Raw genomic sequence first — 288,358 nt, 5'->3', positions numbered from 1 at the left:
CCACCTCTGATTCCCTATATTTGATTCCCCGCCTCTGTTTCCCCGCCTCTGATTCCCCGCCTCTGATTCCCCATATCTGATTCCCCGCCTCTGATTGCCCACCTCTGATTCCCAGCCTCTGATTCGCCAGCTCTGATTCCCCGCCTCTGATTCCCCGCATCTGATTCCCTGCCTCTGATTCCCCGCCTCTGATTCCCCATCTCCGATTCACCGCCTTTGATTCGCCACCTCTGATTCCCCATATCTGATTCCCCACCTCTGATTCCCGGCCTCTTATTCCCAGCATCTGATTCCCGGCCTCTGATTCCCGGCCTCTGATTCCCCGCTTCTGATTCTGATTCCCTGCCTCTTATTCCCCATCTCTGATTCCGCACATCTGATTCCCTGCCTCTGATTCCCCACCTCTGATTCCCCATATCTGATTCCCCGCCTCTGTTTCCCCGCCTCTGATTCCCCGCCTCTGTTTCCCTATATCTAATTCCCCACCTCTGATGCCCCAACTCTGATTCCCCGCCTCTGATTCCCCAGCTCTGATTCCTCGCCTCTGATTCCCTGCATCCGATTCCCCATATCTGATTCCCCGCATCTGTTTCACCGCCTCTGATTCCCCGCCTCTGTTTCCACATATCTGATTCCCGCCTCTGATTCCCAACTATGAATCCCCTCCTCTGATTCCCCAGCTCTGATTCCCTGCCTCTGATTCCCCGCGTTCTATTCCCTGCCTCTGATTCCCCGCCTGTGATTCCCCATCACTGATTCACCACCTCTGATTCCCTACCTCTGATTCCCCATATCTAATTCCCCGCCTCTGTTTGCCCGCCTCTGATTCCCCGCCTCTGTTTCCCCAAATCTGATACCCCGCCTCTGAATCCCCAACTCTGATTCCCTGCCTCAGATTCCCCAGCTCTGATTCCCCGCCTTTGATTCCCCCCGTCTGATTCCCAGCCTCTGAATCCCCGTGTCTGATTTCCTGCCTCTGATTCCCCGCCTCTGATTCCCCATCTCTGATTCACCGCCTCTGATTCCCCACCTCTGATTCCCCCTCTCTGATTCCGCACATCCAATTCCCTGCCTCTGATTCCCCAACTCTGATTCCCCACCTCTGATTCCCCAGCTCTGATTCCCCGCCTCAGATTCCCCGCATCTGATTCCCTGCCTCTGATTCCCCGCCTCTGATTCCCTGCCTCTGATTCCCCATATCTGATTCCCCGCCTCTGATTCCCCAACTCTGATTCCCCGCTTCTGATTCCCCAGCTCTGAATCCCCGCCTCTGATTCCCCGCGTCTTATTCCCTGCCTCTGATTCCCCGCCTCTGATTCCCCATCTGTGATTCACAACCTCTGATGCCCCACCTCTGATTCCCCATATCTGATTCCCTGCCTCTGTTTCCCCGCCTCTTATTCCCCACCTCTGTTTCCCCATATCTGATTCCCCGCCTCTGATTCCCCAACTCTAATACCCCGCCTCTGATTCCCCAGCTCTGATTCCCCGCCTCTGATTCCCCGCATCTGATTCCCTGCCTCTGATTCCCCGCCTCTGATTCCAGGCCTCTGATTCCCAGCATCTGATTCCGGCCTCTGATTCCCGGCCTCTGATTCCCTGCTTCTGATTCTGATTCCCTGCCTCTGATTCCCCATCTCTGATTCCGCACATCTGATTCCCTGCCTCTGATTGCCCACCTCTGATTCCCCATATCTGATTCCCCGCCTCTGTTTCCCCGCCTCTGATTCCCCGCCTCTGTTTCCCAATATCAAAGTCCCCACCTGTGATTCCCCAAATCTGATTCCCCACCTCTGATTCCCCAGCTCTGATTCCCCGCCTCTGATTCCCCGCATCTGATACCCTGCATCTGATTCCAAGCCTCTGATTCCCTGCCTCTGATTCCCAACCTCTGATTCCCCACCTCTGATTCCCCATATCTGATTCCCCGCCTCTGTTTCCCCGCCTCGGATTCCCCGCCTCTGTTTCCCCATATCTGATTCCCGGCCTCTGATTCCCCGCCTCTGATTCCCCATATCTGATTCCCTGCCTCTGATTCCCCAACTCTGATTCCCCGCCTCTGATTCCCCAGCTCTGAATCCCCACCTCTGATTCCCCGCGTCTGATTCCCTGCCTCTGATTCCCCGCCTTGATTCCCCATCTCTGATTCACAACCTCTGATTCCCCACCTCTGATTCCCTATATTTGATTCCCCGCCTCTGTTTCCCCGCCTCTGATTCCCCGCCTCTGATTCCCCATATCTGATTCCCCGCCTCTGATTGCCCACCTCTGATTCCCAGCCTCTGATTCGCCAGCTCTGATTCCCCGCCTCTGATTCCCCGCATCTGATTCCCTGCCTCTGATTCCCTGCCTCTGATTCCCCATCTCTGATTCACCGCCTTTGATTCGCCACCTCTGATTCCCCATATCTGATTCCCCAACTCTGTTTCCCCGCCTCTGATTCCCCGCCTCTGATTCTCCATATCTCATTCCCCGCCTCTGAATCCCCATCTCTGATTCCCGGACTCTGATTCCCCTCCTCTGATTCCCGGCCTCTTATTCCCAGCATCTGATTCCCGGCCTCTGATTCCAGGCCTCTGATTCCCCGCTTCTGATTCCCTGCCTCTGATTCCCCATCTCTGATTCCGTACATCTGATTCCCTGCCTCTGATTCCCCACCTCTGATTCCCCATATCTGATTCCCCGCCTCTGTTTCCCCGCCTCTGATTCCCCGCCTCTGTTTCCCTATATCTAATTCCCCACCTCTGATGCCCCAACTCTGATTCCCCACCTCTGATTCCCCAGCTCTGATTCCCCGCCTCTGATTCCCTGCATCCGATTCCCCATATCTGATTCCCCGCCTCTGTTTCCCCGCCTCTGATTCCCCGCCTCTGTTTCCCCATATCTGATTCCCGCCTCTGATTCCCAACTATGATTCTCCGCCTCTGATTCCCCAGCTCTGATTCCCTGCCTCTGATTCCCCGCGTTCTATTCCCTGCCTCTGATTCCCCGCCTGTGATTCCCCATCACTGATTCACCACCTCTGATTCCCTACCTCTGATTCCCCATATCTAATTCCCCGCCTCTGTTTGCCCGCCTCTGATTCCCCGCCTTTGTTTCCCCATATCTGATTCCCCGCCTCTGAATCCCCAACTCTGATTCCCTGCCTCAGATTCCCCAGCTCTGATTCCCCGCCTTTGATTCCCCCCGTCTGATTCCCAGCCTCTGAATCCCCGTGTCTGATTTCCAGCCTCTGATTCCCCGCCTCTGATTCCCCATCTCTGATTCACCGCCTCTGATTCCCCACCTCTGATTCCCCATCTCTGATTCCGCACATCCAATTCCCTGCCTCTGATTCCCCAACTCTGATTCCCCACCTCTGATTCCCCAGCTCTGATTCCCCGCCTCAGATTCCCCGCGTCTGATTCCCTGCCTCTTATTCCCCGCCTCTGATTCCCTGCCTCTGATTCCCCATATCTGATTCCCCGCCTCTGATTCCCCAACTCTGATTCCCCGCTTCTGATTCCCCAGCTCTGAATCCCCGCCTCTGATTCCCCGGGTCTGATTCCCTGCCTCTGATTCCCCGCCTCTGATTCGGCATCTGTGATTCACAACCTCTGATGCCCCACCTCTGATTCCCCATATCTGATTCCCCGCCTCTGTTTCCCCGCCTCTGATTCCCCATATCTGATTCCCCGCCTCTGATTGCCCACCTCTGATTCCCCGCGTCTGATACCCTGCCTCTGATTCCCCGCCTCTGATTCCCCATCTCTGATTCACCACCTCTGATTCCCGGCCTCTGATTCCCCATCTCTGATTCCGCACATCCGATTCCCTGCCTATGTTTCCCCACCTCTGATTCCCCGCCTCTGATTCCCCATATCTGATTCCCTGCCTCTGTTTCCCCGCCTCTGATTCCCTACCTCTGTTTCCCCATATCTGATTCCCCGCCTCTGATTCCCCAACTCTAATACCCCGCCTCTGATTCCCCAGCTATGATTCCCCGCCTCTGATTCCCCGCATCTGATTCCCTGCCTCTGATTCCCCGCCTTTGATTCCAGGCCTCTGATTCCCATCATCTGATTCCGGCCTCTGATTCCCGGCCTCTGATTCCCTGCCTCTGATTCCCTATCTCTGATTCCGCACATCTGATTCCCTGCCTCTGATTCCCCACCTCTGATTCCCCATATCTGATTCCCCACCTCTGTTTCCCCGCCTCTGATTCCCCGCCTCTGTTTCCCAATATCTAAGTCCCCACCTCTGATTCCCCAAATCTGATTCCCCACCTCTGATTCCCCAGCTCTGATTCCCCGCCTCTGATGCCCCGCATCTGATTCCCTGCATCTGATTCCAAGCCTCTGATTCCCTGCCTCTGATTCCCAACCTCTGATTCCCCACCTCTGAATCCCCATATCTGATACCCCGCCTCTGTTTCCCCGCCTCGGATTCCCCGCCTCTGTTTCCCCATATCAGATTCCCCACATCTGATTCCCCGCCTCTGTTTCCCCGCCTCTGATTCCCCGCCTCTGATTCCCCATATCTGATTCCCTGCCTCTGATTCCCCAACTCTGATTCCCCGCCTCTGATTCCCCAGCTCTGAATCCCCGCCTCTGATTCCGCGCGTCTGATTCCCTGCCTCTGTTTCCCCGCCTTGATTCCCCATCTCTGATTCACAACCTCTGATTCCCCACCTCTGATTCCCTATATTTGATTCCCCGCCTCTGTTTCCCCGCCTCTGATTCCCCGCCTCTGATTCCCCATATCTGATTCCCCGCCTCTGATTGCCCACCTCCGATTCCCAGCCTCTGATTCGCCAGCTCTGATTCCCCGCCTCTGATTCCCCGCATCTGATTCCCTGCCTCTGATTCCCCGCCTCTGATTCCCCATCTCTGATTCACCGCCTTTGATTCGCCACCTCTGATTCCCCATATCTGATTCCCCACCTCTGATTCCCGGCCTCTTATTCCCAGCATCTGATTCCCGGCCTCTGATTCCCGGCCTCTGATTCCCCGCTTCTGATTCTGATTCCCTGCCTCTTATTCCCCATCTCTGATTCCGCACATCTGATTCCCTGCCTCTGATTCCCCACCTCTGATTCCCCATATCTGATTCCCCGCCTCTGTTTCCCCGCCTCTGATTCCCCGCCTCTGTTTCCCTATATCTAATTCCCCACCTCTGATGCCCCAACTCTGATTCCCTGCCTCTGATTCCCCAGCTCTGATTCCCCGCCTCTGATTCCCTGCATCCGATTCCCCATATCTGATTCCCCGCCTCTGTTTCACCGCCTCTGATTCCCCGCCTCTGTTTCCCCATATCTGATTCCCGCCTCTGATTCCCAACTATGAATCCCCTCCTCTGATTCCCCAGCTCTGATTCCCTGCCTCTGATTTCCCGCGTTCTATTCCCTGCCTCTGATTCCCCGCCTGTGATTCCCCATCACTGATTCACCACCTCTGATTCCCGACCTCTGATTCCCCATATCTAATTCCCCGCCTCTGTTTGCCCGCCTCTGATTCCCCGCCTCTGTTTCCCCAAATCTGATTCCCCGCCTCTGAATCCCCAACTCTGATTCCCTGCCTCAGATTCCCCAGCTCTGATTCCCCGCCTTTGATTCCCCCCGTCTGATTCCCAGCCTCTGAATCCCCGTGTCTGATTTCCTGCCTCTGATTCCCCGCCTCTGATTCCCCATCTCTGATTCACCGCCTCTGATTCCCCACCTCTGATTCCCCCTCTCTGATTCCGCACATCCAATTCCCTGCCTCTGATTCCCCAACTCTGATTCCCCACCTCTGATTCCCCAGCTCTGATTCCCCGCCTCAGATTCCCCGCATCTGATTCCCTGCCTCTGATTCCCCGCCTCTGATTCCCTGCCTCTGATTCCCCATATCTGATTCCCCGCCTCTGATTCCCCAACTCTGATTCCCCGCTTCTGATTCCCCAGCTCTGAATCCCCGCCTCTGATTCCCCGCGTCTTATTCCCTGCCTCTGATTCCCCGCCTCTGATTCCCCATCTGTGATTCACAACCTCTGATGCCCCACCTCTGATTCCCCATATCTGATTCCCTGCCTCTGTTTCCCCGCCTCTTATTCCCCACCTCTGTTTCCCCATATCTGATTCCCCGCCTCTGATTCCCCAACTCTAATACCCCGCCTCTGATTCCCCAGCTCTGATTCCCCGCCTCTGATTCCCCGCATCTGATTCCCTGCCTCTGATTCCCCGCCTCTGATTCCAGGCCTCTGATTCCCAGCATCTGATTCCGGCCTCTGATTCCCGGCCTCTGATTCCCTGCTTCTGATTCTGATTCCCTGCCTCTGATTCCCCATCTCTGATTCCGCACATCTGATTCCCTGCCTCTGATTGCCCACCTCTGATTCCCCATATCTGATTCCCCGCCTCTGTTTCCCCGCCTCTGATTCCCCGCCTCTGTTTCCCAATATCAAAGTCCCCACCTGTGATTCCCCAAATCTGATTCCCCACCTCTGATTCCCCAGCTCTGATTCCCCGCCTCTGATTCCCCGCATCTGATACCCTGCATCTGATTCCAAGCCTCTGATTCCCTGCCTCTGATTCCCAACCTCTGATTCCCCACCTCTGATTCCCCATATCTGATTCCCCGCCTCTGTTTCCCCGCCTCGGATTCCCCGCCTCTGTTTCCCCATATCTGATTCCCGGCCTCTGATTCCCCGCCTCTGATTCCCCATATCTGATTCCCTGCCTCTGATTCCCCAACTCTGATTCCCCGCCTCTGATTCCCCAGCTCTGAATCCCCGCCTCCGATTCCCCGCGTCTGATTCCCTGCCTCTGATTCCCCGCCTTGATTCCCCATCTCTGATTCACAACCTCTGATTCCCCACCTCTGATTCCCTATATTTGATTCCCCGCCTCTGTTTCCCCGCCTCTGATTCCCCGCCTCTGATTCCCCATATCTGATTCCCCGCCTCTGATTGCCCACCTCTGATTCCCAGCCTCTGATTCGCCAGCTCTGATTCCCCGCCTCTGATTCCCCGCATCTGATTCCCTGCCTCTGATTCCCTGCCTCTGATTCCCCATCTCTGATTCACCGCCTTTGATTCGCCACCTCTGATTCCCCATATCTGATTCCCCAACTCTGTTTCCCCGCCTCTGATTCCCCGCCTCTGATTCTCCATATCTCATTCCCCGCCTCTGAATCCCCATCTCTGATTCCCGGACTCTGATTCCCCTCCTCTGATTCCCGGCCTCTTATTCCCAGCATCTGATTCCCGGCCTCTGATTCCCGGCCTCTGATTCCCCGCTTCTGATTCCCTGCCTCTGATTCCCCATCTCTGATTCCGTACATCTGATTCCCTGCCTCTGATTCCCCACCTCTGATTCCCCATATCTGATTCCCCGCCTCTGTTTCCCCGCCTCTGATTCCCCGCCTCTGTTTCCCTATATCTAATTCCCCACCTCTGATGCCCCAACTCTGATTCCCCACCTCTGATTCCCCAGCTCTGATTCCCCGCCTCTGATTCCCTGCATCCGATTCCCCATATCTGATTCCCCGCCTCTGTTTCCCCGCCTCTGATTCCCCGCCTCTGTTTCCCCATATCTGATTCCCGCCTCTGATTCCCAACTATGATTCTCCGCCTCTGATTCCCCAGCTCTGATTCCCTGCCTCTGATTCCCCGCGTTCTATTCCCTGCCTCTGATTCCCCGCCTGTGATTCCCCATCACTGATTCACCACCTCTGATTCCCTACCTCTGATTCCCCATATCTAATTCCCCGCCTCTGTTTGCCCGCCTCTGATTCCCCGCCTTTGTTTCCCCATATCTGATTCCCCGCCTCTGAATCCCCAACTCTGATTCCCTGCCTCAGATTCCCCAGCTCTGATTCCCCGCCTTTGATTCCCCCCGTCTGATTCCCAGCCTCTGAATCCCCGTGTCTGATTTCCTGCCTCTGATTCCCCGCCTCTGATTCCCCATCTCTGATTCACCGCCTCTGATTCCCCACCTCTGATTCCCCATCTCTGATTCCGCACATCCAATTCCCTGCCTCTGATTCCCCAACTCTGATTCCCCACCTCTGATTCCCCAGCTCTGATTCCCCGCCTCAGATTCCCCGCGTCTGATTCCCTGCCTCTTATTCCCCGCCTCTGATTCCCTGCCTCTGATTCCCCATATCTGATTCCCCGCCTCTGATTCCCCAACTCTGATTCCCCGCTTCTGATTCCCCAGCTCTGAATCCCCGCCTCTGATTCCCCGCGTCTGATTCCCTGCCTCTGATTCCCCGCCTCTGATTCGGCATCTGTGATTCACAACCTCTGATGCCCCACCTCTGATTCCCCATATCTGATTCCCCGCCTCTGTTTCCCCGCCTCTGATTCCCCATATCTGATTCCCCGCCTCTGATTGCCCACCTCTGATTCCCCGCGTCTGATACCCTGCCTCTGATTCCCCGCCTCTGATTCCCCATCTCTGATTCACCACCTCTGATTGCCGGCCTCTGATTCCCCATCTCTGATTCCGCACATCCGATTCCCTGCATATGTTTCCCCACCTCTGATTCCCCGCCTCTGATTCCCCATATCTGATTCCCTGCCTCTGTTTCCCCGCCTCTGATTCCCTACCTCTGTTTCCCCATATCTGATTCCCCGCCTCTGATTCCCCAACTCTAATACCCCGCCTCTGATTCCCCAGCTATGATTCCCCGCCTCTGATTCCCCGCATCTGATTCCCTGCCTCTGATTCCCCGCCTCTGATTCCAGGCCTCTGATTCCCATCATCTGATTCCGGCCTCTGATTCCCGGCCTCTGATTCCCTGCCTCTGATTCCCTATCTCTGATTCCGCACATCTGATTCCCTGCCTCTGATTCCCCACCTCTGATTCCCCATATCTGATTCCCCACCTCTGTTTCCCCGCCTCTGATTCCCCGCCTCTGTTTCCCAATATCTAAGTCCCCACCTCTGATTCCCCAAATCTGATTCCCCACCTCTGATTCCCCAGCTCTGATTCCCCGCCTCTGATGCCCCGCATCTGATTCCCTGCATCTGATTCCAAGCCTCTGATTCCCTGCCTCTGATTCCCAACCTCTGATTCCCCACCTCTGAATCCCCATATCTGATTCCCCGCCTCTGTTTCCCCGCCTCGGATTCCCCGCCTCTGTTTCCCCATATCTGATTCCCCACATCTGATTCCCCGCCTCTGTTTCCCCGCCTCTGATTCCCCGCCTCTGATTCCCCATATCTGATTCCCTGCCTCTGATTCCCCAACTCTGATTCCCCACCTCTGATTCCCCAGCTCTGAATCCCCGCCTCTGATTCCCCGCGTCTGATTCCCTGCCTCTGTTTCCCCGCCTTGATTCCCCATCTCTGATTCCCTATATTTGATTCCCCGCCTCTGTTTCCCCGCCTCTGATTCCCCGCCTCTGATTCCCCATATCTGATTACCCGCCTCTGATTGCCCACCTCCGATTCCCAGCCTCTGATTCGCCAGCTCTGATTCCCCGCCTCTGATTCCCCGCATCTGATTCCCTGCCTCTGATTCCCCGCCTCTGATTCCCCATCTCTGATTCACCGCCTTTGATTCGCCACCTCTGATTCCCCATATCTGATTCCCCACCTCTGATTCCCGGCCTCTTATTCCCAGCATCTGATTCCCGGCCTCTGATTCCCGGCCTCTGATTCCCCGCTTCTGATTCTTATTCCCTGCCTCTGATTCCCCACCTCTGATTCCCCATATCTGATTCCCCGCCTCTGTTTCCCCGCCTCTGATTCCCCGCCTCTGTTTCCCTATATCTAATTCCCCACCTCTGATGCCCCAACTCTGATTCCCCGCCTCTGATTCCCCAGCTCTGATTCCCCGCCTCTGATTCCCTGCATCCGATTCCCCATATCTGATTCCCCGCCTCTAATTCACCGCCTCTGATTCCCAACTATGAATCCCCTCCTCTGATTCCCCAGCTCTGATTCCCTGCCTCTGATTTCCCGCGTTCTATTCCCTGCCTCTGATTCCCCGCCTGTGATTCCCCATCACTGATTCACCACCTCTGATTCCCGACCTCTGATTCCCCATATCTAATTCCCCGCCTCTGTTTGCCCGCCTCTGATTCCCCGCCTCTGTTTCCCCATATCTGATTCCCCGCCTCTGAATCCCCAACTCTGATTCCCTGCCTCAGATTCCCCAGCTCTGATTCCCCGCCTTTGATTCCCCCCGTCTGATTCCCAGCCTCTGAATCCCCGTGTCTGATTTCCTGCCTCTGATTCCCCGCCTCTGATTCCCCATCTCTGATTCACCGCCTCTGATTCCCCACCTCTGATTCCCCCTCTCTGATTCCGCACATCCAATTCCCTGCCTCTGATTCCCCAACTCTGATTCCCCACCTCTGATTCCCCAGCTCTGATTCCCCGCCTCAGATTCCCCGCGTCTGATTCCCTGCCTCTGATTCCCCGCCTCTGATTCCCTGCCTCTGATTCCCCATATCTGATTCCCCGCCTCTGATTCCCCGCTTCTGATTCCCCAGCTCTGAATCCCCGCCTCTGATTCCCCGCGTCTTGTTCCCTGCCTCTGATTCCCCGCCTCTGATTCCCCATCTGTGATTCACAACCTCTGATGCCCCACCTCTGATTCCCCATATCTGATTCCCTGCCTCTGTTTCCCCGCCTCTGATTCCCCACCTCTGTTTCCCCATATCTGATTCCCCGCCTCTGATTCCCCAACTCTAATACCCCGCCTCTGATTCCCCAGCTCTGATTCCCCGCCTCTGATTCCCCGCATCTGATTCCCTGCCTCTGATTCCCCGCCTCTGATTCCAGGCCTCTGATTCCCAGCATCTGATTCCGGCCTCTGATACCCGGCCTCTGATTCCCTGCTTCTGATTCTGATTCCCTGCCTCTGATTCCCCATCTCTGATCCCGCACATCTGATTCCCTGCCTCTGATTCCCCACCTCTGATTCCCCATATCTGATTCCCCGCCTCTGTTTCCCCGCCTCTGATTCCCCGCCTCTGTTTCCCAATATCAAAGTCCCCACCTCTGATTCCCCAAATCTGATTCCCCACCTCTGATTCCCCAGCTCTGATTCCCCGCCTCTGATTCCCCGCATCTGATACCCTGCATCTGATTCCAAGCCTCTGATTCCCTGCCTCTGATTCCCAACCTCTGATTCCCCACCTCTGATTCCCCATATCTGATTCCCCGCCTCTGTTTCCCCGCCTCGGATTCCCTGCCTCTGTTTCCCCATATCTGATTCCCGGCCTCTGATTCCCCGCCTCTGATTCCCCATATCTGATTCCCTGCCTCTGATTCCCCAACTCTGATTCCCCGCCTCTGATTCCCCAGCTCTGAATCCCCGCCTCTGATTCCCCGCGTCTGATTCCCTGCCTCTGAATCCCCGCCTTGATTCCCCATCTCTGATTCACAACCTCTGATTCCCCACCTCTGATTCCCTATATTTGATTCCCCGCCTCTGTTTCCCCGCCTCTGATTCCCCGCCTCTGATTCCCCATATCTGATTCCCCGCCTCTGATTGCCCACCTCTGATTCCCAGCCTCTGATTCGCCAGCTCTGATTCCCCGCCTCTGATTCCCCGCATCTGATTCCCTGCCTCTGATTCCCTGCCTCTGATTCCCCATCTCTGATTCACCGCCTTTGATTCGCCACCTCTGATTCCCCATATCTGATTCCCCAAATCTGTTTCCCCGCCTCTGATTCCCCGCCTCTGATTCTCCATATCTCATTCCCCGCCTCTGAATCCCCATCTCTGATTCCCGGACTCTGATTCCCCTCCTCTGATTCCCGGCCTCTTATTCCCAGCATCTGATTCCCGGCCTCTGATTCCCGGCCTCTGATTCCCCGCTTCTGATTCCCTGCCTCTGATTCCCCATCTCTGATTCCGCACATCTGATTCCCTGCCTCTGATTCCCCACCTCTGATTCCCCATATCTGATTCCCCGCCTCTGTTTCCCCGCCTCTGATTCCCCGCCTCTGTTTCCCTATATCTAATTCCCCTCCTCTGATGCCCCAACTCTGATTCCCCGCCTCTGATTCCCCAGCTCTGATTCCCCGCCTCTGATTCCCTGCATCCGATTCCCCATATCTGATTCCCCGCCTCTGTTTCCCCGCCTCTGATTCCCCGCCTCTGTTTCCACATATCTGATTCCCGCCTCTGATTCCCAACTATGATTCTCCGCCTCTGATTCCCAAGCTCTGATTCCCTGCCTCTGATTCCCCGCGTTCTATTCCCTGCCTCTGATTCCCCGCCTGTGATTCCCCATCACTGATTCACCACCTCTGATTCCCTACCTCTGATTCCCCATATCTAATTCCCCTCCTCTGTTTGCCCGCCTCTGATTCCCCGCCTCTGTTTCCCCATATCTGATTCCCCGCCTCTGAATCCCCAACTCTGATTCCCTGCCTCAGATTCCCCAGCTCTGATTCCCCGCCTTTGATTCCCCCCGTCTGATTCCCAGCCTCTGAATCCCCGTGTCTGATTTCCTGCCTCTGATTCCCCGCCTCTGATTCCCCATCTCTGATTCACCGCTTCTGATTCCCCACCTCTGATTCCCCCTCTCTGATTCCGCACATCCAATTCCCTGCCTCTGATTCCCCAACTCTGATTCCCCACCTCTGATTCCCCAGCTCTGATTCCCCGCCTCAGATTCCCCGCGTCTGATTCCCTGCCTCTTACTCCCCGCCTCTGATTCCCTGCCTCTGATTCCCCATATCTGATTCCCCGCCTCTGATTCCCCAACTCTGATTCCCCGCTTCTGATTCCCCAGCTCTGAATCCCCGCCTCTGATTCCCCGCGTCTGATTCCCTGCCTCTGATTCCCCGCCTTTGATTCCCCATCTGTGATTCACAACCTCTGATGCCCCACCTCTGATTCCCCATATCTGATTCCCCGCCTCTGTTTCCCCGCCTCTGATTCCCCATATCTGATTCCCCGCCTCTGATTGCCCACCTCTGATTCCCCGCGTCTGATACCCTGCCTCTGATTCCCCACCTCTGATTCCCCATCTCTGATTCACCACCTCTGATTCCCGGCCTCTGATTCCCCATCTCTGATTCCGCACATCCGATTCCCTGCCTATGTTTCCCCACCTCTGATTCCCCGCCTCTGATTCCCCATATCTGATTCCCTGCCTCTGTTTCCCCGCCTCTGATTCCCTACCTCTGTTTCCCCATATCTGATTCCCCGCCTCTGATTCCCCAACTCTAATACCCCGCCTCTGATTCTCCAGCTCTGATTCCCCGCCTCTGATTCCCCGCATCTGATTCCCTGCCTCTGATTCCCCGCCTCTGATTCCAGGCCTCTGATTCCCATCATCTGATTCCGGCCTCTGATTCCCGGCCTCTGATTCCCTGCTTCTGATTCTGATTCCCTGCCTCTGATTCCCTATCTCTGATTCCGCACATCTGATTCCCTGCCTCTGATTCCCCACCTCTGATTCCCCTTATCTGATTCCCCACCTCTGTTTCCCCGCCTCTGATTCCCCGCCTCTGTTTCCCAATATCTAAGTCCCCACCTCTGATTCCCCAAATCTGATTCGCCACCTCTGATTCCCCAGCTCTGATTCCCCGCCTCTGATGCCCCGCATCTGATTCCCTGCATCTGATTCCAAGCCTCTGATTCCCTGCCTCTGATTCCCAACCTCTGATTCCCCACCTCTGATTCCCCATATCTGATTCCCCGCCTCTGTTTCCCCGCCTCGGATTCCCCGCCTCTGTTTCCCCATATCTGATTCCCCACATCTGATTCCCCGCCTCTGTTTCCCCGCCTCTGATTCCCCGCCTCTGATTCCCCATATCTGATTCCCTGCCTCTGATTCCCCAACTCTGATTCCCCGCCTCTGATTCCCCAGCTCTGAATCCCCGCCTCTGATACCCCGCGTCTGATTCCCTGCCTCTGTTTCCCCGCCTTGATTCCCCATCTCTGATTCACAACCTCTGATTCCCCACCTCTGATTCCCTATATTTGATTCCCCGCCTCTGTTTCCCCGCCTCTGATTCCCCGCCTCTGATTCCCCATATCTGATTCTCCGCCTCTGATTGCCCACCTCTGATTCCCAGCCTCTGATTCGCCAGCTCTGATTCCCCGCCTCTAATTCCCCGCATCTGATTCCCTGCCTCTGATTCCCCGCCTCTGATTCCCCATCTCTGATTCACCGCCTTTGATTCGCCACCTCTTATTCCCCATATCTGATTCCCCACCTCTGATTCCCGGCCTCATTCCCAGCATCTGATTCCCGGCCTCTGATTCCCGGCCTCTGATTCCCCGCTTCTGATTCTGATTCCCTGCCTCTTATTCCCCATCTCTGATTCCGCACATCTGATTCCCTGCCTCTGATTCCCCACCTCTGATTCCCCATATCTGATTCCCCGCCTCTGTTTCCCCGCCTCTGATTCCCCGCCTCTGTTTCCCTATATCTAATTCCCCACCTCTGATGCCCCAACTCTGATTCCCCGCCTCTGATTCCCCAGCTCTGATTCCCCGCCTCTGATTCCCTGCATCCGATTCCCCATATCTGATTCCCCGCCTCTGTTTCACCGCCTCTGATTCCCCGCCTCTGTTTCCCCATATCTGATTCCCGCCTCTGATTCCCAACTATGAATCCCCTCCTCTGATTCCCCAGCTCTGATTCCCTGCCTCTGATTCCCCGCTTTCTATTCCCTGCCTCTGATTCCCCGCCTGTGATTCCCCATCACTGATTCACCACCTCTGATTCCCTACCTCTGATTCCCCATATCTAATTCCCCGCCTCTGTTTGCCCGCCTCTGATTCCCCGCCTCTGTTTCCCCATATCTGATTCCCGGCCTCTGAATCCCCAACTCTGATTCCCTGCCTCAGATTCCCCAGCTCTGATTCCCCGCCTTTGATTCCCCCCGTCTGATTCCCAGCCTCTGAATCCCCGTGTCTGATTTCCTGCCTCTGATTCCCCCCCTCTGATTCCCCATCTCTGATTCACCGCCTCTGATTCCCCACCTCTGATTCCCCCTCTCTGATTCCGCACATCCAATTCCCTGCCTCTGATTCCCCAACTCTGATTCCCCACCTCTGATTCCCCAGCTCTGATTCCCCGCCTCAGATTCCCCACGTCTGATTCCCTGCCTCTGATTCCCCGCCTCTGATTCCCCAACTCTGATTCCCCGCTTCTGATTCCCCAGCTCTGAGTCCCCGCCTCTGATTCCCCGTGTCTTATTCCCTGCCTCTGATTCCCCGCCTATGATTCCCCATCTGTGATTCACAACCTCTGATGCCCCACCTCTGATTCCCCATATCTGATTCCCTGCCTCTGTTTCCCCGCCTCTGATTCCCCACCTCTGTTTCCCCATATCTGATTCCCCGCCTCTGATTCCCCAACTCTAATACCCCGCCTCTGATTCCCCAGCTCTGATTCCCCGCCTCTGATTCCCCGCATCTGATTCCCTGCCTCTGATTCCCCGCCTCTGATTCCAGGCCTCTGATTCCAAACATCTGATTCCGGCCTCTGATTCCCGGCCTCTGATTCCCTGCTTCTGATTCTGATTCCCTGCCTCTGATTCCCCATCTCTGATTCCGCACATCTGATTCCCTGCCTCTGATTCCCCACCTCTGATTCCCCATATCTGATTCCCCGCCTCTGTTTCCCCGCCTCTGATTCCCCGCCTCTGTTTCCCAATATCTAAGTCCCCACCTCTGATTCCCCAAATCTGATTCCCCACCTCTGATTCCCCAGCTCTGATTCCCCGCCTCTGATTCCCCGCATCTGATACCCTGCATCTGATTCCAAGCCTCTGATTCCCTGCCTCTGATTCCCAACCTCTGATTCCCCACCTCTGATTCCCCATATGTGATTCCCCGCCTCTGTTTCCCCGCCTCGGATTCCCCGCCTCTGTTTCCCCATATCTGATTCCCGGCCTCTGATTCCCCGCCTCAGATTCCCCATATCTGATTCCCTGCCTCTGATTCCCCAACTCTGATTCCCCGCCTCTGATTCCCCAGCTCTGAATCCCCGCCTCTGATTCCCCGCATCTGATTCCCTGCCTCTGATTCCCCACCTTGATTCCCCATCTCTGATTCACAACCTCTGATTCCCCACCTCTGATTCCCTATATTTGATTCCCCGCCTCTGTTTCCCCGCCTCTGATTCCCCGCCTCTAATTCCCCATATCTGATTCCCCGCCTCTGATTGCCCACCTCTGATTCCCAGCCTCTGATTCGCCAGCTCTGATTCCCCGCCTCTGATTCCCCGCATCTGATTCCCTGCCTCTGATTCCCTGCCTCTGATTCCCCATCTCTGATTCACCGCATTTGATTCGCCACCTCTGATTCCCCATATCTGATTCCCCAACTCTGTTTCCCCGCCTCTGATTCCCCGCCTCTGATTCTCCATATCTCATTCCCCGCCTCTGAATCCCCATCTCTGATTCCCGGACTCTGATTCCCCTCCTCTGATTCCCGGCCACTTATTCCCAGCATCTGATTCCCGGCCTCTGATTCCCGGCCTCTGATTCCCCGCTTCTGATTCCCTGCCTCTGATTCCCCATCTCTGATTCCGCACATCTGATTCCCTGCCTCTGATTCCCCACCTCTGCTTCCCCATATCTGATTCCCCGCCTCTGTTTCCCCGCCTCTGATTCCCCGCCTCTGTTTCCCTATATCTAATTCCCCACCTCTGATGCCCCAACTCTGATTCCCCGCCTCTGATTCCCCAGCTCTGATTCCCCGCCTCTGTTTCCCCGCCTCTGATTCCCCGCCTCTGTTTCCCCATATCTGATTCCCGCCTCTGATTCCCAACTATGATTCTCCGCCTCTGATTCCCCAGCTCTGATTCCCTGCCTCTGATTCCCCGCGTTCTATTCCCTGCCTCTGATTCCCCGCCTGTGATTCCCCATCACTGATTCACCACCTCTGTTTGCCCGCCTCTGATTCCCCGCCTCTGTTTCCCCATATCTGATTCCCCGCCTCTGAATCCCCAACTCTGATTCCCTGCCTCAGATTCCCCAGCTCTGATTCCCCGCCTTTGATTCCCCCCGTCTGATTCCCAGCCTCTGAATCCCCGTGTCTGATTTCCTGCCTCTGATTCCCCGCCTCTGATTCCCCATCTCTGATTCACCGCCTCTGATTCCCCACCTCTGATTCCCCATCTCTGATTACGCACATCCAATTCCCTGCCTCTGATTCCCCAACTCTGATTCCCCACCTCTGATTCCCCAGCTCTGATTCCCCGCCTCAGATTCCCCGCGTCTGATTCCATGCCTCTTATTCCCCGCCTCTGATTCCCTGCCTCTGATTCCCCATATCTGATTCCCCGCCTCTGATTCCCCAACTCTGATTCCCCGCTTCTGATTCCCCAGCTCTGAATCCCCGCCTCTGATTCCCCGCGTCTGATTCCCTGCCTCTGATTCCCCGCCTCTGATTCCCCATCTGTGATTCACAACCTCTGATGCCCCTCCTCTGATTCCCCATATATGATTCCCCGCCTCTGTTTCCCCGCCTCTGATTCCCCGCCTCTGATTCCCCATATCTGATTCCCCTCCTCTGATTGCCCACCTCTGATTCCCCGCCTCTGATACCCTGCCTCTGATTCCCCGCCTCTGATTCCCCATCTCTGATTCACCACCTCTGATTCCCGGCCTCTGATTCCCCATCTCTGATTCCGCACATCCGATTCCCTGCCTATGTTTCCCCACCTCTGATTCCCCGCCTCTGATTCCCCATATCTGATTCCCTGCCTCTGTTTCCCCGCCTCTGATTCCCTACCTCTGTTTCCCCATATCTGATTCCCCGCCTCTGATTCCCCAACTCTAATACCCCGCCTCTGATTCCCCAGCTCTGATTCCCCGCCTCTGATTCCCCGCATCTGATTCCCTGCCTCTGATTCCCCGCCTCTGATTCCAGGCCTCTGATTCCCATCATCTGATTCCGGCCTCTGATTCCCGGCCTCTGATTCCCTGCTTCTGATTCTGATTCCCTGCCTCTGATTCCCTATCTCTGATTCCGCACATCTGATTCCCTGCCTCTGATTCCCCACCTCTGATTCCCCATATCTGATTCCCCACCTCTGTTTCCCCGCCTCTGATTCCCCGCCTCTGTTTCCCAACATCTAAGTCCCCACCTCTGATTCCCCAAATCTGATTCCCCACCTCTGATTCCCCAGCTCTGATTCCCCGCCTCTGATGCCCCGCATCTGATTCCCTGCATCTGATTCCAAGCCTCTGATTCCCTGCCTCTGATTCCCAACCTCTGATTCCCCACCTCTGATTCCCCATATCTGATTCCCCGCCTCTGTTTCCCCGCCTCGGATTCCCCGCCTCTGTTTCCCCATATCTGATTCCCGGCCTCTGATTCCCCGCCTCTGATTCCCCGCCTCTGATTCCCCGCCTCTGATTCCATGCCTCTGATTCCCAACCTCTGATTCCCCACCTCTGATTCCCCATATCTGATTCCCCGCCTCTGTTTCCCCGCCTCTGATTCCCCGCCTCTGATTCCCAACTCTGATTCCCCACCTCTGATTCCCCAGCTCTGATTCCCCGTGTTTGATTCCCTGCCTCTGATTCCCTGCCCTGATTCCCCATCTCTGTTTCACCGCCTTTGATTCGCCACCTCTGATTCCACATATCTGATTCCCCGCCTCTGTTTCCCCGACTCTGATTCCCTTCCTCTGATTCCCAACCTCTGATTCCACACCTCTGATTCCCCATATCTGATTCCCCGCCTCTATTTCCCCATATCTGAATCCCTGCCTCTGATTCCCCAACTCTGATTCCCCGCCTCTGATTCCCCAGCTCTGATTCCCCGACTCTGATTCCCGGCGTCCGATTCCCTGCCTCTGATTCCCCGCCTCTGATTCCCCATCTCTGAATCCCCGCCTCTGATTCCCCGTCTCTGATTCCCTGCCTCTGATTCCCCGCCTCTGATTCCCCGCCTCTGTTTCCCCGCCTCTGATTCCCCGCCTCTGATTCCCCATATCTGATTCCCTGCCTCTGATTCCCCAACTCTGATTCCCTGCCTCTGATTCCCCAGCTCTGAATCCCCGCCTCTGATTCCCCGTGTCTGATTCCCTGCCTCTGATTCCCCGCCTTGATTCCCCATCTCTGATTCACAACCTCTGATTCCCCACCTCTGATTCCCTATATTTGATTCCCCGCCTCTGTTTCCCCGCCTCTGATTCCCCGCCTCTGATTCCCCATATCTGATTCCCCGCCTCTGATTGCCCACCTCTGATTCCCCGCCTCTGATTCGCCAGCTCTGATTCCCCGCCTCTGATTCCCCGCATCTGATTCCCTGCCTCTGATTCCCCGCCTCTGATTCCCCATCTCTGATTCACCGCCTTTGATTCGCCACCTCTGATTCCCCATATCTGATTCCCCACCTCTGTTTCCCGGCCTCTGATTCCCCGCCTCTGATTCTCCATATCTCATTCCCCGCCTCTGAATCCCCATCTCTGATTCCCGGACTCTGATTCCCCACCTCTGATTCCCGGCCTCTTATTCCCAGCATCTGATTCCCGGCCTCTGATTCCCGGCCTCTGATTCCCCGCTTCTGATTCTGATTCCCTGCCTCTGATTCCCCATCTCTGATTCCGCACATCTGATTCCCTGCCTCTGATTCCCCACCTCTGATTCCCCATATCTGATTCCCCGCCTCTGTTTCCCCGCCTCTGATTCCCCGCCTCTGTTTCCCAATATCAAAGTCCCCACCTCTGATTCCCCAAATCTGATTCCCCACCTCTGATTCCCCAGCTCTGATTCCCCGCCTCTGATTCCCCGCATCTGATACCCTGCATCTGATTCCAAGCCTCTGATTCCCTGCCTCTGATTCCCAACCTCTGATTCCCCACCTCTGATTCCCCATATCTGATTCCCCGCCTCTGTTTCCCCGCCTCGGATTCCCCGCCTCTGTTTCCCCATATCTGATTCCCGGCCTCTGATTCCCCGCCTCTGATTCCCCATATCTGATTCCCTGCCTCTGATTCCCCAACTCTGATTCCCCGCCTCTGATTCCCCAGCTCTGAATCCCCGCCTCTGATTCCCCGCGTCTGATTCCCTGCCTCTGATTCCCCGCCTTGATTCCCCATCTCTGATTCACAACCTCTGATTCCCCACCTCTGATTCCCTATATTTGATTCCCCGCCTCTGTTTCCCCGCCTCTGATTCCCCGCCTCTGATTCCCCATATCTGATTCCCCGCCTCTGATTGCCCACCTCTGATTCCCAGCCTCTGATTCGCCAGCTCTGATTCCCCGCCTCTGATTCCCCGCATCTGATTCCCTGCCTCTGATTCCCTGCCTCTGATTCCCCATCTCTGATTCACCGCCTTTGATTCGCCACCTCTGATTCCCCATATCTGATTCCCCAACTCTGTTTCCCCGCCTCTGATTCCCCGCCTCTGATTCTCCATATCTCATTCCCCGCCTCTGAATCCCCATCTCTGATTCCCGGACTCTGATTCCCCTCCTCTGATTCCCGGCCTCTTATTCCCAGCATCTGATTCCCGGCCTCTGATTCCCGGCCTCTGATTCCCCGCTTCTGATTCCCTGCCTCTGATTCCCCATCTCTGATTCCGCACATCTGATTCCCTGCCTCTGATTCCCCACCTCTGATTCCCCATATCTGATTCCCCGCCTCTGTTTCCCCGCCTCTGATTCCCCGCCTCTGTTTCCCTGTATCTAATTCCCCACCTCTGATGCCCCAACTCTGATTCCCCGCCTCTGATTCCCCAGCTCTGATTCCCCGCCTCTGATTCCCTGCATCCGATTCCCCATATCTGATTCCCCGCCTCTGTTTCCCCGCCTCCGATTCCCCGCCTCTGTTTCCCCATATCTGATTCCCGCCTCTGATTCCCAACTATGATTCTCCGCCTCTGATTCCCCAGCTCTGATTCCCTGCCTCTGATTCCCCGCGTTCTATTCCCTGCCTCTGATTCCCCGCCTGTGATTCCCCATCACTGATTCACCACCTCTGATTCCCTACCTCTGATTCCCCATATCTAATTCCCCGCCTCTGTTTGCCCGCCTCTGATTCCCCGCCTCTGTTTCCCCATATCTGATTCCCCGCCTCTGAATCCCCAACTCTGATTCCCTGCCTCAGATTCCCCAGCTCTGATTCCCCGCCTTTGATTCCCCCCGTCTGATTCCCAGCCTCTGAATCCCCGTGTCTGATTTCCTGCCTCTGATTCCCCGCCTCTGATTCCCCATCTCTGATTCACCGCCTCTGATTCCCCACCTCTGATTCCCCATCTCTGATTCCGCACATCCAATTCCCTGCCTCTGATTCCCCAACTCTGATTCCCCACCTCTGATTCCCCAGCTCTGATTCCCCGCCTCAGATTCCCCGCGTCTGATTCCCTGCCTCTTATTCCCCGCCTCTGATTCCCTGCCTCTGATTCCCTGCCTCTTATTCCCCGCCTCTGATTCCCTGCCTCTGATTCCCCGCCTCTGATTCCCCAACTCTGATTCCCCGCTTCTCATTCCCCAGCTCTGAATCCCCGCCTCTGATTCCCCGCGTCTTATTCCCTGCCTCTGATTCCCCGCCTATGATTCCCCATCTGTGATTCACAACCTCTGATGCCCCACCTCTGATTCCCCATATCTGATTCCCTGCCTCTGTTTCCCCGCCTCTGATTCCCCACCTCTGTTTCCCCATATCTGATTCCCCGCCTCTGATTCCCCAAATCTAATACCCCGCCTCTGATTCCCCAGCTCTGATTCCCCGCCTCTGATTCCCCGCATCTGATTCCCTGCCTCTGATTCCCCGCCTCTGATTCCAGGCCTCTGATTCCCAGCATCTGATTCCGGCCTCTGATTCCCGGCCTCTGATTCCCTGCTTCTGATTCTGATTCCCTGCCTCTGATTCCCCATCTCTGATTCCGCGCATCTGATTCCCTGCCTCTGATTCCCCACCTCTGATTCCCCATATCTGATTCCCCGCCTCTGTTTCCCCGCCTCTGATTCCCCGCCTCTGTTTCCCAATATCTAAGTCCCCACCTCTGATTCCCCAAATCTGATTCCCCACCTCTGATTCCCCAGCTCTGATTCCCCGCCTCTGATTCCCCGCATCTGATACCCTGCATCTGATTCCAAGCCTCAGATTCCCTGCCTCTGATTCCCAACCTCTGATTCCCCACCTCTGATTCCCCATATCTGATTCCCCACCTCTGTTTCCCCGCCTCGGATTCCCCGCCTATGTTTCCCCATATCTGATTCCCGGCCTCTGATTCCCTGCCTCTGATTCCCCATATCTGATTCCCTGCCTCTGATTCCCCAACTCTGATTCCCCGCCTCTGATTCCTCAGCTCTGAATCCCCGCCTCTGATTCCCCGCGTCTGATTCCCTGCCTCTGATTCCCCGCCTTGATTCCCCATCTCTGATTCACAACCTCTGATTCCCCACCTCTGATTCCCTATATTTGATTCCCCGCCTCTGTTTCCCCGCCTCTGATTCCCCGCCTCTGATTGACCACCTCTGATTCCCAGCCTCTGATTCGCCAGCTCTGATTCCCCGCCTCTGATTCCCCGCATCTGATTCCCTGCCTCTGATTCCCTGCCTCTGATTCCCCATCTCTGATTCACCGCCTTTGATTCGCCACCTCTGATTCCCCATATCTGATTCCCCAACTCTGTTTCCCCGCCTCTGATTCCCCGCCTCTGATTCTCCATATCTCATTCCCCGCCTCTGAATCCCCATCTCTGATTCCCCGCCTCTGATTCCCCAGCTCTGATTCCCCGCCTCTGATTCCCTGCATCCGATTCCCCATATCTGATTCCCCGCCTCTGTTGCCCCGCCTCTGATTCCCCGCCTCTGTTTCCCCATATCTGATTCCCGCCTCTGATTCCCAACTATGATTCTCCGCCTCTGATTCCCCAGCTCTGATTCCCTGATTCTGATTCCCCGCGTTCTATTCCCTGCCTCTGATTCCCCGCCTGTGATTCCCCATCACTGATTCACCACCTCTGATTCCCTACCTCTGATTCCCCATATCTAATTCCCCGCCTCTGTTTGCCCGCCTCTGATTCCACGCCTCTGTTTCCCCATATCTGATTCCCCGCCTCTGAATCCCCATCTCTGATTCCCTGCCTCAGATTCCCCAGCTCTGATTCCCCGCCTTTGATTCCCCCCGTCTGATTCCCAGCCTCTGAATCCCCGTGTCTGATTTCCTGCCTCTGATTCCCCGCCTCTGATTCCCCATCTCTGATTCACCGCCTCTGATTCCCCACCTCTGATTCCCCATCTCTGATTCCGCACATCCAATTCCCTGCCTCTGATTCCCCAACTCTGATTCCCCACCTCTGATTCCCCAGCTCTGATTCCCCGCCTCAGATTCCCCGCGTCTGATTCCATGCCTCTTATTCCCCGCCTCTGATTCCCTGCCTCTGATTCCCCATATCTGATTCACCGCCTCTGATTCCCCAACTCTGATTCCCCGCTTCTGATTCCCCAGCTCTGAATCCCCGCCTCTGATTCCCCGCGTCTGATTCCCTGCCTCTGATTCCCCGCCTCTGATTCCCCATCTGTGATTCACAACCTCTGATGCCCCTCCTCTGATTCCCCATATCTGATTCCCCGCCTCTGTTTCCCCGCCTCTGATTCCCCGCCTCTGATTCCCCATATCTGATTCCCCGCCTCTTATTGCCCACCTCTGATTCCCCGCGTCTGATACCCTGCCTCTGATTCCCCGCCTCTGATTCCCCATCTCTGATTCACCACCTCTGATTCCCGGCCTCTGATTCCCCATCTCTGATTCCGCACATCCGATTCCCTGCCTATGTTTCCCCACCTCTGATTCCCCGCCTCTGATTCCCCATATCTGATTCCCTGCCTCTGTTTCCCCGCCTCTGATTCCCTACCTCTGTTTCCCCATATCTGATTCCCCGCCTCTGATTCCCCAACTCTAATACCCCGCCTCTGATTCCCCAGCTCTGATTCCCCGCCTCTGATTCCCCGCATCTGATTCCCTGCCTCTGATTCCCCGCCTCTGATTCCCATCATCTGATTCCGGCCTCTGATTCCCGGCCTCTGATTCCCTGCTTCTGATTCTGATTCCCTGCCTCTGATTCCCTATCTCTGATTCCGCACATCTGATTCCCTGCCTCTGATTCCCCACCTCTGATTCTCCATATCTGATTCCCCACCTCTGTTTCCCCGCCTCTGATTCCCCGCCTCTGTTTCCCAATATCTAAGTCCCCACCTCTGATTCCCCAAATCTGATTCCCCACCTCTGATTCCCCAGCTCTGATTCCCCGCCTCTAATGCCCCGCATCTGATTCCCTGCATCTGATTCCAAGCCTCTGATTCCCTGCCTCTGATTCCCAACCTCTGATTCCCCACCTCTGATTCCCCATATCTGATTCCCCGCCTCTGTTTCCCCGCCTCGGATTCCCCGCCTCTGTTTCCCCATATCTGATTCCCGGCCTCTGATTCCCCGCCTCTGATTCCCCGCCTCTGATTCCCCGCCTCTGATTCCATGCCTCTGATTCCCAACCTCTGATTCCCCACCTCTGATTCCCCATATCTGATTCCCCGCCTCTGTTTCCCCGCCTCTGATTCCCCGCCTCTGATTCCCAACTCTGATTCCCCACCTCTGATTCCCCAGCTCTGATTCCCCGTGTTTGATTCCCTGCCTCTGATTCCCTGCCCTGATTCCCCATCTCTGTTTCACCGCCTTTGATTCGCCACCTCTGATTCCACATATCTGATTCCCCGCCTCTGTTTCCCCGACTCTGATTCCCTTCCTCTGATTCCCAACCCCTGATTCCACACCTCTGATTCCCCATATCTGATTCCCCGCCTCTATTTCCCCATATTTGAATCCCTGCCTCTGATTCCCCAACTCTGATTCCCCGCCTCTGATTCCCCAGCTCTGATTCCCCGACTCTGATTCCCGGCGTCCGATTCCCTGCCTCTGATTCCCCGCCTCTGATTCCCCATCTCTGATTCCCCGCCTCTGATTCCCCGTGTCTGATTCCCTGCCTCTGATTCCCCGCCTCTGATTCCCCGCCTCTGATTCCCTGCAACTGACTCCCTGCCCCTGATTCCCCACCTCTGATTCCCCATATCTGATTCCCCGCCTCTGTTTCCCCGACTCTGATTCCCCGCCTCTGATTCCCCATATCTGATTCCCTGCCTCTGATTCCCCAACTCTGATTCCCTGCCTCTGATTCCCCAGCTCTGAATCCCCGCCTCTGATTCCCCGTGTCTGATTCCCTGCCTCTGATTCCCCGCCTTGATTCCCCATCTCTGATTCACAACCTCTGATTCCCCACCTCTGATTCCCTATATTTGATTCCCCGCCTCTGTTTCCCCGCCTCTGATTCCCCGCCTCTGATTCCCCATATCTGATTCCCCGCCTCTGATTGCCCACCTCTGATTCCCCGCCTCTGATTCGCCAGCTCTGATTCCCCGCCTCTGATTCCCCGCATCTGATTCCCTGCCTCTGATTCCCCGCCTCTGATTCCCCATCTCTGATTCACCGCCTTTGATTCGCCACCTCTGATTCCCCATATCTGATTCCCCACCTCTGTTTCCCGGCCTCTGATTCCCCGCCTCTGATTCTCCATATCTCATTCCCCGCCTCTGAATCCCCATCTCTGATTCCCGGACTCTGATTCCCCACCTCTGATTCCCGGCCTCTTATTCCCAGCATCTGATTCCCGGCCTCTGATTCCCGGCCTCTGATTCCCCGCTTCTGATTCTGATTCCCTGCCTCTGATTCCCCATCTCTGATTCCGCACATCTGATTCCCTGCCTCTGATTCCCCACCTCTGATTCCCCATATCTGATTCCCCGCCTCTGTTTCCCCGCCTCTGATTCCCTGCCTCTGTTTCCCTATATCTAATTCCCCACCTCTGATGCCCCAACTCTGATTCCCCGCCTCTGATTCCCCAGCTCTGATTCCCCGCCTCTGATTCCCCGCATCCGATTCCCCATATCTGATTCCCCGCCTCTGTTTCCCCGCCTCTGATTCCCCGCCTCTGTTTCCCCATATCTGATTCCCCGCCTCTGATTCCCAGCTATGATTCCCCGCCTCTGATTCCCCAGCTCTGATTCCCTGCGTCTGATTCCCTGCGTTCTATTCCCTGCCTCTGATTCCCCGCCTGTGATTCCCCATCACTGATTCACCACCTCTGATTCCCCACCTCTGATTCCCCATATCTAATTCCCCGCCTCTGTTTGCCCGCCTCTGATTCCCCGCCTCTGTTTCCCCATATCTGATTCCCCGTCTCTGAATCCCCAACTCTGATTCCCTGCCTCTGATTCCCCAGCTCTGATTCCCCGCCTTTGATTCCCCCCGTCTGATTCCCAGCCTCTGAATCCCCGTGTCTGATTTCCTGCCTCTGATTCCCCGCCTCTGATTCCCCATCTCTGATTCCTCTGATTCCCCACATCTGATTCCCCATCTCTGATTCCGCACATCCGATTCCCTGCCTCTGATTCCCCAACTCTGATTCCCCACCTCTGATTCCCCAGCTCTGATTCCCCGCCTCAGATTCCCCGCGTCTGATTCCCTGCCTCTGATTCCCCGCCTCTGATTCCCCATCTCTGATTCCCCACCTCTGATTCCCCGTGTCTGATTCCCTGCCTCTGATTCCCCGCCTCTGAATCCCAGCCTCTGATTCCCCATATCTGATTCCCCGCCTCTGATTCCCTGCCTCTGATTCCCCAGCTCTGATTCCCCGCCTTTGATTCCCCCCGTCTGATTCCCAGCCTCTGAATCCCCGTGTCTGATTTCCTGCCTCTGATTCCCCGCCTCTGATTCCCCATCTCTGATTCACCGCCTCTGATTCCACATCTCTGATTCCCCACCTCTGATTCCCCATATCTGATTCCCTGCCTCTGTTTCCCCGCCTCTGATTCCCCACCTCTGTTTCCCCATATCTGATTCCCCGCCTCTGATTCCCCAACTCGAATACCCCACCTCTGATTCCCCAGCTCTGATTCCCCGCCTCTGATTCCCCGCATCTGATTCCCTGCCTCTGATTCCCCGCCTCTGATTCCAGGCCTCTGATTCCCAGCATCTGATTCCGGCCTCTGATTCCCGGCCTCTGATTCCCTGCTTCTGATTCTGATTCCCTGCCTCTGATTCCCCATCTCTGATTCCGCACATCTGATTCCTTGCCTCTGATTCCCCACCTCTGATTCCCCATATCTGATTCCCCGCCTGGGTTTCCCCGCCTCTGATTCCCCGCCTCTGTTTCCCAATATCTAAGTCCCCGCCTCTGATTCCCCAAATCTGATTCCCCACCTCTGATTCCCCAGCTCTGATTCCCCGCCTCTGATTCCCCGCATCTGATTCCCTGCATCTGATTCCAAGCCTCTGATTCCCTGCCTCTGATTCCCAACCTCTGATTCCCCACCTCTGATTCCCCATATCTGATTCCCCGCCTCTGTTTCCCCGCCTCGGATTCCCAGCCTCTGTTTTCCCATATCTGATTCCCGGCCTCTGATTCCCCGCCTCTGATTCCCCGCCTCTGATTCCCTGCCTCTGATTCCCCATCTCCGATTCCGCACATCTGATTCCCTTCCTCTGATTCCCCGCCTCTGATACCCCGCCTCTGATTCCCTGCCTCTGATTCCCAACCTCGGATTCCCCACCTCTGAATCCCCATATCTGATTCCCCTCCTCTGTTTCCCCGCCTCTGACTCCCCGCCTCTGATTCCCAACTCTGATTCCCCGCCTCTGATTCCCCAGCTCTGATTCCCCGTGTTTGATTCCGTGCCTCTGATTCCCTGCCCTGATTCCCCATCTCTGTTTCACCGCCTTTGATTCGCCACCTCTGATTCCCCATATCTGATTCCCCGCCTCTGTTTCCCCGACTCTGATTCCCTGCCTCTGATTCCCAACCTCTGATTCCACACCTCTGATTCCCCATATCTGATTCCCCGCCTCTATTTCCCCATATCTGATTCGCAGCCTCTGATTCCCCAACTCTGATTCCCCGCCTCTGATTCCCCAGCTCTGATTCCCCGACTCTGATTCCCGGAGTCCGATTCCCTGCCTCTGATTCCCCGCCTCTGATTCCCCATCTCTGATTCCCCGCCTCCGATTCCCCGTGTCTGATTCCCTGCCTCTGATTCCCCGCCTCTGATTCCCCGCCTCTGATTCCCTGCCACTGATTCCCTGCCTCTGATTCCCCAATTCTGATTCCCCATATCTGATTCCCCGCCTCTGTTTCCCCGCCTCTGATTCCCCGCCTCTGTTTCCCCATATCTGATTCCCTGCCTCTGATTCCCCAACTCTGATTCACCGCCTCTGATTCCCCAGCTCTGAATCCCCGCCTCTGATTCCCCGCGTCTGATTCCCTGCCTCTGATTCCCCGCCTTGATTCCCCATCTCTGATTCACAACCTGTGATTCCCCACCTCTGATTCCCTATATTTGATTCCCCGCCTCTGTTTCCCCGCCTCTGATTCGCAACCTCTAATTCCCCACCTCTGATTCCCCATATCTGATTCCCCGCCTCTGTTATTCTGCCTCTGATTCCCGGCCTCTGTTTCCCCATATCTGATTCCCCTCCTCTGATTCCCCAACTCTGATTCCCCACCTCTGATTCCCCAGCTCTGATTCCCCGCCTTTTATTCCCGGCCTCTGATTCCCTGCCACTGATTCCCCGCCCCTGATTCCCCACCTCTGATTCCCCATATCTGATTCCCCGCCACTGTTTCCCCAGCTCTGATTCCCCGCCTCTGATTCCCGGCGTCCGATTCCCTGCCTCTGATTCCCCGCCTCTGATTCCCCATCTCTGATTCACCACCTCTGATTCCCCGCCTCTGTTTCCCCGCCTCTGATTCCCCGCCTCTGTTTCCCCGCCTCTGATTCCCCGCCTCTGATTCCCAACTCTGATTCCCCACCTCTGATTCCCCAGCTCTGATTCCCCGTGTTTGATTCCCTGCCTCTGATTCCCTGCCCTGATTCCCAATCTCTGTTTCACCGCCTTTGATTCGCCACCTCTGATTCCACATATCTGATTCCCCGCCTCTGTTTCCCCGACTCTGATTCCCTTCCTCTGATTCCCAACCTCTGATTCCACACCTCTGATTCCCCATATCTGATTCCCCGCCTCTATTTCCCCATATCTGAATCCCTGCCTCTGATTCCCCAACTCTGATTCCCCGCCTCTGATTCCCCAGCTCTGATTCCCCGACTCTGATTCCCGGCGTCCGATTCCCTGCCTCTGATTCCCCGCCTCTGATTCCCCATCTCTGATTCCCCACCTCTGATTCCCCGTGTCTGATTCCCTGCCTCTGATTCCCCGCCTCTGATTCCCCGCCTCTGATTCCCTGCAACTGACTCCCTGCCCCTGATTCCCCACCTCTGATTCCCCATATCTGATTCCCCGCCTCTGTTTCCCCGACTCTGATTCCCCGCCTCTGATTCCACATATCTGATTCCCTGCCTCTGATTCCCCAACTCTGATTCCCTGCCTCTGATTCCCCAGCTCTGAATCCCCGCCTCTGATTCCCCGTGTCTGATTCCCTGCCTCTGATTCCCCGCCTTGATTCCCCATCTCTGATTCACAACCTCTGATTCCCCACCTCTGATTCCCTATATTTGATTCCCCGCCTCTGTTTCCCCGCCTCTGATTCCCCGCCTCTGATTCCCCATATCTGATTCCCCGCCTCTGATTGCCCACCTCTGATTCCCCGCCTCTGATTCGCCAGCTCTGATTCCCCGCCTCTGATTCCCCGCATCTGATTCCCTGCCTCTGATTCCCCGCCTCTGATTCCCCATCTCTGATTCACCGCCTTTGATTCGCCACTTCTGATTCCCCATATCTGATTCCCCACCTCTGTTTCTAGGCCTCTGATTCCCCGCCTCTGATTCTCCATATCTCATTCCCCGCCTCTGAATCCCCATCTCTGATTCCCGGACTCTAATTCCCCACCTCTGATTCCCGGCCTCTTATTCCCAGCATCTGATTCCCGGCCTCTGATTCCCGGCCTCTGATTCCCCGCTTCTGATTCTGATTCCCTGCCTCTGATTCCCCATCTCTGATTCCGCACATCTGATTCCCTGCCTCTGATTCCCCACCTCTGATTCCCCATATCTGATTCCCCGCATCTGTTTCCCCGCCTCTGATTCCCCGCCTCTGTTTCCCTATATCTAATTCCCCACCTCTGATGCCCCAACTCTGATTCCCCGCCTCTGATTCCCCAGCTCTGATTCCCCGCCTCTGATTCCCCGCATCCGATTCCCCATATCTGATTCCCCGCCTCTGTTTCCCCGCCTCTGATTCCCCGCCTCTGTTTCCCCATATCTGATTCCCCGCCTCTGATTCCCAGCTATGATTCCCCGCCTCTGATTCCCCAGCTCTGATTCCCTGCGTCTGATTCCCTGCGTTCTATTCCCTGCCTCTGATTCCCCGCCTGTGATTCCCCATCACTGATTCACCACCTCTGATTCCCCACCTCTGATTCCCCATATCTAATTCCCCGCCTCTGTTTGCCCGCCTCTGATTCCCCGCCTCTGTTTCCCCATATCTGATTCCCCGTCTCTGAATCCCCAACTCTGATTCCCTGCCTCTGATTCCCCAGCTCTGATTCCCCGCCTTTCATTCCCCCCGTCTGATTCCCAGCCTCTGAATCCCCGTGTCTGATTTCCTGCCTCTGATTCCCCGCCTCTGATTCCCCATCTCTGATTCCTCTGATTCCCCACATCTGATTCCCCATCTCTGATTCCGCACATCCGATTCCCTGCCTCTGATTCCCCAACTCTGATTCCCCACGTCTGATTCCCCAGCTCTGATTCCCCGCCTCAGATTCCCCGCGTCTGATTCCCTGCCTCTGATTCCCCGCCTCTGATTCCCCATCTCTGATTCCCCACCTCTGATTCCCCGTGTCTGATTCCCTGCCTCTGATTCCCCGCCTCTGAATCTCAGCCTCTGATTCCCCATATCTGATTCCCCGCCTCTGATTCCCTGCCTCCGATTCCCCAGCTCTGATTCCCCGCCTTTGATTCCCCCCGTCTGATTCCCAGCCTCTGAATCCCCGTGTCTGATTTCCTGCCTCTGATTCCCCGCCTCTGATTCCCCATCTCTGATTAACCGCCTCTGATTCCCCATCTCTGATTCCCCACCTCTGATTCCCCATATCTGATTCCCTGCCTCTGTTTCCCCGCTTCTGATTCCCCACCTCTGTTTCCCCATATCTGATTCCCCGCCTCTGATTCCCCAACTCGAATACCCCACCTCTGATTCCCCAGCTCTGATTCCCCGCCTCTGATTCCCCGCATCTGATTCCCTGCCTCTGATTCCCCGCCTCTGATTCCAGGCCTCTGATTCCCAGCATCTGATTCCGGCCTCTGATTCCCGGCCTCTGATTCCCTGCTTCTGATTCTGATTCCCTGCCTCTGATTCCCCATCTCTGATTCCGCACATCTGATTCCTTGCCTCTGATTCCCCACCTCTGATTCCCCATATCTGATTCCCCACCTGGGTTTCCCCGCCTCTGATTCCCCGCCTCTGTTTCCCAATATCTAAGTCCCCGCCTCTGATTCCCCAAATCTGATTCCCCACATTTGATTCCCCAGCTCTGATTCCCCGCCTCTGATTCCCCGCATCTGATTCCCTGCATCTGATTCCAAGCCTCTGATTCCCTGCCTCTGATTCCCAACCTCTGATTCCCCACCTCTGATTCCCCATATCTGATTCCCCGCCTCTGTTTCCCCGCCTCGGATTCCCAGCCTCTGTTTTCCCATATCTGATTCCCGGCCTCTGATTCCCCGCCTCTGATTCCCCGCCTCTGATTCCCTGCCTCTGATTCCCCATCTCCGATTCCGCACATCTGATTCCCTTCCTCTGATTCCCCGCCTCTGATACCCCGCCTCTGATTCCCTGCCTCTGATTCCCAACCTCGGATTCCCCACCTCTGATTCCCCATATCTGATTCCCCTCCTCTGTTTCCCCGCCTCTGATTCCCCGCCTCTGATTCCCAACTCTGATTCCCCGCCTCTGATTCCCCAGCTCTGATTCCCCGTGTTTGATTCCCTGCCTCTGATTCCCTGCCCTGATTCCCCATCTCTGTTTCACCGCCTTTGATTCGCCACCTCTGATTCCCCATATCTGATTCCCCGCCTCTGTTTCCCCGACTCTGATTCCCTGCCTCTGATTCCCAACCTCTGATTCCACACCTCTGATTCCCCATATCTGATTCCCCGCCTCTATTTCCCCATATCTGATTCGCAGCCTCTGATTCCCCAACTCTGATTCCCCGCCTCTGATTCCCCAGCTCTGATTCCCCGACTCTGATTCCCGGAGTCCGATTCCCTGCCTCTGATTCCCCGCCTCTGATTCCCCATCTCTGATTCCCCGCCTCCGATTCCCCGTGTCTGATTCCCTGCCTCTGATTCCCCGCCTCTGATTCCCCGCCTCTGATTCCCTGCCACTGATTCCCTGCCCCTGATTCCCCAATTCTGATTCCCCATATCTGATTCCCCGCCTCTGTTTCCCCGCCTCTGATTCCCCGCCTCTGATTCCCCATATCTGATTCCCGGCCTCTGATTCCCCAACTCTGATTCACCGCCTCTGATTCCCCAGCTCTGAATCCCCGCCTCTGATTCCCCGCGTCTGATTCCCTGCCTCTGATTCCCCGCCTTGATTCCCCATCTCTGATTCACAACCTGTGATTCCCCACCTCTGATTCCCTATATTTGATTCCCCGCCTCTGTTTCCCCGCCTCTGATTCGCAACCTCTAATTCCCCACCTCTGATTCCCCATATCTGATTCCCCGCCTCTGTTATTCTGCCTCTGATTCCCGGCCTCTGTTTCCCCATATCTGATTCCCCTCCTCTGATTCCCCAACTCTGATTCCCCACCTCTGATTCCCCAGCTCTGATTCCCCGCCTTTTATTCCCGGCCTCTGATTCCCTGCCACTGATTCCCCGCCCCTGATTCCCCACCTCTGATTCCCCATATCTGATTCCCCGCCTCTGTTTCCCCAGCTCTGATTCCCCGCCTCTGATTCCCGGCGTCCGATTCCCTGCCTCTGATTCCCCGCCTCTGATTCCCCATCTCTGATTCACCACCTCTGATTCCCCGCCTCTGATTCCCCAGCTCTGATTCCCAGCCTCTGATTCCCGGCGTCCGATTCCCTGCCTCTGATTCCCCGCCTCTGATTCCCCATCTCTGATTCACCACCTCTGATTCCCCACCTCTGATTCCCCATATCTAATTCCCCGCCTCTGTTTTCCCGCCTCTGATTCCCCGCCTGTTTCCCCATATCTGATTCCCCGCCTCTGAATCCCCAACTCTGATTCCCTGCCTCTGATTCCCCAACTCGAATACCCCACCTCTGATTCCCCAGCTCTGATTCCCCGCCTCTGATTCCCCGCATCTGATTCCCCGCCTCTGATTCCCCGCCTCTGATTCCCCGCCTGTTTCCCCATATCTGATTCCCCGCCTCTGAATCCCCAGCTCTGATTCCCCGCCTCTGATTCCCGGCGTCCGATTCCCTGCCTCTGATTCCCCGCCTCTGATTCCCCATCTCTGATTCACCACCTCTGATTCCCCACCTCTGATTCCCCATATCTAATTCCCCGCCTCTGTTTTCCCGCCTCTGATTCCCCGCCTGTTTCCCCATATCTGATTCCCCGCCTCTGAATCCCCAACTCTGATTCCCTGCCTCTGATTCCCCAACTCGAATACCCCACCTCTGATTCCCCAGCTCTGATTCCCCGCCTCTGAATCCCCAGCTCTGATTCCCCGCCTCTGATTCCCGGCGTCCGATTCCCTGCCTCTGATTCCCCGCCTCTGATTCCCCATCTCTGATTCACCACCTCTGATTCCCCACCTCTGATTCCCCATATCTAATTCCCCGCCTCTGTTTTCCCGCCTCTGATTCCCCGCCTGTTTCCCCATATCTGATTCCCCGCCTCTGATTCCCCAGCTCTGATTCCCCGCCTCTGATTCCCGGCGTCCGATTCCCTGCCTCTGATTCCCCGCCTCTGATTCCCCATCTCTGATTCACCACCTCTGATTCCCCACCTCTAATTCCCCATATCTAATTCCCCGCCTCTGTTTTCCCGCCTCTGATTCCCCGCCTGTTTCCCCATATCTGATTCCCCGCCTCTGAATCCCCAACTCTGATTCCCTGCCTCTGATTCCCCAACTCGAATACCCTACCTCTGATTCCCCAGCTCTGATTCCCCGCCTCTGATTCCCCGCATCTGATTCCCCGCCTCTGTTTCCCCATATCTGATTCCCTGCCTCTGATTCCCCAACTCTGATTCACCGCCTCTGATTCCCCAGCTCTGAATCCCCGCCTCTGATTCCCCGCGTCTGATTCCCTGCCTCTGATTCCCCGCCTTGATTCCCCATCTCTGATTAACAACCTGTGATTCCCCACCTCTGATTCCCTATATTTGATTCCCCGCCTCTGTTTCCCCGCCTCTGATTCGCAACCTCTAATTCCCCACCTCTGATTCCCCATATCTGATTCCCCGCCTCTGTTATTCTGCCTCTGATTCCCGGCCTCTGTTTCCCCATATCTGATTCCCCTCCTCTGATTCCCCAACTCTGATTCCCCACCTCTGATTCCCCAGCTCTGATTCCCCGCCTTTTATTCCCGGCCTCTGATTCCCTGCCACTGATTCCCCGCCCCTGATTCCCCACCTCTGATTCCCCATATCTGATTCCCCGCCACTGTTTCCCCAGCTCTGATTCCCCGCCTCTGATTCCCGGCGTCCGATTCCCTGCCTCTGATTCCCCGCCTCTGATTCCCCATCTCTGATTCACCACCTCTGATTCCCCGCCTCTGTTTCCCCGCCTCTGATTCCCCGCCTCTGTTTCCCCGCCTCTGATTCCCCGCCTCTGATTCCCAACTCTGATTCCCCACCTCTGATTCCCCAGCTCTGATTCCCCGTGTTTGATTCCCTGCCTCTGATTCCCTGCCCTGATTCCCCATCTCTGTTTCACCGCCTTTGATTCGCCACCTCTGATTCCACATATCTGATTCCCCGCCTCTGTTTCCCCGACTCTGATTCCCTTCCTCTGATTCCCAACCTCTGATTCCACACCTCTGATTCCCCATATCTGATTCCCCGCCTCTATTTCCCCATATCTGAATCCCTGCCTCTGATTCCCCAACTCTGATTCCCCGCCTCTGATTCCCCAGCTCTGATTCCCCGACTCTGATTCCCGGCGTCCGATTCCCTGCCTCTGATTCCCCGCCTCTGATTCCCCATCTCTGATTCCCCACCTCTGATTCCCCGTGTCTGATTCCCTGCCTCTGATTCCCCGCCTCTGATTCCCCGCCTCTGATTCCCTGCAACTGACTCCCTGCCCCTGATTCCCCACCTCTGATTCCCCATATCTGATTCCCCGCCTCTGTTTCCCCGACTCTGATTCCCCGCCTCTGATTCCACATATCTGATTCCCTGCCTCTGATTCCCCAACTCTGATTCCCTGCCTCTGATTCCCCAGCTCTGAATCCCCGCCTCTGATTCCCCGTGTCTGATTCCCTGCCTCTGATTCCCCGCCTTGATTCCCCATCTCTGATTCACAACCTCTGATTCCCCACCTCTGATTCCCTATATTTGATTCCCCGCCTCTGTTTCCCCGCCTCTGATTCCCCGCCTCTGATTCCCCATATCTGATTCCCCGCCTCTGATTGCCCACCTCTGATTCCCCGCCTCTGATTCGCCAGCTCTGATTCCCCGCCTCTGATTCCCCGCATCTGATTCCCTGCCTCTGATTCCCCGCCTCTGATTCCCCATCTCTGATTCACCGCCTTTGATTCGCCACTTCTGATTCCCCATATCTGATTCCCCACCTCTGTTTCTAGGCCTCTGATTCCCCGCCTCTGATTCTCCATATCTCATTCCCCGCCTCTGAATCCCCATCTCTGATTCCCGGACTCTAATTCCCCACCTCTGATTCCCGGCCTCTTATTCCCAGCATCTGATTCCCGGCCTCTGATTCCCGGCCTCTGATTCCCCGCTTCTGATTCTGATTCCCTGCCTCTGATTCCCCATCTCTGATTCCGCACATCTGATTCCCTGCCTCTGATTCCCCACCTCTGATTCCCCATATCTGATTCCCCGCCTCTGTTTCCCCGCCTCTGATTCCCCGCCTCTGTTTCCCTATATCTAATTCCCCACCTCTGATGCCCCAACTCTGATTCCCCGCCTCTGATTCCCCAGCTCTGATTCCCCGCCTCTGATTCCCCGCATCCGATTCCCCATATCTGATTCCCCGCCTCTGTTTCCCCGCCTCTGATTCCCCGCCTCTGTTTCCCCATATCTGATTCCCCGCCTCTGATTCCCAGCTATGATTCCCCGCCTCTGATTCCCCAGCTCTGATTCCCTGCGTCTGATTCCCTGCGTTCTATTCCCTGCCTCTGATTCCCCGCCTGTGATTCCCCATCACTGATTCACCACCTCTGATTCCCCACCTCTGATTCCCCATATCTAATTCCCCGCCTCTGTTTGCCCGCCTCTGATTCCCCGCCTCTGTTTCCCCATATCTGATTCCCCGTCTCTGAATCCCCAACTCTGATTCCCTGCCTCTGATTCCCCAGCTCTGATTCCCCGCCTTTCATTCCCCCCGTCTGATTCCCAGCCTCTGAATCCCCGTGTCTGATTTCCTGCCTCTGATTCCCCGCCTCTGATTCCCCATCTCTGATTCCTCTGATTCCCCACATCTGATTCCCCATCTCTGATTCCGCACATCCGATTCCCTGCCTCTGATTCCCCAACTCTGATTCCCCACGTCTGATTCCCCAGCTCTGATTCCCCGCCTCAGATTCCCCGCGTCTGATTCCCTGCCTCTGATTCCCCGCCTCTGATTCCCCATCTCTGATTCCCCACCTCTGATTCCCCGTGTCTGATTCCCTGCCTCTGATTCCCCGCCTCTGAATCTCAGCCTCTGATTCCCCATATCTGATTCCCCGCCTCTGATTCCCTGCCTCCGATTCCCCAGCTCTGATTCCCCGCCTTTGATTCCCCCCGTCTGATTCCCAGCCTCTGAATCCCCGTGTCTGATTTCCTGCCTCTGATTCCCCGCCTCTGATTCCCCATCTCTGATTCACCGCCTCTGATTCCCCATCTCTGATTCCCCACCTCTGATTCCCCATATCTGATTCCCTGCCTCTGTTTCCCCGCTTCTGATTCCCCACCTCTGTTTCCCCATATCTGATTCCCCGCCTCTGATTCCCCAACTCGAATACCCCACCTCTGATTCCCCAGCTCTGATTCCCCGCCTCTGATTCCCCGCATCTGATTCCCTGCCTCTGATTCCCCGCCTCTGATTCCAGGCCTCTGATTCCCAGCATCTGATTCCGGCCTCTGATTCCCGGCCTCTGATTCCCTGCTTCTGATTCTGATTCCCTGCCTCTGATTCCCCATCTCTGATTCCGCACATCTGATTCCTTGCCTCTGATTCCCCACCTCTGATTCCCCATATCTGATTCCCCACCTGGGTTTCCCCGCCTCTGATTCCCCGCCTCTGTTTCCCAATATCTAAGTCCCCGCCTCTGATTCCCCAAATCTGATTCCCCACATTTGATTCCCCAGCTCTGATTCCCCGCCTCTGATTCCCCGCATCTGATTCCCTGCATCTGATTCCAAGCCTCTGATTCCCTGCCTCTGATTCCCAACCTCTGATTCCCCACCTCTGATTCCCCATATCTGATTCCCCGCCTCTGTTTCCCCGCCTCGGATTCCCAGCCTCTGTTTTCCCATATCTGATTCCCGGCCTCTGATTCCCCGCCTCTGATTCCCCGCCTCTGATTCCCTGCCTCTGATTCCCCATCTCCGATTCCGCACATCTGATTCCCTTCCTCTGATTCCCCGCCTCTGATACCCCGCCTCTGATTCCCTGCCTCTGATTCCCAACCTCGGATTCCCCACCTCTGATTCCCCATATCTGATTCCCCTCCTCTGTTTCCCCGCCTCTGATTCCCCGCCTCTGATTCCCAACTCTGATTCCCCGCCTCTGATTCCCCAGCTCTGATTCCCCGTGTTTGATTCCCTGCCTCTGATTCCCTGCCCTGATTCCCCATCTCTGTTTCACCGCCTTTGATTCGCCACCTCTGATTCCCCATATCTGATTCCCCGCCTCTGTTTCCCCGACTCTGATTCCCTGCCTCTGATTCCCAACCTCTGATTCCACACCTCTGATTCCCCATATCTGATTCCCCGCCTCTATTTCCCCATATCTGATTCGCAGCCTCTGATTCCCCAACTCTGATTCCCCGCCTCTGATTCCCCAGCTCTGATTCCCCGACTCTGATTCCCGGAGTCCGATTCCCTGCCTCTGATTCCCCGCCTCTGATTCCCCATCTCTGATTCCCCGCCTCCGATTCCCCGTGTCTGATTCCCTGCCTCTGATTCCCCGCCTCTGATTCCCCGCCTCTGATTCCCTGCCACTGATTCCCTGCCCCTGATTCCCCAATTCTGATTCCCCATATCTGATTCCCCGCCTCTGTTTCCCCGCCTCTGATTCCCCGCCTCTGATTCCCCATATCTGATTCCCGGCCTCTGATTCCCCAACTCTGATTCACCGCCTCTGATTCCCCAGCTCTGAATCCCCGCCTCTGATTCCCCGCGTCTGATTCCCTGCCTCTGATTCCCCGCCTTGATTCCCCATCTCTGATTCACAACCTGTGATTCCCCACCTCTGATTCCCTATATTTGATTCCCCGCCTCTGTTTCCCCGCCTCTGATTCGCAACCTCTAATTCCCCACCTCTGATTCCCCATATCTGATTCCCCGCCTCTGTTATTCTGCCTCTGATTCCCGGCCTCTGTTTCCCCATATCTGATTCCCCTCCTCTGATTCCCCAACTCTGATTCCCCACCTCTGATTCCCCAGCTCTGATTCCCCGCCTTTTATTCCCGGCCTCTGATTCCCTGCCACTGATTCCCCGCCCCTGATTCCCCACCTCTGATTCCCCATATCTGATTCCCCGCCTCTGTTTCCCCAGCTCTGATTCCCCGCCTCTGATTCCCGGCGTCCGATTCCCTGCCTCTGATTCCCCGCCTCTGATTCCCCATCTCTGATTCACCACCTCTGATTCCCCGCCTCTGATTCCCCAGCTCTGATTCCCAGCCTCTGATTCCCGGCGTCCGATTCCCTGCCTCTGATTCCCCGCCTCTGATTCCCCATCTCTGATTCACCACCTCTGATTCCCCACCTCTGATTCCCCATATCTAATTCCCCGCCTCTGTTTTCCCGCCTCTGATTCCCCGCCTGTTTCCCCATATCTGATTCCCCGCCTCTGAATCCCCAACTCTGATTCCCTGCCTCTGATTCCCCAACTCGAATACCCCACCTCTGATTCCCCAGCTCTGATTCCCCGCCTCTGATTCCCCGCATCTGATTCCCCGCCTCTGATTCCCCGCCTCTGATTCCCCGCCTGTTTCCCCATATCTGATTCCCCGCCTCTGAATCCCCAGCTCTGATTCCCCGCCTCTGATTCCCGGCGTCCGATTCCCTGCCTCTGATTCCCCGCCTCTGATTCCCCATCTCTGATTCACCACCTCTGATTCCCCACCTCTGATTCCCCATATCTAATTCCCCGCCTCTGTTTTCCCGCCTCTGATTCCCCGCCTGTTTCCCCATATCTGATTCCCCGCCTCTGAATCCCCAACTCTGATTCCCTGCCTCTGATTCCCCAACTCGAATACCCCACCTCTGATTCCCCAGCTCTGATTCCCCGCCTCTGAATCCCCAGCTCTGATTCCCCGCCTCTGATTCCCGGCGTCCGATTCCCTGCCTCTGATTCCCCGCCTCTGATTCCCCATCTCTGATTCACCACCTCTGATTCCCCACCTCTGATTCCCCATATCTAATTCCCCGCCTCTGTTTTCCCGCCTCTGATTCCCCGCCTGTTTCCCCATATCTGATTCCCCGCCTCTGATTCCCCAGCTCTGATTCCCCGCCTCTGATTCCCGGCGTCCGATTCCCTGCCTCTGATTCCCCGCCTCTGATTCCCCATCTCTGATTCACCACCTCTGATTCCCCACCTCTGATTCCCCATATCTAATTCCCCGCCTCTGTTTTCCCGCCTCTGATTCCCCGCCTGTTTCCCCATATCTGATTCCCCGCCTCTGAATCCCCAACTCTGATTCCCTGCCTCTGATTCCCCAACTCGAATACCCCACCTCTGATTCCCCAGCTCTGATTCCCCGCCTCTGATTCCCCGCATCTGATTCCCTGCCTCTGATTCCCCGCCTCTGATTCCAGGCCTCTGATTCCCAGCATCTGATTCCGGCCTCTGATTCCCGGCCTCTGATTCCCTGCTTCTGATTCTGATTCCCTGCCTCTGATTCCCCATCTCTGATTCCGCACATCTGATTCCTTGCCTCTGATTCCCCACCTCTGATTCCCCATATCTGATTCCCCGCCTGGGTTTCCCCGCCTCTGATTCCCCACCTCTGATTCCCCATATCTGATTCCCCGCCTGGGTTTCCCTGCCACTGATTCCCTGCCCCTGATTCCCCAATTCTGATTCCCCATATCTGATTCCCCGCCTCTGTTTCCCCGCCTCTGTTTCCCCGCCTCTGATTCCCCGCCTCTGATTCCCCATATCTGATTCCCTGCCTCTGATTCCCCAACTCTGATTCACCGCCTCTGATTCCCCAGCTCTGAATCCCCGCCTCTGATTCCCCGCCTCTGATTCCCCGCATCTGATTCCCTGCATCTGATTCCAAGCCTCTGATTCACTGCCTCTGATTCCCAACCTCTGATTCCCCACCTCTGATTCCCCATATCTGATTCCCCGCCTCTGTTTCCCCGCCTCGGATTCCCAGCCTCTGTTTTCCCATATCTGATTCCCGGCCTCTGATTCCCCGCCTCTGATTCCCCGCCTCTGATTCCCTGCCTCTAATTCCCCATCTCCGATTCCGCACATCTGATTCCCCATATCTGATTCCCCTCCTCTGTTTCCCCGCCTCTGATTCCCCGCCTCTGATTCCCAACTCTGATTCCCCGCCTCTGATTCCCCAGCTCTGATTCCCCGTGTTTGATTCCCTGCCTCTGATTCCCTGCCCTGATTCCCCATCTCTGTTTCACCGCCTTTGATTCGCCACCTCTGATTCCCCATATCTGATTCCCCGCCTCTGTTTACCCGACTCTGATTCCCTGCCTCTGATTCCCAACCTCTGATTCCACACCTCTGATTCCCCATATCTGATTCCCCGCCTCTATTTCCCCATATCTGATTCGCAGCCTCTGATTCCCCAACTCTGATTCCCCGCCTCTGATTCCCCAGCTCTGATTCCCCGACTCTGATTCCCGGAGTCCGATTCCCTGCCTCTGATTCCCCGCCTCTGATTCCCCATCTCTGATTCCCCGCCTCCGATTCCCCGTGTCTGATTCCCTGCCTCTGATTCCCCGCCTCTGATTCCCCAGCTCTGATTCCCCGACTCTGATTCCCTTCCTCTGATTCCCAACCTCTGATTCCACACCTCTGATTCCCCATATCTGATTCCCCGCCTCTATTTCCCCATATCTGAATCCCTGCCTCTGATTCCCCAACTCTGATTCCCCGCCTCTGATTCCCCAGCTCTGATTCCCCGACTCTGATTCCCGGCGTCCGATTCCCTGCCTCTGATTCCCCGCCTCTGATTCCCCATCTCTGATTCCCCGCCTCTGATTCCCCGTGTCTGATTCCCTGCCTCTGATTCCCCGCCTCTGATTCCCCGCCTCTGATTCCCTGCAACTGACTCCCTGCCCCTGATTCCCCACCTCTGATTCCCCATATCTGATTCCCCGCCTCTGTTTCCCCGACTCTGATTCCCCGCCTCTGATTCCCCATATCTGATTCCCTGCCTCTGATTCCCCAACTCTGATTCCCTGCCTCTGATTCCCCAGCTCTGAATCCCCGCCTCTGATTCCCCATATCTGATTCCCTGCCTCTGATGCCCCAACTCTGATTCCCTGCCTCTGATTCCCCAGCTCTGAATCCCCGCCTCTGATTCCCCGTGTCTGATTCCCTGCCTCTGATTCCCCGCCTTGATTCCCCATCTCTGATTCACAACCTCTGATTCCCCACCTCTGATTCCCTATATTTGATTCCCCGCCTCTGTTTCCCCGCCTCTGATTCCCCGCCTCTGATTCCCCATATCTGATTCCCCGCCTCTGATTGCCCACCTCTGATTCCCCGCCTCTGATTCGCCAGCTCTGATTCCCCGCCTCTGATTCCCCGCATCTGATTCCCTGCCTCTGATTCCCCGCCTCTGATTCCCCATCTCTGATTCACCGCCTTTGATTCGCCACCTCTGATTCCCCATATCTGATTCCCCACCTCTGTTTCTAGGCCTCTGATTCCCCGCCTCTGATTCTCCATATCTCATTCCCCGCCTCTGAATCCCCATCTCTGATTCCCGGACTCTGATTCCCCACCTCTGATTCCCGGCCTCTTATTCCCAGCATCTGATTCCCGGCCTCTGATTCCCGGCCTCTGATTCCCCGCTTCTGATTCTGATTCCCTGCCTCTGATTCCCCATCTCTGATTCCGCACATCTGATTCCCTGCCTCTGATTCCCCACCTCTGATTCCCCATATCTGATTCCCCGCCTCTGTTTCCCCGCCTCTGATTCCCCGCCTCTGTTTCCCTATATCTAATTCCCCACCTCTGATGCCCCAACTCTGATTCCCCGCCTCTGTTTCCCCAGCTCTGATTCCCCGCCTCTGATTCCCCGCATCCGATTCCCCATATCTGATTCCCCGCCTCTGTTTCCCCGCCTCTGATTCCCCGCCTCTGTTTCCCCATATCTGATTCCCCGCCTCTGATTCCCAGCTATGATTCCCCGCCTCTGATTCCCCAGCTCTGATTCCCTGCATCTGATTCCCTGCGTTCTATTCCCTGCCTCTGATTCCCCGCCTGTGATTCCCCATCACTGATTCACCACCTCTGATTCCCCACCTCTGATTCCCCATATCTAATTCCCCGCCTCTGTTTGCCCGCCTCTGATTCCCCGCCTCTGTTTCCCCATATCTGATTCCCCGTCTCTGAATCCCCAACTCTGATTCCCTGCCTCTGATTCCCCAGCTCTGATTCCCCGCCTTTGATTCCCCCCGTCTGATTCCCAGCCTCTGAATCCCCGTGTCTGATTTCCTGCCTCTGATTCCCCGCCTCTGATTCCCCATCTCTGATTCCTCTGATTCCCCACATCTGATTCCCCATCTCTGATTCCGCACATCCGATTCCCTGCCTCTGATTCCCCAACTCTGATTCCCCACCTCTGATTCCCCAGCTCTGATTCCCCGCCTCAGATTCCCCGCGTCTGATTCCCTGCCTCTGATTCCCCGCCTCTGATTCCCCATCTCTGATTCCCAACCTCTGATTCCCCGTGTCTGATTCCCTGCCTCTGATTCCCCGCCTCTGAATCCCAGCCTCTGATTCCCCATATCTGATTCCCCGCCTCTGATTCCCTGCCTCTGATTCCCCAGCTATGATTCCCCGCCTTTGATTCCCCCCGTCTGATTCCCAGCCTCTGAATCCCCGTGTCTGATTTCCTGCCTCTGATTCCCCGCCTCTGATTCCCCATCTCTGATTCACCGCCTCTGATTCCCCATCTCTGATTCCCCACCTCTGATTCCCCATATCTGATTCCCTGCCTCTGTTTCCCCGCCTCTGATTCCCCACCTCTGTTTCCCCATATCTGATTCCCCGCCTCTGATTCCCCAACTCGAATACCCCACCTCTGATTCCCCAGCTCTGATTCCCCGCCTCTGATTCCCCGCATCTGATTCCCTGCCTCTGATTCCCCGCCTCTGATTCCAGGCCTCTGATTCCCAGCATCTGATTCCGGCCTCTGATTCCCGGCCTCTGATTCCCTGCTTCTGATTCTGATTCCCTGCCTCTGATTCCCCATCTCTGATTCCGCACATCTGATTCCTTGCCTCTGATTCCCCACCTCTGATTCCCCATATCTGATTCCCCGCCTGGGTTTCCCCGCCTCTGATTCCCCGCCTCTGTTTCCCAATATCTAAGTCCCCGCCTCTGATTCCCCAAATCTGATTCCCCACCTCTGATTCACCAGCTCTGATTCCCCGCCTCTGATTCCCCGCATCTGATTCCCTGCATCTGATTCCAAGCCTCTGATTCCCTGCCTCTGATTCCCAACCTCTGATTCCCCACCTCTGATTCCCCATATCTGATTCCCCGCCTCTGTTTCCCCGCCTCGGATTCCCAGCCTCTGTTTTCCCATATCTGATTCCCGGCCTCTGATTCCCCGCCTCTGATTCCCCGCCTCTGATTCCCTGCCTCTGATTCCCCATCTCCGATTCCGCACATCTGATTCCCTTCCTCTGATTCCCCGCCTCTGATACCCCGCCTCTGATTCCCTGCCTCTGATTCCCAACCTCGGATTCCCCACCTCTGATTCCCCATATCTGATTCCCCTCCTCTGTTTCCCCGCCTCTGATTCCCCGCCTCTGATTCCCAACTCTGATTCCCCGCCTCTGATTCCCCAGCTCTGATTCCCCGTGTTTGATTCCCTGCCTCTGATTCCCTGCCCTGATTCCCCATCTCTGTTTCACCGCCTTTGATTCGCCACCTCTGATTCCCCATATCTGATTCCCCGCCTCTGTTTCCCCGACTCTGATTCCCTGCCTCTGATTCCCAACCTCTGATTCCACACCTCTGATTCCCCATATCTGATTCCCCGCCTCTATTTCCCCATATCTGATTCGCAGCCTCTGATTCCCCAACTCTGATTCCCCGCCTCTGATTCCCCAGCTCTGATAACCCGACTCTGATTCCCGGAGTCCGATTCCCTGCCTCTGATTCCCCGCCTCTGATTCCCCATCTCTGATTCCCCGCCTCCGATTCCCCGTGTCTGATTCCCTGCCTCTGATTCCCCGCCTCTGATTCCCCGCCTCTGATTCCCTGCCACTGATTCCCTGCCCCTGATTCCCCAATTCTGATTCCCCATATCTGATTCCCCGCCTCTGTTTCCCCGCCTCTGATTCCCCGCCACTGATTCCCCATATCTGATTCCCTGCCTCTGATTCCCCAACTCTGATTCACCGCCTCTGATTCCCCAGCTCTGAATCCCCGCCTCTGATTCCCCGCGTCTGATTCCCTGCCTCTGATTCCCCGCCTTGATTCCCCATCTCTGATTCACAACCTGTGATTCCCCACCTCTGATTCCCTATATTTGATTCCCCGCCTCTGTTTCCCCGCCTCTGATTCGCAACCTCTAATTCCCCACCTCTGATTCCCCATATCTGATTCCCCGCCTCTGTTATTCTGCCTCTGATTCCCGGCCTCTGTTTCCCCATATCTGATTCCCCTCCTCTGATTCCCCAACTCTGATTCCCCACCTCTGATTCCCCAGCTCTGATTCCCCGCCTTTTATTCCCGGCCTCTGATTCCCTGCCACTGATTCCCCGCCCCTGATTCCCCACCTCTGATTCCCCATATCTGATTCCCCGCCTCTGTTTCCCCAGCTCTGATTCCCCGCCTCTGATTCCCGGCGTCCGATTCCCTGCCTCTGATTCCCCGCCTCTGATTCCCCATCTCTGATTCACCACCTCTGATTCCCCGCCTCTGATTCCCCAGCTCTGATTCCCCGCCTCTGATTCCCGGCGTCCGATTCCCTGCCTCTGATTCCCCGCCTCTGATTCCCCATCTCTGATTCACCACCTCTGATTCCCCACCTCTGATTCCCCATATCTAATTCCCCGCCTCTGTTTTCCCGCCTCTGATTCCCCGCCTGTTTCCCCATATCTGATTCCCCGCCTCTGAATCCCCAACTCTGATTCCCTGCCTCAGATTCCCCAGCTCTGATTCCCCGCCTTTGATTCACCCCATCTGATTCCCAGCCTCTGAATCCCCGTGTCTGATTTCCTGCCTCTGATTCCCCGCCTCTGATTCCCCATCTCTGATTCACCGCCTCTGATTTCCCACCTCTGATTCCCCATCTCTGATTCCGCACATCCAATTCCCTGCCTCTGATTCCCCAACTCTGATTCCCCACATCTGATTCCCCAGCTCTGATTCCCCGCCTCAGATTCCCCGCGTCTGATTCCCTGCCTCTGATTCCCCACCTCTGATTCCCTGCCTCTGATTCCCCATATCTGATTCCCCGCCTCTGATTCCCCAACTCTGATTCCCCGCTTCTGATTCCCCAGCTCTGAATCCCCGACTCTGATTCCCCGAGTCTGACTCCCTGCCTCTGATTCCCCGCCTCTAATTCCCCATCTGTGATTCACAACCTCTGATGCCCCACCTCTGATTCCCAATATCTGATTCCCCGCCTCTGTTTCCCCGCCTCTGATTCCCCGCCTCTGATTCCCCATATCTGATTCCCCGCCTCTGATTGCCCACCTCTGATTCCCCGCGTCTGATTCACTGCCTCTGATTCCCCGCCTCTGATTCCCCATATCTGATTCACCACCTCTCATTCCCGCCCTCTGATTCCCCATCTCTGATTCCGCACATCCGATTCCCTGCCTATGATTCCCCACCTCTGATTCCCGCCTCTGATTCCCCATATCTGATTCCCTGCCTCTGTTTCCCCGCCTCTGATTCCCCACCTCTGTTTCCCCATATCTGATTCCCCGCCTCTGATTCCCCATCTCTAATACCCTGCCTCTGATTCCCCAGCTCTGATTCCCCGCCTCTGATTCCCCGCATCAGATTCCCTGCCTCTGATTCCCCGCCTCTGATTCCAGGCCTCTGATTCCCAGCATCTGATTCCGGCCTCTGATTCCCGGCCTCTGATTCCCTGCTTCTGATTCTGATTCCCTGCCTCTGATTCCCCATCTCTGATTCCGCACATCTGATTCCCTGCCTCTGATTCCCCACCTCTGATTCCCCATATCTGATTCCCCAACTCTGATTCCCCTCCTCTAATTCGCCAGCTATGATTCCCCGCCTCTGATTCCCCGCCTCTGATTCCCTGCGTCTGATTCCCTGCCTCTGATTCCCAGCCTCTGATTCCCCTTTTCTGATTCACCACCTCTGAATCCCCACCTCTGATTCCCCATCTCTGATTCCGCACATCCGATTCCCTGCCTCTGATTCCCCGCCTCTGATTCCCCGCCTCTGATTCGCAACCTCAAATTCCCCACCTCTGATTCCCCATATCTGATTCCCCGCCTCTGTTTCCCTGCCTCTGATTCCCGGCCACTGTTTTCCCATATCTGATTCCCCTCCTCTGATTCCCCAACTCTGATTCCCCGCCTCTGATTCCCTAGCTCTGATTCCCCGCCTTTTATTCCCGGCCTCTGATTCCCTGCCACTGATTCCCCGCCCCTGATTCCCCACCTCTGATTCCCCATATCTGATTCCCCGCCTCTGTTTCCCCAGCTCTGATTCCCCACCTCTGATTCCCCAGCTCTGATTCCCTGCCACTGATTCCCCGCCCCTGATTCCCCACCTCTGATTCCCCATATCTGATTCCCCGCCTCTGTTTCCCCACCTCTGATTCCCTGCCTCTGATTCCCTGCCCTGATTCCCCATCTCTGTTTCACCGCCTTTGATTCGCCAACTCTGATTCCCCATATCTGATTCCCCGCCTCTGTTTCCCCGCCTCTGATTCCCTGCCTCTGATTCCCAACCTCTGATTCCACACCTCTGATTCCCCATATCTGATTCCCCGCCTCTATTTCCCCATATCTGATTCCCCGCCTCTGATTCCCCAACTCTGATTCCCCGCCTCTGATTCCCCAGCTCTGATTCCCCGCCTCTGATTCCCGGCGTCCGATTCCCTGCCTCTGATTCCCCGCCTCTGATTCACCATCTCTGATTCCCCGCCTCTGATTCCCCGTGTCTGATTCCCTGCCTCTGATTGCCCGGCTCAGATTCCCCGCCTCTGATTCCCTGCCACTGATTCCCTGCCCCTGATTCCCCACCTCTGATTCCCCATATCTGATTCCCCGCCTCTGTTTCCCCGCCTCTGATTCCCCGCCTCTGATTCCCCATATCTGATTCCCTGCCTCTGATTCCCCAACTCTGATTCCCCGCCTCTGATTCCCCGCCTGTTTCCCCATATCTGATTCCCCGCCTCTGAATCCCCAACTCTGATTCCCTGCCTCAGATTCCCCAGCTCTGATTCCCCGCCTTTGATTCACCCCGTCTGATTCCCAGCCTCTGAATCCCCGTGTCTGATTTCCTGCCTCTGATTCCCCGCCTCTGATTCCCCATCTCTGATTCACCGCCTCTGATTTCCCACCTCTGATTCCCCATCTCTGATTCCGCACATCCAATTCCCTGCCTCTGATTCCCCAACTCTGATTCCCCACATCTGATTCCCCAGCTCTGATTCCCCGCCTCAGATTCCCCGCGTCTGATTCCCTGCCTCTGATTCCCCACCTCTGATTCCCTGCCTCTGATTCCCCATATCTGATTCCCCGCCTCTGATTCCCCAACTCTGATTCCCCGCTTCTGATTCCCCAGCTCTGAATCCCCGACTCTGATTCCCCGAGTCTGACTCCCTGCCTCTGATTCCCCGCCTCTAATTCCCCATCTGTGATTCACAACCTCTGATGCCCCACCTCTGATTCCCCATATCTGATTCCCCGCCTCTGTTTCCCCGCCTCTGATTCCCCGCCTCTGATTCCCCATATCTGATTCCCCGCCTCTGATTGCCCACCTCTGATTCCCCGCGTCTGATTCACTGCCTCTGATTCCCGGCCTCTGTTTCCCCATATCTGATTCCCCTCCTCTGATTCCCCAACTCTGATTCCCCACCTCTGATTCCCCAGCTCTGATTCCCCGCCTTTTATTCCCGGCCTCTGATTCCCTGCCACTGATTCCCCGCCCCTGATTCCCCACCTCTGATTCCCCATATCTGATTCCCCGCCTCTGTTTCCCCAGCTCTGATTCCCCGCCTCTGATTCCCGGCGTCCGATTCCCTGCCTCTGATTCCCCGCCTCTGATTCCCCATCTCTGATTCACCACCTCTGATTCCCCGCCTCTGTTTCCCCGCCTCTGATTCCCCGCCTCTGTTTCCCCGCCTCTGATTCCCCGCCTCTGATTCCCAACTCTGATTCCCCACCTCTGATTCCCCAGCTCTGATTCCCCGTGTTTGATTCCCTGCCTCTGATTCCCTGCCCTGATTCCCCATCTCTGTTTCACCGCCTTTGATTCGCCACCTCTGATTCCACATATCTGATTCCCCGCCTCTATTTCCCCATATATGAATCCCTGCCTCTGATTCCCCAACTCTGATTCCCCGCCTCTGATTCCCCAGCTCTGATTCCCCGACTCTGATTCCCTTCCTCTGATTCCCAACCTCTGATTCCACACCTCTGATTCCCCATATCTGATTCCCCGCCTCTATTTCCCCATATCTGAATCCCTGCCTCTGATTCCCCAACTCTGATTCCCCGCCTCTGATTCCCCAGCTCTGATTCCCCGACTCTGATTCCCGGCGTCCGATTCCCTGCCTCTGATTCCCCGCCTCTGATTCCCCATCTCTGATTCCCCGCCTCTGATTCCCCGTGTCTGATTCCCTGCCTCTGATTCCCCGCCTCTGATTCCCCGCCTCTGATTCCCTGCAACTGACTCCCTGCCCCTGATTCCCCACCTCTGATTCCCCATATCTGATTCCCCGCCTCTGTTTCCCCGACTCTGATTCCCCGCCTCTGATTCCCCATATCTGATTCCCTGCCTCTGATTCCCCAACTCTGATTCCCTGCCTCTGATTCCCCAGCTCTGAATCCCCGCCTCTGATTCCCCATATCTGATTCCCTGCCTCTGATTCCCCAACTCTGATTCCCTGCCTCTGATTCCCCAGCTCTGAATCCCCGCCTCTGATTCCCCGTGTCTGATTCCCTGCCTCTGATTCCCCGCCTTGATTCCCCATCTCTGATTCACAACCTCTGATTCCCCACCTCTGATTCCCTATATTTGATTCCCCGCCTCTGTTTCCCCGCCTCTGATTCCCCGCCTCTGATTCCCCATATCTGATTCCCCGCCTCTGATTGCCCACCTCTGATTCCCCGCCTCTGATTCGCCAGCTCTGATTCCCCGCCTCTGATTCCCCGCATCTGATTCCCTGCCTCTGATTCCCCGCCTCTGATTCCCCATCTCTGATTCACCGCCTTTGATTCTCCACCTCTGATTCCCCATATCTGATTCCCCACCTCTGTTTCTAGGCCTCTGATTCCCCGCCTCTGATTCTCCATATCTCATTCCCCGCCTCTGAATCCCCATCTCTTATTCCCGGACTCTGATTCCCCACCTCTGATTCCCGGCCTCTTATTCCCAGCATCTGATTCCCGGCCTCTGATTCCCGGCCTCTGATTCCCCGCTTCTGATTCTGATTCCCTGCCTCTGATTCCCCATCTCTGATTCCGCACATCTGATTCCCTGCCTCTGATTCCCCACCTCTGATTCCCCATATCTGATTCCCCGCCTCTGTTTCCCCGCCTCTGATTCCCCGCCTCTGTTTCCCTATATCTAATTCCCCACCTCTGATGCCCCAACTCTGATTCCCCGCCTCTGTTTCCCCAGCTCTGATTCCCCGCCTCTGATTCCCCGCATCCGATTCCCCATATCTGATTCCCCGCCTCTGTTTCACCGCCTCTGATTCCCCGCCTCTGTTTCCCCATATCTGATTCCCCGCCTCTGATTCCCAGCTATGATTCCCCGCCTCTGATTCCCCAGCTCTGATTCCCTGCGTCTGATTCCCTGCGTTCTATTCCCTGCCTCTGATTCCCCGCCTGTGATTCCCCATCACTGATTCACCACCTCTGATTCCCCACCTCTGATTCCCCATATCTAATTCCCCGCCTCTGTTTGCCCGCCTCTGATTCCCCGCCTCTGTTTCCCCATATCTGATTCCCCGTCTCTGAATCCCCAACTCTGATTCCCTGCCTCTGATTCCCCAGCTCTGATTCCCCGCCTTTGATTCCCCCCGTCAGATTCCCAGCCTCTGAATCCCCGTGTCTGATTTCCTGCCTCTGATTCCCCGCCTCTGATTCCCCATCTCTGATTCCTCTGATTCCCCACATCTGATTCCCCATCTCTGATTCCGCACATCCGATTCCCTGCCTCTGATTCCCCAACTCTGATTCCCCACCTCTGATTCCCCAGCTCTGATTCCCCGCCTCAGATTCCCCGCGTCTGATTCCCTGCCTCTGATTCCCCGCCTCTGATTCCCCATCTCTGATTCCCCACCTCTGATTCCCCGTGTCTGATTCCCTGCCTCTGATTCCCCGCCTCTGAATCCCAGCCTCTGATTCCCCATATCTGATTCCCCGCCTCTGATTCCCTGCCTCTGATTCCCCAGCTATGATTCCCCGCCTTTGATTCCCCCCGTCTGACTCCCAGCCTCTGAATCCCCGTGTCTGATTTCCTGCCTCTGATTCCCCGCCTCTGATTCCCCATCTCTGATTCACCGCCTCTGATTCCCCATCTCTGATTCCCCACCTCTGATTCCCCATATCTGATTCCCTGCCTCTGTTTCCCCGCCTCTGATTCCCCACCTCTGTTTCCCCATATCTGATTCCCCGCCTCTGATTCCCCAACTCGAATACCCCACCTCTGATTCCCCAGCTCTGATTCCCCGCCTCTGATTCCCCGCATCTGATTCCCTGCCTCTGATTCCCCGCCTCTGATTCCAGGCCTCTGATTCCCAGCATCTGATTCCGGCCTCTGATTCCCGGCCTCTGATTCCCTGCTTCTGATTCTGATTCCCTGCCTCTGATTCCCCATCTCTGATTCCGCACATCTGATTCCTTGCCTCTGATTCCCCACCTCTGATTCCCCATATCTGATTCCCCGCCTGGGTTTCCCCGCCTCTGATTCCCCGCCTCTGTTTCCCAATATCTAAGTCCCCGCCTCTGATTCCCCAAATCTGATTCCCCACCTCTGATTCCCCAGCTCTGATTCCCCGCCTCTGATTCCCCGCATCTGATTCCCTGCATCTGATTCCAAGCCTCTGATTCCCTGCCTCTGATTCCCAACCTCTGATTCCCCACCTCTGATTCCCCATATCTGATTCCCCGCCTCTGTTTCCCCGCCTCGGATTCCCAGCCTCTGTTTTCCCATATCTGATTCCCGGCCTCTGATTCCCCGCCTCTGATTCCCCGCCTCTGATTCCCTGCCTCTGATTCCCCATCTCCGATTCCGCACATCTGATTCCCTTCCTCTGATTCCCCGCCTCTGATACCCCGCCTCTGATTCCCTGCCTCTGATTCCCAACCTCGGATTCCCCACCTCTGATTCCCCATATCTGATTCCCCTCCTCTGTTTCCCCGCCTCTGATTCCCCGCCTCTGATTCCCAACTCTGATTCCCCGCCTCCGATTCCCCAGCTCTGATTCCCCGTGTTTGATTCCCTGCCTCTGATTCCCTGCCCTGATTCCCCATCTCTGTTTCACCGCCTTTGATTCGCCACCTCTGATTCCCCATATCTGATTCCCCGCCTCTGTTTCCCCGACTCTGATTCCCTGCCTCTGATTCCCAACCTCTGATTCCACACCTCTGATTCCCCATATCTGATTCCCCGCCTCTATTTCCCCATATCTGATTCGCAGCCTCTGATTCCCCAACTCTGATTCCCCGCCTCTGATTCCCCAGCTCTGATTCCCCGACTCTGATTCCCGGAGTCCGATTCCCTGCCTCTGATTCCCCGCCTCTGATTCCCCATCTCTGATTCCCCGCCTCCGATTCCCCGTGTCTGATTCCCTGCCTCTGATTCCCCGCCTCTGATTCCCCGCCTCTGATTCCCTGCCACTGATTCCCTGCCCCTGAATCCCCAATTCTGATTCCCCATATCTGATTCCCCGCCTCTGTTTCCCCGCCTCTGATTCCCCGCCACTGATTCCCCATATCTGATTCCCTGCCTCTGATTCCCCAACTCTGATTCACCGCCTCTGATTCCCCAGCTCTGAATCCCCGCCTCTGATTCCCCGCGTCTGATTCCCTGCCTCTGATTCCCCGCCTTGATTCCCCATCTCTGATTCACAACCTGTGATTCCCCACCTCTGATTCCCTATATTTGATTCCCCGCCTCTGTTTCCCCGCCTCTGATTCGCAACCTCTAATTCCCCACCTCTGATTCCCCATATCTGATTCCCCGCCTCTGTTATTCTGCCTCTGATTCCCGGCCTCTGTTTCCCCATATCTGATTCCCCTCCTCTGATTCCCCAACTCTGATTCCCCACCTCTAATTCCCCAGCTCTGATTCCCCGCCTTTTATTCCCGGCCTCTGATTCCCTGCCACTGATTCCCCGCCCCTGATTCCCCACCTCTGATTCCCCATATCTGATTCCCCGCCTCTGTTTCCCCAGCTCTGATTCCCCGCCTCTGATTCCCGGCGTCCGATTCCCTGCCTCTGATTCCCCGCCTCTGATTCCCCATCTCTGATTCACCACCTCTGATTCCCCGCCTCTGATTCCCCAGCTCTGATTCCCCGCCTCTGATTCCCGGCGTCCGATTCCCTGCCTCTGATTCCCCGCCTCTGATTCCCGATCTCTGATTCACCACCTCTGATTCCCCACCTCTGATTCCCCATATCTAATTCCCCGCCTCTGTTTTCCCGCCTCTGATTCCCCGCCTGTTTCCCCATATCTGATTCCCCGCCTCTGAATCCCCAACTCTTATTCCCTGCCTCAGATTCCCCAGCTCTGATTCCCCGCCTTTGATTCACCCCATCTGATTCCCAGCCTCTGAATCCCCGTGTCTGATTTCCTGCCTCTGATTCCCCGCCTCTGATTCCCCATCTCTGATTCACCGCCTCTGATTTCCCACCTCTGATTCCCCATCTCTGATTCCGCACATCCAATTCCCTGCCTCTGATTCCCCAACTCTGATTCCCCACATCTGATTCCCCAGCTCTGATTCCCCGCCTCAGATTCCCCGCGTCTGATTCCCTGCCTCTGATTCCCCACCTCTGATTCCCTGCCTCTGATTCCCCATATCTGATTCCCCGCCTCTGATTCCCCAACTCTGATTCCCCGCTTCTGATTCCCCAGCTATGAATCCCCGACTCTGATTCCCCGAGTCTGACTCCCTGCCTCTGATTCCCCGCCTCTAATTCCCCATCTGTGATTCACAACCTCTGATGCCCCACCTCTGATTCCCCATATCTGATTCCCCGCCTCTGTTTCCCCGCCTCTGATTCCCCGCCTCTGATTCCCCATATCTTATTCCCCGCCTCTGATTGCCCACCTCTGATTCCCCGCGTCTGATTCACTGCCTCTGATTCCCCGCCTCTGATTCCCCATATCTGATTCACCACCTCTCATTCCCGCCCTCTGATTCCCCATCTCTGATTCCGCACATCCGATTCCCTGCCTATGATTCCCCACCTCTGATTCCCGCCTCTGATTCCCCATATCTGATTCCCTGCCTCTGTTTCCCCGCCTCTGATTCCCCACCTCTGTTTCCCCATATCTGATTCCCCGCCTCTGATTCCCCATCTCTAATACCCTGCCTCTGATTCCCCAGCTCTGATTCCCCGCCTCTGATTCCCCGCATCAGATTCCCTGCCTCTGATTCCCCGCCTCTGATTCCAGGCCTCTGATTCCCAGCATCTGATTCCGGCCTCTGATTCCCTGCCTCTGATTCCCTGCTTCTGATTCTGATTCCCTGCCTCTGATTCCCCATCTCTGATTCCGCACATCTGATTCCCTGCCTCTGATTCCCCACCTCTGATTCCCCATATCTGATTCCCCAACTCTGATTCCCCTCCTCTAATTCGCCAGCTATGATTCCCCGCCTCTGATTCCCCGCCTCTGATTCCCTGCGTCTGATTCCCTGCCTCTGATTCCCAGCCTCTGATTCCCCATTTCTGATTCACCACCTCTGAATCCCCACCTCTGATTCCCCATCTCTGATTCCGCACATCCGATTCCCTGCCTCTGATTCCCCGCCTCTGATTCCCCGCCTCTGATTCCCCAACTCTGATTCCCCGCCTCTGATTCCCCAGCTCTGATTCCCCGCCTTTTATTCCCGGCCTCTGATTCCCTGCCACTGATTCCCCGCCCCTGATTCCCCACCTCTGATTCCCCATATCTGATTCCCCGCCTCTGTTTCCCCAGCTCTGATTCCCCACCTCTGATTCCCCAGCTCTGATTCCCTGCCACTGATTCCCCGCCCCTGATTCCCCACCTCTGATTCCCCATATCTGATTCCCCGCCTCTGTTTCCCCACCTCTGATTCCCTGCCTCTGATTCCCTGCCCTGATTCCCCATCTCTGTTTCACCGCCTTTGATTCGCCAACTCTGATTCCCCATATCTGATTCCCCGCCTCTGTTTCCCCGCCTCTGAATCCCTGCCTCTGATTCCCAACCTCTGATTCCACACCTCTGATTCCCCATATCTGATTCCCCGCCTCTATTTCCCCATATCTGATTCCCCGCCTCTGATTCCCCAACTCTGATTCCCCGCCTCTGATTCCCCAGCTCTGATTCCCCGCCTCTGATTCCCGGCGTCCGATTCCCTGCCTCTGATTCCCCGCCTCTGATTCACCATCTCTGATTCCCCGCCTCTGATTCCCCGTGTCTGATTCCCTGCCTCTGATTGCCCGGCTCAGATTCCCCGCCTCTGATTCCCTGCCACTGATTCCCTGCCCCTGATTCCCCACCTCTGATTCCCCATATCTGATTCCCCGCCTCTGTTTCCCCGCCTCTGATTCCCCGCCTCTGATTCCCCATATCTGATTCCCTGCCTCTGATTCCCCAATTCTGATTCCCCGCCTCTGATTCCCCGCCTGTTTCCCCATATCTGATTCCCCGCCTCTGAATCCCCAACTCTGATTCCCTGCCTCAGATTCCCCAGCTCTGATTCCCCGCCTTTGATTCACCCCGTCTGATTCCCAGCCTCTGAATCCCCGTGTCTGATTTCCTGCCTCTGATTCCCCGCCTCTGATTCCCCATCTCTGATTCACCGCCTCTGATTTCCCACCTCTGATTCCCCATCTCTGATTCCGCACATCCAATTCCCTGCCTCTGATTCCCCAACTCTGATTCCCCACATCTGATTCCCCAGCTCTGATTCCCCGCCTCAGATTCCCCGCGTCTGATTCCCTGCCTCTGATTCCCCACCTCTGATTCCCTGCCTCTGATTCCCCATATCTGATTCCCCGCCTCTGATTCCCCAACTCTGATTCCCCGCTTCTGATTCCCCAGCTCTGAATCCCCGACTCTGATTCCCCGAGTCTGACTCCCTGCCTCTGATTCCCCGCCTCTAATTCCCCATCTGTGATTCACAACCTCTGATGCCCCACCTCTGATTCCCCATATCTGATTCCCCGCCTCTGTTTCCCCGCCTCTGATTCCCCGCCTCTGATTCCCCATATCTGATTCCCCGCCTCTGATTGCCCACCTCTGATTCCCCGCGTCTGATTCACTGCCTCTGATTCCCCGCCTCTGATTCCCCATATCTGATTCACCACCTCTCATTCCCGCCCTCTGATTCCCCATCTCTGATTCCGCACATCCGATTCCCTGCCTATGATTCGCCACCTCTGATTCCCGCCTCTGATTCCCCATATCTGATTCCCTGCCTCTGTTTCCCCGCCTCTGATTCCCCACCTCTGTTTCCCCATATCTGATTCCCCGCCTCTGATTCCCCATCTCTAATACCCTGCCTCTGATTCCCCAGCTCTGATTCCCCGCCTCTGATTCCCCGCATCAGATTCCCTGCCTCTGATTCCCCGCCTCTGATTCCAGGCCTCTGATTCCCAGCATCTGATTCCGGCCTCTGATTCCCGGCCTCTGATTCCCTGCTTCTGATTCTGATTCCCTGCCTCTGATTCCCCATCTCTGATTCCGCACATCTGATTCCCTGCCTCTGATTCCCCACCTCTGATTCCCCATATCTGATTCCCCAACTCTGATTCCCCTCCTCTAATTCGCCAGCTATGATTCCCCGCCTCTGATTCCCCGCCTCTGATTCCCTGCGTCTGATTCCCTGCCTCTGATTCCCAGCCTCTGATTCCCCTTTTCTGATTCACCACCTCTGAATCCCCACCTCTGATTCCCCATCTCTGATTCCGCACATCCGATTCCCTGCCTCTGATTCCCCGCCTCTGATTCCCCGCCTCTGATTCGCAACCTCAAATTCCCCACCTCTGATTCCCCATATCTGATTCCCCGCCTCTGTTTCCCTGCCTCTGATTCCCGGCCTCTGTTTTCCCATATCTGATTCCCCTCCTCTGATTCCCCAACTCTGATTCCCCGCCTCTGATTCCCCAGCTCTGATTCCCCGCGTTTTATTCCCGGCCTCTGATTCCCTGCCACTGATTCCCCGCCCCTGATTCCCCACCTCTGATTCCCCATATCTGATTCCCCGCCTCTGTTTCCCCAGCTCTGATTCCCCACCTCTGATTCTCCAGCTCTGATTCCCTGCCACTGATTCCCCGCCCCTGATTCCCCACCTCTGATTCCCCATATCTGATTCCCCGCCTCTGTTTCCCCACCTCTGATTCCCTGCCTCTGATTCCCTGCCCTGATTCCCCATCTCTGTTTCACCGCCTTTGATTCGCCAACTCTGATTCCCCATATCTGATTCCCCGCCTCTGTTTCCCCGCCTCTGATTCCCTGCCTCTGATTCCCAACCTCTGATTCCACACCTCTGATTCCCCATATCTGATTCCCCGCCTCTATTTCCCCATATCTGATTCCCCGCCTCTGATTCCCCAACTCTGATTCCCCGCCTCTGATTCCCCAGCTCTGATTCCCCGCCTCTGATTCCCGGCGTCCGATTCCCTGCCTCTGATTCCCCGCCTCTGATTCACCATCTCTGATTCCCCGCCTCTGATTCCCCGTGTCTGATTCCCTGCCTCTGATTGCCCGGCTCAGATTCCCCGCCTCTGATTCCCTGCCACTGATTCCCTGCCCCTGATTCCCCACCTCTGATTCCCCATATCTGATTCCCCACCTCTGTTTCCCCGCCTCTGATTCCCCGCCTCTGATTCCCAATATCTGATTCCCTGCCTCTGATTCCCCAACTCTGATTCCCCGCCTCTGATTCCCCAGCTCTGAATCCCCGCCTCTGATTCCCCGCGTCTGATTCCCTCCCTCTGATTCCCCGCCTTGATTCCCCATCTCTGATTCACAACCTCTGATTCCCCACCTCTGATTCCCCATATCTGATTCCCCGCCTCTGTTTCCCCGCCTCTGATTCCCCATATCTGATTCCCCGGCTCTGATTGCCCACCTCTGATTCCCCGCCTATGATTCGCCAGCTCTGATTCCCCGCCTCTGAATCCCCGCATCTGATTCCCTGCCTCTGATTCCCCGCCTCTGATTCCCCATCTCTGATTCACCGCCTTTGATTCGCCACCTCTGATTCCCCATATCTGATTCCCCACCTCTGTTTCCCCGCCTCTGATTCCCCGCCTCTGATTCTCCATATCTCATTCCCCGCCTCTGAATCCCCATCTCTGATTCCCAGACTCTGAATCCCCACCTCTGATTCCCCATAGCTGATTCACCACCTCTCATTCCCGGCCTCTGATTCCCCATCTCTGATTCCGCACATCCGATTCCCTGCCTATGATTCCCCACCTCTGATTCCCGCCTCTGATTCCCCATATCTGATTCCCGGCCTCTGATTCCCGGCCTCTGATTCCCCGCTTCTGATTCTGATTCCCTGCCTCTGATTCCCCATCTCTGATTCCGCACATCTGATTCCCTGCCTCTGATTCCCCACCTCTGATTCCCCATATCTGATTCCCCGCCTCTGTTTCCCCGCCTCTGATTCCCCGCCTCTGTTTCCCCATATCTAATTCTCCACCTCTGATGCCCCAACTCTGATTCCCCACCTCTGATTCCCCAGCTCTGATTCCCCACCTCTGATTCCCCAGCTCTGATTCCCCGCCTCAGATTCCCCGCGCCTGATTCCCTGCCTCTGATTCCCCGCCTCTGATTCCCTGCCTCTGATTCCCCATATCTGATTCCCCGCCTCTGATTCCCCAACTCTGATTCCCCGCTTCTGATTCCCCAGCTCTGAATCCCCGACTCTGATTCCCCGAGTCTGATTCCCTGCCTCTGATTCCCCGCCTCTAATTCCCCATCTGTGATTCGCAACCTCTGATGCCCCACCTCTGATTCCCCATATCTGATTCCCCGCCTCTGTTTCCCCGCCTCTGATTCCCCGCCTCTGATTCCCCATATCTGATTCCCCGCCTCTGATTGCCCACCTCTGATTCCCCGCGTCTGATTCACTGCCTCTGATTCCCCGCCTCTGATTCCCCATATCTGATTCACCACCTCTCATTCCCGGCCTCTGATTCCCCATCTCTGATTCCGCACATCCGATTCCCTGCCTATGATTCCCCACCTCTGATTCCCGCCTCTGATTCCCCATATCTGATTCCCTGCCTCTGTTTCCCCGCCTCTGATTCCCCACCTCTGTTTCCCCATATCTGATTCCCCGCCTCTATTTCCCCATATCTGAATCCCTGCCTCTGATTCCCCAACTCTGATTCCCCGCCTCTGATTCCCCAGCTCTGATTCCCCGACTCTGATTCCCGGCGTCCGATTCCCTGCCTCTGATTCCCCGCCTCTGATTCCCCATCTCTGATTCCCCACCTCTGATTCCCCGTGTCTGATTCCCTGCCTCTGATTCCCCGCCTCTGATTCCCCGCCTCTGATTCCCTGCAACTGACTCCCTGCCCCTGATTCCCCACCTCTGATTCCCCATATCTGATTCCCCGCCTCTGTTTCCCCGACTCTGATTCCCCGCCTCTGATTCCACATATCTGATTCCCTGCCTCTGATTCCCCAACTCTGATTCCCTGCCTCTGATTCCCCAGCTCTGAATCCCCGCCTCTGATTCCCCGTGTCTGATTCCCTGCCTCTGATTCCCCGCCTTGATTCCCCATCTCTGATTCACAACCTCTGATTCCCCACCTCTGATTCCCTATATTTGATTCCCCGCCTCTGTTTCCCCGCCTCTGATTCCCCGCCTCTGATTCCCCATATCTGATTCCCCGCCTCTGATTGCCCACCTCTGATTCCCCGCCTCTGATTCGCCAGCTCTGATTCCCCGCCTCTGATTCCCCGCATCTGATTCCCTGCCTCTGATTCCCCGCCTCTGATTCCCCATCTCTGATTCACCGCCTTTGATTCGCCACTTCTGATTCCCCATATCTGATTCCCCACCTCTGTTTCTAGGCCTCTGATTCCCCGCCTCTGATTCTCCATATCTCATTCCCCGCCTCTGAATCCCCATCTCTGATTCCCGGACTCTAATTCCCCACCTCTGATTCCCGGCCTCTTATTCCCAGCATCTGATTCCCGGCCTCTGATTCCCGGCCTCTGATTCCCCGCTTCTGATTCTGATTCCCTGCCTCTGATTCCCCATCTCTGATTCCGCACATCTGATTCCCTGCCTCTGATTCCCCACCTCTGATTCCCCATATCTGATTCCCCGCATCTGTTTCCCCGCCTCTGATTCCCCGCCTCTGTTTCCCTATATCTAATTCCCCACCTCTGATGCCCCAACTCTGATTCCCCGCCTCTGATTCCCCAGCTCTGATTCCCCGCCTCTGATTCCCCGCATCCGATTCCCCATATCTGATTCCCCGCCTCTGTTTCCCCGCCTCTGATTCCCCGCCTCTGTTTCCCCATATCTGATTCCCCGCCTCTGATTCCCAGCTATGATTCCCCGCCTCTGATTCCCCAGCTCTGATTCCCTGCGTCTGATTCCCTGCGTTCTATTCCCTGCCTCTGATTCCCCGCCTGTGATTCCCCATCACTGATTCACCACCTCTGATTCCCCACCTCTGATTCCCCATATCTAATTCCCCGCCTCTGTTTGCCCGCCTCTGATTCCCCGCCTCTGTTTCCCCATATCTGATTCCCCGTCTCTGAATCCCCAACTCTGATTCCCTGCCTCTGATTCCCCAGCTCTGATTCCCCGCCTTTCATTCCCCCCGTCTGATTCCCAGCCTCTGAATCCCCGTGTCTGATTTCCTGCCTCTGATTCCCCGCCTCTGATTCCCCATCTCTGATTCCTCTGATTCCCCACATCTGATTCCCCATCTCTGATTCCGCACATCCGATTCCCTGCCTCTGATTCCCCAACTCTGATTCCCCACGTCTGATTCCCCAGCTCTGATTCCCCGCCTCAGATTCCCCGCGTCTGATTCCCTGCCTCTGATTCCCCGCCTCTGATTCCCCATCTCTGATTCCCCACCTCTGATTCCCCGTGTCTGATTCCCTGCCTCTGATTCCCCGCCTCTGAATCTCAGCCTCTGATTCCCCATATCTGATTCCCCGCCTCTGATTCCCTGCCTCCGATTCCCCAGCTCTGATTCCCCGCCTTTGATTCCCCCCGTCTGATTCCCAGCCTCTGAATCCCCGTGTCTGATTTCCTGCCTCTGATTCCCCGCCTCTGATTCCCCATCTCTGATTCACCGCCTCTGATTCCCCATCTCTGATTCCCCACCTCTGATTCCCCATATCTGATTCCCTGCCTCTGTTTCCCCGCTTCTGATTCCCCACCTCTGTTTCCCCATATCTGATTCCCCGCCTCTGATTCCCCAACTCGAATACCCCACCTCTGATTCCCCAGCTCTGATTCCCCGCCTCTGATTCCCCGCATCTGATTCCCTGCCTCTGATTCCCCGCCTCTGATTCCAGGCCTCTGATTCCCAGCATCTGATTCCGGCCTCTGATTCCCGGCCTCTGATTCCCTGCTTCTGATTCTGATTCCCTGCCTCTGATTCCCCATCTCTGATTCCGCACATCTGATTCCTTGCCTCTGATTCCCCACCTCTGATTCCCCATATCTGATTCCCCACCTGGGTTTCCCCGCCTCTGATTCCCCGCCTCTGTTTCCCAATATCTAAGTCCCCGCCTCTGATTCCCCAAATCTGATTCCCCACATTTGATTCCCCAGCTCTGATTCCCCGCCTCTGATTCCCCGCATCTGATTCCCTGCATCTGATTCCAAGCCTCTGATTCCCTGCCTCTGATTCCCAACCTCTGATTCCCCACCTCTGATTCCCCATATCTGATTCCCCGCCTCTGTTTCCCCGCCTCGGATTCCCAGCCTCTGTTTTCCCATATCTGATTCCCGGCCTCTGATTCCCCGCCTCTGATTCCCCGCCTCTGATTCCCTGCCTCTGATTCCCCATCTCCGATTCCGCACATCTGATTCCCTTCCTCTGATTCCCCGCCTCTGATACCCCGCCTCTGATTCCCTGCCTCTGATTCCCAACCTCGGATTCCCCACCTCTGATTCCCCATATCTGATTCCCCTCCTCTGTTTCCCCGCCTCTGATTCCCCGCCTCTGATTCCCAACTCTGATTCCCCGCCTCTGATTCCCCAGCTCTGATTCCCCGTGTTTGATTCCCTGCCTCTGATTCCCTGCCCTGATTCCCCATCTCTGTTTCACCGCCTTTGATTCGCCACCTCTGATTCCCCATATCTGATTCCCCGCCTCTGTTTCCCCGACTCTGATTCCCTGCCTCTGATTCCCAACCTCTGATTCCACACCTCTGATTCCCCATATCTGATTCCCCGCCTCTATTTCCCCATATCTGATTCGCAGCCTCTGATTCCCCAACTCTGATTCCCCGCCTCTGATTCCCCAGCTCTGATTCCCCGACTCTGATTCCCGGAGTCCGATTCCCTGCCTCTGATTCCCCGCCTCTGATTCCCCATCTCTGATTCCCCGCCTCCGATTCCCCGTGTCTGATTCCCTGCCTCTGATTCCCCGCCTCTGATTCCCCGCCTCTGATTCCCTGCCACTGATTCCCTGCCCCTGATTCCCCAATTCTGATTCCCCATATCTGATTCCCCGCCTCTGTTTCCCCGCCTCTGATTCCCCGCCTCTGATTCCCCATATCTGATTCCCGGCCTCTGATTCCCCAACTCTGATTCACCGCCTCTGATTCCCCAGCTCTGAATCCCCGCCTCTGATTCCCCGCGTCTGATTCCCTGCCTCTGATTCCCCGCCTTGATTCCCCATCTCTGATTCACAACCTGTGATTCCCCACCTCTGATTCCCTATATTTGATTCCCCGCCTCTGTTTCCCCGCCTCTGATTCGCAACCTCTAATTCCCCACCTCTGATTCCCCATATCTGATTCCCCGCCTCTGTTATTCTGCCTCTGATTCCCGGCCTCTGTTTCCCCATATCTGATTCCCCTCCTCTGATTCCCCAACTCTGATTCCCCACCTCTGATTCCCCAGCTCTGATTCCCCGCCTTTTATTCCCGGCCTCTGATTCCCTGCCACTGATTCCCCGCCCCTGATTCCCCACCTCTGATTCCCCATATCTGATTCCCCGCCTCTGTTTCCCCAGCTCTGATTCCCCGCCTCTGATTCCCGGCGTCCGATTCCCTGCCTCTGATTCCCCGCCTCTGATTCCCCATCTCTGATTCACCACCTCTGATTCCCCGCCTCTGATTCCCCAGCTCTGATTCCCAGCCTCTGATTCCCGGCGTCCGATTCCCTGCCTCTGATTCCCCGCCTCTGATTCCCCATCTCTGATTCACCACCTCTGATTCCCCACCTCTGATTCCCCATATCTAATTCCCCGCCTCTGTTTTCCCGCCTCTGATTCCCCGCCTGTTTCCCCATATCTGATTCCCCGCCTCTGAATCCCCAACTCTGATTCCCTGCCTCTGATTCCCCAACTCGAATACCCCACCTCTGATTCCCCAGCTCTGATTCCCCGCCTCTGATTCCCCGCATCTGATTCCCCGCCTCTGATTCCCCGCCTCTGATTCCCCGCCTGTTTCCCCATATCTGATTCCCCGCCTCTGAATCCCCAGCTCTGATTCCCCGCCTCTGATTCCCGGCGTCCGATTCCCTGCCTCTGATTCCCCGCCTCTGATTCCCCATCTCTGATTCACCACCTCTGATTCCCCACCTCTGATTCCCCATATCTAATTCCCCGCCTCTGTTTTCCCGCCTCTGATTCCCCGCCTGTTTCCCCATATCTGATTCCCCGCCTCTGAATCCCCAACTCTGATTCCCTGCCTCTGATTCCCCAACTCGAATACCCCACCTCTGATTCCCCAGCTCTGATTCCCCGCCTCTGAATCCCCAGCTCTGATTCCCCGCCTCTGATTCCCGGCGTCCGATTCCCTGCCTCTGATTCCCCGCCTCTGATTCCCCATCTCTGATTCACCACCTCTGATTCCCCACCTCTGATTCCCCATATCTAATTCCCCGCCTCTGTTTTCCCGCCTCTGATTCCCCGCCTGTTTCCCCATATCTGATTCCCCGCCTCTGATTCCCCAGCTCTGATTCCCCGCCTCTGATTCCCGGCGTCCGATTCCCTGCCTCTGATTCCCCGCCTCTGATTCCCCATCTCTGATTCACCACCTCTGATTCCCCACCTCTAATTCCCCATATCTAATTCCCCGCCTCTGTTTTCCCGCCTCTGATTCCCCGCCTGTTTCCCCATATCTGATTCCCCGCCTCTGAATCCCCAACTCTGATTCCCTGCCTCTGATTCCCCAACTCGAATACCCTACCTCTGATTCCCCAGCTCTGATTCCCCGCCTCTGATTCCCCGCATCTGATTCCCCGCCTCTGTTTCCCCATATCTGATTCCCTGCCTCTGATTCCCCAACTCTGATTCACCGCCTCTGATTCCCCAGCTCTGAATCCCCGCCTCTGATTCCCCGCGTCTGATTCCCTGCCTCTGATTCCCCGCCTTGATTCCCCATCTCTGATTAACAACCTGTGATTCCCCACCTCTGATTCCCTATATTTGATTCCCCGCCTCTGTTTCCCCGCCTCTGATTCGCAACCTCTAATTCCCCACCTCTGATTCCCCATATCTGATTCCCCGCCTCTGTTATTCTGCCTCTGATTCCCGGCCTCTGTTTCCCCATATCTGATTCCCCTCCTCTGATTCCCCAACTCTGATTCCCCACCTCTGATTCCCCAGCTCTGATTCCCCGCCTTTTATTCCCGGCCTCTGATTCCCTGCCACTGATTCCCCGCCCCTGATTCCCCACCTCTGATTCCCCATATCTGATTCCCCGCCACTGTTTCCCCAGCTCTGATTCCCCGCCTCTGATTCCCGGCGTCCGATTCCCTGCCTCTGATTCCCCGCCTCTGATTCCCCATCTCTGATTCACCACCTCTGATTCCCCGCCTCTGTTTCCCCGCCTCTGATTCCCCGCCTCTGTTTCCCCGCCTCTGATTCCCCGCCTCTGATTCCCAACTCTGATTCCCCACCTCTGATTCCCCAGCTCTGATTCCCCGTGTTTGATTCCCTGCCTCTGATTCCCTGCCCTGATTCCCCATCTCTGTTTCACCGCCTTTGATTCGCCACCTCTGATTCCACATATCTGATTCCCCGCCTCTGTTTCCCCGACTCTGATTCCCTTCCTCTGATTCCCAACCTCTGATTCCACACCTCTGATTCCCCATATCTGATTCCCCGCCTCTATTTCCCCATATCTGAATCCCTGCCTCTGATTCCCCAACTCTGATTCCCCGCCTCTGATTCCCCAGCTCTGATTCCCCGACTCTGATTCCCGGCGTCCGATTCCCTGCCTCTGATTCCCCGCCTCTGATTCCCCATCTCTGATTCCCCACCTCTGATTCCCCGTGTCTGATTCCCTGCCTCTGATTCCCCGCCTCTGATTCCCCGCCTCTGATTCCCTGCAACTGACTCCCTGCCCCTGATTCCCCACCTCTGATTCCCCATATCTGATTCCCCGCCTCTGTTTCCCCGACTCTGATTCCCCGCCTCTGATTCCACATATCTGATTCCCTGCCTCTGATTCCCCAACTCTGATTCCCTGCCTCTGATTCCCCAGCTCTGAATCCCCGCCTCTGATTCCCCGTGTCTGATTCCCTGCCTCTGATTCCCCGCCTTGATTCCCCATCTCTGATTCACAACCTCTGATTCCCCACCTCTGATTCCCTATATTTGATTCCCCGCCTCTGTTTCCCCGCCTCTGATTCCCCGCCTCTGATTCCCCATATCTGATTCCCCGCCTCTGATTGCCCACCTCTGATTCCCCGCCTCTGATTCGCCAGCTCTGATTCCCCGCCTCTGATTCCCCGCATCTGATTCCCTGCCTCTGATTCCCCGCCTCTGATTCCCCATCTCTGATTCACCGCCTTTGATTCGCCACTTCTGATTCCCCATATCTGATTCCCCACCTCTGTTTCTAGGCCTCTGATTCCCCGCCTCTGATTCTCCATATCTCATTCCCCGCCTCTGAATCCCCATCTCTGATTCCCGGACTCTAATTCCCCACCTCTGATTCCCGGCCTCTTATTCCCAGCATCTGATTCCCGGCCTCTGATTCCCGGCCTCTGATTCCCCGCTTCTGATTCTGATTCCCTGCCTCTGATTCCCCATCTCTGATTCCGCACATCTGATTCCCTGCCTCTGATTCCCCACCTCTGATTCCCCATATCTGATTCCCCGCCTCTGTTTCCCCGCCTCTGATTCCCCGCCTCTGTTTCCCTATATCTAATTCCCCACCTCTGATGCCCCAACTCTGATTCCCCGCCTCTGATTCCCCAGCTCTGATTCCCCGCCTCTGATTCCCCGCATCCGATTCCCCATATCTGATTCCCCGCCTCTGTTTCCCCGCCTCTGATTCCCCGCCTCTGTTTCCCCATATCTGATTCCCCGCCTCTGATTCCCAGCTATGATTCCCCGCCTCTGATTCCCCAGCTCTGATTCCCTGCGTCTGATTCCCTGCGTTCTATTCCCTGCCTCTGATTCCCCGCCTGTGATTCCCCATCACTGATTCACCACCTCTGATTCCCCACCTCTGATTCCCCATATCTAATTCCCCGCCTCTGTTTGCCCGCCTCTGATTCCCCGCCTCTGTTTCCCCATATCTGATTCCCCGTCTCTGAATCCCCAACTCTGATTCCCTGCCTCTGATTCCCCAGCTCTGATTCCCCGCCTTTCATTCCCCCCGTCTGATTCCCAGCCTCTGAATCCCCGTGTCTGATTTCCTGCCTCTGATTCCCCGCCTCTGATTCCCCATCTCTGATTCCTCTGATTCCCCACATCTGATTCCCCATCTCTGATTCCGCACATCCGATTCCCTGCCTCTGATTCCCCAACTCTGATTCCCCACGTCTGATTCCCCAGCTCTGATTCCCCGCCTCAGATTCCCCGCGTCTGATTCCCTGCCTCTGATTCCCCGCCTCTGATTCCCCATCTCTGATTCCCCACCTCTGATTCCCCGTGTCTGATTCCCTGCCTCTGATTCCCCGCCTCTGAATCTCAGCCTCTGATTCCCCATATCTGATTCCCCGCCTCTGATTCCCTGCCTCCGATTCCCCAGCTCTGATTCCCCGCCTTTGATTCCCCCCGTCTGATTCCCAGCCTCTGAATCCCCGTGTCTGATTTCCTGCCTCTGATTCCCCGCCTCTGATTCCCCATCTCTGATTCACCGCCTCTGATTCCCCATCTCTGATTCCCCACCTCTGATTCCCCATATCTGATTCCCTGCCTCTGTTTCCCCGCTTCTGATTCCCCACCTCTGTTTCCCCATATCTGATTCCCCGCCTCTGATTCCCCAACTCGAATACCCCACCTCTGATTCCCCAGCTCTGATTCCCCGCCTCTGATTCCCCGCATCTGATTCCCTGCCTCTGATTCCCCGCCTCTGATTCCAGGCCTCTGATTCCCAGCATCTGATTCCGGCCTCTGATTCCCGGCCTCTGATTCCCTGCTTCTGATTCTGATTCCCTGCCTCTGATTCCCCATCTCTGATTCCGCACATCTGATTCCTTGCCTCTGATTCCCCACCTCTGATTCCCCATATCTGATTCCCCACCTGGGTTTCCCCGCCTCTGATTCCCCGCCTCTGTTTCCCAATATCTAAGTCCCCGCCTCTGATTCCCCAAATCTGATTCCCCACATTTGATTCCCCAGCTCTGATTCCCCGCCTCTGATTCCCCGCATCTGATTCCCTGCATCTGATTCCAAGCCTCTGATTCCCTGCCTCTGATTCCCAACCTCTGATTCCCCACCTCTGATTCCCCATATCTGATTCCCCGCCTCTGTTTCCCCGCCTCGGATTCCCAGCCTCTGTTTTCCCATATCTGATTCCCGGCCTCTGATTCCCCGCCTCTGATTCCCCGCCTCTGATTCCCTGCCTCTGATTCCCCATCTCCGATTCCGCACATCTGATTCCCTTCCTCTGATTCCCCGCCTCTGATACCCCGCCTCTGATTCCCTGCCTCTGATTCCCAACCTCGGATTCCCCACCTCTGATTCCCCATATCTGATTCCCCTCCTCTGTTTCCCCGCCTCTGATTCCCCGCCTCTGATTCCCAACTCTGATTCCCCGCCTCTGATTCCCCAGCTCTGATTCCCCGTGTTTGATTCCCTGCCTCTGATTCCCTGCCCTGATTCCCCATCTCTGTTTCACCGCCTTTGATTCGCCACCTCTGATTCCCCATATCTGATTCCCCGCCTCTGTTTCCCCGACTCTGATTCCCTGCCTCTGATTCCCAACCTCTGATTCCACACCTCTGATTCCCCATATCTGATTCCCCGCCTCTATTTCCCCATATCTGATTCGCAGCCTCTGATTCCCCAACTCTGATTCCCCGCCTCTGATTCCCCAGCTCTGATTCCCCGACTCTGATTCCCGGAGTCCGATTCCCTGCCTCTGATTCCCCGCCTCTGATTCCCCATCTCTGATTCCCCGCCTCCGATTCCCCGTGTCTGATTCCCTGCCTCTGATTCCCCGCCTCTGATTCCCCGCCTCTGATTCCCTGCCACTGATTCCCTGCCCCTGATTCCCCAATTCTGATTCCCCATATCTGATTCCCCGCCTCTGTTTCCCCGCCTCTGATTCCCCGCCTCTGATTCCCCATATCTGATTCCCGGCCTCTGATTCCCCAACTCTGATTCACCGCCTCTGATTCCCCAGCTCTGAATCCCCGCCTCTGATTCCCCGCGTCTGATTCCCTGCCTCTGATTCCCCGCCTTGATTCCCCATCTCTGATTCACAACCTGTGATTCCCCACCTCTGATTCCCTATATTTGATTCCCCGCCTCTGTTTCCCCGCCTCTGATTCGCAACCTCTAATTCCCCACCTCTGATTCCCCATATCTGATTCCCCGCCTCTGTTATTCTGCCTCTGATTCCCGGCCTCTGTTTCCCCATATCTGATTCCCCTCCTCTGATTCCCCAACTCTGATTCCCCACCTCTGATTCCCCAGCTCTGATTCCCCGCCTTTTATTCCCGGCCTCTGATTCCCTGCCACTGATTCCCCGCCCCTGATTCCCCACCTCTGATTCCCCATATCTGATTCCCCGCCTCTGTTTCCCCAGCTCTGATTCCCCGCCTCTGATTCCCGGCGTCCGATTCCCTGCCTCTGATTCCCCGCCTCTGATTCCCCATCTCTGATTCACCACCTCTGATTCCCCGCCTCTGATTCCCCAGCTCTGATTCCCAGCCTCTGATTCCCGGCGTCCGATTCCCTGCCTCTGATTCCCCGCCTCTGATTCCCCATCTCTGATTCACCACCTCTGATTCCCCACCTCTGATTCCCCATATCTAATTCCCCGCCTCTGTTTTCCCGCCTCTGATTCCCCGCCTGTTTCCCCATATCTGATTCCCCGCCTCTGAATCCCCAACTCTGATTCCCTGCCTCTGATTCCCCAACTCGAATACCCCACCTCTGATTCCCCAGCTCTGATTCCCCGCCTCTGATTCCCCGCATCTGATTCCCCGCCTCTGATTCCCCGCCTCTGATTCCCCGCCTGTTTCCCCATATCTGATTCCCCGCCTCTGAATCCCCAGCTCTGATTCCCCGCCTCTGATTCCCGGCGTCCGATTCCCTGCCTCTGATTCCCCGCCTCTGATTCCCCATCTCTGATTCACCACCTCTGATTCCCCACCTCTGATTCCCCATATCTAATTCCCCGCCTCTGTTTTCCCGCCTCTGATTCCCCGCCTGTTTCCCCATATCTGATTCCCCGCCTCTGAATCCCCAACTCTGATTCCCTGCCTCTGATTCCCCAACTCGAATACCCCACCTCTGATTCCCCAGCTCTGATTCCCCGCCTCTGAATCCCCAGCTCTGATTCCCCGCCTCTGATTCCCGGCGTCCGATTCCCTGCCTCTGATTCCCCGCCTCTGATTCCCCATCTCTGATTCACCACCTCTGATTCCCCACCTCTGATTCCCCATATCTAATTCCCCGCCTCTGTTTTCCCGCCTCTGATTCCCCGCCTGTTTCCCCATATCTGATTCCCCGCCTCTGATTCCCCAGCTCTGATTCCCCGCCTCTGATTCCCGGCGTCCGATTCCCTGCCTCTGATTCCCCGCCTCTGATTCCCCATCTCTGATTCACCACCTCTGATTCCCCACCTCTGATTCCCCATATCTAATTCCCCGCCTCTGTTTTCCCGCCTCTGATTCCCCGCCTGTTTCCCCATATCTGATTCCCCGCCTCTGAATCCCCAACTCTGATTCCCTGCCTCTGATTCCCCAACTCGAATACCCCACCTCTGATTCCCCAGCTCTGATTCCCCGCCTCTGATTCCCCGCATCTGATTCCCTGCCTCTGATTCCCCGCCTCTGATTCCAGGCCTCTGATTCCCAGCATCTGATTCCGGCCTCTGATTCCCGGCCTCTGATTCCCTGCTTCTGATTCTGATTCCCTGCCTCTGATTCCCCATCTCTGATTCCGCACATCTGATTCCTTGCCTCTGATTCCCCACCTCTGATTCCCCATATCTGATTCCCCGCCTGGGTTTCCCCGCCTCTGATTCCCCACCTCTGATTCCCCATATCTGATTCCCCGCCTGGGTTTCCCTGCCACTGATTCCCTGCCCCTGATTCCCCAATTCTGATTCCCCATATCTGATTCCCCGCCTCTGTTTCCCCGCCTCTGTTTCCCCGCCTCTGATTCCCCGCCTCTGATTCCCCATATCTGATTCCCTGCCTCTGATTCCCCAACTCTGATTCACCGCCTCTGATTCCCCAGCTCTGAATCCCCGCCTCTGATTCCCCGCCTCTGATTCCCCGCATCTGATTCCCTGCATCTGATTCCAAGCCTCTGATTCACTGCCTCTGATTCCCAACCTCTGATTCCCCACCTCTGATTCCCCATATCTGATTCCCCGCCTCTGTTTCCCCGCCTCGGATTCCCAGCCTCTGTTTTCCCATATCTGATTCCCGGCCTCTGATTCCCCGCCTCTGATTCCCCGCCTCTGATTCCCTGCCTCTAATTCCCCATCTCCGATTCCGCACATCTGATTCCCCATATCTGATTCCCCTCCTCTGTTTCCCCGCCTCTGATTCCCCGCCTCTGATTCCCAACTCTGATTCCCCGCCTCTGATTCCCCAGCTCTGATTCCCCGTGTTTGATTCCCTGCCTCTGATTCCCTGCCCTGATTCCCCATCTCTGTTTCACCGCCTTTGATTCGCCACCTCTGATTCCCCATATCTGATTCCCCGCCTCTGTTTACCCGACTCTGATTCCCTGCCTCTGATTCCCAACCTCTGATTCCACACCTCTGATTCCCCATATCTGATTCCCCGCCTCTATTTCCCCATATCTGATTCGCAGCCTCTGATTCCCCAACTCTGATTCCCCGCCTCTGATTCCCCAGCTCTGATTCCCCGACTCTGATTCCCGGAGTCCGATTCCCTGCCTCTGATTCCCCGCCTCTGATTCCCCATCTCTGATTCCCCGCCTCCGATTCCCCGTGTCTGATTCCCTGCCTCTGATTCCCCGCCTCTGATTCCCCAGCTCTGATTCCCCGACTCTGATTCCCTTCCTCTGATTCCCAACCTCTGATTCCACACCTCTGATTCCCCATATCTGATTCCCCGCCTCTATTTCCCCATATCTGAATCCCTGCCTCTGATTCCCCAACTCTGATTCCCCGCCTCTGATTCCCCAGCTCTGATTCCCCGACTCTGATTCCCGGCGTCCGATTCCCTGCCTCTGATTCCCCGCCTCTGATTCCCCATCTCTGATTCCCCGCCTCTGATTCCCCGTGTCTGATTCCCTGCCTCTGATTCCCCGCCTCTGATTCCCCGCCTCTGATTCCCTGCAACTGACTCCCTGCCCCTGATTCCCCACCTCTGATTCCCCATATCTGATTCCCCGCCTCTGTTTCCCCGACTCTGATTCCCCGCCTCTGATTCCCCATATCTGATTCCCTGCCTCTGATTCCCCAACTCTGATTCCCTGCCTCTGATTCCCCAGCTCTGAATCCCCGCCTCTGATTCCCCATATCTGATTCCCTGCCTCTGATGCCCCAACTCTGATTCCCTGCCTCTGATTCCCCAGCTCTGAATCCCCGCCTCTGATTCCCCGTGTCTGATTCCCTGCCTCTGATTCCCCGCCTTGATTCCCCATCTCTGATTCACAACCTCTGATTCCCCACCTCTGATTCCCTATATTTGATTCCCCGCCTCTGTTTCCCCGCCTCTGATTCCCCGCCTCTGATTCCCCATATCTGATTCCCCGCCTCTGATTGCCCACCTCTGATTCCCCGCCTCTGATTCGCCAGCTCTGATTCCCCGCCTCTGATTCCCCGCATCTGATTCCCTGCCTCTGATTCCCCGCCTCTGATTCCCCATCTCTGATTCACCGCCTTTGATTCGCCACCTCTGATTCCCCATATCTGATTCCCCACCTCTGTTTCTAGGCCTCTGATTCCCCGCCTCTGATTCTCCATATCTCATTCCCCGCCTCTGAATCCCCATCTCTGATTCCCGGACTCTGATTCCCCACCTCTGATTCCCGGCCTCTTATTCCCAGCATCTGATTCCCGGCCTCTGATTCCCGGCCTCTGATTCCCCGCTTCTGATTCTGATTCCCTGCCTCTGATTCCCCATCTCTGATTCCGCACATCTGATTCCCTGCCTCTGATTCCCCACCTCTGATTCCCCATATCTGATTCCCCGCCTCTGTTTCCCCGCCTCTGATTCCCCGCCTCTGTTTCCCTATATCTAATTCCCCACCTCTGATGCCCCAACTCTGATTCCCCGCCTCTGTTTCCCCAGCTCTGATTCCCCGCCTCTGATTCCCCGCATCCGATTCCCCATATCTGATTCCCCGCCTCTGTTTCCCCGCCTCTGATTCCCCGCCTCTGTTTCCCCATATCTGATTCCCCGCCTCTGATTCCCAGCTATGATTCCCCGCCTCTGATTCCCCAGCTCTGATTCCCTGCATCTGATTCCCTGCGTTCTATTCCCTGCCTCTGATTCCCCGCCTGTGATTCCCCATCACTGATTCACCACCTCTGATTCCCCACCTCTGATTCCCCATATCTAATTCCCCGCCTCTGTTTGCCCGCCTCTGATTCCCCGCCTCTGTTTCCCCATATCTGATTCCCCGTCTCTGAATCCCCAACTCTGATTCCCTGCCTCTGATTCCCCAGCTCTGATTCCCCGCCTTTGATTCCCCCCGTCTGATTCTCAGCCTCTGAATCCCCGTGTCTGATTTCCTGCCTCTGATTCCCCGCCTCTGATTCCCCATCTCTGATTCCTCTGATTCCCCACATCTGATTCCCCATCTCTGATTCCGCACATCCGATTCCCTGCCTCTGATTCCCCAACTCTGATTCCCCACCTCTGATTCCCCAGCTCTGATTCCCCGCCTCAGATTCCCCGCGTCTGATTCCCTGCCTCTGATTCCCCGCCTCTGATTCCCCATCTCTGATTCCCAACCTCTGATTCCCCGTGTCTGATTCCCTGCCTCTGATTCCCCGCCTCTGAATCCCAGCCTCTGATTCCCCATATCTGATTCCCCGCCTCTGATTCCCTGCCTCTGATTCCCCAGCTATGATTCCCCGCCTTTGATTCCCCCCGTCTGATTCCCAGCCTCTGAATCCCCGTGTCTGATTTCCTGCCTCTGATTCCCCGCCTCTGATTCCCCATCTCTGATTCACCGCCTCTGATTCCCCATCTCTGATTCCCCACCTCTGATTCCCCATATCTGATTCCCTGCCTCTGTTTCCCCGCCTCTGATTCCCCACCTCTGTTTCCCCATATCTGATTCCCCGCCTCTGATTCCCCAACTCGAATACCCCACCTCTGATTCCCCAGCTCTGATTCCCCGCCTCTGATTCCCCGCATCTGATTCCCTGCCTCTGATTCCCCGCCTCTGATTCCAGGCCTCTGATTCCCAGCATCTGATTCCGGCCTCTGATTCCCGGCCTCTGATTCCCTGCTTCTGATTCTGATTCCCTGCCTCTGATTCCCCATCTCTGATTCCGCACATCTGATTCCTTGCCTCTGATTCCCCACCTCTGATTCCCCATATCTGATTCCCCGCCTGGGTTTCCCCGCCTCTGATTCCCCGCCTCTGTTTCCCAATATCTAAGTCCCCGCCTCTGATTCCCCAAATCTGATTCCCCACCTCTGATTCACCAGCTCTGATTCCCCGCCTCTGATTCCCCGCATCTGATTCCCTGCATCTGATTCCAAGCCTCTGATTCCCTGCCTCTGATTCCCAACCTCTGATTCCCCACCTCTGATTCCCCATATCTGATTCCCCGCCTCTGTTTCCCCGCCTCGGATTCCCAGCCTCTGTTTTCCCATATCTGATTCCCGGCCTCTGATTCCCCGCCTCTGATTCCCCGCCTCTGATTCCCTGCCTCTGATTCCCCATCTCCGATTCCGCACATCTGATTCCCTTCCTCTGATTCCCCGCCTCTGATACCCCGCCTCTGATTCCCTGCCTCTGATTCCCAACCTCGGATTCCCCACCTCTGATTCCCCATATCTGATTCCCCTCCTCTGTTTCCCCGCCTCTGATTCCCCGCCTCTGATTCCCAACTCTGATTCCCCGCCTCTGATTCCCCAGCTCTGATTCCCCGTGTTTGATTCCCTGCCTCTGATTCCCTGCCCTGATTCCCCATCTCTGTTTCACCGCCTTTGATTCGCCACCTCTGATTCCCCATATCTGATTCCCCGCCTCTGTTTCCCCGACTCTGATTCCCTGCCTCTGATTCCCAACCTCTGATTCCACACCTCTGATTCCCCATATCTGATTCCCCGCCTCTATTTCCCCATATCTGATTCGCAGCCTCTGATTCCCCAACTCTGATTCCCCGCCTCTGATTCCCCAGCTCTGATAACCCGACTCTGATTCCCGGAGTCCGATTCCCTGCCTCTGATTCCCCGCCTCTGATTCCCCATCTCTGATTCCCCGCCTCCGATTCCCCGTGTCTGATTCCCTGCCTCTGATTCCCCGCCTCTGATTCCCCGCCTCTGATTCCCTGCCACTGATTCCCTGCCCCTGATTCCCCAATTCTGATTCCCCATATCTGATTCCCCGCCTCTGTTTCCCCGCCTCTGATTCCCCGCCACTGATTCCCCATATCTGATTCCCTGCCTCTGATTCCCCAACTCTGATTCACCGCCTCTGATTCCCCAGCTCTGAATCCCCGCCTCTGATTCCCCGCGTCTGATTCCCTGCCTCTGATTCCCCGCCTTGATTCCCCATCTCTGATTCACAACCTGTGATTCCCCACCTCTGATTCCCTATATTTGATTCCCCGCCTCTGTTTCCCCGCCTCTGATTCGCAACCTCTAATTCCCCACCTCTGATTCCCCATATCTGATTCCCCGCCTCTGTTATTCTGCCTCTGATTCCCGGCCTCTGTTTCCCCATATCTGATTCCCCTCCTCTGATTCCCCAACTCTGATTCCCCACCTCTGATTCCCCAGCTCTGATTCCCCGCCTTTTATTCCCGGCCTCTGATTCCCTGCCACTGATTCCCCGCCCCTGATTCCCCACCTCTGATTCCCCATATCTGATTCCCCGCCTCTGTTTCCCCAGCTCTGATTCCCCGCCTCTGATTCCCGGCGTCCGATTCCCTGCCTCTGATTCCCCGCCTCTGATTCCCCATCTCTGATTCACCACCTCTGATTCCCCGCCTCTGATTCCCCAGCTCTGATTCCCCGCCTCTGATTCCCGGCGTCCGATTCCCTGCCTCTGATTCCCCGCCTCTGATTCCCCATCTCTGATTCACCACCTCTGATTCCCCACCTCTGATTCCCCATATCTAATTCCCCGCCTCTGTTTTCCCGCCTCTGATTCCCCGCCTGTTTCCCCATATCTGATTCCCCGCCTCTGAATCCCCAACTCTGATTCCCTGCCTCAGATTCCCCAGCTCTGATTCCCCGCCTTTGATTCACCCCATCTGATTCCCAGCCTCTGAATCCCCGTGTCTGATTTCCTGCCTCTGATTCCCCGCCTCTGATTCCCCATCTCTGATTCACCGCCTCTGATTTCCCACCTCTGATTCCCCATCTCTGATTCCGCACATCCAATTCCCTGCCTCTGATTCCCCAACTCTGATTCCCCACATCTGATTCCCCAGCTCTGATTCCCCGCCTCAGATTCCCCGCGTCTGATTCCCTGCCTCTGATTCCCCACCTCTGATTCCCTGCCTCTGATTCCCCATATCTGATTCCCCGCCTCTGATTCCCCAACTCTGATTCCCCGCTTCTGATTCCCCAGCTCTGAATCCCCGACTCTGATTCCCCGAGTCTGACTCCCTGCCTCTGATTCCCCGCCTCTAATTCCCCATCTGTGATTCACAACCTCTGATGCCCCACCTCTGATTCCCAATATCTGATTCCCCGCCTCTGTTTCCCCGCCTCTGATTCCCCGCCTCTGATTCCCCATATCTGATTCCCCGCCTCTGATTGCCCACCTCTGATTCCCCGCGTCTGATTCACTGCCTCTGATTCCCCGCCTCTGATTCCCCATATCTGATTCACCACCTCTCATTCCCGCCCTCTGATTCCCCATCTCTGATTCCGCACATCCGATTCCCTGCCTATGATTCCCCACCTCTGATTCCCGCCTCTGATTCCCCATATCTGATTCCCTGCCTCTGTTTCCCCGCCTCTGATTCCCCACCTCTGTTTCCCCATATCTGATTCCCCGCCTCTGATTCCCCATCTCTAATACCCTGCCTCTGATTCCCCAGCTCTGATTCCCCGCCTCTGATTCCCCGCATCAGATTCCCTGCCTCTGATTCCCCGCCTCTGATTCCAGGCCTCTGATTCCCAGCATCTGATTCCGGCCTCTGATTCCCGGCCTCTGATTCCCTGCTTCTGATTCTGATTCCCTGCCTCTGATTCCCCATCTCTGATTCCGCACATCTGATTCCCTGCCTCTGATTCCCCACCTCTGATTCCCCATATCTGATTCCCCAACTCTGATTCCCCTCCTCTAATTCGCCAGCTATGATTCCCCGCCTCTGATTCCCCGCCTCTGATTCCCTGCGTCTGATTCCCTGCCTCTGATTCCCAGCCTCTGATTCCCCTTTTCTGATTCACCACCTCTGAATCCCCACCTCTGATTCCCCATCTCTGATTCCGCACATCCGATTCCCTGCCTCTGATTCCCCGCCTCTGATTCCCCGCCTCTGATTCGCAACCTCAAATTCCCCACCTCTGATTCCCCATATCTGATTCCCCGCCTCTGTTTCCCTGCCTCTGATTCCCGGCCACTGTTTTCCCATATCTGATTCCCCTCCTCTGATTCCCCAACTCTGATTCCCCGCCTCTGATTCCCTAGCTCTGATTCCCCGCCTTTTATTCCCGGCCTCTGATTCCCTGCCACTGATTCCCCGCCCCTGTTTCCCCACCTCTGATTCCCCATATCTGATTCCCCGCCTCTGTTTCCCCAGCTCTGATTCCCCACCTCTGATTCCCCAGCTCTGATTCCCTGCCACTGATTCCCCGCCCCTGATTCCCCACCTCTGATTCCCCATATCTGATTCCCCGCCTCTGTTTCCCCACCTCTGATTCCCTGCCTCTGATTCCCTGCCCTGATTCCCCATCTCTGTTTCACCGCCTTTGATTCGCCAACTCTGATTCCCCATATCTGATTCCCCGCCTCTGTTTCCCCGCCTCTGATTCCCTGCCTCTGATTCCCAACCTCTGATTCCACACCTCTGATTCCCCATATCTGATTCCCCGCCTCTATTTCCCCATATCTGATTCCCCGCCTCTGATTCCCCAACTCTGATTCCCCGCCTCTGATTCCCCAGCTCTGATTCCCCGCCTCTGATTCCCGGCGTCCGATTCCCTGCCTCTGATTCCCCGCCTCTGATTCACCATCTCTGATTCCCCGCCTCTGATTCCCCGTGTCTGATTCCCTGCCTCTGATTGCCCGGCTCAGATTCCCCGCCTCTGATTCCCTGCCACTGATTCCCTGCCCCTGATTCCCCACCTCTGATTCCCCATATCTGATTCCCCGCCTCTGTTTCCCCGCCTCTGATTCCCCGCCTCTGATTCCCCATATCTGATTCCCTGCCTCTGATTCCCCAACTCTGATTCCCCGCCTCTGATTCCCCGCCTGTTTCCCCATATCTGATTCCCCGCCTCTGAATCCCCAACTCTGATTCCCTGCCTCAGATTCCCCAGCTCTGATTCCCCGCCTTTGATTCACCCCGTCTGATTCCCAGCCTCTGAATCCCCGTGTCTGATTTCCTGCCTCTGATTCCCCGCCTCTGATTCCCCATCTCTGATTCACCGCCTCTGATTTCCCACCTCTGATTCCCCATCTCTGATTCCGCACATCCAATTCCCTGCCTCTGATTCCCCAACTCTGATTCCCCACATCTGATTCCCCAGCTCTGATTCCCCGCCTCAGATTCCCCGCGTCTGATTCCCTGCCTCTGATTCCCCACCTCTGATTCCCTGCCTCTGATTCCCCATATCTGATTCCCCGCCTCTGATTCCCCAACTCTGATTCCCCGCTTCTGATTCCCCAGCTCTGAATCCCCGACTCTGATTCCCCGAGTCTGACTCCCTGCCTCTGATTCCCCGCCTCTAATTCCCCATCTGTGATTCACAACCTCTGATGCCCCACCTCTGATTCCCCATATCTGATTCCCCGCCTCTGTTTCCCCGCCTCTGATTCCCCGCCTCTGATTCCCCATATCTGATTCCCCGCCTCTGATTGCCCACCTCTGATTCCCCGCGTCTGATTCACTGCCTCTGATTCCCGGCCTCTGTTTCCCCATATCTGATTCCCCTCCTCTGATTCCCCAACTCTGATTCCCCACCTCTGATTCCCCAGCTCTGATTCCCCGCCTTTTATTCCCGGCCTCTGATTCCCTGCCACTGATTCCCCGCCCCTGATTCCCCACCTCTGATTCCCCATATCTGATTCCCCGCCTCTGTTTCCCCAGCTCTGATTCCCCGCCTCTGATTCCCGGCGTCCGATTCCCTGCCTCTGATTCCCCGCCTCTGATTCCCCATCTCTGATTCACCACCTCTGATTCCCCGCCTCTGTTTCCCCGCCTCTGATTCCCCGCCTCTGTTTCCCCGCCTCTGATTCCCCGCCTCTGATTCCCAACTCTGATTCCCCACCTCTGATTCCCCAGCTCTGATTCCCCGTGTTTGATTCCCTGCCTCTGATTCCCTGCCCTGATTCCCCATCTCTGTTTCACCGCCTTTGATTCGCCACCTCTGATTCCACATATCTGATTCCCCGCCTCTATTTCCCCATATATGAATCCCTGCCTCTGATTCCCCAACTCTGATTCCCCGCCTCTGATTCCCCAGCTCTGATTCCCCGACTCTGATTCCCTTCCTCTGATTCCCAACCTCTGATTCCACACCTCTGATTCCCCATATCTGATTCCCCGCCTCTATTTCCCCATATCTGAATCCCTGCCTCTGATTCCCCAACTCTGATTCCCCGCCTCTGATTCCCCAGCTCTGATTCCCCGACTCTGATTCCCGGCGTCCGATTCCCTGCCTCTGATTCCCCGCCTCTGATTCCCCATCTCTGATTCCCCGCCTCTGATTCCCCGTGTCTGATTCCCTGCCTCTGATTCCCCGCCTCTGATTCCCCGCCTCTGATTCCCTGCAACTGACTCCCTGCCCCTGATTCCCCACCTCTGATTCCCCATATCTGATTCCCCGCCTCTGTTTCCCCGACTCTGATTCCCCGCCTCTGATTCCCCATATCTGATTCCCTGCCTCTGATTCCCCAACTCTGATTCCCTGCCTCTGATTCCCCAGCTCTGAATCCCCGCCTCTGATTCCCCATATCTGATTCCCTGCCTCTGATTCCCCAACTCTGATTCCCTGCCTCTGATTCCCCAGCTCTGAATCCCCGCCTCTGATTCCCCGTGTCTGATTCCCTGCCTCTGATTCCCCGCCTTGATTCCCCATCTCTGATTCACAACCTCTGATTCCCCACCTCTGATTCCCTATATTTGATTCCCCGCCTCTGTTTCCCCGCCTCTGATTCCCCGCCTCTGATTCCCCATATCTGATTCCCCGCCTCTGATTGCCCACCTCTGATTCCCCGCCTCTGATTCGCCAGCTCTGATTCCCCGCCTCTGATTCCCCGCATCTGATTCCCTGCCTCTGATTCCCCGCCTCTGATTCCCCATCTCTGATTCACCGCCTTTGATTCTCCACCTCTGATTCCCCATATCTGATTCCCCACCTCTGTTTCTAGGCCTCTGATTCCCCGCCTCTGATTCTCCATATCTCATTCCCCGCCTCTGAATCCCCATCTCTTATTCCCGGACTCTGATTCCCCACCTCTGATTCCCGGCCTCTTATTCCCAGCATCTGATTCCCGGCCTCTGATTCCCGGCCTCTGATTCCCCGCTTCTGATTCTGATTCCCTGCCTCTGATTCCCCATCTCTGATTCCGCACATCTGATTCCCTGCCTCTGATTCCCCACCTCTGATTCCCCATATCTGATTCCCCGCCTCTGTTTCCCCGCCTCTGATTCCCCGCCTCTGTTTCCCTATATCTAATTCCCCACCTCTGATGCCCCAACTCTGATTCCCCGCCTCTGTTTCCCCAGCTCTGATTCCCCGCCTCTGATTCCCCGCATCCGATTCCCCATATCTGATTCCCCGCCTCTGTTTCACCGCCTCTGATTCCCCGCCTCTGTTTCCCCATATCTGATTCCCCGCCTCTGATTCCCAGCTATGATTCCCCGCCTCTGATTCCCCAGCTCTGATTCCCTGCGTCTGATTCCCTGCGTTCTATTCCCTGCCTCTGATTCCCCGCCTGTGATTCCCCATCACTGATTCACCACCTCTGATTCCCCACCTCTGATTCCCCATATCTAATTCCCCGCCTCTGTTTGCCCGCCTCTGATTCCCCGCCTCTGTTTCCCCATATCTGATTCCCCGTCTCTGAATCCCCAACTCTGATTCCCTGCCTCTGATTCCCCAGCTCTGATTCCCCGCCTTTGATTCCCCCCGTCAGATTCCCAGCCTCTGAATCCCCGTGTCTGATTTCCTGCCTCTGATTCCCCGCCTCTGATTCCCCATCTCTGATTCCTCTGATTCCCCACATCTGATTCCCCATCTCTGATTCCGCACATCCGATTCCCTGCCTCTGATTCCCCAACTCTGATTCCCCACCTCTGATTCCCCAGCTCTGATTCCCCGCCTCAGATTCCCCGCGTCTGATTCCCTGCCTCTGATTCCCCGCCTCTGATTCCCCATCTCTGATTCCCCACCTCTGATTCCCCGTGTCTGATTCCCTGCCTCTGATTCCCCGCCTCTGAATCCCAGCCTCTGATTCCCCATATCTGATTCCCCGCCTCTGATTCCCTGCCTCTGATTCCCCAGCTATGATTCCCCGCCTTTGATTCCCCCCGTCTGACTCCCAGCCTCTGAATCCCCGTGTCTGATTTCCTGCCTCTGATTCCCCGCCTCTGATTCCCCATCTCTGATTCACCGCCTCTGATTCCCCATCTCTGATTCCCCACCTCTGATTCCCCATATCTGATTCCCTGCCTCTGTTTCCCCGCCTCTGATTCCCCACCTCTGTTTCCCCATATCTGATTCCCCGCCTCTGATTCCCCAACTCGAATACCCCACCTCTGATTCCCCAGCTCTGATTCCCCGCCTCTGATTCCCCGCATCTGATTCCCTGCCTCTGATTCCCCGCCTCTGATTCCAGGCCTCTGATTCCCAGCATCTGATTCCGGCCTCTGATTCCCGGCCTCTGATTCCCTGCTTCTGATTCTGATTCCCTGCCTCTGATTCCCCATCTCTGATTCCGCACATCTGATTCCTTGCCTCTGATTCCCCACCTCTGATTCCCCATATCTGATTCCCCGCCTGGGTTTCCCCGCCTCTGATTCCCCGCCTCTGTTTCCCAATATCTAAGTCCCCGCCTCTGATTCCCCAAATCTGATTCCCCACCTCTGATTCCCCAGCTCTGATTCCCCGCCTCTGATTCCCCGCATCTGATTCCCTGCATCTGATTCCAAGCCTCTGATTCCCTGCCTCTGATTCCCAACCTCTGATTCCCCACCTCTGATTCCCCATATCTGATTCCCCGCCTCTGTTTCCCCGCCTCGGATTCCCAGCCTCTGTTTTCCCATATCTGATTCCCGGCCTCTGATTCCCCGCCTCTGATTCCCCGCCTCTGATTCCCTGCCTCTGATTCCCCATCTCCGATTCCGCACATCTGATTCCCTTCCTCTGATTCCCCGCCTCTGATACCCCGCCTCTGATTCCCTGCCTCTGATTCCCAACCTCGGATTCCCCACCTCTGATTCCCCATATCTGATTCCCCTCCTCTGTTTCCCCGCCTCTGATTCCCCGCCTCTGATTCCCAACTCTGATTCCCCGCCTCCGATTCCCCAGCTCTGATTCCCCGTGTTTGATTCCCTGCCTCTGATTCCCTGCCCTGATTCCCCATCTCTGTTTCACCGCCTTTGATTCGCCACCTCTGATTCCCCATATCTGATTCCCCGCCTCTGTTTCCCCGACTCTGATTCCCTGCCTCTGATTCCCAACCTCTGATTCCACACCTCTGATTCCCCATATCTGATTCCCCGCCTCTATTTCCCCATATCTGATTCGCAGCCTCTGATTCCCCAACTCTGATTCCCCGCCTCTGATTCCCCAGCTCTGATTCCCCGACTCTGATTCCCGGAGTCCGATTCCCTGCCTCTGATTCCCCGCCTCTGATTCCCCATCTCTGATTCCCCGCCTCCGATTCCCCGTGTCTGATTCCCTGCCTCTGATTCCCCGCCTCTGATTCCCCGCCTCTGATTCCCTGCCACTGATTCCCTGCCCCTGAATCCCCAATTCTGATTCCCCATATCTGATTCCCCGCCTCTGTTTCCCCGCCTCTGATTCCCCGCCACTGATTCCCCATATCTGATTCCCTGCCTCTGATTCCCCAACTCTGATTCACCGCCTCTGATTCCCCAGCTCTGAATCCCCGCCTCTGATTCCCCGCGTCTGATTCCCTGCCTCTGATTCCCCGCCTTGATTCCCCATCTCTGATTCACAACCTGTGATTCCCCACCTCTGATTCCCTATATTTGATTCCCCGCCTCTGTTTCCCCGCCTCTGATTCGCAACCTCTAATTCCCCACCTCTGATTCCCCATATCTGATTCCCCGCCTCTGTTATTCTGCCTCTGATTCCCGGCCTCTGTTTCCCCATATCTGATTCCCCTCCTCTGATTCCCCAACTCTGATTCCCCACCTCTAATTCCCCAGCTCTGATTCCCCGCCTTTTATTCCCGGCCTCTGATTCCCTGCCACTGATTCCCCGCCCCTGATTCCCCACCTCTGATTCCCCATATCTGATTCCCCGCCTCTGTTTCCCCAGCTCTGATTCCCCGCCTCTGATTCCCGGCGTCCGATTCCCTGCCTCTGATTCCCCGCCTCTGATTCCCCATCTCTGATTCACCACCTCTGATTCCCCGCCTCTGATTCCCCAGCTCTGATTCCCCGCCTCTGATTCCCGGCGTCCGATTCCCTGCCTCTGATTCCCCGCCTCTGATTCCCGATCTCTGATTCACCACCTCTGATTCCCCACCTCTGATTCCCCATATCTAATTCCCCGCCTCTGTTTTCCCGCCTCTGATTCCCCGCCTGTTTCCCCATATCTGATTCCCCGCCTCTGAATCCCCAACTCTTATTCCCTGCCTCAGATTCCCCAGCTCTGATTCCCCGCCTTTGATTCACCCCATCTGATTCCCAGCCTCTGAATCCCCGTGTCTGATTTCCTGCCTCTGATTCCCCGCCTCTGATTCCCCATCTCTGATTCACCGCCTCTGATTTCCCACCTCTGATTCCCCATCTCTGATTCCGCACATCCAATTCCCTGCCTCTGATTCCCCAACTCTGATTCCCCACATCTGATTCCCCAGCTCTGATTCCCCGCCTCAGATTCCCCGCGTCTGATTCCCTGCCTCTGATTCCCCACCTCTGATTCCCTGCCTCTGATTCCCCATATCTGATTCCCCGCCTCTGATTCCCCAACTCTGATTCCCCGCTTCTGATTCCCCAGCTATGAATCCCCGACTCTGATTCCCCGAGTCTGACTCCCTGCCTCTGATTCCCCGCCTCTAATTCCCCATCTGTGATTCACAACCTCTGATGCCCCACCTCTGATTCCCCATATCTGATTCCCCGCCTCTGTTTCCCCGCCTCTGATTCCCCGCCTCTGATTCCCCATATCTTATTCCCCGCCTCTGATTGCCCACCTCTGATTCCCCGCGTCTGATTCACTGCCTCTGATTCCCCGCCTCTGATTCCCCATATCTGATTCACCACCTCTCATTCCCGCCCTCTGATTCCCCATCTCTGATTCCGCACATCCGATTCCCTGCCTATGATTCCCCACCTCTGATTCCCGCCTCTGATTCCCCATATCTGATTCCCTGCCTCTGTTTCCCCGCCTCTGATTCCCCACCTCTGTTTCCCCATATCTGATTCCCCGCCTCTGATTCCCCATCTCTAATACCCTGCCTCTGATTCCCCAGCTCTGATTCCCCGCCTCTGATTCCCCGCATCAGATTCCCTGCCTCTGATTCCCCGCCTCTGATTCCAGGCCTCTGATTCCCAGCATCTGATTCCGGCCTCTGATTCCCTGCCTCTGATTCCCTGCTTCTGATTCTGATTCCCTGCCTCTGATTCCCCATCTCTGATTCCGCACATCTGATTCCCTGCCTCTGATTCCCCACCTCTGATTCCCCATATCTGATTCCCCAACTCTGATTCCCCTCCTCTAATTCGCCAGCTATGATTCCCCGCCTCTGATTCCCCGCCTCTGATTCCCTGCGTCTGATTCCCTGCCTCTGATTCCCAGCCTCTGATTCCCCATTTCTGATTCACCACCTCTGAATCCCCACCTCTGATTCCCCATCTCTGATTCCGCACATCCGATTCCCTGCCTCTGATTCCCCGCCTCTGATTCCCCGCCTCTGATTCCCCAACTCTGATTCCCCGCCTCTGATTCCCCAGCTCTGATTCCCCGCCTTTTATTCCCGGCCTCTGATTCCCTGCCACTGATTCCCCGCCCCTGATTCCCCACCTCTGATTCCCCATATCTGATTCCCCGCCTCTGTTTCCCCAGCTCTGATTCCCCACCTCTGATTCCCCAGCTCTGATTCCCTGCCACTGATTCCCCGCCCCTGATTCCCCACCTCTGATTCCCCATATCTGATTCCCCGCCTCTGTTTCCCCACCTCTGATTCCCTGCCTCTGATTCCCTGCCCTGATTCCCCATCTCTGTTTCACCGCCTTTGATTCGCCAACTCTGATTCCCCATATCTGATTCCCCGCCTCTGTTTCCCCGCCTCTGAATCCCTGCCTCTGATTCCCAACCTCTGATTCCACACCTCTGATTCCCCATATCTGATTCCCCGCCTCTATTTCCCCATATCTGATTCCCCGCCTCTGATTCCCCAACTCTGATTCCCCGCCTCTGATTCCCCAGCTCTGATTCCCCGCCTCTGATTCCCGGCGTCCGATTCCCTGCCTCTGATTCCCCGCCTCTGATTCACCATCTCTGATTCCCCGCCTCTGATTCCCCGTGTCTGATTCCCTGCCTCTGATTGCCCGGCTCAGATTCCCCGCCTCTGATTCCCTGCCACTGATTCCCTGCCCCTGATTCCCCACCTCTGATTCCCCATATCTGATTCCCCGCCTCTGTTTCCCCGCCTCTGATTCCCCGCCTCTGATTCCCCATATCTGATTCCCTGCCTCTGATTCCCCAATTCTGATTCCCCGCCTCTGATTCCCCGCCTGTTTCCCCATATCTGATTCCCCGCCTCTGAATCCCCAACTCTGATTCCCTGCCTCAGATTCCCCAGCTCTGATTCCCCGCCTTTGATTCACCCCGTCTGATTCCCAGCCTCTGAATCCCCGTGTCTGATTTCCTGCCTCTGATTCCCCGCCTCTGATTCCCCATCTCTGATTCACCGCCTCTGATTTCCCACCTCTGATTCCCCATCTCTGATTCCGCACATCCAATTCCCTGCCTCTGATTCCCCAACTCTGATTCCCCACATCTGATTCCCCAGCTCTGATTCCCCGCCTCAGATTCCCCGCGTCTGATTCCCTGCCTCTGATTCCCCACCTCTGATTCCCTGCCTCTGATTCCCCATATCTGATTCCCCGCCTCTGATTCCCCAACTCTGATTCCCCGCTTCTGATTCCCCAGCTCTGAATCCCCGACTCTGATTCCCCGAGTCTGACTCCCTGCCTCTGATTCCCCGCCTCTAATTCCCCATCTGTGATTCACAACCTCTGATGCCCCACCTCTGATTCCCCATATCTGATTCCCCGCCTCTGTTTCCCCGCCTCTGATTCCCCGCCTCTGATTCCCCATATCTGATTCCCCGCCTCTGATTGCCCACCTCTGATTCCCCGCGTCTGATTCACTGCCTCTGATTCCCCGCCTCTGATTCCCCATATCTGATTCACCACCTCTCATTCCCGCCCTCTGATTCCCCATCTCTGATTCCGCACATCCGATTCCCTGCCTATGATTCGCCACCTCTGATTCCCGCCTCTGATTCCCCATATCTGATTCCCTGCCTCTGTTTCCCCGCCTCTGATTCCCCACCTCTGTTTCCCCATATCTGATTCCCCGCCTCTGATTCCCCATCTCTAATACCCTGCCTCTGATTCCCCAGCTCTGATTCCCCGCCTCTGATTCCCCGCATCAGATTCCCTGCCTCTGATTCCCCGCCTCTGATTCCAGGCCTCTGATTCCCAGCATCTGATTCCGGCCTCTGATTCCCGGCCTCTGATTCCCTGCTTCTGATTCTGATTCCCTGCCTCTGATTCCCCATCTCTGATTCCGCACATCTGATTCCCTGCCTCTGATTCCCCACCTCTGATTCCCCATATCTGATTCCCCAACTCTGATTCCCCTCCTCTAATTCGCCAGCTATGATTCCCCGCCTCTGATTCCCCGCCTCTGATTCCCTGCGTCTGATTCCCTGCCTCTGATTCCCAGCCTCTGATTCCCCTTTTCTGATTCACCACCTCTGAATCCCCACCTCTGATTCCCCATCTCTGATTCCGCACATCCGATTCCCTGCCTCTGATTCCCCGCCTCTGATTCCCCGCCTCTGATTCGCAACCTCAAATTCCCCACCTCTGATTCCCCATATCTGATTCCCCGCCTCTGTTTCCCTGCCTCTGATTCCCGGCCTCTGTTTTCCCATATCTGATTCCCCTCCTCTGATTCCCCAACTCTGATTCCCCGCCTCTGATTCCCCAGCTCTGATTCCCCGCGTTTTATTCCCGGCCTCTGATTCCCTGCCACTGATTCCCCGCCCCTGATTCCCCACCTCTGATTCCCCATATCTGATTCCCCGCCTCTGTTTCCCCAGCTCTGATTCCCCACCTCTGATTCTCCAGCTCTGATTCCCTGCCACTGATTCCCCGCCCCTGATTCCCCACCTCTGATTCCCCATATCTGATTCCCCGCCTCTGTTTCCCCACCTCTGATTCCCTGCCTCTGATTCCCTGCCCTGATTCCCCATCTCTGTTTCACCGCCTTTGATTCGCCAACTCTGATTCCCCATATCTGATTCCCCGCCTCTGTTTCCCCGCCTCTGATTCCCTGCCTCTGATTCCCAACCTCTGATTCCACACCTCTGATTCCCCATATCTGATTCCCCGCCTCTATTTCCCCATATCTGATTCCCCGCCTCTGATTCCCCAACTCTGATTCCCCGCCTCTGATTCCCCAGCTCTGATTCCCCGCCTCTGATTCCCGGCGTCCGATTCCCTGCCTCTGATTCCCCGCCTCTGATTCACCATCTCTGATTCCCCGCCTCTGATTCCCCGTGTCTGATTCCCTGCCTCTGATTGCCCGGCTCAGATTCCCCGCCTCTGATTCCCTGCCACTGATTCCCTGCCCCTGATTCCCCACCTCTGATTCCCCATATCTGATTCCCCACCTCTGTTTCCCCGCCTCTGATTCCCCGCCTCTGATTCCCAATATCTGATTCCCTGCCTCTGATTCCCCAACTCTGATTCCCCGCCTCTGATTCCCCAGCTCTGAATCCCCGCCTCTGATTCCCCGCGTCTGATTCCCTCCCTCTGATTCCCCGCCTTGATTCCCCATCTCTGATTCACAACCTCTGATTCCCCACCTCTGATTCCCCATATCTGATTCCCCGCCTCTGTTTCCCCGCCTCTGATTCCCCATATCTGATTCCCCGGCTCTGATTGCCCACCTCTGATTCCCCGCCTATGATTCGCCAGCTCTGATTCCCCGCCTCTGAATCCCCGCATCTGATTCCCTGCCTCTGATTCCCCGCCTCTGATTCCCCATCTCTGATTCACCGCCTTTGATTCGCCACCTCTGATTCCCCATATCTGATTCCCCACCTCTGTTTCCCCGCCTCTGATTCCCCGCCTCTGATTCTCCATATCTCATTCCCCGCCTCTGAATCCCCATCTCTGATTCCCAGACTCTGAATCCCCACCTCTGATTCCCCATAGCTGATTCACCACCTCTCATTCCCGGCCTCTGATTCCCCATCTCTGATTCCGCACATCCGATTCCCTGCCTATGATTCCCCACCTCTGATTCCCGCCTCTGATTCCCCATATCTGATTCCCGGCCTCTGATTCCCGGCCTCTGATTCCCCGCTTCTGATTCTGATTCCCTGCCTCTGATTCCCCATCTCTGATTCCGCACATCTGATTCCCTGCCTCTGATTCCCCACCTCTGATTCCCCATATCTGATTCCCCGCCTCTGTTTCCCCGCCTCTGATTCCCCGCCTCTGTTTCCCCATATCTAATTCTCCACCTCTGATGCCCCAACTCTGATTCCCCACCTCTGATTCCCCAGCTCTGATTCCCCACCTCTGATTCCCCAGCTCTGATTCCCCGCCTCAGATTCCCCGTGCCTGATTCCCTGCCTCTGATTCCCCGCCTCTGATTCCCTGCCTCTGATTCCCCATATCTGATTCCCCGCCTCTGATTCCCCAACTCTGATTCCCCGCTTCTGATTCCCCAGCTCTGAATCCCCGACTCTGATTCCCCGAGTCTGATTCCCTGCCTCTGATTCCCCGCCTCTAATTCCCCATCTGTGATTCGCAACCTCTGATGCCCCACCTCTGATTCCCCATATCTGATTCCCCGCCTCTGTTTCCCCGCCTCTGATTCCCCGCCTCTGATTCCCCATATCTGATTCCCCGCCTCTGATTGCCCACCTCTGATTCCCCGCGTCTGATTCACTGCCTCTGATTCCCCGCCTCTGATTCCCCATATCTGATTCACCACCTCTCATTCCCGGCCTCTGATTCCCCATCTCTGATTCCGCACATCCGATTCCCTGCCTATGATTCCCCACCTCTGATTCCCGCCTCTGATTCCCCATATCTGATTCCCTGCCTCTGTTTCCCCGCCTCTGATTCCCCACCTCTGTTTCCCCATATCTGATTCCCCGCCTCTGATTCCCCAACTCTAATACCCTGCCTCTGATTCCCCAGCTCTGATTCCCCGCCTCTGATTCCCCGCATCAGATTCCCTGCCTCTGATTCCCCGCCTCTGATTCCAGGCCTCTGATTCCCAGCATCTGATTCCGGCCTCTGATTCCCGGCCTCTGATTCCCTGCTTCTGATTCTGATTCCCTGCCTCTGATTCCCCATCTCTGATTCCGCACATCTGATTCCCTGCCTCTGATTCCCCACCTCTGATTCCCCATATCTGATTCCCCAACTCTGAATCCCCTCCTCTAATTCGCCAGCTATGATTCCCCGCCTCTGATTCCCCGCCTCTGATTCCCTGCGTCTGATTCCCTGCCTCTGATTCCCAGCCTCTGATTCCCCTTTTCTGATTCACCACCTCTGAATCCCCACCTCTGATTCCCCATCTCTGATTCCGCACATCCGATTCCCTGCCTCTGATTCCCCGCCTCTGATTCCCCGCCTCTGATTCGCAACCTCAAATTCCCCACGTCTGATTCCCCATATCTGATTCCCCGCCTCTGTTTCCCTGCCTCTGATTCCCGGCCTCTGTTTCCCCATATCTGATTCCCCTCCTCTGATTCCCCAACTCTGATTCCCCGCCTCTGATTCCCCAGCTCTGATTCCCCGCCTTTTATTCCCGGCCTCTGATTCCCTGCCACTGATTCCCCGCCCCTGATTCCCCACCTCTGATTCCCCATATCTTATTCCCCGCCTCTGTTTCCCCAGCTCTGATTCCCCACCTCTGATTCCCCAGCTCTGATTCCCTGCCACTGATTCCCCGCCCCTGATTCCCCACCTCTGATTCCCCATATCTGATTCCCCGCCTCTGTTTCCCCAGCTCTGATTCCCTGCCTCTGATTCCCTGCCCTGATTCCCCATCTCTGTTTCACCGCCTTTGATTCGCCACCTCTGATTCCCCATATCTGATTCCCCGCCTCTGTTTCCCCGCCTCTGATTCCCTGCCTCTGATTCCCAACCTCTGATTCCACACCTCTGATTCCCCATATCTGATTCCCCGCCTCTATTTCCCCATATCTGATTCCCCGCCTCTGATTCCCCAACTCTGATTCCCCGCCTCTGATTCCCCAGCTCTGATTCCCCGCCTCTGATTCCCGACGTCCGATTCCCTGCCTCTGATTCCCCGCCTCTGATTCACCATCTCTGATTCCCCGCCTCTGATTCCCCGTGTCTGATTCCCTGCCTCTGATTCCCCGGCTCAGATTCCTCGCCTCTGATTCCCTGCCACAGATTCCCTGCCCCTGATTCCCCACCTCTGATTCCCCATATCTGATTCCCCGCCTCTGTTTCCCCGCCTCTGATTCCCCGCCTCTGATTCCCCATATCTGATTCCCTGCCTCTGATTCCCCAACTCTGATTCCCCGCCTCTGATTCCCAAGCTCTGAATCCCCGCCTCTGATTCCCCGCGTCTGACTCCCTCCCTCTGATTCCCCGCCTTGATTCCCCATCTCTGATTCACAACCTCTGATTCCCCACCTCTGATTCCCCATATCTCATTCCCCGTCTCTGTTTCCCCGCCTCTGATTCCCCATATCTGATTCCCCGGCTCTGATTGCCCACCTCTGATTCCCCGCCTATGATTCGCCAGCTCTGAATCCCCGCCTCTGAATCCCCGCATCTGATTCCCTGCCTCTGATTCCCCGCCTCTGATTCCCCATCTCTGATTCACCGCCTTTGATTCGCCACCTCTGATTCCCCATATCTGATTCCCCACCTCTGTTTCCCCGCCTCTGATTCCCCGCCTCTGATTCTCCATATCTCATTCCCCGCCTCTGAATCCCCATCTCTGATTCCCAGACTCTGAATCCCCACCTCTGATTCCCGGCCTCTTATTCCCAGCATCTGATTCCCGGCCTCTGATTCCCGGCCTCTGATTCCCCGCTTCTGATTCTGATTCCCTGCCTCTGATTCCCCATCTCTGATTCCGCACATCTGATTCGCTGCCGCTGATTCCCCACCTCTGATTCCCCATATCTGATTCCCCGCCTCTGTTTCCCCGCCTCTGATTCCCCGCCTCTGTTTCCCCATATCTAATTCCCCACCTCTGATGCCCCAACTCTGATTCCCCACCTCTGATTCCCCAGCTCTGATTCCCCGCCTCTGATTCCCCGCATCCGATTCCCCATGTCTGATTCCCCGCCTCTGTTTCCCCGCCTCTGATTCCCCGCCTCTGTTTCCCCATATCTGATTCCACGCCTCTGATTCCCCAGCTCTGATCCCAGCCTCTGATTCCCCGCGTTCTATTCGCTGCCTCTGATTCCCAGCCTGTGATTCCCCATCTCTGATTCACCACCTCTGATTTCCCACCTCTGATTCCCCATATCTAATTCCCCGCCTCTGCTTGCCCGCCTCTCATTCCCCGCCTCTGTTTCCCCATATCTGATTCCCCGCCTCTGAATCCCCAACTCTGATTCCCTGCCTCTGATTTACCAGCTCTGATTCCCCGCCTTTGATTCCCCCCGTCTGATTCCCAGCCTCTGAATCCCTGTCTGATTTCCTGCCTCTGATTCCCCGCCTCTGATTCCCCATCTCTGATTCACTGCCTCTGATTCCCCACATCTGATTCCCCATCTCTGATTCCGCACAACCGATTCCCTGCCTCTGATTCCCCGACTCTGATTCCCCACCTCTGATTCCCTGCCTCTGATTCCCGGCCTCTGTTTCCCCATATCTGATTCCCCTCCTCTGATTCCCCAACTCTGATTCCCCGCCTCTGATTCCCCAGCTCTGATTCCCCGCCTTTTATTCCCGGCCTCTGATTCCCTGCCACTGATTCCCCGCCCCTGATTCCCCACCTCTGATTCCCCATATCTTATTCCCCGCCTCTGTTTCCCCAGCTCTGATTCCCCACCTCTGATTCCCCAGCTCTGATTCCCTGCCACTGATTCCCCGCCCCTGATTCCCCACCTCTGATTCCCCATATCTGATTCCCCGCCTCTGTTTCCCCAGCTCTGATTCCCTGCCTCTGATTCCCTGCCCTGATTCCCCATCTCTGTTTCACCGCCTTTGATTCGCCACCTCTGATTCCCCATATCTGATTCCCCGCCTCTGTTTCCCCGCCTCTGATTCCCTGCCTCTGATTCCCAACCTCTGATTCCACACCTCTGATTCCCCATATCTGAATCCCCGCCTCTATTTCCCCATATCTGATTCCCCGCCTCTGATTCCCCAACTCTGATTCCCCGCCTCTGATTCCCCAGCTCTGATTCCCCGCCTCTGATTCCCGACGTCCGATTCCCTGCCTCTGATTACCCGCCTCTGATTCACCATCTCTGATTCCCCGCCTATGATTCCCCGTGTCTGATTCCCTGCCTCTGATTCCCCGGCTCAGATTCCTCGCCTCTGATTCCCTGCCACAGATTCCCTGCCCCTGATTCCCCACCTCTGATTCCCCATATCTGATTCCCCGCCTCTGTTTCCCCGCCTCTGATTCCCCGCCTCTGATTCCCCATATCTGATTCCCTGCCTCTGATTCCCCAACTCTGATTCCCCGCCTCTGATTCCCCAGCTCTGAATCCCCGCCTCTGATTCCCCGCGTCTGATTCCCTCCCTCTGATTCCCCGCCTTGATTCCCCATCTCTGATTCACAACCTCTGATTCCCCACCTCTGATTCCCCATATCTGATTCCCCATCTCTGTTTCCCCGCCTCTGATTCCCCATATCTGATTCCCCGGCTCTGATTGCCCACCTCTGATTCCCCGCCTATGATTCGCCAGCTCTGAATCCCCGCCTCTGAATCCCCGCATCTGATTCCCTGCCTCTGATTCCCCGCCTCTGATTCCCCATCTCTGATTCACCGCCTTTGATTCGCCACCTCTGATTCCCCATATCTGATTCCCCACCTCTGTTTCCCCGCCTCTGATTCCCCGCCTCTGATTCTCCATATCTCATTCCCCGCCTCTGAATCCCCATCTCTTATTCCCAGACTCTGAATCCCCACCTCTGATTCCCGGCCTCTTATTCCCAGCATCTGATTCCCGGCCTCTGATTCCCGGCCTCTGATTCCCCGCTTCTGATTCTGATTCCCTGCCTCTGATTCCCCATCTCTGATTCCGCACATCTGATTCGCTGCCTCTGATTCCCCACCTCTGATTCCCCATATCTGATTCCCCGCCTCTGTTTCCCCGCCTCTGATTCCCCGCCTCTGTTTCCCCATATCTAATTCCCCACCTCTGATGCCCCAACTCTGATTCCCCACCTCTGATTCCCCAGCTCTGATTCCCCGCCTCTGATTCCCCGCATCCGATTCCCCATGTCTGATTCCCCGCCTCTGTTTCCCCGCCTCTGATTCCCCGCCTCTGTTTCCCTATATCTGATTCCCCGCCTCTGATTCCCCAGCTCTGATCCCAGCCTCTGATTCCCCGCGTTCTATTCGCTGCCTCTGATTCCCCGCCTGTGATTCCCCATCTCTGATTCACCACCTCTGATTTCCCACCTCTGATTCCCCATATCTAATTCCCCGCCTCTGCTTGCCCGCCTCTCATTCCCCGCCTCTGTTTCCCCATATCTGATTCCCCGCCTCTGAATCCCCAACTCTGATTCCCTGCCTCTGATTCACCAGCTCTGATTCCCCGCCTTTGATTCCCCCCGTCTGATTCCCAGCCTCTGAATCCCTGTCTGATTTCCTGCCTCTGATTCCCCGCCTCTGATTCCCCATCTCTGATTCACTGCCTCTGATTCCCCACATCTGATTCCCCATCTCTGATTCCGCACAACCGATTCCCTGCCTCTGATTCCCCGACTCTGATTCCCCACCTCTGATTCCCCAGCTCTGATTCCCCGCCTCTGATTCCCCGCGTCTAATTCCCTGACTGTGATTCCCCGCCTCTGATTCCCAGCCTCTGTATCCCTGCCACTGATTCCCCGCCCCTGATTCCCCACCTCTGATTCCCCATATCTTATTCCCCGCCTCTGTTTCCCCCCCTCTGATTCCCAGCCTCTGATTCCCCATATCTGATTCCCCGCCTCTGATTCCCCATATCTGATTCCCCGCCTCTATTTCCCCATATCTGCTTCGCCGCCTCTGATTCCCCAACTCTGATTCCCCGCCTCTGATTCCCCAGCTCTGATTTCCCGCCTCTGATTCCCGGCATCCGATTCCCTGCCTCTGATTCCCCGCCTCTGATTCCCCATCTCTGATTCCCCGCCTCTGATTCCCCGTGTCTGATTCCCTGCCTCTGATTCCCCGCCTCTGATTCCCCATATCTGATTCCCCGCCTCTGTTTTCCCGCCTCTGATTCCCTGCCTCTCATTCCCCATATCTGATTCCCCGCCTCTGATTCCCCAACTCTGATTCCCCGCCTCTGATTCCCCAGCTCTGAATCCCCGCCTCTGATTCCCCGCGTCTGATTCCCTTCCTCTGATTCCCCGCCTCTGATTCCCCAACTCTGATTCCCCGCCTCTGATTCCCCAGCTCTGAATCCCCGCCTCTGATTCCCCGCGTCTGATTCCCTGCCTCTGATTCCCCGCCTCTGATTCCCCATATCTGATTCGCCGCCTCTGATTGCCCACCTCTGATTCCCCGCGTCTGATTCCCTGCCTCTGATTCCCCGCCTCTGATTCCCCATCTCTGATTCACCACCTCTGATTCCCAGCCTCTGATTCCCCATCTCTGATTCCGCACATCCGATTCCCTGCCTATGATTCCCCACCTCTGATTCCCCGCCTCTGATTCCCCATATCTGATTCCCTGCCTCTGTTTCCCCGCCTCTGATTCCCCACCTCTGTTTCCCCATATCTGATTCCCCGCCTCTGATTCCCCAACTCTAATACCCCGCCTCTGATTCCCCAGCTCTGATTCCCCGCCTCTGATTCCCCGCATCTGATTCCCTGCCTCTGATTCCCCGCCTCTGATTTCAGGCCTCTGATTCCCAGCATCTGATTCCGGCCTCTAATTCCCGGCCTCTGATTCCCTGCTTCTGATTCTGATTCCCTGCCTCTGATTCCCCATCTCTGATTCCGCACATCTGATTCCTTGCCTCTGATTCCCCACCTCTGATTCCCCATATCTGATTCCCCGCCTGTGTTTCCCCGCCTCTGATTCCCCGCCTCTGTTTCCCAATATCTAAGTCCCCGCCTCTGATTCCCCAAATCTGATTCTCCACCTCTGATTCCCCAGCTCTGATTCCCCGCCTCTGATTCCCCGCATCTGATTCCCTGCATCTGATTCCAAGCCTCTGATTCCCTGCCTCTGATTCCCAACCTCTGATTCCCCACCTCTGATTCCCCATATCTGATTCCCGCCTCTGTTTCCCCGCCTCGGATTCCCCGCCTCTGTTTCCCCATATCTGATTACCGGCCTCTGATTCCCCGCCTCTGATTCCCCGCCTCTGATTCCCTGCCTCTGATTCCCCATCTCCGATTCCGCACATCTGATTCCCTTCCTCTGATTCCCCGCCTCTGATTCCCCGCCTCTGATTCCCTGCCTCTGATTCCCAACCTCGGATTCCCCACCTCTGATTCCCCATATCTGATTCCCCGCCTCTGTTTCCCCGCCTCTGATTCCCCGCCTCTGATTCCCAACTCTGATTCCCCGCCTCTGATTCCCCAGCTCTGATTCCCCGTGTTTGATTCCCTGCCTCTGATTCCCTGCCCTGATTCCCCATCTCTGTTTCATCGCCTTTGATTCGCCACCTCTGATTCCCCATATCTGATTACCCGCCTCTGTTTCCCCGACTCTGATTCCCTGCCTCTGATTCCCAACCTCTGATTCCACACCTCTGATTCCCCATATCTGATTCCCCGCCTCTATTTCCCCATATCTGATTCCCCGCCTCTGATTCCCCAACTCTGATTCCCCGCCTCTGATTCCCCAGCTCTGATTCCCCGACTCTGATTCCCGGAGTCCGATTCCCTGCCTCTGATTCCCCGCCTCTGATTCCCCATCTCTGATTCCCCGCCTCTGATTCCCCGTGTCTGATTCCCTGCCTCTGATTCCCCGCCTCTGATTCCCCGCCTCTGATTCCCTGCCACTGATTCCCTGCCCCTGATTCCCCAATTCTGATTCCCCATATCTGATTCCCCGCCTCTGTTTCCCCGCCTCTGATTCCCCAGCTCTGAATCCCCGCCTCTGATTCCCCGCGTCTGATTCCCTGCCTCTGATTCCCCGCCTTGATTCCCCATCTCTGATTCACAACCTCTGATTCCCCACCTCTGATTCCCTATATTTGATTCCCCGCCTCTGTTTCCCCGCCACTGATTCCCTGCCCCTGATTCCCCACCTCTGATTCCCCATATCTGATTCCCCGCCTCTGTTTCCCCGCCTCTGATTCCCCGCCTCTGATTCCCCATATCTGATTCCCTGCCTCTGATTCCCCAACTCTGATTCCCCGCCTCTGATTCCCCAGCTCTGAATCCCCGCCTCTGATTCCCCGCGTCTGATTCCCTCCCTCTGATTCCCCGCCTTGATTCCCCATCTCTGATTCACAACCTCTGATTCCCCACCTCTGATTCCCCATATCTGATTCCCCGCCTCTGTTTCCCCGCCTATGATTCGCCAGCTCTGATTCCCCGCCTCTGAATCCCCGCATCTGATTCCCTGCCTCTGATTCCCCGCCTCTGATTCCCCATCTCTGATTCACCGCCTTTGATTCGCCACCTCTGATTCCCCATATCTGATTCCCCACCTCTGTTTCCCCGCCTCTGATTCCCCGCCTCTGATTCTCCATATCTCATTCCCCGCCTCTGAATCCCCATCTCTGATTCCCAGACTCCGAATCCCCACCTCTGATTCCCCATATCTGATTCCCCGCCTCTGTTTCCCCGCCTCTGATTCCCCGCCTCTGATTCCCAACTCTGATTCCCCGCCTCTGATTCCCCAGCTCTGATTCCCCGTGTTTGATTCCCTGCCTCTGATTCCCTGCCCTGATTCCCCATCTCTGTTTCATCGCCTTTGATTCGCCACCTCTGATTCCCCATATCTGATTACCCGCCTCTGTTTCCCCGACTCTGATTCCCTGCCTCTGATTCCCAACCTCTGATTCCACACCTCTGATTCCCCATATCTGATTCCCCGCCTCTATTTCCCCATATCTGATTCCCCGCCTCTGATTCCCCAACTCTGATTCCCCGCCTCTGATTCCCCAGCTCTGATTCCCCGACTCTGATTCCCGGAGTCCGATTCCCTGCCTCTGATTCCCCGCCTCTGATTCCCCATCTCTGATTCCCCGCCTCTGATTCCCCGTGTCTGATTCCCTGCCTCTGATTCCCCGCCTCTGATTCCCCGCCTCTGATTCCCTGCCACTGATTCCCTGCCCCTGATTCCCCAATTCTGATTCCCCATATCTGATTCCCCGCCTCTGTTTCCCCGCCTCTGATTCCCCACCTCTGATTCCCCATATCTGATTCCCTGCCTCTGATTCCCAAACTCTGATTCACCGCCTCTGATTCCCCAGCTCTGAATCCCCGCCTCTGATTCCCCGCGTCTGATTCCCTGCCTCTGATTCCCCGCCTTGATTCCCCATCTCTGATTCACAACCTCTGATTCCCCACCTCTGATTCCCTATATTTGATTCCCCGCCTCTGTTTCCCCGCCACTGATTCCCTGCCCCTGATTCCCCACCTCTGATTCCCCATATCTGATTCCCCGCCTGTTTCCCCGCCTCTGATTCCCCGCCTCTGATTCCCCATATCTGATTCCCTGCCTCTGATTCCCCAACTCTGATTCCCCGCCTCTGATTCCCCAGCTCTGAATCCCCGCCTCTGATTCCCCGCGTCTGATTCCCTCCCTCTGATTCCCCGCCTTGATTCCCCATCTCTGATTCACAACCTCTGATTCCCCACCTCTGATTCCCCATATCTGATTCCCCGCCTCTGTTTCCCCGCCTCTGATTCCCCATATCTGATTCCCCGGCTCTGATTGCCCACCTCTGATTCCCCGCCTATGATTCGCCAGCTCTGATTCCCCGCCTCTGAATCCCCGCATCTGATTCCCTGCCTCTGATTCCCCGCCTCTGATTCCCCATCTCTGATTCACCGCCTTTGATTCGCCACCTCTGATTCCCCATATCTGATTCCCCACCTCTGTTTCCCCGCCTCTGATTCCCCGCCTCTGATTCTCCATATCTCATTCCCCGCCTCTGAATCCCCATCTCTGATTCCCAGACTCCGAATCCCCACCTCTGATTCCCCATATCTGATTCACCACCTCTCATTCCCGGCCTCTGATTCCCCATCTCTGATTCCGCACATCCGATTCCCTGCCTATGATTCCCCACCTCTGATTCCCGCCTCTGATTACCCATATCTGATTCCTGGCCTCTGATTCCCGGCCTCTGATTCCCCGCTTCTGATTCTGATTCCCTGCCTCTGATTCCCCATCTCTGATTCCGCACATCTGATTCCCTGCCTCTGATTCCCCACCTCTGATTCCCCATATCTGATTCCCCGCCTCTGTTTCCCCGCCTCTGATTCCCCGCCTCTGTTTCCCCATATCTAATTCCCCACCTCTGATGCCCCAACTCTGATTCCCCACCTCTGATTCCCCAGCTCTGATTCCCCACCTCTGATTCCCCAGCTCTGATTCCCCGCCTCAGATTCCCCGCGCCTGATTCCTTGCCTCTGATTCCCCGCCTCTGATTCCCTGCCTCTGATTCCCCATATCTGATTCCCCGCCTCTGATTCCCCAACTCTGATTCCCCGCTTCTGATTCCCCAGCTCTGAATCCCCGACTCTGATTCCCCGAGTCTGATTCCCTGCCTCTGATTCCCCGCCTCTAATTCCCCATATCTGATTCCCCGCCTCTGTTTCCCCGCCTCTGATTCCCCGCCTCTGATTCCCCATATCTGATTCCCCGCCTCTGATTGCCCACCTCTGATTCCCCGCGTCTGATTCACTGCCTCTGATTCCCCGCCTCTGATTCCCCATATCTGATTCACCACCTCTCATTCCCGGCCTCTGATTCCCCATCTCTGATTCCGCACATCCGATTCCCTGCCTATGATTCCCCACCTCTGATTCCCGCCTCTGATTCCCCATATCTGATTCCCTGCCTCTGTTTCCCCGCCTCTGATTCCCCACCTCTGTTTCCCCATATCTGATTCCCCGCCTCTGATTCCCCAACTCTAATACCCTGCCTCTGATTCCCCAGCTCTGATTCCCCGCCTCTGATTCCCCGCATCAGATTCCCTGCCTCTGATTCCCCGCCTCTGATTCCAGGCCTCTGATTCCCAGCATCTGATTCCGGCCTCTGATTCCCGGCCTCTGATTCCCTGCTTCTGATTCTGATTCCCTGCCTCTGATTCCCCATCTCTGATTCCGCACATCTGATTCCCTGCCTCTGATTCCCAACCTCTGATTCCCCATATCTGATTCCCCAACTCTGATTCCCCTCCTCTAATTCGCCAGCTATGATTCCCCGCCTCTGATTCCCCGCCTCTGATTCCCTGCGTCTGATTCCCTGCCTCTGATTCCCAGCCTCTGATTCCCCTTTTCTGATTCACCACCTCTGAATCCCCACCTCTGATTCCCCATCTCTGATTCCGCACATCCGATTCCCTGCCTCTGATTCCCCGCCTCTGATTCCCCGCCTCTGATTCGCAACCTCAAATTCCCCACCTATGATTCCCCATATCTGATTCCCCGCCTCTGTTTCCCTGCCTCTGATTCCCGGCCTCTGTTTCCCCATATCTGATTCCCCTCCTCTGATTCCCCAACTCTGATTCCCCGCCTCTGATTCCCCAGCTCTGATTCCCCGCCTTTTATTCCCGGCCTCTGATTCCCTGCCACTGATTCCCCGCCCCTGATTCCCCACCTCTGATTCCCCATATCTTATTCCCCGCCTCTGTTTCCCCAGCTCTGATTCCCCACCTCTGATTCCCCAGCTCTGATTCCCTGCCACTGATTCCCCGCCCCTGATTCCCCACCTCTGATTCCCCATATCTGATTCCCCGCCTCTGTTTCCCCAGCTCTGATTCCCTGCCTCTGATTCCCTGCCCTGATTCCCCATCTCTGTTTCACCGCCTTTGATTCGCCACCTCTGATTCCACATATCTGATTCCCCGCCTCTGTTTCCCCGCCTCTGATTCCCCACCTCTGATTCCCCATATCTGATTCCCCAACTCTGAATCCCCTCCTCTAATTCGCCAGCTATGATTCCCCGCCTCTGATTCCCCGCCTCTGATTCCCTGCGTCTGATTCCCTGCCTCTGATTCCCAGCCTCTGATTCCCCTTTTCTGATTCACCACCTCTGAATCCCCACCTCTGATTCCCCATCTCTGATTCCGCACATCCGATTCCCTGCCTCTGATTCCCCGCCTCTGATTCCCCGCCTCTGATTCGCAACCTCAAATTCCCCACGTCTGATTCCCCATATCTGATTCCCCGCCTCTGTTTCCCTGCCTCTGATTCCCGGCCTCTGTTTCCCCATATCTGATTCCCCTCCTCTGATTCCCCAACTCTGATTCCCCGCCTCTGATTCCCCAGCTCTGATTCCCCGCCTTTTATTCCCGGCCTCTGATTCCATGCCACTGATTCCCCGCCCCTGATTCCCCACCTCTGATTCCCCATATCTTATTCCCCGCCTCTGTTTCCCCAGCTCTGATTCCCCACCTCTGATTCCCCAGCTCTCATTCCCTGCCACTGATTCCCCGCCCCTGATTCCCCACCTCTGATTCCCCATATCTGATTCCCCGCCTCTGTTTCCCCAGCTCTGATTCCCTGCCTCTGATTCCCTGCCCTGATTCCCCATCTCTGTTTCACCGCCTTTGATTCGCCACCTCTGATTCCCCATATCTGATTCCCCGCCTCTGTTTCCCCGCCTCTGATTCCCTGCCTCTGATTCCCAACCTCTGATTCCACACCTCTGATTCCCCATATCTGATTCCCCGCCTCTATTTCCCCATATCTGATTCCCCGCCTCTGATTCCCCAACTCTGATTCCCCGCCTCTGATTCCCCAGCTCTGATTCCCCGCCTCTGATTCCCGACGTCCGATTCCCTGCCTCTGATTCCCCGCCTCTGATTCACCATCTCTGATTCCCCGCCTCTGATTCCCCGTGTCTGATTCCCTGCCTCTGATTCCCCGGCTCAGATTCCCCGCCTCTGATTCCCTGCCACAGATTCCCTGCCCCTGATTCCCCACCTCTGATTCCCCATATCTGATTCCCCGCCTCTGTTTCCCCGCCTCTGATTCCCCGCCTCTGATTCCCCATATCTGATACCCTGCCTCTGATTCCACAACTCTGATTCCCCGCCTCTGATTCCCCAGCTCTGAATCCCCGCCTCTGATTCCCCGCGTCTGATTCCCTCCCTCTGATTCCCCGCCTTGATTCCCCATCTCTGATTCACAACCTCTGATTCCCCACCTCTGATTCCCCATATCTGATTCCCCGTCTCTGTTTCCCCGCCTCTGATTCCCCATATCTGATTCCCCGGCTCTGATTGCCCACCTCTGATTCCCCGCCTATGATTCGCCAGCTCTGAATCCCCGCCTATGAATCCCCGCATCTGATTCCCTGCCTCTGATTCCCCGCCTCTGATTCCCCATCTCTGATTCACCGCCTTTGATTCGCCACCTCTGATTCCCCATATCTGATTCCCCACCTCTGTTTCCCCGCCTCTGATTCCCCGCCTCTGATTCTCCATATCTCATTCCCCGCCTCTGAATCCCCATCTCTGATTGCCAGACTCTGGATCCCCACCTCTGATTCCCGGCCTCTTATTCCCAGCATCTGATTCCCGGCCTCTGATTCCCGGCCTCTGATTCCCCGCTTCTGATTCTGATTCCCTGCCTCTGATTCCCCATCTCTGATTCCGCACATCTGATTCCCTGCCTCTGATTCCCCACCTCTGATTCCCCATATCTGATTCCCCGCCTCTGTTTCCCCGCCTCTGATTCCCCGCCTCTGTTTCCCCATATCTAATTCCCCACCTCTGATGCCCCAACTCTGATTCCCCACCTCTGATTCCCCAGCTCTGATTCCCCGCCTCTGATTCCCCGCATCCGATTCCCCATGTCTATTTCCCCGCCTCTGTTTCCCCGTCTCTGATTCCCCGCCTCTGTTTCCCCATATCTGATTCCCCGCCTCTGATTCCCCAGCTCTGATCCCAGCCTCTGATTCCCCGCGTTCTATTCGCTGCCTCTGATTCCCCGCCTGTGATTCCCCATCTCTGATTCACCACCTCTGATTTCCCACCTCTGATTCCCCAAATCTAATTCCCCGCCTCCGCTTGCCCGCCTCTCATTCCCCGCCTCTGTTTCCCCATATCTGATTCCCCGCCTCTGAATCCCCAACTCTGATTCCCTGCCTCTGATTCACCAGCTCTGATTCCCCGCCTTTGATTCCCCCCGTCTGATTCCCAGCCTCTGAATCCCTGTCTGATTTCCTGCCTCTGATTCCCCGCCTCTGATTCCCCATCTCTGATTCACTGCCTCTGATTCCCCACATCTGATTCCCCATCTCTGATTCCGCACAACCGATTCCCTGCCTCTGATTCCCCGACTCTGATTCCCCACCTCTGATTCCCCAGCTCTGATTCCCCGCCTCTGATTCCCCGCGTCTGATTCCCTGCCTGTGATTCCCCGCCTCTGATTCCCCATCTCTGATTCCCCAACTCTGATTCCCCGTGTCTGATTCCCTTCCTTTGATTCCCCGCCTCTGATTCCCCGCCTCTGATTCCCTGCCACTGATTCCCCGCCCCTGATTCCCCACCTCTGATTCCCCATATCTTATTCCCCGCCTCTGTTTCCCCCCCTCTGATTCCCAGCCTCTGATTCCCCATATCTGATTCCCCGCCTCTGATTCCCCATATCTGATTCCCCGCCTCTATTTCCCCATATCTGCTTCGCCGCCTCTGATTCCCCAACTCTGATTCCCCGCCTCTGATTCCCCAGCTCTGATTTCCCGCCTCTGATTCCCGGCATCCGATTCCCTGCCTCTGATTCCCCGCCTCTGATTCCCCATCTCTGATTCCCCGCCTCTGATTCCCCGTGTCTGATTCCCTGCCTCTGATTCCCCGCCTCTGATTCCCCATATCTGATTCCCCGCCTCTGTTTTCCCGCCTCTGATTCCCTGCCTCTCATTCCCCATATCTGATTCCCCGCCTCTGATTCCCCAACTCTGATTCCCCGCCTCTGATTCCCCAGCTCTGAATCCCCGCCTCTGATTCCCCGCGTCTGATTCCCTTCCTCTGATTCCCCGCCTCTGATTCCCCAACTCTGATTCCCCGCCTCTGATTCCCCAGCTCTGATTCCCCATATCTGATTCCCCGCCTCTGATTGCCCGCCTCTGATTCCCCGCGTCTGATTCCCTGCCTCTGATTCCCCGCCTCTGATTCCCCATCTCTGATTCACCACCTCTGATTCCCAGCCTCTGATTCCCCATCTCTGATTCCGCACATCCGATTCCCTGCCTATGATTCCCCACCTCTGATTCCCCGCCTCTGATTCCCCATATCTGATTCCCTGCCTCTGTTTCCCTGCCTCTGATTCCCCACCTCTGTTTCCCCATATCTGATTCCCCGCCTCTGATTCCCCAACTCTAATACCCCGCCTCTGATTCCCCAGCTCTGATTCCCCGCCTCTGATTCCCCGCATCTGATTCCCTGCCTCTGATTCCCCGCCTCTGATTCCAGGCCTCTGATTCCCAGCATCTGATTCCGGCCTCTAATTCCCGGCCTCTGATTCCCTGCTTCTGATTCTGATTCCCTGCCTCTGATTCCCCATCTCTGATTCCGCACATCTGATTCCTTGCCTCTGATTCCCCACCTCTGATTCCCCATATCTGATTCCCCGCCTGGGTTTCCCCGCCTCTGATTCCCCGCCTCTGTTTCCCAATATCTAAGTCCCCGCCTCTGATTCCCCAAATCTGATTCCCCACCTCTGATTCCCCAGCTCTGATTCCCCGCCTCTGATTCCCCGCATCTGATTCCCTGCATCTGATTCCAAGCCTCTGATTCCCTGCCTCTGATTCCCAACCTCTGATTCCCCACCTCTGATTCCCCATATCTGATTCCCGCCTCTGTTTCCCCGCCTCGGATTCCCCGCCTCTGTTTCCCCATATCTGATTACCGGCCTCTGATTCCCCGCCTCTGATTCCCCGCCTCTGATTCCCTGCCTCTGATTCCCCATCTCCGATTCCGCACATCTGATTCCCTTCCTCTGATTCCCCGCCTCTGATTCCCCGCCTCTGATTCCCTGCCTCTGATTCCCAACCTCGGATTCCCCACCTCTGATTCCCCATATCTGATTCCCCGCCTCTGTTTCCCCGCCTCTGATTCCCCGCCTCTGATTCCCAACTCTGATTCCCCGCCTCTGATTCCCCAGCTCTGATTCCCCGTGTTTGATTCCCTGCCTCTGATTCCCTGCCCTGATTCCCCATCTCTGTTTCATCGCCTTTGATTCGCCACCTCTGATTCCCCATATCTGATTACCCGCCTCTGTTTCCCCGACTCTGATTCCCTGCCTCTGATTCCCAACCTCTGATTCCACACCTCTGATTCCCCATATCTGATTCCCCGCCTCTATTTCCCCATATCTGATTCCCCGCCTCTGATTCCCCAACTCTGATTCCCCGCCTCTGATTCCCCAGCTCTGATTCCCCGACTCTGATTCCCGGACTCCGATTCCCTGCCTCTGATTCCCCGCCTCTGATTCCCCATCTCTGATTCCCCGCCTCTGATTCCCCGTGTCTGATTCCATGCCTCTGATTCCCCGCCTCTGATTCCCCGCCTCTGATTCCCTGCCACTGATTCCCTGCCCCTGATTCCCCAATTCTGATTCCCCATATCTGATTCCCCGCCTCTGTTTCCCCGCCTCTGATTCCCCACCTCTGATTCCCCATATCTGATTCCCTGCCTCTGATTCCCAAACTCTGATTCACCGCCTCTGATTCCCCAGCTCTGAATCCCCGCCTCTGATTCCCCGCGTCTGATTCCCTGCCTCTGATTCCCCGCCTTGATTCCCCATCTCTGATTCACAACCTCTGATTCCCCACCTCTGATTCCCTATATTTGATTCCCCGCCTCTGTTTCCCCGCCACTGATTCCCTGCCCCTGATTCCCCACCTCTGATTCCCCATATCTGATTCCCCGCCTCTGTTTCCCCGCCTCTGATTCCCCGCCTCTGATTCCCCATATCTGATTCCCTGCCTCTGATTCCCCAACTCTGATTCCCCGCCTCTGATTCCCCAGCTCTGAATCCCCGCCTCTGATTCCCCGCATCTGATTCCCTCCCTCTGATTCCCCGCCTTGATTCCCCATCTCTGATTCACAACCTCTGATTCCCCACCTCTGATTCCCCAGCTCTGATTCCCTGCCACTGATTCCCCGCCCCTGATTCCCCACCTCTGATTCCCCATATCTGATTCCCCGCCTCTGTTTCCCCAGCTCTGATTCCCTGCCTCTGATTCCCTGCCCTGATTCCCCATCTCTGTTTCACCGCCTTTGATTCGCCACCTCTGATTCCACATATCTGATTCCCCGCCTCTGTTTCCCCGCCTCTGATTCCCCACCTCTGATTCCCCATATCTGATTCCCCAACTCTGAATCCCCTCCTCTAATTCGCCAGCTATGATTCCCCGCCTCTGATTCCCCGCCTCTGATTCCCTGCGTCTGATTCCCTGCCTCTGATTCCCAGCCTCTGATTCCCCTTTTCTGATTCACCACCTCTGAATCCCCACCTCTGATTCCCCATCTCTGATTCCGCACATCCGATTCCCTGCCTCTGATTCCCCGCCTCTGATTCCCCGCCTCTGATTCGCAACCTCAAATTCCCCACGTCTGATTCCCCATATCTGATTCCCCGCCTCTGTTTCCCTGCCTCTGATTCCCGGCCTCTGTTTCCCCATATCTGATTCCCCTCCTCTGATTCCCCAACTCTGATTCCCCGCCTCTGATTCCCCAGCTCTGATTCCCCGCCTTTTATTCCCGGCCTCTGATTCCATGCCACTGATTCCCCGCCCCTGATTCCCCACCTCTGATTCCCCATATCTTATTCCCCGCCTCTGTTTCCCCTGCTCTGATTCCCCACCTCTGATTCCCCAGCTCTGATTCCCTGCCACTGATTCCCCGCCCCTGATTCCCCACCTCTGATTCCCCATATCTGATTCCCCGCCTCTGTTTCCCCAGCTCTGATTCCCTGCCTCTGATTCCCTGCCCTGATTCCCCATCTCTGTTTCACCGCCTTTGATTCGCCACCTCTGATTCCCCATATCTGATTCCCCGCCTCTGTTTCCCCGCCTCTGATTCCCTGCCTCTGATTCCCAACCTCTGATTCCACACCCCTGATTCCCCATATCTGATTCCCCGCCTCTATTTCCCCATATCTGATTCCCCGCCTCTGATTCCCCAACTCTGATTCCCCGCCTCTGATTCCCCAGCTCTGATTCCCCGCCTCTGATTCCCGACGTCCGATTCCCTGCCTCTGATTCCCCGCCTCTGATTCACCATCTCTGATTCCCCGCCTCTGATTCCCCGTGTCTGATTCCCTGCCTCTGATTCCCCGGCTCAGATTCCCCGCCTCTGATTCCCTGCCACAGATTCCCTGCCCCTGATTCCCCACCTCTGATTCCCCATATCTGATTCCCCGCCTCTGTTTCCCCGCCTCTGATTCCCCGCCTCTGATTCCCCATATCTGATACCCTGCCTCTGATTCCCCAACTCTGATTCCCCGCCTCTGATTCCCCAGCTCTGAATCCCCGCCTCTGATTCCCCGCGTCTGATTCCCTCCCTCTGATTCCCCGCCTTGATTCCCCATCTCTGATTCACAACCTCTGATTCCCCACCTCTGATTCCCCATATCTGATTCCCCGTCTCTGTTTCCCCGCCTCTGATTCCCCATATCTGATTCCCCGGCTCTGATTGCCCACCTCTGATTCCCCGCCTATGATTCGCCAGCTCTGAATCCCCGCCTCTGTATCCCCGCATCTGATTCCCTGCCTCTGATTCCCCGCCTCTGATTCCCCATCTCTGATTCACCGCCTTTGATTCGCCACCTCTGATTCCCCATATCTGATTCCCCACCTCTGTTTCCCCGCCTCTGATTCCCCGCCTCTGATTCTCCATATCTCATTCCCCGCCTCTGAATCCCCATCTCTGATTGCCAGACTCTGGATCCCCACCTCTGATTCCCGGCCTCTTATTCCCAGCATCTGATTCCCGGCCTCTGATTCCCGGCCTCTGATTCCCCGCTTCTGATTCTGATTCCCTGCCTCTGATTCCCCATCTCTGATTCCGCACATCTGATTCCCTGTTTCTGATTCCCCACCTCTGATTCCCCATATCTGATTCCCCGCCTCTGTTTCCCCGCCTCTGATTCCCCGCCTCTGTTTCCCCATATCTAATTCCCCACCTCTGATGCCCCAACTCTGATTCCCCACCTCTGATTCCCCAGCTCTGATTCCCCGCCTCTGATTCCCCGCATCCGATTCCCCATGTCTGATTCCCCGCCTCTGTTTCCCCGCCTCTGATTCCCCGCCTCTGTTTCCCCATATCTGATTCCCCGCCTCTGATTCCCCAGCTCTGATCCCAGCCTCTGATTCCCCGCGTTCTATTCGCTGCCTCTGATTCGCCGCCTGTGATTCCCCATCTCTGATTCACCACCTCTGATTTCCCACCTCTGATTCCCCAAATCTAATTCCCCGCCTCTGCTTGCCCGCCTCTCATTCCCCGCCTCTGTTTCCCCATATCTGATTCCCCGCCTCTGAATCCCCAACTCTGATTCCCTGCCTCTGATTCACCAGCTCTGATTCCCCGCCTTTGATTCCCCCCGTCTGATTCCCAGCCTCTGAATCCCTGTCTGATTTCCTGCCTCTGATTCCCCGCCTCTGATTCCCCATCTCTGATTCACTGCCTCTGATTCCCCACATCTGATTCCCCATCTCTGATTCCGCACAACCGATTCCCTGCCTCTGATTCCCCGACTCTGATTCCCCACCTCTGATTCCCCAGCTCTGATTCCCCGCCTCTGATTCCCCGCGTCTGATTCCCTGCCTGTGATTCCCCGCCTCTGATTCCCCATCTCTGATTCCCCAACTCTGATTCCCCGTGTCTGATTCCCTTCCTTTGATTCCCCGCCTCTGATTCCCCGCCTCTGATTCCCTGCCACTGATTCCCCGCCCCTGATTCCCCACCTCTGATTCCCCATATCTTATTCCCCGCCTCTGTTTCCCCCCCTCTGATTCCCAGCCTCTGATTCCCCATATCTGATTCCCCGCCTCTGATTCCCCATATCTGATTCCCCGCCTCTATTTCCCCATATCTGCTTCGCCGCCTCTGATTCCCCAACTCTGATTCCCCGCCTCTGATTCCCCAGCTCTGATTTCCCGCCTCTGATTCCCGGCATCCGATTCCCTGCCTCTGATTCCCCGCCTCTGATTCCCCATCTCTGATTCCCCGCCTCTGATTCCCCGTGTCTGATTCCCTGCCTCTGATTCCCCGCCTCTGATTCCCCATATCTGATTCCCCGCCTCTGTTTTCCCGCCTCTGATTCCCTGCCTCTCATTCCCCATATCTGATTCCCCGCCTCTGATTCCCCAACTCTGATTCCCCGCCTCTGATTCCCCAGCTCTGAATCCCCGCCTCTGATTCCCCGCGTCTGATTCCCTTCCTCTGATTCCCCGCCTCTGATTCCCCAACTCTGATTCCCCGCCTCTGATTCCCCAGCTCTGATTCCCCATATCTGATTCCCCGCCTCTGATTGCCCGCCTCTGATTCCCCGCGTCTGATTCCCTGCCTCTGATTCCCCGCCTCTGATTCCCCATCTCTGATTCACCACCTCTGATTCCCAGCCTCTGATTCCCCATCTCTGATTCCGCACATCCGATTCCCTGCCTGTGATTCCCCACCTCTGATTCCCCGCCTCTGATTCCCCATATCTGATTCCCTGCCTCTGTTTCCCCGCCTCTGATTCCCCACCTCTGTTTCCCCATATCTGATTCCCCGCCTCTGATTCCCCAACTCTAATACCCCGCCTCTGATTCCCCAGCTCTGATTCCCCGCCTCTGATTCCCCGCATCTGATTCCCTGCCTCTGATTCCCCGCCTCTGATTCCAGGCCTCTGATTCCCAGCATCTGATTCCGGCCTCTAATTCCCGGCCTCTGATTCCCTGCTTCTGATTCTGATTCCCTGCCTCTGATTCCCCATCTCTGATTCCGCACATCTGATTCCTTGCCTCTGATTCCCCACCTCTGATTCCCCACATCTGATTCCCCGCCTGGGTTTCCCCGCCTCTGATTCCCCGCCTCTGTTTCCCAATATCTAAGTCCCCGCCTCTGATTCCCCAAATCTGATTCCCCACCTCTGATTCCCCAGCTCTGATTCCCCGCCTCTGATTCCCCGCATCTGATTCCCTGCATCTGATTCCAAGCCTCTGATTCCCTGCCTCTGATTCCCAACCTCTGATTCCCCACCTCTGATTCCCCATATCTGATTCCCGCCTCTGTTTCCCCGCCTCGGATTCCCCGCCTCTGTTTCCCCATATCTGATTACCGGCCTCTGATTCCCCGCCTCTGATTCCCCGCCTCTGATTCCCTGCCTCTGATTCCCCATCTCCGATTCCGCACATCTGATTCCCTTCCTCTGATTCCCCGCCTCTGATTCCCCGCCTCTGATTCCCTGCCTCTGATTCCCAACCTCGGATTCCCCACCTCTGATTCCCCATATCTGATTCCCCGCCTCTGTTTCCCCGCCTCTGATTCCCCGCCTCTGATTCCCAACTCTGATTCCCCGCCTCTGATTCCCCAGCTCTGATTCCCCGTGTTTGATTCCCTGCCTCTGATTCCCTGCCCTGATTCCCCATCTCTGTTTCATCGCCTTTGATTCGCCACCTCTGATTCCCCATATCTGATTACCCGCCTCTGTTTCCCCGACTCTGATTCCCTGCCTCTGATTCCCAACCTCTGATTCCACACCTCTGATTCCCCATATCTGATTCCCCGCCTCTATTTCCCCATATCTGATTCCCCGCCTCTGATTCCCCAACTCTGATTCCCCGCCTCTGATTCCCCAGCTCTGATTCCCCGACTCTGATTCCCGGAGTCCGATTCCCTGCCTCTGATTCCCCGCCTCTGATTCCCCATCTCTGATTCCCCGCCTCTGATTCCCCGTGTCTGATTCCCTGCCTCTGATTCCCCGCCTCTGATTCCCCGCCTCTGATTCCCTGCCACTGATTCCCTGCCCCTGATTCCCCAATTCTGATTCCCCATATCTGATTCCCCGCCTCTGTTTCCCCGCCTCTGATTCCCCACCTCTGATTCCCCATATCTGATTCCCTGCCTCTGATTCCCAAACTCTGATTCACCGCCTCTGATTCCCCAGCTCTGAATCCCCGCCTCTGATTCCCCGCGTCTGATTCCCTGCCTCTGATTCCCCGCCTTGATTCCCCATCTCTGATTCACAACCTCTGATTCCCCACCTCTGATTCCCTATATTTGATTCCCCGCCTCTGTTTCCCCGCCACTGATTCCCTGCCCCTGATTCCCAACCTCTGATTCCCCATATCTGATTCCCCGCCTCTGTTTCCCCGCCTCTGATTCCCCGCCTCTGATTCCCCATATCTGATTCCCTGCCTCTGATTCCCCAACTCTGATTCCGCGCCTCTGATTCCCCAGCTCTGAATCCCCGCCTCTGATTCCCCGCGTCTGATTCCCTCCCTCTGATTCCCCGCCTTGATTCCCCATCTCTGATTCACAACCTCTGATTCCCCACCTCTGATTCCCCATATCTGATTCCCCGCCTCTGTTTCCCCGCCTCTGATTCCCCATATCTGATTCCCCGGCTCTGATTGCCCACCTCTGATTCCCCGCCTATAATTCGCCAGCTCTGATTCCCCGCCTCTGAATCCCCGCATCTGATTCCCTGCCTCTGATTCCCCGCCTCTGATTCCCCATCTCTGATTTACCGCCTTTGATTCGCCACCTCTGATTCCCCATATCTGATTCCCCACCTCTGTTTCCCCGCCTCTGATTCCCCGCCTCTGATTCTCCATATCTCATTCCCCGCCTCTGAATCCCCATCTCTAATTCCCAGACTCTGAATCCCCACCTCTGATTCCCCATATCTGATTCACCACCTCTCATTCCCGGCCTCTGATTCCCCATCTCTGATTCCGCACATCCGATTCCCTGCCTATGATTCCCCACCTCTGATTCCCGCCTCTGATTCCCCATATCTGATTCCCGGCCTCTGATTCCCGGCCTCTGATTCCCCGCTTCTGATTCTGATTCCCTGCCTCTGATTCCCCATCTCTGATTCCGCACATCTGATTCCCTGCCTCTGATTCCCCACCTCTGATTCCCCATATCTGATTCCCCGCCTCTGTTTCCCCGCCTCTGATTCCCCGCCTCTGTTTCCCCATATCTAATTCCCCACCTCTGATGCCCCAACTCTGATTCCCCACCTCTGATTCCCCAGCTCTGATTCCCCACCTCTGATTCCCCAGCTCTGATTCCCTGCCTCAGATTCCCCGCGCCTGATTCCCTGCCTCTGATTCCCCGCCTCTGATTCCCTGCCTCTGATTCCCCATATCTGATTCCCCGCCTCTGATTCCCCAACTCTGATTCCCCGCTTCTGATTCCCCAGCTCTGAATCCCCGACTCTGATTCCCCGAGTCTGATTCCCTGCCTCTGATTCCCCGCCTCTAATTCCCCATATCTGATTCCCCGCCTCTGTTTCCCCGCCTCTGATTCCCCGCCTCTGATTCCCCATATCTGATTCCCCGCCTCTGATTGCCCACCTCTGATTCCCCGCGTCTGATTCACTGCCTCTGATTCCCCGCCTCTGATTCCCCATATCTGATTCACCACCTCTCATTCCCGGCCTCTGATTCCCCATCTCTGATTCCGCACATCCGATTCCCTGCCTATGATTCCCCACCTCTGATTCCCGCCTCTGATTCCCCATATCTGATTCCCTGCCTCTGTTTCCCCGCCTCTGATTCCCCACCTCTGTTTCCCCATATCTGATTCCCCGCCTCTGATTCCCCAACTCTAATACCCTGCCTCTGATTCCCCAGCTCTGATTCCCCGCCTCTGATTCCCCGCATCAGATTCCCTGCCTCTGATTCCCCGCCTCTGATTCCAGGCCTCTGATTCCCAGCATCTGATTCCGGCCTCTGATTCCCGGCCTCTGATTCCCTGCTTCTGATTCTGATTCCCTGCCTCTGATTCCCCATCTCTGATTCCGCACATCTGATTCCCTGCCTCTGATTCCCAACCTCTGATTCCCCATATCTGATTCCCCAACTCTGATTCCCCTCCTCTAATTCGCCAGCTATGATTCCCCGCCTCTGATTCCCCGCCTCTGATTCCCTGCGTCTGATTCCCTGCCTCTGATTCCCAGCCTCTGATTCCCCTTTTCTGATTCACCACCTCTGAATCCCCACCTCTGATTCCCCATCTCTGATTCCGCACATCCGATTCCCTGCCTCTGATTCCCCGCCTCTGATTCCCCGCCTCTGATTCGCAACCTCAAATTCCCCACCTCTGATTCCCCATATCTGATTCCCCGCCTCTGTTTCCCTGCCTCTGATTCCCGGCCTCTGTTTCCCCATATCTGATTCCCCTCCTCTGATTCCCCAACTCTGATTCCCCGCCTCTGATTCCCCAGCTCTGATTCCCCGCCTTTTATTCCCGGCCTCTGATTCCCTGCCACTGATTCCCCGCCCCTGATTCCCCACCTCTGATTCCCCATATCTTATTCCCCGCCTCTGTTTCCCCAGCTCTGATTCCCCACCTCTGATTCCCCAGCTCTGATTCCCTGCCACTGATTCCCCGCCCCTGATTCCCCACCTCTGATTCCCCATATCTGATTCCCCGCCTCTGTTTCCCCAGCTCTGATTCCCTGCCTCTGATTCCCTGCCCTGATTCCCCATCTCTGTTTCACCGCCTTTGATTCGCCACCTCTGATTCCCCATATCTGATTCCCCGCCTCTGTTTCCCCGCCTCTGATTCCCTCCCTCTGATTCCCAACCTCTGATTCCACACCTCTGATTCCCCATATCTGATTCCCCGCCTCTATTTCCCCATATCTGATTCCCCGCCTCTGATTCCCCAACTCTGATTCCCCGCATCTGATTCCCCAGCTCTGATTCCCCGCCTCTGATTCCCGACGTCCGATTCCCTGCCTCTGATTCCCCGCCTCTGATTCACCATCTCTGATTCCCCGCCTCTGATTCCCCGTGTCTGATTCCCTGCCTCTGATTCCCCGGCTCAGATTCCCCGCCTCTGATTCCCTGCCACAGATTCCCTGCCCCTGATTCCCCACCTCTGATTCCCCATATCTGATTCCCCGCCTCTGTTTCCCCGCCTCTGATTCCCCGCCTCTGATTCCCCATATCTGATTCCCTGCCTCTGATTCCCCAACTCTGATTCCCCGCCTCTGATTCCCCAGCTCTGAATCCCCGCCTCTGATTCCCCGCGTCTGATTCCCTCCCTCTGATTCCCCGCCTTGATTCCCCATCTCTGATTCACAACCTCTGATTCCCCACCTCTGATTCCCCATATCTGATTCCCCGTCTCTGTTTCCCCGCCTCTGATTCCCCATATCTGATTCCCCGGCTCTGATTGCCCACCTCTGATTCCCCGCCTAGGATTCGCCAGCTCTGAATCCCCGCCTCTGAATCCCCGCATCTGATTCCCTGCCTCTGATTCCCCGCCTCTGATTCCCCATCTCTGATTCACCGCCTTTGATTCGCCACCTCTGATTCCCCATATCTGATTCCCCACCTCTGTTTCCCCACCTCTGATTCCCCGCCTCTGATTCTCCATATCTCATTCCCCGCCTCTGAATCCCCATCTCTGATTCCCAGACTCTGAATCCCCACCTCTGATTCCCGGCCTCTTATTCCCAGCATCTGATTCCCGGCCTCTGATTCCCGGCCTCTGATTCCCCGCTTCTGATTCTGATTCCCTGCCTCTGATTCCCCATCTCTGATTCCGCACATCTGATTCCCTGCCTCTGATTCCCCACCTCTGATTCCCCATATCTGATTCCCCGCCTCTGTTTCCCCGCCTCTGATTCCCCGCCTCTGTTTCCCCATATCTAATTCCCCACCTCTGATGCCCCAACTCTGATTCCCCACCTCTGATTCCCCAGCTCTGATTCCCCGCCTCTGATTCCCCGCATCCGATTCCCCATGTCTGATTCCCCGCCTCTGTTTCCCCGCCTCTGATTCCCCGCCTCTGTTTCCCCATATCTGATTCCCCGCCTCTGATTCCCCAGCTCTGATCCCAGCCTCTGATTCCCCGCGTTCTATTCGCTGCCTCTGATGCCCCGCCTGTGATTCCCCATCTCTGATTCACCACCTCTGATTTCCCACCTCTGATTCCCCATATCTAATTCCCCGCCTCTGCTTGCCCGCCTCTCATTCCCCGCCTCTGTTTCCCCATATCTGATTCCCCGCCTCTGAATCCCCAACTCTGATTCCCTGCCTCTGATTCACCAGCTCTGATTCCCCGCCTATGATTCCCCCCGTCTGATTCCCAGCCTCTGAATCCCTGTCTGATTTCCTGCCTCTGATTCCCCGCCTCTGATTCCCCATCTCTGATTCACTGCCTCTGATTCCCCACATCTGATTCCCCATCTCTGATTCCGCACAACCGATTCCCTGCCTCTGATTCCCCGACTCTGATTCCCCACCTCTGATTCCCCAGCTCTGATTCCCCGCCTCTTATTCCCCGTGTCTGATTCCCTGCCTGTGATTCCCCGCCTCTGATTCCCCATCTCTGATTCCCCAACTCTGATTCCCCGTGTCTGATTCCCTTCCTTTGATTCCCCGCCTCTGATTCCCCGCCTCTGATTCCCTGCCACTGATTCCCCGCCCCTGATTCCCCACCTCTGATTCTCCATATCTTATTCCCCGCCTCTGTTTCCCCCCCTCTGATTCCCAGCCTCTGATTCCCCATATCTGATTCCCCGCCTCTGATTCCCCATATCTGATTCCCCGCCTCTATTTCCCCATATCTGCTTCGCCGCCTCTGATTCCCCAACTCTGATTCCCCGCCTCTGATTCCACAGCTCTGATTTCCCGCCTCTGATTCCCGGCATCCGATTCCCTGCCTCTGATTCCCCGCCTCTGATTCCCCATCTCTGATTCCCCGCCTCTGATTCCCCGTGTCTGATTCCCTGCCTCTGATTCCCCGCCTCTGATTCCCCATATCTGATTCCCCGCCTCTGTTTTCCCGCCTCTGATTCCCTGCCTCTGATTCCCCATATCTGATTCCCCGCCTCTGATTCCCCAAATCTGATTCCCCGCCTCTGATTCCCCAGCTCTGAATCCCCGCCTCTGATTCCCCGCGTCTGATTCCCTTCCTCTGATTCCCCGCCTCTGATTCCCCAACTCTGATTCCCCGCCTCTGATTCCCCAGCTCTGAATCCCCGCCTCTGATTCCCCGCGTCTGATTCCCTGCCTCTGATTCCCCACCTCTGATTCCCCATATCTGATTCCCCGCCTCTGATTGCCCACCTCTGATTCCCCGCGTCTGATTCCCTGCCTCTGATTCCCCGCCTCTGATTCCCCATCTCTGATTCACCACCTCTGATTCCCAGCCTCTGATTCCCCATCTCTGATTCCGCACATCCGATTCCCTGCCTATGATTCCCCACCTCTGATTCCCCGCCTCTGATTCCCCATATCTGATTCCCCGCCTCTGATTCCCCAACTCTAATACCCCGCCTCTGATTCCCCAGCTCTGATTCCCCGCCTCTGATTCCCCGCATCTGATTCCCTGCCTCTGATTCCCCGCCTCTGATTCCAGGCCTCTGATTCCCAGCATCTGATTCCGGCCTCTAATTCCCGGCCTCTGATTCCCTGCTTCTGATTCTGATTCCCTGCCTCTGATTCCCCATCTCTGATTCCGCACATATGATTCCTTGCCTCTGATTCCCCACCTCTGATTCCCCATATCTGATTCCCCGCCTGGGTTTCCCCGCCTCTGATTCCCCGCCTCTGTTTCCCAATATCTAAGTCCCCGCCTCTGATTCCCCAAATCTGATTCCCCACCTCTGATTCCCCAGCTCTGATTCCCCGCCTCTGATTCCCCGCATCTGATTCCCTGCATCTGATTCCAAGCCTCTGATTCCCTGCCTCTGATTCCAACCTCTGATTCCCCACCTCTGATTCCCCATATCTGATTCCCCGCCTCTGTTTCCCCGCCTCGGATTCCCCGCCTCTGTTTCCCCATATCTGATTACCGGCTTCTGATTCCCCGCCTCTGATTCCCCGCCTCTGATTCCCTGCCTCTGATTCCCCATCTCCGATTCCATTCATCTGATTCCCTTCCTCTGATTCCCCGCCTCTGATTCCCCGCCTCTGATTCCCTGCCTCTGATTCCCAACCTCGGATTCCCCACCTCTGATTCCCCATATCTGATTCCCCGCCTCTGTTTCCCCGCCTCTGATTCCCCGCCTCTGATTCCCAACTCTGATTCCCCGCCTCTGATTCCCCAGCTCTGATTCCCCGTGTTTGATTCCCTGCCTCTGATTCCCTGCCCTGATTCCCCATCTCTGTTTCACCGCCTTTGATTCGCCACCTCTGTTTCCACATATCTGATTACCCGCCTCTGTTTCCCCGACTCTGATTCCCTGCCTCTGATTCCCAACCTCTGATTCCACACCTCTGATTCCCCATATCTGATTCCCCGCCTCTATTTCCCCATATCTGATTCCCCGCCTCTGATTCCCCAACTCTGATTCCCCGCCTCTGATTCCCCAGCTCTGATTCCCCGACTCTGATTCCCGGAGTCCGATTCCCTGCCTCTGATTCCCCGCCTCTGATTCCCCATCTCTGATTCCCCGCCTCTGATTCCCCGTGTCTGATTCCCTGCCTCTGATTCCCCGCCTCTGATTCCCCGCCTCTGATTCCCTGCCACTGATTCCCTGCCCCTGATTCCCCAATTCTGATTCCCCATATCTGATTCCCCGCCTCTGTTTCCCCGCCTCTGATTCCCCACCTCTGATTCCCCATATCTGATTCCCTGCCTCTGATTCCCAAACTCTGATTCACCGCCTCTGATTCCCCAGCTCTGAATCCCCGCCTCTGATTCCCCGCGTCTGATTCCCTGCCTCTGATTCCCCGCCTTGATTCCACATCTCTGATTCACAACCTCTGATTCCCCACCTCTGATTCCCTATATTTGATTCCCCGCATCTGTTTCCCCGCCTCTGATTCACTGCCTCTGATTCCCCACATCTGATTCCCCATCTCTGATTCCGCACAACCGATTCCCTGCCTATGATTCCCCGACTCTGATTCCCCACCTCTGATTCCCCGCCTCTGATTCCCCGCGTCTGATTCCCTGCCTGTGATTCCCCTCCTCTGATTCCCCATCTCTGATTCCCCACCTCTGATTCCCCGTGTCTGATTCCCTTCCTTTGATTCCCCGCCTCTGATTCCCCGCCTCTGATACCCTGCCACTGATTCCCCGCCCCTGATTCCCCACCTCTGATTCCCCATATCTTATTCCGCGCCTCTGTTTCCCCCCCTCTGATTCCCAGCCTCTGATTCCCCATATCTGATTCCCCGCCTCTGATTCCCAATATCTGATTCCCCGCCTCTATTTCCCCATATCTGCTTCGCCGCCTCTGATTCCCCAACTCTGATTCCCCGCCTCTGATTCCCCAGCTCTGATTTCCCGCCTCTGATTCCCGGCATCCGATTCCCTTCCTCTGATTCCCCGCCTCTGATTCCCCATCTCTGATTCCCCGCCTCTGATTCCCCGTGTCTGATTCCCTGCCTCTGATTCCCCGCCTCTGATTCCCCATATCTGATTCCCCGCCTCTGTTTTCCCGCCTCTGATTCCCTGCCTCTGATTCCCCATATCTGATTCCCCGCCTCTGATTCCCCAACTCTGATTCCCCGCGTCTGATTCCCTGCCTCTGATTCCCCGCCTCTGATTCCCCATCTGTGATTCACAACCTCTGATGCCCCACCTCTGATTCCGCATATCTGATTCCCCGCCTCTGTTTCCCCGCCTCTGATTCTCCGCCTCTGATTCCCCATATCTGATTCCCCGCCTCTGATTGCCCACCTCTGATTCCCCGCGTCTGATTCCCTGCCTCTGATTCCCCGCCTCTGATTCCCCATCTCTGATTCACCACCTCTGATTCCCAGCCTCTGATTCCCCATCTCTGATTAGGCACATCCGATTCCCTGCCTATGATTCCCCACCTCTGATTCCCCGCCTCTGATTCCCCATATCTGATTCCCTGCCTCTGTTTCCCCACCTCTGATTCCCCACCTCTGTTTCCCCATATCTGATTCCCCGCCTCTGATTCCCCAACTCTAATACCCCGCCTCTGATTCCCCAGCTCTGATTCCCCGCCTCTGATTCCCCGCATCGGATTCCCCGCCTCTGATTCCCCGCCTCTGATTCCAGGCCTCTGATTCCCAGCATCTGATTCCGGCCTCTGATTCCCGGCCTCTGATTCCCTGCTTCTGATTCTGATTCCCTGCCTCTGCTTCCCCATCTCTGATTCCCCATATCTGATTCCCCGCCTGGGTTTCCCCGCCTCTGATTCCCAGCCTCTGTTTCCCAATATCTAAGTCCCCGCCACTGATTCCCCATATCTGATTCCCCACCTCTGATTCCCCAGCTCTGATTCCCCGCCTCTGATTCCCCGCATCTGATTCCCTGCATCTGATTCCAAGCCTCTGATTCCCTGCCTCTGAATCCCAACCTCTGATGCCCCACCTCTGACTCCCCATATCTGATTCCCCGCCTCTGTTTCCCCGCCTCGGATTCCCCGCCTCTGTTTCCCCATATCTGATTCCCGGCCTCTGATTCCCCGCCTCTGATTCCCCGCCTCTGATTCACTGCCTCTGATTCCCCATCTCCGATTCCGCACATCTGATTCTCTTCCTCTGATTCCCCGCCTCTGATTTTCCGCCTCTGATTCCCTGCCTCTGATTCCCAACCTCGGATTCCCCACCTCTGATTCCCCATATCTGATTCCCCGCCTCTGTTTCCCCGCCTCTGATTCCCCGCCTCTGATTCCCAACTCTGATTCCCCGCCTCTGATTCCCCAGCTCTGATTCCCCGTGTTTGATTCCCTGCCTCTGATTCCCTGCCCTGATTCCAAATCTCTGTTTCACCGCCTTTGATTCGCCACCTCTGATTCCCCATATCTGATTCCCCACCTCTGTTTCCCTGACTCTGATTCCCTGCCTCTGATTCCCAACCTCTGATTCCACACCTCTGATTCCCCATATCTGATTCCCCGCCTCTATTTCCCCATATCTGATTCCCCGCCTCTGATTCCCCAACTCTGATTCCCCGCCTCTGATTCCCCAGCTCTGATTCCCCGACTCTGTTTCCCGGCATCCGATTCCCTGCCTCTGATTCCCCGCCTCTGATTCCCCATCTCTGATTCCCCGCCTCTGATTCCCCGTGTCTGATTCCCTGCCTTTGATTCCCCGCCTCTGATTCCCCGCCTCTGATTCCCTGCCACTGATTCCCTGCCCCTGATTCCCCACCTCTGATTCCCCACATCTGATTCCCCGCCTCTGTTTCCCCGCCTCTGATTCCCCGCCTCTGATTCCCCATATCTGATTCCCTGCCTCTGATTCCCCAACTCTGATTCCCCGCCTCTGATTCCCCAGCTCTGAATCCCCTCCTCTGATTCCCCGCGTCTGATTCCCTGCCTCTGATTCCCCGCCTTGATTCCCCATCTCTGATTCACAACCTCTGATTCCCCACCTCTGATTCCCTATATTTGATTCCCCGCCTCTGATTCCCCATATCTGATTCCCCGCCTCTGATTGCCCACCTCTGATTCACAGCCTCTGATTCGCCAGCTCTGATTCCCCGCCTCTGATTCCCCGCATCTGATTCCCTGCCTCTGATTCCCCGCCTCTGATTCCCCATCTCTGATTCACCGCCTTTGATTCGCCACCTCTGATTCCCCATAACTGATTCCCCACCTCTGATTCCCGGCCTCTTATTCCCAGCATCTGATTCCCGGCCTCTGATTCCCGGCCTCTTATTCCCCGCTTCTGATTCTGATTCCCTGCCTCTTATTCCCCATCTCTGATTCCGCACATCTGATTCCCTGCCTCTGATTCCCCACCTCTGATTCCCCATATCTGATTCCCCGCCTCTGTTTCCCCGCCTCTGATTCCCCGCCTCTGTTTCCCTATATCTAATTCCCCACCTCTGATGCCCCAACTCTGATTCCCCGCCTCTGATTCCCCAGCTCTGATTCCCCGCCTCTGATTCCCTACCTCTGATTCCCCATATCTAATTCCCCGCCTCTGTTTGCCCGCCTCTGATTCCCTGCCTCTGTTTCCCCATATCTGATTCCCCGCCTCTGAATCCCCAACTCTGATTCCCTGCCTCAGATTCCCCAGCTCTGATTCCCCGCCTTTGATTCCCCCCGTCTGATTCCCAGCCTCTGAATCCCCGTGTCTGATTTCCTGCCTCTGATTCCCTGCCTCAGATTCCCCATCTCTGATTCACCGCCTCTGATTCCCCACCTCTGATTCCCCCTCTCTGATTCCGCACATCCAATTCCCTGCCTCTGATTCCTCAACTCTGATTCCCCACCTCTGATTCCCCAGCTCTGATTCCCCGCCTCAGATTCCCCGCGTCTGATTCCCTGCCTCTGATTCCCCGCCTCTGATTCCCTGCCTCTGATTCCCCATATCTGATTCCCCGCCTCTGATTCCCCAACTCTGATTCCCCGCTTCTGATTCCCCAGCTCTGAATCCCCGCCTCTGATTCCCCGCGTCTGATTCCCTGCCTCTGATTCCCCGCCTCTGATTCCCCATCTGTGATTCACAACCTCTGATGCCCCACCTCTGATTCCCCATATCTGATTCCCTGCCTCTGTTTCCCCGCCTCTGATTCCCCACCTCTGTTTCCCCATATCTGATTCCCCGCCTCTGATTCCCCAACTCTAATACCCCGCCTCTGATTCCCCAGCTCTGATTCCCCGCCTCTGATTCCCCGCATCTGATTCCCTGCCTCTGATTCCCCGCCTCTGATTCCAGGCCTCTGATTCCCAGCATCTGATTCCGGCCTCTGATTCCCGGCCTCTGATTCCCTTCTTCTGATTCTGATTCCCTGCCTCTGATTCCCCATCTCTAATTCCGCACATCTGATTCCCTGCCTCTGATTCCCCACCTCTGATTCCCCATATCTGATTCCCTGCCTCTGATTCCCCAACTCTGATTCCCCGCCTCTGATTCCCCAGCTCTGAATCCCCGCCTCTGTTTCCCCGCGTCTGATTCCCTGCCTCTGATTCCCCGCCTTGATTCCCCATCTCTGATTCACAACCTCTGATTCCCCACCTCTGATTCCCTATATTTGATTCCCCGCCTCTGTTTCCCCGCCTCTGATTCCCCGCCTCTGATTCCCCGCCTCTGATTCTCCATATCTGATTCCCCGCCTCTGATTGCCCACCTCTGATTCCCAGCCTCTGATTCGCCAGCTCTGATTCCCCGCCTCTGATTCCCCGCATCTGATTCCCTGCCTCTGATTCCCCGCCTCTGATTCCCCATCTCTGATTCACCACCTTTGATTCGCCACCTCTGATTCCCCATATCTGATTCCCCACCTCTGTTTCCCCGCCTCTGATTCCCCGCCTCTGATTCTCCATATCTCATTCCCCGCCTCTGAATCCCCATCTCTGATTCCCGGACTCTGATTCCCCTCCTCTGATTCCCGGCCTCTTATTCCCAGCATCTGATTCCCGGCCTCTGATTCCCGGCCTCTGATTCCCCGCTTCTGATTCCCTGCCTCTGATTCCCCATCTCTGATTCCGCACATCTGATTCCCTTCCTCTGATTCCCCACCTCTGATTCCCCATATCTGATTCCCCGCCTCTGTTTCCCCGCCTCTGATTCCCCGCCTCTGTTTCCCTATATCTAATTCCCCACCTCTGATGCCACAACTCTGATTCCCCGCCTCTGATTCCCCAGCTCTGATTCCCCGCCTCTGATTCCCTGCATCCGATTCCCCATATCTGATTCCCCGCCTCTGTTTCCCCGCCTCTGATTCCCCGCCTCTGTTTCCCCATATCTGATTCCCGCCTCTGATTCCCAACTATGATTCCCTGCTTCTGATTCTGATTCCCTGCCTCTGCTTCCCCATCTCTGATTCCCCATATCTGATTCCCCGCCTGGGTTTCCCCGCCTCTGATTCCCAGCCTCTGTTTCCCAATATCTAAGTCCCCGCCACTGATTCCCCATATCTGATTCCCCACCTCTGATTCCCCAGCTCTGATTCCCCGCCTCTGATTCCCCGCATCTGATTCCCTGCATCTGATTCAAAGCCTCTGATTCCCTGCCTCTGAATCCCAACCTCTGATGCCCCACCTCTGACTCCCCATATCTGATTCCCCGCCTCTGTTTCCCCGCCTCGGATTCCCCGCCTCTGTTTCCCCATATCTGATTCCCGGCCTCTGATTCCCCGCCTCTGATTCCCCGCCTCTGATTCCCTGCCTCTGATTCCCCATCTCCGATTCCGCACATCTGATTCTCTTCCTCTGATTCCCCGCCTCTGATTTTCCGCCTCTGATTCCCTGCCTCTGATTCCCAACCTCGGATTCCCCACCTCTGATTCCCCATATCTGATTCCCCGCCTCTGATTCCCCGCCTCTGATTCCCAACTCTGATTCCCCGCCTCTGATTCCCCAGCTCTGATTCCCCGTGTTTGATTCCCTGCCTCTGATTCCCTGCCCTGATTCCCCATCTCTGTTTCACCGCCTTTGATTCGCCACCTCTGATTCCCCATATCTGATTCCCCGCCTCTGTTTCCCCGACTCTGATTCCCTGCCTCTGATTCCCAACCTCTGATTCCACACCTCTGATTCCCCATATCTGATTCCCCGCCTCTATTTCCCCATATCTGATTCCCCGCCTCTGATTCCCCAACTCTGATTCCCAGCCTCTGATTCCCCAGCTCTGATTCCCCGACTCTGATTCCCGGCATCCGATTCCCTGCCTCTGATTCCCCGCCTCTGATTCCCCATCTCTGATTCCCCGCCTCTGATTCCCCGTGTCTGATTCCCTGCCTTTGATTCCCCGCCTCTGATTCCCCGCCTCTGATTCCCTGCCACTGATTCCCTGCCCCTGATTCCCCACCTCTGATTCCCCACATCTGATTCCCCGCCTCTGTTTCCCCGCCTCTGATTCCCCGCCTCTGATTCCCCATATCTGATTCCCTGCCTCTGATTCCCCAACTCTGATTCCCCGCCTCTGATTCCCCAGCTCTGAATCCCCTCCTCTGATTCCCCGCGTCTGATTCCCTGCCTCTGATTCCCCGCCTTGATTCCCCATCTCTGATTCACAACCTCTGATTCCCCACCTCTGATTCCCTATATTTGATTCCCCACCTCTGATTCCCCATATCTGATTCCCCGCCTCTGATTGCCCACCTCTGATTCACAGCCTCTGATTCGCCAGCTCTGATTCCCCGCCTCTGATTCCCCGCATCTGATTCCCTGCCTCTGATTCCCCGCCTCTGATTCCCCATCTCTGATTCACCGCCTTTGATTCGCCACCTCTGATTCCCCATAACTGATTCCCCACCTCTGATTCCCGGCCTCTTATTCCCAGCATCTGATTCCCGGCCTCTGATTCCCGGCCTCTGATTCCCCGCTTCTGATTCTGATTCCCTGCCTCTTATTCCCCATCTCTGATTCCGCACATCTGATTCCCTGCCTCTGATTCCCCACCTCTGATTCCCCATATCTGATTCCCCGCCTCTGTTTCCCCGCCTCTGATTCCCCGCCTCTGTTTCCCTATATCTAATTCCCCACCTCTGATGCCCCAACTCTGATTCCCCGCCTCTGATTCCCCAGCTCTGATTCCCCGCCTCTGATTCCCTACCTCTGATTCCCCATATCTAATTCCCCGCCTCTGTTTGCCCGCCTCTGATTCCCTGCCTCTGTTTCCCCATATCTGATTCCCCGCCTCTGAATCCCCAACTCTGATTCCCTGCCTCAGATTCCCCAGCTCTGATTCCCCGCCTTTGATTCCCCCCGTCTGATTCCCAGCCTCTGAATCCCCGTGTCTGATTTCCTGCCTCTGATTCCCTGCCTCAGATTCCCCATCTCTGATTCACCGCCTCTGATTCCCCACCTCTGATTCCCCCTCTCTGATTCCGCACATCCAATTCCCTGCCTCTGATTCCTCAACTCTGATTCCCCACCTCTGATTCCCCAGCTCTGATTCCCCGCCTCAGATTCCCCGCGTCTGATTCCCTGCCTCTGATTCCCCGCCTCTGATTCCCTGCCTCTGATTCCCCATATCTGATTCCCCGCCTCTGATTCCCCAACTCTGATTCCCCGCTTCTGATTCCCCAGCTCTGAATCCCCGCCTCTGATTCCCCGCGTCTGATTCCCTGCCTCTGATTCCCCGCCTCTGATTCCCCATCTGTGATTCACAACCTCTGATGCCCCACCTCTGATTCCCCATATCTGATTCCCTGCCTCTGTTTCCCCGCCTCTGATTCCCCACCTCTGTTTCCCCATATCTGATTCCCCGCCTCTGATTCCCCAACTCTAATACCCCGCCTCTGATTCCCCAGCTCTGATTCCCCGCCTCTGATTCCCCGCATCTGATTCCCTGCCTCTGATTCCCCGCCTCTGATTCCAGGCCTCTGATTCCCAGCATCTGATTCCGGCCTCTGATTCCCGGCCTCTGATTCCCTTCTTCTGATTCTGATTCCCTGCCTCTGATTCCCCATCTCTAATTCCGCACATCTGATTCCCTGCCTCTGATTCCCCACCTCTGATTCCCCATATCTGATTCCCTGCCTCTGATTCCCCAACTCTGATTCCCCGCCTCTGATTCCCCAGCTCTGAATCCCCGCCTCTGTTTCCCCGCGTCTGATTCCCTGCCTCTGATTCCCCGCCTTGATTCCCCATCTCTGATTCACAACCTCTGATTCCCCACCTCTGATTCCCTATATTTGATTCCCCGCCTCTGTTTCCCCGCCTCTGATTCCCCGCCTCTGATTCCCCATATCTGATTCCCCACCTCTGATTGCCCACCTCTGATTCCCAGCCTCTGATTCGCCAGCTCTGATTCCCCGCCTCTGATTCCCCGCATCTGATTCCCTGCCTCTGATTCCCCGCCTCTGATTCCCCATCTCTGATTCACCACCTTTGATTCGCCACCTCTGATTCCCCATATCTGATTCCCCACCTCTGTTTCCCCGCCTCTGATTCCCCGCCTCTGATTCTCCATATCTCATTCCCCGCCTCTGAATCCCCATCTCTGATTCCCGGACTCTGATTCCCCTCCTCTGATTCCCGGCCTCTTATTCCCAGCATCTGATTCCCGGCCTCTGATTCCCGGCCTCTGATTCCCCGCTTCTGATTCCCTGCCTCTGATTCCCCATCTCTGATTCCGCACATCTGATTCCCTTCCTCTGATTCCCCACCTCTGATTCCCCATATCTGATTCCCCGCCTCTGTTTCCCCGCCTCTGATTCCCCGCCTCTGTTTCCCTATATCTAATTCCCCACCTCTGATGCCACAACTCTGATTCCCCGCCTCTGATTCCCCAGCTCTGATTCCCCGCCTCTGATTCCCTGCATCCGATTCCCCATATCTGATTCCCCGCCTCTGTTTCCCCGCCTCTGATTCCCCGCCTCTGTTTCCCCATATCTGATTCCCGCCTCTGATTCCCAACTATGATTCCCTGCTTCTGATTCTGATTCCCTGCCTCTGCTTCCCCATCTCTGATTCCCCATATCTGATTCCCCGCCTGGGTTTCCCCACCTCTGATTCCCCAGCTCTGATTCCCCGCCTCTGATTCCCCGCATCTGATTCCCTGCATCTGATTCCAAGCCTCTGATTCCCTGCCTCTGAATCCCAACCTCTGATGCCCCACCTCTGACTCCCCATATCTGATTCCCCGCCTCTGTTTCCCCGCCTCGGATTCCCCGCCTCTGTTAACCCATATCTGATTCCCGGCCTCTGATTCCCCGCCTCTGATTCCCCGCCTCTGATTCCCTGCCTCTGATTCCCCATCTCCGATTCCGCACATCTGATTCTCTTCCTCTGATTCCCCGCCTCTGATTTTCCGCCTCTGATTCCCTGCCTCTGATTCCCAACCTCGGATTCCCCACCTCTGATTCCCCATATCTGATTCCCCGCCTCTGTTTCCCCGCCTCTGATTCCCCGCCTCTGATTCCCAACTCTGATTCCCCGCCTCTGATTCCCCAGCTCTGATTCCCCGTGTTTGATTCCCTGCCTCTGATTCCCTGCCCTGATTCCCCATCTCTGTTTCACCGCCTTTGATTCGCCACCTCTGATTCCCCATATCTGATTCCCCGCCTCTGTTTCCCCGACTCTGATTCCCTGCCTCTGATTCCCAACCTCTGATTCCACACCTCTGATTCCCCATATCTGATTCCCCGCCTCTATTTCCCCATATCTGATTCCCCGCCTCTGATTCCCCAACTCTGATTCCCCGCCTCTGATTCCCCAGCTCTGATTCCCCGACTCTGATTCCCGGCATCCGATTCCCTGCCTCTGATTCCCCGCCTCTGATTCCCCATCTCTGATTCCCCGCCTCTGATTCCCCGTGTCTGATTCCCTGCCTTTGATTCCCCGCCTCTGATTCCCCGCCTCTGATTCCCTGCCACTGATTCCCTGCCCCTGATTCCCCACCTCTGATTCCCCACATCTGATTCCCCGCCTCTGTTTCCCCGCCTCTGATTCCCCGCCTCTGATTCCCCATATCTGATTCCCTGCCTCTGATTCCCCAACTCTGATTCCCCGCCTCTGATTCCCCAGCTCTGAATCCCCTCCTCTGATTCCCCGCGTCTGATTCCCTGCCTCTGATTCCCCGCCTTGATTCCCCATCTCTGATTCACAACCTCTGATTCCCCACCTCTGATTCCCTATATTTGATTCCCCGCCTCTGTTTCCCCGCCTCTGATTCCCCGCCTCTGATTCCCCATATCTGATTCCCCGCCTCTGATTGCCCACCTCTGATTCACAGCCTCTGATTCGCCAGCTCTGATTCCCCGCCTCTGATTCCCCGCATCTGATTCCCTGCCTCTGATTCCCCGCCTCTGATTCCCCATCTCTGATTCACCGCCTTTGATTCGCCACCTCTGATTCCCCATAACTGATTCCCCACCTCTGATTCCCGGCCTCTTATTCCCAGCATCTGATTCCTGGCCTCTGATTCCCGGCCTCTGATTCCCCGCTTCTGATTCTGATTCCCTGCCTCTTATTCCCCATCTCTGATTCCGCACATCTGATTCCCTGCCTCTGATTCCCCACCTCTGATTCCCCATATCTGATTCCCCGCCTCTGTTTCCCCGCCTCTGATTCCCCGCCTCTGTTTCCCTATATCTAATTCCCCACCTCTGATGCCCCAACTCTGATTCCCCGCCTCTGATTCCCCAGCTCTGATTCCCCGCCTCTGATTCCCTACCTCTGATTCCCCATATCTAATTCCCCGCCTCTGTTTGCCCGCCTCTGATTCCCCGCCTCTGTTTCCCCATATCTGATTCCCCGCCTCTGAATCCCCAACTCTGATTCCCTGCCTCAGATTCCCCAGCTCTGATTCCCCGCCTTTGATTCCCCCCGTCTGATTCCCAGCCTCTGAATCCCCGTGTCTGATTTCCTGCCTCTGATTCCCTGCCTCAGATTCCCCATCTCTGATTCACCGCCTCTGATTCCCCACCTCTGATTCCCCCTCTCTGATTCCGCACATCCAATTCCCTGCCTCTGATTCCTCAACTCTAATTCCCCACCTCTGATTCCCCAGCTCTGATTCCCCGCCTCAGATTCCCCGCGTCTGATTCCCTGCCTCTGATTCCCCGCCTCTGATTCCCTGCCTCTGATTCCCCATATCTGATTCCCCGCCTCTGATTCCCCAACTCTGATTCCCCGCTTCTGATTCCCCAGCTCTGAATCCCCGCCTCTGATTCCCCGCGTCTGATTCCCTGCCTCTGATTCCCCGCCTCTGATTCCCCATCTGTGATTCACAACCTCTGATGCCCCACCTCTGATTCCCCATATCTGATTCCCTGCCTCTGTTTCCCCGCCTCTGATTCCCCACCTCTGTTTCCCCATATCTGATTCCCCGCCTCTGATTCCCCAACTCTAATACCCCGCCTCTGATTCCCCAGCTCTGATTCCCCGCCTCTGATTCCCCGCATCTGATTCCCTGCCTCTGATTCCCCGCCTCTGATTCCAGGCCTCTGATTCCCAGCATCTGATTCCGGCCTCTGATTCCCGGCCTCTGATTCCCTTCTTCTGATTCTGATTCCCTGCCTCTGATTCCCCATCTCTAATTCCGCACATCTGATTCCCTGCCTCTGATTCCCCACCTCTGATTCCCCATATCTGATTCCCTGCCTCTGATTCCCCAACTCTGATTCCCCGCCTCTGATTCCCCAGCTCTGAATCCCCGCCTCTGTTTCCCCGCGTCTGATTCCCTGCCTCTGATTCCCCGCCTTGATTCCCCATCTCTGATTCACAACCTCTGATTCCCCACCTCTGATTCCCTATATTTGATTCCCCGCCTCTGTTTCCCCGCCTCTGATTCCCCGCCTCTGATTCCCCATATCTGATTCCCCGCCTCTGATTGCCCACCTCTGATTCCCAGCCTCTGATTCGCCAGCTCTGATTCCCCGCCTCTGATTCCCCGCATCTGATTCCCTGCCTCTGATTCCCCGCCTCTGATTCCCCATCTCTGATTCACCACCTTTGATTCGCCACCACTGATTCCCCATATCTGATTCCCCACCTCTGTTTCCCCGCCTCTGATTCCCCGCCTCTGATTCTCCATATCTCATTCCCCGCCTCTGAATCCCCATCTCTGATTCCCGGACTCTGATTCCCCTCCTCTGATTCCCGTCCTCTTATTCCCAGCATCTGATTCCCGGCCTCTGATTCCCGGCCTCTGATTCCCCGCTTCTGATTCCCTGCCTCTGATTCCCCATCTCTGATTCCGCACATCTGATTCCCTTCCTCTGATTCCCCACCTCTGATTCCCCATATCTGATTCCCCGCCTCTGTTTCCCCGCCTCTGATTCCCCGCCTCTGTTTCCCTATATCTAATTCCCCACCTCTGATGCCCCAACTCTGATTCCCCGCCTCTGATTCCCCAGCTCTGATTCCCCGCCTCTGATTCCCTGCATCCGATTCCCCATATCTGATTCCCCGCCTCTGATTCCCAACCTCTGATTCCCCACCTCTGATTCCCCATATCTGATTCCCCGCCTCTGTTTCCCCGCCTCGGATTCCCCGCCTCTGATTCCCCAGCTCTGATTCCCTGCCTCTGATTCCCCGCGTTCTATTCCCTGCCTCTGATTCCCCGCCTGTGATTCCCCATCACTGATTCACCACCTCTGATTCCCTACCTCTGATTCCCCATATCTAATTCCCCGCCTCTGTTTGCCCGCCTCTGATTCCCCGCCTCTGTTTCCCCATATCTGATTCCCCGCCTCTGAATCCCCAACTCTGATTCCCTGCCTCAGATTCCCCAGCTCTGATTCCCCGCCTCAGATTCCCCGCGTCTGATTCCCTGCCTCTGATTCCCAGCCTCTGAATCCCCGTGTCTGATTTCCTGCCTCTGATTCCCCGCCACTGATTCCCCATCTCTGATTCACCGCCTCTGATTCCCCACCTCTGATTCACCATCTGTGATTCTGCACATCCAATTCCCTGCCTCTGATTCCCCAACTCTGATTCCCCACCTCTGATTCCCCAGCTCTGATTCCCCGCCTCAGATTCCCCGCGTCTGATTCCCTGCCTCTGATTCCCCACCTCTGATTCCCTGCCTCTGATTCCCCATATCTGATTCCCCGCCTCTGATTCCCCAACTCTGATTCCCCGCTTCTGATTCCCCAGCTCTGAATCCCCGCCTCTGATTCCCCGCGTCTGATTCCCTGCCTCTGATTCCCCGCCTCTGATTCCCCATCTGTGATTCACAACCTCTGATGCCCCACCTCTGATTCCCCATATCTGATTCCCCGCCTCTGTTTCCCCGCCTCTGATTCCCCGCCTCTGATTCCCCATATCTGATTCCCCGCATCTGATTGCCCACCTATGATTCCCCGCGTCTGATACCCTGCCTCTGATTCCCCGCCTCTGATTCCCCATCTCTGATTCACCACCTCTGATTCCCGGCCTCTGATTCCCCATCTCTGATTCCGCACATCCAATTCCCTGCCTATGTTTCCCCACCTCTGATTCCCCGCCTCTGATTCCCCATATCTGATTCCCTGCCTCTGTTTCCCCGCATCTGATTCCCTACCTCTGTTTCCCCATATCTGATTCCCCGCCTCTGATTCCCCAACTCTAATACCCCGCCTCTGATTCCCCAGCTCTGATTCCCCGCCTCTGATTCCCCGCATCTGATTCCCTGCCTCTGATTCCCCGCCTCTGATTCCAGGCCTCTGATTCCCATCATCTGATTCCGGCCTCTGATTCCCGGCCTCTGATTCCCTGCTTCTGATTCTGATTCCCTGCCTCTGATTCCCCATCTCTGATTCCGCACATCTGATTCCCTGCCTCTGATTCCCCGCCTCTGATTCCCCATATCTGATTCCCCGCCTCTGTTTCCCCGCCTCTGATTCCCCGCCTCTGTTTCCCAATATCTAAGTCCCCACCTCTGATTCCCCAAATCTGATTCCCCACCTCTGATTCCCCAGCTCTGATTCCCCGCCTCTGATGCCCCGCATCTGATTCCCTGCATCTGATTCCAAGCCTCTGATTCCCTGCCTCTGATTCCCAACCTCTGATTCCCCACCTCTGATTCCCCATATCTGACTCCCCGCCTCTGTTTCCCCGCCTCGGATTCCCCGCCTCAGTTTCCCCATATCTGATTCCCGGCCTCTGATTCCCCGCCTCGGATTCCCCGCCTCTGATTCCCCATATCTGATTCCCTGCCTCTGATTCCCCGCCTCTGATTCTCCATATCTCATTCCCCGCCTCTGAATCCCCATCTCTGATTCCCAGACTCTGAATCCCCACCTCTGATTCCCGGCCTCTTATTCCCAGCATCTGATTCCCGGCCTCTGATTCCCGGCCTCTGATTCCCCGCTTCTGATTCTGATTCCCTGCCTCTGATTCCCCATCTCTGATTCCGCACATCTGATTCCCTGCCTCTGATTCCCCACCTCTGATTCCCCATATCTGATTCCCCGCCTCTGTTTCCCCGCCTCTGATTCCCCGCCTGTGATTCCCCATCTCTGATTCACCACCTCTGATTTCCCACCTCTGATTCCCCATATCTAATTCCCCGCCTCTGCTTGCCCGCCTCTCATTCCCCGCCTCTGTTTCCCCATATCTGATTCCCCGCCTCTGAATCCCCAACTCTGATTCCCTGCCTCTGATTCACCAGCTCTGATTCCCCGCCTTTGATTCCCCCCGTCTGATTCCCAGCCTCTGAATCCCTGTCTGATTTCCTGCCTCTGATTCCCCGCCTCTGATTCCCCATCTCTGATTCACTGCCTCTGATTCCCCACATCTGATTCCCCATCTCTGATTCCGCACAACCGATTCCCTGCCTCTGATTCCCCGACTCTGATTCCCCACCTCTGATTCCCCAGCTCTGATTCCCCGCCTCTGATTCCCCGCGTCTGATTCCCTGCCTGTGATTCCCCGCCTCTGATTCCCCATCTCTGATTCCCCAACTCTGATTCCCCGTGTCTGATTCCCTTCCTTTGATTCCCCGCCTCTGATTCCCCGCCTCTGATTCCCTGCCACTGATTCCCCGCCCCTGATTCCCCACCTCTGATTCTCCATATCTTATTCCCCGCCTCTGTTTCCCCCCCTCTGATTCCCAGCCTCTGATTCCCCATATCTGATTCCCCGCCTCTGATTCCCCATATCTGATTCCCCGCCTCTGAATCCCCATCTCTGATTCCCGGACTCTGATTCCCCTCCTCTGATTCCCGTCCTCTTATTCCCAGCATCTGATTCCCGGCCTCTGATTCCCGGCCTCTGATTCCCCGCTTCTGATTCCCTGCCTCTGATTCCCCATCTCTGATTCCGCACATCTGATTCCCTTCCTCTGATTCCCCACCTCTGATTCCCCATATCTGATTCCCCGCCTCTGTTTCCCCGCCTCTGATTCCCCGCCTCTGTTTCCCTATATCTAATTCCCCACCTCTGATGCCCCAACTCTGATTCCCCGCCTCTGATTCCCCAGCTCTGATTCCCCGCCTCTGATTCCCTGCATCCGATTCCCCATATCTGATTCCCCGCCTCTGATTCCCAACCTCTGATTCCCCACCTCTGATTCCCCATATCTGATTCCCCGCCTCTGTTTCCCCGCCTCGGATTCCCCGCCTCTGATTCCCCAGCTCTGATTCCCTGCCTCTGATTCCCCGCGTTCTATTCCCTGCCTCTGATTCCCCGCCTGTGATTCCCCATCACTGATTCACCACCTCTGATTCCCTACCTCTGATTCCCCATATCTAATTCCCCGCCTCTGTTTGCCCGCCTCTGATTCCCCGCCTCTGTTTCCCCATATCTGATTCCCCGCCTCTGAATCCCCAACTCTGATTCCCTGCCTCAGATTCCCCAGCTCTGATTCCCCGCCTCAGATTCCCCGCGTCTGATTCCCTGCCTCTGATTCCCAGCCTCTGAATCCCCGTGTCTGATTTCCTGCCTCTGATTCCCCGCCACTGATTCCCCATCTCTGATTCACCGCCTCTGATTCCCCACCTCTGATTCACCATCTGTGATTCTGCACATCCAATTCCCTGCCTCTGATTCCCCAACTCTGATTCCCCACCTCTGATTCCCCAGCTCTGATTCCCCGCCTCAGATTCCCCGCGTCTGATTCCCTGCCTCTGATTCCCCACCTCTGATTCCCTGCCTCTGATTCCCCATATCTGATTCCCCGCCTCTGATTCCCCAACTCTGATTCCCCGCTTCTGATTCCCCAGCTCTGAATCCCCGCCTCTGATTCCCCGCGTCTGATTCCCTGCCTCTGATTCCCCGCCTCTGATTCCCCATCTGTGATTCACAACCTCTGATGCCCCACCTCTGATTCCCCATATCTGATTCCCCGCCTCTGTTTCCCCGCCTCTGATTCCCCGCCTCTGATTCCCCATATCTGATTCCCCGCATCTGATTGCCCACCTATGATTCCCCGCGTCTGATACCCTGCCTCTGATTCCCCGCCTCTGATTCCCCATCTCTGATTCACCACCTCTGATTCCCGGCCTCTGATTCCCCATCTCTGATTCCGCACATCCAATTCCCTGCCTATGTTTCCCCACCTCTGATTCCCCGCCTCTGATTCCCCATATCTGATTCCCTGCCTCTGTTTCCCCGCATCTGATTCCCTACCTCTGTTTCCCCATATCTGATTCCCCGCCTCTGATTCCCCAACTCTAATACCCCGCCTCTGATTCCCCAGCTCTGATTCCCCGCCTCTGATTCCCCGCATCTGATTCCCTGCCTCTGATTCCCCGCCTCTGATTCCAGGCCTCTGATTCCCATCATCTGATTCCGGCCTCTGATTCCCGGCCTCTGATTCCCTGCTTCTGATTCTGATTCCCTGCCTCTGATTCCCCATCTCTGATTCCGCACATCTGATTCCCTGCCTCTGATTCCCCGCCTCTGATTCCCCATATCTGATTCCCCGCCTCTGTTTCCCCGCCTCTGATTCCCCGCCTCTGTTTCCCAATATCTAAGTCCCCACCTCTGATTCCCCAAATCTGATTCCCCACCTCTGATTCCCCAGCTCTGATTCCCTGCCTCTGATGCCCCGCATCTGATTCCCTGCATCTGATTCCAAGCCTCTGATTCCCTGCCTCTGATTCCCAACCTCTGATTCCCCACCTCTGATTCCCCATATCTGACTCCCCGCCTCTGTTTCCCCGCCTCGGATTCCCCGCCTCAGTTTCCCCATATCTGATTCCCGGCCTCTGATTCCCCGCCTCGGATTCCCCGCCTCTGATTCCCCATATCTGATTCCCTGCCTCTGATTCCCCGCCTCTGATTCTCCATATCTCATTCCCCGCCTCTGAATCCCCATCTCTGATTCCCAGACTCTGAATCCCCACCTCTGATTCCCGGCCTCTTATTCCCAGCATCTGATTCCCGGCCTCTGATTCCCGGCCTCTGATTCCCCGCTTCTGATTCTGATTCCCTGCCTCTGATTCCCCATCTCTGATTCCGCACATCTGATTCCCTGCCTCTGATTCCCCACCTCTGATTCCCCATATCTGATTCCCCGCCTCTGTTTCCCCGCCTCTGATTCCCCGCCTGTGATTCCCCATCTCTGATTCACCACCTCTGATTTCCCACCTCTGATTCCCCATATCTAATTCCCCGCCTCTGCTTGCCCGCCTCTCATTCCCCGCCTCTGTTTCCCCATATCTGATTCCCCGCCTCTGAATCCCCAACTCTGATTCCCTGCCTCTGATTCACCAGCTCTGATTCCCCGCCTTTGATTCCCCCCGTCTGATTCCCAGCCTCTGAATCCCTGTCTGATTTCCTGCCTCTGATTCCCCGCCTCTGATTCCCCATCTCTGATTCACTGCCTCTGATTCCCCACATCTGATTCCCCATCTCTGATTCCGCACAACCGATTCCCTGCCTCTGATTCCCCGACTCTGATTCCCCACCTCTGATTCCCCAGCTCTGATTCCCCGCCTCTGATTCCCCGCGTCTGATTCCCTGCCTGTGATTCCCCGCCTCTGATTCCCCATCTCTGATTCCCCAACTCTGATTCCCCGTGTCTGATTCCCTTCCTTTGATTCCCCGCCTCTGATTCCCCGCCTCTGATTCCCTGCCACTGATTCCCCGCCCCTGATTCCCCACCTCTGATTCTCCATATCTTATTCCCCGCCTCTGTTTCCCCCCCTCTGATTCCCAGCCTCTGATTCCCCATATCTGATTCCCCGCCTCTGATTCCCCATATCTGATTCCCCGCCTCTATTTCCCCATATCTGCTTCGCCGCCTCTGATTCCCCAACTCTGATTCCCCGCCTCTGATTCCCCAGCTCTGATTTCCCGCCTCTGATTCCCGGCATCCGATTCCCTGCCTCTGATTCCCCGCCTCTGATTCCCCATCTCTGATTCCCCGCCTCTGATTCCCCGTGTCTGATTCCCTGCCTCTGATTCCCCGCCTCTGATTCCCCATATCTGATTCCCCGCCTCTGTTTTCCCGCCTCTGATTCCCTGCCTCTGATTCCCCATATCTGATTCCCCGCCTCTGATTCCCCAACTCGGATTCCCCGCCTCTGATTCCCCAGCTCTGAATCCCCGCCTCTGATTCCCCGCGTCTGATTCCCTTCCTCTGATTCCCCGCCTCTGATTCCCCAACTCTGATTCCCCGCATCTGATTCCCCAGCTCTGAATCCCCGCCTCTGATTCCCCGCGTCTGATTCCCTGCCTCTGATTCCCCGCCTCTGATTCCCCATATCTGATTCCCCGCCTCTGATTGCCCACCTCTGATTCCCCGCGTCTGATTCCCTGCCTCTGATTCCCCGCCTCTGATTCCCCATCTCTGATTCACCACCTCTGATTCCCAGCCTCTGATTCCCCATCTCTGATTCCGCACATCCGATTCCCTGCCTATGATTCCCCACCTCTGATTCCCCGCCTCTGATTCCCCATATCTGATTCCCTGCCTCTGTTTCCCCGCCTCTGATTCCCCACCTCTGTTTCCCCATATCTGATTCCCCGCCTCTGATTCCCCAACTCTAATACCCCGCCTCTGATTCCCCAGCTCTGATTCCCCGCCTCTGATTCCCCGCATCTGATTCCCTGCCTCTGATTCCCCGCCTCTGATTCCAGGCCTCTGATTCCCAGCATCTGATTCCGGCCTCTAATTCCCGGCCTCTGATTCCCTGCTTCTGATTCTGATTCCCTGCCTCTGATTCCCCATCTCTGATTCCGCACATCTGATTCCTTGCCTCTGATTCCCCACCTCTGATTCCCCATATCTGATTCCCCGCCTGGGTTTCCCCGCCTCTGATTCCCCGCCTCTGTTTCCCAATATCTAAGTCCCCGCCTCTGATTCCCCAAATCTGATTCCCCACCTCTGATTCCCCAGCTCTGATTCCCCGCCTCTGATTCCCCGCATCTGATTCCCTGCATCTGATTCCAAGCCTCTGATTCCCTGCCTCTGATTCCCAACCTCTGATTCCCCACCTCTGATTCCCCATATCTGATTCCCCGCCTCTGTTTCCCCGCCTCGGATTCCCCGCCTCTGTTTCCCCATATCTGATTACCGGCCTCTGATTCCCCGCCTCTGATTCCCCGCCTCTGATTCCCTGCCTCTGATTCCCCATCTCCGATTCCGCACATCTGATTCCCTTCCTCTGATTCCCCGCCTCTGATTCCCCGCCTCTGATTCCCTGCCTCTGATTCCCAACCTCGGATTCCCCACCTCTGATTCCCCATATCTGATTCCCCGCCTCTGTTTCCCCGCCTCTGATTCCCCGCCTCTGATTCCCAACTCTGATTCCCCGCCTCTGATTCCCCAGCTCTGATTCCCCGTGTTTGATTCCCTGCCTCTGATTCCCTGCCCTGATTCCCCATCTCTGTTTCACCGCCTTTGATTCGCCACCTCTGTTTCCCCATATCTGATTACCCGCCTCTGTTTCCCCGACTCTGATTCCCTGCCTCTGATTCCCAACCTCTGATTCCACACCTCTGATTCCCCATATCTGATTCCCCGCCTCTATTTCCCCATATCTGATTCCCCGCCTCTGATTCCCCAACTCTGATTCCCCGCCTCTGATTCCCCAGCTCTGATTCCCCGACTCTGATTCCCGGAGTCCGATTCCCTGCCTCTGATTTCCCGCCTCTGATTCCCCATCTCTCATTCCCCGCCTCTGATTCCCCGTGTCTGATTCCCTGCCTCTGATTCCCCGCCTCTGATTCCCCGCCTCTGATTCCCTGCCACTGATTCCCTGCCCCTGATTCCCCAATTCTGATTCCCCATATCTGATTCCCCGCCTCTGTTTCCCCGCCTCTGATTCACCGCCTCTGATTCCCCAGCTCTGAATCCCCGCCTCTGATTCCCCGCGTCTGATTCCCTGCCTCTGATTCCCCGCCTTGATTCCCCATCTCTGATTCACAACCTCTGATTCCCCACCTCTGATTCCCTATATTTGATTCCCCGCCTCTGTTTCCCCGCCTCTGATTCACTGCCTCTGATTCCCCACATCTGATTCCCCATCTCTGATTCTGCACAACCGATTCCCTGCCTATGATTCCCCGACTCTGATTCCCTACCTCTGATTCCCCGCCTCTGATTCCCCGCGTCTGATTCCCTGCCTGTGATTCCCCTCCTCTGATTCCCCATCTCTGATTCCCCACCTCTGATTCCCCGTGTCTGATTCCCTTCCTTTGATTCCCCGCCTCTGATTCCCCGCCTCTGATTCCCTGCCACTGATTCCCCGCCCCTGATTCCCCACCTCTGATTCCCCATATCTTATTCCGCGCCTCTGTTTCCCGCCCTCTGATTCCCAGCCTCTGATTCCCCATATCTGATTCCCCGCCTCTGATTCCCAATATCTGATTCCCCGCCTCTATTTCCCCATATCTGCTTCGCCGCCTCTGATTCCCCAACTCTGATTCCCCGCCTCTGATTCCCCAGCTCTGATTTCCCGCCTCTGATTCCCGGCATCCGATTCCCTGCCTCTGATTCCCCGCCTCTGATTCCCCATCTCTGATTCCCCGCCTCTGATTCCCCGTGTCTGATTCCCTGCCTCTGATTCCCCGCCTCTGATTCCCCATATCTGATTCCCCGCCTCTGTTTTCCCGCCTCTGATTCCCTGCCTCTGATTCCCCATATCTGATTCCCCGCCTCTGATTCCCCAACTCTGATTCCCCGCGTTTGATTCCCTGCCTCTGATTCCCCGCCTCTGATTCCCCATCTGTGATTCACAACCTCTGATGCCCCACCTCTGATTCCGCATATCTGATTCCCCGCCTCTGTTTCCCCGCCTCTGATTCTCCGCCTCTGATTCCCCATATCTGATTCCCCGCCTCTGATTGCCCACCTCTGATTCCCCGCGTCTGATTCCCTGCCTCTGATTCCCCGCCTCTGATTCCCCATCTCTGATTCACCACCTCTGATTCCCAGCCTCTGATTCCCCATCTCTGATTCCGCACATCCGATTCCCTGCCTATGATTCCCCACCTCTGATTCCCCGCCTCTGATTCCCCATATCTGATTCCCTGCCTCTGTTTCCCCACCTCTGATTCCCCACCTCTGTTTCCCCATATCTGATTCCCCGCCTCTGATTCCCACACTCTAATACCCCGCCTCTGATTCCCCAGCTCTGATTCCCCGCCTCTGATTCCCCGCAACGGATTCACTGCCTCTGATTCCCCGCCTCTGATTCCAGGCCTCTGATTCCCAGCATCTGATTCCGGCCTCTGATTCCCGGCCTCTGATTCCCTGCTTCTGATTCTGATTCCCTGCCTCTGCTTCCCCATCTCTGATTCCCCATATCTGATTCCCCGCCTGGGTTTCCCCGCCTCTGATTCCCAGCCTCTGTTTCCCAATATCTAAGTCCCCGCCTCTGATTCCCCATATCTGATTCCCCACCTCTGATTCCCCAGCTCTGATTCCCCGCCTCTGATTCCCCGCATCTGATTCCCTGCATCTGATTCCAAGCCTCTGATTCCCTGCCTCTGAATCCCAACCTCTGATGCCCCACCTCTGACTCCCCATATCTGATTCCCCGCCTCTGTTTCCCCGCCTCGGATTCCCCGCCTCTGTTTCCCCATATCTGATTCCCGGCCTCTGATTCCCCGCCTCTGATTCCCCGCCTCTGATTCCCTGCCTCTGATTCCCAACCTCGGATTCCCCACCTCTGATTCCCCATATCTGATTCCCCGCCTCTGTTTCCCCGCCTCTGATTCCCCGCCTCTGATTCCCAACTCTGATTCCCCGCCTCTGATTCCCCAGCTCTGATTCCCCGTGTTTGATTCCCTGCCTCTGATTCCCTGCCCTGATTCCCCATCTCTGTTTCACCGCCTTTGATTCGCCACCTCTGATTCCCCATATCTGATTCCCCGCCTCTGTTTCCCCGACTCTGATTCCCTGCCTCTGATTCCCAACCTCTGATTCCACACCTCTGATTCCCCATATCTGATTCCCCGCCTCTATTTCCCCATATCTGATTCCCCGCCTCTGATTCCCCAACTCTGATTCCCCGCCTCTGATTCCCCAGCTCTGATTCCCCGACTCTGATTCCCGGCATCCGATTCCCTGCCTCTGATTCCCCGCCTCTGATTCCCCATCTCTGATTCCCCGCCTCTGATTCCCCGTGTCTGATTCCCTGCCTTTGATTCCCCGCCTCTGATTCCCCGCCTCTGATTCCCTGCCACCGATTCCCTGCCCCTGATTCCCCACCTCTGATTCCCCACATCTGATTCCCCGCCTCTGTTTCCCCGCCTCTGATTCCCCGCCTCTGATTCCCCATATCTGATTCGCTGCCTCTGATTCCCCAACTCTGATTCCCCGCCTCTGATTCCCCAGCTCTGAATCCCCTCCTCTGATTCCCCGCGTCTGATTCCCTGCCTCTGATTCCCCGCCTTGATTCCCCATCTCTGATTCACAACCTCTGATTCCCCACCTCTGATTCCCTATATTTGATTCCCCGCCTCTGTTTCCCCGCCTCTGATTCCCCGCCTCTGATTCCCCATATCTGATTCCCCGCCTCTGATTGCCCACCTCTGATTCACAGCCTCTGATTCGCCAGCTCTGATTCCCCGCCTCTGATTCCCCGCATCTGATTCCCTGCCTCTGATTCCCCGCCTCTGATTCCCCATCTCTGATTCACCGCCTTTGATTCGCCACCTCTGATTCCCCATATCTGATTCCCCACCTCTGATTCCCGGCCTCTTATTCCCAGCATCTGATTCCCGGCCTCTGATTCCCGGCCTCTGATTCCCCGCTTCTGATTCTGATTCCCTGCCTCTTATTCCCCATCTCTGATTCCGCACATCTGATTCCCTGCCTCTGATTCCCCACCTCTGATTCCCCATATCTGATTCCCCGCCTCTGTTTCCCCGCCTCTGATTCCCCGCCTCTGTTTCCCTATATCTAATTCCCCACCTCTGATGCCCCAACTCTGATTCCCCGCCTCTGATTCCCCAGCTCTGATTCCCCGCCTCTGATTCCCTACCTCTGATTCCCCATATCTAATTCCCCGCCTCTGTTTGCCCGCCTCTGATTCCCCGCCTCTGTTTCCCCATATCTGATTCCCCGCCTCTGAATCCCCAACTCTGATTCCCTGCGTCAGATTCCCCAGCTCTGATTCCCCGCCTTTGATTCCCCCCGTCTGATTCCCAGCCTCTGAATCCCCGTGTCTGATTTCCTGCCTCTGATTCCCCGCCTCTGATTCCCCATCTCTGATTCACCTCCTCTGATTCCCCACCTCTGATTCCCCCTCTCTGATTCCGCACATCCAATTCCCTGCCTCTGATTCCTCAACTCTGATTCCCCACCTCTGATTCCCCAGCTCTGATTCCCCGCCTCAGATTCCCCGCGTCTGATTCCCTGCCTCTGATTCCCCGCCTCTGATTCCCTGCCTCTGATTCCCCATATCTGATTCCCCGCCTCTGATTCCCCAACTCTTATTCCCCGCTTCTGATTCCCCAGCTCTGAATCCCCGCCTCTGATTCCCCGCGTCTGATTCCCTGCCTCTGATTCCCCGCCTCTGATTCCCCATCTGTGATTCACAACCTCTGATGCCCCACCTCTGATTCCCCATATCTGATTCCCTGCCTCTGTTTCCCCGCCTCTGATTCCCCACCTCTGTTTCCCCATATCTGATTCCCCGCCTCTGATTCCCCAACTCTAATACCCCGCCTCTGATTCCCCAGCTCTGATTCCCCGCATCTGATTCCCCGCATCTGATTCCCTGCCTCTGATTCCCCGCCTCTGATTCCAGGCCTCTGATTCCCAGCATCTGATTCCGGCCTCTGATTCCCGGCCTCTGATTCCCTTCTTCTGATTCTGATTCCCTGCCTCTGATTCCCCATCTCTAATTCCGCACATCTGATTCCCTGCCTCTGATTCCCCACCTCTGATTCCCCATATCTGATTCCCTGCCTCTGATTCCCCAACTCTGATTCCCCGCCTCTGATTCCCCAGCTCTGAATCCCCGCCTCTGTTTCCCCGCGTCTGATTCCCTGCCTCTGATTCCCCGCCTTGATTCCCCATCTCTGATTCACAACCTCTGATTCCCCACCTCTGATTCCCTATATTTGATTCCCCGCCTCTGTTTCCCCGCCTCTGATTCCCCTCCTCTGATTCCCCATATCTGATTCCCCGCCTCTGATTGCCCACCTCTGATTCCCAGCCTCTGATTCGCCAGCTCTGATTCCCCGCCTCTGATTCCCCGCATCTGATTCCCTGCCTCTGATTCCCCGCCTCTGATTCCCCATCTCTGATTCACCACCTTTGATTCGCCACCTCTGATTCCCCATATCTGATTCCCCGCCTCTATTTCCCCATATCTGATTCCCCGCCTCTGATTCCCCAACTCTGATTCCCCGCCTCTGATTCCCCAGCTCTGATTCCCCGACTCTGATTCCCGGCATCCGATTCCCTGCCTCTGATTCCCCGCCTCTGATTCCCCATCTCTGATTCCCCGCCTCTGATTCCCCGTGTCTGATTCCCTGCCTTTGATTCCCCGCCTCTGATTCCCCGCCTCTGATTCCCTGCCACCGATTCCCTGCCCCTGATTCCCCACCTCTGATTCCCCACATCTGATTCCCCGCCTCTGTTTCCCCGCCTCGGATTCCCCGCCTCTGTTTCCCCATATCTGATTCCCGGCCTCTGATTCCCCGCCTCTGATTCCCCGCCTCTGATTCCCTGCCTCTGATTCCCAACCTCGGATTCCCCACCTCTGATTCCCCATATCTGATTCCCCGCCTCTGTTTCCCCGCCTCTGATTCCCCGCCTCTGATTCCCAACTCTGATTCCCCGCCTCTGATTCCCCAGCTCTGATTCCCCGTGTTTGATTCCCTGCCTCTGATTCCCTGCCCTGATTCCCCATCTCTGTTTCACCGCCTTTGATTCGCCACCTCTGATTCCCCATATCTGATTCCCCGCCTCTGTTTCCCCGACTCTGATTCCCTGCCTCTGATTCCCAACCTCTGATTCCACACCTCTGATTCCCCATATCTGATTCCCCGCCTCTATTTCCCCATATCTGATTCCCCGCCTCTGATTCCCCAACTCTGATTCCCCGCCTCTGATTCCCCAGCTCTGATTCCCCGACTCTGATTCCCGGCATCCGATTCCCTGCCTCTGATTCCCCGCCTCTGATTCCCCATCTCTGATTCCCCGCCTCTGATTCCCCGTGTCTGATTCCCTGCCTTTGATTCCCCGCCTCTGATTCCCCGCCTCTGATTCCCTGCCACCGATTCCCTGCCCCTGATTCCCCACCTCTGATTCCCCACATCTGATTCCCCGCCTCTGTTTCCCCGCCTCTGATTCCCCGCCTCTGATTCCCCATATCTGATTCGCTGCCTCTGATTCCCCAACTCTGATTCCCCGCCTCTGATTCCCCAGCTCTGAATCCCCTCCTCTGATTCCCCGCGTCTGATTCCCTGCCTCTGATTCCCCGCCTTGATTCCCCATCTCTGATTCACAACCTCTGATTCCCCACCTCTGATTCCCTATATTTGATTCCCCGCCTCTGTTTCCCCGCCTCTGATTCCCCGCCTCTGATTCCCCATATCTGATTCCCCGCCTCTGATTGCCCACCTCTGATTCACAGCCTCTGATTCGCCAGCTCTGATTCCCCGCCTCTGATTCCCCGCATCTGATTCCCTGCCTCTGATTCCCCGCCTCTGATTCCCCATCTCTGATTCACCGCCTTTGATTCGCCACCTCTGATTCCCCATATCTGATTCCCCACCTCTGATTCCCGGCCTCTTATTCCCAGCATCTGATTCCCGGCCTCTGATTCCCGGCCTCTGATTCCCCGCTTCTGATTCTGATTCCCTGCCTCTTATTCCCCATCTCTGATTCCGCACATCTGATTCCCTGCCTCTGATTCCCCACCTCTGATTCCCCATATCTGATTCCGCGCCTCTGTTTCCCCGCCTCTGATTCCCCGCCTCTGTTTCCCTATATCTAATTCCCCACCTCTGATGCCCCAACTCTGATTCCCCGCCTCTGATTCCCCAGCTCTGATTCCCCGCCTCTGATTCCCTACCTCTGATTCCCCATATCTAATTCCCCGCCTCTGTTTGCCCGCCTCTGATTCCCCGCCTCTGTTTCCCCATATCTGATTCCCCGCCTCTGAATCCCCAACTCTGATTCCCTGCGTCAGATTCCCCAGCTCTGATTCCCCGCCTTTGATTCCCCCCGTCTGATTCCCAGCCTCTGAATCCCCGTGTCTGATTTCCTGCCTCTGATTCCCCGCCTCTGATTCCCCATCTCTGATTCACCGCCTCTGATTCCCCACCTCTGATTCCCCCTCTCTGATTCCGCACATCCAATTCCCTGCCTCTGATTCCTCAACTCTGATTCCCCACCTCTGATTCCCCAGCTCTGATTCCCCGCCTCAGATTCCCCGCGTCTGATTCCCTGCCTCTGATTCCCCGCCTCTGATTCCCTGCCTCTGATTCCCCATATCTGATTCCCCGCCTCTGATTCCCCAACTCTTATACCCCGCTTCTGATTCCCCAGCTCTGAATCCCCGCCTCTGATTCCCCGCGTCTGATTCCCTGCCTCTGATTCCCCGCCTCTGATTCCCCATCTGTGATTCACAACCTCTGATGCCCCACCTCTGATTCCCCATATCTGATTCCCTGCCTCTGTTTCCCCGCCTCTGATTCCCCACCTCTGTTTCCCCATATCTGATTCCCCGCCTCTGATTCCCCAACTCTAATACCCCGCCTCTGATTCCCCAGCTCTGATTCCCCGCATCTGATTCCCCGCATCTGATTCCCTGCCTCTGATTCCCCGCCTCTGATTCCAGGCCTCTGATTCCCAGCATCTGATTCCGGCCTCTGATTCCCGGCCTCTGATTCCCTTCTTCTGATTCTGATTCCCTGCCTCTGATTCCCCATCTCTAATTCCGCACATCTGATTCCCTGCCTCTGATTCCCCACCTCTGATTCCCCATATCTGATTCCCTGCCTCTGATTCCCCAACTCTGATTCCCCGCCTCTGATTCCACAGCTCTGAATCCCCGCCTCTGTTTCCCCGCGTCTGATTCCCTGCCTCTGATTCCCCGCCTTGATTCCCCATCTCTGATTCACAACCTCTGATTCCCCACCTCTGATTCCCTATATTTGATTCCCCGCCTCTGTTTCCCCGCCTCTGATTCCCCGCCTCTGATTCCCCATATCTGATTCCCCGCCTCTGATTGCCCACCTCTGATTCCCAGCCTCTGATTCGCCAGCTCTGATTCCCCGCCTCTGATTCCCCGCATCTGATTCCCTGCCTCTGATTCCCCGCCTCTGATTCCCCATCTCTGATTCACCACCTTTGATTCGCCACCTCTGATTCCCCATATCTGATTCCCCGCCTCTATTTCCCCATATCTGATTCCCCGCCTCTGATTCCCCAACTCTGATTCCCCGCCTCTGATTCCCCAGCTCTGATTCCCCGACTCTGATTCCCGGCATCCGATTCCCTGCCTCTGATTCCCCGCCTCTGATTCCCCATCTCTGATTCCCCGCCTCTGATTCCCCGTGTCTGATTCCCTGCCTTTGATTCCCCGCCTCTGATTCCCCGCCTCTGATTCCCTGCCACCGATTCCCTGCCCCTGATTCCCCACCTCTGATTCCCCACATCTGATTCCCCGCCTCTGTTTCCCCGCCTCTGATTCCCCGCCTCTGATTCCCCATATCTGATTCGCTGCCTCTGATTCCCCAACTCTGATTCCCCGCCTCTGATTCCCCAGCTCTGAATCCCCTCCTCTGATTCCCCGCGTCTGATTCCCTGCCTCTGATTCCCCGCCTTGATTCCCCATCTCTGATTCACAACCTCTGATTCCCCACCTCTGATTCCCTATATTTGATTCCCCGCCTCTGTTTCCCCGCCTCTGATTCCCCGCCTCTGATTCCCCATATCTGATTCCCCGCCTCTGATTGCCCACCTCTGATTCACAGCCTCTGATTCGCCAGCTCTGATTCCCCGCCTCTGATTCCCCGCATCTGATTCCCTGCCTCTGATTCCCCGCCTCTGATTCCCCATCTCTGATTCACCGCCTTTGATTCGCCACCTCTGATTCCCCATATCTGATTCCCCACCTCTGATTCCCGGCCTCTTATTCCCAGCATCTGATTCCCGGCCTCTGATTCCCGGCCTCTGATTCCCCGCTTCTGATTCTGATTCCCTGCCTCTTATTCCCCATCTCTGATTCCGCACATCTGATTCCCTGCCTCTGATTCCCCACCTCTGATTCCCCATATCTGATTCCCCGCCTCTGTTTCCCCGCCTCTGATTCCCCGCCTCTGTTTCCCTATATCTAATTCCCCACCTCTGATGCCCCAACTCTGATTCCCCGCCTCTGATTCCCCAGCTCTGATTCCCCGCCTCTGATTCCCTACCTCTGATTCCCCATATCTAATTCCCCGCCTCTGTTTGCCCGCCTCTGATTCCCCGCCTCTGTTTCCCCATATCTGATTCCCCGCCTCTGAATCCCCAACTCTGATTCCCTGCCTCAGATTCCCCAGCTCTGATTCCCCGCCTTTGATTCCCCCCGTCTGATTCCCAGCCTCTGAATCCCCGTGTCTGATTTCCTGCCTCTGATTCCCCGCCTCTGATTCCCCATCTCTGATTCACCGCCTCTGATTCCCCACCTCTGATTCCCCCTCTCTGATTCCGCACATCCAATTCCCTGCCTCTGATTCCTCAACTCTGATTCCCCACCTCTGATTCCCCAGCTCTGATTCCCCGCCTCAGATTCCCCGCGTCTGATTCCCTGCCTCTGATTCCCCGCCTCTGATTCCCTGCCTCTGATTCCCCATATCTGATTCCCCGCCTCTGATTCCCCAACTCTTATTCCCCGCTTCTGATTCCCCAGCTCTGAATCCCCGCCTCTGATTCCCCGCGTCTGATTCCCTGCCTCTGATTCCCCGCCTCTGATTCCCCATCTGTGATTCACAACCTCTGATGCCCCACCTCTGATTCCCCATATCTGATTCCCTGCCTCTGTTTCCCCGCCTCTGATTCCCCACCTCTGTTTCCCCATATCTGATTCCCCGCCTCTGATTCCCCAACTCTAATACCCCGCCTCTGATTCCCCAGCTCTGATTCCCCGCGTCTGATTCCCCGCATCTGATTCCCTGCCTCTGATTCCCCGCCTCTGATTCCAGGCCTCTGATTCCCAGCATCTGATTCCGGCCTCTGATTCCCGGCCTCTGATTCCCTTCTTCTGATTCTGATTCCCTGCCTCTGATTCCCCATCTCTAATTCCGCACATCTGATTCCCTGCCTCTGATTCCCCACCTCTGATTCCCCATATCTGATTCCCTGCCTCTGATTCCCCAACTCTGATTCCCCGCCTCTGATTCCCCAGCTCTGAATCCCCGCCTCTGTTTCCCCGCGTCTGATTCCCTGCCTCTGATTCCCCGCCTTGATTCCCCATCTCTGATTCACAACCTCTGATTCCCCACCTCTGATTCCCTATATTTGATTCCCCGCCTCTGTTTCCCCGCCTCTGATTCCCCGCCTCTGATTCCCCATATCTGATTCCCCGCCTCTGATTGCCCACCTCTGATTCCCAGCCTCTGATTCGCCAGCTCTGATTCCCCGCCTATGATTCCCCGCATCTGATTCCCTGCCTCTGATTCCCCGCCTCTGATTCCCCATCTCTGATTCACCACCTTTGATTCGCCACCTCTGATTCCCCATATCTGATTCCCCACCTCTGTTTCCCCGCCTCTGATTCCCCGCCTCTGATTCTCCATATCTCATTCCCCGCCTCTGAATCCCCATCTCTGATTCCCGGACTCTGATTCCCCTCCTCTGATTCCCGGCCTCTGATTCCCGGCCTCTGATTCCCCGCTTCTGATTCCCTGCCTCTGATTCCCCATCTCTGATTCCGCACATCTGATTCCCTGCCTCTGATTCCCCACCTCTGATTCCCCATATCTGATTCCCCGCCTCTGTTTCCCCGCCTCTGATTCCCCGCCTCTGTTTCCCTATATCTAATTCCCCACCTCTGATGCCCCAACTCTGATTCCCCGCCTCTGATTCCCCAGCTCTGATTCCCCGCCTCTGATTCCCTGCATCCGATTCCCCATATCTGATTCCCCGCCTCTGTTTCCCCGCCTCTGATTCCCCGCCTCTGTTTCCCCATATCTGATTCCCGCCTCTGATTCCCAACTATGATTCCCCGCCTCTGATTCCCCAGCTCTGATTCCCTGCCTCTGATTCCCCGCGTTCTATTCCCTGCCTCTGATTCCCCGCCTGTGATTCCCCATCACTGATTCACCACCTCTGATTCCCTACCTCTGATTCCCCATATCTAATTCCCCGCCTCTGTTTGCCCGCCTCTGATTCCCCGCCTCTGTTTCCCCATATCTGATTCCCCGCCTCTGAATCCCCAACTCTGATTCCCTGCCTCAGATTCCCCAGCTCTGATTCCCCGCCTCAGATTCCCCGCGTCTGATTCCCTGCCTCTGATTCCCAGCCTCTGAATCCCCGTGTCTGATTTCCTGCCTCTGATTCCCCGCCACTGATTCCCCATCTCTGATTCACCGCCTCTGATTCCCCACCTCTGATTCCCCATCTCTGATTCCGCACATCCAATTCCCTGCCTCTGATTCCCCATCTCTGATTCACCACCTCTGATTCCCAGCCTCTGATTCCCCATCTCTGATTCCGCACATCCGATTCCCTGCCTATGATTCCCCACCTCTGATTCCCCGCCTCTGATTCCCCATATCTGATTCCCTGCCTCTGTTTCCCCACCTCTGATTCCCCACCTCTGTTTCCCCATATCTGATTCCCCGCCTCTGATTCCCACACTCTAATACCCCGCCTCTGATTCCCCAGCTCTGATTCCCCGCCTCTGATTCCCCGCATCGGATTCACTGCCTCTGATTCCCCGCCTCTGATTCCAGGCCTCTGATTCCCAGCATCTGATTCCGGCCTCTGATTCCCGGCCTCTGATTCCCTGCTTCTGATTCTGATTCCCTGCCTCTGCTTCCCCATCTCTGATTCCCCATATCTGATTCCCCGCCTGGGTTTCCCCGCCTCTGATTCCCAGCCTCTGTTTCCCAATATCTAAGTCCCCGCCTCTGATTCCCCATATCTGATTCCCCACCTCTGATTCCCCAGCTCTGATTCCCCGCCTCTGATTCCCCGCATCTGATTCCCTGCATCTGATTCCAAGCCTCTGATTCCCTGCCTCTGAATCCCAACCTCTGATGCCCCACCTCTGACTCCCCATATCTGATTCCCCGCCTCTGTTTCCCCGCCTCGGATTCCCCGCCTCTGTTTCCCCATATCTGATTCCCGGCCTCTGATTCCTCGCCTCTGATTCCCCGCCTCTGATTCCCTGCCTCTGATTCCCCATCTCCGATTCCGCACATCTGATTCTCTTCCTCTGATTCCCCGCCTCTGATTTTCCACCTCTGATTCCCTGCCTCTGATTCCCAACCTCGGATTCCCCACCTCTGATTCCCCATATCTGATTCCCCGCCTCTGTTTCCCCGCCTCTGATTCCCCGCCTCTGATTCCCAACTCTGATTCCCCGCCTCTGATTCCCCAGCTCTGATTCCCCGTGTTTGATTCCCTGCCTCTGATTCCCTGCCCTGATTCCCCATCTCTGTTTCACCGCCTTTGATTCGCCACCTCTGATTCCCCATATCTGATTCCCCGCCTCTGTTTCCCCGACTCTGATTCCCTGCCTCTGATTCCCAACCTCTGATTCCACACCTCTGATTCCCCATATCTGATTCCCCGCCTCTATTTCCCCATATCTGATTCCCCGCCTCTGATTCCCCAACTCTGATTCCCCGCCTCTGATTCCCCAGCTCTGATTCCCCGACTCTGATTCCCGGCATCCGATTCCCTGCCTCTGATTCCCCGCCTCTGATTCCCCATCTCTGATTCCCCGCCTCTCATTCCCCGTGTCTGATTCCCTGCCTTTGATTCCCCGCCTCTGATTCCCCGCCTCTGATTCCCTGCCACCGATTCCCTGCCCCTGATTCCCCACCTCTGATTCCCCACATCTGATTCCCCGCCTCTGTTTCCCCGCCTCTGATTCCCCGCCTCTGATTCCCCATATCTGATTCGCTGCCTCTGATTCCCCAACTCTGATTCCCCGCCTCTGATTCCCCAGCTCTGAATCCCCTCCTCTGATTCCCCGCGTCTGATTCCCTGCCTCTGATTCCCCGCCTTGATTCCCCATCTCTGATTCACAACCTCTGATTCCCCACCTCTGATTCCCTATATTTGATTCCCCGCCTCTGTTTCCCCGCCTCTGATTCCCCGCCTCTGATTCGCCATATCTGATTCCCCGCCTCTGATTGCCCACCTCTGATTCACAGCCTCTGATTCGCCAGCTCTGATTCCCCGCCTCTGATTCCCCGCATCTGATTCCCTGCCTCTGATTCCCCGCCTCTGATTCCCCATCTCTGATTCACCGCCTTTGATTCGCCACCTCTGATTCCCCATATCTGATTCCCCACCTCTGATTCCCGGCCTCTTATTCCCAGCATCTGATTCCCGGCCTCTGATTCCCGGCCTCTGATTCCCCGCTTCTGATTCTGATTCCCTGCCTCTTATTCCCCATCTCTGATTCCGCACATCTGATTCCCTGCCTCTGATTCCCCACCTCTGATTCCCCATATCTGATTCCCCGCCTCTGTTTCCCCGCCTCTGATTCCCCGCCTCTGTTTCCCTATATCTAATTCCCCACCTCTGATGCCCCAACTCTGATTCCCCGCCTCTGATTCCCCAGCTCTGATTCCCCGCCTCTGATTCCCTACCTCTGATTCCCCATATCTAATTCCCCGCCTCTGTTTGCCCGCCTCTGATTCCCCGCCTCTGTTTCCCCATATCTGATTCCCCGCCTCTGAATCCCCAACTCTGATTCCCTGCCTCAGATTCCCCAGCTCTGATTCCCCGCCTTTGATTCCCCCCGTCTGATTCCCAGCCTCTGAATCCCCGTGTCTGATTTCCTGCCTCTGATTCCCCGCCTCTGATTCCCCATCTCTGATTCACCGCCTCTGATTCCCCACCTCTGATTCCCCCTCTCTGATTCCGCACATCCAATTCCCTGCCTCTGATTCCTCAACTCTGATTCCCCACCTCTGATTCCCCAGCTCTGATTCCCCGCCTCAGATTCCCCGCGTCTGATTCCCTGCCTCTGATTCCCCGCCTCTGATTCCCTGCCTCTGATTCCCCATATCTGATTCCCCGCCTCTGATTCCCCAACTCTTATTCCCCGCTTCTGATTCCCCAGCTCTGAATCCCCGCCTCTGATTCCCCGCGTCTGATTCCCTGCCTCTGATTCCCCGCCTCTGATTCCCCATCTGTGATTCACAACCTCTGATGCCCCACCTCTGATTCCCCATATCTGATTCCCTGCCTCTGTTTCCCCGCCTCTGATTCCCCACCTCTGTTTCCCCATATCTGATTCCCCGCCTCTGATTCCCCAACTCTAATACCCCGCCTCTGATTCCCCAGCTCTGATTCCCCGCGTCTGATTCCCCGCATCTGATTCCCTGCCTCTGATTCCCCGCCTCTGATTCCAGGCCTCTGATTCCCAGCATCTGATTCCGGCCTCTGATTCCCGGCCTCTGATTCCCTTCTTCTGATTCTGATTCCCTGCCTCTGATTCCCCATCTCTAATTCCGCACATCTGATTCCCTGCCTCTGATTCCCCACCTCTGATTCCCCATATCTGATTCCCTGCCTCTGATTCCCCAACTCTGATTCCCCGCCTCTGATTCCCCAGCTCTGAATCCCCGCCTCTGTTTCCCCGCGTCTGATTCCCTGCCTCTGATTCCCCGCCTTGATTCCCCATCTCTGATTCACAACCTCTGATTCCCCACCTCTGATTCCCTATATTTGATTCCCCGCCTCTGTTTCCCCGCCTCTGATTCCCCGCCTCTGATTCCCCATATCTGATTCCCCGCCTCTGATTGCCCACCTCTGATTCCCAGCCTCTGATTCGCCAGCTCTGATTCCCCGCCTCTGATTCCCCGCATCTGATTCCCTGCCTCTGATTCCCCGCCTCTGATTCCCCATCTCTGATTCACCACCTTTGATTCGCCACCTCTGATTCCCCATATCTGATTCCCCGCCTCTATTTCCCCATATCTGATTCCCCGCCTCTGATTCCCCAACTCTGATTCCCCGCCTCTGATTCCCCAGCTCTGATTCCCCGACTCTGATTCCCGGCATCCGATTCCCTGCCTCTGATTCCCCGCCTCTGATTCCCCATCTCTGATTCCCCGCCTCTGATTCCCCGTGTCTGATTCCCTGCCTTTGATTCCCCGCCTCTGATTCCCCGCCTCTGATTCCCTGCCACCGATTCCCTGCCCCTGATTCCCCACCTCTGATTCCCCACATCTGATTCCCCGCCTCTGTTTCCCCGCCTCTGATTCCCCGCCTCTGATTCCCCATATCTGATTCGCTGCCTCTGATTCCCCAACTCTGATTCCCCGCCTCTGATTCCCCAGCTCTGAATCCCCTCCTCTGATTCCCAGCGTCCGATTCCCTGCCTCTGATTCCCCGCCTTGATTCCCCATCTCTGATTCACAACCTCTGATTCCCCACCTCTGATTCCCTATATTTGATTCCCCGCCTCTGTTTCCCCGCCTCTGATTCCCCGCCTCTGATTCCCCATATCTGATTCCCCGCCTCTGATTGCCCTCCTCTGATTCACAGCCTCTGATTCGCCAGCTCTGATTCCCCGCCTCTGATTCCCCGCATCTGATTCCCTGCCTCTGATTCCCCGCCTCTGATTCCCCATCTCTGATTCACCGCCTTTGATTCGCCACCTCTGATTCCCCATATCTGATTCCCCACCTCTGATTCCCGGCCTCTTATTCCCAGCATCTGATTCCCGGCCTCTGATTCCCGGCCTCTGATTCCCCGCTTCTGATTCTGATTCCCTGCCTCTTATTCCCCATCTCTGATTCCGCACATCTGATTCCCTGCCTCTGATTCCCCACCTCTGATTCCCCATATCTGATTCCCCGCCTCTGTTTCCCCGCCTCTGATTCCCCGCCTCTGTTTCCCTATATCTAATTCCCCACCTCTGATGCCCCAACTCTGATTCCCCGCCTCTGATTCCCCAGCTCTGATTCCCCGCCTCTGATTCCCTACCTCTGATTCCCCATATCTAATTCCCCGCCTCTGTTTGCCCGCCTCTGATTCCCGGCCTCTGATTCCCCGCTTCTGATTCCCTGCCTCTGATTCCCCATCTCTGATTCCGCACATCTGATTCCCTGCCTCTGATTCCCCACCTCTGATTCCCCATATCTGATTCCCCGCCTCTGTTTCCCCGCCTCTGATTCCCCGCCTCTGTTTCCCTATATCTAATTCCCCACCTCTGATGCCCCAACTCTGATTCCCCGCCTCTGATTCCCCAGCTCTGATTCCCCGCCTCTGATTCCCTGCATCCGATTCCCCATATCTGATTCCCCGCCTCTGTTTCCCCGCCTCTGATTCCCCGCCTCTGTTTCCCCATATCTGATTCCCGCCTCTGATTCCCAACTATGATTCCCCGCCTCTGATTCCCCAGCTCTGATTCCCTGCCTCTGATTCCCCGCGTTCTATTCCCTGCCTCTGATTCCCCGCCTGTGATTCCCCATCACTGATTCACCACCTCTGATTCCCTACCTCTGATTCCCCATATCTAATTCCCCGCCTCTGTTTGCCCGCCTCTGATTCCCCGCCTCTGTTTCCCCATATCTGATTCCCCGCCTCTGAATCCCCAACTCTGATTCCCTGCCTCAGATTCCCCAGCTCTGATTCCCCGCCTCAGATTCCCCGCGTCTGATTCCCTGCCTCTGATTCCCAGCCTCTGAATCCCCGTGTCTGATTTCCTACCTCTGATTCCCCGCCACTGATTCCCCATCTCTGATTCACCGCCTCTGATTCCCCACCTCTGATTCCCCATCTCTGATTCCGCACATCCAATTCCCTGCCTCTGATTCCCCAACTCTGATTCCCCACCTCTGATTCCCCAGCTCTGATTCCCCGCCTCAGATTCCCCGCGTCTGATTCCCTGCCTCTGATTCCCCACCTCTGATTCCCTTCCTCTGATTCCCCATATCTGATTCCCCGCCTCTGATTCCCCAACTCTGATTCCCCGCTTCTGATTCCCCAGCTCTGAATCCCCGCCTCTGATTCCCCGCGTCTGATTCCCTGCCTCTGATTCCCCGCCTCTGATTCCCCATCTGTGATTCACAACCTCTGATGCCCCACCTCTGATTCCCCATATCTGATTCCCCGCCTCTGTTTCCCCGCCTCTGATTCCCCGCCTCTGATTCCCCATATCTGATTCCCCGCCTCTGATTGCCCACCTCTGATTCCCCGCGTCTGATACCCTGCCTCTGATTCCCCGCCTCTGATTCCCCATCTCTGATTCACCACCTCTGATTCCCGGCCTCTGATTCCCCATCTCTGATTCCGCACATCCGATTCCCTGCCTATGTTTCCCCACCTCTGATTCCCCGCCTCTGATTCCCCATATCTGATTCCCTGCCTCTGTTTCCCCGCCTCTGATTCCCTACCTCTGTTTCCCCATATCTGATTCCCCGCCTCTGATTCCCCAACTCTAATACCCCGCCTCTGATTCCCCAGCTCTGATTCCCCGCCTCTGATTCCCCGCATCTGATTCCCTGCCTCTGATTCCCCGCCTCTGATTCCAGGCCTCTGATTGCCATCATCTGATTCCGGACTCTGATTCCCGGCCTCTGATTCCCTGCTTCTGATTCTGATTCCCTGCCTCTGATTCCCCATCTCTGATTCCGCACATCTGATTCCCTGCCTCTGATTCCCCGCCTCTGATTCCCCAGCTCTGATTCCCCGACTCTGATTCCCGGCATCCGATTCCCTGCCTCTGATTCCCCGCCTCTGATTCCCCATCTCTGATTCCCTGCCTCTGATTCCCCGTGTCTGATTCCCTGCCTTTGATTCCCCGCCTCTGATTCCCCGCCTCTGATTCCCTGCCACCGATTCCCTGCCCCTGATTCCCCACCTCTGATTCCCCACATCTGATTCCCCGCCTCTGTTTCCCCGCCTCTGATTCCCCGCCTCTGATTCCCCATATCTGATTCGCTGCCTCTGATTCCCCAACTCTGATTCCCCGCCTCTGATTCCCCAGCTCTGAATCCCCTCCTCTGATTCCCCGCGTCTGATTCCCTGCCTCTGATTCCCCGCCTTGATTCCCCATCTCTGATTCACAACCTCTGATTCCCCACCTCTGATTCCCTATATTTGATTCCCCGCCTCTGTTTCCCCGCCTCTGATTCCCCGCCTCTGATTCCCCATATCTGATTCCCCGCCTCTGATTGCCCACCTCTGATTCACAGCCTCTGATTCGCCAGCTCTGATTCCCCGCCTCTGATTCCCCGCATCTGATTCCCTGCCTCTGATTCCCCGCCTCTGATTCCCCATCTCTGATTCACCGCCTTTGATTCGCCACCTCTGATTCCCCATATCTGATTCCCCACCTCTGATTCCCGGCCTCTTATTCCCAGCATCTGATTCCCGGCCTCTGATTCCCGGCCTCTGATTCCCCGCTTCTGATTCTGATTCCCTGCCTCTTATTCCCCATCTCTGATTCCGCACATCTGATTCCCTGCCTCTGATTCCCCACCTCTGATTCCCCATATCTGATTCCCCGCCTCTGTTTCCCCGCCTCTGATTCCCCGCCTCTGTTTCCCTATATCTAATTCCCCACCTCTGATGCCCCAAATCTGATTCCCCGCCTCTGATTCCCCAGCTCTGATTCCCCGCCTCTGATTCCCTACCTCTGATTCCACATATCTAATTCCCCGCCTCTGTTTGCCCGCCTCTGATTCCCCGCCTCTGTTTCCCCATATCTGATTCCCCGCCTCTGAATCCCCAACTCTGATTCCCTGCCTCAGATTCCCCAGCTCTGATTCCCCGCCTTAGATTCCCCCCGTCTGATTCCCAGCCTCTGAATCCCCGTGTCTGATTTCCTGCCTCTGATTCCCCGCCTCTGATTCCCCATCTCTGATTCACCGCCTCTGATTCCCCACCTCTGATTCCACCTCTCTGATTCCGCACATCCAATTCCCTGCCTCTGATTCCTCAACTCTGATTCCCCACCTCTGATTCCCCAGCTCTGATTCCCCGCCTCAGATTCCCCGCGTCTGATTCCCTGCCTCTGATTCCCCGCCTCTGATTCCCTGCCTCTGATTCCCCATATCTGATTCCCCGCCTCTGATTCCCCAACTCTGATTCCCCGCTTCTGATTCCCCAGCTCTGAATCCCCGCCTCTGATTCCCCGCGTCTGATTCCCTGCCTCTGATTCCCCGCCTCTGATTCCCCATCTGTGATTCACAACCTCTGATGCCCCACCTCTGATTCCCCATATCTGATTCCCTGCCTCTGTTTCCCCGCCTCTGATTCCCCACCTCTGATTCCCCACCTCTGTTTCCCCATATCTGATTCCCCGCCTCTGATTCCCACACTCTAATACCCCGCCTCTGATTCCCCAGCTCTGATTCCCCGCCTCTGATTCCCCGCATCGGATTCACTGCCTCTGATTCCCCGCCTCTGATTCCAGGCCTCTGATTCCCAGCATCTGATTCCGGCCTCTGATTCCCGGCCTCTGATTCCCTGCTTCTGATTCTGATTCCCTGCCTCTGCTTCCCCATCTCTGATTCCCCATATCTGATTCCCCGCCTGGGTTTCCCCGCCTCTGATTCCCAGCCTCTGTTTCCCAATATCTAAGTCCCCGCCTCTGATTCCCCATATCTGATTCCCCACCTCTGATTCCCCAGCTCTGATTCCCCGCCTCTGATTCCCCGCATCTGATTCCCTGCATCTGATTCCAAGCCTCTGATTCCCTGCCTCTGAATCCCAACCTCTGATGCCCCACCTCTGACTCCCCATATCTGATTCCCCGCCTCTGTTTCCCCGCCTCGGATTCCCCGCCTCTGTTTCCCCATATCTGATTCCCGGCCTCTGATTCCCCGCCTCTGATTCCCCGCCTCTGATTCCCTGCCTCTGATTCCCCATCTCCGATTCCGCACATCTGATTCTCTTCCTCTGATTCCCCGCCTCTGATTTTCCACCTCTGATTCCCTGCCTCTGATTCCCAACCTCGGATTCCCCACCTCTGATTCCCCATATCTGATTCCCCGCCTCTGTTTCCCCGCCTCTGATTCCCCGCCTCTGATTCCCAACTCTGATTCCCCGCCTCTGATTCCCCAGCTCTGATTCCCCGTGTTTGATTCCCTGCCTCTGATTCCCTGCCCTGATTCCCCATCTCTGTTTCACCGCCTTTGATTCGCCACCTCTGATTCCCCATATCTGATTCCCCGCCTCTGTTTCCCCGACTCTGATTCCCTGCCTCTGATTCCCAACCTCTGATTCCACACCTCTGATTCCCCATATCTGATTCCCCGCCTCTATTTCCCCATATCTGATTCCCCGCCTCTGATTCCCCAACTCTGATTCCCCGCCTCTGATTCCCCAGCTCTGATTCCCCGACTCTGATTCCCGGCATCCGATTCCCTGCCTCTGATTCCCCGCCTCTGATTCCCCATCTCTGATTCCCCGCCTCTGATTCCCCGTGTCTGATTCCCTGCCTTTGATTCCCCGCCTCTGATTCCCCGCCTCTGATTCCCTGCCACCGATTCCCTGCCCCTGATTCCCCACCTCTGATTCCCCACATCTGATTCCCCGCCTCTGTTTCCCCGCCTCTGATTCCCCGCCTCTGATTCCCCATATCTGATTCGCTGCCTCTGATTCCCCAACTCTGATTCCCCGCCTCTGATTCCCCAGCTCTGAATCCCCTCCTCTGATTCCCCGCGTCTGATTCCCTGCCTCTGATTCCCCGCCTTGATTCCCCATCTCTGATTCACAACCTCTGATTCCCCACCTCTGATTCCCTATATTTGATTCCCCGCCTCTGTTTCCCCGCCTCTGATTCCCCGCCTCTGATTCCCCATATCTGATTCCCCGCCTCTGATTGCCCACCTCTGATTCACAGCCTCTGATTCCCCGCTTCTGATTCTGATTCCCTGCCTCTTATTCCCCATCTCTGATTCCGCACATCTGATTCCCTGCCTCTGATTCCCCACCTCTGATTCCCCATATCTGATTCCCCGCCTCTGTTTCCCCGCCTCTGATTCCCCGCCTCTGTTTCCCTATATCTAATTCCCCACCTCTGATGCCCCAACTCTGATTCCCCGCCTCTGATTCCCCAGCTCTGATTCCCCGCCTCTGATTCCCTACCTCTGATTCCCCATATCTAATTCCCCGCCTCTGTTTGCCCGCCTCTGATTCCCCGCCTCTGTTTCCCCATATCTGATTCCCCGCCTCTGAATCCCCAACTCTGATTCCCTGCCTCAGATTCCCCAGCTCTGATTCCCCGCCTTTGATTCCCCCCGTCTGATTCCCAGCCTCTGAATCCCCGTGTCTGATTTCCTGCCTCTGATTCCCCGCCTCTGATTCCCCATCTCTGATTCACCGCCTCTGATTCCCCACCTCTGATTCCCCCTCTCTGATTCCGCACATCCAATTCCCTGCCTCTGATTCCTCAACTCTGATTCCCCACCTCTGATTCCCCAGCTCTGATTCCCCGCCTCAGATTACCCGCGTCTGATTCCCTGCCTCTGATTCCCCGCCTCTGATTCCCTGCCTCTGATTCCCCATATCTGATTCCCCGCCTCTGATTCCCCAACTCTTATTCCCCGCTTCTGATTCCCCAGCTCTGAATCCCCGCCTCTGATTCCCCGCGTCTGATTCCCTGCCTCTGATTCCCCGCCTCTGATTCCCCATCTGTGATTCACAACCTCTGATGCCCCACCTCTGATTCCCCATATCTGATTCCCTGCCTCTGTTTCCCCGCCTCTGATTCCCCACCTCTGTTTCCCCATATCTGATTCCCCGCCTCTGATTCCCCAACTCTAATACCCCGCCTCTGATTCCCCAGCTCTGATTCCCCGCGTCTGATTCCCCGCATCTGATTCCCTGCCTCTGATTCCCCGCCTCTGATTCCAGGCCTCTGATTCCCAGCATCTGATTCCGGCCTCTGATTCCCGGCCTCTGATTCCCTTCTTCTGATTCTGATTCCCTGCCTCTGATTCCCCATCTCTAATTCCGCACATCTGATTCCCTGCCTCTGATTCCCCACCTCTGATTCCCCATATCTGATTCCCTGCCTCTGATTCCCCAACTCTGATTCCCCGCCTCTGATTCCCCAGCTCTGAATGCCCGCCTCTGTTTCCCCGCGTCTGATTCCCTGCCTCTGATTCCCCGCCTTGATTCCCCATCTCTGATTCACAACCTCTGATTCCCCACCTCTGATTCCCTATATTTGATTCCCCGCCTCTGTTTCCCCGCCTCTGATTCCCCGCCTCTGATTCCCCATATCTGATTCCCCGCCTCTGATTGCCCACCTCTGATTCCCAGCCTCTGATACGCCAGCTCTGATTCCCCGCCTCTGATTCCCCGCATCTGATTCCCTGCCTCTGATTCCCCGCCTCTGATTCCCCATCTCTGATTCACCACCTTTGATTCGCCACCTCTGATTCCCCATATCTGATTCCCCACCTCTGTTTCCCCGCCTCTGATTCCCCGCCTCTGATTCTCCATATCTCATTCCCCGCCTCTGAATCCCCATCTCTGATTCCCGGACTCTGAATCCCCTCCTCTGATTCCCGGCCTCTGATTCCCGGCCTCTGATTCCCCGCTTCTGATTCCCTGCCTCTGATTCCCCATCTCTGATTCCGCACATCTGATTCCCTGCCTCTGATTCCCCACCTCTGATTCCCCATATCTGATTCCCCGCCTCTGTTTCCCCGCCTCTGATTCCCCGCCTCTGTTTCCCTATATCTAATTCCCCACCTCTGATGCCCCAACTCTGATTCCCCGCCTCTGATTCCCCAGCTCTGATTCCCCGCCTCTGATTCCCTGCATCCGATTCCCCATATCTGATTCCCCGCCTCTGTTTCCCCGCCTCTGATTCCCCGCCTCTGTTTCCCCATATCTGATTCCCGCCTCTGATTCCCAACTATGATTCCCCGCCTCTGATTCCCCAGCTCTGATTCCCTGCCTCTGATTCCCCGCGTTCTATTCCCTGCCTCTGATTCCCCGCCTGTGATTCCCCATCACTGATTCACCACCTCTGATTCCCTACCTCTGATTCCCCATATCTAATTCCCCGCCTCTGTTTGCCCGCCTCTGATTCCCCGCCTCTGTTTCCCCATATCTGATTCCCCGCCTCTGAATCCCCAACTCTGATTCCCTGCCTCAGATTCCCCAGCTCTGATTCCCCGCCTCAGATTCCCCGCGTCTGATTCCCTGCCTCTGATTCCCAGCCTCTGAATCCCCGTGTCTGATTTCCTGCCTCTGATTCCCCGCCACTGATTCCCCATCTCTGATTCACCGCCTCTGATTCCCCACCTCTGATTCACCATCTCTGATTCCGCACATCCAATTCCCTGCCTCTGATTCCCCAACTCTGATTCCCCACCTCTGATTCCCCAGCTCTGATTCCCCGCCTCAGATTCCCCGTGTCTGATTCCCTGCCTCTGATTCCCCACCTCTGATTCCCTGCCTCTGATTCCCCATATCTGATTCCCCGCCTCTGATTCCCCAACTCTGATTCCCCGCTTCTGATTCCCCAGCTCTGAATCCCCGCCTCTGATTCCCCGCGTCTGATTCCCTGCCTCTGATTCCCCGCCTCTGATTCCCCATCTGTGATTCACAACCTCTGATGCCCCACCTCTGATTCCCCATATCTGATTCCGCGCCTCTGTTTCCCCGCCTCTGATTCCCCGCCTCTGATTCCCCATATCTAATTCCCCGCCTCTGATTGCCCACCTCTGATTCCCCGCGTCTGATACCCTGCCTCTGATTCCCCGCCTCTGATTCCCCATCTCTGATTCACCACCTCTGATTCCCGGCCTCTGATTCCCCATCTCTGATTCCGCACATCCGATTCCCTGCCTATGTTTCCCCACCTCTGATTCCCCGCCTCTGATTCCCCATATCTGATTCCCTGCCTCTGTTTCCCCGCCTCTGATTCCCTACCTCTGTTTCCCCATATCTGATTCCCCGCCTCTGATTCCCCAACTCTAATACCCCGCCTCTGATTCCCCAGCTCTGATTCCCCGCCTCTGATTCCCCGCATCTGATTCCCTGCCTCTGATTCCCCGCCTCTGATTCCAGGCCTCTGATTCCCATCATCTGATTCCGGCCTCTGATTCCCGGCCTCTGATTCCCTGCTTCTGATTCTGATTCCCTGCCTCTGATTCCCCATCTCTGATTCCGCACATCTGATTCCCTGCCTCTGATTCCCCGCCTCTGATTCCCCATATCTGATTCCCCGCCTCTGTTTCCCCGCCTCTGATTCCCCGCCTCTGTTTCCCAATATCTAAGTCCCCACCTCTGATTCCCCAAATCTGATTCCCCACCTCTGATTCCCCAGCTCTGATTCCCCGCCTCTGATGCCCCGCATCTGATTCCCTGCATCTGATTCCAAGCCTCTGATTCCCTGCCTCTGATTCCCAACCTCTGATTCCCCACCTCTGATTCCCCATATCTGACTCCCCGCCTCTGTTTCCCCGCCTCGGATTCCCCGCCTCAGTTTCCCCATATCTGATTCCCGGCCTCTGATTCCCTGCCTCTGATTCCCCGCCTCTGATTACCTGCCTCTGATTCCCCATCTCCGATTCCGCACATCTGATTCCCTTCCTCTGATTCCCCGCCTCTGATTCCCCGCCTCTGATTCCCTGCCTCTGATTCCCAACCTCTGATTCCCCACCTCTGATTCCCCATATCTGATTCCCCGCCTCTGTTTCCCCGCCTCTGATTCCCCGCCTCTGATTCCCAACTCTGATTCCCCGCCTCTGATTCCCCAGCTCTGATTCCCCGTGTTTGATTCCCTGCCTCTGATTCCCTGCCCTGATTCCCCATCTCTGTTTCACCGCTTTTGATTCGCCACCTCTGATTCCATATATCTGATTCCCCGCCTCTGTTTCCCCGACTCTGATTCCCTTCCTCTGATTCCCAACCTCTGATTCCACACCTCTGATTCCCCATATCTGATTCCCCGCCTCTATTTCCCCATATCTGAGTCCCCGCCTCTGATTCCCCAACTCTGATTCCCCGCCTCTGATTCCCCAGCTCTGATTCCCCGACTCTGATTCCCGGCGTCCAATTCCCTGCCTCTGATTCCCCGCCTCTGATTCCCCATCTCTGATTCCCCGCCTCTGATTCCCCGTGTCTGATTCCCTGCCTCTGATTCCCCGCCTCTGATTCCCCGCCTCTGATTCCCTGCCACTGATTCCCTGCCCCTGATTCCCCACCTCTGATTCCCCATATCTGATTCCCCGCCTCTGATTCCCCGCCTCTTATTCCCCGCCTCTGATTCCCTGCCTCTGATTCCCCAACTCTGATTCCCCGCCTCTGATTCCCCAGCTCTGAATCCCCGCCTCTGATTCCCCGTGTCTGATTCCCTGCCTCTGATTCCCCGCCTTGATTCCCCATCTCTGATTCACAACCTCTGATTCCCCACCTCTGATTCCCTATATTTGATTCCCCGCCTCTGTTTCCCTGCCTCTGATTCCCCGCCTCTGATTCCCCATATCTGATTCCCCGCCTCTGATTGCCCACCTCTGATTCCCCGCCTCTGATTCGCCAGCTCTGATTCCCCGCCTCTGATTCCCCGCATCTGATTCCCTGCCTCTGATTCCCCGCCTCTGATTCCCCATCTCTGATTCACCGCCTTTGATTCGCCACCTCTGATTCCCCACCTCTGATTCCCGGCCTCTTATTCCCAGCATCTGATTCCCGGCCTCTGATTCCCGGCCTCTGATTCACCGCTTCTGATTCTGATTCCCTGCCTCTTATTCCCCATCTCTGATTCCGCACATCTGATTCCCTGCCTCTGATTCCCCACTTCTGATTCCCCATAACTGATTCCCCGCCTCTGTTTCCCCGCCTCTGATTCCCCGCCTCTGTTTCCCCATATCTGATTCCCGCCTCTGATTCCCAACTATGAATCCCCTCCTCTGATTCCCCAGCTCTGATTCCCTGCCTCTGATTCCCCGCGTCCTATTCCCTGCGTCTGATTCCCCGCCTGTGATTCCCCATCACTGATTCACCACCTCTGATTCCCTACCTCTGATTCCCCATATCTAATTCCCCGCCTCTGTTTGCCCGCCTCTGATTCCCCGCCTCTGTTTCCCCATATCTGATTCCCCGCCTCTGAATCCCCAACTCTGATTCCCTGCCTCAGATTCCCCAGCTCTGATTCCCCGCCTTTGATTCCCCCCGTCTGATTCCCAGCCTCTGAATCCCCGTGTCTGATTTCCTGCCTCTGATTCCCCGCCTCTGATTCCCCATCTCTGATTCACCGCCTCTGATTCCCCACCTCTGATTCCCCCTCTCTGATTCCGCACATCCAATTCCCTGCCTCTGATTCCTCAACTCTGATTCCCCACCTCTGATTCCCCAGCTCTGATTCCCCGCCTCAGATTCCCCGCGTCTGATTCCCTGCCTCTGATTCCCCGCCTCTGATTCCCTGCCTCTGATTCCCCATATCTGATTCCCCGCCTCTGATTCCCCAACTCTGATTCCCCGCTTCTGATTCCCCAGCTCTGAATCCCTGCCTCTGATTCCCCGCGTCTGATTCCCTGCCTCTGATTCCCCGCCTCTGATTCCCCATCTGTGATTCACAACCTCTGATGCCCCACCTCTGATTCCCCATATCTGATTCCCTGCCTCTGTTTCCCCGCCTCTGATTCCCCACCTCTGTTTCCCCATATCTGATTCCCCGCCTCTGATTCCCCAACTCTAATACCCCGCCTCTGATTCCCCAGCTCTGATTCCCCGCCTCTGATTCCCCGCATCTGATTCCCTGCCTCTGATTCCCCGCCTCTGATTCCAGGCCTCTGATTCCCAGCATCTGATTCCGGCCTCTGATTCCCGGCCTCTGATTCCCTTCTTCTGATTCTGATTCCCTGCCTCTGATTCCCCATCTCTGATTCCGCACATCTGATTCCCTGCCTCTGATTCCCCACCTCTGATTCCCCATATCTGATTCCCTGCCTCTGATTCCCCAACTCTGATTCCCCGCCTCTGATTCCCCAGCTCTGAATCCCCGCCTCTGTTTCCCCGCGTCTGATTCCCTGCCTCTGATTCCCCGCCTTGATTCCCCATCTCTGATTCACAACCTCTGATTCCCCACCTCTGATTCCCTATATTTGATTCCCCGCCTCTGTTTCCCCGCCTCTGATTGCCCACCTCTGATTCCCAGCCTCTGATTCGCCAGCTCTGATTCCCCGCCTCTGATTCCCCGCATCTGATTCCCTGCCTCTGATTCCCCGCCTCTGATTCCCCATCTCTGATTCACCGCCTTTGATTCGCCACCTCTGATTCCCCATATCTGATTCCCCACCTCTGTTTCCCCGCCTCTGATTCCCCGCCTCTGATTCTCCATATCTCATTCCCCGCCTCTGAATCCCCATCACTGATTCCCGGACTCTGATTCCCCTCCTCTGATTCCCGGCCTCTTATTCCCAGCATCTGATTCCCGGCCTCTGATTCCCGGCCTCTGATTCCCCGCTTCTGATTCCCTGCCTCTTATTCCCCATCTCTGATTCCGCACATCTGATTCCCTGCCTCTGATTCCCCACCTCTGATTCCCCATATCTGATTCCCCGCCTCTGTTTCCCCGCCTCTGATTCCCCGCCTCTGTTTCCCTATATCTAATTCCCCACCTCTGATGCCCCAACTCTGATTCGCCGCCTCTGATTCCCCAGCTCTGATTCCCCGCCTCTGATTCCCTGCATCCGATTCCCCATATCTGATTCCCCGCCTCTGTTTCCCCGCCTCTGATTCCCCGCCTCTGTTTCCCCATATCTGATTCCCGCCTCTGATTCCCAACTATGATTCCCCGCCTCTGATTCCCCAGCTCTGATTCCCTGCCTCTGATTCCCCGCGTTCTATTCCCTGCCTCTGATTCCCCGCCTGTGATTCCCCATCACTGATTCACCACCTCTGATTCCCTACCTCTGATTCCCCATATCTAATTCCCCGCCTCTGTTTGCCCGCCTCTGATTCCCCGCCTCTGTTTCCCCATATCTGATTCCCCGCCTCTGAATCCGCAACTCTGATTCCCTGCCTCAGATTCCCCAGCTCTGATCCCCGCCTCAGATTCCCCGCGTCTGATTCCCTGCCTCTGATTCCCAGCCTCTGAATCCCCGTGTCTGATTTCCTGCCTCTGATTCCCCGCCTCTGATTCCCCATCTCTGATTCACCGCCTCTGATTCCCCACCTCTGATTCCCCATCTCTGATTCCGCACATCCAATTCTCTGCCTCTGATTCCCCAACTCTGATTCCCCACCTCTGATTCCCCAGCTCTGATTCCCCGCCTCAGATTCCCCGCGTCTGATTCCCTGCCTCTGATTCCCCGCCTCTGATTCCCTGCCTCTGATTCCCCATATCTGATTCCCCGCCTCTGATTCCCCAACTCTGATTCCTCGCTTCTGATTCCCCAGCTCTGAATCCCCGCCTCTGATTCCCCGCGTCTGATTCCCTGCCTCTGATTCCCCGCCTCTGATTCCCCATCTGTGATTCACAACCTCTGATGCCCCACCTCTGATTCCCCATATCTGATTCCCCGCCTCTGTTTCCCCGCCTCTGATTCCCCGCCTCTGATTCCCCATATCTGATTCCCCGCCTCTGATTGCCCACCTCTGATTCCCCGCGTCTGATACCCTGCCTCTGATTCCCCGCCTCTGATTCCCCATCTCTGATTCACCACCTCTGATTCACGGCCTCTGATTCCCCACCTCTGATTCCGCACATCCGATTCCCTGCCTATGTTTCCCCGCCTCTGATTCCCTACCTCTGTTTCCCCATATCTGATTCCCCGCCTCTGATTCCCCAACTCTAATACCCCGCCTCTGATTCCCCAGCTCTGATTCCCCGCCTCTGATTCCCCGCATCTGATTCCCTGCCTCTGATTCCCCGCCTCTGATTCCAGGCCTCTGATTCCCATCATCTGATTCCCCGCTTCTGATTCCCTGCCTCTGATTCCCCATCTCTGATTCCGCACATCTGATTCCCTGCCTCTGATTCCCCACCTCTGATTCCCCATATCTGATTCCCCGCCTCTGTTTCCCCGCCTCTGATTCCCCGCCTCTGTTTCCCCGCCTCTGATTCCCCGCCTCTGATTCTCCATATCTCATTCCCCGCCTCTGAATCCCCATCTCTGATTCCCGGACTCTGATTCCCCTCCTCTGATTCCCGGCCTCTTATTCCCAGCATCTGATTCCCGGCCTCTGATTCCCGGCCTCTGATTCCCCGCTTCTGATTCCCTGCCTCTGATTCCCCATCTCTGATTCCGCACATCTGATTCCCTGCCTCTGATTCCCCACCTCTGATTCCCCATATCTGATTCCCCGCCTCTGTTTCCCCGCCTCTGATTCCCCGCCTCTGTTTCCCTATATCTAATTCCCCACCTCTGAGGCCCCAACTCTGATTCCCCGCCTCTGATTCCCCAGCTCTGATTCCCCGCCTCTGATTCCCTGCATCCGATTCCCCATATCTGATTCCCCGCCTCTGTTTCCCCGCCTCTGATTCCCCGCCTCTGTTTCCCCATATCTGATTCCCGCCTCTGATTCCCAACTATGATTCCACGCCTCTGATTCCCCAGCTCTGATTCCCTGCCTCTGATTCCCCGCGTTCTATTCCCTGCCTCTGATTCCCCGCCTGTGATTCCCCATCACTGATTCACCACCTCTGATTCCCTACCTCTGATTCCCCATATCTAATTCCCCGCCTCTGTTTGCCCGCCTCTGATTCCCCGCCTCTGTTTCCCCATATCTGATTCCCCGCCTCTGAATCCGCAACTCTGATTCCCTGCCTCAGATTCCCCAGCTCTGATTCCCCGCCTCAGATTCCCCGCGTCTGATTCCCTGCCTCTGATTCCCATCCTCTGAATCCCCGTGTCTGATTTCCTGCCTCTGATTCCCCGCCTCTGATTCCCCATCTCTGATTCACCGCCTCTGATTCCCCACCTCTGATTCCCCATCTCTGATTCCGCACATCCAATTCGCTGCCTCTGATTCCCCAACTCTGATTCCCCACCTCTGATTCCCCAGCTCTGATTCCCCGCCTCAGATTCCCCGCGTCTGATTCCCTGCCTCTGATTCCCCGCCTCTGATTCCCTGCCTCTGATTCCCCATATCTGATTCCCCGCCTCTGATTCCCCAACTCTGATTCCCCGCTTCTGATTCCCCAGCTCTGAATCCCCGCCTCTGATTCCCCGCGTCTGATTCCCTGCCTCTGATTCCCCGCCTCTGATTCCCCATCTGTGATTCACAACCTCTGATGCCCCACCTCTGATTCCCCATATCTGATTCCCCGCCTCTGATTCCCCATATCTGATTCCCCGCCTCTGATTGCCCACCTCTGATTCCCCGCGTCTGATACCCTGCCTCTGATTCCCCGCCTCTGATTCCCCATCTCTGATTCACCACCTCTGATTCCCGGCCTCTGATTCCCCACCTCTGATTCCGCACATCCGATTCCCTGCCTATGTTTCCCCACCTCTGATTCCCCGCCTCTGATTCCCCATATCTGATTCCCTGCCTCTGTTTCCCCGCCTCTGATTCCCTACCTCTGTTTCCCCATATCTGATTCCCCGCCTCTGATTCCCCAACTCTAATACCCCGCCTCTGATTCCCCAGCTCTGATTCCCCGCCTCTGATTCCCCGCATCTGATTCCCTGCCTCTGATTCCCCGCCTCTGATTCCAGGCCTCTGATTCCCATCATCTGATTCCCCGCTTCTGATTCCCTGCCTCTGATTCCCCATCTCTGATTCCGCACATCTGATTCCCTGCCTCTGATTCCCCACCTCTGATTCCCCATATCTGATTCCCCGCCTCTGTTTCCCCGCCTCTGATTCCCCGCCTCTGTTTCCCCGCCTCTGATTCCCCGCCTCTGATTCTCCATATCTCATTCCCCGCCTCTGAATCCCCATCTCTGATTCCCGGACTCTGATTCCCCTCCTCTGATTCCCGGCCTCTTATTCCCAGCATCTGATTCCCGGCCTCTGATTCCCGGCCTCTGATTCCCCGCTTCTGATTCCCTGCCTCTGATTCCCCATCTCTGATTCCCCATATCTGATTCCCTGCCTCTGTTTCCCCGCCTCTGATTCCCCGCCTCTGTTTCCCTATATCTAATTCCCCACCTCTGATGCCCCAACTCTGATTCCCCGCCTCTGATTCCCCAGCTCTGATTCCCCGCCTCTGATTCCCTGCATCCGATTCCCCATATCTGATTCCACGCCTCTGTTTCCCCGCCTCTGATTCCCCGCCTCTGTTTCCCCATATCTGATTCCCGCCTCTGATTCCCAACTATGATTCCCCGCCTCTGATTCCCCAGCTCTGATTCCCTGCCTCTGATTCCCCGCGTTCTATTCCCTGCCTCTGATTCCCCGCCTGTGATTCCCCATCACTGATTCACCACCTCTGATTCCCTACATCTGATTCCCCATATCTAATTCCCCGCCTCAGTTTGCCCGCCTCTGATTCCCCGCCTCTGTTTCCCCATATCTGATTCCCCGCCTCTGAATCCGCAACTCTGATTCCCTGCCTAAGATTCCCCAGCTCTGATTCCCCGCCTCAGATTCCCCGCGTCTGATTCCCTGCCTCTGATTCCCAGCCTCTGAATCCCAGTGTCTGATTTCCTGCCTCTGATTCCCCGCCTCTGATTCCCCATCTCTGATTCACCGCCTCTGATTCCCCACCTCTGATTCCCCATCTCTGATTCCGCACATCCAATTCGCTGCCTCTGATTCCCCAACTCTGATTCCCCACCTCTGATTCCCCAGCTCTGATTCCCCGCCTCAGATTCCCCGCGTCTGATTCCCTGCCTCTGATTCCCCGCCTCTGATTCCCTATCTCTGTTTCCCCATATCTGATTCCCCGCCTCTGATTCCCCAACTCTGATTTCCCGCTTCTGATTCCCCAGCTCTGAATCCCCGCCTCTGATTCCCCGCGTCTGATTCCCTGCCTCTGATTCCCCGCCTCTGATTCCCCATCTGTGATTCACAACCTCTGATGCCCCACCTCTGATTCCCCATATTTGATTCCCCGCCTCTGTTTCCCCGCCTCTGATTCCCCGCCTCTGATTCCCCATATCTGATTCCCCGCCTCTGATTGCCCACCTCTGATTCCCCGCGTCTGATACCCTGCCTCTGATTCCCCGCCTCTGATTCCCCATCTCTGATTCACCACCTCTGATTCCCGGCCTCTGATTCCCCACCTCTGATTCCGCACATCCGATTCCCTGCCTATGTTTCCCCACCTCTGATTCCCCGCCTCTGATTCCCCATATCTGATTCCCTGCCTCTGTTTCCCCGCCTCTGATTCCCTACCTCTGTTTCCCCATATCTGATTCCCCGCCTCTGATTCCCCAACTCTAATACCCCGCCTCTGATTCCCCAGCTCTGATTCCCCGCCTCTGATTCCCCGCATCTGATTCCCTGCCTCTGATTCCCCTCCTCTGATTCCAGGCCTCTGATTCCCATCATCTGATTCCGGCCTCTGATTCCCGGCCTCTGATTCCCTGCTTCTGATTCTGATTCCCTGCCTCTGATTCCCCATCTCTGATTCCGCACATCTGATTCCCTGCCTCTGATTCCCCACCTCTGATTCCCCATATCTGATTCCCCGCCTCTGTTTCCCCGCCTCTGATTCCCCGCCTCTGTTTCCCAATATCTAAGTCCCCACCTCTGATTCCCCAAATCTGATTCCCCACCTCTGATTCCCCACCTCTGATTCCCCAGCTCTGATTCCCCGCCTCTGATGCCCCGCATCTGATTCCCTGCATCTGATTCCAAGCCTCTGATTCCCTGCCTCTGATTCCCAACCTCTGATTCCCCACCTCTGATTCCCCATATCTGATTCCCCGCCTCTGTTTCCCCGCCTCGGATTCCCCGCCTCAGTTTCCCCATATCTGATTCCCGGCCTCTGATTCTCCGCCTCAGATTCCCCGCCTCTGATTACCTGCCTCTGATTCCCCATCTCCGATTCCGCACATCTGATTCCCTTCCTCTGATTCCCCGCCTCTGATTCCCCGCCTCTGATTCCCTGCCTCTGATTCCCAACCTCTGATTCCCCACCTCTGATTCCCCATATCTGATTCCCCGCCTCTGTTTCCCCGCCTCTGATTCCCCGCCTCTGATTCCCAACTCTGATTCCCCGCCTCTGATTCCCCAGCTCTGATTCCCCGTGTTTGATTCCCTGCCTCTGATTCACTGCCCTGATTCCCCATCTCTGTTTCACCGCCTTTGATTCGCCACCTCTGATTCCACATATCTGATTCCCCGCCTCTGTTTCCACGACTCTGATTCCCTTCCTCTGATTCCCAACCTCTGATTCCACACCTCTGATTCCCCATATCTGATTCCCCGCCTCTATTTCCCCATATCTGAATCCCCGCCTCTGATTCCCCAACTCTGATTCCCCGCCTCTGATTCCCCAGCTCTGATTCCCCGACTCTGATTCCCGGCGTCCAATTCCCTGCCTCTGATTCCCCGCCTCTGATTCCCCATCTCTGATTCCCCGCCTCTGATTCCCCGTGTCTGATTCCCTGCCTCTGATTCCCCGCCTCTGATTCCCCGCCTCTGATTCCCTGCCACTGATTCCCTGCCCCTGATTCCCCACCTCTGATTCTCCATATCTGATTCCCCGCCTCTGTTTCCCCGCCTCTGATTCCCCGCCTCTGATTCCCCATATCTGATTCCCTGCCTCTGATTCCCAAACTCTGATTCCCCGCCTCTGATTCCCCAGCTCTGAATCCCCGCCTCTGATTCCCCGTGTCTGATTCCCTGCCTCTGATTCCCCGCCTTGATTCCCCATCTCTGATTCACAACCTCTGATTCCCCACCTCTGATTCCCTATATTTGATTCCCCGCCTCTGTTTCCCCGCCTCTGATTCCCCGCCTCTGATTCCAGGCCTCTGATTCCCATCATCTGATTCCGGCCTCTGATTCCCGGCCTCTGATTCCCTGCTTCTGATTCTGATTCCCTGCCTCTGATTCCCCATCTCTGATTCCGCACATCTGATTCCCTGCCTCTGATTCCCCACCTCTGATTCCCCATATCTGATTCCCCGCCTCTGTTTCCCCGCCTCTGATTCCCCGCCTCTGTTTCCCAATATCTAAGTCCCCACCTCTGATTCCCCAGCTCTGATTCCCCGCCTCTGATGCCCCGCATCTGATTCCCTGCATCTGATTCCAAGCCTCTGATTCCCTGCCTCTGATTCCCAACCTCTGATTCCCCACCTCTGATTCCCCATATCTGATTCCCCGCCTCTGTTTCCCCGCCTCGGATTCCCCGCCTCAGTTTCCCCATATCTGATTCCCGGCCTCTGATTCTCCGCCTCAGATTCCCCGCCTCTGATTACCTGCCTCTGATTCCCCATCTCCGATTCCGCACATCTGATTCCCTTCCTCTGATTCCCCGCCTCTGATTCCCCGCCTCTGATTCCCTGCCTCTGATTCCCAACCTCTGATTCCCCACCTCTGATTCCCCATATCTGATTCCCCGCCTCTGTTTCCCCGCCTCTGATTCCCCGCCTCTGATTCCCAACTCTGATTCCCCGCCTCTGATTCCCCAGCTCTAATTCCCCGTGTTTGATTCCCTGCCTCTGATTTCCTGCCCTGATTCCCCATCTCTGTTTCACCGCCTTTGATTCGCCACCTCTGATTCCACATATCTGATTCCCCGCCTCTGTTTCCACGACTCTGATTCCCTTCCTCTGATTCCCAACCTCTGATTCCACACCTCTGATTCCCCATATCTGATTCCCCGCCTCTATTTCCCCATATCTGAATCCCCGCCTCTGATTCCCCAACTCTGATTCCCCGCCTCTGATTCCCCAGCTCTGATTCCCCGACTCTGATTCCCGGCGTCCAATTCCCTGCCTCTGATTCCCCGCCTCTGATTCCCCATCTCTGATTCCCCGCCTCTGATTCCCCGTGTCTGATTCCCTGCCTCTGATTCCCCGCCTCTGATTCCCCGCCTCTGATTCCCTGCCACTGATTCCCTGCCCCTGATTCCCCACCTCTGATTCTCCATATCTGATTCCCCGCCTCTGTTTCCCCGCCTCTGATTCCCCGCCTCTGATTCCCCATATCTGATTCCCTGCCTCTGATTCCCAAACTCTGATTCCCCGCCTCTGATTCCCCAGCTCTGAATCCCCGCCTCTGATTCCCCGTGTCTGATTCCCTGCCTCTGATTCCCCGCCTTGATTCCCCATCTCTGATTCACAACCTCTGATTCCCCACCTCTGATTCCCTATATTTGATTTCCCGCCTCTGTTTCCCCGCCTCTGATTCCCCGCCTCTGATTCCCCATATATGATTCCCCGCCTCTGATTGCCCACCTCTGATTCCCCGCCTCTGATTCGCCAGCTCTGATTCCCCGCCTCTGATTCCCCGCATCTGATTCCCTGCCTCTGATTCCCCACCTCTGATTCCCCATCTCTGATTCACCGCCTTTGATCCGCCACCTCTGATTCCCCATATCTGATTCCCCACCTCTGTTTCCCGGCCTCTGATTCCCCGCCTCTGATTCTCCATATCTCATTCCCCGCCTCTGAATCCCCATCTCTGATTCCCGGACTCTGATTCCCCACCTCTGATTCCCGGCCTCTTATTCCCAGCATCTGATTCCCGGCCTCTGATTCCCGGCCTCTGATTCCCCGCTTCTGATTCTGATTCCCTGCCTCTGATTCCCCATCTCTGATTCCGCACATCTGATTCCCTGCCTCTGATTCCCCGCCTCTGATTCCCCACATCTGATTCCCAGCCTCTGATTCCCCGCCTCTGATTCCAGGCCTCTGATTCCCAGCATCTGATTCCGGCCTCTGATTCCCGGCCTCTGATTCCCTGCTTCTGATTCTGATTCCCTGCCTCTGATTCCCCATCTCTGATTCCGCACATCTGATTCCTTGCCTCTGATTCCCCACCTCTGATTCCCCATATCTGATTCCCCGCCTGGGTTTCCCCGCCTCTGATTCCCCGCCTCTGTTTCCCAATATCTAAGTCCCCGCCTCTGATTCCCCAAATCTGATTCCCCACCTCTGATTCCCCAGCTCTGATTCCCCACCTCTGATTCCCCGCATCTGATTCCCTGCATCTGATTCCAAGCCTCTGATTCCCTGCCTCTGATTCCCAACCTCTGATTCCCCACCTCTGATTCCCCATATCTGATTCCCCGCCTCTGTTTCCCCGCCTCGGATTCCCCGCCTCTGTTTCCCCATATCTGATTCCCGGCCTCTGATTCCCCGCCTCTGATTCCCCGCCTCTGATTCCCTGCCTCTGATTCCCCATCTCCGATTCCGCACATCTGATTCCCTTCCTCTGATTCCCCGCCTCTGATTCCCCGCCTCTGATTCCCTGCCTCTGATTCCCAACCTCGGATTCCCCACCTCTGATTCCCCATATCTGATTCCCCGCCTTTGTTTCCCCGACTCTGATTCCCCGCCTCTGATTCCCAACTCTGATTCCCCGCCTCTGATTCCCCAGCTCTGATTCCCCGTGTTTGATTCCCTGCCACTGATTCCCTGCCCCTGATTCCCCACCTCTGATTCTCCATATCTGATTCCCCGCCTCTGTTTCCCCGCCTCTGATTCCCCGCCTCTGATTCCCCATATCTGATTCCCTGCCTCTGATTCCCAAACTCTGATTCCCCGCCTCTGATTCCCCAGCTCTGAATCCCCGCCTCTGATTCCCCGTGTCTGATTCCCTGCCTCTGATTCCCCGCCTTGATTCCCCATCTCTGATTCACAACCTCTGATTCCCCACCTCTGATTCCCTATATTTGATTCCCCGCCTCTGTTTCCCCGCCTCTGATTCCCCGCCTCTGATTCCAGGCCTCTGATTCCCATCATCTGATTCCGGCCTCTGATTCCCGGCCTCTGATTCCCTGCTTCTGATTCTGATTCCCTGCCTCTGATTCCCCATCTCTGATTCCGCACATCTGATTCCCTGCCTCTGATTCCCCACCTCTGATTCCCCATATCTGATTCCCCGCCTCTGTTTCCCCGCCTCTGATTCCCCGCCTCTGTTTCCCAATATCTAAGTCCCCACCTCTGATTCCCCAAATCTGATTCCCCACCTCTGATTCCCCAGCTCTGATTCCCCGCCTCTGATGCCCCGCATCTGATTCCCTGCATCTGATTCCAAGCCTCTGATTCCCTGCCTCTGATTCCCAACCTCTGATTCCCCACCTCTGATTCCCCATATCTGATTCCCCGCCTCTGTTTCCCCGCCTCGGATTCCCCGCCTCAGTTTCCCCATATCTGATTCCCGGCCTCTGATTCTCCGCCTCAGATTCCCCGCCTCTGATTACCTGCCTCTGATTCCCCATCTCCGATTCCGCACATCTGATTCCCTTCCTCTGATTCCCCGCCTCTGATTCCCCGCCTCTGATTCCCTGCCTCTGATTCCCAACCTCTGATTCCCCACCTCTGATTCCCCATATCTGATTCCCCGCCTCTGTTTCCCCGCCTCTGATTCCCCGCCTCTGATTCCCAACTCTGATTCCCCGCCTCTGATTCCCCAGCTCTAATTCCCCGTGTTTGATTCCCTGCCTCTGATTCCCTGCCCTGATTCCCCATCTCTGTTTCACCGCCTTTGATTCGCCACCTCTGATTCCACATATCTGATTCCCCGCCTCTGTTTCCACGACTCTGATTCCCTTCCTCTGATTCCCAACCTCTGATTCCACACCTCTGATTCCCCATATCTGATTCCCCGCCTCTATTTCCCCATATCTGAATCCCCGCCTCTGATTCCCCAACTCTGATTCCCCGCCTCTGATTCCCCAGCTCTGATTCCCCGACTCTGATTCCCGGCGTCCAATACCCTGCCTCTGATTCCCCGCCTCTGATTCCCCATCTCTGATTCCCCGCCTCTGATTCCCCGTGTCTGATTCCCTGCCTCTGATTCCCCGCCTCTGATTCCCCGCCTCTGATTCCCTGCCACTGATTCCCTGCCCCTGATTCCCCACCTCTGATTCTCCATATCTGATTCCCCGCCTCTGTTTCCCCGCCTCTGATTCCCCGCCTCTGATTCCCCATATCTGATTCCCTGCCTCTGATTCCCAAACTCTGATTCCCCGCCTCTGATTCCCCAGCTCTGAATCCCCGCCTCTGATTCCCCGTGTCTGATTCCCTGCCTCTGATTCCCCGCCTTGATTCCCCATCTCTGATTCACAACCTCTGATTCCCCACCTCTGATTCCCTATATTTGATTTCCCGCCTCTGTTTCCCCGCCTCTGATTCCCCGCCTCTGATTCCCCATATATGATTCCCCGCCTCTGATTGCCCACCTCTGATTCCCCGCCTCTGATTCGCCAGCTCTGATTCCCCGCCTCTGATTCCCCGCATCTGATTCCCTGCCTCTGATTCCCCACCTCTGATTCCCCATCTCTGATTCACCGCCTTTGATCCGCCACCTCTGATTCCCCATATCTGATTCCCCACCTCTGTTTCCCGGCCTCTGATTCCCCGCCTCTGATTCTCCATATCTCATTCCCCGCCTCTGAATCCCCATCTCTGATTCCCGGACTCTGATTCCCCACCTCTGATTCCCGGCCTCTTATTCCCAGCATCTGATTCCCGGCCTCTGATTCCCGGCCTCTGATTCCCCGCTTCTGATTCTGATTCCCTGCCTCTGATTCCCCATCTCTGATTCCGCACATCTGATTCCCTGCCTCTGATTCCCCACCTCTGATTCCCCATATCTGATTCCCCGCCTCTGTTTCCCCGCCTCTGATTCCCCGCCTCTGTTTCCCTATATCTAATTCCCCACCTCTGATGCCCCAACTCTGATTCCCCGCCTCTGATTCCCCAGCTCTGATTCCCCGCCTCTGATTCCCCGCATCCGATTCCCCATATCTGATTCCCCGCCTCTGTTTCCCCGCCTCTGATTCCCCGCCTCTGTTTCCCCATATCTGATTCCCCGCCTCTGATTCCCAACTATGATTCCCCGCCTCTGATTCCCCAGCTCTGATTCCCTGCGTCTGATTCCCTGCGTTCTATTCCCTGCCTCTGATTCCCCGCCTGTGATTCCCCATCACTGATTCACCAACTCTGATTCCCCACCTCTGATTCCCCATATCTAATTCTCCGCCTCTGTTTGCCCGCCTCTGATTCCCCGCCTCTGTTTCCCCATATCTGATTCCCCGTCTCTGAATCCCCAACTCTGATTCCCTGCCTCTGATTCCCCACCTCTGATTCCCCGCCTTTGATTCCCCCCGTCTGATTCCCAGCCTCTGAATCCCCGTGTCTGATTTCCTGCCTCTGATTCCCCGCCTCTGATTCCCCATCTCTGATTCACCGCCTCTGATTCCCCATCTCTGATTCCCCACCTCTGATTCCCCATATCTGATTCCCTGCCTCTGTTTCCCCGCCTCTGATTCCCCACCTCTGTTTCCCCATATCTGATTCACCGCCTCTGATTCCCCAACTCTAATACCCCACCTCTGATTCCCCAACTCTAATACCCCACCTCTGATTCCCCGCCTGGGTTTCCCCGCCTCTGATTCCCCGCCTCTGTTTCCCAATATCTAAGTCCCCGCCTCTGATTCCCCAAATCTGATTCCCCACCTCTGATTCCCCAGCTCTGATTCCCCGCCTCTGATACCCCGCATCTGATTCCCTGCATCTGATTCCAAGCCTCTGATTCCCTGCCTCTGATTCCCAACCTCTGATTCCCCACCTCTGATTCCCCATATCTGATTCCCCGCCTCTGTTTCCCCGCCTCGGATTCCCCGCCTCTGTTTCCCCATATCTGATTCCCGGCCTCTGATTCCCCGCCTCTGATTCCCCGCCTCTGATTCCCTGCCTCTGATTCCCCATCTCCGATTCCGCACATCTGATTCCCTTCCTCTGATTCCCCGCCTCTGATTCCCCGCCTCTGATTCCCTGCCTCTGATTCCCAACCTCGGATTCCCCACCTCTGATTCCCCATATCTGATTCCCCGCCTTTGTTTCCCCGACTCTGATTCCCCGCCTCTGATTCCCAACTCTGATTCCCCGCCTCTGATTCCCCAGCTCTGATTCCCCGTGTTTGATTCCCTGCCTCTGATTCCCTGCCCTGATTCCCCATCTCTGTTTCACCGCCTTAGATTCGCCACCTCTGATTCCCCATATCTGATTCCCCGCCTCTGTTTCCCCGACTCTGATTCCCTGCCTCTGATTCCCAACCTCTGATTCCACACCTCTGATTCCCCATATCTGATTCCCCGACTCTATTTCCCCATATCTGATTCCCCGCCTCTGATTCCCCAACTCTGATTCCCCGCCTCTGATTCCCCAGCTCTGATTCCCCGACTCTGATTCCCGGAGTCCGATTCCCTGCCTCTGATTCCCCGCCTCTGATTCCCCATCTCTGATTCCCCGCCTCCGATTCCCCGTGTCTGATTCCCTGCCTCTGATTCCCCGCCTCTGATTCTCCATATCTCATTCCCCGCCTCTGAATCCCCATCTCTGATTCCCGGACTCTGATTCCCCACCTCTGATTCCCGGCCTCTTATTCCCAGCATCTGATTCCCGGCCTCTGATTCCCGGCCTCTGATTCCCCGCTTCTGATTCTGATTCCCTGCCTCTGATTCCCCATCTCTGATTCCGCACATCTGATTCCCTGCCTCTGATTCCCCACCTCTGATTCCCCATATCTGATTCCCCGCCTCTGTTTCCCCGCCTCTGATTCCCCGCCTCTGTTTCCCTATATCTAATTCCCCACCTCTGATGCCCCAACTCTGATTCCCCGCCTCTGATTCCCCAGCTCTGATTCCCCGCCTCTGATTCCCCGCATCCGATTCCCCATATCTGATTCCCCGCCTCTGTTTCCCCGCCTCTGATTCCCCGCCTCTGTTTCCCCATATCTGATTCCCCGCCTCTGATTCCCAACTATGATTCCCCGCCTCTGATTCCCCATATCTAATTCTCCGCCTCTGTTTGCCCGCCTCTGATTCCCCGCCTCTGTTTCCCCATATCTGATTCCCCGTCTCTGAATCCCCAACTCTGATTCCCTGCCTCTGATTCCCCAGCTCTGATTCCCCGCCTTTGATTCCCCCCGTCTGATTCCCAGCCTCTGAATCCCCGTGTCTGATTTCCTGCCTCTGATTCCCCGCCTCTGATTCCCCATCTCTGATTCACCGCCTCTGATTCCCCATCTCTGATTCCCCACCTCTGATTCCCCATATCTGATTCCCTGCCTCTGTTTCCCCGCCTCTGATTCCCCACCTCTGTTTCCCCATATCTGATTCACCGCCTCTGATTCCCCAACTCTAATACCCCACCTCTGATTCTCCAGCTCTGATTCCCCGCCTCTGATTCCCCACATCTGATTCCCTGCCTCTGATTCCCCGCCTCTGATTCCAGGCCTCTGATTCCCAGCATCTGATTCCGGCCTCTGATTCCCGGCCTCTGATTCCCTGCTTCTGATTCTGATTCCCTGCCTCTGATTCCCCATCTCTGATTCCGCACATCTGATTCCTTGCCTCTGATTCCCCACCTCTGATTCCCCATATCTGATTCCCCGCCTGGGTTTCCCCGCCTCTGATTCCCCGCCTCTGTTTCCCAATATCTAAGTCCCCGCCTCTGATTCCCCAAATCTGATTCCCCACCTCTGATTCCCCAGCTCTGATTCCCCGCCTCTGATTCCCCGCATCTGATTCCCTGCATCTGATTCCAAGCCTCTGATTCCCTGCCTCTGATTCCCAACCTCTGATTCCCCACCTCTGATTCCCCATATCTGATTCCCCGCCTCTGTTTCCCCGCCTCGGATTCCCCGCCTCTGTTTCCCCATATCTGATTCCCGGCCTCTGATTCCCCGCCTCTGATTCCCCGCCTCTGATTCCCTGCCTCTGATTCCCCATCTCCGATTCCGCACATCTGATTCCCTGCCTCTGATTCCCCACCTCTGATTCCCCATATCTGATTCCCCGCCTCTGTTTCCCCGCCTCTGATTCCCCGCCTCTGTTTCCCTATATCTAATTCCCCACCTCTGATGCCCCAACTCTGATTCCCCGCCTCTGATTCCCCAGCTCTGATTCCCCGCCTCTGATTCCCCGCATCCGATTCCCCATATCTGATTCCCCGCCTCTGTTTCCCCGCCTCTGATTCCCCGCCTCTGTTTCCCCATATCTGATTCCCCGCCTCTGATTCCCAACTATGATTCCCCGCCTCTGATTCCCCAGCTCTGATTCCCTGCGTCTGATTCCCTGCGTTCTATTCCCTGCCTCTGATTCCCCGCCTGTGATTCCCCATCACTGATTCACCAACTCTGATTCCCCACCTCTGATTCCCCATATCTAATTCTCCGCCTCTGTTTGCCCGCCTCTGATTCCCCGCCTCTGTTTCCCCATATCTGATTCCCCGTCTCTGAATCCCCAACTCTGATTCCCTGCCTCTGATTCCCCACCTCTGATTCCCCGCCTTTGATTCCCCCCGTCTGATTCCCAGCCTCTGAATCCCCGTGTCTGATTTCCTGCCTCTGATTCCCCGCCTCTGATTCCCCATCTCTGATTCACCGCCTCTGATTCCCCATCTCTGATTCCCCACCTCTGATTCCCCATATCTGATTCCCTGCCTCTGTTTCCCCGCCTCTGATTCCCCACCTCTGTTTCCCCATATCTGATTCACCGCCTCTGATTCCCCAACTCTAATACCCCACCTCTGATTCCCCAACTCTAATACCCCACCTCTGATTCCCCGCCTGGGTTTCCCCGCCTCTGATTCCCCGCCTCTGTTTCCCAATATCTAAGTCCCCGCCTCTGATTCCCCAAATCTGATTCCCCACCTCTGATTCCCCAGCTCTGATTCCCCGCCTCTGATACCCCGCATCTGATTCCCTGCATCTGATTCCAAGCCTCTGATTCCCTGCCTCTGATTCCCAACCTCTGATTCCCCACCTCTGATTCCCCATATCTGATTCCCCGCCTCTGTTTCCCCGCCTCGGATTCCCCGCCTCTGTTTCCCCATATCTGATTCCCGGCCTCTGATTCCCCGCCTCTGATTCCCCGCCTCTGATTCCCTGCCTCTGATTCCCCATCTCCGATTCCGCACATCTGATTCCCTTCCTCTGATTCCCCGCCTCTGATTCCCCGCCTCTGATTCCCTGCCTCTGATTCCCAACCTCGGATTCCCCACCTCTGATTCCCCATATCTGATTCCCCGCCTTTGTTTCCCCGACTCTGATTCCCCGCCTCTGATTCCCAACTCTGATTCCCCGCCTCTGATTCCCCAGCTCTGATTCCCCGTGTTTGATTCCCTGCCTCTGATTCCCTGCCCTGATTCCCCATCTCTGTTTCACCGCCTTAGATTCGCCACCTCTGATTCCCCATATCTGATTCCCCGCCTCTGTTTCCCCGACTCTGATTCCCTGCCTCTGATTCCCAACCTCTGATTCCACACCTCTGATTCCCCATATCTGATTCCCCGACTCTATTTCCCCATATCTGATTCCCCGCCTCTGATTCCCCAACTCTGATTCCCCGCCTCTGATTCCCCAGCTCTGATTCCCCGACTCTGATTCCCGGAGTCCGATTCCCTGCCTCTGATTCCCCGCCTCTGATTCCCCATCTCTGATTCCCCGCCTCCGATTCCCCGTGTCTGATTCCCTGCCTCTGATTCCCCGCCTCTGATTCTCCATATCTCATTCCCCGCCTCTGAATCCCCATCTCTGATTCCCGGACTCTGATTCCCCACCTCTGATTCCCGGCCTCTTATTCCCAGCATCTGATTCCCGGCCTCTGATTCCCGGCCTCTGATTCCCCGCTTCTGATTCTGATTCCCTGCCTCTGATTCCCCATCTCTGATTCCGCACATCTGATTCCCTGCCTCTGATTCCCCACCTCTGATTCCCCATATCTGATTCCCCGCCTCTGTTTCCCCGCCTCTGATTCCCCGCCTCTGTTTCCCTATATCTAATTCCCCACCTCTGATGCCCCAACTCTGATTCCCCGCCTCTGATTCCCCAGCTCTGATTCCCCGCCTCTGATTCCCCGCATCCGATTCCCCATATCTGATTCCCCGCCTCTGTTTCCCCGCCTCTGATTCCCCGCCTCTGTTTCCCCATATCTGATTCCCCGCCTCTGATTCCCAACTATGATTCCCCGCCTCTGATTCCCCATATCTAATTCTCCGCCTCTGTTTGCCCGCCTCTGATTCCCCGCCTCTGTTTCCCCATATCTGATTCCCCGTCTCTGAATCCCCAACTCTGATTCCCTGCCTCTGATTCCCCAGCTCTGATTCCCCGCCTTTGATTCCCCCCGTCTGATTCCCAGCCTCTGAATCCCCGTGTCTGATTTCCTGCCTCTGATTCCCCGCCTCTGATTCCCCATCTCTGATTCACCGCCTCTGATTCCCCATCTCTGATTCCCCACCTCTGATTCCCCATATCTGATTCCCTGCCTCTGTTTCCCCGCCTCTGATTCCCCACCTCTGTTTCCCCATATCTGATTCACCGCCTCTGATTCCCCAACTCTAATACCCCACCTCTGATTCTCCAGCTCTGATTCCCCGCCTCTGATTCCCCACATCTGATTCCCTGCCTCTGATTCCCCGCCTCTGATTCCAGGCCTCTGATTCCCAGCATCTGATTCCGGCCTCTGATTCCCGGCCTCTGATTCCCTGCTTCTGATTCTGATTCCCTGCCTCTGATTCCCCATCTCTGATTCCGCACATCTGATTCCTTGCCTCTGATTCCCCACCTCTGATTCCCCATATCTGATTCCCCGCCTGGGTTTCCCCGCCTCTGATTCCCCGCCTCTGTTTCCCAATATCTAAGTCCCCGCCTCTGATTCCCCAAATCTGATTCCCCACCTCTGATTCCCCAGCTCTGATTCCCCGCCTCTGATTCCCCGCATCTGATTCCCTGCATCTGATTCCAAGCCTCTGATTCCCTGCCTCTGATTCCCAACCTCTGATTCCCCACCTCTGATTCCCCATATCTGATTCCCCGCCTCTGTTTCCCCGCCTCGGATTCCCCGCCTCTGTTTCCCCATATCTGATTCCCGGCCTCTGATTCCCCGCCTCTGATTCCCCGCCTCTGATTCCCTGCCTCTGATTCCCCATCTCCGATTCCGCACATCTGATTCCCTTCCTCTGATTCCCCGCCTCTGATTCCCCGCCTCTGATTCCCTGCCTCTGATTCCCAACCTCGGATTCCCCACCTCTGATTCCCCATATCTGATTCCCCGCCTTTGTTTCCCCGACTCTGATTCCCCGCCTCTGATTCCCAACTCTGATTCCCCGCCTCTGATTCCCCAGCTCTGATTCCCCGTGTTTGATTCCCTGCCTCTGATTCCCTGCCCTGATTCCCCATCTCTGTTTCACCGCCTTTGATTCGCCACCTCTGATTCCCCATATCTGATTCCCCGCCTCTGTTTCCCCGACTCTGATTCCCTGCCTCTGATTCCCAACCTCTGATTCCACACCTCTGATTCCCCATATCTGATTCCCCGCCTCTATTTCCCCATATCTGATTCCCCGCCTCTGATTCCCCAACTCTGATTCCCCGCCTCTGATTCCCCAGCTCTGATTCCCCGACTCTGATTCCCGGAGTCCGATTCCCTGCCTCTGATTCCCCGCCTCTGATTCCCCGCCTCTGATTCCCTGCCACTGATTCCCTGCCCCTGATTCCCCAATTCTGATTTCCCATATCTGATTCCCCGCCTCTGTTTCCCCGCCTCTGATTCCCCGCCTCTGATTCCCCATATCTGATTCCCTGCCTCTGATTCCCCAACTCTGATTCACCGCCTCTGATTCCCCAGCTCTGAATCCCCGCCTCTGATTCCACGCATCTGATTCCCTGCCTCTGATTCCCCGCCATGATTCCCCATCTCTGATTCACAACCTCTGATTCCCCACCTCTGATTCCCTATATTTGATTCCCCGCCTCTGTTTCCCCGCCTCTGATTCGCAACCTCTAATTCCCCACCTCTGATTCCCCATATCTGATTCCCCGCCTCTGTTACCCTGCCTCTGATTCCCGGCCTCTGTTTCCCCATATCTGATTCCCCTCCTCTGATTCCCCAACTCTGATTCCCCGCCTCTGATTCCCCAGCTCTGATTCCCCGCCTTTTATTCTCGGCCTCTGATTCCCTGCCACTGATTCCCCGCCCCTGATTCCCCACCTCTGATTCCCCATATCTGATTCCCCGCCTCTGTTTCCCCAGCTCTGATTCCCCACCTCTGATTCCCCAGCTCTGATTCCCTGCCACTGATTCCCTGCCCCTGATTCCCCACCTCTGATTTCCCATATCTGATTCCCCGCCTCTGTTTCCCCAGCTCTGATTCCCTGCCTCTGATTCCCTGCCCTGATTCCCCATCTCTGTTTCACCGCCTTTGATTCGCCACCTCTGATTCCCCATATCTGATTCCCCGCCTCTGTTTCCCCGCCTCTGATTCCCTGCCTCTGATTCCCAACCTCTGATTCCACACCTCTGATTCCCCATATCTGATTCCCCGCCTCTATTTCCCCATATCTGATTCCCCGCCTCTGATTCCCCAACTCTGATTCCCCGCCTCTGATTCCCCAGCTCTGATTCCCCGCCTCTGATTCCCGGCGTCCGATTCCCTGCCTCTGATTCCCCGCCTCTGATTCCCCATCTCTGATTCTCCATATCTGATTCCCTGCCTCTGAATCCCCATCTCTGATTCCCGGACTCTGATTCCCCTCCTCTGATTCCCGGCCTCTTATTCCCAGCATCTGATTCCCGGCCTCTGATTCCCCGCTTCTGATTCTGATTCCCTGCCTCTGATTCCCCATCTCTGATTCCGCACATCTGATTCCCTGCCTCTGATTCCCCACCTCTGATTCCCCATATCTGATTCCCCGCCTCTGTTTCCCCGCATCTGATTCCCCGCCTCTGTTTCCCTATATCTAATTCCCCACCTCTGATGCCCCAACTCTGATTCCCCGCCTCTGATTCCCCAGCTCTGATTCCCCGCCTCTGATTCCCTGCTTCCGATTCCCCATATCTGATTCCCCGCCTCTGTTTCCCCGCCTCTGATTCCCCGCCTCTGTTTCCCCATATCTGATTCCCGCCTCTGATTCCCAACTATGATTCCCCGCCTCTGATTCCCCAGCTCTGATTCCCTGCCTCTGATTCCCCGCGTTCTATTCCCTGCCTCTGATTCCCCGCCTGTGATTCCCCATCACTGATTCACCACCTCTGATTCCCTACCTCTGATTCCCCATATCTAATTCCCCGCCTCTGTTTGCCCGCCTCTGATTCCCCGCCTCTGTTTCCCCATATCTGATTCCCCGCCTCTGAATCCCCAACTCTGATTCCCTGCCTCAGATTACCCAGCTCTGATTCCCCGCCTTTGATTCCCCCCGTCTGATTCCCAGCCTCTGAATCCCCTTGTCTGATTTCCTGCCTCTGATTCCCCGCCTCTGATTCCCCATCTCTGATTCACCGCCTCTGATTCCCCACCTCTGATTCCCCATCTCTGATTCCGCACATCCAATTCCCTGCCTCTGATTCCCCAACTCTGATTCCCCACCTCTGATTCCCCAGCTCTGATTCCCCGCCTCAGATTCCCCGCGTCTGATTCCTGCCTCTGATTCCCCGCCTCTGATTCCCTGCCTCTGATTCCCCATATCTGATTCCCCGCCTCTGATTCCCCAAATCTGATTCCCCACTTCTGATTCCCCAGCTCTGAATCCCCGCCTCTGATTCCCCGCATCTGATTCCCTGCCTCTGATTCCCCGCCTCTGATTCCCCATCTGTGATTCACAACCTCTGATGCCCCACCTCTGATTCCCCATATCTGATTCCCCGCCTCTGTTTCCCCGCCTCTGATTCCCCGCCTCTGATTCCCCATATCTGATTCCCCACCTCTGATTGCCCACCTCTGATTCCCCGCGTCTGATACCCTGCCTCTGATTTCCCGCCTCTGATTCCCCATCTCTGATTCACCACCTCTGATTCCCGGCCTCTGATTCCCCATCTCTGATTCCGCACATCCGATTCCCTGCCTATGATTCCCCACCTCTGATTCCCCGCCTCTGATTCCCCATATCTGATTCCCTGCCTCTGTTTCCCCGCCTCTGATTCCCTACATCTGTTTCCCCATATCTGATTCCCCGCCTCTGATTCCCCAACTCTAATACCCCGCCTCTGATTCCCCAGCTCTGATTCCCCGCCTCTGATTCCCCGCATCTGATTCTCTGCCTCTGATTCCCCGCCTCTGATTCCAGGCCTCTGATTCCCAGCATCTGATTCCGGCCTCTGATTCCCGGCCTCTGATTCCGTGCTTCTGATTCTGTTTCCCTGCCTCTGATTCCCCATCTCTGATTCCGCACATCTGATTCCCTGCCTCTGATTCCCCACCTCTGATTCCCCATATCTGATTCCCCGCCTCTGTTTCCCCGCCTCTGATTCCCCGCCTCTGTTTCCCAATATCTAAGTCCCCACCTCTGATTCCCCAAATCTGATTCCCCACCTCTGATTCCCCAGCTCTGATTCCCCGCCTCTGATTCCCCGCATCTGATTCCCTGCATCTGATTCCAAGCCTCTGATTCCCTGCCTCTGATTCCCAACCTCTGATTCCCCACCTCTGATTCCCCATATCTGATTCCCCGACTCTGTTTCCCCGCCTCGGATTCCCCGCCTCAGTTTCCCCATATCTGATTCCCGGCCTCTGATTCCCCGCCTCTGATTCCCCGCCTCTGATTCCCCGCCTCTGATTCCCTGCCTCTGATTCCCCATCTCCGATTCCGCACATCTGATTCCCTTCCTCTGATTTCCCGCCTCTGATTCCCCGACTCTGATTCCCTGCCTCTGATTCCCAACCTCTGATTCCCCACCTCTGATTCCCCATATCTGATTCCCCGCCTCTGTTTCCCCATATCTGATTCCCCGCCTCTGATTCCCCAACTCTGATTCCCCGCCTCTGATTCCCCAGCTCTGATTCCCCGACTCTGATTCCCGGCGTCCGATTCCCTGCCTCTGATTCCCCGCCTCTGATTCCCCATCTCTGATTCCCCGCCTCTGATTCCCCGTGTCTGATTCCCTGCCTCTGATTCCCCGCCTCTGATTCCCCGCCTCTGATTCCCTGCCACTGATTCCCTGCCCCTGATTCCCCACCACTGATTCCCCATATCTGATTCCCCGCCTCTGTTTCCCCGCCTCTGATTCCCCGCCTCTGATTCCCCATATCTGATTCCCTGCCTCTGATTCCCCAACTCTGATTCCCCGCCTCTGATTCCCCAGCTCTGAATCCCCGCCTCTGATTCCCCGTGTCTGATTCCCTGCCTCTGTTTCCCCGCCTCTGATTCCCTTCCTCTGATTCCGAACCTCTGATTCCACACCTCTGATTCCCCATATCTGATTCCCCGCCTCCATTTCCCCATATCTGATTCCCCGCCTCTGATTCCCCAACTCTGATTCCCCGCCTCTGATTCCACAGCTCTGATTCCCCGACTCTGATTCCCGGCGTCCGATTCCCTGCCTCTGATTCCCCGCCTCTGATTCCCCATCTCTGATTCCCCGCCTCTGATTCCCCGTGTCTGATTCCCTGCCTCTGATTCCCCGCCTCTGATTCCCCGCCTCTGATTCCCTGCCACTGATTCCCTGCCCCTGATTCCCCACCACTGATTCCCCATATCTGATTCCCCGCCTCTGTTTCCCCGCCTCTGATTCCCCGCCTCTGATTCCCCATATCTGATTCCCTGCCTCTGATTCCCCAACTCTGATTCCCCGCCTCTGATTCCCCAGCTCTGAATCCCCGCCTCTGATTCCCCGTGTCTGATTCCCTGCCTCTGATTCCCCACCTCTGATTCCCTATATTTGATTCCCCGCCTCTGTTTCCCCGCCTCTGATTCCCCGCCTCTGATTCCCCATATCTGATTCCCCGCCTCTGATTGCCCACCTCTGATTCCCCACCTCTGATTCGCCAGCTCTGATTCCCCGCCTCTGATTCCCCGCATCTGATTCCCTGCCTCTGATTCCCCGCCTCTGATTCCCCATCTCTGATTCACCGCCTTTGATTCGCCACCTCTGATTCCCCATATCTGATTCCCCACCTCTGTTTCCCGGCCTCTGATTCCCCGCCTCTGATTCTCCATATCTCATTCCCCGCCTCTGAATCCCCATCTCTGATTCCCGGACTCTGATTCCCCACCTCTGATTCCCGGCCTCTTATTCCCAGCATCTGATTCCCGGCCTCTGATACCCGGCCTCTGATTCCCCGCTTCTGATTCTGATTCCCTGCCTCTGATTCCCCATCTCTGATTCCGCACATCTGATTCCCTGCCTCTGATTCCCCCCCTCTGATTCCCCATATCTGATTCCCCGCCTCTGTTTCCCCGCCTCTGATTCCCCGCCTCTGTTTCCCTATATCTAATTCCCCACCTCTGATGCCCCAACTCTGATTCCCCGCCTCTGATTCCCCAGCTCTGATTCCCCGCCTCTGATTCCCCGCATCCGATTCCCAATATCTGGTTCCCCGCCTCTGTTTCCCCGCCTCTGATTCCCCGCCTCTGTTTTCCCATATCTGATTCCCCGCCTCTGATTCCCAATTATGATTCCCCGCCTCTGATTCCCCAGCTCTGATTCCCTGCGTCTGATTCCCTGCGTTCTATTCCCTGCCTCTGATTCCCCGCCTGTGATTCCCCATCACTGATTCACCACCTCTGATTCCCCACCTCTGATTCCCCATATCTAATTCCCCGCCTCTGTTTGCCCGCCTCTGATTCCCCGCCTCTGTTTCCCCATATCTGATTCCCCGTCTCTGAATCCCCAACTCTGATTCCCTGCCTCTGATTACCCAGCTCTGATTCCCCGCCTTTGATTCCCCCCGTCTGATTCCCAGCCTCTGAATCCCCGTGTCTGATTTCCTGCCTCTGATTCCCCGCCTCTGATTCCCCATCTCTGATTCCTCTGATTCCCCACATCTGATTCCCCATCTCTGATTCCGCACATCCGATTCCCTGCCTCTGATTCCCCAGCTCTGATTCCCCACCTCTGATTCCCCAGCTCTGATTCCCCGCCTCAGATTCCCCGCGTCTGATTCCCTGCCTCTGAATCCCCGCCTCTGATTCCCCATCTCTGATTCCCCACCTTTGATTCCCCGTGTCTGATTCCCTGCCTCTGATTCCCCGCCTCTGAATCCCAGCCTCTGATTCCCCATATCTGATTCCCCGCCTCTGATTCCCTGCCTCTGATTCCCCAGCTCTGATTCCCCGCCTTTGATTCCCCCCGTCTGATTCCCAGCCTCTGAATCCCCGTGTCTGATTTCCTGCCTCTGATTCCCCGCCTCTGATTCCCCATCTCTGATTCACCGCCTCTGATTCCCCATCTCTGAATCCCCACCTCTGATTCCCCGTGTCTGATTCCCCGTGTCTGATTCCCTGCCTCTGATTCCACGCCTCTGATTCCCCATATCTGATGCCCTTCCACTGATTCCCCGCCTCTGATTCCCCATCTCTGATTCACCACCTCTGATTCCCGGCCTCTGATTGCCCACCTCTGATTCCCCGCCTCTGATTCGCCAGCTATGATTCCCCCCCTCTGATTCCCCGCGTCTGATTCCCCGCCTCTGATTCCCCAACTCTAATACCCCGCCTCTGATTCCCCAGCTCTGATTCCCCTCCTCTGATTCCCCGCATCTGATTCCCTGCCTCTGATTCCCCGCCTCTGATTCCAGGCCTCTGATTCCCAACCTCTGATTCCCCACCTCTGATTCCCCATATCTGATTCCCCGCCTCTGTTTCACCGCCTCTGATTCCCCGCCTCTGTTTCCCCATATCTGATTCCCCGCATCTGATTCCCCAACTCTGATTCCCCGCCTGTGATTCCCCAGCTCTAATTCCCCGCCTCTGATTCCCCATATCTGATTCCCATCCTCTGATTGCCCACCTCTGATTCCCCGCCTCTGATTCGCCAGCTCTGATTCCCCGCCTCGGATTCCCCGCATCTGATTCCCTGCCTCTGATTCCCCACCTCTGATTCCCCATATCTGATTCACAACTATGATTCCCCGCCTCTTGTTCCCCAGCTCTGATTCCCCGCCTCTGATTCCCCGCGTTCTATTCCCTGCCTCTGATTCCCCGCCTGTGATTCCCCATCTCTGATTCCCCATCTCTGATTCCCCACCTTTGATTCCCCGTGTCTGATTCCCTGCCTCTGATTCCCCGCCTCTGAATCCCAGCCTCTGATTCCCCATATCTGATTCCCCGCCTCTGATTCCCTGCCTCTGATTCCCCAGCTCTGATTCCCCGCCTTTGATTCCCCCCGTCTGATTCCCAGCCTCTGAATCCCCGTGTCTGATTTCCTGCCTCTGATTCCCCGCCTCTGATTCCCCATCTCTGATTCACCGCCTCTGATTCCCCATCTCTGATTCCCCACCTCTGATTCCCCGTGTCTGATTCCCCGTGTCTGATTCCCTGCCTCTGATTCCACGCCTCTGATTCCCCATATCTGATGCCCTGCCACTTATTCCCCGCCTCTGATTCCCCATCTCTGATTCACCACCTCTGATTCCCGGCCTCTGATTGCCCACCTCTGATTCCCCGCCTCTGATTCGCCAGCTATGATTCCCCCCCTCTGATTCCCCGCGTCTGATTCCCCGCCTCTGATTCCCCAACTCTAATACCCCGCCTCTGATTCCCCAGCTCTGATTCCCCTCCTCTGATTCCCCGCATCTGATTCCCTGCCTCTGATTCCCCGCCTCTGATTCCAGGCCTCTGATTCCCAACCTCTGATTCCCCACCTCTGATTCCCCATATCTGATTCCCCGCCTCTGTTTCACCGCCTCTGATTCCCCGCCTCTGTTTCCCCATATCTGATTCCCCGCATCTGATTCCCCAACTCTGATTCCCCGCCTGTGATTCCCCAGCTCTAATTCCCCGCCTCTGATTCCCCATATCTGATTCCCATCCTCTGATTGCCCACCTCTGATTCCCCGCCTCTGATTCGCCAGCTCTGATTCCCCGCCTCGGATTCCCCGCATCTGATTCCCTGCCTCTGATTCCCCACCTCTGATTCCCCATATCTGATTCACAACTATGATTCCCCGCCTCTGGTTCCCCAGCTCTTATTCCCCGCCTCTGATTCCCCGCGTTCTATTCCCTGCCTCTGATTCCCCGCCTGTGATTCCCCATCTCTGATTCACCACCTCTGATTCCCCACCTCTGATTCCCCATATCTAATTGCCCGCCAATGTTTGCCCGCCTCTGATTCCCCGCCTCTGTTTCCCCATATCTGATTCCCCGTGTCTGATTCCCTGCCTCTGATTCCCCGCCTCTGATTCCCCGCCTCTGATTCCCTGCCACTGATTCCCTGCCCCTGATACCCCACCTCTGATTCCCCATATCTAATTCCCTGCCTCTGTTTCCCCGCCTCTGATTCCCCGCCTCTGATTCCCCGCCTCTGATTCCCCATCTCTGATTCCCCACCTCTGATTCCCCGTGTCTGATTCCCTGCCTCTGATTCCCCGCCTCTGAATCCCAGCCTCTGATTCCCCATATCTGATTCCCCGCCTCTGATTCCCTGCCTCTGATTCCCCAGCTCTGATTCCCCGCCTTTGATTCCCCCCGTCTGATTCCCAGCCTCTGAATCCCCGTGTCTGATTTCCTGCCTCTGATTCCCCGCCTCTGATTCCCCATCTCTGATTCACCGCCTCTGATTCCCCATCTCTGATTCCCCACCTCTGATTCCCCGTGTCTGATTCCCCGTGTCTGATTCCCTGCCTCTGATTCCACGCCTCTGATTCCCCATATCTGATTCCCTGCCACTGATTCCCCGCCTCTGATTCCCCATCTCTGATTCACCACCTCTGATTCCCGGCCTCTGATTGCCCACCTCTGATTCCCCGCCTCTGATTCGCCAGCTATGATTCCCCCCCTCTGATTCCCCGCGTCTGATTCCCCGCCTCTGATTCCCCAACTCTAATACCCCGCCTCTGATTCCCCAGCTCTGATTCCCCTCCTCTGATTCCCCGCATCTGATTCCCTGCCTCTGATTCCCCGCCTCTGATTCCAGGCCTCTGATTCCCAACCTCTGATTCCCCATCTCTGATTCCCCATATCTGATTCCCCGCCTCTGTTTCACCACCTCTGATTCCCCGCCTCTGTTTCGCCATATCTGATTCCCCACCTCTGATTCCCCAACTCTGATTCCCCGCCTGTGATTCCCCAGCTCTAATTCCCCGCCTCTGATTCCCCATATCTGATTCCCATCCTCTGATTGCCCACCTCTGATTCCCCGCCTCTGATTCGCCAGCTCTGATTCCCCGCCTCTGATTCCCCGCATCTGATTCCCTGCCTCTGATTCCCCGCCTCTGATTCCCCATCTCTGATTCCCCGCCTGTGATTCCCCAGCTCTGATTCCCAGCCTCTGATTCCCCGTGTTTGATCCCCTGCCTCTGATTACCTTCCTCTGATTCCCGGCCTCTGATACCCCGCTTCTGATTCTGATTCCCTGCCTCTGATTCCCCATCTCTGATTCACCACATCTAATTCCCTGCCTCTGATTCCACGCCCCTGATTCCCCACCTCTGATTCCCCATATCTGAATCCCCGCCTCTGTTTCCACGCCTCTGATTCCCTGCCTCTGATTCCCAACCTCTGATTCCCCAACCCTGATTCCCCATATCTGATTCCCCGCCTCTGTTTCCCTGCCTCTGATTCTCCGCCCCTGTTTCCCCATATCTGATTCCCCGCCTCTGATTCCCCAACTCTGATTCCCCACCTCTGATTCCCCAGCTCTGATTCCCCGCCTCTGATTCCCCGTGTTTGATTCATTGCCTCTGATTCCCCGCCTCTGATTCCCCATCTCTGATTCACCGCCTTTGATTCGACACCTCTGATTCCCCATATCTGATTCCCCACCTCTGTTACCCCGCCTCTGATTCCCCGCCTCTGATTCCCCATATATCATTCCCCGCCTCTGAATCCCCATCTCTGATTCCCGGACTCTGATTCCCCACCTCTGATTCCCGGCCTCTTATTCCCGGCATCTGAATCCCGGCCTCTTATTCCCGGCCTCTGATTCCCCGCTTCTGATTCTGATTCCCTGCCTCTGATTCCCCATCTCTGATTCCGCACATCTGATTCCCTGCCTCTGATTCCCCACCTCTGATTCCCCATATCTGATTCCCCACCTCTGTTTCCCTGCCTCTGATTCCCCGCCTCTGTTTCCCCATATCTAATTCCCCACCTCTGATGCCCCAACTCTGATACCCCGCCTCTGATTCCCCAGCTCTGATTCCCCGCCTCTGATTCCCTGCATCCGATTCCCCATATCTGATTCCCCGCCTCTGTTTCCCCGCCTTTGATTCCCCGCCTCTGTTTCCCCATATCTGATTCCCCGCCTCTGATTCCCAACTATGATTCCCCGCCTCTGATTCCCCAGCTCTGATTCCCCGCCTCTGATTCCCCGCGTTCTATTCCCTGCCTCTGATTCCCCGCCTGTGATTCCCCATCTCTGATTCACCACCTCTGATTCCCCACCTCTGATTCCCCATATCTAATTCCCCGCCTCTGTTTGCCCGCCTCTGATTCCCCGCCTCTGTTTCCCCATATCTGATTCCCCGTGTCTGATTCCCTGCCTCTGATTCCCCGCCTCAGATTCCCCGCCTCTGATTCCCTGCCACTGATTCCCTGCCCCTGATACCCCACCTCTGATTCCCCATATCTAATTCCCTGCCTCTGTTTCCCCGCCTCTGATTCCCCGCCTCTGATTCCCCGCCTCTGATTCCCCGCCTCTGATTCCCCAACTCTGATTCCCCGCCTCTGATTCCCCAGCTCTGATACCCGCCTCTGATTCCCCGCGTCTGTTTCCCCGCCTCTGATGCCCTGCCTCTGTTTCCCCATATCTAAGTCCCCGACTCTGATTCCCCAACTCTGATTCCCCACCTCTGATTCCCCAGCTCTGATTCCCCGCCTCTGATTCCCCGCATCTGATTCCCTGCATCTGATTCCCAGCCTCTGATTCCCTGCCTCTGATTCCCAAACTCTGATTCCCCACCTCTGATTCCCCATATCTGATTCCCCGCCTCTGCTTCCCCGCCTCTGATTCCCCGCCTCTGTTTCCCCATATCTGATTCCCGGCCTCTGATTCCCCGCCTCTGATTCCCCGCCTCTGATTCCCTGCTTCTGATTCCCAACCTCTGATTCCCCACCTCTGATTCCCCATATCTGATTCCCCGCCTCTGTTTCCCCGCCTCTGATTCCCCGCCTCTGATTCCCCAACTCTGAATCCCCGCCTCTGATTCCCCAGCTCTGATTCCACGCCTCTGATTCCCCGTGTTTGATTCCCTGCGTCTGATTCCCTGCCATGATTCCCCATCTCTGATTCACCGCCTTTAAATCGCCACCTCTGATTCCCCATATCTGATTCCCCTCCTCTGTTTCCCCGCCTCTGATTCCACCCCTCTGATTCCACACCTCTGATTCCCCATATCTGATTCCCCGCCTCTGTTTCCCCGCCTCTGATTCCCCGCCCCTGTTTCCCCATATCTGATTCCCCACCTCTGATTCTCCTACTCTGCTTCCCCGCCTCTGATTCCCCAGCTCTGATTCCCCGCCTCTGATTCCCCATTTTTGATTCCCTGCCTCTGATTCCCCGCCTCTGATTCCCCATCTCTGATTCACCGCCTTTGATTTGCCACCTCTGTTTCCCCATATCTGATTCCCCACCTCTGTTTCCCCGCCTCTGATTCCCCGCCTCTGATTCCCCATATCTGATTCCCCGGCTCTGATTGCCCACCTCTGATTCCCCGCCTCCGATTCGCCAGCTCTGATTCCCCGCCTCTGATTCCCCGCATCTGATTCCCTGCCTCTGATTCCCCGCCTCTGATTCCCCATCTCTGATTCACCGCCTTTGATTCGCCACCTCTGATTCCCCATATCTGATTCCCCACCTCTGTTTCCCGGCCTCTGATTCCCCGCCTCTGATTCTCCATATCTCATTCCCCGCCTCTGAATCCCCATCTCTGATTCCCGGACTCTGATTCCCCACCTCTGATTCCCGGCCTCTTATTCCCAGCATCTGATTCCCGGCCTCTGATTCCCGGCCTCTGATTCCCCGCTTCTGATTCTGATTCCCTGCCTCTGATTCCCCATCTCTGATTCCGCACATCTGATTCCCTGCCTCTGATTCCCTACCTCTGATACCCCATATCTGATTCCCCGCCTCTGTTTCCCGGCCTCTGATTCCCCGCCTCTGATTCTCCATATCTCATTCCCCGCCTCTGAATCCCCATCTCTGATTCCCGGACTCTGATTCCCCACCTCTGATTCCTGGCCTCTTATTCCCAGCATCTGATTCCCGGCCTCTGATTCCCGGCCTCTGATTCCCCGCTTCTGATTCTGATTCCCTGCCTCTGATTCCCCATCTCTGATTCCGCACATCTGATTCCCTGCCTCTGATTCCCTACCTCTGATACCCCATATCTGATTCCCCGCCTCTGTTTCCCCGCCTCTGATTCCCCGCCTCTGTTTCCCTATATCAAATTCCCCACCTCTGATGCCCCAACTCTGATTCCCCGCCTCTGATTCCCCAGCTCTGATTCCCCGCCTCTGATTCCCCGCATCCGATTCCCCATATCTGATTCCCCGCCTCTGTTTCCCCGCCTCTGATTCCCCGCCTCTGTTTCCCCATATCTGATTCCCCGCCTCTGATTCCCAACTATGATTCCCTGCCTCTGATTCCCCAGCTCTGATTCCCTGCCTCTGATTCCATGAGTTCTATTCCCTGCCTCTGATTCCCCGCCTGTGATTCCCCATCACTGATTCACCACCTCTGATTCCCCACATCTGATTCCCCATATCTAATTCCCCGCCTCTCTTTGCCCGCCTCTGATTCCCCGCCTCTGTTTCCCCATATCTGATTCCCCGTCTCTGAATCCCCAACTCTGATTCCCTGCCTCTGATTCCCCAGCTCTGATTCCCCGCCTTTGATTCCCCCCGTCTGATTCCCAGCCTCTGAATCCCCGTGTCTGATTTCCTGCCTCTGATTCCCCGCCTCTGATTCCCCATCTCTGATTCACCGCCTCTGATTCCCCACCTCTGATTCCCCATCTCTGATTCCGCACATCCGATTCCCTGCCTCTGATTCCCCAACTCTGATTCCCCGCCTCTGATTCCCCATCTCTGATTCCCCACCTCTGATTCCCCGTGTTTGATTCCCTGCCTCTGATTCCCCGCCTCTGAATACCAGCCTCTGATTCCCCATATCTGATTCCCCGCCTCTGATTCCCTGCCTCTGATTCCCCAGCTCTGATTCCCCGCCTTTGATTCCCCCCGTCTGATTCCCAGCCTCTGAATCCCCGTGTCTGATTTCCTGATTCTGATTCCCCGCCTCTGATTCCCCATCTCTGATTCACCGCCTCTGATTCCCCATCTCTAATTCCCCACCTCTGATTCCCCGTGTCTGATTCCCCGTGTCTGATTCCCTGCCTCTGATTCCACGCCTCTGATTCCCCATATCTGACTCCCTGCCACTGATTCCACGCCTCTGATTCCCCATCTCTGATTCACCACCTCTGATTCCCGGCCTCTGATTGCCCACCTCTGATTCCCCGCCTCTGATTCGCCAGCTATGATTCCCCCCCTCTGATTCCCCGCGTCTGATTCCCCGCCTCTGATTCCCCAACTCTAATACCCCGCCTCTGATTCCCCAGCTCTGATTCCCCTCCTCTGATTCCCCGCATCTGATTCCCTGCCTCTGATTCCACGCCTCTGATTCCAGGCCTCTGATTCCCAACCTCTGATTCCCCACCTCTGATTCCCAATATCTGATTCCCCGCCTCTGTTTCACCGCCTCTGATTCCCCGCCTCTGTTTCCCCGCCTGTGATTCCCCAGCTCTGATTCCCCGCCTCTGATTCCCCATATCTGATTCCCATCCTCTGATTGCCCACCTCTGATTCCCCGCCTCTGATTCGCCAGCTCTGATTCCCCGCCTCTGATTCCCCGCATCTGATTCCCTGCCTCTGATTCCCCGCCTCTGATTCCCCATCTCTGATTCCCCGCCTGTGATTCCCCAGCTCTGATTCCCCACCTCTGATTCCCCAGCTCTGATTCCCAGCCTCTGATTCCCCGTGTTTGATCCCCTGCCTCTGATTACCTTCCTCTGATTCCCGGCCACTGATATCCCGCTTCTGATTCTGATTCCCTGCCTCTGATTCCCCATCTCTGATTCAACACATCTGAATCCCCGCCTCTGTTTCCACGCCTCTGATTCCCTGCCTCTGATTCCCAACCTCTGATTCCCCACCCCTGATTCCCCATATTTGATTCCCCGCCTCTGTTTCCCTGCCTCTGATTCCCCGCCCCTGTTTCCCCATATCTGATTCCCCGCCTCTGATTCCCCAACTCTGATTCCCCGCCTCTGATTCCCCAGCTCTGATTCCCCGCCTCTGATTCCCCGTGTTTGATTCCCAGCCTCTGATTCCCCGCCTCTGATTCCCCATCTCTGATACACCGCCTTTGATTCGCCACCTCTGATTCCCCATATCTGATTCCCCACCTCTGTTACCCCGCCTCTGATTCCCCGCCTCTGATTCCCCATATATCATTCCCCGCCTCTGAATCCCCATCTCTGATTCCCGGACTCTGATTCCCCACCTCTGATTCCCGGCCTCTTATTCCCGGCATCTGAATCCCGGCCTCTGATTCCCGGCCTCTGATTCCCCGCTTCTGATTCTGATTCCCTGCCTCTGATTCCCCATCTCTGATTCCGCACATCTGATTCCCTGCCTCTGATTCCCCACCTCTGATTCCCCATATCTGATTCCCCGCCTCTGTTTCCCCGCCTCTGATTCCCCGCCTCTGTTTCCCCATATCTAATTCCCCACCTCAGATGCCCCAACTCTGATACCCCGCCTCTGATTCCCCAGCTCTGATTCCCCGCCTCTGATTCCCCGCATCCGATTCCCCATATCTGATTCCCCGCCTCTGTTTCCCCGCCTTTGATTCCCCGCCTCTGTTTCCCCATATCTGATTCCCCGCCTCTGATTCCCAACTATGATTCCCCGCCTCTGATTCCCCAGCTCTGATTCCCCGCCTCTGATTCCCCAGCTCTGATTCCCCGCCTCTGATTCCCCGCGTTCTATTCCCTGCCTCTGATTCCCCGCCTGTGATTCCCCATCTCTGATTCACCACCTCTGATTCCCCACCTCTGATTCCCCATATCTAATTCCCTGCCTCTGATTCCCCGCCTCTGATTCCCCGCCTCTGATTCCCTGCCACTGATTCCCTGCCCCTGATACCCCACCTCTGATTCCCCATATCTGATTCCCTGCCTCTGTTTCCCCGCCTCTGATTCCCCGCCTCTGATTCCCCATATCTGATTCCCCGCCTCTGATTCGCCAAGTCTGATTCCCCGCCTCTGATTCCCCAGCTCTGAATCCCCGCCTCTGATTCCCCGCGTCTGTTTCCCCGCCTCTGATTCCCCGCCTCTGTTTCCCCATATCTAAGTCCCCGACTCTGATTCCCCAACTCTGATTCCCCACCTCTGATTCCCCAGCTCTGATTCCCCGCCTCTGATTCCCCGCATCTGATTCCCTGCATCTGATTCCCAGCCTCTGATTCCCTGCCTCTGATTCCCAACCTCTGATTCCCCACCTCTGATTCCCCATATCTGATTCCCCGCCTCTGTTTCCCCGCCTTTGATTCCCCGCCTCTGTTTCCTCATATCTGATTCCCGGCCTCTGATTTTCCGCCTCTGATTCCCCGCCTCTGATTCCCTGCCTCTGATTCCCCATCTCCGATTCCGCACATCGGATTCCCTGCCTCTGATTCCCCGCCTCTGATTCCCCGCCTCTGATTCCCTGCTTCTGATTCCCAACCTCTGATTCCCCACCTCTGATTCCCCAAATCTGATTCCCCGCCTCTGTTTCCCCGCCTCTGATTCCCCAACTCTGAATCCCCGCCTCTGATTCCCCAGCTCTGATTCCCCGCCTCTGATTCCCCTTGTTTGATTCCCTGCCTCTGATTCCCTGCCCTGATTCCCCATCTCTGATACACCGCCTTTAATTCGCCACCGCTGATTCCCCATATCTGATTCCCCGCCTCTGTTTCCCCGCCTCTGATTCCCCGCCCCTGTTTCCCCATATCTGATTCCCCACCTCTGATTCTCCTACTCTGCTTCCCCGCCTCTGATTCCCCAGCTCTGATTCCCCGCCTCTGATTCCCCATTTTTGATTCCCTGCCTCTGATTCCCCGCCTCTGATTCCCCATCTCTGATTCACCGCCTTTGATTTGCCACCTCTGTTTCCCCATATCTGATTCCCCACCTCTGTTTCCCCGCCTCTGATTCCCCATCTCTGATTCCCCACCTCTGATTCCCCGTGTTTGATTCCCTGCCTCTGATTCCCCGCCTCTGAATACCAGCCTCTGATTCCCCATATCTGATTCCCCGCCTCTGATTCCCTGCCTCTGATTCCCCAGCTCTGATTCCCCGCCTTTGATTCCCCCCGTCTGATTCCCAGCCTCTGAATCCCCGTGTCTGATTTCCTGATTCTGATTCCCCACCTCTGATTCCCCATCTCTGATTCACCGCCTCTGATTCCCCATCTCTGATTCCCCACCTCTGATTCCCCGTGTCTGATTCCCCGTGTCTGATTCCCTGCCTCTGATTCCACGCCTCTGATTCCCCATATCTGATTCCCTGCCACTGATTCCCCGCCTCTGATTCCCCATCTCTGATTCACCACCTCTGATTCCCGGCCTCTGATTGCCCACCTCTGATTCCCCGCCTCTGATTCGCCAGCTATGATTCCCCCCCTCTGATTCCCCGCGTCTGATTCCCCGCCTCTGATTCCCCAACTCTAATACCCCGCCTCTGATTCCCCAGCTCTGATTCCCCGCATCTGATTCCCTGCCTCTGATTCCACGCCTCTGATTCCAGGCCTCTGATTCCCAACCTCTGATTCCCCACCTCTGATTCCCAATATCTGATTCCCCGCCTCTGTTTCACCGCCTCTGATTCCCCGCCTCTGTTTCCCCGCCTGTGATTCCCCAGCTCTGATTCCCCGCCTCTGATTCCCCATATCTGATTCCCATCCTCTGATTGCCCACCTCTGATTCCCCGCCTCTGATTCGCCAGCTCTGATTCCCCGCCTCTGATTCCCCGCATCTGATTCCCTGCCTCTGATTCCCCGCCTCTGATTCCCCATCTCTGATTCCCCGCCTGTTATTCCCCAGCTCTGATTCCCCACCTCTGATTCCCCAGCTCTGATTCCCAGCCTCTGATTCCCCGTGTTTGATCCCCTGCCTCTGATTACCTTCCTCTGATTCCCGGCCACTGATATCCCGCTTCTGATTCTGATTCCCTGCCTCTGATTCCCCATCTCTGATTCAACACATCTGAATCCCCGCCTCTGTTTCCACGCCTCTGATTCCCTGCCTCTGATTCCCAACCTCTGATTCCCCACCCCTGATTCCCCATATCTGATTCCCCGCCTCTGTTTCCCTGCCTCTGATTCCCCGCCCCTGTTTCCCCATATCTGATTCCCCGCCTCTGATTCCACAACTCTGATTCCCCGCCTCTGATTCCCCAGCTCTGATTCCCCGCCTCTGATTCCCCGTGTTTGATTCCCTGCCTCTGATTCCCAGCCTCTGATTCCCCATCTCTGATTCACCGCCTTTGATTCGCCACCTCTGATTCCCCATATCTGATTCCCCACCTCTGTTACCCCGCCTCTGATTCCCCGCCTCTGATTCCCCATATATCATTCCCCGCCTCTGAATCCCCATCTCTGATTCCCGGACTCTGATTCCCCACCTCTGATTCCCGGCCTCTTATTCCCGGCATCTGAATCCCGGCCTCTGATTCCCGGCCTCTGATTCCCCGCTTCTGATTCTGATTCCCTGCCTCTGATTCCCCATCTCTGATTCCGCACATCTGATTCCCTGCCTCTGATTCCCCACCTCTGATTCCCCATATCTGATTCCCCGCCTCTGTTTCCCCGCCTCTGATTCCCCGCCTCTGTTTCCCCATATCTAATTCCCCACCTCAGATGCCCCAACTCTGATACCCCGCCTCTGATTCCCCAGCTCTGATTCCCCGCCTCTGATTCCCCGCATCCGATTCCCCATATCTGATTCCCCGCCTCTGTTTCCCCGCCTTTGATTCCCCGCCTCTGTTTCCCCATATCTGATTCCCCGCCTCTGATTCCCAACTATGATTCCCCGCCTCTGATTCCCCAGCTCTGATTCCCCGCCTCTGATTCCCCAGCTCTGATTCCCCGCCTCTGATTCCCCGCGTTCTATTCCCTGCCTCTGATTCCCCGCCTGTGATTCCCCATCTCTGATTCACCACCTCTGATTCCCCACCTCTGATTCCCCATATCTAATTCCCTGCCTCTGATTCCCCGCCTCTGATTCCCCGCCTCTGATTCCCTGCCACTGATTCCCTGCCCCTGATACCCCACCTCTGATTCCCCATATCTGATTCCCTGCCTCTGTTTCCCCGCCTCTGATTCCCCGCCTCTGATTCCCCATATCTGATTCCCCGCCTCTGATTCCCCAAGTCTGATTCCCCGCCTCTGATTCCCCAGCTCTGAATCCCCGCCTCTGATTCCCCGCGTCTGTTTCCCCGCCTCTGATTCCCCGCCTCTGTTTCCCCATATCTAAGTCCCCGACTCTGATTCCCCAACTCTGATTCCCCACCTCTGATTCCCCAGCTCTGATTCCCCGCCTCTGATTCCCCGCATCTGATTCCCTGCATCTGATTCCCAGCCTCTGATTCCCTGCCTCTGATTCCCAACCTCTGATTCCCCACCTCTGATTCCCCATATCTGATTCCCCGCCTCTGTTTCCCCGCCTTTGATTCCCCGCCTCTGTTTCCCCATATCTGATTCCCGGCCTCTGATTTTACGCCTCTGATTCCCCGCCTCTGATTCCCCGCCTGTGATTCCCCATCTCTGATTCACCACCTCTGATTTCCCACCTCTGATTCCCCATATCTAATTCCCCGCCTCTGCTTGCCCGCCTCTCATTCCCCACCTCTGTTTCCCCATATCTGATTCCCCGCCTCTGAATCCCCAACTCTGATTCCCTGCCTCTGATTCACCAGCTCTGATTCCCCGCCTTTGATTCCCCCCGTCTGATTCCCAGCCTCTGAATCCCTGTCTTATTTCCTGCCTCTGATTCCCCGCCTCTGATTCCCCATCTCTGATTCACTGCCTCTGATTCCCCACATCTGATTCCCCATCTCTGATTCCGCACAACCGATTCCCTGCCTCTGATTCCCCGACTCTGATTCCCCACCTCTGATTCCCCGTGTCTGATTCCCTGCCTGTGATTCCCCGCCTCTGATTCCCCATCTCTGATTCCCCACCTCTGATTCCCCGTGTCTGATTCCCTTCCTTTGATTCCCCGCCTCTGATTCCCCGCCTCTGATTCCCTGCCACTGATTCCCCGCCCCTGATTCCCCACCTCTGATTCCCCATATCTTATTCCCCGCCTCTGTTTCCCCCCCTCTGATTCCCAGCCTCTGATTCCCCATATCTAATTCCCCGCCTCTGATTCCCCATATCTGATTCCCCGCCTTTATTTCCCCATATCTGCTTCGCCGCCTCTGATTCCCCAACTCTGATTCCCCGCCTCTGATACCCCAGCTCTGATTTCCCGCCTCTGATTCCCGGCATCCGATTCCCTGCCTCTGATTCCCCGCCTCTGATTCCCCATCTCTGATTCCCCGCCTCTGATTCCCCGTGTCTGATTCCCTGCCTCTGATTCCCCGCCTCTGATTCCCCATATCTGATTCCCCGCCTCTGTTTTCCCGCCTCGGATTCCCTGCCTCTGATTCCCCATATCTGATTCCCCGCCTCTGATTCCCCAACTCTGATTCCCCGCCTCTGATTCCCCAGCTCTGAATCCCCGCCTCTGATTCCCCGCGTCTGATTCCCGGCCTCTGATTCCCGGCCTCTGATTCCCCGCTTCTGATTCTGATTCCCTGCCTCTGATTCCCCATCTCTGATTCCGCACATCTGATTCCCTGCCTCTGATTCCCCACCTCTGATTCCCCATATCTGATTCCCCGCCTCTGTTTCCCTGCCTCTGATTCCCAACCTCTGATTCCCCACCTCTGATTCCCCATATCTGATTCCCCGCCTCTGCTTCCCCGCCTCTGATTCCCCGCCTCTGTTTCCCCATATCTGATTCCCGGCCTCTGATTCCCCGCCTCTGATTCCCCGCCTCTGATTACCTGCCTCTGATTCCCCATCTCCGATTCCGCACATCGGATTTCCTGCCTCTGATTCCCCGCCTCTGATTCCCCGCCTCTGATTCCCTGCTTCTGATTCCCAACCTCTGATTCCCCACCTCTGATTCCCCATATCTGATTCCCCGCCTCTGTTTCCCCGCCTCTGATTCCCCGCCTCTGATTCCCCAACTCTGAATCCCCGCCTCTGATTCCCCAGCTCTGATTCCACGCCTCTGATTCCCCGTGTTTGATTCCCTGCCTCTGATTCCCTGCCATGATTCCCCATCTCTGATTCACCGCCTTTAAATCGCCACCTCTGATTCCCCATATCTGATTCCCCTCCTCTGTTTCCCCGCCTCTGATTCCCAACCTCTGATTCCACACCTCTGATTCCCCATATCTGATTCCCCGCCTCTGTTTCCCCGCCTCTGATTCCCCGCCCCTGTTTCCCCATATCTGATTCCCCACCTCTGATTCTCCTACTCTGCTTCCCCGCCTCTGATTCCCCAGCTCTGATTCCCCGCCTCTGATTCCCCATTTTTGATTCCCTGCCTCTGATTCCCCGCCTCTGATTCCCCATCTCTGATTCACCGCCTTTGATTTGCCACCTCTGTTTCCCCATATCTGATTCCCCACCTCTGTTTCCCCGCCTCTGATTCCCCGCCTCTGATTCCCCATATCTGATTCCCCGGCTCTGATTGCCCACCTCTGATTCCCCGCCTCCGATTCGCCAGCTCTGATTCCCCGCCTCTGATTCCCCGCATCTGATTCCCTGCCTCTGATTCCCCGCCTCTGATTCCCCATCTCTGATTCACCGCCTTTGATTCGCCACCTCTGATTCCCCATATCTGATTCCCCACCTCTGTTTCCCGGCCTCTGATTCCCCGCCTCTGATTCTCCATATCTCATTCCCCGCCTCTGAATCCCCATCTCTGATTCCCGGACTCTGATTCCCCACCTCTGATTCCCGGCCTCTTATTCCCAGCATCTGATTCCCGGCCTCTGATTCCCGGCCTCTGATTCCCCGCTTCTGATTCTGATTCCCTGCCTCTGATTCCCCATCTCTGATTCCGCACATCTGATTCCCTGCCTCTGATTCCCTACCTCTGATACCCCATATCTGATTCCCCGCCTCTGTTTCCCCGCCTCTGATTCCCCGCCTCTGTTTCCCTATATCAAATTCCCCACCTCTGATGCCCCAACTCTGATTCCCCGCCTCTGATTCCCCAGCTCTGATTCCCCGCCTCTGATTCCCCGCATCCGATTCCCCATATCTGATTCCCCGCCTCTGTTTCCCCGCCTCTGATTCCCCGCCTCTGTTTCCCCATATCTGATTCCCCGCCTCTGATTCCCAACTATGATTCCCTGCCTCTGATTCCCCAGCTCTGATTCCCTGCCTCTGATTCCCTGCGTTCTATTCCCTGCCTCTGATTCCCCGCCTGTGATTCCCCATCACTGATTCACCACCTCTGATTCCCCACATCTGATTCCCCATATCTAATTCCCCGCCTCTCTTTGCCCGCCTCTGATTCCCCGCCTCTGTTTCCCCATATCTGATTCCCCGTCTCTGAATCCCCAACTCTGATTCCCTGCCTCTGATTCCCCAGCTCTGATTCCCCGCCTTTGATTCCCCCCGCCTGATTCCCAGCCTCTGAATCCCCGTGTCTGATTTCCTGCCTCTGATTCCCCGCCTCTGATTCCCCATCTCTGATTCACCGCCTCTGATTCCCCACCTCTGATTCCCCATCTCTGATTCCGCACATCCGATTCCCTGCCTCTGATTCCCCAACTCTGATTCGCCGCCTCTGATTCCCCATCTCTGATTCCCCACCTCTGATTCCCCGTGTTTGATTCCCTGCCTCTGATTCCCCGCCTCTGAATACCAGCCTCTGATTCCCCATATCTGATTCCCCGCCTCTGATTCCCTGCCTCTGATTCCCCAGCTCTGATTCCCCGCCTTTGATTCCCCCCGTCTGATTCCCAGCCTCTGAATCCCCGTGTCTGATTTCCTGATTCTGATTCCCCGCCTCTGATTCCCCATCTCTAATTCACCGCCTCTGATTCCCCATCTCTGATTCCCCACCTCTGATTCCCCGTGTCTGATTCCCCGTGTCTGATTCCCTGCCTCTGATTCCACGCCTCTGATTCCCCATATCTGATTCCCTGCCACTGATTCCCCGCCTCTGATTCCCCATCTCTGATTCACCACCTCTGATTCCCGGCCTCTGATTGCCCACCTCTGATTCCCCGCCTCTGATTCGCCAGCTATGATTCCCCCCCTCTGATTCCCCGCGTCTGATTCCCCGCCTCTGATTCCCCAACTCTAATACCCCGCCTCTGATTCCCCAGCTCTGATTCCCCTCCTCTGATTCCCCGCATCTGATTCCCTGCCTCTGATTCCACGCCTCTGATTCCAGGCCTCTGATTCCCAACCTCTGATTCCCCACCTCTGATTCCCAATATCTGATTCCCCGCCTCTGTTTCACCGCCTCTGATTCCCCGCCTCTGTTTCCCCGCCTGTGATTCCCCAGCTCTGATTCCCCGCCTCTGATTCCCCATATCTGATTCCCATCCTCTGATTGCCCACCTCTGATTCCCCGCCTCTGATTCGCCAGCTCTGATTCCCCGCCTCTGATTCCCCGCATCTGATTCCCTGCCTCTGATTCCCCGCCTCTGATTCCCCATCTCTGATTCCCCGCCTGTGATTCCCCAGCTCTGATTCCCCACCTCTGATTCCCCAGCTCTGATTCCCAGCCTCTGATTCCCCGTGTTTGATCCCCTGCCTCTGATTACCTTCCTCTGATTCCCGGCCACTGATATCCCGCTTCTGATTCTGATTCCCTGCCTCTGATTCCCCACCTCTGATTCCCGGCCTCTTATTCCCAGCATCTGATTCCCGGCCTCTGATTCCCGGCCTCTGATTCCCCGCTTCTGATTCTGATTCCCTGCCTCTGATTCCCCATCTCTGATTCCGCACATCTGATTCCCTGCCTCTGATTCCCTACCTCTGATACCCCATATCTGATTCCCCGCCTCTGTTTCCCGGCCTCTGATTCCCCGCCTCTGATTCTCCATATCTCATTCCCCGCCTCTGAATCCCCATCTCTGATTCCCGGACTCTGATTCCCCACCTCTGATTCCTGGCCTCTTATTCCCAGCATCTGATTCCCGGCCTCTGATTCCCGGCCTCTGATTCCCCGCTTCTGATTCTGATTCCCTGCCTCTGATTCCCCATCTCTGATTCCGCACATCTGATTCCCTGCCTCTGATTCCCTACCTCTGATACCCCATATCTGATTCCCCGCCTCTGTTTCCCCGCCTCTGATTCCCCGCCTCTGTTTCCCTATATCAAATTCCCCACCTCTGATGCCCCAACTCTGATTCCCCGCCTCTGATTCCCCAGCTCTGATTCCCCGCCTCTGATTCCCCGCATCCGATTCCCCATATCTGATTCCCCGCCTCTGTTTCCCCGCCTCTGATTCCCCGCCTCTGTTTCCCCATATCTGATTCCCCGCCTCTGATTCCCAACTATGATTCCCTGCCTCTGATTCCCCAGCTCTGATTCCCTGCCTCTGATTCCCTGAGTTCTATTCCCTGCCTCTGATTCCCCGCCTGTGATTCCCCATCACTGATTCACCACCTCTGATTCCCCACATCTGATTCCCCATATCTCATTCCCCGCCTCTCTTTGCCCGCCTCTGATTCCCCGCCTCTGTTTCCCCATATCTGATTCCCCGTCTCTGAATCCCCAACTCTGATTCCCTGCCTCTGATTCCCCAGCTCTGATTCCCCGCCTTTGATTCCCCCCGTCTGATTCCCAGCCTCTGAATCCCCGTGTCTGATTTCCTGCCTCTGATTCCCCGCCTCTGATTCCCCATCTCTGATTCACCGCCTCTGATTCCCCACCTCTGATTCCCCATCTCTGATTCCGCACATCCGATTCCCTGCCTCTGATTCCCCAACTCTGATTCCCCGCCTCTGATTCCCCATCTCTGATTCCCCACCTCTGATTCCCCGTGTTTGATTCCCTGCCTCTGATTCCCCGCCTCTGAATACCAGCCTCTGATTCCCCATATCTGATTCCCCGCCTCTGATTCCCTGCCTCTGATTCCCCAGCTCTGATTCCCCGCCTTTGATTCCCCCCGTCTGATTCCCAGCCTCTGAATCCCCGTGTCTGATTTCCTGATTCTGATTCCCCGCCTCTGATTCCCCATCTCTGATTCACCGCCTCTGATTCCCCATCTCTGATTCCCCACCTCTGATTCCCCGTGTCTGATTCCCCGTGTCTGATTCCCTGCCTCTGATTCCACGCCTCTGATTCCCCATATCTGACTCCCTGCCACTGATTCCCCGCCTCTGATTCCCCATCTCTGATTCACCACCTCTGATTCCCGGCCTCTGATTGCCCACCTCTGATTCCCCGCCTCTGATTCGCCAGCTATGATTCCCCCCCTCTGATTCCCCGCGTCTGATTCCCCGCCTCTGATTCCCCAACTCTAATACCCCGCCTCTGATTCCCCAGCTCTGATTCCCCTCCTCTGATTCCCCGCATCTGATTCCCTGCCTCTGATTCCACGCCTCTGATTCCAGGCCTCTGATTCCCAACCTCTGATTCCCCACCTCTGATTCCCAATATCTGATTCCCCGCCTCTGTTTCACCGCCTCTGATTCCCCGCCTCTGTTTCCCCGCCTGTGATTCCCCAGCTCTGATTCCCCGCCTCTGATTCCCCATGTCTGATTCCCATCCTCTGATTGCCCACCTCTGATTCCCCGCCTCTGATTCGCCAGCTCTGATTCCCCGCCTCTGATTCCCCGCATCTGATTCCCTGCCTCTGATTCCCCGCCTCTGATTCCCCATCTCTGATTCCCCGCCTGTGATTCCCCAGCTCTGATTCCCCACCTCTGATTCCCCAGCTCTGATTCCCAGCCTCTGATTCCCCGTGTTTGATCCCCTGCCTCTGATTACCTTCCTCTGATTCCCGGCCACTGATATCCCGCTTCTGATTCTGATTCCCTGCCTCTGATTCCCCATCTCTGATTCAACACATCTGAATCCCCGCCTCTGTTTCCACGCCTCTGATTCCCTGCCTCTGATTCCCAACCTCTGATTCCCCACCCCTGATTCCCCATATTTGATTCCCCGCCTCTGTTTCCCTGCCTCTGATTCCCCGCCCCTGTTTCCCCATATCTGATTCCCCGCCTCTGATTCCCCAACTCTGATTCCCCGCCTCTGATTCCCCAGCTCTGATTCCCCGCCTCTGATTCCCCGTGTTTGATTCCCAGCCTCTGATTCCCCGCCTCTGATTCCCCATCTCTGATTCACCGCCTTTGATTCGCCACCTCTGATTCCCCATATCTGATTCCCCACCTCTGTTACCCCGCCTCTGATTCCCCGCCTCTGATTCCCCATATATCATTCCCCGCCTCTGAATCCCCATCTCTGATTCCCGGACTCTGATTCCCCACCTCTGATTCCCGGCCTCTTATTCCCGGCATCTGAATCCCGGCCTCTGATTCCCGGCCTCTGATTCCCCGCTTCTGATTCTGATTCCCTGCCTCTGATTCCCCATCTCTGATTCCGCACATCTGATTCCCTGCCTCTGATTCCCCACCTCTGATTCCCCATATCTGATTCCCCGCCTCTGTTTCCCCGCCTCTGATTCCCCGCCTCTGTTTCCCCATATCTAATTCCCCACCTCAGATGCCCCAACTCTGATACCCCGCCTCTGATTCCCCAGCTCTGATTCCCCGCCTCTGATTCCCCGCATCCGATTCCCCATATCTGATTCCCCGCCTCTGTTTCCCCGCCTTTGATTCCCCGCCTCTGTTTCCCCATATCTGATTCCCCGCCTCTGATTCCCAACTATGATTCCCCGCCTCTGATTCCCCAGCTCTGATTCCCCGCCTCTGATTCCCCAGCTCTGATTCCCCGCCTCTGATTCCCCGCGTTCTATTCCCTGCCTCTGATTCCCCGCCTGTGATTCCCCATCTCTGATTCACCACCTCTGATTCCCCACCTCTGATTCCCCATATCTAATTCCCTGCCTCTGATTCCCCGCCTCTGATTCCCCGCCTCTGATTCCCTGCCACTGATTCCCTGCCCCTGATACCCCACCTCTGATTCCCCATATCTGATTCCCTGCCTCTGTTTCCCCGCCTCTGATTCCCCGCCTCTGATTCCCCATATCTGATTCCCCGCCTCTGATTCGCCAAGTCTGATTCCCCGCCTCTGATTCCCCAGCTCTGAATCCCCGCCTCTGATTCCCCGCGTCTGTTTCCCCGCCTCTGATTCCCCGCCTCTGTTTCCCCATATCTAAGTCCCCGACTCTGATTCCCCAACTCTGATTCCCCACCTCTGATTCCCCAGCTCTGATTCCCCGCCTCTGATTCCCCGCATCTGATTCCCTGCATCTGATTCCCAGCCTCTGATTCCCTGCCTCTGATTCCCAACCTCTGATTCCCCACCTCTGATTCCCCATATCTGATTCCCCGCCTCTGTTTCCCCGCCTTTGATTCCCCGCCTCTGTTTCCCCATATCTGATTCCCGGCCTCTGATTTTCCGCCTCTGATTCCCCGCCTCTGATTCCCTGCCTCTGATTCCCCATCTCCGATTCCGCACATCGGATTCCCTGCCTCTGATTCCCCGCCTCTGATTCCCCGCCTCTGATTCCCTGCTTCTGATTCCCAACCTCTGATTCCCCACCTCTGATTCCCCAAATCTGATTCCCCGCCTCTGTTTCCCCGCCTCTGATTCCCCAACTCTGAATCCCCGCCTCTGATTCCCCAGCTCTGATTCCCCGCCTCTGATTCCCCGAGTTTGATTCCCTGCCTCTGATTCCCTGCCCTGATTCCCCATCTCTGATACACCGCCTTTAATTCGCCACCGCTGATTCCCCATATCTGATTCCCCGCCTCTGTTTCCCCGCCTCTGATTCCCCGCCCCTGTTTCCCCATATCTGATTCCCCACCTCTGATTCTCCTACTCTGCTTCCCCGCCTCTGATTCCCCAGCTCTGATTCCCCGCCTCTGATTCCCCATTTTTGTTTCCCTGCCTCTGATTCCCCGCCTCTGATTCCCCATCTCTGATTCACCGCCTTTGATTTGCCACCTCTGTTTCCCCATATCTGATTCCCCACCTCTGTTTCCCCGCCTCTGATTCCCCGCCTCTGATTCCCCATATCTGATTCCCCGGCTCTGATTGCCCACCTCTGATTCCCCACCTCCGATTCGCCAGCTCTGATTCCCCGCCTCTGATTCCCCGCATCTGATTCCCTGCCTCTGATTCCCCGCCTCTGATTCCCCATCTCTGATTCACCGCCTTTGATTCGCCACCTCTGATTCCCCATATCTGATTCCCCACCTCTGTTTCCCGGCCTCTGATTCCCCGCCTCTGATTCTCCATATCTCATTCCCCGCCTCTGAATCCCCATCTCTGATTCCCGGACTCTGATTCCCCACCTCTGATTCCCGGCCTCTTATTCCCAGCATCTAATTCCCGGCCTCTGATTCCCGGCCTCTGATTCCCCGCTTCTGATTCTGATTCCCTGCCTCTGATTCCCCATCTCTGATTCCGCACATCTGATTCCCTGCCTCTGATTCCCTACCTCTGATACCCCATATCTGATTCCCCGCCTCTGTTTCCCCGCCTCTGATTCCCCGCCTCTGTTTCCCTATATCTAATTCCCCACCTCTGATGCCCCAACTCTGATTCCCCTCCTCTGATTCCCCAGCTCTGATTCCCCGCCTCTGATTCCCCGCATCCGATTCCCCATATCTGATTCCCCGCCTCTGTTTCCCCGCTTCTGATTCCCCGCCTCTGTTTCCCCATATCTGATTCCCCGCCTCTGATTCCCAACTATGATTCCCTGCCTCTGATTCCCCAGCTCTGATTCCCTGCCTCTGATTCCCTGCGTTCTATTCCCTGCCTCTGATTCCCCGCCTGTGATTCCCCATCACTGATTCACCACCTCTGATTCCCCACATCTTATTCCCCATATCTAATTCCCCGCCTCTCTTTGCCCGCCTCTGATTCCCCGCCTCTGTTTCCCCATATCTGATTCCCCGTCTCTGAATCCCCAACTCTGATTCCCTGCCTCTGATTCCCCAGCTCTGATTCCCCGCCTTTGATTCCCCCCGTCTGATTCCCAGCCTCTGAATCCCCGTGTCTGATTTCCTGCCTCTGATTCCCCGCCTCTGATTCCCCATCTCTGATTCACCGCCTCTGATTCCCCACCTCTGATTCCCCATCTCTGATTCCGCACATCCGATTCCCTGCCTCTGATTCCCCAACTCTGATTCCCCGCCTCTGATTCCCCATCTCTGATTCCCCACCTCTGATTCCCCGTGTTTGATTCCCTGCCTCTGATTCCCCGCCTCTGAATACCAGCCTCTGATTCCCCATATCTGATTCCCCGCCTCTGATTCCCTGCCTCTGATTCCCCAGCTCTGATTCCCCGCCTTTGATTCCCCCCGTCTGATTCCCAGCCTCTGAATCCCCGTGTCTGATTTCCTGATTCTGATTCCCCACCTCTGATTCCCCATCTCTGATTCACCGCCTCTGATTCCCCATCTCTGATTCCCCACCTCTGATTCCCCGTGTCTGATTCCCCGTGTCTGATTCCCTGCCTCTGATTCCACGCCTCTGATTCCCCATATCTGATTCCCTGCCACTGATTCCCCGCCTCTGATTCCCCATCTCTGATTCACCACCTCTGATTCCCGGCCTCTGATTGCCCACCTCTGATTCCCCGCCTCTGATTCGCCAGCTATGATTCCCCCCCTCTGATTCCCCGCGTCTGATTCCCCGCCTCTGATTCCCCAACTCTAATACCCCGCCTCTGATTCCCCAGCTCTGATTCCCCGCATCTGATTCCCTGCCTCTGATTCCACGCCTCTGATTCCAGGCCTCTGATTCCCAACCTCTGATTCCCCACCTCTGATTCCCAATATCTGATTCCCCGCCTCTGTTTCACCGCCTCTGATTCCCCGCCTCTGTTTCCCCGCCTGTGATTCCCCAGCTCTGATTCCCCGCCTCTGATTCCCCATATCTGATTCCCATCCTCTGATTGCCCACCTCTGATTCCCCGCCTCTGATTCGCCAGCTCTGATTCCCCGCCTCTGATTCCCCGCATCTGATTCCCTGCCTCTGATTCCCCGCCTCTGATTCCCCATCTCTGATTCCCCGCCTGTGATTCCCCAGCTCTGATTCCCCACCTCTGATTCCCCAGCTCTGATTCCCAGCCTCTGATTCCCCGTGTTTGATCCCCTGCCTCTGATTACCTTCCTCTGATTCCCGGCCACTGATATCCCGCTTCTGATTCTGATTCCCTGCCTCTGATTCCCCATCTCTGATTCAACACATCTGAATCCCCGCCTCTGTTTCCACGCCTCTGATTCCCTGCCTCTGATTCCCAACCTCTGATTCCCCACCCCTGATTCCCCATATCTGATTCCCCACCTCTGTTTCCCTGCCTCTGATTCCCCGCCCCTGTTTCCCCATATCTGATTCCCCGCCTCTGATTCCCCAACTCTGATTCCCCGCCTCTGATTCCCCAGCTCTGATTCCCCGCCTCTGATTCCCCGTGTTTGATTCCCTGCCTCTGATTCCCAGCCTCTGATTCCCCATCTCTGATTCACCGCCTTTGATTCGCCACCTCTGATTCCCCATATCTGATTCCCCACCTCTGTTACCCCGCCTCTGATTCCCCGCCTCTGATTCCCCATATATCATTCCCCGCCTCTGAATCCCCATCTCTGATTCCCGGACTCTGATTCCCCACCTCTGATTCCCGGCCTCTTATTCCCGGCATCTGAATCCCGGCCTCTGATTCCCGGCCTCTGATTCCCCGCTTCTGATTCTGATTCCCTGCCTCTGATTCCCCATCTCTGATTCCGCACATCTGATTCCCTGCCTCTGATTCCCCACCTCTGATTCCCCATATCTGATTCCCCGCCTCTGTTTCCCCGCCTCTGATTCCCCGCCTCTGTTTCCCCATATCTAATTCCCCACCTCAGATGCCCCAACTCTGATACCCCGCCTCTGATTCCCCAGCTCTGATTCCCCGCCTCTGATTCCCCGCATCCGATTCCCCATATCTGATTCCCCGCCTCTGTTTCCCCGCCTTTGATTCCCCGCCTCTGTTTCCCCATATCTGATTCCCCGCCTCTGATTCCCAACTATGATTCCCCGCCTCTGATTCCCCAGCTCTGATTCCCCGCCTCTGATTCCCCAGCTCTGATTCCCCGCCTCTGATTCCCCGCGTTCTATTCCCTGCCTCTGATTCCCCGCCTGTGATTCCCCATCTCTGATTCACCACCTCTGATTCCCCACCTCTGATTCCCCATATCTAATTCCCTGCCTCTGATTCGTCGCCTCTGATTCCCCGCCTCTGATTCCCTGCCACTGATTCCCTGCCCCTGATACCCCACCTCTGATTCCCCATATCTGATTCCCTGCCTCTGTTTCCCCGCCTCTGATTCCCCGCCTCTGATTCCCCATATCTGATTCCCCGCCTCTGATTCCCCAAGTCTGATTCCCCGCCTCTGATTCCCCAGCTCTGAATCCCCGCCTCTGATTCCCCGCGTCTGTTTCCCCGCCTCTGATTCCCCGCCTCTGTTTCCCCATATCTAAGTCCCCGACTCTGATTCCCCAACTCTGATTCCCCACCTCTGATTCCCCAGCTCTGATTCCCCGCCTCTGATTCCCCGCATCTGATTCCCTGCATCTGATTCCCAGCCTCTGATTCCCTGCCTCTGATTCCCAACCTCTGATTCCCCACCTCTGATTCCCCATATCTGATTCCCCGCCTCTGTTTCCCCGCCTTTGATTCCCCGCCTCTGTTTCCCCATATCTGATTCCCGGCCTCTGATTTTACGCCTCTGATTCCCCGCCTCTGATTCCCCGCCTGTGATTCCCCATCTCTGATTCACCACCTCTGATTTCCCACCTCTGATTCCCCATATCTAATTCCCCGCCTCTGCTTGCCCGCCTCTCATTCCCCACCTCTGTTTCCCCATATCTGATTCCCCGCCTCTGAATCCCCAACTCTGATTCCCTGCCTCTGATTCACCAGCTCTGATTCCCCGCCTTTGATTCCCCCCGTCTGATTCCCAGCCTCTGAATCCCTGTCTTATTTCCTGCCTCTGATTCCCCGCCTCTGATTCCCCATCTCTGATTCACTGCCTCTGATTCCCCACATCTGATTCCCCATCTCTGATTCCGCACAACCGATTCCCTGCCTCTGATTCCCCGACTCTGATTCCCCACCTCTGATTCCCCGTGTCTGATTCCCTGCCTGTGATTCCCCGCCTCTGATTCCCCATCTCTGATTCCCCACCTCTGATTCCCCGTGTCTGATTCCCTTCCTTTGATTCCCCGCCTCTGATTCCCCGCCTCTGATTCCCTGCCACTGATTCCCCGCCCCTGATTCCCCACCTCTGATTCCCCATATCTTATTCCCCGCCTCTGTTTCCCCCCCTCTGATTCCCAGCCTCTGATTCCCCATATCTAATTCCCCGCCTCTGATTCCCCATATCTGATTCCCCGCCTCTATTTCCCCATATCTGCTTCGCCGCCTCTGATTCCCCAACTCTGATTCCCCGCCTCTGATACCCCAGCTCTGATTTCCCGCCTCTGATTCCCGGCATCCGATTCCCTGCCTCTGATTCCCCGCCTCTGATTCCCCATCTCTGATTCCCCGCCTCTGATTCCCCGTGTCTGATTCCCTGCCTCTGATTCCCCGCCTCTGATTCCCCATATCTGATTCCCCGCCTCTGTTTTCCCGCCTCGGATTCCCTGCCTCTGATTCCCCATATCTGATTCCCCGCCTCTGATTCCCCAACTCTGATTCCCCGCCTCTGATTCCCCAGCTCTGAATCCCCGCCTCTGATTCCCCGCGTCTGATTCCCGGCCTCTGATTCCCGGCCTCTGATTCCCCGCTTCTGATTCTGATTCCCTGCCTCTGATTCCCCATCTCTGATTCCGCACATCTGATTCCCTGCCTCTGATTCCCCACCTCTGATTCCCCATATCTGATTCCCCGCCTCTGTTTCCCTGCCTCTGATTCCCAACCTCTGATTCCCCACCTCTGATTCCCCATATCTGATTCCCCGCCTCTGCTTCCCCGCCTCTGATTCCCCGCCTCTGTTTCCCCATATCTGATTCCCGGCCTCTGATTCCCCGCCTCTGATTCCCCGCCTCTGATTACCTGCCTCTGATTCCCCATCTCCGATTCCGCACATCGGATTTCCTGCCTCTGATTCCCCGCCTCTGATTCCCCGCCTCTGATTCCCTGCTTCTGATTCCCAACCTCTGATTCCCCACCTCTGATTCCCCATATCTGATTCCCCGCCTCTGTTTCCCCGCCTCTGATTCCCCGCCTCTGATTCCCCAACTCTGAATCCCCGCCTCTGATTCCCCAGCTCTGATTCCACGCCTCTGATTCCCCGTGTTTGATTCCCTGCCTCTGATTCCCTGCCATGATTCCCCATCTCTGATTCACCGCCTTTAAATCGCCACCTCTGATTCCCCATATCTGATTCCCCTCCTCTGTTTCCCCGCCTCTGATTCCCAACCTCTGATTCCACACCTCTGATTCCCCATATCTGATTCCCCGCCTCTGTTTCCCCGCCTCTGATTCCCCGCCCCTGTTTCCCCATATCTGATTCCCCACCTCTGATTCTCCTACTCTGCTTCCCCGCCTCTGATTCCCCAGCTCTGATTCCCCGCCTCTGATTCCCCATTTTTGATTCCCTGCCTCTGATTCCCCGCCTCTGATTCCCCATCTCTGATTCACCGCCTTTGATTTGCCACCTCTGTTTCCCCATATCTGATTCCCCACCTCTGTTTCCCCGCCTCTGATTCCCCGCCTCTGATTCCCCATATCTGATTCCCCGGCTCTGATTGCCCACCTCTGATTCCCCGCCTCCGATTCGCCAGCTCTGATTCCCCGCCTCTGATTCCCCGCATCTGATTCCCTGCCTCTGATTCCCCGCCTCTGATTCCCCATCTCTGATTCACCGCCTTTGATTCGCCACATCTGATTCCCCATATCTGATTCCCCACCTCTGTTTCCCGGCCTCTGATTCCCCGCCTCTGATTCTCCATATCTCATTCCCCGCCTCTGAATCCCCATCTCTGATTCCCGGACTCTGATTCCCCACCTCTGATTCCCGGCCTCTTATTCCCAGCATCTGATTCCCGGCCTCTGATTCCCGGCCTCTGATTCCCCGCTTCTGATTCTGATTCCCTGCCTCTGATTCCCCATCTCTGATTCCGCACATCTGATTCCCTGCCTCTGATTCCCTACCTCTGATACCCCATATCTGATTCCCCGCCTCTGTTCCCCGCCTCTGATTCCCCGCCTCTGTTTCCCTATATCAAATTCCCCACCTCTGATGCCCCAACTCTGATTCCCCGCCTCTGATTCCCCAGCTCTGATTCCCCGCCTCTGATTCCCCGCATCCGATTCCCCATATCTGATTCCCCGCCTCTGTTTCCCCGCCTCTGATTCCCCGCCTCTGTTTCCCCATATCTGATTCCCCGCCTCTGATTCCCAACTATGATTCCCTGCCTCTGATTCCCCAGCTCTGATTCCCTGCCTCTGATTCCCTGCGTTCTATTCCCTGCCTCTGATTCCCCGCCTGTGATTCCCCATCACTGATTCACCACCTCTGATTCCCCACATCTGATTCCCCATATCTAATTCCCCGCCTCTCTTTGCCCGCCTCTGATTCCCCGCCTCTGTTTCCCCATATCTGATTCCCCGTCTCTGAATCCCCAACTCTGATTCCCTGCCTCTGATTCCCCAGCTCTGATTCCCCGCCTTTGATTCACCCCGTCTGATTCCCAGCCTCTGAATCCCCGTGTCTGATTTCCTGCCTCTGATTCCCCGCCTCTGATTCCCCATCTCTGATTCACCGCCTCTGATTCCCCACCTCTGATTCCCCATCTCTGATTCCGCACATCCGATTCCCTGCCTCTGATTCCCCAACACTGATTCGCCGCCTCTGATTCCCCATCTCTGATTCCCCACCTCTGATTCCCCGTGTTTGATTCCCTGCCTCTGATTCCCCGCCTCTGAATACCAGCCTCTGATTCCCCATATCTGATTCCCCGCCTCTGATTCCCTGCCTCTGATTCCCCAGCTCTGATTCCCCGCCTTTGATTCCCCCCGTCTGATTCCCAGCCTCTGAATCCCCGTGTCTGATTTCCTGATTCTGATTCCCCGCCTCTGATTCCCCATCTCTGATTCACCGCCTCTGATTCCCCATCTCTGATTCCCCACCTCTGATTCCCCGTGTCTGATTCCCCGTGTCTGATTCCCTGCCTCTGATTCCACGCCTCTGATTCCCCATATCTGATTCCCTGCCACTGATTCCCCCCCTCTGATTCCCCATCTCTGATTCACCACCTCTGATTCCCGGCCTCTGATTGCCCACCTCTGATTCCCCGCCTCTGATTCGCCAGCTATGATTCCCCCCCTCTGATTCCCCGCGTCTGATTCCCCGCCTCTGATTCCCCAACTCTAATACCCCGCCTCTGATTCCCCAGCTCTGATTCCCCTCCTCTGATTCCCCGCATCTGATTCCCTGCCTCTGATTCCACGCCTCTGATTCCAGGCCTCTGATTCCCAACCTCTGATTCCCCACCTCTGATTCCCAATATCTGATTCCCCGCCTCTGTTTCACCGCCTCTGATTCCCCGCCTCTGTTTCCCCGCCTGTGATTCCCCAGCTCTGATTCCCCGCCTCTGATTCCCCATATCTGATTCCCATCCTCTGATTGCCCACCTCTGATTCCCCGCCTCTGATTCGCCTGCTCTGATTCCCCGCCTCTGATTCCCCGCATCTGATTCCCTGCCTCTGATTCCCCGCCTCTGATTCCCCATCTCTGATTCCCCGCCTGTGATTCCCCAGCTCTGATTCCCCACCTCTGATTCCCCAGCTCTGATTCCCAGCCTCTGATTCCCCGTGTTTGATCCCCTGCCTCTGATTACCTTCCTCTGATTCCCGGCCACTGATATCCCGCTTCTGATTCTGATTCCCTGCCTCTGATTCCCCATCTCTGATTCAACACATCTGAATCCCCGCCTCTGTTTCCACGCCTCTGATTCCCTGCCTCTGATTCCCAACCTCTGATTCCCCACACCTGATTCCCCATATCTGATTCCCCGCCTCTGTTTCCCTGCCTCTGATTCCCCGCTCCTGTTTCCCCATATCTGATTCCCCGCCTCTGATTCCCCAACTCTGATTCCCCGCCTCTGATTCCCCAGCTCTGATTCCCCGCCTCTGATTCCCCGTGTTTGATTCCCTGCCTCTGATTCCCCGCCTCTGATTCCCCATCTCTGATTCACCGCCTTTGATTCGCCACCTCTGATTCCCCATATCTGATTCCCCACCTCTGTTACCCCGCCTCTGATTCCCCACCTCTGATTCCCCATATATCATTCCCCGCCTCTGAATCCCCATCTCTGATTCCCGGACTCTGATTCCCCACCTCTGATTCCCGGCCTCTTATTCCCGGCATCTGAATCCCGGCCTCTGATTCCCGGCCTCTGATTCCCCGCTTCTGATTCTGATTCCCTGCCTCTGATTCCCCATCTCTGATTCCGCACATTTGATTCCCTGCCTCTGATTCCCCACCTCTGATTCCCCATATCTGATTCCCCGCCTCTGTTTCCCCGCCTCTGATTCCCCGCCTCTGTTTCCCCATATCTGATTCCCCGCCTCTGATTCCCAACTATGATTCCCCGCCTCTGATTCCCCAGCTCTGATTCCCCGCCTCTGATTCCCCAGCTCTGATTCCCCGCCTCTGATTCCCCGCATCTGATTCCCTGCCTCTGATTCCCCGCCTCTGATTCCCCATCTCTGATTCCCCGCCTGTGATTCCCCAGCTCTGATTCCCCACCTCTGATTCCCCAGCTCTGATTCCCAGCCTCTGATTCCCCGTGTTTGATCCCCTGCCTCTGATTACCTTCCTCTGATTCCCGGCCACTGATATCCCGCTTCTGATTCTGATTCCCTGCCTCTGATTCCCCACCTCTGATTCCCGGCCTCTTATTCCCAGCATCTGATTCCCGGCCTCTGATTCCCGGCCTCTGATTCCCCGCTTCTGATTCTGATTCCCTGCCTCTGATTCCCCATCTCTGATTCCGCACATCTGATTCCCTGCCTCTGATTCCCTACCTCTGATACCCCATATCTGATTCCCCGCCTCTGTTTCCCGGCCTCTGATTCCCCGCCTCTGATTCTCCATATCTCATTCCCCGCCTCTGAATCCCCATCTCTGATTCCCGGACTCTGATTCCCCACCTCTGATTCCTGGCCTCTTATTCCCAGCATCTGATTCCCGGCCTCTGATTCCCGGCCTCTGATTCCCCGCTTCTGATTCTGATTCCCTGCCTCTGATTCCCCATCTCTGATTCCGCACATCTGATTCCCTGCCTCTGATTCCCTACCTCTGATACCCCATATCTGATTCCCCGCCTCTGTTTCCCCGCCTCTGATTCCCCGCCTCTGTTTCCCTATATCAAATTCCCCACCTCTGATGCCCCAACTCTGATTCCCCGCCTCTGATTCCCCAGCTCTGATTCCCCGCCTCTGATTCCCCGCATCCGATTCCCCATATCTGATTCCCCGCCTCTGTTTCCCCGCCTCTGATTCCCCGCCTCTGTTTCCCCATATCTGATTCCCCGCCTCTGATTCCCAACTATGATTCCCTGCCTCTGATTCCCCAGCTCTGATTCCCTGCCTCTGATTCCCTGAGTTCTATTCCCTGCCTCTGATTCCCCGCCTGTGATTCCCCATCACTGATTCACCACCTCTGATTCCCCACATCTGATTCCCCATATCTAATTCCCCGCCTCTCTTTGCCCGCCTCTGATTCCCCGCCTCTGTTTCCCCATATCTGATTCCCCGTCTCTGAATCCCCAACTCTGATTCCCTGCCTCTGATTCCCCAGCTCTGATTCCCCGCCTTTGATTCCCCCCGTCTGATTCCCAGCCTCTGAATCCCCGTGTCTGATTTCCTGCCTCTGATTCCCCGCCTCTGATTCCCCATCTCTGATTCACCGCCTCTGATTCCCCACCTCTGATTCCCCATCTCTGATTCCGCACATCCGATTCCCTGCCTCTGATTCCCCAACTCTGATTCCCCGCCTCTGATTCCCCATCTCTGATTCCCCACCTCTGATTCCCCGTGTTTGATTCCCTGCCTCTGATTCCCCGCCTCTGAATACCAGCCTCTGATTCCCCATATCTGATTCCCCGCCTCTGATTCCCTGCCTCTGATTCCCCAGCTCTGATTCCCCGCCTTTGATTCCCCCCGTCTGATTCCCAGCCTCTGAATCCCCGTGTCTGATTTCCTGATTCTGATTCCCCGCCTCTGATTCCCCATCTCTGATTCACCGCCTCTGATTCCCCATCTCTGATTCCCCACCTCTGATTCCCCGTGTCTGATTCCCCGTGTCTGATTCCCTGCCTCTGATTCCACGCCTCTGATTCCCCATATCTGACTCCCTGCCACTGATTCCCCGCCTCTGATTCCCCATCTCTGATTCACCACCTCTGATTCCCGGCCTCTGATTGCCCACCTCTGATTCCCCGCCTCTGATTCGCCAGCTATGATTCCCCCCCTCTGATTCCCCGCGTCTGATTCCCCGCCTCTGATTCCCCAACTCTAATACCCCGCCTCTGATTCCCCAGCTCTGATTCCCCTCCTCTGATTCCCCGCATCTGATTCCCTGCCTCTGATTCCACGCCTCTGATTCCAGGCCTCTGATTCCCAACCTCTGATTCCCCACCTCTGATTCCCAATATCTGATTCCCCGCCTCTGTTTCACCGCCTCTGATTCCCCGCCTCTGTTTCCCCGCCTGTGATTCCCCAGCTCTGATTCCCCGCCTCTGATTCCCCATGTCTGATTCCCATCCTCTGATTGCCCACCTCTGATTCCCCGCCTCTGATTCGCCAGCTCTGATTCCCCGCCTCTGATTCCCCGCATCTGATTCCCTGCCTCTGATTCCCCGCCTCTGATTCCCCATCTCTGATTCCCCGCCTGTGATTCCCCAGCTCTGATTCCCCACCTCTGATTCCCCAGCTCTGATTCCCAGCCTCTGATTCCCCGTGTTTGATCCCCTGCCTCTGATTACCTTCCTCTGATTCCCGGCCACTGATATCCCGCTTCTGATTCTGATTCCCTGCCTCTGATTCCCCATCTCTGATTCAACACATCTGAATCCCCGCCTCTGTTTCCACGCCTCTGATTCCCTGCCTCTGATTCCCAACCTCTGATTCCCCACCCCTGATTCCCCATATTTGATTCCCCGCCTCTGTTTCCCTGCCTCTGATTCCCCGCCCCTGTTTCCCCATATCTGATTCCCCGCCTCTGATTCCCCAACTCTGATTCCCCGCCTCTGATTCCCCAGCTCTGATTCCCCGCCTCTGATTCCCCGTGTTTGATTCCCAGCCTCTGATTCCCCGCCTCTGATTCCCCATCTCTGATTCACCGCCTTTGATTCGCCACCTCTGATTCCCCATATCTGATTCCCCACCTCTGTTACCCCGCCTCTGATTCCCCGCCTCTGATTCCCCATATATCATTCCCCGCCTCTGAATCCCCATCTCTGATTCCCGGACTCTGATTCCCCACCTCTGATTCCCGGCCTCTTATTCCCGGCATCTGAATCCCGGCCTCTGATTCCCGGCCTCTGATTCCCCGCTTCTGATTCTGATTCCCTGCCTCTGATTCCCCATCTCTGATTCCGCACATCTGATTCCCTGCCTCTGATTCCCCACCTCTGATTCCCCATATCTGATTCCCCGCCTCTGTTTCCCCGCCTCTGATTCCCCGCCTCTGTTTCCCCATATCTAATTCCCCACCTCAGATGCCCCAACTCTGATACCCCGCCTCTGATTCCCCAGCTCTGATTCCCCGCCTCTGATTCCCCGCATCCGATTCCCCATATCTGATTCCCCGCCTCTGTTTCCCCGCCTTTGATTCCCCGCCTCTGTTTCCCCATATCTGATTCCCCGCCTCTGATTCCCAACTATGATTCCCCGCCTCTGATTCCCCAGCTCTGATTCCCCGCCTCTGATTCCCCAGCTCTGATTCCCCGCCTCTGATTCCCCGCGTTCTATTCCCTGCCTCTGATTCCCCGCCTGTGATTCCCCATCTCTGATTCACCACCTCTGATTCCCCACCTCTGATTCCCCATATCTAATTCCCTGCCTCTGATTCCCCGCCTCTGATTCCCCACCTCTGATTCCCTGCCACTGATTCCCTGCCCCTGATACCCCACCTCTGATTCCCCATATCTGATTCCCTGCCTCTGTTTCCCCGCCTCTGATTCCCCGCCTCTGATTCCCCATATCTGATTCCCCGCCTCTGATTCGCCAAGTCTGATTCCCCGCCTCTGATTCCCCAGCTCTGAATCCCCGCCTCTGATTCCCCGCGTCTTTTTCCCCGCCTCTGATTCCCCGCCTCTGTTTCCCCATATCTAAGTCCCCGACTCTGATTCCCCAACTCTGATTCCCCACCTCTGATTCCCCAGCTCTGATTCCCCGCCTCTGATTCCCCGCATCTGATTCCCTGCATCTGATTCCCAGCCTCTGATTCCCTGCCTCTGATTCCCAACCTCTGATTCCCCACCTCTGATTCCCCATATCTGATTCCCCGCCTCTGTTTCCCCGCCTTTGATTCCCCGCCTCTGTTTCCCCATATCTGATTCCCGGCCTCTGATTTTCCGCCTCTGATTCCCCGCCTCTGATTCCCTGCCTCTGATTCCCCATCTCCGATTCCGCACATCGGATTCCCTGCCTCTGATTCCCCGCCTCTGATTCCCCGCCTCTGATTCCCTGCTTCTGATTCCCAACCTCTGATTCCCCACCTCTGATTCCCCAAATCTGATTCCCCGCCTCTGTTTCCCCGCCTCTGATTCCCCAACTCTGAATCCCCGCCTCTGATTCCCCAGCTCTGATTCCCCGCCTCTGATTCCCCGTGTTTGATTCCCTGCCTCTGATTCCCTGCCCTGATTCCCCATCTCTGATACACCGCCTTTAATTCGCCACCGCTGATTCCCCATATCTGATTCCCCGCCTCTGTTTCCCCGCCTCTGATTCCCCGCCCCTGTTTCCCCATATCTGATTCCCCACCTCTGATTCTCCTACTCTGCTTCCCCGCCTCTGATTCCCCAGCTCTGATTCCCCGCCTCTGATTCCCCATTTTTGATTCCCTGCCTCTGATTCCCCGCCTCTGATTCCCCATCTCTGATTCACCGCCTTTGATTTGCCACCTCTGTTTCCCCATATCTGATTCCCCACCTCTGTTTCCCCGCCTCTGATTCCCCGCCTCTGATTCCCCATATCTGATTCCCCGGCTCTGATTGCCCACCTCTGATTCCCCACCTCCGATTCGCCAGCTCTGATTCCCCGCCTCTGATTCCCCGCATCTGATTCCCTGCCTCTGATTCCCCGCCTCTGATTCCCCATCTCTGATTCACCGCCTTTGATTCGCCACCTCTGATTCCCCATATCTGATTCCCCACCTCTGTTTCCCGGCCTCTGATTCCCCGCCTCTGATTCTCCATATCTCATTCCCCGCCTCTGAATCCCCATCTCTGATTCCCGGACTCTGATTCCCCACCTCTGATTCCCGGCCTCTTATTCCCAGCATCTAATTCCCGGCCTCTGATTCCCGGCCTCTGATTCCCCGCTTCTGATTCTGATTCCCTGCCTCTGATTCCCCATCTCTGATTCCGCACATCTGATTCCCTGCCTCTGATTCCCTACCTCTGATACCCCATATCTGATTCCCCGCCTCTGTTTCCCCGCCTCTGATTCCCCGCCTCTGTTTCCCTATATCTAATTCCCCACCTCTGATGCCCCAACTCTGATTCCCCTCCTCTGATTCCCCAGCTCTGATTCCCCGCCTCTGATTCCCCGCATCCGATTCCCCATATCTGATTCCCCGCCTCTGTTTCCCCGCTTCTGATTCCCCGCCTCTGTTTCCCCATATCTGATTCCCCGCCTCTGATTCCCAACTATGATTCCCTGCCTCTGATTCCCCAGCTCTGATTCCCTGCCTCTGATTCCCTGCGTTCTATTCCCTGCCTCTGATTCCCCGCCTGTGATTCCCCATCACTGATTCACCACCTCTGATTCCCCACATCTTATTCCCCATATCTAATTCCCCGCCTCTCTTTGCCCGCCTCTGATTCCCCGCCTCTGTTTCCCCATATCTGATTCCCCGTCTCTGAATCCCCAACTCTGATTCCCTGCCTCTGATTCCCCAGCTCTGATTCCCCGCCTTTGATTCCCCCCGTCTGATTCCCAGCCTCTGAATCCCCGTGTCTGATTTCCTGCCTCTGATTCCCCGCCTCTGATTCCCCATCTCTGATTCACCGCCTCTGATTCCCCACCTCTGATTCCCCATCTCTGATTCCGCACATCCGATTCCCTGCCTCTGATTCCCCAACTCTGATTCCCCGCCTCTGATTCCCCATCTCTGATTCCCCACCTCTGATTCCCCGTGTTTGATTCCCTGCCTCTGATTCCCCGCCTCTGAATACCAGCCTCTGATTCCCCATATCTGATTCCCCGCCTCTGATTCCCTGCCTCTGATTCCCCAGCTCTGATTCCCCGCCTTTGATTCCCCCCGTCTGATTCCCAGCCTCTGAATCCCCGTGTCTGATTTCCTGATTCTGATTCCCCACCTCTGATTCCCCATCTCTGATTCACCGCCTCTGATTCCCCATCTCTGATTCCCCACCTCTGATTCCCCGTGTCTGATTCCCCGTGTCTGATTCCCTGCCTCTGATTCCACGCCTCTGATTCCCCATATCTGATTCCCTGCCACTGATTCCCCGCCTCTGATTCCCCATCTCTGATTCACCACCTCTGATTCCCGGCCTCTGATTGCCCACCTCTGATTCCCCGCCTCTGATTCGCCAGCTATGATTCCCCCCCTCTGATTCCCCGCGTCTGATTCCCCGCCTCTGATTCCCCAACTCTAATACCCCGCCTCTGATTCCCCAGCTCTGATTCCCCGCATCTGATTCCCTGCCTCTGATTCCACGCCTCTGATTCCAGGCCTCTGATTCCCAACCTCTGATTCCCCACCTCTGATTCCCAATATCTGATTCCCCGCCTCTGTTTCACCGCCTCTGATTCCCCGCCTCTGTTTCCCAGCCTGTGATTCCCCAGCTCTGATTCCCCGCCTCTGATTCCCCATATCTGATTCCCATCCTCTGATTGCCCACCTCTGATTCCCCGCCTCTGATTCGCCAGCTCTGATTCCCCGCCTCTGATTCCCCGCATCTGATTCCCTGCCTCTGATTCCCCGCCTCTGATTCCCCATCTCTGATTCCCCGCCTGTGATTCCCCAGCTCTGATTCCCCACCTCTGATTCCCCAGCTCTGATTCCCAGCCTCTGATTCCCCGTGTTTGATCCCCTGCCTCTGATTACCTTCCTCTGATTCCCGGCCACTGATATCCCGCTTCTGATTCTGATTCCCTGCCTCTGATTCCCCATCTCTGATTCAACACATCTGAATCCCCGCCTCTGTTTCCACGCCTCTGATTCCCTGCCTCTGATTCCCAACCTCTGATTCCCCACCCCTGATTCCCCATATCTGATTCCCCGCCTCTGTTTCCCTGCCTCTGATTCCCCGCCCCTGTTTCCCCATATCTGATTCCCCGCCTCTGATTCCCCAACTCTGATTCCCCGCCTCTGATTCCCCAGCTCTGATTCCCCGCCTCTGATTCCCCGTGTTTGATTCCCTGCCTCTGATTCCCAGCCTCTGATTCCCCATCTCTGATTCACCGCCTTTGATTCGCCACCTCTGATTCCCCATATCTGATTCCCCACCTCTGTTACCCCGCCTCTGATTCCCCGCCTCTGATTCCCCATATATCATTCCCCGCCTCTGAATCCCCATCTCTGATTCCCGGACTCTGATTCCCCACCTCTGATTCCCGGCCTCTTATTCCCGGCATCTGAATCCCGGCCTCTGATTCCCGGCCTCTGATTCCCCGCTTCTGATTCTGATTCCCTGCCTCTGATTCCCCATCTCTGATTCCGCACATCTGATTCCCTGCCTCTGATTCCCCACCTCTGATTCCCCATATCTGATTCCCCGCCTCTGTTTCCCCGCCTCTGATTCCCCGCCTCTGTTTCCCCATATCTAATTCCCCACCTCAGATGCCCCAACTCTGATACCCCGCCTCTGATTCCCCAGCTCTGATTCCCCGCCTCTGATTCCCCGCATCCGATTCCCCATATCTGATTCCCCGCCTCTGTTTCCCCGCCTTTGATTCCCCGCCTCTGTTTCCCCATATCTGATTCCCCGCCTCTGATTCCCAACTATGATTCCCCGCCTCTGATTCCCCAGCTCTGATTCCCCGCCTCTGATTCCCCAGCTCTGATTCCCCGCCTCTGATTCCCCGCGTTCTATTCCCTGCCTCTGATTCCCCGCCTGTGATTCCCCATCTCTGATTCACCACCTCTGATTCCCCACCTCTGATTCCCCATATCTAATTCCCTGCCTCTGATTCGTCGCCTCTGATTCCCCGCCTCTGATTCCCTGCCACTGATTCCCTGCCCCTGATACCCCACCTCTGATTCCCCATATCTGATTCCCTGCCTCTGTTTCCCCGCCTCTGATTCCCCGCCTCTGATTCCCCATATCTGATTCCCCGCCTCTGATTCCCCAAGTCTGATTCCCCGCCTCTGATTCCCCAGCTCTGAATCCCCGCCTCTGATTCCCCGCGTCTGTTTCCCCGCCTCTGATTCCCCGCCTCTGTTTCCCCATATCTAAGTCCCCGACTCTGATTCCCCAACTCTGATTCCCCACCTCTGATTCCCCAGCTCTGATTCCCCGCCTCTGATTCCCCGCATCTGATTCCCTGCATCTGATTCCCAGCCTCTGATTCCCTGCCTCTGATTCCCAACCTCTGATTCCCCACCTCTGATTCCCCATATCTGATTCCCCGCCTCTGTTTCCCCGCCTTTGATTCCCCGCCTCTGTTTCCCCATATCTGATTCCCGGCCTCTGATTTTACGCCTCTGATTCCCCGCCTCTGATTCCCCGCCTGTGATTCCCCATCTCTGATTCACCACCTCTGATTTCCCACCTCTGATTCCCCATATCTAATTCCCCGCCTCTGCTTGCCCGCCTCTCATTCCCCACCTCTGTTTCCCCATATCTGATTCCCCGCCTCTGAATCCCCAACTCTGATTCCCTGCCTCTGATTCACCAGCTCTGATTCCCCGCCTTTGATTCCCCCGTCTGATTCCCAGCCTCTGAATCCCTGTCTTATTTCCTGCCTCTGATTCCCCGCCTCTGATTCCCCATCTCTGATTCACTGCCTCTGATTCCCCACATCTGATTCCCCATCTCTGATTCCGCACAACCGATTCCCTGCCTCTGATTCCCCGACTCTGATTCCCCACCTCTGATTCCCCGTGTCTGATTCCCTGCCTGTGATTCCCCGCCTCTGATTCCCCATCTCTGATTCCCCACCTCTGATTCCCCGTGTCTGATTCCCTTCCTTTGATTCCCCGCCTCTGATTCCCCGCCTCTGATTCCCTGCCACTGATTCCCCGCCCCTGATTCCCCACCTCTGATTCCCCATATCTTATTCCCCGCCTCTGTTTCCCCCCCTCTGATTCCCAGCCTCTGATTCCCCATATCTAATTCCCCGCCTCTGATTCCCCATACCTGATTCCCCGCCTCTATTTCCCCATATCTGCTTCGCCGCCTCTGATTCCCCAACTCTGATTCCCCGCCTCTGATACCCCAGCTCTGATTTCCCGCCTCTGATTCCCGGCATCCGATTCCCTGCCTCGGATTCCCCGCCTCTGATTCCCCATCTCTGATTCCCCGCCTCTGATTCCCCGTGTCTGATTCCCTGCCTCTGATTCCCCGCCTCTGATTCCCCATATCTGATTCCCCGCCTCTGTTTTCCCGCCTCGGATTCCCTGCCTCTGATTCCCCATATCTGATTCCCCGCCTCTGATTCCCCAACTCTGATTCCCCGCCTCTGATTCCCCAGCTCTGAATCCCCGCCTCTGATTCCCCGCGTCTGATTCCCGGCCTCTGATTCCCGGCCTCTGATTCCCCGCTTCTGATTCTGATTCCCTGCCTCTGATTCCCCATCTCTGATTCCGCACATCTGATTCCCTGCCTCTGATTCCCCACCTCTGATTCCCCATATCTGATTCCCCGCCTCTGTTTCCCTGCCTCTGATTCCCAACCTCTGATTCCCCACCTCTGATTCCCCATATCTGATTCCCCGCCTCTGCTTCCCCGCCTCTGATTCCCCGCCTCTGTTTCCCCATATCTGATTCCCGGCCTCTGATTCCCCGCCTCTGATTCCCCGCCTCTGATTACCTGCCTCTGATTCCCCATCTCCGATTCCGCACATCGGATTTCCTGCCTCTGATTCCCCGCCTCTGATTCCCCGCCTCTGATTCCCTGCTTCTGATTCCCAACCTCTGATTCCCCACCTCTGATTCCCCATATCTGATTCCCCGCCTCTGTTTCCCCGCCTCTGATTCCCCGCCTCTGATTCCCCAACTCTGAATCCCCGCCTCTGATTCCCCAGCTCTGATTCCACGCCTCTGATTCCCCGTGTTTGATTCCCTGCCTCTGATTCCCTGCCATGATTCCCCATCTCTGATTCACCGCCTTTAAATCGCCACCTCTGATTCCCCATATCTGATTCCCCTCCTCTGTTTCCCCGCCTCTGATTCCCAACCTCTGATTCCACACCTCTGATTCCCCATATCTGATTCCCCGCCTCTGTTTCCCCGCCTCTGATTCCCCGCCCCTGTTTCCCCATATCTGATTCCCCACCTCTGATTCTCCTACTCTGCTTCCCCGCCTCTGATTCCCCAGCTCTGATTCCCCGCCTCTGATTCCCCATTTTTGATTCCCTGCCTCTGATTCCCCGCCTCTGATTCCCCATCTCTGATTCACCGCCTTTGATTTGCCACCTCTGTTTCCCCATATCTGATTCCCCACCTCTGTTTCCCCGCCTCTGATTCCCCGCCTCTGATTCCCCATATCTGATTCCCCGGCTCTGATTGCCCACCTCTGATTCCCCGCCTCCGATTCGCCAGCTCTGATTCCCCGCCTCTGATTCCCCGCATCTGATTCCCTGCCTCTGATTCCCCGCCTCTGATTCCCCATCTCTGATTCACCGCCTTTGATTCGCCACCTCTGATTCCCCATATCTGATTCCCCACCTCTGTTTCCCGGCCTCTGATTCCCCGCCTCTGATTCTCCATATCTCATTCCCCGCCTCTGAATCCCCATCTCTGATTCCCGGACTCTGATTCCCCACCTCTGATTCCCGGCCTCTTATTCCCAGCATCTGATTCCCGGCCTCTGATTCCCGGCCTCTGATTCCCCGCTTCTGATTCTGATTCCCTGCCTCTGATTCCCCATCTCTGATTCCGCACATCTGATTCCCTGCCTCTGATTCCCTACCTCTGATACCCCATATCTGATTCCCCGCCTCTGTTCCCCGCCTCTGATTCCCCGCCTCTGTTTCCCTATATCAAATTCCCCACCTCTGATGCCCCAACTCTGATTCCCCGCCTCTGATTCCCCAGCTCTGATTCCCCGCCTCTGATTCCCCGCATCCGATTCCCCATATCTGATTCCCCGCCTCTGTTTCCCCGCCTCTGATTCCCCGCCTCTGTTTCCCCATATCTGATTCCCCGCCTCTGATTCCCAACTATGATTCCCTGCCTCTGATTCCCCAGCTCTGATTCCCTGCCTCTGATTCCCTGCGTTCTATTCCCTGCCTCTGATTCCCCGCCTGTGATTCCCCATCACTGATTCACCACCTCTGATTCCCCACATCTGATTCCCCATATCTAATTCCCCGCCTCTCTTTGCCCGCCTCTGATTCCCCGCCTCTGTTTCCCCATATCTGATTCCCCGTCTCTGAATCCCCAACTCTGATTCCCTGCCTCTGATTCCCCAGCTCTGATTCCCCGCCTTTGATTCACCCCGTCTGATTCCCAGCCTCTGAATCCCCGTGTCTGATTTCCTGCCTCTGATTCCCCGCCTCTGATTCCCCATCTCTGATTCACCGCCTCTGATTCCCCACCTCCGATTCCCCATCTCTGATTCCGCACATCCGATTCCCTGCCTCTGATTCCCCAACACTGATTCGCCGCCTCTGATTCCCCATCTCTGATTCCCCACCTCTGATTCCCCGTGTTTGATTCCCTGCCTCTGATTCCCCGCCTCTGAATACCAGCCTCTGATTCCCCATATCTGATTCCCCGCCTCTGATTCCCTGCCTCTGATTCCCCAGCTCTGATTCCCCGCCTTTGATTCCCCCCGTCTGATTCCCAGCCTCTGAATCCCCGTGTCTGATTTCCTGATTCTGATTCCCCGCCTCTGATTCCCCATCTCTGATTCACCGCCTCTGATTCCCCATCTCTGATTCCCCACCTCTGATTCCCCGTGTCTGATTCCCCGTGTCTGATTCCCTGCCTCTGATTCCACGCCTCTGATTCCCCATATCTGATTCCCTGCCACTGATTCCCCGCCTCTGATTCCCCATCTCTGATTCACCACCTCTGATTCCCGGCCTCTGATTGCCCACCTCTGATTCCCCGCCTCTGATTCGCCAGCTATGATTCCCCCCCTCTGATTCCCCGCGTCTGATTCCCCGCCTCTGATTCCCCAACTCTAATACCCCGCCTCTGATTCCCCAGCTCTGATTCCCCTCCTCTGATTCCCCGCATCTGATTCCCTGCCTCTGATTCCACGCCTCTGATTCCAGGCCTCTGATTCCCAACCTCTGATTCCCCACCTCTGATTCCCAATATCTGATTCCCCGCCTCTGTTTCACCGCCTCTGATTCCCCGCCTCTGTTTCCCCGCCTGTGATTCCCCAGCTCTGATTCCCCGCCTCTGATTCCCCATATCTGATTCCCATCCTCTGATTGCCCACCTCTGATTCCCCGCCTCTGATTCGCCAGCTCTGATTCCCCGCCTCTGATTCCCCGCATCTGATTCCCTGCCTCTGATTCCCCGCCTCTGATTCCCCATCTCTGATTCCCCGCCTGTGATTCCCCAGCTCTGATTCCCCACCTCTGATTCCCCAGCTCTGATTCCCAGCCTCTGATTCCCCGTGTTTGATCCCCTGCCTCTGATTACCTTCCTCTGATTCCCGGCCACTGATATCCCGCTTCTGATTCTGATTCCCTGCCTCTGATTCCCCATCTCTGATTCAACACATCTGAATCCCCGCCTCTGTTTCCACGCCTCTGATTCCCTGCCTCTGATTCCCAACCTCTGATTCCCCACACCTGATTCCCCATATCTGATTCCCCGCCTCTGTTTCCCTGCCTCTGATTCCCCGCTCCTGTTTCCCCATATCTGATTCCCCGCCTCTGATTCCCCAACTCTGATTCCCCGCCTCTGATTCCCCAGCTCTGATTCCCCGCCTCTGATTCCCCGTGTTTGATTCCCTGCCTCTGATTCCCCGCCTCTGATTCCCCATCTCTGATTCACCGCCTTTGATTCGCCACCTCTGATTCCCCATATCTGATTCCCCACCTCTGTTACCCCGCCTCTGATTCCACACCTCTGATTCCCCATATATCATTCCCCGCCTCTGAATCCCCATCTCTGATTCCCGGACTCTGATTCCCCACCTCTGATTCCCGGCCTCTTATTCCCGGCATCTGAATCCCGGCCTCTGATTCCCGGCCTCTGATTCCCCGCTTCTGATTCTGATTCCCTGCCTCTGATTCCCCATCTCTGATTCCGCACATCTGATTCCCTGCCTCTGATTCCCCACCTCTGATTCCCCATATCTGATTCCCCGCCTCTGTTTCCCCGCCTCTGATTCCCCGCCTCTGTTTCCCCATATCTGATTCCCCGCCTCTGATTCCCAACTATGATTCCCCGCCTCTGATTCCCCAGCTCTGATTCCCCGCCTCTGATTCCCCAGCTCTGATTCCCCGCCTCTGATTCCCCGCGTTCTATTCCCTGCCTCTGATTCCCCGCCTGTGATTCCCCATCTCTGATTCACCACCTCTGATTCCCCACCTCTGATTCCCCATATCTAATTCCCTGCCTCTGATTCCCCGCCTCTGATTCCCCGCCTCTGATTCCCTGCCACTGATTCCCTGCCCCTGATACCCCACCTCTGATTCCCCATATCTGATTCCCTGCCTCTGTTTCCCTGCCTCTGATTCCCCGCCTCTGATTCCCCATATCTGATTCCCCGCCTCTGATTCCCCAGCTCTGAATCCCCGCCTCTGATTCCCCGCGTCTGTTTCCCCGCCTCTGATTCCCCGCCTCTGTTTCCCCATATCTAAGTCCCCGACTCTGATTCCCCAACTCTGATTCCCCACCTCTGATTCCCCAGCTCTGATTCCCCGCCTCTGATTCCCCGCATCTGATTCCCTGCATCTGATTCCCAGCCTCTGATTCCCTGCCTCTGATTCCCAACCTCTGATTCCCCACCTCTGATTCCCCATATCTGATTCCCCGCCTCTGTTTCCCCGCCTTTGATTCCCCGCCTCTGTTTCCCCATATCTGATTCCCGGCCTCTGATTTTCCGCCTCTGATTCCCCGCCTCTGATTCCCTGCCTCTGATTCCCCATCTCCGATTCCGCACATCGGATTCCCTGCCTCTGATTCCCCGCCTCTGATTCCCCGCCTCTGATTCCCTGCTTCTGATTCCCAACCTCTGATTCCCCACCTCTGATTCCCCATATCTGATTCCCCATCTCTGATTCCCCGCCTGTGATTCCCCAGCTCTGATTCCCCACCTCTGATTCCCCAGCTCTGATTCCCAGCCTCTGATTCCCCGTGTTTGATCCCCTGCCTCTGATTACCTTCCTCTGATTCCCGGCCACTGATATCCCGCTTCTGATTCTGATTCCCTGCCTCTGATTCCCCATCTCTGATTCAACACATCTGAATCCCCGCCTCTGTTTCCACGCCTCTGATTCCCTGCCTCTGATTCCCAACCTCTGATTCCCCACACCTGATTCCCCATATCTGATTCCCCGCCTCTGTTTCCCTGCCTCTGATTCCCCGCTCCTGTTTCCCCATATCTGATTCCCCGCCTCTGATTCCCCAACTCTGATTCCCCGCCTCTGATTCCCCAGCTCTGATTCCCCGCCTCTGATTCCCCGTGTTTGATTCCCTGCCTCTGATTCCCCGCCTCTGATTCCCCATCTCTGATTCACCGCCTTTGATTCGCCACCTCTGATTCCCCATATCTGATTCCCCACCTCTGTTACCCCGCCTCTGATTCCCCACCTCTGATTCCCCATATATCATTCCCCGCCTCTGAATCCCCATCTCTGATTCCCGGACTCTGATTCCCCACCTCTGATTCCCGGCCTCTTATTCCCGGCATCTGAATCCCGGCCTCTGATTCCCGGCCTCTGATTCCCCGCTTCTGATTCTGATTCCCTGCCTCTGATTCCCCATCTCTGATTCCGCACATCTGATTCCCTGCCTCTGATTCCCCACCTCTGATTCCCCATATCTGATTCCCCGCCTCTGTTTCCCCGCCTCTGATTCCCCGCCTCTGTTTCCCCATATCTGATTCCCCGCCTCTGATTCCCAACTATGATTCCCCGCCTCTGATTCCCCAGCTCTGATTCCCCGCCTCTGATTCCCCAGCTCTGATTCCCCGCCTCTGATTCCCCGCGTTCTATTCCCTGCCTCTGATTCCCCGCCTGTGATTCCCCATCTCTGATTCACCACCTCTGTTTCCCCACCTCTGATTCCCCATATCTAATTCCCTGCCTCTGATTCCCCGCCTCTGATTCCCCGCCTCTGATTCCCTGCCACTGATTCCCTGCCCCTGATACCCCACCTCTGATTCCCCATATCTGATTCCCTGCCTCTGTTTCCCCGCCTCTGATTCCCCGCCTCTGATTCCCCATATCTGATTCCCCGCCTCTGATTCCCCAGCTCTGAATCCCCGCCTCTGATTCCCCGCGTCTGTTTCCCCGCCTCTGATTCCCCGCCTCTGTTTCCCCATATCTAAGTCCCCGACTCTGATTCCCCAACTCTGATTCCCCACCTCTGATTCCCCAGCTCTGATTCCCCGCCTCTGATTCCCCGCATCTGATTCCCTGCATCTGATTCCCAGCCTCTGATTCCCTGCCTCTGATTCCCAACCTCTGATTCCCCACCTCTGATTCCCCATATCTGATTCCCCGCCTCTGTTTCCCCGCCTTTGATTCCCCGCCTCTGTTTCCCCATATCTGATTCCCGGCCTCTGATTTTCCGCCTCTGATTCCCCGCCTCTGATTCCCTGCCTCTGATTCCCCATCTCCGATTCCGCACATCGGATTCCCTGCCTCTGATTCCCAACCTCTGATTCCCCACCTCTGATTCCCCATATCTGATTCCCCGCCTCTGTTTCCCCGCCTCTGATTCCCCAACTCTGAATCGCCGCCTCTGATTCCCCAGCTCTGATTCCCCGCCTCTGATTCCCCGTGTTTGATTCCCTGCCTCTGATTCCCTGCCCTGATTCCCCATCTCTGATACACCGCCTTTAATTCGCCACCGCTGATTCCCCATATCTGATTCCCCGCCTCTGTTTCCCCGCCTCTGATTCCCCGCCCCTGTTTCCCCATATCTGATTCCCCACCTCTGATTCTCCTACTCTGCTTCCCCGCCTCTGATTCCCCAGCTCTGATTCCCCGCCTCTGATTCCCCATTTTTGATTTCCTGCCTCTGATTCCCCGCCTCTGATTCCCCATCTCTGATTCACCGCCTTTGATTTGCCACCTCTGTTTCCCCATATCTGATTCCCCACCTCTGTTTCCCCGCCTCTGATTCCCCGCCTCTGATTCCCCATATCTGATTCCCCGGCTCTGATTGCCCACCTCTGATTCCCCGCCTCCGATTCGCCAGCTCTGATTCCCCGCCTCTGATTCCCCGCATCTGATTCCCTGCCTCTGATTCCCCGCCTCTGATTCCCCATCTCTGATTCACCGCCTTTGATTCGCCACCTCTGATTCCCCATATCTGATTCCCCACCTCTGTTTCCCGGCCTCTGATTCCCCGCCTCTGATTCTCCATATCTCATTCCCCGCCTCTGAATCCCCATCTCTGATTCCCGGACTCTGATTCCCCACCTCTGATTCCCGGCCTCTTATTCCCAGCATCTGATCCCGGCCTCTGATTCCCGGCCTCTGATTCCCCGCTTCTGATTCTGATTCCCTGCCTCTGATTCCCCATCTCTGATTCCGCACATCTGATTCCCTGCCTCTGATTCCCTACCTCTGATACCCCATATCTGATTCCCCACCTCTGTTTCCCCGCCTCTGATTCCCCGCCTCTGTTTCCCTATATCTAATTCCCCACCTCTGATGCCCCAACTCTGATTCCCCGCCTCTGATTCCCCAGCTCTGATTCCCCGCCTCTGATTCCCCGCATCCGATTCCCCATATCTGATTCCCCGCCTCTGTTTCCCCGCCTCTGATTCCCCGCCTCTGTTTCCCCATATCTAATTCCCCACCTCAGATGCCCCAACTCTGATACCCCGCCTCTGATTCCCCAGCTCTGATTCCCCGCCTCTGATTCCCCGCATCCGATTCCCCATATCTGATTCCCCGCCTCTGTTTCCCCGCCTTTGATTCCCCGCCTCTGTTTCCCCATATCTGATTCCCCGCCTCTGATTCACAACTATGATTCCCCGCCTCTGATTCCCCAGCTCTGATTCCCCGCCTCTGATTCCCCAGCTCTGATTCCCCGCCTCTGATTCCCCGCGTTCTATTCCCTGCCTCTGATTCCCCGCCTGTGATTCCCCATCTCTGATTCACCACCTCTGATTCCCCACCTCTGATTCCCCATATCTAATTCCCTGCCTCTGATTCCCCGCCTCTGATTCCCCGCCTCTGATTCCCTGCCACTGATTCCCTGCCCCTGATACCCCACCTCTGATTCCCCATATCTGATTCCCTGCCTCTGTTTCCCCGCCTCTGATTCCCCGCCTCTGATTCCCCATATCTGATTCCCCGCCTCTGATTCCCCGCCTCTGTTTCCCCATATCTAAGTCCCCGACTCTGATTCCCCAACTCTGATTCCCCACCTCTGATTCCCCAGCTCTGATTCCCCGCCTCTGATTCCCCGCATCTGATTCCCTGCATCTGATTCCCAGCCTCTGATTCCCTGCCTCTGATTCCCAACCTCTGATTCCCCACCTCTGATTCCCCATATCTGATTCCCCGCCTCTGTTTCCCCGCCTTTGATTCCCCGCCTCTGTTTCCCCATATCTGACTCCCGGCCTCTGATTTTCCGCCTCTGATTCCCCGCCTGTGATTCCCTGCCTCTGATTCCCCATCTCCGATTCCGCACATCGGATTCCCTGCCTCTGATTCCCCGCCTCTGATTCCCCGCCTCTGATTCCCTGCTTCTGATTCCCAACCTCTGATTCCCCACCTCTGATTCCCCATATCTGATTCCCCGCCTCTGTTTCCCCGCCTCTGATTCCCCAACTCTGAATCCCCGCCTCTGATTCCCCAGCTCTGATTCCCCGCCTCTGATTCCCCGTGTTTGATTCCCTGCCTCTGATTCCCTGCCCTGATTCCCCATCTCTGATACACCGCCTTTAATTCGCCACCGCTGATTCCCCATATCTGATTCCCCGCCTCTGTTTCCCCGCCTCTGATTCCCCGCCCCTGTTTCCCCATATCTGATTCCCCACCTCTGATTCTCCTACTCTGCTTCCCCGCCTCTGATTCCCCAGCTCTGATTCCCCGCCTCTGATTCCCCATTTTTGATTCCCTGCCTCTGATTCACCGCCTCTGATTCCCCATCTCTGATTCACCGCCTTTGATTTGCCACCTCTGTTTCCCCATATCTGATTCCCCACCTCTGTTTCCCCGCCTCTGATTCCCCGCCTCTGATTCCCCATATCTGATTCCCCGGCTCTGATTGCCCACCTCTGATTCCCCGCCTCCGATTCGCCAGCTCTGATTCCCCGCCTCTGATTCCCCGCATCTGATTCCCTGCCTCTGATTCCCCGCCTCTGATTCCCCATCTCTGATTCACCGCCTTTGATTCGCCACCTCTGATTCCCCATATCTGATTCCCCACCTCTGTTTCCCGGCCTCTGATTCCCCGCCTCTGATTCTCCATATCTCATTCCCCGCCTCGGAATCCCCATCTCTGATTCCCGGACTCTGATTCCCCACCTCTGATTCCCGGCCTCTTATTCCCAGCATCTGATTCCCGGCCTCTGATTCCCGGCCTCTGATTCCCCGCTTCTGATTCTGATTCCCTGCCTCTGATTCCCCATCTCTGATTCCGCACATCTGATTCCCTGCCTCTGATTCCCTACCTCTGATACCCCATATCTGATTCCCCGCCTCTGTTTCCCCGCCTCTGATTCCCCGCCTCTGATTCCCCAGCTCTGATTCCCCGCCTCTGATTCCCCGCATCCGATTCCCCATATCTGATTCCCCGCCTCTGTTTCCCCGCCTCTGATTCCCCGCCTCTGTTTCCCCATATCTGATTCCCCGCCTCTGATTCCCAACTATGATTCCCTGCCTCTGATTCCCCAGCTCTGATTCCCTGCCTCTGATTCCCTGCGTTCTATTCCCTGCCTCTGATTCCCCGCCTGTGATTCCCCATCACTGATTCACCACCTCTGATTCCCCACATCTGATTCCCCATATCTAATTCCCCGCCTCTCTTTGCCCGCCTCTGATTCCCCGCCTCTGTTTCCCCATATCTGATTCCCCGTCTCTGAATCCTCAACTCTGATTCCCTGCCTCTGATTCCCCAGCTCTGATTCCCCGCCTTTGATTCCCCCCGTCTGATTCCCTGCCTCTGAATCCCCGTGTCTGATTTCCTGCCTCTGATTCCCCGCCTCTGATTCCCCATCTCTGATTCACCGCCTCTGATTCCCCACCTCTGATTCCCCATCTCTGATTCCGCACATCCGATTCCCTGCCTCTGATTCCCCAACTCTGATTCCCCGCCTCTGATTCCCCATCTCTGATTCCCCACCTCTGATTCCCCGTGTTTGATTCCCTGCCTCTGATTCCCCGCCTCTGAATACCAGCCTCTGATTCCCCATATCTGATTCCCCGCCTCTGATTCCCTGCCTCTGATTCCCCAGCTCTGATTCCCCGCCTTTGATTCCCCCCGTCTGATTCCCAGCCTCTGAATCCCCGTGTCTGATTTCCTCATTCTGATTCCCCGCCTCTGATTCCCCATCTCTGATTCACCGCCTCTGATTCCCCATCTCTGATTCCCCACCTCTGATTCCCCGTGTCTGATTCCCCGTGTCTGATTCCCTGCCTCTGATTCCACGCCTCTGATTCCCCATATCTGATTCCCTGCCACTGATTCCCCGCCTCTGTTTCCCCATCTCTGATTCACCACCTCTGATTCCCGGCCTCTGATTGCCCACCTCTGATTCCCCGCCTCTGATTCGCCAGCTATGATTCCCCCCCTCTGATTCCCCGCGTCTGATTCCCCGCCTCTGATTCCCCAACTCTAATACCCCGCCTCTGATTCCCCAGCTCTGATTCCCCGCATCTGATTCCCTGCCTCTGATTCCACGCCTCTGATTCCAGGCCTCTGATTCCCAACCTCTGATTCCCCACCTCTGATTCCCAATATCTGATTCCCCGCCTCTGTTTCACCGCCTCTGATTCCCCGCCTCTGTTTCCCCGCCTGTGATTCCCCAGCTCTGATTCCCCGCCTCTGATTCCCCATATCTGATTCCCATCCTCTGATTGCCCACCTCTGATTCCCCGCCTCTGATTCGCCAGCTCTGATTCCCCGCCTCTGATTCCCCGCATCTGATTCCCTGCCTCTGATTCCCCGCCTCTGATTCCCCATCTCTGATTCACCGCCTGTGATTCCCCAGCTCTGATTCCCCACCTCTGATTCCCCAGCTCTGATTCCCAGCCTCTGATTCCCCGTGTTTGATCCCCTGCCTCTGATTACCTTCCTCTGATTCCCGGCCACTGATATCCCGCTTCTGATTCTGATTCCCTGCCTCTGACTCCCCATCTCTGATTCAACACATCTGAATCCCCGCCTCTGTTTCCACGCCTCTGATTCCCTGCCTCTGATTCCCAACCTCTGATTCCCCACCCCTGATTCCCCATATCTGATTCCCCGCCTCTGTTTCCCTGCCTCTGATTCCCCGCCCCTGTTTCCCCATATCTGATTCCCCGCCTCTGATTCCCCAACTCTGATTCCCCGCCTCTGATTCCCCAGCTCTGATTCCCCGCCTCTGATTCCCCGTGTTTGATTCCCTGCCTCTGATTCCCCGCCTCTGATTCCCCATCTCTGATTCACCGCCTTTGATTCGCCACCTCTGATTCCCCATATCTGATTCCCCACCTCTGTTACCCCGCCTCTGATTCCCCGCCTCTGATTCCCCATATATCATTCCCCGCCTCTGAATCCCCATCTCTGATTCCCGGACTCTGATTCCCCACCTCTGATTCCCGGCCTCTTATTCCCGGCATCTGAATCCCGGCCTCTGATTCCCGGCCTCTGATTCCCCGCTTCTGATTCTGATTCCCTGCCTCTGATTCCCCATCTCTGATTCCGCACATCTGATTCCCTGCCTCTGATTCCCCACCTCTGATTCCCCATATCTGATTCCCCGCCTCTGTTTCCCCGCCTCTGATTCCCCGCCTCTGTTTCCCCATATCTAATTCCCCACCTCAGATGCCCCAACTCTGATACCCCGCCTCTGATTCCCCAGGTCTGATTCCCCGCCTCTGATTCCCCGCATCCGATTCCCCATATCTGATTCCCCGCCTCTGTTTCCCCGCCTTTGATTCCCCGCCTCTGTTTCCCCATATCTGATTCCCCGCCTCTGATTCCCAACTATGATTCCCCGCCTCTGATTCCCCAGCTCTGATTCCCCGCCTCTGATTCCCCAGCTCTGATTCCCCGCCTCTGATTCCCCGCGTTCTATTCCCTGCCTCTGATTCCCCGCCTGTGATTCCCCATCTCTGATTCACCACCTCTGATTCCCCACCTCTGATTCCCCATATCTAATTCCCTGCCTCTGATTCCCCGCCTCTGATTCCCCGCCTCTGATTCCCTGCCACTGATTCCCTGCCCCTGATACCCCACCTCTGATTCCCCATATCTGATTCCCTGCCTCTGTTTCCCCGCCTCTGATTCCCCGCCTCTGATTCCCCATATCTGATTCCCCGCCTCTGATTCCCCAAGTCTGATTCCCCGCCTCTGATTCCCCAGCTCTGAATCCCCGCCTCTGATTCCCCGCGTCTGTTTCCCCGCCTCTGATTCCCCGCCTCTGTTTCCCCATATCTAAGTCCCCGACTCTGATTCCCCAACTCTGATTCCCCACCTCTGATTCCCCAGCTCTGATTCCCCGCCTCTGATTCCCCGCATCTGATTCCCTGCATCTGATTCCCAGCCTCTGATTCCCTGCCTCTGATTCCCAACCTCTGATTCCCCACCTCTGATTCCCCATATCTGATTCCCCGCCTCTGTTTCCCCGCCTTTGATTCCCCGCCTCTGTTTCCCCATATCTGATTCCCGGCCTCTGATTTTCCGCCTCTGATTCCCCGCTTCTGATTCCCCGCCTGTGATTCCCCATCTCTGATTCACAACCTCTGATTTCCCACCTCTGATTCCCCATATCTAATACCCCGCCTCTGCTTGCCCGCCTCTCATTCCCCACCTCTGTTTCCCCATATCTGATTCCCCGCCTCTGAATCCCCAACTCTGATTCCCTGCCTCTGATTCACCAGCTCTGATTCCCCGCCTTTGATTCCCCCCGTCTGATTCCCAGCCTCTGAATCCCTGTCTTATTTCCTGCCTCTGATTCCCCGCCTCTGATTCCCCATCTCTGATTCACTGCCTCTGATTCCCCACATCTGATTCCCCATCTCTGATTCCGCACAACCGATTCCCTGCCTCTGATTCCCCGACTCAGATTCCCCACCTCTGATTCCCCGTGTCTGATTCCCTGCCTGTGATTCCCTGCCTCTGATTCCCCATCTCTGATTCCCCACCTCTGATTCCCCGTGTCTGATTCCCTTCCTTTGATTCCCCGCCTCTGATTCCCCGCCTCTGATTCCCTGCCACTGATTCCCCGCCCCTGATTCCCCACCTCTGATTCCCCATATCTTATTCCCCGCCTCTGTTTCCCCCCCTCTGATTCCCAGCCTCTGATTCCCCATATCTAATTCCCCGCCTCTGATTCCCCATATCTGATTCCCCGCCTCTATTTCCCCATATCTGCTTCGCCGCCTCTGATTCCCCAACTCTGATTCACCGCCTCTGATACCCCAGCTCTGATTTCCCGCCTCTGATTCCCGGCATCCGATTCCCTGCCTCTGATTCCCCGCCTCTGATTCCCCATCTCTGATTCCCCGCCTCTGATTCCCCGTGTCTGATTCCCTGCCTCTGATTCCCCGCCTCTGATTCCCCATATCTGATTCCCCGCCTCTGTTTTCCCGCCTCAGATTCCCTGCCTCTGATTCCCCATATCTGATTCCCCGCCTCTGATTCCCCAACTCTGATTCCCCGCCTCTGATTCCCCAGCTCTGAATCCCCGCCTCTGATTCCCCGCGTCTGATTCCCGGCCTCTGATTCCCGGCCTCTGATTCCCCGCTTCTGATTCTGATTCCCTGCCTCTGATTCCCCATCTCTGATTCCGCACATCTGATTCCCTGCCTCTGATTCCCCACCTCTGATTCCCCATATCTGATTCCCCGCCTCTGTTTCCCCGCCTCTGATTCCCCGCCTCTGTTTCCCCATATCTAATTCCCCACCTCTGATGCCCCAACTCTGATTCCCCACCTCTGATTCCCCAGCTCTGATTCCCCGCCTCTGAATCCCCGCATCCGATTCCCCATGTCTGATTCCCCGCCTCTGTTTCCCCGCCTCTGATTCCCCGCCTCTGTTTCCCCATATCTGATTCCCCGCCTCTGATTCCCCAGCTCTGATTCCCTGCCTCTGATTCCCCGCGTTCTATTCGCTGCCTCTGATTCCCCGCCTGTGATTCCCCATCTCTGATTCACCACCTCTGATTTCCCACCTCTGATTCCCAGCCTCTGATTCCCCATCTCTGATTCCGCACATCCGATTCCCTGCCTATGATTCCCCACCTCTGATTCCCCGCCTCTGATTCCCCATATCTGATTCCCTGCCTCTGTTTCCCCGCCTCTGATTCCCCACATCTGTTTCCCCATATCTGATTCCCCGCCTCTGATTCCCCAACTCTAATACCCCGCCTCTGATTCCCCGCCTCTGATTCCCTGCCACTGATTCCCCGCCCCTGATTCCCCACCTCTGATTCCCCATATCTTATTCCCCGCCTCTGTTTCCCCCCCTCTGATTCCCAGCCTCTGATTCCCCATATCTGATTCCCCGCCTCTGATTCCCCATATCTGATTCCCCGCCTCTATTTCCCCATATCTGCTTCGCCGCCTCTGATTCCCCAACTCTGATTCCCCGCCTCTGATTCCCCAGCTCTGATTTCCCGCCTCTGATTCCCGGCATCCGATTCCCTGCCTCTGATTCCCCGCCTCTGATTCCCCATCTCTGATTCCCCGCCTCTGATTCCCCGTGTCTGATTCCCTGCCTCTGATTCCCCGCCTCTGATTCCCCATATCTGATTCCCCATATCTGATTCACCACCTCTGATTCCCGGCCTCTGATTCCCCATCTCTGATTCCGCACATCCGATTCCCTGCCTATGATTCCCCACCTCTGATTCCCCGCCTCTGATTCCCCATATCTGATTCCCTGCCTCTGTTTCCCCGCCTCTGATTCCCCACCTCTGTTTCCCCATATCTGATTCCCCGCCTCTGATTCCCCAACTCTAATACCCTGCCTCTGATTCCCCAGCTCTGATTCCCCGCCTCTGATTCCCCGCATCTGATTCCCTGCCTCTGATTCCCCGCCTCTGATTCCAGGCCTCTGATTCCCAGCATCTGATTCCGGCCTCTGATTCCCGGCCTCTGATTCCCTGCTTCTGATTCTGATTCCCTGCCTCTGATTCCCCATCTCTGATTCCGCACATCTGATTCCCTGCCTCTGATTCCCCACCTCTGATTCCCCATATCTGATTCCCCGCCTCAGTTTCCCCGCCTCTGATTCCCCGCCTCTGTTTCCCCATATCTGATTCCCCGCCTCTGATTCCCCAACTCTGATTCCCCTTCTCTGATTCACCACCTCTGAATCCCCACCTCTGATTCCCCATCTCTGATTCCGCACATCCGATTCCCTGCCTCTGATTCCCCGCCTCTGATATCCCGCCTCTGATTCGCAACCTCTAATTCCCCACCTCTGATTTCCCATATCTGATTCCCCGCCTCTGTTTCCCTGCCTCTGATTCCCGGCCTCTGTTTCCCCATATCTGATTCCCCTCCTCTGATTCCCCAACTCTGATTCCCCGCCTCTGATTCCCCAGCTTTGATTCCCCGCCTTTTACTCCCGGCCTCTGATTCCCTGCCACTGATTCCCCGCCTCTGATTCCCCACCTCTGATTCCCCATATCTGATTCCCCGCCTCTGTTTCCCCACCTCTGATTCCCGGCCTCTTATTCCCAGCATCTGATTCCCGGCCTCTGATTCCCTGCCTCTGATTCCCCGCCTCTGATTCCCCATCTCTGATTCCCCGCCTCTGATTCCCCGTGTCTGATTCCCTGCCTCTGATTCCCCGTCTCTGATTCCCCACGTCTGATTCCCTGCCACTGATTCCCTGCCCCTGATTCCCCACCTCTGATTCCCCATATCTGATTCCCCGCCTCTGTTTCCCCAACTCTGATTCCCTTCCTCTAATTCGCCAGCTATGATTCCCCGCCTCTGATTCCCTGCCACTGATTCCCTGCCCCTGATTCCCCACCTCTGATTCCCCATATATGATTCCCCGCCTCTGATTCCCCAACTCTGATTCCCCTCCTCTAATTCGCCAGCTATGATTCCCCGCCTCTGATTCCCTGCGTCTGATTCCCTGCCTCTGATTCCCAGCCTCTGATTCCCCTTCTCTGATTCACCACCTCTGAATCCCCACCTCTGATTCCCCATCTCTGATTCCGCACATCCGATTCCCTGCCTCTGATTCCCCGCCTCTGATTCCCCGCCTCTGATTCCCCGCCTCTGATTCCCCGCGTCTGATTCCCTGCCACTGATTCCCTGCCCCTGATTCCCCACCTCTGATTCCCCATATCTGATTCCCCGCCTCTGTTTCCCCACCTCTGATTCACCGCCTCTGTTTCCCAATATCTGATTCCCCGCCTCTGATTCCCCAACTCTGATTCCCCTCCTCTAATTCGCCAGCTATGATTCCCCGCCTCTGATTCCCTGCATCTGATTCCCTGCCTCTGATTCCCAGCCTATGATTCCCCTTCTCCGATTCCCCGCGTCTGATTCCCTCCCTCTGATTCCCCGCCTTGATTCCCCATCTCTCATTCACAACCTCTGATTCCCCACCTCTGATTCCCCATATCTGATTCCCCGCCTCTGAATCCCCATCTCTGATTCCCGGACTCTGATTCCCCACCTCTGATTCCCGGCCTCTTATTCCCAGCATCTGATTCCCGGCCTCTGATTCCCGGCCTCTGATTCCCCGCTTCTGATTCTGATTCCCTGCCTCTGATTCCCCATCTCTGATTCCGCACATCTGATTCCCTGCCTGTCATTCCCCACCTCTGATTCCCCATATCCGATTCCCCGCCTCTGTTTCCCCGCCTCTGATTCCCTGCCTCTGTTTCCCCACCTCTGATTCCCGGCCTCTTATTCCCAGCATCTGATTCCCGGCCTCTGATTCCCTGCCTCTGATTCCCCGCCTCTGATTCCCCATCTCTGATTCCCCGCCTCTGATTCCCCGTGTCTGATTCCCTGCCTCTGATTCCCCGTCTCTGATTCCCCGCGTCTGATTCCCTGCCACTGATTCCCTGCCCCTGATTCCCCACCTCTGATTCCCCATATCTGATTCCCCGCCTCTGTTTCCCCAACTCTGATTCCCTTCCTCTAATTCGCCAGCTATGATTCCCCGCCTCTGATTCCCTGCCACTGATTCCCTGCCCCTGATTCCCCACCTCTGATTCCCCATATATGATTCCCCGCCTCTGATTCCCCAACTCTGATTCCCCTTCTCTGATTCACCACCTCTGAATCCCCACCTCTGATTCCCCATCTCTGATTCCGCACATCCGATTCCCTGCCTCTGATTCCCCGCCTCTGATTCCCCGCCTCTGATTCCCCGCCTCTGATTCCCCGCGTCTGATTCCCTGCCACTGATTCCCTGCCCCTGATTCCCCACCTCTGATTCCCCATATCTGATTCCCCGCCTCTGTTTCCCCACCTCTGATTCCCCGCCTCTGTTTCCCAATATCTGATTCCCCGCCTCTGATTCCCCAACTCTGATTCCCCTCCTCTAATTCGCCAGCTATGATTCCCCGCCTCTGATTCCCTGCATCTGATTCCCTGCCTCTGATTCCCAGCCTATGATTCCCCTTCTCTGATTCCCCGCGTCTGATTCCCTCCCTCTGATTCCCCGCCTTGATTCCCCATTTCTCATTCACAACCTCTGATTCCCCACCTCTGATTCCCCATATCTGATTCCCCGCCTCTGAATCCCCATCTCTGATTCCCGGACTCTGATTCCCCACCTCTGATTCCCGGCCTCTTATTCCCAGCATCTGATTCCCGGCCTCTGATTCCCCATCTCTGATTCCGCACATCTGATTCCCTGCCTGTCATTCCCCACCTCTGATTCCCCATATCCGATTCCCCGCCTCTGTTTCCCCGCCTTTGATTCCCCGCCTCTGTTTCCCCATATCTAATTCCCCACCTCTGATGCCCCAACTCTGATTCCCCACCTCTGATTCCCCAGCTCTGATTCCCCGCCTCTGATTCCCCGCAACCGATTCCCCATGTCTGATTCCCCGCCTCTGTTTCCCCGCCTCTGATTCCCCGCCTCTGTTTCCCCATATCTGATTCCCCGCCTCTGATTCCCCAGCTCTGATTCCCTGCCTCTGATTCCCCGCGTTCTATTCGCTGCCTCTGATTCCCCTCCTGTGATTCCCCATCTCTGATTCACCACCTCTGATTCCCCACCTCTGATTCCCCATATCTAATTCCCCGCCTCTGCTTGCCCGCCCCTCATTCCCCGCCTCTGTTTCCCCATATCTGATTCCCCGCCTCTGAATCCCCAACTCTGATTCCCTGCCTCTGATTCACCAGCTCTGATTCCCCGCCTTTGATTCCCCCCGACTGATTCCCAGCCTCTGAATCCCCGTCTGATTTCTTGCCTCTGATTCCCCGCCTCTGATTCCCCATCTCTGATTCACTGCCTCTGATTCCCCACATCTGATACCCCATCTCTGATTCCGCACAACCGATTCCCTGCCTCTGATTCCCCGACTCTGATTCCACACCTCTGATTCCCCAGCTCTGATTCCCCGCCTCTGATTCCCCGCGTCTGATTCCCTGCCTGTGATTCCCCGCCTCTGATTCCCCATCTCTGATTCCCCACCTCTGATTCCCCGTGTCTGATTCCCTTCCTTTGATTCCCCGCCTCAGATTCCCCGCCTCTGATTCCCTGCCACTGATTCCCCGCCCCTGATTCCCCACCTCTGATTCCCCATATCTTATTCCCCGCCTCTGTTTCCCCCCCTCTGATTCCCAGCCTCTGATTCCCCATATCTGATTCCCCGCCTCTGATTCCCCATATCTGATTCCCCGCCTCTATTTCCCCATATCTGCTTCGCCGCCTCTGATTCTCCAACTCTGATTCCCCGCCTCTGATTCCCCAGCTCTGATTTCCCGCCTCTGATTCCCGGCATCCGATTCCCTGCCTCTGATTCCCCGCCTCTGATTCCCCATCTCTGATTCCCCGCCTCTGATTCCCCGTGTCTGATTCCCTGCCTCTGATTCCCCGCCTCTGATTCCCCATATCTGATACCCCGCCTCTGTTTTCCCGCCTCTGATTCCCTGCCTCTGATTCCCCATATCTGATTCCCCGCCTCTGATTCCCCAACTCTGATTCCCCGCCTCTGATTCCCCAGCTCTGAATCCCCGCCTCTGATTCCCCGCGTCTGATTCCCTGCCTCTGATTCCCCGCCTCTGATTCCCCATCTGTGATTCACAACCTCTGATGCCCCACCTCTGATTCCCCATATCTGATTCCCCGCCTCTGTTTCCCCGCCTCTGATTCCCTGCCTCTGATTCCCCATATCTGATTCCCCGCCTCTGATTGCCCACCTCTGATTCCCCGCGTCTGATTCCCTGCCTCTGATTCCCCGCCTCTGATTCCCCATCTCTGATTCACCACCTCTCATTCCCGGCCTCTGATTCCCCATCTCTGATTCCGCACATCCGATTCCCTGCCTATGATTCCCCACCTCTGATTCCCCGCCTCTGATTCCCCATATATGATTCCCTGCCTCTGTTTCCCCGCCTCTGATTCCCCACCTCGGTTTCCCCATATCTGATTCCCCGCCTCTGATTCCCCAACTCTAATACCCCGCCTCTGATTCCCCAGCTCTGATTCCCCGCCTCTGATTCCCCGCATCTGATTCCCTGCCGCTGATTCCCCGCCTCTGATTCCGGCCTCTGATTCCCGGCCTCTGATTCCCTGCTTCTGATTCTGATTCCCTGCCTCTGATTCCCCATCTCTGATTCCGCACATCTGATTCCTTGCCTCTGATTCCCCACCTCTGATTCCCCATATCTGATTCCCCGCCTGGGTTTCCCCGCCTCTGATTCCCCGCCTCTGTTTCCCAATATCTAAGTCCCCGCCTCTGATTCCCCAAATCTGATTCCCCACCTCTGATTCCCCAGCTCTGATTCCCCGCCTCTGATTCCCCGCATCTGATTCCCTGCATCAGATTCCAAGCCTCTGATTCCCTGCCTCTGATTCCCAACCTCTGATTCCCCACCTCTGATTCCCCATATCTGATTCCCCGCCTCTGTTTCCCCGCCTCGGATTCCCCGCCTCTGTTTCCCCATATCTGATTCCCGGCCTCTGATTCCCCGCCTCTGATTCCCCGCCTCTGATTCCCTGCCTCTGATTCCCCATCTCCGATTCCGCACATCTGATTCCCTTCCTCTGATTCCCCGCCTCTGATTTCCCGCCTCTGATTCCCTGCCTCTGATTCCCAACCTCGGATTCCCCACCTCTGATTCCCCATATCTGATTCCCCGCCTCTGTTTCCCCGCCTCTGTTTCCCCGCCTCTGATTCCCGCCTCTGTTTCCCTATATCTAATTCCCCACCTCTGATGCCCCAACTCGGATTCCCCGCCTCTGATTCCCCGCATCTGATTCCCTGCCTCTGATTCCCCGCCTCTGATTCCCCATCTCTGATTCACCGCCTTTGATTCGCCACCTCTGATTCCCCATATCTGATTCCCCACCTCTGTTTCCCGGCCTCTGATTCCCCGCCTCTGATTCTCCATATCTCATTCCCCGCCTCTGAATCCCCATCTGTGATTCCCGGACTCTGATTCCCCACCTCTGATTCCCGGCCTCTTATTCCCAGCATCTGATTCCCGGCCTCTGATACCCGGCCTCTGATTCCCCGCTTCTGATTCTGATTCCCTGCCTCTGATTCCCCATCTCTGATTCCGCACATCTGATTCCCTGCCTCTGATTCCCCCCCTCTGATTCCCCATATCTGATTCCCCGCCTCTGTTTCCCCGCCTCTGATTCCCCGCCTCTGTTTCCCTATATCTAATTCCCCACCTCTGATGCCCCAACTCTGATTCCCCGCCTCTGATTCCCCAGCTCTGATTCCCCGCCTCTGATTCCCCGCATCCGATTCCCAATATCTGATTCCCCGCCTCTGTTTCCCCGCCTCTGATTCCCCGCCTCTGTTTTCCCATATCTGATTCCCCGCCTCTGATTCCCAATTATGATTCCCCGCCTCTGATTCCCCAGCTCTGATTCCCTGCGTCTGATTCCCTGCGTTCTATTCCCTGCCTCTGATTCCCCGCCTGTGATTCCCCATCACTGATTCACCACCTCTGATTCCCCACCTCTGATTCCCCATATCTAATTCCCCGCCTCTGTTTGCCCGCCTCTGATTCCCCGCCTCTGTTTCCCCATATCTGATTCCCCGTCTCTGAATCCCCAACTCTGATTCCCTGCCTCTGATTACCCAGCTCTGATTCCCCGCCTTTGATTCCCCCCGTCTGATTCCCAGCCTCTGAATCCCCGTGTCTGATTTCCTGCCTCTGATTCCCCGCCTCTGATTCCCCATCTCTGATTCCTCTGATTCCCCACATCTGATTCCCCATCTCTGATTCCGCACATCCGATTCCCTGCCTCTGATTCCCCAACTCTGATTCCCCACCTCTGATTCCCCAGCTCTGATTCCCCGCCTCAGATTCCCCGCGTCTGATTCCCTGCCTCTGAATCCCCGCCTCTGATTCCCCATCTCTGATTCCCCACCTTTGATTCCCCGTGTCTGATTCCCTGCCTCTGATTCCCCGCCTCTGAATCCCAGCCTCTGATTCCCCATATCTGATTCCCCGCCTCTGATTCCCTGCCTCTGATTCCACAGCTCTGATTCCCCGCCTTTGATTCCCCCCGTCTGATTCCCAGCCTCTGAATCCCCGTGTCTGATTTCCTGCCTCTGATTCCCCGCCTCTGATTCACCATCTCTGATTCACCGCCTCTGATTCCCCATCTCTGATTCCCCACCTCTGATTCCCCAGCTCTGATTCCCCGTGTCTGATTCCCTGCCTCTGATTCCACGCCTCTGATTCCCCATATCTGATGCCCTGCCACTGATTCCCCGCCTCTGATTCCCCATCTCTGATTCACCACCTCTGATTCCCGGCCTCTGATTGCTCACCTCTGATTCCCCGCCTCTGATTCGCCAGCTATGATTCCCCCCCTCTGATTCCCCGTGTCTGATTCCCCGCCTCTGAATCCCCAACTCTAATACCCCGCCTCTGATTCCCCAGCTCTGATTCCCCTCCTCTGATTCCCCGCATCTGATTCCCTGCCTCTGATTCCCCGCCTCTGATTCCAGGCCTCTGATTCCCAACCTCTGATTCCCCACCTCTGATTCCCCATATCTGATTCCCCGCCTCTGTTTCACCGCCTCTGATTCCCCGCCTCTGTTTCCCCATATCTGATTCCCCGCATCTGATTCCCCAACTCTGATTCCCCGCCTGTGATTCCCCAGCTCTAATTCCCCGCCTCTGATTCCCCATATCTGATTCCCATCCTCTGATTGCCCACCTCTGATTCCCCGCCTCTGATTCGCCAGCTCTGATTCCCCGCCTCGGATTCCCCGCATCTGATTCCCTGCCTCTGATTCCCCGCCTCTGATTCCCCATCTCTGATTCCCCGCCTGTGATTCCCCAGCTCTGATTCCCAGCCTCTGATTCCGCGTGATTGATCCCCTGCCTCTGATTACCTTCCTCTGATTCCCGGCCTCTGATACCCCGCTTCTGATTCTGATTCCCTGCCTCTGATTCCCCATCTCTGATTCACCACATCTAATTCCCTGCCTCTGATTCCACGCCCCTGATTCCCCACCTCTGATTCCCCATATCTGAATCCCCGCCTCTGTTTCCACGCCTCTGATTCCCTGCCTCTGATTCCCAACCTCTGATTCCCCACACCTGATTCCCCATATCTGATTCCCCGCCTCTGTTTCCCTGCCTCTGATTCTCCGCCCCTGTTTCCCCATATCTGATTCCCCGCCTCTGATTCCCCAACTCTGATTCCCCACCTCTGATTCCCCAGCTCTGATTCCCCGCCTCTGATTCCCCGTGTTTGATTCATTGCCTCTGATTCCCCGCCTCTGATTCCCCATCTCTGATTCACCGCCTTTGATTCGACACCTCTGATTCCCCATATCTGATTCCCCACCTCTGTTACCCCGCCTCTGATTCCCCGCCTCTGATTCCCCATATATCATTCCCCGCCTCTGAATCCCCATCTCTGATTCCCGGACTCTGATTCCCCACCTCTGATTCCCGGCCTCTTATTCCCGGCATCTGAATCCCGGCCTCTGATTCCCGGCCTCTGATTCCCCGCTTCTGATTCTGATTCCCTGCCTCTGATTCCCCATCTCTGATTCTGCACATCTGATTCCCTGCCTCTGATTCCCCACCTCTGATTCCCCATATCTGATTCCCCACCTCTGTTTCCCCGCCTCTGATTCCCCGCCTCTGTTTCCCCGCCTCTGATTCGCCAGCTATGATTCCCCCCCTCTGATTCCCCGCGTCTGATTCCCCGCCTCTGATTCCCCAACTCTAATACCCCGCCTCTGATTCCCCAGCTCTGATTCCCCTCCTCTGATTCCCCGCATCTGATTGCTCACCTCTGATTCCCCGCCTCTGATTCGCCAGCTATGATTCCCCCCCTCTGATTCCCCGCGTCTGATTCCCCGCCTCTGATTCCCCAACTCTAATACCCCGCCTCTGATTCCCCAGCTCTGATTCCCCTCCTCTGATTCCCCGCATCTGATTCCCTGCCTCTGGTTCCCCAGCTCTGATTCCCCGCCTCTGATTCCCCGCGTTCTATTCCCTGCCTCTGATTCCCCGCCTGTGATTCCCCATCTCTGATTCACCACCTCTGATTCCCCACCTCTGATTCCCCATATCTAATTGCCCGCCAATGTTTGCCCGCCTCTGATTCCCCGCCTCTGTTTCCCCATATCTGATTCCCCGTGTCTGATTCCCTGCCTCTGATTCCCCGCCTCTTATTCCCCGCCTCTGATTCCCTGCCACTGATTCCCTGCCCCTGATACCCCACCTCTGATTCCCCATATCTAATTCCCTGCCTCTGTTTCCCCGCCTCTGATTCCCCGCCTCTGATTCCCCGCCTCTGATTCCCCATCTCTGATTCCCCACCTCTGATTCCCCGTGTCTGATTCCCTGCCTCTGATTCCCCGCCTCTGAATCCCAGCCTCTGATTCCCCATATCTGATTCCCCGCCTCTGATTCCCTGCCTCTGATTCCCCAGCTCTGATTCCCCGCCTTTGATTCCCCCCGTCTGATTCCCAGCCTCTGAATCCCCGTGTCTGATTTCCTGCCTCTGATTCCCCGCCTCTGATTCCCCATCTCTGATTCACCGCCTCTGATTCCCCATCTCTGATTCCCCACCTCTGATTCCCCGTGTCTGATTCCCCGTGTCTGATTCCCTGCCTCTGATTCCACGCCTCTGATTCCCCATATCTGATACCCTGCCACTGATTCCCCGCCTCTGATTCCCCATCTCTGATTCACCACCTCTGATTCCCGGCCTCTGATTGCCCACCTCTGATTCCCCGCCTCTGATTCGCCAGCTATGATTCCCCCCCTCTGATTCCCCGCGTCTGATTCCCCGCCTCTGATTCCCCAACTCTAATACCCCGCCTCTGATTCCCCAGCTCTGATTCCCCTCCTCTGATTCCCCGCATCTGATTCCCTGCCTCTGATTCCCCGCCTCTGATTCCAGGCCTCTGATTCCCAACCTCTGATTCCCCACCTCTGATTCCCCATATCTGATTCCCCGCCTGTGTTTCACCACCTCTGATTCCCCGCCTCTGTTTCCCCATATCTGATTCCCCGCCTCTGATTCCCCAACTCTGATTCCCCGCCTGTGATTCCCCAGCTCTAATTCCCCGCCTCTGATTCCCCATATCTGATTCCCATCCTCTGATTGCCCACCTCTGATTCCCCGCCTCTGATTCGCCAGCTCTGCTCCCCGCCTCTGATTCCCCGCATCTGATTCCCTGCCTCTGATTCCCCGCCTCTGATTCCCCATCTCTGATTCCCCGCCTGTGATTCCCCAGCTCTGATTCCCAGCCTCTGATTCCCCGTGTTTGATCCCCTGCCTCTGATTACCTTCCTCTGATTCCCGGCCTCTGATACCCCGCTTCTGATTCTGATTCCCTGCCTCTGATTCCCCATCTCTGATTCACCACATCTAATTCCCTGCCTCTGATTCCACGCCCCTGATTCCCCACCTCTGATTCCCCATATCTGAATCCCCGCCTCTGTTTCCACACCTCTGATTCCCTGCCTCTGATTCCCAACCTCTGATTCCCCAACCCTGATTCCCCATATCTGATTCCCCGCCTCTGTTTCCCTGCCTCTGATTCTCCGCCCCTGTTTCCCCATATCTGATTCCCCGCCTCTGATTCCCCAACTCTGATTCCCCACCTCTGATTCCCCAGCTCTGATTCCCCGCCTCTGATACCCCGTGTTTGATTCATTGCCTCTGATTCCCCGCCTCTGATTCCCCATCTCTGATTCACCGCCTTTGATTCGACACCTCTGATTCCCCATATCTGATTCCCCACCTCCGTTACCCCGCCTCTGATTCCCCGCCTCTGATTCCCCATATATCATTCCCCGCCTCTGAATCCCCATCTCTGATTCCCGGACTCTGATTCCCCACCTCTGATTCCCGGCCTCTTATTCCCGGCATCTGAATCCCGGCCTCTGATTCCCGGCCTCTGATTCCCCGCTTCTGATTCTGATTCCCTGCCTCTGATTCCCCATCTCTGATTCCGCACATCTGATTCCCTGCCTCTGATTCCCCACCTCTGATTCCCCATATCTGATTCCCCACCTCTGTTTCCCTGCCTCTGATTCCCCGCCTCTGTTTCCCCATATCTAATTCCCCACCTCTGATGCCCCAACTCTGATACCCCGCCTCTGATTCCCCAGCTCTGATTCCCCGCCTCTGATTCCCCGCATCCGATTCCCCATATCTGATTCCCCGCCTCTGTTTCCCCGCCTTTGATTCCCCGCCTCTGTTTCCCCATATCTGATTCCCCGCCTCTGATTCCCAACTATGATTCCCCGCCTCTGATTCCCCAGCTCTGATTCCCCGCCTCTGATTCCCCGCGTACTATTCCCTGCCTCTGATTCCCCGCCTGTGATTCCCCATCTCTGATTCACCACCTCTGATTCCCCACCTCTGATTCCCCATATCTAATTCCCCGCCTCTGTTTGCCCGCCTCTGATTCCCCGCCTCTGTTTCCCCATATCTGATTCCCCGTGTCTGATTCCCTGCCTCTGATTCCCCGCCTCAGATTCCCCGCCTCTGATTCCCTGCCACTGATTCCCTGCCCCTGATACCCCACCTCTGATTCCCCATATCTAATTCCCTGCCTCTGTTTCCCCGCCTCTGATTCCCCGCCTCTGATTCCCCGCCTCTGATTCCCCGCCTCTGATTCCCCAACTCTGATTCCCCGCCTCTGATTCCCCAGCTCTGATACCCGCCTCTGATTCCCCGCGTCTGTTTCCCCGCCTCTGATTCCCTGCCTCTGTTTCCCCATATCTAAGTCCCCGACTCTGATTCCCCAACTCTGATTCCCCACCTCTGATTCCCCAGCTCTGATTCCCCGCCTCTGATTCCCCGCATCTGATTCCCTGCATCTGATTCCCAGCCTCTGATTCCCTGCCTCTGATTCCCAACCTCTGATTCCCCACCTCTGATTCCCCATATCTGATTCCCCGCCTCTGCTTCCCCGCCTCTGATTCCCCGCCTCTGTTTCCCCATATCTGATTCCCGGCCTCTGATTCCCCGCCTCTGATTCCCCGCCCCTGATTCCCTGCCTCTGATTCCCCATCTCCGATTCCGCACATCGGATTTCCTGCCTCTGATTCCCCGCCTCTGATTCCCCGCCTCTGATTCCCTGCTTCTGATTCCCAACCTCTGATTCCCCACCTCTGATTCCCCATATCTGATTCCCCGCCTCTGTTTCCCCGCCTCTGATTCCCCGCCTCTGATTCCCCAACTCTGAATCCCCGCCTCTGATTCCCCAGCTCTGATTCCACGCCTCTGATTCCCCGTGTTTGATTCCCTGCCTCTGATTCCCTGCCATGATTCCCCATCTCTGATTCACCGCCTTTAAATCGCCACCTCTGATTCCCCATATCTGATTCCCCTCCTCTGTTTCCCCGCCTCTGATTCCCAACCTCTGATTCCACACCTCTGATTCCCCATATCTGATTCCCCACCTCTGATTCTCCTACTCTGCTTCCCCGCCTCTGATTCCCCAGCTCTGATTCCCCGCCTCTGATTCCCCATTTTTGATTCCCTGCCTCTGATTCCCCGCCTCTGATTCCCCATCTCTGATTCACCGCCTTTGATTTGCCACCTCTGTTTCCCCATATCTGATTCCCCACCTCTGTTTCCCCGCCTCTGATTCCCCGCCTCTGATTCCCCATATCTGATTCCCCGGCTCTGATTGCCCACCTCTGATTCCCCGCCTCCGATTCGCCAGCTCTGATTGCCCGCCTCTGATTCCCCGCATCTGATTCCCTGCCTCTGATTCCCCGCCTCTGATTCCCCATCTCTGATTCACCGCCTTTGATTCGCCACCTCTGATTCCCCATATCTGATTCCCCACCTCTGTTTCCCGGCCTCTGATTCCCCGCCTCTGATTCTCCATATCTCATTCCCCGCCTCTGAATCCCCATCTCTGATTCCCGGACTCTGATTCCCCACCTCTGATTCCCGGCCTCTTATTCCCAGCATCTGATTCCCGGCCTCTGATTCCCGGCCTCTGATTCCCCGCTTCTGATTCTGATTCCCTGCCTCTGATTCCCCATCTCTGATTCCGCACATCTGATTCCCTGCCTCTGATTCCCTACCTCTGATACCCCATATCTGATTCCCCACCTCTGTTTCCCCGCCTCTGATTCCCCGCCTCTGTTTCCCTATATCAAATTCCCCACCTCTGATGCCCCAACTCTGATTCCCCGCCTCTGATTCCCCAGCTCTGATTCCCCGCCTCTGATTCCCCGCATCCGATTCCCCATATCTGATTCCCCGCCTCTGTTTCCCCGCCTCTGATTCCCCGCCTCTGTTTCCCCATATCTGATTCCCCGCCTCTGATTCCCAACTATGATTCCCTGCCTCTGATTCCCCAGCTCTGATTCCCTGCCTCTGATTCCCTGCGTTCTATTCCCTGCCTCTGATTCCCCGCCTGTGATTCCCCATCACTGATTCACCACCTCTGATTCCCCACATCTGATTCCCCATATCTAATTCCCCGCCTCTCTTTGCCCGCCTCTGATTCCCCGCCTCTGTTTCCCCATATCTGATTCCCCGTCTCTGAATCCCCAACTCTGATTCCCTGCCTCTGATTCCCCAGCTCTGATTCCCCGCCTTTGATTCCCCCCGTCTGATTCCCAGCCTCTGAATCACCGTGTCTGATTTCCTGCCTCTGATTCCCCGCTCTAATTCCCCATCTCTGATTCACCGCCTCTGATTCCCCACCTCTGATTCCCCATCTCTGATTCCGCACATCCGATTCCCTGCCTCTGATTCCCCAACTCTGATTCCCCGCCTCTGATTCCCCATCTCTGATTCCCCACCTCTGATTCCCCGTGTTTGATTCCCTGCCTCTGATTCCCCGCCTCTGAATACCAGCCTCTGATTCCCCATATCTGATTCCCCGCCTCTGATTCCCTGCCTCTGATTCCCCAGCTCTGATTCCCCGCCTTTGATTCCCCCCGTCTGATTCCCAGCCTCTGAATCCCCGTGTCTGATTTCCTGATTCTGATTCCCCGCCTCTGATTCCCCATCTCTGATTCACCGCCTCTGATTCCCCATCTCTGATTCCCCACCTCTGATTCCCCGTGTCTGATTCCCCGTGTCTGATTCCCTGCCTCTGATTCCACGCCTCTGATTCCCCATATCTGATTCCCTGCCACTGATTCCCCGCCTCTGATTCCCCATCTCTGATTCACCACCTCTGATTCCCGGCCTCTGATTGCCCACCTCTGATTCCCCGCCTCTGATTCGCCAGCTATGATTCCCCCCCTCTGATTCCCCGCGTCTGATTCCCCGCCTCTGTTTCCCCATATCTGATTCCCGGCCTCTGATTTTCCGCCTCTGATTCCCCGCCTCTGATTCCCTGCCTCTGATTCCCCATCTCGATTCCGCACATCGGATTCCCTGCCTCTGATTCCCCGCCTCTGATTCCCCGCCTCTGATTCCCTGCTTCTGATTCCCAACCTCTGATTCCCCACCTCTGATTCCCCATATCTGATTCCCCGCCTCTGTTTCCCCGCCTCTGATTCCCCAACTCTGAATCCCCGCCTCTGATTCCCCAGCTCTGATTCCCCGCCTCTGATTCCCCGTGTTTGATTCCCTGCCTCTGATTCCCTGCCCTGATTCCCCATCTCTGATACACCGCCTTTAATTCGCCACCGCTGATTCCCCATATCTGATTCCCCGCCTCTGTTTCCCCGTCTCTGATTCCCCTCCTCTGTTTCGCCATATCTAATTCCACGCCTCTGATTCCCCAACTCTGATTCCCCGCCTCTGATTCCCCAGCTCTGATTCCCTGCCTCTGATTCCCCGCATCTGATTCCCTGCCTCTGATTCCCCGCCTCTGATTCCCTGCCTCTGATTCCCAACCTCTGATTCCCCACCTCTGAATCCCCATATCTGATTCCCCGCCTCTGTTTCCCCGCCTCTGATTCCCCGCCTCTGTTTCCCCATATCTGATTCCCCGCCTCTGATTCCCCAACTCTGATTCCCCTCCTCTGATTCGCCAGCTATGATTCCCCGCCTCTGATTCCCTGCATCTGATTCCCTGCATCTGATTCCCCGCCTCTGATTCCCCTTCTCTGATTCTCCACCTCTGATTCCCCACCTCTGATTCCCCATCTCTGATTCCGCTCATCCGATTCCCTGCCTCTGATTCCCCGCCTCTGATTCCCCGCCTCTGATTCCCTGCCTCTGATTCGCAACCTCTAATTCCCCACCTCTGATTCCCCATATCTGATTCCCCGCCTCTGTTTCCCTGCCTCTGATTCCCGGCCTCTGTTTCCCCATATCTGATTCCCCTCCTCTGATTCCCCAACTCTGATTCCCCGCCTCTGATACCCCGCCTCTGATTCCCCATCTCTAATTCATCACATCTGATTCCCCACCTCTGCTTCCCCATCTCTGATTCTCTACCTCTGATTCGCCACCTCTGATTGCCCATATCTGATTCACCGCCTCTGTTTCCCCGCATCTGATTCCCCGCCTCTGATTCCCCATATTTGATTCCCCGCCTCTGATTCCCCATCTCTGATTCCCGGACTCATTCCCCAACTCTGATTCCCCGCCTCTGATTCCCCATATTTGATTCCCCTCCTCTGATTTCCCATCTCTGATTCCCGGACTCTGATTCCCCAACTCTGATTTCCCCGCCTCTGAATCCCCAGCTCTGATTTCCCGCCTCTGATTCCCCACCTGTGATACAACATATCTGATTCCCGGCCTCTGTTTCCCCGCCTCTGATTCCCCACCTCTGATTCACCATATCTGATTCCCCGCCTCTGATTCCCCACCACTGATTCCCCTCCTCTGATTCGCCAGTTATGATTGCCCGCCTCTGATTCCCCGTTTCTGATTCCCTGCCTCTGATTCCCCGCCTCTGATTCCCCATGTCTGACTCACCACCTCTGATTCCCCACCTCTGATACCCCATCTCTGATTCCGCACATCCGATTCCCTGCCTCTGATTCCCCGCCTCTGATTCCCCGCCTCTGATTCCCTGCCTCTGATTGGCACCTCTGATACCCCGCCTCTGATTCCCCATCTCTAATTCATCACATCTGATTCCCCACCTCTGCTTCCCCAGGTCCGATTCTCTACCTCTGATTCGCCACCTCTGATTCCCAATATCTGATTCACCGCCTCTGTTTCCCTGCCTCTGATTCCCCGCCTCTGATTCCCCATATCTGATTCCCCGCCTCTGATTCCCCATCTCTGATTCCCGGTCTCTGATTCCCCACCTCTGTTTCCCGGCCTCTGATTCCCAATCCCTGATTCACCGCCTCTGACTCCCAGTGTCTGATTCCCTGCCTCTGATTCCCCGCCTCTGAATCCCCTCCTCTGATTCCCTGCCTCTGATTCCCCGCCTCTGATTCCCCATGTCTGACTCACCACCTCTGATTCCCCACCTCTGATACCCCATCTCTGATTCCGCACATCCGATTCCCTGCCTCTGATTCCCCGCCTCTGATTCCCCGCCTCTGATTCCCTGCCTCTGATTCGCAACCTCTTATTCCCCACCTCTGATTCCCCATATCTGATTCCCCGCCTCTGTTTCCCCGCCTCTGATTGGCACCTCTGATACCCCGCCTCTGATTCCCCATCTCTAATTCATCACATCTGATTCCCCACCTCTGCTTCCCCATCTCCGATTCTCTACCTCTGATTCGCCACCTCTGATTCCCAATATCTGATTCCCCGCCTCTGTTTCCCCGCCTCTGATTCCCCACCTCTGATTCCCCATATCTGATTCCCTGCCTCTGATTCCCCAACTCTGATTCCCCGCCTCTGATTCCCCAGCTCTGATTCCCCGCCTCTGATTCCCCACCTCTGATCCAACATATCTGATTCCCCGCCTCTGTTTCCCCGCCTCTGATTCCCCACCTCTGATTCCCCATATCTGATTCCCCGCCAATGATTCCCCACCTCTGATTCCCCGCCTCTGATTCGCCAGCTATGATTCCCCTCCTCTGGTTCCCCGCATCTGATTCCCCGCCTCTGATTCCCCGTGTCTGACCCTGCCTCTGATTCCACGCCTTTGATTCCCCATCTCTGATTCACCACCTCTGATTCCCCACCTCTGATTCCCCATCTCTGATTCTGCACATCCGATTCCCTGCCTCTGATTCCCCGCCTCTGATTCCCCGCCTCTGATTCCCTGCCTCTGATTCGCAACCTGTTATTCCCCACCTCTGAATCCCCATATCTGATTCCCCGCCTCTGTTTCCCTGCCTCTGATTCCCCGCCTCTGTTTCCCCATATCTGATTCCCCGCCTCTGTTTCACCGCCTCTGATTGGCACCTCTGATACCCCGCCTCTGATTCCCCATCTCTAATTCATCACATCTGATTCCCCACCTCTGCTTCCCCATCTCTGATTCTCTACCTCTGATTCGCAACCTCTGCTTCCGAATATCTGATTCACAGCCTCTGTTTCCCCGCTTCTGATTCCCCGCCTCTGATTCCCCATATCTGATTCCCCGCCTCTGATTCCCCATCTCTGATTCCCGGTCTCTGATTCCCCACCTCTGTTTCCCGGCCTCTCATTCCCCATCCCTGATTCACCGCCTCTGATTCCCAGTGTCTGATTCCCTGCCTCTGATTCCCCGCCTCTGAATCCCCTCCTCTGATTCCCTGCCACTGATTCCCCGCCCCTGATTCCCCACCTCTGATACCCCATATCTGATTCCCCGCCTCTGTTTCCCCGCCTCTGATTCCCCACCTCTGATTTCCCATATCTGATTCCACGACTCTGATTCCCCGCCTCTGATTGGCCGCCTCTGATACCCCGCCTCTGATTCCCCATCTCTAATTCATCACATCTGATTCCCCACCTCTGCTTCCCCATCTCTGATTCTCAACCTCTGATTCGCCACCTCTGATTCCCCATATCTGATTCACCGCCTCTGTATCCCCGCCTCTGATTCCCCGCCTCTGATTCCCCATATTTGATTCCCCGCTTCTGATTCCCCATCTCTGATTCCCGGACTCTGATTCGCCAACTCTGATTCCCCGCCTCTGATTCCCCAGCTCTGATTTCCCGCCTCTGATTCCCCACGTCTGCTTCCCCATCTCTGATTCTCTACCTCAGATTCGCCACCTCTGATTGCCCATATCTGATTCACCGCCTCTGTTTCCCCGCCTCTGATTCCCCGCCTCTGATTCCCCATATTTGTTTCCCCTCCTCTGATTTCCCATCTCTGATTCCCGGACTCTGATTCCCCAACTCTGATTTCCCCGCCTCTGATTCCCCAGCTCTGATTTCCCGCCTCTGATTCCCCACCTCTGATACAACATATCTGATTCCCGGCCTCTGTTTCCCCGCCTCTGATTCCCCACCTCTGATTCACCATATCTGATTCCCCGCCTCTGATTCCCCACCACTGATTCCCCTCCTCTGATTCGCCAGTTATGATTGCCCGCCTCTGATTCCCCGTTTCTGATTCCCTGCCTCTGATTCCCCGCCTCTGATTCCCCATCTCTGACTCACCGCCTCTGTTTCCCTGCCTCTGATTCCCCGCCTCTGATTCCCCATATCTGATTCCCCGCCTCTGATTCCCCATCTCTGATTCCCGGTCTCTGATTCCCCACCTCTGTTTCCCGGCCTCTGATTCCCAATCCCTGATTCCCCGCCTCTGAATCCCCTCCTCTGATTCCCTGCCACTGATTCCCCGCCCCTGATTCCCCACCTCTGATACCCCATATCTGATTCCCCGCCTCTGTTTCCCCGCCTCTGATTCCCCACCTCTGATTCCCCATATCTGATTCCCTGCCTCTGATTCCCCAACTCTGATTCCCCGCCTCTGATTCCCCAGCTCTGATTCCCCGCCTCTGATTCCCCACCTCTGATCCAACATATCTGATTCCCCGCCTCTGTTTCCCCGCCTCTGATTCCCCACCTCTGATTCCCCATATCTGATTCCCCGCCTATGATTCCCCACCTCTGATTCCCCGCCTCTGATTCGCCAACTATGATTCCCCTCCTCTGGTTCCCCGCATCTGATTCCCCGCCTCTGATTCCCCGTGTCTGACCCTGCCTCTGATTCCACGCCTTTGATTCCCCATCTCTGATTCACCACCTCTGATTCCCCACCTCTGATTCCCCATCTCTGATTCTGCACATCCGATTCCCTGCCTCTGATTCCCCGCCTCTGATTCCCCGCCTCTGATTCCCTGCCTCTGATTCGCAACCTGTTATTCCCCACCTCTGAATCCCCATATCTGATTCCCTGCCTCTGTTTCCCTGCCTCTGATTCCCCGCCTCTGTTTCCCCATATCTGATTCCCCGCCTCTGTTTCACCGCCTCTGATTGGCACCTCTGATTCCCCGCCTCTGATTCCCCATCTCTCATTCACCGCCTCTGATTCCCCATCTCTGATTCCCCACCTCTGATTCCCCGCCTCTGTTTCACCGCCTCTGATTGGCACCTCTGATACCCCGCCTCTGATTCCCCATCTCTAATTCATCACATCTGATTCCCCACCTCTGCTTCCCCATCTCTGATTCTCTACCTCTGAATCGCAACCTCTGATTCCGAATATCTGATTCACTGCCTCTGTTTCCCCGCTTCTGTTTCCCGGCCTCTCATTCCCCATCCCTGATTCACCGCCTCTGATTCCCAGTGTCTGATTCCCTGCCTCTGATTCCCCGCCTCTGAATCCCCTCCTCTGATTCCCTGCCACTGATTCCCCGCCCCTGATTCCCCACCTCTGATACCCCATATCTGATTCCCCGCCTCTGTTTCCCCACCTCTGATACCCCACCTCTGATTTCCCATATCTGATTCCACGACTCTGATTCCCCGCCTCTGATTGGCCGCCTCTGATACCCCGCCTCTGATTCCCCATCTCTAATTCATCACATCTGATTCCCCACCTCTGCTTCCCCATCTCTGATTCTCAACCTGTGATTCGCCACCTCTGATTCCCCATATCTGATTCTCCGCCTCTGTATCCCCGCCTCTGATTCCCCGCCTCTGATTCCCCATATTTGATTCCCCGCCTCTGATTCCCCATCTCTGATTCCCGGACTCTGATTCCCCAACTCTGATTCCCCGCCTCTGATTCCCCGCCTCTGATTCGCCAACTATGATTCCCCTCCTCTGGTTCCCCGCATCTGATTCCCCGCCTCTGATTCCCCGTGTCTGACCCTGCCTCTGATTCCACGCCTTTGATTCCCCATCTCTGATTCACCACCTCTGATTCCCCACCTCTGATTCCCCATCTCTGATTCTGCACATCCGATTCCCTGCCTCTGATTCCCCGCCTCTGATTCCCCGCCTCTGATTCCCTGCCTCTGATTCGCAACCTGTTATTCCCCACCTCTGAATCCCCATATCTGATTCCCTGCCCCTGTTTCCCTGCCTCTGATTCCCCGCCTCTGTTTCCCCATATCTGATTCCCCGCCTCTGTTTCACCGCCTCTGATTGGCACCTCTGATTCCCCGCCTCTGATTCCCCATCTCTCATTCACCGCCTCTGATTCCCCATCTCTGATTCCCCACCTCTGATTCCCCGCCTCTGTTTCACCGCCTCTGATTGGCACCTCTGATACCCCGCCTCTGATTCCCCATCTCTAATTCATCACATCTGATTCCCCACCTCTGCTTCCCCATCTCTGATTCTCTACCTCTGAATCGCAACCTCTGATTCCGAATATCTGATTCACTGCCTCTGTTTCCCCGCTTCTGTTTCCCGGCCTCTCATTCCCCATCCCTGATTCACCGCCTCTGATTCCCAGTGTCTGATTCCCTGCCTCTGATTCCCCGCCTCTGAATCCCCTCCTCTGATTCCCTGCCACTGATTCCCCGCCCCTGATTCCCCACCTCTGATACCCCATATCTGATTCCCCGCCTCTGTTTCCCCACCTCTGATTCCCCACCTCTGATTTCCCATATCTGATTCCACGACTCTGATTCCCCGCCTCTGATTGGCCGCCTCTGATACCCCGCCTCTGATTCCCCATCTCTAATTCATCACATCTGATTCCCCACCTCTGCTTCCCCATCTCTGATTCTCAACCTCTGATTCGCCACCTCTGATTCCCCATATCTGATTCTCCGCCTCTGTATCCCCGCCTCTGATACCCCGCCTCTGATTCCCCATCTCTAATTCATCACATCTGATTCCCCACCTCTGCTTCCCCATCTCTGATTCTCAACCTCTGATTCGCCACCTCTGATTCCCCATATCTGATTCTCCGCCTCTGATTCCCTGCCTCTGATTCGCAACCTGTTATTCCCCACCTCTGAATCCCCATATCTGATTCCCTGCCTCTGTTTCCCTGCCTCTGATTCCCCGCCTCTGTTTCCCCATATCTGATTCCCCGCCTCTGTTTCACCGCCTCTGATTGGCACCTCTGATTCCCCGCCTCTGATTCCCCATCTCTCATTCACCGCCTCTGATTCCCCATCTCTGATTCCCCACCTCTGATTCCCCGCCTCTGTTTCACCGCCTCTGATTGGCACCTCTGATACCCCGCCTCTGATTCCCCATCTCTAATTCATCACATCTGATTCCCCACCTCTGCTTCCCCATCTCTGATTCTCTACCTCTGAATCGCAACCTCTGATTCCGAATATCTGATTCACTGCCTCTGTTTCCCCGCTTCTGTTTCCCGGCCTCTCATTCCCCATCCCTGATTCACCGCCTCTGATTCCCAGTGTCTGATTCCCTGCCTCTGATTCCCCGCCTCTGAATCCCCTCCTCTGATTCCCTGCCACTGATTCCCCGCCCCTGATTCCCCACCTCTGATACCCCATATCTGATTCCCCGCCTCTGTTTCCCCACCTCTGATTCCCCACCTCTGATTTCCCATATCTGATTCCACGACTCTGATTCCCCGCCTCTGATTGGCTGCCTCTGATACCCCGCCTCTGATTCCCCATCTCTAATTCATCACATCTGATTCCCCACCTCTGCTTCCCCATCTCTGATTCTCAACCTCTGATTCGCCACCTCTGATTCCCCATATCTGATTCTCCGCCTCTGTATCCCCGCCTCTGATTCCCCGCCTCTGATTCCCCATATTTGATTCCCCGCCTCTGATTCCCCATCTCTGATTCCCGGACTCTGATTCCCCAACTCTGATTCCCCGCCTCTGATTCCCCAGCTCTGATTTCCCGCCTCTGATTCCCCACCTCTGCTTCCCCATCTCTGATTCTCTACCTCTGATTCGCCACCTCTGATTGCCCATATCTGATTCACCGCCTCTGTTACCCCGCCTCTGATTCCCCGCCTCTTATTCCCCATATTTGATTCCCCGCCTCTGATTCCCCATCTCTGATTCCCGGACTCTGATTCCCCAACTCTGATTCCCCGCATCTGATTCCCCATATTTGATTCCCCTCCTCTGATTTCCCATCTCTGATTCCCGGACTCTGATTCCCCAACTCTGATTTCCCCGCCTCTGATTCCCCAGCTCTGATTTCCCGCCTCTGATTCCCCACCTCTGATACAACATATCTGATTCCCGGCCTCTGTTTCCCCGCCTCTGATTCCCCACCTCTGATTCACCATATCTGATTCCTCGCCTCTGATTCCCCACCACTGATTCCCCTCCTCTGATTCGCCAGTTATGATTGCCCGCCTCTGATTCCCCGTTTCTGATTCCCTGCCTCTGATTCCCCGCCTCTGATTCCCCATCTCTGACTCACCGCCTCTGTTTCCCTGCCTCTGATTCCCCGCCTCTGATTCCCCATATCTGATTCCCCGCCTCTGATTCCCCATCTCTGATTCCCGGTCTCTGATTCCCCAGCTCTGTTTCCCGGCCTCTGATTCCCAATCCCTGATTCCCCGCCTCTGAATCCCCTCCTCTGATTCCCTGCCACTGATTCCCCGCCCCTGATTCCCCACCTCTGACACCCCATATCTGATTCCCCGCCTTTGTTTCCCCGCCTCTGATTCCCCACCTCTGATTCCCCATATCTGATTCCCTGCCTCTGATTCCCCAACTCTGATTCCCCGCCTCTGATTCCCCAGCTCTGATTCCCCGCCTCTGATTCCCCACCTCTGTTCCAACATATCTGATTCCCCGCCTCTGTTTCCCCGCCTCTGATTCCCCACCTCTGATTCCCCATATCTGATTCCCCGCCTATGATTCCCCACCTCTGATTCCCCGCCTCTGATTCGCCAGCTATGATTCCCCTCCTCTGGTTCCCCGCATCTGATTCCCCGCCTCTGATTCCCCGTGTCTGACCCTGCCTCTGATTCCACGCCTTTGATTCCCCATCTCTGATTCACCACCTCTGATTCCCCACCTCTGATTCCCCATCTCTGATTCTGCACATCCGATTCCCTGCCTCTGATTCCCCGCCTCTGATTCCCCGCCTCTGATTCCCTGCCTCTGATTCGCAACCTGTTATTCCCCACCTCTGAATCCCCATATCTGATTCCCCGCCTCTGTTTCCCTGCCTCTGATTCCCCGCCTCTGTTTCCCCATATCTGATTCCCCGCCTCTGTTTCACCGCCTCTGATTGGCACCTCTGATACCCCGCCTCTGATTCCCCATCTCTAATTCATCACATCTGATTCCCCACCTCTGCTTCCCCATCTCTGATTCTCTACCTCTGATTCGCAACCTCTGATTCCGAATATCTGATTCACCGCCTCTGTTTCCCCGCTTCTGATTCCCCGCCTCTGATTCCCCATATCTGATTCCCCGCCTCTGATTCCCCATCTCTGATTCCCGGTCTCTGATTCCCCACCTCTGTTTCCCGGCCTCTCATTCCCCATCCCTGATTCACCGCCTCTGATTCCCAGTGTCTGATTCCCTGCCTCTGATTCCCCGCCTCTGAATCCCCTCCTCTGATTCCCTGCCACTGATTCCCCGCCCCTGATTCCCCACCTCTGATACCCCATATCTGATTCCCCGCCTCTGATTCCCCGCCTCTGATTCCCCATCTCTCATTCACCGCCTCTGATTCCACATCTCTGATTCCCCACCCGTGATTCCCCGTGTCTGATTCCCCGTGTCTGATTCCCTGCCACTGATTCCCCGCCTCTGATTCCCCATCTCTGATTCACCACCTCTGATTCCCGGCCTCTGATTGCCCACCTCTGATTCCCCGCCTCTGATTCGCCAGCTATGATTCCCCCCCTCTGATTCCCCGCGTCTGATTCCCCGCCTCTGATTCCCCAACTCTAATACCCCGCCTCTGATTCCCCAGCTCTGATTCCCCTCCTCTGATTCCCCGCATCTGATTCCCTGCCTCTGATTCCACGCCTCTGATTCCAGGCCTCTGATTCCCAACCTCTGATTCCCCACCTCTGATTCCCAATATCTGATTCCCCGCCTCTGTTTCACCGCCTCTGATTCCCCGCCTCTGTTTCCCCGCCTGTGATTCCCCAGCTCTGATTCCCCGCCTCTGATTCCCCATATCTTATTCCCATCCTCTGATTGCCCACCTCTGATTCCCCGCCTCTGATTCGCCAGCTCTGATTCCCCGCCTCTGATTCCCCGCATCTGATTCCCTGCCTCTGATTCCCCGCCTCTGATTCCCCATCTCTGATTCCCCGCCTGTGATTCCCCAGCTCTGATTCCCCGCCTCTGATTCCCCAGCTCTGATTCCCAGCCTCTGATTCCCCGTGTTTGATCCCCTGCCTCTGATTACCTTCCTCTGATTCCCGGCCACTGATACCCCGCTTCTGATTCTGATTCCCTGCCTCTGATTCCCCATCTCTGATTCACCACATCTGAATCCCCGCCTCTGTTTCCACGCCTCTGATTCCCTGCCTCTGATTCCCAACCTCTGATTCCCCACCCCTGATTCCCCATATCTGATTCCCCGCCTCTGTTTCCCTGCCTCTGATTCCCCGCCCCTGTTTCCCCATATCTGATTCCCCGCCGCTGATTCCCCAACTCTGATTCCCCGCCTCTGATTCCCCAGCACTGATTCCACGCCTCTGATTCCCCGTGTTTGATTCCCTGCCTCTGATTCCCCGCCTCTGATTCCCCATCTCTGATTCACCGCCTTTGATTCGCCACCTCTGATTCCCCATATCTGATTCCCCACCTCTGTTACCCCGCCTCTGATTCCCCACCTCTGATTCCCCATATATCATTCCCCGCCTCTGAATCCCCATCTCTGATTCCCGGAATCTGATTCCCCACCTCTGATTCCCGGCCTCTTATTCCCGGCATCTGAATCCCGGCCTCTGATTCCAAGCCTCTGATTCCCCGCTTCTGATTCTGATTCCCTGCCTCTGATTCCCCATCTCTGATTCCGCACATCTGATTCCCTGCCTCTGATTCCCCACCTCTGATTCCCCATATCTGATTCCCCGCCTCTGTTTCCCCGCCTCTGATTCCCCGCCTCTATTTCCCCATATATAATTCCCCACCTCAGATGCCCCAACTCTGATACCCCGCCTCTGATTCCCCAGCTCTGATTCCCCGCCTCTGACTCCCCGCATCCGATTCCCCATATCTGATTCCCCGCCTCTGTTTCCCCGCCTTTGATTCCCCGCCTCTGTTTCCCCATATCTGATTCCCCGCCTCTGATTCCCAACTATGATTCCCTGCCTCTGATTCCCCAGCTCTGATTCCCCGCCTCTGATTCCCCGCGTTCTATTCCCTGCCTCTGATTCCCCGCCTGTGATTCCCCATCTCTGATTCACCACCTCTGATTCCCCACCTCTGATTCCCCATATCTAATTCCCCGCCTCTGTTTGCCCGCCTCTGATTCCCCGCCTCTGTTACCCCATATCTGATTCCCCCTGTCTGATTCCCTGCCTCTGATTCCCCGCCTCTGATTCCCCGCCTCTGATTCCCTGCCACTGATTCCCTGCCCCTGATACCCCACCTCTGATTCACCATATCTGATTCCCTGCCTCTGTTTCCCCGCCTCTGATTCCCCGCCTCTGATTCCCCATATCTGATTCCCCGCCTCTGATTCCCCAACTCTGATTCCCCGCCTCTGATTCCCCAGCTCTGAATCCCCGCCTCTGATTCCCCGCGTCTGTTTCCCAGCCTCTGATTCCCCGCCTCTGTTTCCCCATATCTAAGTCCCCGACTCTGATTCCCCAACTCTGATTCCCCACCTCTGATTCCCCAGCTCTGATTCCCCGCCTCTGATTCCCCGCATCTGATTCCCTGCATCTGATTCCCAGCCTCTGATTCCCTGCCTCTGATTCCCAACCTCTGATTCCCCACCTCTGATTCCCCATATCTGATTACCCGCCTCTGTTTCCCCGCCTCTGATTCCCCGCCTCTGTTTCCCCATATCTGATTCCCGGCCTCTGATTCTCCGCCTCTGATTCCCCGCCTCTGATTCCCTGCCTCTGATTCCCCATCTCCGATTCCGCACATCGGATTCCCTGCCTCTGATTCCCCGCTTCTGATTCCCCGCCTCTGATTCCCTGCTTCTGATTCCCAACCTCTGATTCCCCACCTCTGATTCCCCATATCTGATTCCCCGCCTCTGTTTCCCCGCCTCTGATTCCCCAACTCTGAATCCCCGCCTCTGATTCCCCAGCTCTGATTCCCCGCCTCTGATTCCCCGTGTTTGATTCCCTGCCTCTGATTCCCTGCCCTGATTCCCCATCTCTGATACACCGCCTTTAATTCGCCACCGCTGATTCCCCATATCTGATTCCCCGCCTCTGTTTCCCCGTCTCTGATTCCCCTCCTCTGTTTCGCCATATCTAATTCCACGCCTCTGATTCCCCAACTCTGATTCCCCGCCTCTGATTCCCCAGCTCTGATTCCCTGCCTCTGATTCCCCGCATCTGATTCCCTGCCTCTGATTCCCCACCTCTGATTCCCTGCCTCTGATTCCCAACCTCTGATTCCCCACCTCTGAATCCCCATATCTGATTCCCCGCCTCTGTTTCCCCGCCTCTGATTCCCCGCCTCTGTTTCCCCATATCTGATTCCCCGCCTCTGATTCCCCAACTCTGATTCCCCTCCTCTGATTCGCCAGCTATGTTTCCCCGCCTCTGATTCCCTGCATCTGATTCCCTGCATCTGATTCCCCACCTCTGATTCCCCAACTCTGATTCTGCTCATCCGATTCCCTGCCTCTGATTCCCCGCCTCTGATTCCCCGCCTCTGATTCCCTGCCTCTGATTCGCAACCTCTAATTCCCCACCTCTGATTCCCCATATCTGATTCCCCGCCTCTGTTTCCCTGCCTCTGATTCCCGGCCTCTGTTTCCCCATATCTGATTCCCCTCCTCTGATTCCCCAACTCTGATTCCCCGCCTCTGATACCCCGCCTCTGATTCCCCATCTCTAATTCATCACATCTGATTCCCCACCTCTGCTTCCCCATCTCTGATTCTCTACCTCTGATTCGCCACCTCTGATTGCCCATATCTGATTCACCGCCTCTGTTTCCCCGCATCTGATTCCCCGCCTCTGATTCCCCATATTTGATTCCCCGCCTCTGATTCCCCATCTCTGATTCCCGGACTCATTCCCCAACTCTGATTCCCCGCCTCTGATTCCCCATATTTGATTCCCCTCCTCTGATTTCCCATCTCTGATTCCCGGACTCTGATTCCCCAACTCTGATTTCCCCGCCTCTGAAACCCCAGCTCTGATTTCCCGCCTCTGATTCCCCACCTGTGATACAACATATCTGATTCCCGGCCTCTGTTTCCCCGCCTCTGATTCCCCACCTCTGATTCACCATATCTGATTCCCCGCCTCTGATTCCCCACCACTGATTCCCCTCCTCTGATTCGCCAGTTATGATTGCCCGCCTCTGATTCCCCGTTTCTGATTCCCTGCCTCTGATTCCCCGCCTCTGATTCCCCATGTCTGACTCACCACCTCTGATTCCCCACCTCTGATACCCCATCTCTGATTCCGCACATCCGATTCCCTGCCTCTGATTTCCCGCCTCTGATTCCCCGCCTATGATTCCCTGCCTCTGATTCGCAACCTCTTATTCCCCACCTCTGATTCCCCATATCTGATTCCCCGCCTCTGTTTCCCCGCCTCTGATTGGCACCTCTGATACCCCGCCTCTGATTCCCCATCTCTAATTCATCACATCTGATTCCCCACCTCTGCTTCCCCATCTCCGATTCTCTACCTCTGATTCGCCACCTCTGATTCCCAATATCTGATTCACCGCCTCTGTTTCCCTGCCTCTGATTCCCCGCCTCTGATTCCCCATATCTGATTCCCCGCCTCTGATTCCCCATCTCTGATTCCCGGTCTCTGATTCCCCACCTCTGTTTCCCGGCCTCTGATTCCCAATCCCTGATTCACCGCCTCTGACTCCCAGTGTCTGATTCCCTGCCTCTGATTCCCCGCCTCTGAATCCCCGCCTCTGATTCCCTGCCACTGATTCCCCGCGCCTGATTCCCCACCTCTGATACCCCATATCTGATTTCCCGCCTCTGTTTCCCCGCCTCTGATTCCCCACCTCTGATTCCCCATATCTGATTCCCTGCCTCTGATTCCCCAACTCTGATTCCCCGCCTCTGATTCCCCAGCTCTGATTCCCCGCCACTGATTCCCCACCTCTGATCCAACATATCTGATTCCCAGCCTCTGTTTCCCCGCCTCTGATTCCCCACCTCTGATTTCCCATATCTGATTCCCCGCCTATGATTCCCCACCTCTGATTCCCCGCCTCTGATTCGCCAGCTATGATTCCCCTCCTCTGGTTCCCCGCATCTGATTCCCCGCCTCTGATTCCCCGTGTCTGACCCTGCCTCTGATTCCACGCCTTTGATTCCCCATCTCTGATTCACCACCTCTGATTCCCCACCTCTGATTCCCCATCTCTGATTCTGCACATCCGATTCCCTGCCTCTGATTCCCCGCCTCTGATTCCCCGCCTCTGATTCCCTGCCTCTGATTCGCAACCTGTTATTCCCCACCTCTGAATCCCCATATCTGATTCCCCGCCTCTGTTTCCCTGCCTCTGATTCCCCGCCTCTGTTTCCCCATATCTGATTCCCCGCCTCTGTTTCACCGCCTCTGATTGGCACCTCTGATACCCCGCCTCTGATTCCCCATCTCTAATTCATCACATCTGATTCCCCACCTCTGCTTCCCCATCTCTGATTCTCTACCTCTGATTCGCAACCTCTGATTCCGAATATCTGATTCACCGCCTCTGTTTCCCCGCTTCTGATTCCCCGCCTCTGATTCCAAATATCTGATTCCCCGCCTCTGATTCACCATCTCTGATTCCCGGTCTCTGATTCCCCACCTCTGTTTCCCGGCCTCTCATTCCCCATCCCTGATTCACCGCCTCTGATTCCCAGTGTCTGATTCCCTGCCTCTGATTCCCCGCCTCTGAATCCCCTCCTCTGATTCCCTGCCACTGATTCCCCGCCCCTGATTCCCCACCTCTTATACCCCATATCTGATTCCCCGCCTCTGATTCCCTGCCTCTGATTCCCCATCTCTCATTCACCGCCTCTGATTCCCCATCTCTGATTCCCCACCTCTGATTCCCCGTGTCTGATTCCCCGTGTCTGATTCCCTGCCTCTGATTCCACGCCTCTGATTCCCCATATCTGATTCCCTGCCACTGATTCCCCGCCTCTGATTCCCCATCTCTGATTCACCACCTCTGATTCCCGGCCTCTGATTGCCCACCTCTGATTCCCCGCCTCTGATTCGCCAGCTATGATTCCCCCCCTCTGATTCCCCGCGTCTGATTCCCCGCCTCTGATTCCCCAACTCTAATACCCCGCCTCTGATTCCCCAGCTCTGATTCCCCTCCTCTGATTCCCCGCATCTGATTCCCTGCCTCTGATTCCACGCCTCTGATTCCAGGCCTCTGATTCCCAACCTCTGATTCCCCACCTCTGATTCCCAATATCTGATTCCCCGCCTCTGTTTCCCCGCCTGTGATTCCCCAGCTCTGATTCCCCGCCTCTGATTCCCCATATCTGATTCCCATCCTCTGATTGCCCACCTCTGATTCCCCGCCTCTGATTCGCCAGCTCTGATTCCCCGCCTCTGATTCCCCGCATCTGATTCCCTGCCTCTGATTCCCCGCCTCTGATTCCCCATCTCTGATTCCCCGCCTGTGATTCCCCAGCTCTGATTCCCCGCCTCTGATTCCCCAGCTCTGATTCCCAGCCTCTGATTCCACGTGTTTGATCCCCTGCCTCTGATTACCTTCCTCTGATTCCCGGCCACTGATACCCCGCTTCTGATTCTGATTCCCTGCCTCTGATTCCCCATCTCTGATTCACCACATCTGAATCCCCGCCTCTGTTTCCACGCCTCTGATTCCCTGCCTCTGATTCCCAAGCTCTGATTCCCCACCCCTGATTCCCCATATCTGATTCCCCGCCTCTGTTTCACTGCCTCTGATTCCCCGCCACTGTTTCCCCATATCTGATTCCCCGCCTCTGATTCCCCAACTCTGATTCCCCGCCTCTGATTCCCCAGCTCTGATTCCCCGCCTCTGATTCCCCGTGTTTGATTCCCTTCCTCTGATTCCCCGCCTCTGATTCCCCATCTCTGATTCACCGCCTTTGATTCGCCACCTCTGATTCCCCATATCTGATTCCCCACCTCTGTTACCCCGCCTCTGATTCCCCGCCTCTGATTCCCCATATATCATTCCCCGCCTCTGAATCCCCATCTCTGATTCCCGGACTCTGATTCCCCACCTCTGATTCCCGGCCTCTTATTCCCGGCATCTGAATCCCGGCCTCTGATTCCCGGCCTCTGATTCCCCGCTTCTGATTCTGATTCCCTGCCTCTGATTCCCCATCTCTGATTCCGCACATCTGATTCCCTGCCTCTGATTCCCCACCTCTGATTCCCCATATCTGATTCCCCGCCTCTGTTTCCCCGCCTCTGATTCCCCGCCTCTGTTTCCCCATATCTAATTCCCCACCTCAGATGCCCCACTCTGATACCCCGCCTCTGATTCCCCAGCTCTGATTCCCCGCCTCTGATTCCCCGCAACCGATTCCCCATATCTGATTCCCCGCCTCTGTTTCCCCGCCTTTGATTCCCCGCCTCTGTTTCCCCATATCTGATTCCCCGCCTCTGATTCCCAACTATGATTCCCCGCCTCTGATTCCCCAGCTCTGATTCCCCGCCTCTGATTCCCCGCGTTCTATTCCCTGCCTCTGATTCCCCGCCTGTGATTCCCCATCTCTGATTCACCACCTCTGATTCCCCACCTCTGATTCCCCATATCTAATTCCCCGCCTCTGTTTGCCCGCCTCTGATTCCCCGCCTCTGTTTCCCCATATCTGATTCCCCGTGTCTGATTCCCTGCCTCTGATTCCCCGCCTCTGATTCCCCGCCTCTGAATCCCTGCCACTGATTCCCTGCCCCTGATACCCCACCTCTGATTCCCCATATCTGATTCCCTGCCTCTGTTTCCCCGCCTCTGATTCCCCGCCTCTGATTCCCCATATCTGATTCCCCGCCTCTGATTCCCCAACTCTGATTCCCCGCCTCTGATTCCCCAGCTCTGAATCCCCGCCTCTGATTCCCCGCGTCTGTTTCCCCGCCTCTGATTCCCCGCCTCTGTTTCCCCATATCTAGGTCCCCGACTCTGATTCCCCAACTCTGATTCCCCACCTCTGATTCCCCAGCTCTGATTCCCCACCTCTGATTCCCCGCATCTGATTCCCTGCATCTGATGCCCAACCTCTGATTCCCTGCCTCTGATTCCCAACCTCTGATTCCCCACCTCTGATTCCCAATATCTGATTCCCCGCCTCTGTTTCCCCGCCTCTGATTCCCCGCCTCTGTTTCCCCATATCTGATTCCCGGCCTCTGATTCTCCGCCTCTGATTCCCCGCCCCTGATTCCCTGCCTCTGATTCCCCATCTCCGATTCCGCACATCAGATTCCCTGCCTCTGATTCCCCGCCTCTGATTCCCCGCCTCTGATTCCCTGCTTCTGATTCCCAACCTCTGATTCCCCACCTCTGATTCCCCATCTCTGATTCTCAACCTCTGATTCGCCACCTCTGATTCCCCATATCTGATTCACCGCCTCTTTTTCCCCGCCTCTGATTCCCCACCTCTGATTCCCCATATTTGATTCCCCGCCTCTGATTCCCCATCTCTGATTCCCGGACTCTGATTCCCCAACTCTGATTCCCCGCCTCTGATTCCCCAGCTCTGATTCCCCGCCTCTGATTCCCCATCTCTGATTCCCGGACTCTGATTCCCCAACTCTGATTCCCCGCCTCTGATTCCCCAGCTCTGGTTTCCCGCCTCTGATTCCCCATCTCTGCTTCCCCATCTCTGATTCTCTACCTCTGATTCGCCACCTCTGATTGCCCATATCTGATTCACCGCCTCTGTTTCCCCGCCTCTGATTCCCCGCCTCTTATTCCCCATATTTGATTCCCCGCCTCTGATTCCCCATCTCTGATTCCCGGACTCTGATTCCCCAACTCTGATTCCCCGCCTCTGATTCCCCATATTTGATTCCCCTCCTCTGATTTCCCATCTCTGATTCCCGGACTCTGATTCCCCAACTCTGATTTCCCCGCCTCTGATTCCCCAGCTCTGATTTCCCGCCTCTGATTCCCCACCTCTGATACAACATATCTGATTCCCGGCCTCTGTTTCCCCGCCTCTGATTCCCCACCTCTGATTCACCATATCTGATTCCCCGCCTCTGATTCCCCACCACTGATTCCCCTCCTCTGATTCGCCAGTTATGATTGCCCGCCTCTGATTCCCCGTTTCTGATTCCCTGCCTCTGATTCCCCGCCTCTGATTCCCCATCTCTGACTCACCACCTCTGATTCCCCACCTCTGACACCCCATCTCTGATTCCGCACATCCGATTCCCTGCCTATGATTCCCCACCTCTGATTCCCCGCCTCTGATTCCCCATATCTGATTCCCTGCCTCTGTTTCCCCGCCTCTGATTCCCCACCTCTGTTTCCCCATATCTGATTCCCCGCCTCTGATTCCCCAACTCTAATACCCTGCCTCTGATTCCCCAGGTCTGATTCCCCGCCTCTGATTCCCCGCATCTGATTCCCTGCCTCTGATTCCCCGCCTCTGATTCCAGGCCTCTGATTCCCAGCATCTGATTCCGGCCTCTGATTCCCGGCCTCTGATTCCCTGCTTCTGATTCTGATTCCCTGCCTCTGATTCCCCATCTCTGATTCCGCACATCTGATTCCCTGCCTCTGATTCCCCACCTCTGATTCCCCATATCTGATTCCCCGCCTCTGTTTCCCCGCCTCTGATTCCCCGCCTCTGTTTCCCCATATCTGATTCCCCGCCTCTGATTCCCCAACTCTGATTCCCCTCCTCGAATTCGCCAGCTATGATTCCCCGCCTCTGATTCCCTGCGTCTGATTCCATGCCTCTGATACCCAGCCTCTGATTCCCCTTCTCTGATTCACCACCTCTGAATCCCCACCTCTGATTACCCATCTCTGATTCCGCACATCCGATTCCGTGCCTCTGATTCCCCGCCTCTGATTCCCCGCCTCTGATTCGCAACCTCTAATTCCCCACCTCTGATTCCCCATATCTGATTCCCCGCCTCTGTTTCCCTGCCTCTGATTCCCGGCCTCTGTTTCCCGATATCTGATTCCCCTCCTCTGATTCCCCAACTCTGATTCCCCGCCTCTGATTCCCCAGCTTTGATTCCCCGTCTTTTATTCCCGGCCTCTGATTCCCTGCCACTGATTCCCCGCCCCTGATTCCCCACCTCTGATTTCCCATATCTGATTCCCCGCCTCTGTTTCCCCACCTCTGATTCCCGGCCTCTTATTCCCAGCATCTGATTCCCGGCCACTGATTCCCTGCCTCTGATTCCCCGCCTCTGATTCCCCATCTCTGATTCCCCGCCTCTGATTCCCCGTGTCTGATTCCCTGCCTCTGATTCCCCGCCTCTGATTCCCCGCGTCTGATTCCCTGCCACTGATTCACTGCCCCTGATTCCCTACCTCTGATTCCCCATATCTGATTCCCCGCCTCTGTTTCCCCAACTCTGATTCCCTTCCTCTAATTCACCAGCTATGATTCCCCGCCTCTGATTCCCTGCCACTGATTCCCTGCCCCTGATTCCCCACCTCTGATTCCCCATATATGATTCCCCGCCTCTGATTCCCCAACTCTGATACCCCTCCTCTAATTCGCCAGCTATGATTCCCCGCCTCTTATTCCCTGCGTCTAATTCCCTGCCTCTGATTCCCAGCCTCTGATTCCCCTTCTCTGATTCACCACCTCGGAATCCCCACCTCTGATTCCCCATCTCTGATTCCGCACATCCGATTCCCTGCCTCTGATTCCCCGCCTCTGATTCCCCGCCTCTGATTCCCCGCCTCTGATTCCCCGCGTCTGATTCCCTGCCACTGATTCCCTGCCCCTGATTCCCCAACTCTGATTCCCTTCCTCTAATTCACCAGCTATGATTCCCCGCCTCTGATTCCCTGCCACTGATTCCCTGCCCCTGATTCCCCACCTCTGATTCCCCATATATGATTCCCCGCCTCTGATTCCCCAACTCTGATACCCCTCCTCTAATTCGCCAGCTATGATTCCCCGCCTCTTATTCCCTGCGTCTAATTCCCTGCCTCTGATTCCCAGCCTCTGATTCCCCTTCTCTGATTCACCACCTCTGAATCCCCACCTCTGATTCCCCATCTCTGATTCCGCACATCCGATTCCCTGCCTCTGATTCCCCGCCTCTGATTCCCCGCCTCTGATTCCCCGCCTCTGATTCCCCGCGTCTGATTCCCTGCCACTGATTCCCTGCCCCTGATTCCCCACCTCTGATTCCCCATCTCTGATTCCCCGCCTCTGTTTCCCCACCTCTGATTCCCCGCCTCTGTTTCCCCATATCTGATTCCCCGCCTCTGATTCCCCAACTCTGATTCCCCTCCTCTAATTCGCCAGCTATGATTCCCCGCCTCTGATTCCCTGCATCTGATTCCCTGCCTCTGATTCCCAGCCTCTGATTCCCCTTCTCTGATTCACCACCTCTGAATCCCCACCTCTGACTCCCCATCTCTGATTCCGCACATCCGATTCCCTGCCTCTGGTTCCCCGCCTTTTATTCCCGGCCTCTGATTCCCTGCCACTGATTCCCTGCTTCTGATTCTGATTCCCTGCCTCTGATTCCCCATCTCTGATTCTGCACATCTGATTCCCTGCCTCTGATTCCCCACCTCTGATTCCCCATATCTGATTCCCCGCCTCTGTTTCCCCGCCTCTGATTCCCCGCCTCTGTTTCCCCATATCTGATTCCCCGCCTCTGATTCCCCAACTCTGATTCCCCTCCTCTAATTCGCAAGCTATGATTCCCCGCCTCTGATTCCCTGCGTCTGATTCCCTGCCTCTGATTCCCAGCCTCTGATTCCCCTTCTCTGATTCACCACCTCTGAATCCCCACCTCTGATTCCCCATCTCTGATTCCGCACATCCGATTCCCTGCCTCTGATTCCCCGCCTCTGATACCCCGCCTCTGATACGCAACCTCTAATTCCCCACCTCTGATTCCCCATATCTGATTCCCTGCCTCTGTTTCCCTGCCTCTGATTCCCGGCCTCTGTTTCCCCATATCTGATTCCCCTCCTCTGATTCCCCAACTCTGATTCCCCGCCTCTGATTCCCCAGCTCTGATTCCCCGCCTTTTATTCCCGGCCTCTGATTCCCTGCCACTGATTCCCCGCCCCTGATTCCCCACCTCTGATTCCCCATATCTGATTCCCCGCCTCTGTTTCCCCAGCTCTGATTCCCCACCTCTGATTCCCCAGCTCTGATTCCCTGCCACTGATTCCCCGCCCCTGATTCCCCACCTCTGATTCCCCATATCTGATTCCCCGCCTCTGTTTCCCCAGCTCTGATTCCCTGACTCTGATTCCCTGCCCTGATTCCCCATCTCTGTTTCACCGCCTTTGATTCGCCACCTCTGATTCCCCATATCTGATTCCCCGCCTCTGTTTCCCCGCCTCTGATTCCCTGCCTCTGATTCCCAACCTCTGATTCCACACCTCTGATTCCCCATATCTGATTCCCCGCCTCTATTTCCCCATATCTGATTCCCCGCCTCTGATTCCCCAACTCTGATTCCCCGCCTCTGATTCCCCAGCTCTGATTCCCCGCCTCTGATTCCCGGCGTCCGATTCCCTGCCTCTGATTCCCCGCCTCTGATTCCCGGCGTCCGATTCCCTGCCTCTGATTCCCCGCCTCTGATTCGCCATCTCTGATTCCCCGCCTCTGATTCCCCATGTCTGATTCCCTGCCTCTGATTCCCCGCCTCAGATTCCCCGCCTCTGATTCCCTGCCACTGATTCCCTGCCCCTGATTCCCCACCTCTGATTCCCCATATCTGATTCCCCGCCTCTGTTTCTCCGCCTCTGATTCCCCGCCTCTGATTCCCCATATCTGATTCCCTGCCTCTGATTCCACAACTCTGATTCCCCGCCTCTGATTCCCCAGCTCTGAATCCCCGCCTCTGATTCCCAGCGTCTGATTCCCTCCCTCTGATTCACAACCTCTGATTCCCCACCTCTGATTCCCCATATCTGATTCCCCGCCTCTGTTTCCCCGCCTCTGATTCCCCGCATCTGATTCCCCATATCTGATTCCCCGGCTCTGATTGCCCACCTCTGATTCCCCGCCTCTGATTCGCCAGCTCTGATTCCCCGCCTCTGAATCCCCGCATCTGATTCCCTGCCTCTGATTCCCCGCCTCTGATTCCCCATCTCTGATTCACCGCCTTTGATTCGCCACCTCTGATTCCCCATATCTGATTCCCCACCTCTGTTTCCCCGCCTCTGATTCCCCGCCTCTGATTCTCCATATCTCATTCCCCGCCTCTGAATCCCCATCTCTGATTCCCGGACTCTGATTCCCCACCTCTGATTCCCGGCCTCTGATTCCCGGCCTCTGATTCCCCGCTTCTGATTCTGATTCCCTGCCTCTGATTCCCCATCTCTGATTCCGCAAATCTGATTCCCTGCCTCTGATTCCCCACCTCTGATTCCCCATATCTGATTCCCCGCCTCTGTTTCCCCGCCTCTGATTCCCCGCCTCTGTTTCCCCATATCTAATTCCCCACCTCTGATGCCCCAACTCTGATTCCCCGCCTCTGATTCCCCAGCTCTGATTCCCCGCCTCTGATTCCCCGCATCCGATTCCCCATGTCTGATTCCCCGCCTCTGTTTCCCCGCCTCTGATTCCCCGCCTCTATTTCCCCATATCTGATTCCCCGCCTCTGATTCCCCAGCTCTGATTCCCTGCCTCTGATTCCCCAGCTCTGATTCCCAGCCTCTGATTCCCCGTGTTTGATCCCCTTCCTCTGATTACCTTCCTCTGATTCCCGGCCACTGATACCCCGCTTCTGATTCTGATTCCCTGCCTCTGATTCCCCATCTCTGATTCACCACATCTGAATCCCCGCCTGTGTTTCCACGCCTCTGATTCCCTGCCTCTGATTCCCAACCTCTGATTCCCCACCCCTGATTCCCCATATCTGATTCCCCGCCTCTGTTTCCCTGCCTCTGATTCCCCGCCCCTGTTTCCCCATATCTGATTCCCCGCCTCTGATTCCCCAACTCTGATTCCCCGCCTCTGATTCCCCAGCTCTGATTCCCCGCCTCTGATTCCCCGTGTTTGATTCCCTGCCTCTGATTCCCTGCCTCTGATTCCCCATCTCTGATTCACCGCCTTTGATTCGCCACCTCTGATTCCCCATATCTGATTCCCCACCTCTGTTACCCCGCCTCTGTTTCCCCGCCTCTGATTCCCCATATATCATTCCCCGCCTCTGAATCCCCATCTCTGATTCCCGGACTCTGTTTCGCCACCTCTGATTCCCGGCCTCTTATTCCCAGCATCTGAATCCCGGCCTCTGATTCCCGGCCTCTGATTCCCCGCTTCTGATTCTGATTCCCTGCCTCTGATTCCCCATCTCTGAATCCGCACATCTGATTCCCTGCCTCTGATTCCCCACCTCTGATTCCCCATATCTGATTCCCCGCCTCTGTTTCCCCGCCTCTGATTCCCCGCCTCTGTTTCCCCATATCTAATTCCCCACCTCAGATGCCCCAACTCTGATACCCCGCCTCTGATTCCCCAGCTCTGATTCCCCGCCTCTGATTCCCCGCATCCGATTCCCCATATCTGACTCCCCGCCTCTGTTTCCCCGCCTTTGAATCCCCGCCTCTGTTTCCCCATATCTGATTCCCCGCCTCTGATTCCCAACTATGATTCCCCGCCTCTGATTCCCCAGCTCTGATTCCCCGCCTCTGATTCCCCGCGTTCTATTCCCTGCCTCTGATTCCCCGCCTGTGATTCCCCATCTCTGATTCACCACCTCTGATTCCCCACCTCTGATTCCCCATATCTAATTCCCCGCCTCTGTTTGCCCGCCTCTGATTCCCCGCCTCTGTTTCCCCATATCTGATTCCCCGTGTCTGATTCCCTGCCTCTGATTCCCCGCCTCCGATTCCCCGCCTCTGATTCCCTGCCACTGATTCCCTGCCCCTGATTCCCCACCTCTGATTCCCCATATCTGATTCCCCGCCTCTGTTTCTCCGCCTCTGATTCCCCGCCTCTGATTCCCCATATCTGATTCCCTGCCTCTGATTCCACAACTCTGATTCCCCGCCTCTGATTCCCCAGCTCTGAATCCCCGCCTCTGATTCCCAGCGTCTGATTCCCTCCCTCTGATTCACAACCTCTGATTCCCCACCTCTGATTCCCCATATCTGATTCCCCGCCTCTGTTTCCCCGCCTCTGATTCCCCGCATCTGATTCCCCATATCTGATTCCCCGGCTCTGATTGCCCACCTCTGATTCCCCGCCTCTGATTCGCCAGCTCTGATTCCCCGCCTCTGAATCCCCGCATCTGATTCCCTGCCTCTGATTCCCCGCCTCTGATTCCCCATCTCTGATTCACCGCCTTTGATTCGCCACCTCTGATTCCCCATATCTGATTCCCCACCTCTGTTTCCCCGCCTCTGATTCCCCGCCTCTGATTCTCCATATCTCATTCCCCGCCTCTGAATCCCCATCTCTGATTCCCGGACTCTGATTCCCCACCTCTGATTCCCGGCCTCTTATTCCCAGCATCTGATTCCCGGCCTCTGATTCCCGGCCTCTGATTCCCCGCTTCTGATTCTGATTCCCTGCCTCTGATTCCCCATCTCTGATTCCGCAAATCTGATTCCCTGCCTCTGATTCCCCACCTCTGATTCCCCATATCTGATTCCCCGCCTCTGTTTCCCCGCCTCTGATTCCCCGCCTCTGTTTCCCCATATCTAATTCCCCACCTCTGATGCCCCAACTCTGATTCCCCGCCTCTGATTCCCCAGCTCTGATTCCCCGCCTCTGATTCCCCGCATCCGATTCCCCATGTCTGATTCCCCGCCTCTGTTTCCCCGCCTCTGATTCCCCGCCTCTATTTCCCCATATCTGATTCCCCGCCTCTGATTCCCCAGCTCTGATTCCCTGCCTCTGATTCCCCAGCTCTGATTCCCAGCCTCTGATTCCCCGTGTTTGATCCCCTGCCTCTGATTACCTTCCTCTGATTCCCGGCCACTGATACCCCGCTTCTGATTCTGATTCCCTGCCTCTGATTCCCCATCTCTGATTCACCACATCTGAATCCCCGCCTGTGTTTCCACGCCTCTGATTCCCTGCCTCTGATTCCCAACCTCTGATTCCCCACCCCTGATTCCCCATATCTGATTCCCCGCCTCTGTTTCCCTGCCTCTGATTCCCCGCCCCTGTTTCCCCATATCTGATTCCCCGCCTCTGATTCCCCAACTCTGATTCCCCGCCTCTGATTCCCCAGCTCTGATTCCCCGCCTCTGATTCCCCGTGTTTGATTCCCTGCCTCTGATTCCCTGCCTCTGATTCCCCATCTCTGATTCACCGCCTTTGATTCGCCACCTCTGATTCCCCATATCTGATTCCCCACCTCTGTTACCCCGCCTCTGTTTCCCCGCCTCTGATTCCCCATATATCATTCCCCGCCTCTGAATCCCCATCTCTGATTCCCGGACTCTGTTTCGCCACCTCTGATTCCCGGCCTCTTATTCCCAGCATCTGAATCCCGGCCTCTGATTCCCGGCCTCTGATTCCCCGCTTCTGATTCTGATTCCCTGCCTCTGATTCCCCATCTCTGAATCCGCACATCTGATTCCCTGCCTCTGATTCCCCACCTCTGATTCCCCATATCTGATTCCCCGCCTCTGTTTCCCCGCCTCTGATTCCCCGCCTCTGTTTCCCCATATCTAATTCCCCACCTCAGATGCCCCAACTCTGATACCCCGCCTCTGATTCCCCAGCTCTGATTCCCCGCCTCTGATTCCCCGCATCCGATTCCCCATATCTGACTCCCCGCCTCTGTTTCCCCGCCTTTGAATCCCCGCCTCTGTTTCCCCATATCTGATTCCCCGCCTCTGATTCCCAACTATGATTCCCCGCCTCTGTTTGCCCGCCTCTGATTCCCCGCCTCTGTTTCCCCATATCTGATTCCCCGTGTCTGATTCCCTGCCTCTGATTCCCCGCCTCCGATTCCCCGCCTCTGATTCCCTGCCACTGATTCCCTGCCCCTGATACCCCACCTCTGATTCCCCATATCTGATTCCCTGCCTCTGTTTCCCCGCCTCTGATTCCCCGCCTCTGATTCCCCATATCTGAATCCCCGCCTCTGATTCCCCAACTCTGATTCCCCGCCTCTGATTCCCCAGCTCTGAATCCCCGCCTCTGATTCCCGCGTCTGTTTCCCCGCCTCTGATTCCCCGCCTCTGTTTCCCCATATCTAAGTCCCCGACTCTGATTCCCCAACTCTGATTCCCCACCTCTGATTCCCCAGCTCTGATTCCCCGCCTCTGATTCCCCGCATCTGATTCCCTGCATCTGATTCCCAGCCTCTGATTCCCTGCCTCTGATTCCCAACCTCTGATTCCCCACCTCTGATTCCCCATATCTGATTCCCCGCCTCTGTTTCCCCGCCTCTGATTCCCCGCCTCTGTTTCCCCATATCTGATTCCCGGCCTCTGATTCTCCGCCTCTGATTCCCCGCCTCTGATTCCCTGCCTCTGATTCCCCATCTCCGATTCCGCACATCGGATTCCCTGCCTCTGATTCCCCGCCTCTGATTCCCCGCCTCTGATTCCCTGCTTCTGATTCCCAACCTCTAATTCCCCACCTCTGATTCCCCATATCTGATTCCCCGACTCTGTTTCCCCGCCTCTGATTCCCCAACTCTGAATCCCCGCATCTGATTCCCCAGCTCTGATTCCCCGCCTCTGATTCCCTGCCACTGATTCCCTGCCCCTGATTCCCCACCTCTGATTCCCCATATCTGATTCCCCGCCTCTGTTTCTCCGCCTCTGATTCCCCGCCTCTGATTCCCCATATCTGAATCCCTGCCTCTGATTCCACAACTCTGATTCCCCGCCTCTGATTCCCCAGCTCTGAATCCCCGCCTCTGATTCCCCGCGTCTGATTCCCTCCCTCTGATTCACAACCTCTGATACCCCACCTCTGATTCCCCATATCTGATTCCCCGCCTCTGTTTCCCCGCCTCTGATTCCCCGCATCTGATTCCCCATATCTGATTCCCCGGCTCTGATTGCCCACCTCTGATTCCCCGCCTCTGATTCGCCAGCTCTGATACCCCGCCTCTGAATCCCCGCATCTGATTCCCTGCCTTTGATTCCCCGCCTCTGATTCCCCATCTCTGATTCACCGCCTTTGATTCACCACCTCTGATTCCCCATATCTGATTCCCCACCTCTGTTTCCCCGCCTCTGATTCCCCGCCTCTGATTCTCCATATCTCATTCCCCGCCTCTGAATCCCCATCTCTGATTCCCGGACTCTGATTCCCCACCTCTGATTCCCGGCCTCTTATTCCCAGCATCTGATTCCCGGCCTCTGATTCCCGGCCTCTGATTCCCCGCTTCTGATTCTGATTCCCTGCCTCTGATTCCCCATCTCTGATTCCGCACATCTGATTCCCTGCCTCTGATTCCCCACCTCTGATTCCCCATATCTGATTCCCCGCCTCTGTTTCCCCGCCTCTGATTCCCCGCCTCTGTTTCCCCATATCTAATTCCCCACCTCTGATGCCCCAACTCTGATTCCCCGCCTCTGATTCCCCAGCTCTGATTCCCCGCCTCTGATTCCCCGCATCCGATTCCCCATGTCTGATTCCCCGCCTCTGTTTCCCCGCCTCTGATTCCCCGCCTCTATTTCCCCATATCTGATTCCCCGCCTCTGATTCCCCAGCTCTGATTCCCTGCCTCTGATTCCCCGCGTTCTATTCGCTGCCTCTGATTCCCCGCCTGTGATTCCCCATCTCTGATTCACCACCTCTGATTCCCCACCTCTGATTCCCCATATCTAATTCCCCGCCTCTGCTTGCCCGCCTCTCATTCCCCGCCTCTGTCTCCCCATATCTGATTCCCCGCCTCTGAATCCCCAACTCTGATTCCCTGCCTCTGATTCACCAGCTCTGATTCCCCGCCTTTGATTCCCCCCGTCTGATTCCCAGCTTCTGAATCCCCGTCTGATTTCTTGCCTCTGATTCCCCGCCTCTGATTCCCCATCTCTGATTCACTGCCTCTGATTCCCCACATCTGATTCCCCGCCTCTGATTCCCCGCATCTGATTCCCTGCCTCTGATTCCCCGCCTCTGATTCCCCATCTCTGATTCCCCGCCTGTGATTCCCCAGCTCTGATTCCCCACCTCTGATTCCCCAGCTCTGATTCCCAGCCTCTGATTCCCCGTGTTTGATCCCCTGCCTCTGATTACCTTCCTCTGATTCCCGGCCACTGATACCCCGCTTCTGATTCTGATTCCCTGCCTCTGATTCCCCATCTCTGATTCACCACATCTGAATCCCCGCCTGTGTTTCCACGCCTCTGATTCCCTGCCTCTGATTCCCAACCTCTGATTCCCCACCCCTGATTCCCCATATCTGATTCCCCGCCTCTGTTTCCCTGCCTCTGATTCCCCGCCCCTGTTTCCCCATATCTGATTCCCCGCCTCTGATTCCCCAACTCTGATTCCCCGCCTCTGATTCCCCAGCTCTGATTCCCCGCCTCTGATTCCCCGTGTTTGATTCCCTGCCTCTGATTCCCCGCCTCTGATTCCCCATCTCTGATTCACCGCCTTTGATTCGCCACCTCTGATTCCCCATATCTGATTCCCCACCTCTGTTACCCCGCCTCTGATTCCCCGCCTCTGATTCCCCATATATCATTCCCCGCCTCTGAATCCCCATCTCTGATTCCCGGACTCTGATTCCCCACCTCTGATTCCCGGCCTCTTATTCCCGGCATCTGAATCCCGGCCTCTGATTCCCGGCCTCTGATTCCCCGCTTCTGATTCTGATTCCCTGCCTCTGATTCCCCATCTCTGATTCCGCACATCTGATTCCCTGCCTCTGATTTCCCACCTCTGATTCCCCATACCTGATTCCCCGCCTCTGTTTCCCCGCCTCTGATTCCCCGCCTCTGTTTCCCCATATCTAATTCCCCACCTCAGATGCCCCAACTCTGATACCCCGCCTCTGATTCCCCAGCTCTGATTCCCCGCCTCTGATTCCCCGCATCCGATTCCCCATATCTGACTCCCCGCCTCTGTTTCCCCGCCTTTGATTCCCCGCCTCTGTTTCCCCATATCTGATTCCCCGCCTCTGATTCCCAACTATGATTCCCCGCCTCTGATTCCCCAGCTCTGATTCCCCGCCTCTGATTCCCCGCGTTCTATTCCCTGCCTCTGATTCCCCGCCTGTGATTCCCCATCTCTGATTCACCACCTCTGATTCCCCACCTCTGATTCCCCATATCTAATTCCCCGCCTCTGTTTGCCCGCCTCTGATTCCCCGCCTCTGTTTCCCCATATCTGATTCCCCTTGTCTGATTCCCTGCCTCTGATTCCCCGCCTGTGTTTCCACGCCTCTGATTCCCTGCCTCTGATTCCCAACCTCTGATTCCCCACCCCTGATTCCCCATATCTGATTCCCCGCCTCTGTTTCCCTGCCTCTGATTCCCCGCCCCTGTTTCCCCATATCTGATTCCCCGCCTCTGATTCCCCAACTCTGATTCCCCGCCTCTGATTCCCCAGCTCTGATTCCCCGCCTCTGATTCCCCGTGTTTGATTCCCTGCCTCTGATTCCCTGCCTCTGATTCCCCATCTCTGATTCACCGCCTTTGATTCGCCACCTCTGATTCCCCATATCTGATTCCCCACCTCTGTTACCCCGCCTCTGTTTCCCCGCCTCTGATTCCCCATATATCATTCCCCGCCTCTGAATCCCCATCTCTGATTCCCGGACTCTGTTTCGCCACCTCTGATTCCCGGCCTCTTATTCCCAGCATCTGAATCCCGGCCTCTGATTCCCGGCCTCTGATTCCCCGCTTCTGATTCTGATTCCCTGCCTCTGATTCCCCATCTCTGAATCCGCACATCTGATTCCCTGCCTCTGATTCCCCACCTCTGATTCCCCATATCTGATTCCCCGCCTCTGTTTCCCCGCCTCTGATTCCCCGCCTCTGTTTCCCCATATCTAATTCCCCACCTCAGATGCCCCAACTCTGATACCCCGCCTCTGATTCCCCAGCTCTGATTCCCCGCCTCTGATTCCCCGCATCCGATTCCCCATATCTGACTCCCCGCCTCTGTTTCCCCGCCTTTGAATCCCCGCCTCTGTTTCCCCATATCTGATTCCCCGCCTCTGATTCCCAACTATGATTCCCCGCCTCTGTTTGCCCGCCTCTGATTCCCCGCCTCTGTTTCCCCATATCTGATTCCCCGTGTCTGATTCCCTGCCTCTGATTCCCCGCCTCCGATTCCCCGCCTCTGATTCCCTGCCACTGATTCCCTGCCCCTGATACCCCACCTCTGATTCCCCATATCTGATTCCCTGCCTCTGTTTCCCCGCCTCTGATTCCCCGCCTCTGATTCCCCATATCTGAATCCCCGCCTCTGATTCCCCAACTCTGATTCCCCGCCTCTGATTCCCCAGCTCTGAATCCCCGCCTCTGATTCCCGCGTCTGTTTCCCCGCCTCTGATTCCCCGCCTCTGTTTCCCCATATCTAAGTCCCCGACTCTGATTCCCCAACTCTGATTCCCCACCTCTGATTCCCCAGCTCTGATTCCCCGCCTCTGATTCCCCGCATCTGATTCCCTGCATCTGATTCCCAGCCTCTGATTCCCTGCCTCTGATTCCCAACCTCTGATTCCCCACCTCTGATTCCCCATATCTGATTCCCCGCCTCTGTTTCCCCGCCTCTGATTCCCCGCCTCTGTTTCCCCATATCTGATTCCCGGCCTCTGATTCTCCGCCTCTGATTCCCCGCCTCTGATTCCCTGCCTCTGATTCCCCATCTCCGATTCCGCACATCGGATTCCCTGCCTCTGATTCCCCGCCTCTGATTCCCCGCCTCTGATTCCCTGCTTCTGATTCCCAACCTCTAATTCCCCACCTCTGATTCCCCATATCTGATTCCCCGACTCTGTTTCCCCGCCTCTGATTCCCCAACTCTGAATCCCCGCATCTGATTCCCCAGCTCTGATTCCCCGCCTCTGATTCCCTGCCACTGATTCCCTGCCCCTGATTCCCCACCTCTGATTCCCCATATCTGATTCCCCGCCTCTGTTTCTCCGCCTCTGATTCCCCGCCTCTGATTCCCCATATCTGAATCCCTGCCTCTGATTCCACAACTCTGATTCCCCGCCTCTGATTCCCCAGCTCTGAATCCCCGCCTCTGATTCCCCGCGTCTGATTCCCTCCCTCTGATTCACAACCTCTGATTCCCCACCTCTGATTCCCCATATCTGATTCCCCGCCTCTGTTTCCCCGCCTCTGATTCCCCGCATCTGATTCCCCATATCTGATTCCCCGGCTCTGATTGCCCACCTCTGATTCCCCGCCTCTGATTCGCCAGCTCTGATACCCCGCCTCTGAATCCCCGCATCTGATTCCCTGCCTTTGATTCCCCGCCTCTGATTCCCCATCTCTGATTCACCGCCTTTGATTCACCACCTCTGATTCCCCATATCTGATTCCCCACCTCTGTTTCCCCGCCTCTGATTCCCCGCCTCTGATTCTCCATATCTCATTCCCCGCCTCTGAATCCCCATCTCTGATTCCCGGACTCTGATTCCCCACCTCTGATTCCCGGCCTCTTATTCCCAGCATCTGATTCCCGGCCTCTGATTCCCGGCCTCTGATTCCCCGCTTCTGATTCTGATTCCCTGCCTCTGATTCCCCATCTCTGATTCCGCACATCTGATTCCCTGCCTCTGATTCCCCACCTCTGATTCCCCATATCTGATTCCCCGCCTCTGTTTCCCCGCCTCTGATTCCCCGCCTCTGTTTCCCCATATCTAATTCCCCACCTCTGATGCCCCAACTCTGATTCCCCGCCTCTGATTCCCCAGCTCTGATTCCCCGCCTCTGATTCCCCGCATCCGATTCCCCATGTCTGATTCCCCGCCTCTGTTTCCCCGCCTCTGATTCCCCGCCTCTATTTCCCCATATCTGATTCCCCGCCTCTGATTCCCCAGCTCTGATTCCCTGCCTCTGATTCCCCGCGTTCTATTCGCTGCCTCTGATTCCCCGCCTGTGATTCCCCATCTCTGATTCACCACCTCTGATTCCCCACCTCTGATTCCCCATATCTAATTCCCCGCCTCTGCTTGCCCGCCTCTCATTCCCCGCCTCTGTCTCCCCATATCTGATTCCCCGCCTCTGAATCCCCAACTCTGATTCCCTGCCTCTGATTCACCAGCTCTGATTCCCCGCCTTTGATTCCCCCCGTCTGATTCCCAGCTTCTGAATCCCCGTCTGATTTCTTGCCTCTGATTCCCCGCCTCTGATTCCCCATCTCTGATTCACTGCCTCTGATTCCCCACATCTGATTCCCCGCCTCTGATTCCCCGCATCTGATTCCCTGCCTCTGATTCCCCGCCTCTGATTCCCCATCTCTGATTCCCCGCCTGTGATTCCCCAGCTCTGATTCCCCACCTCTGATTCCCCAGCTCTGATTCCCAGCCTCTGATTCCCCGTGTTTGATCCCCTGCCTCTGATTACCTTCCTCTGATTCCCGGCCACTGATACCCCGCTTCTGATTCTGATTCCCTGCCTCTGATTCCCCATCTCTGATTCACCACATCTGAATCCCCGCCTGTGTTTCCACGCCTCTGATTCCCTGCCTCTGATTCCCAACCTCTGATTCCCCACCCCTGATTCCCCATATCTGATTCCCCGCCTCTGTTTCCCTGCCTCTGATTCCCCGCCCCTGTTTCCCCA

Source organism: Narcine bancroftii, chromosome 4 (genome assembly GCF_036971445.1).
Source record: "Narcine bancroftii isolate sNarBan1 chromosome 4, sNarBan1.hap1, whole genome shotgun sequence".
Taxonomy (NCBI): domain Eukaryota; kingdom Metazoa; phylum Chordata; class Chondrichthyes; order Torpediniformes; family Narcinidae; genus Narcine; species Narcine bancroftii.
The sequence above is the reverse complement of the archived record's forward strand: the minus strand, read 5'-3'. Positions refer to the sequence as shown.